Source organism: Cynocephalus volans, chromosome 5 (assembly GCF_027409185.1).
Source record: "Cynocephalus volans isolate mCynVol1 chromosome 5, mCynVol1.pri, whole genome shotgun sequence".
Taxonomy (NCBI): domain Eukaryota; kingdom Metazoa; phylum Chordata; class Mammalia; order Dermoptera; family Cynocephalidae; genus Cynocephalus; species Cynocephalus volans.
In genome coordinates this window covers 128546525-128834882 of record NC_084464.1, presented here as the reverse complement: position 1 = coordinate 128834882, position 288358 = coordinate 128546525, and the positions used below count along the sequence as shown (strand labels likewise).

At 36.4% G+C, this 288358-nt stretch overlaps 2 protein-coding genes across 7 annotated transcripts in view; both read left to right on the top strand.

Moving 5' to 3' along the window:
* PTPRK (protein tyrosine phosphatase receptor type K) overlaps positions 1-24057 on the top strand; it is a 558957-nt gene extending 534900 nt beyond the window's left edge. For 3 of the 6 annotated variants that reach the window (XM_063096103.1, XM_063096105.1, XM_063096102.1), the window contains 15 exons: positions 56-143; positions 1070-1146; positions 1342-1359; positions 3869-3905; positions 5158-5255; positions 5679-5795; positions 10532-10686; positions 12736-12871; positions 13081-13230; positions 14136-14309; positions 17263-17394; positions 17534-17659; positions 20241-20404; positions 20927-21062; positions 23815-24057. In XM_063096103.1, the coding sequence (XP_062952173.1) occupies positions 56-143; positions 1070-1146; positions 1342-1359; positions 3869-3905; positions 5158-5255; positions 5679-5795; positions 10532-10686; positions 12736-12871; positions 13081-13230; positions 14136-14309; positions 17263-17394; positions 17534-17659; positions 20241-20404; positions 20927-21062; positions 23815-23868 (1662 nt within the window). In that variant the 3' untranslated portion in view covers positions 23869-24057. The remainder of the gene's footprint in view (positions 1-55; positions 144-1069; positions 1147-1341; positions 1360-3868; positions 3906-5157; positions 5256-5678; positions 5796-10531; positions 10687-12735; positions 12872-13080; positions 13231-14135; positions 14310-17262; positions 17395-17533; positions 17660-20240; positions 20405-20926; positions 21063-23814) is intronic. The other 3 variants (XM_063096107.1, XM_063096106.1, XM_063096104.1) reach the window with 1 other exon arrangement.
* Positions 24058-103680: 79623 nt separating this feature from the next.
* On the top strand, positions 103681-283339 carry THEMIS (thymocyte selection associated). Its single transcript, XM_063098116.1, is given in 6 exon segments — positions 103681-103771; positions 145447-145605; positions 163739-164197; positions 178861-179909; positions 283186-283308; positions 283310-283339. Coding segments are annotated over 6 exon segments (1911 nt in total).
* Positions 283340-288358: the final 5019 nt, after the last annotated feature.

Sequence of the window (288358 nt, the reverse complement as noted above, 5' to 3'; positions counted from 1 at the left end):
ACCTGTTTCAAAAAAAGGAATTAAATTTAGTCTGCTTGTTAATTTTTTTTCTCAGAGCTTCTTTGAAGGACAGTCAGCATCTTGGGATGTAGCCAAAAAAGATCAAAATAGAGCAAAAAACCGATATGGAAACATTATAGCATGTAAGTTCCCATACAATTGTTGGTTAATGTAAATATTGTGTGTACAAAGATAAATAGTGAATTGCAATTCCTCCTTATATGGTTTTATTTAAACTTCAAGAGAAGCCCAGAGGTGGCATATCTGTTTACAAAGTGATATATTTAATATTAAAACATCATTGACTGTTAGCAGTGACTCTGAAATTGTTATCATCTTCATTAATTAAATTGACTCAGACAATTCACCCTATGGAGATAACTTGCTGTTTGAATCCATAAATTCATGGGGGTACTATTAAACAGCTAAGAATATTAGGATATTGAAATTGCTCTAACACTCCCACCAAATATATTCAAGGTTGGCGTGATATTCTTTTCATACTTTTGTTCCTTAGTTGGAGCCAGTGTCTAGCAGATAGTTTAACTTGAACTAGCTGCTGATTTGTGCAGGACACTTTATGCTGAAGTTAAATTATTTTAAAGTATCTTACCAATACATCAAAATTTAATCTTGACTCTCAAGGAATAAGAAGTTAAGAGCAGGATTCAAAACTCACTCTCTGGTTTCTGGCTTATTTGCTGTAAAGTGCAGAGGAAAAGGATCCCACCCATTTAAAACCATACCTAAGAGACAAAATTAGAAGTTATTCAGGCTCAGTTCTTTAGACAAGTCCATGACTCAAATCATGACTCCTCAGACATTATCTTGTCCCCTGAAAATTTTCTAACACTGAAGATGCAAGTCACTGAGGTTTTGTTCACAGAATATTATAATTGTAATCAGCAATGAGCCCATTAAAGTTCTTATATTTCTGCAAATGACTGATGTGATGTACTGTGGATAGAGTACAGTGCAACCACTGAATTACTTTAAGTCTCTACCTGTGACATTGTCTCAGAACAGTGAAGAAATGTAACAGCTTTTATTTCATTATGTGAACATTTAGATGATCACTCCAGAGTAATTTTGCAACCTGTTGAGGATGACCCTTCTTCAGACTACATCAATGCCAACTACATTGATGTAAGTACTTTTATAGTTCAGTGTGCCCATTGTACTGGCTTATATATGGGAACGTTTTTGCTTGTTATTACCTGTAAAGTGATTGCTAGATTTTTAAAATAAAGAACAAACTGTACACTTTTCCTTGTTCTACATCCTAGTACTCACTGACATTGTTGTGCTTTCTTTCACACCTGACTTTGGTTTGGGCTGTAGATTTGGCTGTACAGGGATGTAAGTACCACTATATGTAAATAACAGCACCCTATTATAAATATTTAATATAAATATTCTTAATTACAGTTATTACTAATGCTTACTACTAGTTATCTGTGCATGCTTCACCTAATTAGCTTCATACAGTATATCTATGTTCATTTTTTTGTAATTTTTATTTTTACATGTGTGAAGATCTATTTTTCCTCCTTCCCTTTTCTTGTTTAGAAAAACAGGATTATTTTTAGCTTTGACAATCTATTCTGTACTCTAGTTTTATTTGTTGATGATTTCTGTTTCTGGCTTTTATTCTTACCCCTCCCCAAACATATGTGAGAAGCTGGATAGTATGATGTGTATTAGTGTTTCTGAAATTTTCCTTTTTGCATTTGACTTCTGATGTTAAAAATGAGTAGGCAGACTATTTTGTGATATGTTGTATTGGCTCATAAAGTAATAACATTATTCAGGCAAAGTAATTACTAAATTGCAGTTATAAAATCTACGCATCACACATATATATCAAATCATACAAATGAAAGTTTGTTTGGATCATACATTTCACTGTTAAATTTTGGCTTCATCTAAGAGACCATACTTATTAAATAAAATATAAAGTATTGTTAAAGAGGCAATGTATCACATTACATATAAGGAGGACAGGCTCTTTGGTCAGACTACCAGGTTCGGAATTACACTGGAGATCTTGGGAATGTTATTTCTTTGTCTGTGCCTCAGTTTCCTCATCTTTACAGTGAGGATAATAATAATAGCACTAACCTTAGCACGTTGTGAGAGCTAAATGAAGTAATGCTTGTTGAGCATTTAGCACAATGCCTAGCATGTATTTAGCACTCATTAAACTTCAGCTATTTGTTTTTTAAAACAGTTAAAACTAGGTGTGCTGAAATTCATCAATTAAAATATGCATAAGGCAAAAGGTAGATATGAAGCATATATATACATTTATATACATAAAAGATAGGAAACTTAGGACTTCACTTCTTCTAATTTCCATAAACAGGAAATAATTTTTACCACATTAAGCTTATGTTTTACAGTTATTTTTTGAATTTTAATAATTTATTTAGTTGAATTAATGTATTAAGTATAGTATATGAGTATATTGTTTAAATTTCTGATCATAATCTTACTCTCATTCAGTATTTAAATTTATCAGAATAACATCATGGAAAATTAAGCTAACGTTCTACTCTTTAGAATAAAAAAATCAGCAGTTCTCTGACAAATTTGTAATCGTTCTTATCTATGTAGTTTAACCTTGTTTTTCTGCCAAATCATATATATACTGGAGCCTTGTTCTACTACTTTATGGTTCATACAGTAGGACTGTATTCTAAATCAGACATGTTATGTTAAGACCCCAGTGTATTTTGGCTGATTACTAATATAATAATATTATTTTTCATCTCCCACTAGTTGATTATTCTTATAATATATCTTCTGCATCTGGTAAATTTTTCATGAAGAACAGGAGATGAAAGGATTATAAAATTTGAAAAAAATTTTTCCTAAAACATTGTACTGTGTTGGTGTGTTAAGAACTAGAAATCTTCCAAATTTGCAACAGTATAATGCTAACTCTCTTAGGTTGGAGATCTCAGTTCAAATGCATATATATGTGTATTGAGTTGCCAAAACGTGGATGAATTTTATCACAGACTTTTACTAAAGCCCTTTTGGTAAATGCACAGAAAATTCAAAATTTAATCCTATCGTAACTAACATTTTTGCAACTCCTGATCTATTGTAATTCAAATCAATTGAGAGCAAGTAACAATGTATTTCTTATCAAGAACAAATTCTTTATTAAATATTTAACTACACAGAACTTTGGCACAGTGAAAAAAAAAGTACTAAATTTTTTGTTCAGGATGAGATGCATTTTTAAAAATCCTTCTTTCTCTCTCTGTATGTGTACCTTTAATTATGTGTGTGTAAATTAACATTATCAGCACACATGAAATAGTTTTTTCAGATTCCTGAACATGTTCTAGAACAGGAATATTCTCTAAAAATCTCAGCAGAAATTTGATTTGATACACACATGCATTTTCCAGCTCTAACATTGGAATGCTCTGTTATTTTTTTTATGGTTCTAATATGTCCTCGTCCATTTGTAATGCAGTGTGTTGTATTTTGGATGATAAAATGAGATTTAATATTTTTGAACACAGTTTTACCAGGAATGAATGGCTAAAGATTAACATGAAGGCATAAACATTTTAGTGAAACCAAACAAAATCTATGAGGTTATTCCACAGCAAACAAAACTCAATTATACAATATACATTCTAATCAGAGCCTTTAAAATATTTAGTTTTTGTTTTATGTTTACCTTTCAGATTACATAGGTTTGAGAAGTGAATTATGTGTTCACTACTCATTTCTGGACTTTTTTGCTATAACTTAACCTTAACAGGTGGTTGTCTTCATCTTTTTATGCCTTCATTCAATTATTTCTGATACTGATGTAAAATAATAACAATTTGTTGTCCTATTTCAGGGCTACCAGAGACCAAGCCACTACATTGCAACCCAAGGTAAAACTATGCCTTTTTAAATGTTATTGAACAAATTGCTTAGTCATGCATATGGTGGTGTTCTTTGCAACATTATCTGAATAAACTGAAAAAAAAACCCAGCTCCTCTAATACTATTCTTTACTCATTTTATAGTACAAGTTTTTTATCTGTATAAAACTTATGTAAGTTTAAGCTTCATTTATTTTTCCATTAAAAGTAAAAGAGAAGCTGCTGGTAGTTTTTGTGATTTGGTCGTTGGTATCCAGATATCTCAGAGCTCTAATCAATAGCACTGGGCAGAGGAATGACTTACTTTGATGAGAGGGAAGAGAGGTCTCATCCTGTATAAGACGCCTGTCTTCTGCAGCATAGTTTGTCAGTCTGGAAAGTAATAATATCCTAGACCAATATTGTTATAATGAGATGTTACACTGTTTTCCAGAAATTTTTTGACAAGACAAAACAAAGAGATGGAGGGAATTTAGTAAAGTTCATTCTTTGTGGAAAATAAGAGAGTAGGGGAATCTTGTTATAGTGCTATGCTGGGGAATAAAAATGTCCAAACGAAAGAACACCTTCAGCTATCTTTCCAAATTGCCTGACTCGTGGAAATCAGAAGAGAAACCTGCACATCTATTTTCTACAAGAGGAAAGTACAATAAAGCTATGTTTGCTCCTTTTGACAGCGGTTATTTTCTAAGTGTTTTCACATATCTCTGAAGTAATCGAGTTTACTTGTATACTCTTTAAAATTAGAAAGATCAACCATAGTGGTGAACAATATTCTAGTTTTATGGTACTGAGTAGAGTATAGCCCAGGACATGCTTTTGCAATTTGAAGATAATAATATACAATAAGATTCGGATATGTCTTTATACGTAAACATGCATCTTTATGTAATTGGTAATATACGCTCTTTTGTTGATGGTGGCATAAGAGTTTCTATTTTCACATATATTTGAAGATGTATTAAAGTGACTTAGTGCCTGATATAAATATTCTAGAAACTAGTGATATCTTCTTCTGAATTGGGAAGTGTAGAAAACAAATTGAAAAAAAATAAATAACAGAAACACGTATTTCTCTGTTTTTGCTTAGAGTGTGAATTTAGATATAAACTGAATTTAGGTGCTTTCAGGGACATTTTATATTAGACCTTTAATTATTTTTTTGGCTTATTTAGTTTACTTTGCATTTTCTCTTATCTAAACTTCTTGCTAACTACAAAATTTCTCTGATAACATAATATTCAAATTAATTTCTTCATAGGCCCAGTTCATGAAACAGTATATGATTTCTGGAGAATGATCTGGCAAGAACAGTCTGCCTGCATTGTGATGGTTACAAATTTAGTGGAGGTTGGTCGGGTAAGAAAAAAAAAATTTTTTTTGGTTTTTTTTTTGGTCAGTCATCAACATGAGTACAGTTGAAACAACACATAACACACTTAAAATAGATCATCCAATTGTTTTAAAAATTTCAAAGGCCTAGCATTTCAGTTGAGTATTCCTAAGTTGACCTTCAGTGGCTGAGAAATTATCTGATTTCTCATTGAGTAATTAAATGAGCTTGGTTGTATACTAGAATCTAATTACATTATCAGGTTTGTATTTTTTTATGAGACTATTTGAAGTCTTTCCGTTTATCGTATAACAGAGTTTTTTTCTCATTTATAGATATTTTTAACTATGTTTTAATTGCAACCTAAAGAGTTATCACCAGAATTAAATTATCTTGGCTAATGTGTATTATGTTTTCATTTCTACCTTTGTGTTCTTTCTGTTATTTAGGTTAAATGCTACAAATATTGGCCTGATGATACTGAAGTTTATGGTGACTTCAAAGTAACTTGTGTAGAAATGGAACCACTTGCTGAATATGTAGTTAGGACATTCACACTTGAAAGGGTAAGTATCTTTTTCTATTAAAATGTCTATCAGAACTGCTTTTTCCCTTAACATTCCTGTCAAGTTTTGTTTTAATAATGCTACATAAAAATTCAGTCATTTATGCCACAAATATTTATTTGAGAGCTTACCACGTGCCAGGCGTGTTTCTAAACCTTGAGACACACATTAAAATCTGTACTCTTTTGGAGCTTAAAATCTATTGAGAAGAGATGTTGATAAGGAATAGATAAGCTAATATATCATATCTCATGAAAAGTGCTATGGAGAAAAAAAATGTTGGAAATAGAAGTAGGAAATATTGTTGAGTAAGGGGAGGGAGTGATTTACAATTTCAAAAGTATGGTTAGGGAAGGACTCATTGCTGAGAAAGTAACATGAGTGAAGACCTGAAGGAAGTCAGGGAGTGATGGATTATGTCCAGGGGAAGAATGTTTTTTATAGAGGGGAGAGTCATTTCAGAAACCCAGAGGCATATCTATTTCCATCACAATGAGAAACAGCCAGGAGGCCAGGGTGTTCAGAGATGGGCAAGTGAAGGGGAAAGAAATATGAAATGAAGTCAGAGAAATCACAGAGCCAGATAAGTGGTACCTGTAGACCATCATGATGATTTTAGTTCGTATTAAAAGTGAGTCAGGCAGCTATTGGAGAGTTTTGAGTCCAGTGGTAATATGATCTGACATATTTTTAAGAACATCACTCAAGTTGTTATGTTATAGAAAGACTGAAGCAGGTGTACAGTATAGTAGACAGAAATGGGACATGGCAGTAATGAAATGCATTACTGTGGAAAAGCTTAATAGATTTGACCACACAAAAGTGTAAAATTATCTGTGCCAAAAAATATTAAAAGGTGCACACACACAAAAGAAACCTTTGATCATTAATATCTTTAATTCATACTGTTAATACATATAGAAAAGAAAGCACTAGACTCTCTGAAGAAACAACTGCTAACATGCCTGTTAAGAATGTTTAACATCGTATACTGCTATATCATTTTGTGCTTTCAAGTCAGCAAGAGTTTTAAAAAAGAAAAATAATTCTCATAGATTTAAAGGCTGTCTTGAGACAGATATTTTCATATGTTGCTGATTGTAGTCAAATTGCTCTAAACTCTCTGTAGATCAGTAAAACAGTGTATATCTAGAGCTTTAAAATATTGATGTCCTTGGACAAGCTTAGCTTTCATGAGTCTTTCCTAAGGAATTTATTTAAAATACAATGACTTCATTTATACAGTTGGATAATTATAAATAACCATCAATAACCATCAATGTCCAGCAATAGTAGAATAGTTAAATTATTATACACATATGATCTAGAAATATTATTTGCAGATGACATTTGTAAGTAATTCTACCAACATGAAAAACTAATTAGGAAAAATATTAAATTGAAAGTATTATTATAAAGAACAACATAACTTTGATTATCACAACTATGTATATGTATGGAACTTTCTTAGACAAACCAAGTAAAATAAAATAAGCAATGATATAGGAGATTTCAAGGAAAGAACTATTATGTTTGACTTAATGAATAACTAGATCCCGTTATTATAAAAAGAGAGAATGTGGAATATGCAGTCTCTTAAGTTTGTACTTGTACAAGTCTCATAAAACTCAATCATGAACTTAGTCATAAAGGATACCTGAATACATAACAAACAGTTGAGATGTTTCCAGATTCAGTACAAAGCAATGCTGACCAATGACTTCAGAGATTAGCCTCTTAAAAATCACCAAATCCTCTTTGAATAATTCTTGAATGAATGAATGCCTCAAAACTAAAGTTACATTGTATAGATTAATAATTTCATATCAAAGCTTACCTTAAGTTATCCACTAAGAAAAATTTATACCCATAAATTCTTTTTTAAAAGGCAGTCTAAAATCATGTGAAAAATCATAAATTTAGAAAATCAGAAAAAAACAATAGAATAGAACAAAGAAAAAATTATGTATAAAAAAGAAACACAAACAAAAAGTAAATCAGAAAGCTAGTTGCTTGAAAAGATCAATAAAATAATTAACCCACACTGTCAATTCTAAAAAAGGTACAAAGAAAACAAAATATACAGTATTAGAAAACATGAAGGGAATATGTCTACAGTTATACGTGCTATTAGGAGAATTATAAAAAATAGTATGTATAGACTTAGAGGTATACATTATAGAGACATTGATTTTCTAGCAAATAATAATTCTCAAAAACTGGCCCAAGAAGAATTAGAAACCTGAACAGATGGCAGAAGAAAATAGAATCAATTTTAAATCTTCCATTAAATTTGCACTATGGTGTTATAGTTGAGGTTTCTTTATCTTTTAAAGAATAGCTAATGACATGTTATTCAAATTATTTAGGCCATAGGAAACCATTAAAACCAACAAAATGTATTTCAAAAGCTAGTGCAATGGTGATAACAGAACCTCATAAATATAGCTCTCTCTCTGTCTCTGTCTTTTGCAAGTGTAGCAGACCAGTTTCACTCAAGAACATGAAAAAATTTTAACAAAATATTGAACATTTGAATCCAGCAGTGAATTAAGAAAATAGCACAACATGATCCATTATGTTTTTTCTAAGAATGTAAAGTTATTTCAACTGAGAAGGGAAATCTAGGAGGAGATTTCAGTAGATCATGATGTTAAAGGAGCAAAAGCATATGATTTTATTAATCTGTTCATGCATTTAATACATTTAATTTTATTTAAAAGACATTTACAGCAATACTATAATTAGGAAAATGAGATTTCCTAAAAATGATAATGGTGATTCAACGATAACTAGTATCACACATGTCAAGGAGTAAAAAACTAAAGGCTACTAGTTTAATAAACTATTATAAAGGCTATCATTGCTATTGTAATCAAGCATGTAACATGGATAATTGTTCTTACTAGTATTCAACATTTTTTGGAAGTTTTAGTAAATGAAATAAGACGGCAAACAGAATAAACTGTGTAACTATTAGAAAAGACAAAATTAAGATGAAGTAGTTCTGTACCAAGAAATTAAGTGAGTAATTCAGTATAAATACTCGTACATCATAGCTTTTCTTTATATTGGTAATAAACAAAAAGCATTAAACACTCTTTACAATAATAAAAAAAATTCTAAAATATGTCAGTATATTTTACAAGAAAGATGCAAGTCCTAATTGAATAAAAGCACAAAGTGTATTGAAGGACATAAAGTAAGGTGTGAGTGAATGAAGACATGCACCATGTCCTGGAATATGGGAGTACTCAGCATTAATATCACTATATAGATTTAATACAGTTCTAATTGGAATAGCGTTGTACTTTTGTTTTTATTTTTTTCTTGTTATTTAGAACTGGGAAAGAGGATTTTTAAAAAAATAATTAAGAACGACATATTTGAAAATCAGTAAGAAAAATGTCAAAAAGAGAATGATAGGTGATAGGCACTGCCAGATACGAAAATTTACTAAACAGAGTAAGTCCTGTACATGCAACAGAAGGAGAAAGGAAGCAAGGTTCAAACAGCAACTCTAATAAAAGGATTCATATAGAGGAGGTGAAGTAATTTTCTAAAATCTGGTCTTAAAACAATTTATGACCTACTTCACTAGAGTTGACTTGAAAAGTACAAAGAACGTGATTTTTTTCATTTGGGTGATTTCATGATTATGTTTATCATTGTGAAATTACAATTATTTGTTGAGCCCTGCTTTGGGTAGGGTTTGTGCTCGGAACTAAAGCTAGGAAGAATTGTAAGACATGATCACTGGTTTCCAACGTTTTGCTGATACTGGTCTGTATAAGATAAAATGTAAACAAACTGTCTTTCTCAGTTTGGTCCATTTATTTCATGTAACATTGCTACCTTTTCTGATTGAACAAGTGAGGTTGAGATTCCATAGTAGGTCATAGTAGAGTTAGAGTAGGGTTAGGGTTAGATTACAGTGGGATTTTTTTTTCTTTTGCTACAAATGTGAATTCTTAAAAGTGGATTCTGTAGTATTCCATCAATGCTTTCCAAGCTGTGCTACCCCAATCTACAGGATTCTTTTAACAAAAAGGAAGGAAAAGTCTCTGAAATGTGCATTTGTAGAGTTCTCTTTAATTAATCCAATAGGCGAAAAACACCACAATGGATGCTTCACTTCTTTTGTTTTGCATTTTTGTTACTATAAATAATACTCTGTGTGCTGAATTATTTCACAGACCTAAGAAAAATAGTTTTCCCCAAGAACAGTTTAGCTATATATTTTCACAAGCCAATCTAGAGTAGCACTGTCCTGGAAAATCCCTACATGCTGTGCTTCAAAAGCATTTTCAACATGGATAAGCAAGGCATTAAAATCTCTTTGTGAGATGAGAAGTTGGAAAGTTGCTTTTATACACCACTTGAGAACTCAATGCATTGGGTCAATAGGGCAGCATTTTAGCTTTCCCATTTCCTTCTTTTCACCTAATAATTTTATATGTTGTCATTTCCAATACGAAACAAGCTGTCAAGGTAAATAAAATTTACCTAGACTTAGAGAACCAAGCAAGACTTTGAATTTTCTTTCTTTAGCAAGTTGTCTAACAATAAAGTTTAGCTCTCTTGTTATGTTAGGCCAGTATCTGTTTTTAGAAAAGGCATGATCTTTGGTAAACTTTTTTCATTGTTTTCATAGTCAATCAGGTCTAGTATCTATTATTGTGTTCAATGGCTTTTTTTGAGTCCTTTTGAAAATGCTTCTTTCCATCTTTGCACAGAGGGGATACAATGAAATCCGTGAAGTTAAACAGTTCCATTTCACGGGCTGGCCTGACCATGGAGTGCCATACCATGCTACGGGGCTGCTTTCTTTTATTCGGCGAGTCAAGTTATCCAACCCTCCTAGTGCTGGCCCCATTGTCGTGCATTGCAGGTGCGTGGTGGTCCACATGGTGTTGACTTCATACGGTCAGCCTTTTTTTAGAGTATAAAGACAAGACTTTTAAGCACAAAAACTAGTTCCTGCTTACAAAGTTCTAGCTTGCGTGTATTACAGATAAGGTAAAACAGCAATAAAATAAAAGTTAGCTATGAGTAGGATATAAAATAGAAACTTAAGAAATACATACATTCATCCTAATGTTATATAGTGTTATCCACAATTACAAGTGTAGAAAGTCTGCCTTTTAGTGGCAACATCTGTGTTTTTGTTATTTTTATCACTTTTGCAAATCCCATATTGTATTGAATCGTAGATTGAAATAGAGATTTCTTGCCCATCTAGAAAATTCTCACTAGAATCCCAGCTTTTAAAGCTAAATTTGAGACACACAGAGGTACTAAATGGCCTAGATTGCAAGAATTTGTGCTGCAAAACAGCAGTTCAAAAAAATTTTTTTTGAAAAGCTGTCCCCATCAGAGGACCTTGAAAACTGCAAGTATTTGCCAAAAAACATGAGCATTATATCTAGACTCTCTTCTGATTAGAAACTTCTCTTAAAACAAGCATTCAGTGACACTAAAAGCAAATTACATGGCCTCATTTTGAGATGTGACTAGAAAAATAAGTACTGAATTTGAAAAGCTTTTCCTAAATGCTTCGCACCATTCTCAAATACTAATCCCTCCAAGCTACATAATAGGTTGTACTTAAGCATTTTTTTCTTCCTGAAGATCCAACCTATTCAGGATTTAAATGACCATGTATAAAAGGGGGGAAAAGCCAACAGAATGGAATAAAGGTAATGCATCCCATAAGATCAGATACTATGCACCCTGAAAAAAAATGTTCATTTCAATCCTTGTCAAGAAATCTGATGTACTCTTCAATTACTTTCCTGTCTCAAATGCTGGGAACAGTGATGGAGAAGATGGTAGAGAGAAAAAAGTAATAGAGATAGCCACTATCTTTTGCTTAAATTTCTAAAAGAACAGTGAGTTTAAAAGAAGTAACCAAATCTGGATTACAAAGAAATAATGTTACCAACCCATCTAAGCATTTAGAAAATCGTATAAATAGGTTTTCAATTCAGGGATTTCTTGATTTATCATAGAGGTTTACTTTCTTACGAATTACTTGCTTCAGCGGTGCTCTTAAGATTCTAAGATAATCTCTTGAAACAGAAGTGTACTTTTCCACTTACAGTTGGGCATCTCTGAGTTTATGGAAGAGAAGACTTTGACTACAAAATGAAATCCCCTCCCCCCCAAAAAAACCTTTATGTAGTTTGCTCCCTTGCTTCTGAACATAAAATTGAAGAACTATCCCAAGGGGTAAAATAATCAAAGTATATTATGATTCAGCTTTTGAATTAAGTGCAATAAAATAGTGGCTGTCTTTGTGTCCTGCTAAGAATCATATCCTACACCTAAAAACTTATTTTTATTTTCCCTTTAGATCACTATTCAAATATTGTTTCTACTGTTGGTCACCTCCTCACTGATAACATCATTTTTTCCCACTCTCACTGTTAACACTTCTCCTGAATGGTGGCTTCTCAGATTTCCCATTTAAAGGTTTTGGAATTAATGTTCTTTTGCCTTGGTATTTACAAGAGTCTCTCTGCGACAGTGGGCCAGCACCTTCTCACTGCTGCCAGAGGACCCACACAAGATGAGTAGGAAAGTATTGCAATTTGGAGTTAAATTCTTAAGCATGAATTCACCACTTGATCACTTCTGTGAGCTTGAAATTGTGTGTATTAAATTTACATAAAATGATTGTGAAAGAGGTATGGAACTTGAACAGTGTATATACATTTTTTTCAACTTGCAAATAACTTCAATTTTTAATGTACAGCAAAGCAGATACTCTGTACCTGAAGTTATCTGTACATTAACAAGTCTTTACGCATCATGTACAAATTATGTGTCTGGCACTTCGTTAAATCAATTTGATTCCTCCTGACAACAGAAAAGATCTTTTTTTAAGGTAACAAAGACAAGCATGCTTCTTAAATTCTTTACATTTAATTTTTTTCAGTGCTGGTGCTGGACGAACTGGCTGTTACATTGTGATTGACATCATGCTGGACATGGCTGAAAGAGAGGGTGTTGTTGACATCTATAACTGTGTCAAAGCCTTACGATCACGGCGTATCAACATGGTCCAGACAGAGGTATGCTGATTGACCCTTAGTGGACTTTTTCTTTTGTAAACAAAAGAGTAGATGTTTTTCACATATAATCAATATTAGCTTAGGCCATACAGGAAAATATTGATATTTTCATTAATATTTCCTTATTGAGAAAATATGTTCTCTACTTTGATGACAGGACAGTTTATTATTAAAATAGTATGAAATTTTCTTTTTCTTTCTTTTGATAGGAGCAGTACATTTTTATTCATGATGCCATTTTAGAAGCCTGCTTATGTGGAGAAACTGCCATACCTGTCTGTGAATTTAAAGCTGCATACTTTGATATGATTAGAATAGACTCTCAGACTAACTCTTCACATCTCAAAGATGAATTTCAGGTAGTGATTATTTCTAAGGCCTCTTTTATGACTTATTACAATTTGTTCTGGGTACTAATAATCCTTTCAAGGAAGATCTTTCAAGTCTAATTTATAACCTTTGACCCTTTTTAAAGTATAATCTAATACCTGTCCCTTTCATTAGATGTATTTTGGAGTCACTTATGTGTATTCATGAGCTTGTGTGTGCTGTATACTGAAGGGCAAATGAGTTCAGACTCAGGGAAGAATATGGGGAAAGGTATCATAAAAGTCAAATGTGGTGGTGATTTGTGTGGCATTTATAACCTTTTTTTCCCACGCTGTAGTATGGATTTTGACCCTCTGTGTCACTCACAGGGTGAGGAGATCAGCCACACTAATAATAATAGCTGAAGTTTGTACTAAACATTGTCTCTAAATAGCCCCAAAGGTTTCACTGCCCTTGAAACATCCCTGAAGGTCTGTGAAAATGAAGTCAGGGGTAGCTCTAGAAACCTGATGCTTTGATTCTTGGTGCAGTGCTCTTTCCAACACACCCTAGAATATCTCCAAGTATGGCATGACAAAATGTGATTACAGGTGGAACAGTTTCCAATTTTGGTGAAGGGTCATCATCATGGACTGCCCTGATTGTATTTTCTTGGGTTAGGCAATGCGTTTTGCTCGTAGCTGTGTTTTTTAGCTTTCCTTTTCTTTTCCTCTTAGGAAAAGGCATATTGAATAATATGTATCTTGTTTCTTTGTCACTTCCCAGGCTTCATTACCTTTAGCTACAAATTCTGTCAGCCCTGTCAGTGGCAAATGCCATTGCCTTGCACAAATCCTTCACTTTCTACTTGGCCTCCTAAATACTTGATGGATCTGTGTTATGCTCTCAAATGGATCACTATAGTCTTTTAACCTGGGTTCTCTTTTCTTTTTAGACTTTGAATTCAGTCACCCCTCGACTACAAGCTGAAGACTGCAGTATAGCATGCCTGCCAAGGAACCATGACAAGAACCGTTTCATGGACATGCTGCCACCTGACAGATGTCTGCCTTTTTTAATTACAGTTGATGGGGAGAGCAGTAACTACATCAATGCTGCTCTTATGGATGTAAGAGACTGCCCTCTTTGTTAGCGTAAAGTGCCATGAAAATCTATGTAATGCAACTGAACACTGGCTGGTTTTATTTTCTAGAGAGTTATTTTAGATTTCCCCTGCAGAGAGTCTTAGGAAGTATAAATTGTGTAGCTTTATTATAAATTTGGAGCTTGATTATCAATTATTATATTTGTACAGGAAATATTGCAGTTTATATATTTTATCTTAATTACATTAGGAAGAAAATTATGTCTTATTTATTTTGAATATAGTTAAGGAATGAAATTTTTAAAATCACAGAATGCCATATCTTACCAAAGTTGTGTTATTTTGGAAAATGTTTATCTCTAACATTTAATGTTCCGATAATTTATAGGTAACTTGTTTTATCGGCCATTAATTAATAAAGATTATATATAAACAACTAGGGAAGGCATGGACAATATCATGTTAACACATGTGTCATGATAAAAGAACCATCTTGCCCCTTTCCAGTCTTAATAAACTGTAGATGCTGCAGCATATACTCAATGTGTTAGCAACCCACAGACAGACAGAACAACATGGAAGTTGGTTTTAAATTATGTCTTTGGCCACTTTGGGAAGAAGGAAGAAAATGTATTCTCTCCCTTTGATGACAGAAAAGTTTTATAAAAATAGTATGAAATTTTCTTTTTCTTTCTTTTGACAGGTGCAGTACATTTTTATTTATGATGCCATTTTAGAAGCCTGGTTCATTTCTAGATTTTGCCCTTTCACCTATGAAACCATGGCAAGGAGAAATTAGATAACATGGTTCATTCCTTTCAGACTATAATGAGGCTTTCTAACTTGTTGCTTCTATTGTGTTTTCTAAAATTACCTTCTGCTAATTAGTAGCCTGGAAGCAGAAACTTAGAAAAGCCCCCATTCTATTTCTCTAAGACTAGTGTTAGCCATTTACTTTGCTTTTTTTTTTTTTTTCTACAGAGCAGAATAGTCTAAAGGTAAAATCAAATGCCAATGACAAGCTCCCATCCTTTCTGCGACCAGAGAATTGTCTAGCCATTAGTCACATTCACTGAAATCACATTGCATCCTAATCATAACTTTTCTTCTGATGTTAGTTGTCTGGAAAGGCAAATGTACTAAATACAGAGAAGATGCACCAGACTTTCATTTCTGAGTCTAGATTTGGAAGGAAAAAAAGGAAGAAGGAAAAGAGCAAATAATAATATTAGGGAAAGTATTGATGCCTTTGAATTTTTTGTCTTTGGCATTTGTCAATTTTTTTTTTTTTCATTTTCCAGGTAGTCTTCTATTCAGTATGAAGATTGAACCTTATATTCTACCTGTTCCTACTCTCTGCTTAATCCCCTGTGATTCAAGAAGGATATATTTCATAGTTTAAGTTGTCTGTGGATTTAGTAGTGTAGTTGAGCCTTCAGAAGAGTAAAGTTGGTTTGGTTTACAAGAACAAGGCTGTTGCTCAACCCCATCATTAGAGTTACATACTCTTTTGCCAGGCCTATGAAGATCCGTAGGTAAGGCCAAGGAGTCGGTGCTTTCAAAGCCTTGCATGTGCTCCTGCATTTAGAGAGGAAAGAAACAGGAAATCTTCAGTCTGCTTCCTTTTCATCTCCACCTCATGTATCTCCCCTCCCTATGACTCAAAAAATGAGTAAATAGCTATCAGCCTGCTTTCATGTACCTTCCCATGAAGCAGACATTTAACTGGAAGGAAAGCTTACTTCTCTCTTCTGATACTTTCTCATGAGCCTTCGTACCTTTCTCAGGAGGCCCAGCTGCAGGTGAAGGCTTGGTAAAGTTCGGAAGTAGCCAGGTGAATTGCCATCTACTCAGATTTATCCTGTGGTCTTCTGTGGAATGAATGTCATGGTTAGCAGCATTCCCCAAATGGTGGCAGCATCAGTGAAGTCCAAGGATCAGTATCTACACTGATGTTAAGACAGTTGAAGGACCTAAAGAGTAGTATGTGTGATAGAAATGAGTTAGAAGATCACTGACAGTTGTGTGTGCATTAGGGAAATTTATCCCAACAGCTGTCTCATTTTGTTTTACAATAATTAGTTTAAGTCATTACTACAATTATATATTTCTATTTTGGTGTAGAGCTTCCATCTGTAGAATAACATATTGCCAAGGCCAGATAAATATTGTCTTTACGCCCCCTCCCTCCGGAAAGAGATAATGTATTATGTCTTCATCTAGGAGCACTTGGAAAATGAGTCATCTCCCCTTTATGTGGGGCCAGGAAGTACATTGGTGTTACTCTTTGGCACTTGAGAATTTCAAGTGATTGAAACTATCATTCTGACCATTGTTATACATTAGAAATGCCCAGAAACCATGAGAAGTGTATTGCATACAAGATGTGTAGAGTGTGCTGGTAAATATACAAATAATATAAAAGCACAAGAGCTTGAGGTAGTTGTGGTTTTTCTTATTTGGAGTGGAGGAGAGTTAGTTTTGTATAAGCACACACACACACACACACACACACACACACACACACACACACACACACACACACGTACCCGATTGATTTGCCCTCACACACACACACACACCAGATTGATTTGCCCTCAGCCTCTCAGAGACTGATTTCCTTTGGAAAATTGAAACAGCCCACCTGGTACCTCATGGAGGTTCATAACCTCAAGAAGTTCTTTAGTTTCTTCTTTTGTATTTGTCTGCATTTACTTTTCTCAATGAATAAAAATTTAATTCTTGACTTGAACTCCTTTGGAACCATCAAAGTCTTCAGCAAATTGACTCATTACTAGTTCCAGTACATTCCAGTGGTCCAAATCTGTTACTCCCAATGGCTTAAGCAGCATTCTGGCTCCATCTCTGTGTGAAGCTATTACATCTTACTGGTCCTACATTGTGTATTGTATCTGTTTGTAGAACTAATCATCATTTTAAGTTCTTATGTTTCTCCATCTACCTTGTTTCTCCACAGAGCTACAGGCAACCAGCTGCTTTCATAGTCACACAATACCCTCTGCCAAACACTGTGAAAGACTTCTGGAGATTAGTGTATGATTACGGCTGCACCTCCATTGTGATGTTAAATGAAGTCGACTTGTCCCAGGTTGATGGCTATCAGTTGCTTTTGCGTGTTTATACACAAATTTAATAGAGTAATAAACTGCTAAAATTTGCTTTATACTTTCCTGATTAGAAAAAAATAATGCTCATTTTCTTTTTCTTTCAAAATGTTTATTACCTAGGGCTGCCCTCAGTACTGGCCAGAAGAAGGAATGCTCCGATATGGTCCTATCCAAGTGGAATGTATGTCTTGTTCAATGGATTGTGATGTAATCAACCGGATTTTTAGGATATGCAATCTAACAAGAGTAAGTCATTGTTGGGTCATTCGAACTGAGTTAATTCAGAACAGGTAGATCATAACCATGATGTTGTAATTCCTTTTAGACAACAGCAAGAGTAAAATTAGTGAGCATTACATAATTCATCCCAAAGCTAGTAATAATCTTATACTCAAGTACTAGAACAAAAACACATTCCAAATATAGGAAAGCAGAAATGCTGAAATCTAGATTTTCTGGTCAGTTACTACACTATCGTATTCCACCTGGAAATCTAGATTTAGATGTACTGGCTCAGTCAGTTTGATAGTCTGGACCTGGCCACTGAGTATATGTAAACTTATCTCAAGGATGACTGCATGTTTTATTAGTACTGACATCCAGCCCAGAAATGGCATGCAATTGAAATATAAGAACACAAGAATATAATAATGATAATGATAGAGAAGCTTTACCTCAGGAGAAGGGAATATGTCAGCTCAGCCATTAGAACAGGATTCCATGTGACTATTCCAAGTCCTGTGTACGAGAGAGAAACCCAGGCCTGAAGGAAAAAATAAATCACAGTCATCATTGATTCTCCTCCCAACTACAACATCATCTTCCTAAATGTCCCAACACATGGCTCTGCTGAGATCTAAAGGTAGAACCAGTGCTGCTACGATGGTGCCTTTCCCCAGCAGCAAAGTAGCAGCTGGGTCACTCAGGAGTCTCTCTTTCCCTGACTCTTCAAAAAAAACTGTTTAGATTATGTAACCAGATAGCAAGCAAAATTTGAAAAAAACACTGGTAACTTGCATGGAATTACACTCTTTTTAAAGGGAGAGATTGCTCTGTTTTTTAAAGCACCAGCTCTGTGTGTGTGAATTAGTTTAAGCGTGTGATTAGGACTGTCATGTTTCAGTGTTTTCTCATATCAAAATGACTATATGTATGTCTGGTTAGTAAGTCTATATGTATATAACCATGAGCAGGCAATAAAACTGTATCTAATTCTATTGCTCATTTCAGTGGAGAAAAAAGGATAACTTCAATCATGTCATAATATTCATGCATATCTTAGATGTTAATTTAAGTGGAATCTCATTATGTCTGCACATCTGCTGCATTATGGTTCTAGTAATATTTTAGCTAAAAAGCTGTAGCTGCTGAACTAAGAAAGTAAGGCTTGTTTGTTAATTGAACTGTTTATATGAAAAATATTCCTGGAATAGGAACTGAAATCTGTGTTATATTTTTTGTCAGCCTATTTATTTGTTTGTTTGTTTAACTTCCTCTATATTTGGTGTTCAGGTCCTTATTAGTGTATGATTTTTTTTTCTGTTCCCAGTCTCATTATTTAATATAATTCACTTCATCAAATATTTAGTATGCACCAACAATAAGTTGGGTGTTGTTCTATGTAGGGCCTGTGTCCTCCCAAAAGATGCATGAAGCTTTGCCGTATGAAACTTCAGATCTGATACCTTATGATACGGCTTACGCATGTATTGCATATTCTTCCTTATATTTTCATTTGAAGGTTTAAAGTTTTGATTCATTCTTTCAACAATACTACTCATTGGAAAGTATTATGCAAGGTTCTAGTGATACAGAGTTTAGGAAAAATAGGGATTTCCTTGTCCTTAAGGAATTTATATTTATCTGGGAAGACAGGATTTAAACAACTAATTGTGTAATCATCTATTTACAAGTATAATATATTTTACAGAGAAAAAGTACAGAGTATGGAGTGTTTAACTCAGTTATCTGACATAGCTGGGTGATCAGAGACTTCTATGAAATAGTGGTATTTAAGCCAAAATTAGAAGAATCACTAGGAGTTATTTGGGGGTGAGCTAACAAACCAGAGAACTTTCCCAAGACACACAAGTTTCAGTGTTAAGACCAGAATTGTCCTAGGCATACCTGGGACAAGTTGGTCAATCTATTTAGAATTAAGAAGGGCAAGCAAGAAGAAAGTGTTCAAAGCAAAGAGGACAGTATATGAAAAGTCCCCCAGGAAAAAGAGGTGACTTGATAAATGGATAAAAAGAAGGCCACTGTGTTTAGAACTTAAACAGTATGTTAAAGGGAAGGTTGGGGAAGTGGGTGAAGCCATAACATGTAAGGATTTTTAAGTCATGGCAGCTATCTGAATTTTATGCCAAGATTGCTTAAAAGCCATTAAAGCAGGGAATGACAAGATCATATTTGCATTTCAAAATAATCATGATGCCTATAGTAAGAAAGGATTGGAAGATCAAAGTTTATTCATGAAGATCAACTAGGAGTTAATTATCATAACTTGTGATTGGGAGTGCAATGATATCAATGGTGATAAAAAGAGAAGGAGATGAATTTGAAAGTTATTTAGGAAGTATAATCATAGGAATTGATTACTGGATATGGGATGTCAGGGAGAAGCAGGTAGAAAGGATGATTCCCATGTTTCTTGCTGCTTTAACTTAGAATGTTTCTGTACAGGAATGTATGTATATAGGACTGACATCAGCTAGACTCGATCCAATGTAAATTTCATTTGTATTGCAAGTTGTGTGCAACTTTTACTTCTTAGTAGAAATTCTAGTGCCAGCTTATTTACATAAAGATACTTTTCCCTCTACAGCCACAGGAAGGTTATCTGATGGTGCAGCAGTTTCAGTACCTAGGGTGGGCTTCTCATCGAGAAGTGCCTGGCTCCAAACGGTCATTTTTGAAACTGATACTGCAGGTGGAGAAATGGCAAGAGGAATGCGAGGAAGGCGAAGGCCGGACGATCATCCACTGCTTGTGAGTAGGGCAGCCCGGCCTGGCCGATCAGGGGCCTTGGTGCTCATTTCCTCATCAGCCTTTGCATTTTCCATGTTAAAGAAACTCACATCTTAAAGATCTCCCATAGATATTACTTTAAAACATTTTTTCTGTCTCATGATTCTATAACTAACTACTAACTTTAATTTGTGCATTTTCTAAATCTTATTATATAGTTGTTATATAATTTAAACTCTTTTGAACACTATGAACAACTTCCCCGATTAACAGTTTACAAATATATTGGAATCTCAAGGTATCTAGGCTGCAGCAACTTATACCTATAGTGTATTCCTGAGTGTAAGCTGCTGAGCTTCTCTCATCCTCAAGTCTTTTCCTCTCTGTCCTGTACACATACATGCATGTGTGTGAAACAAAATTAAGACACAAATGGAAAAAAATGTAAAAGATAATGTTTTCTTTTCTCAAACATATACAGTGGTGTGACCTGTGGTCTCCCAAAGATGCTATCTAAAATGCCTTTGTTTTCTTTGCTTTCAGAAATGGTGGCGGGCGAAGTGGCATGTTCTGTGCTATCGGCATTGTTGTTGAAATGGTGAAACGGCAAAATGTTGTTGACGTTTTCCATGCGGTAAAGACACTAAGGAACAGCAAGCCAAACATGGTGGAAGCCCCGGTGAGTCACAGAATCTTAGACTTGGAGGGATCCTAGAGATGATTTAGTCATATACCTTACTGATTTGACTTCATACACACTTAGGGAATCAGATATGAAAATGGGTAGTTGTAGGGACTTTCCTGTCTTATTGATAGATTGCTAAGCATCCGTCTCTACTCACATAAACTTACTTACGTATCACAGAAACTCCTAAATGAGGAAGAAAACTATTTGCATTTAATTTGAGGAATTTATAGGATTTTGTTGTTGTGATAGCCAGTAAATATCTGCTGCAATAAACTTTGGTAAATGGTTCTATAGTAAGAACAAATCCTGTTATCAAGGCTGTATTCTCATTTATTTTTATTTCTTAAAGCATATTGAATTAACTGGTAAAACATTCATCAGGGATATATTCATAGTTTCCATCAGCACTCAGTATTTTTAAAGGGCAACTGAAATTTATTTTCAGCTTTATCCATAATTCATTTTCTGATCAAATGATTAATTGTTAAAACTGTTGTCATTGATAGATTTTATCTTTTAACAACAGTAAAGTGCAGTTCATGTGATGCTACTTGAGTTTGCCAGGGCTCATAGGATCAGAACACAGTTTATGAAGAGCTGACTTGTATATGTGTCCAAAAGTTCGTGTGGGTGAAGTTGTATGCAGAGTAAGAAAGTTAAACTTTAACACATTTTACTTCTAAAGAGATGTTTGTGGGTTACACATGTGTCTGGTGTGATAAGGTTGGGAACAGCTGTGTAGTTTATGCTCACTGAAAAGTAAATCAGAAAAACCAAGGCATCATTGTTGCTTGCCCTACATTTATCAAGATCATCAGATAACTAAAATGAGCAATTCAATAAACCTTTAAAGTGTTTTCACCACTTCCTGCTCATGGATTGCTCACACAAGAGGTGCGTTGCTTCCTGAGACAAAATCTGAAGACTTACGTTTGTGCTGTTTCACTTTTACGAGTGGTAGCAGACTCCTACCCTTTCGGCAAGTCCCCTCAACCCCTCAACTCCACCTCCTCTCTCCAGGTGACTGCAGTTGTCTGGACAAGATGACGTTGGTTTTGACTAGGTGCTAGCAAAGGAAATGGAGATAGGGAGATGGATTTGAGGTATTTTTGAGGTAGAGCTTTCAGATCTTTTTACAAAATGGATGTGTAGTGTTATGTCTTTAAACTTTTTGCCGTTTGAAAATATCTTGATGTAAACCCTGCCTCCACCTCTCAGACCAAACCTTTTTAAAATCAGCAGTAGAGTCACCCCTGGCTTCAGAATCCAACTTCTACCTCCTAATTTAACTCTGATTTCCCACCTTTTCTAAAACAAAACAAAACAAAAACAAAAAAAAAAACCTGGTTATATCCTGCTGTTCTAGAACCCTCCAAAGAATTACTATTTTCCTTTATGTTCATGTCCTGTGTATCCTGACTCAATACCTCACTCTCTGATTTGCTTTAATCATAGTTAATGGTTATTTCAGTGTGCTGTGGAGTTGAGCTGACAAGTTTGGTAAGGAAATTTAGAGTGTAAACAAAATCACTAGAGACTGCTTAAGGAAATAAAACTGTTTCCAAGCTCTTTTTGGTTCTCTAGATGCACTTGCCAAGGTGGTAGGCTAATTTAAATCATATCTACTTGGTAATTAGGGTAGGAATGATGACCTCTTGGGGAAAGTTTTATTACTCTAGTATATTGCTGGAGAAGACATGTGGAAGTTCTCATTAGAAGTAACATGCGTTTTAGATTGTTCTCCAGTTCAGCCTGAATTTTACCCACATGGACTAAGTTGAGAAGTTTTTAATGAGTTACATATTTTAAGTCATTATTTATAATACATTTCTGAAATTTTCTAAATTCTTGATATGGGAGCAAGCCTATAGATGGACTTAAAGGAAAAGCAATTTTAATTCGAAAATTTTATTGCCAACCGTAAAGGAAGCAGAAATAAATTTTCAGGTATAAATAGGCTCAAAAAATTAAGAACCACCACCATTCTTGAATAATTTGCTTAAATACTCTGATGGACAAAAACTGTCAAAAATTAAGAAATTAAAGTTGCAGTTTAAAATGATTAGCTTTTTTTTTTTTTTAACTCCTAAGGAAATAATTTGAAATGTGGGGAGAAATATTTGTACATATTCATTGTAGCAATATAGAATAGAAAAAAAAAAAAGCAACTAATAGTCGCACAATCCGTATGTTAGGTTTTTATGTAGAATTAAAAGAGATGTTAAATAACATGGGAAAAGACACATAACATTAAGCAAAAGAAAGTAGAATATAAAACTATATTCTGAAATATATGTAGTTATGTTTATTCTGAGATAATTATTATTTCAACCATGCAATAAAAAGGACTAAAGCAAACTAAGGCAATATTTTAACAATTGCTGTTGATAATAGAATTACAGCTCTTTTTCCTGATTCTTTATATTTTTTCTGTGCTGGAAATATTTCTGTGATGATCCAGTATTATAATCAGATTAAAAATGCTAGATATTTTTTAAAAATTTTGAGAAACCATGTGACAAAAATAAAATGTGTTTTTAACATCAAGTTCCTTTTTCTTAAACAGAGATCATTTGACTTAAGAGTAAATATGTATACCCAGGTATTAACCTTATATAGAGAAAAAATAATTTGCAGTTCTCGAATAATGTGGATTGACTGGCAAGTATTCATTTGGTAGCTGTTATTTACCATAAGTCTTTTTCTCAACTTTTCTCAACCTTTTGGTTTTAACGTCTTACAGGAGCAGTATCGTTTCTGCTATGATGTAGCTTTGGAGTATCTGGAGTCATCTTAGTTGGGTGAGACTTTTTAAAATGCATCCAAACAGAAACCTGTTCATCTGTCGAGCCAGCAGCTGTCGTACCTGTTACACCAGTGCAGAAAGATTTTAATGTGGGGGGTGGGAGACTTTTACATTTGAGAGGTGAAAGTATTTTTCTTATGAAGTTGTGTATCTTAATAAAAAGGACTTAACGAGTTTCTATTACTGTATTAAAGCATCAACATTTCGTGCCACATAAATTATATTTAATAAGAACCAGATTCATATGAGAACATGTCAGTGTCTGTACAGTGAATACGCAGCCTTTTCTCTCCTGGTTTCAGTAGAACAGCCACCACATGTTGCATGAGTTGTTACTTTCTATGTGGGATTTTTCTCCCTTTTTAAAAATAAAAGCTGTCGAATCTTTAAGGGAAGAAGAAAAGAAAAGCTGTGCAAATTCATAGTAAAGTTCATTTTTTATATGTTTCAAGTGCAGCAGATCTCTATATAAATATATAAATATATATAACTGGCTTATTTTCTTTGAATGTGCAATGATGGCTGGATCATTTAAAGTTCTTTTTAGAAAATAACATAAGCCAAAGACTCAAGTGTAAATATGTCTATATGGAGAAAGCACATTATATTTATTGGTTACTTACATTCCTTTTTTGATGGCTGAAATACTACCACCACACAATCTTTTTTTTTTTTCCCTGAAGAAAGCTTTTTCTTTAGCTAAAATCAATTGTAAACGATTTTTGTAGATTATTTTTTGTATGTTTTAGTGTAAGTAGAGGATAAACTTTTTATTCATAAACCAGGAAGCAATGTTCTTTATAGTGATTCTCTTGTATACATGCTTGTGAATTAAATTTATGTAAAACACCTTGGCATTTGGGTCTTCTAATATAGGACCAAATGAAGACATTTTGCTGAAAATGCATAGTTTTTCACAATTTCATTAGGTAAATAATGGTTTGATGAGCATATATGAGAAATGCACACATTAAAAGGCCTTGCTGATGACTTGCACAATGTTGAACATAGCCTTTAAGCATCGTTTAAATTTTAAAGGAATCGATCTTTTCAGCCTGTGGCCAAGCACTGGTAAAGAAAACAAAATGGCAACATTTATACTGTCATGGTCAAGTTTTAGCAAACTGTAAACTGTCAAGGTAGTAAAATGTTTCTCTTGGTGTTTACGTGCACAAGCTTTGGTTTCTGACCATAGAAAAGGTGAACAAATCAATGCCAGATCCCTGTTTTGTGCATTGTCATGGGATTCTCAAGTGAACCTTTCTAAATGTGGTCTTGTTCACATGCTTCATGTAGCTGTAACTTCACATCATCAGCTTGCAGTTTGTTATTGACTAAAGCATTCCAGTGTCCTCTTTCTAGATTGCCAGTTCATGACATGGTGCTTATAAAGATTTAATTAAAGTGAGAGTAAAATAAAGTTTTCATAATTACAGCAGTTACTGTTTGCACATCATTTTCTCCTCTTAATTTTTATGCCTTTACTCCTAAATAAATAGCCTATTCCTGTACCTATTGATACAAATAGACCACAAAAATTCTACTAAAAGCAAAACTAATGTCCAAGCTCTCGTTTCTTTTTTTTTTATTCTCTAAATTCAATGCCAAAAATGTCCAGGTGAGGGAAAAAGGCCAGGGGATTGACGTATGTCATTATTTGTTTATTTAATGCACAATTCCTAACTTCATCCTTATAACAAACTTGACAAATAGTAGTTGATGTTCCTATTTTACAGATGGTGAAATTGAAGCTAATGAGAAGGTAAATGATTTGTCAAGAGATTCAAGTCTGAGTCTGACTTGGCAGCTCCCTCTTTACCACTAAACACAGTGTTATAAAGAGGACAAAGGAAATTTGGCACTTCATTCTTATTGATTGATTTTCTCATAAAGTATTATCTTTATGGGCATATTCACACTCTTGTTTGTTATGTACGTTATTAGAACATTCATGACTTTCATTAGTAAGAATTTCTATAAAGCGACTCTCTCTTTTCCTAGGAAGGCTAATTTCCATTTAAACACAGAGGCATTTTACAAAAAGTCCCCAAACTCACCCAAGATTTTTTTTACCCAGTAATGTTTGTGATGTTAATCCTGTAGAGGATTCTGTTTTGCTGCATGACCCTGATTACATTTCTGCTCACATGACTGCACCACATACCAGCAACATCACCACAAATACAGCTGTCCACAAAGCTCAGAGGTCCATGTGGACCCAAATTCAAGCAAAGAACAAAAGGAGTCCTCTTTCCCTCTAACAGGAAATAAAAATATGCTTGCCTTCGTTTGGGCACCACAGAGGCCCATTCATCAGAAGACAGTGGGAGAGGGAGGCCTAAATTTGTTTTTCTTAAAACTCATGTTCAAAAACTCATACTTTATATCCTCGAGGAGCTCACTGGGTAGTCCCCACCAGCCAATTCCCCTCTGGGCAGATGTCCTGGCAGAGCTCTAAAAAGCGGTCATGGTTTTCATTCCTGTTCCTGTGTCAGTTAGTCCTTAAATGGCCGTTGGAGTTTACAGACCCCTTCTTGCATATTATCACTAAGGAAATATAGGAATTATGTAAGCCAAAAACACACAAGCAACTGGGAATCTGAATTTTAACCAAGCACTCTTGAAAATAAGTGCTAGTCCTCTAATGTGAGCTGCCTACCTAGCCTTTTTCTAATATTTAGTCTTTGGAAGAAGGAACAAACTTTGGATGAAGATGTTGCTATGTGGTAGCCACATGATCTCTGACATTGAGAGAGAAACGAAAAGGAAGGCATTTGTGCCTGGAAATGGAGAGGACACACATTTACCACTACCCTAATGCGCTGATGGACCCGTTCAGTATTCATCTGATTGAGGTTGTCTTGGTTTCCAGGTACTCAGGTAATAAGCTTGGAAACCAGACACCGAAAGCTGCTTCTGATCCTCACGTCTGCTCTTTTCCCAGAAAATGGTGAAGATAAAGAGGTTCCCAGCATCTAAAAAGCTTACTAGACACCAACAAATATTAAAATGCAGGAAAGCGATGACTGTAGCTCAACTGGAAATATGAGGTGGACAGTCTAGTTAGTTTTGGAAGACCGTCTTCAAGGTTTGCCTGACTGTCACAGGGAAGTGACAATTGTACATTTATATCTGATTTCTGTGTGCTTTGGCAAGCATTCTTTTTTTCATAACAAAATAGCCAAAAGCAATATTCTGTCACGTACCCCAGTGTAATATGTAATATTTACCCTATAAAATATGAGGGTACTTCAAAAAGTTCATGGAAAGAGTCGTATTATCTTTTAATTCTATTTTCCATGAACTTTCTGAAGTACCCTCATATTCCCATGGGCAAAAACTCTGCACCTTTCCCAGACTCATTTCTTTGTTTCACAAACACCCCTGTCTAATGTGTAGGCTCAATATACTTTTTTCCTCAACACTATGCTAAGTGAATGTAGAAGACAGCTGGCCATGCCTCCCTTAATAATTTCTACTTCGATATTATTTCAATAAGTCTCCCCATAGCTTAGGGAGGTTTGCAGGAGGGGAGAGATTATCTGAATTTGTTCACAACTCTAATCTGTTCAAGCAGTCTCCAGAGTATTACAATGTTATCTCTGAAACTAAAAGGAAAAGTTCTGTCTTGAGATCTACTTTAAGTAAGCTATAAGTGGCTTCTGGAATATAAATTGTCCAAAAATCAATGCAAATGTGATAGATATACAACACTTCTGAACTTCCAACTTCCTCCAAAGTGAACTGAAATGCTAACCTGGAAGATAACAAACACTAGAGAGATGCTGTTACCAAATCCCAAAAGAAACCAGTGTGGGCATTTCTAAACCACTAAGCAAACATTAGGTCCCTATGGAATATCTGAAAGCTTTCTTTAATGTTAAGACTATGTTGAGACTAATATAACAACATCAGAAAAAATCAGCACTTAATTTTTCTGTTAGATTGCAGATATCACAGATCATTTCCTACAATTGGCAAGTGCATCATGAGATATTATCTGTTAGGAAATGACTTCCCCATCCCTCACCCTGGGCAGATTTTATTAGTTTTAATTTCTATTAGTCTGATTCAGCTGAAGATATGTAGCATTTAGGTCAAAAAACCCCCCAACCCCTCAGTACTTACATCTATGAAATGTATTCAGATGTAGAACATGAAGAACAAGTTGAGTCACCGGTGAGTCTTAGAGACAACTTCAAACCAGGAAATAGAGAAACTGTGATCATCATGGCATCCATTTGTTATTTGTGGGAGATGGCAAACTCATGCCTGCAGGGCCAGCAGATACTATGAGTGAGGGGATCAGGCCATGTATGTTTAAGAGGTTGCTCGGGTTTTATTACTAAAACAAACATCCTTAGCTTGTGCATTTTTTCCTGTGAATATTTTCCATCTCTACTAAACAGTATTGTCTCCCATTTTTATTAAAACACCTGTCCTTGATCCATCTTGCACTTTCCCACTTTTGACTGAAAAATGGATATTCTGCCATCTTCATCTCTACTGTAAGAAACACAGAAGCGTGAGTGATGGTAACTGGCAACTGCTGTTTGACATGGGAACCAGAGGAAAAATGTCAGGAAGCCACTCCCACTGGGGCTCAAAAGCACACTCAGTGCCAAAGATGATGGCGCACACTCCCCAACAACGTTTGCTGCGTGGGAATAGGAACCCAACAGTGTGCTGTTTCTCAAGAGAATGTAGAAATAAAATAATTTAGATTAATTTAAAGATTTTTTAGGATGTTGGCAACCAATTAAGTTAAAACACATGTACAAAAACAAATTTCTGGACCAGCTCTGTGCAGAACAATTAAACCCGTCTGAAGGCTACATCCAGTGTGATCGTGTAAGTTCAGGCTCCCAGTTTGTGACATCCACTGTAGAATAACTTGTTTCACTATTTTTGACTTTTTAAAAGTGCTTAAGAGAAACATGAATTTTAGTTGTCTTATAGTAGCCATCAAACTTTATCAAATTTACTCCTTTTTTCTATTTGCCTTATGTTTTAATGTATTTTTCTGTTTTAAAAATATAATTAGGTGAATCTCAATTCCTAAGATAAACAAAAATTACAAGATCAATGTCTTTTCCTGCTCCCTCATACCTGGACTAAACTCAGAAAGGCATATTTCAGAAAGTAATTTACATATTTTACCTAGTAAGCACCCACAAAATGATGACTAGAAAATAATTCTTCTGGAAGTAATAGTATTGAGAACTCAAAAGGAGAGCATTTGTTCTGTGAGCTGTGGGATGACCTGAGCCATTTTAGTCACAAGTGCAGAACAGCATCTGTGGAAGCACCACATTTCCAGATTGTGATGGTGCATGCTGACTTCCATGGCAGGTGCAAAACAGTATGGGCTCTTGCCAGCCCACAATGGGAACCTGAACTCTAGTTCCATAAATCTAATTACCTGAAGCACAGTCAGCAGACTGAAATTGATTTCTTTTCACCTTCATGTTATATTCTTGGCATGATAAAATTCCTTATTTTCCAATGTCAAGTTCTTTACTGCCTGAGATCAAATGTGGTCATTGAGGGAAAAAATCCACTTTTACATAAGAAATCAGAGGATTAATTTTCCCCATGAAATGACAATGTTAGAGGGACATTAGAATGATTGAATTCAATGCCCTATTGTTAAGGTTAAGAAATTAAAACCTAGAGAAGTCATATGGCTATCTGTAAAGGGCCAGATAGTAAATATTTTAAGCTTTGCAGGCTACTGGTTTCTGTTATGTTTGTTGCTACCAGACCTCCCTTTAAAGATTAGCTGAAGGAGGTTCTTCAAACAGAAAGGAAATGACAAAAAAGGGATTTTCAAGCATTAGGAAGGAAGAAAAAACAATGCAAAGTGCAGAATTATGGGTCCATACAATACAATATACTTTTTCTTACATGTCTTATATATTTTTTATAAATTATATTTGATGATTGAAACAAAAAATTATAACACCATCTGATTCTCAAGAAAATAGTTTAAAATGAGAAAGAAAAAGGGATCTAAATAAAAGTAAGGTTTCTATACTTCACCTGAAGTAGTAAAATATTGATACCCTAGATTGTAATGAGTCACATATGTATACTGTAGTACCCAGAGAAACCACTGAGAAAATTATACCAAAAGATACACTCAAAAGTACTATAAATGTATCCAGATGGAATCCTAAAACATATTTACATAACCCACAGGAATGTAAGGAAAGAAACAGGAATAAGAACAAGAGAAAGTAAACAGAAAGTAAATAAATGACAGATGTAAGTGCTAACATATAAGTAATTACCTTAAATGGTCTGCCAATAAAAAGAGACAGATTGGCAGATTGGATAAAAAAACAAAACAACAAAAAACATGACCCAACTATATACTATACATAAGAAACTAACGTCATATTCAATGAAATGGATAGGCTGAGAATAAAAGGACTGAAAAAGATATACCATGCAAACATTCATTCAAAAAATCATAAGTAGCTACATTAGCATCTGATAAAGTAGACTTCTGAGCAAATAAAATTACTATAGACATAAAAGGACATTACATAATGACAATGGAGACATAATGATGCTAAATGTGTACACACCAAACTATAGAGCCTCAAAACACACAAAGCAAAAACTGATAGAAGTGAAAGAAGTAGACAAATCCTTGATTATGGTTAGAAATTTCATACCCTCTTTCTTAGCAACTAATAGACAAAATCAGCAAAAGTACAGAACACCTGAACAACACAATCAACCAACAGGATCTAATTAAAAAATAGAGAACACTCTTCCCAACAGCATCGGAATACACCCTATTTGAGCACCATGGGACATTCTCCAAGAAGAATTATATACTGGGCCATAACACAAATCTGAACAAATTTAAATATATTTTAAAAGAATTCTACAGAAAATGTTCTTTGACCACAAAGATATCAAACTAGAATTCAATAACAGAAAGACAAAAAAAATCTCTAAACATGGAAATTAAGCTACACTCTACTGAATAATTCACAGGACAAGGAGAAAGTTTCAAATAAATTTTAAAAAACCGAAAAAATGAAAGTATAATGTACCTAAATATGTGAGATGCAGCAAAAGCAGTGCTGAGAGAGAAATTTATAGCATTAAATGCTTACAATTGAAATGAGACAAGGTCTCAAATCAATTATTGAAGCTCTTACTTAAAGAAAATAGAAAAAGAACAAAACAAAAAGCAAGCAGAAGGAAGGAAATAATTAAGATAAGCACAGGGCTTCCGGTCAAGATGGCAGAATAGATGGTACCCAGTGTCACTCTCTCCCACAAATTAACCAATTTACAAATATTAAAAAGCAACAGCAGCCAAGCTGGGGCCACTAGAGTTCAAGGGAAGAGGAGGAGAGACCTATGGAGTGCATGAAGGCAGGAGAAGCCACGATGAGAGAAAGGAAGGGTTGCTCCCACCATTTTGGGCCCTGGCTGCTTCAAGACTGGCCCTGGTGAGCACGCAGAGCAAGAACTGTCAAAAGCCACAAGGCCAGCAAGACTAACAGTTCCCGTGGACCCACATAGGAGCGAGGAGCCAGAACAACTGAAAAAAAAGGAGCCACTCTGAAGCTGGTGAGTCATTGCAAGGGACTGGCACATGTCCCATCCCATGGGAAGTGTTTGGAGTGTGGGCAGTGATGGAGATGGGCCAACCATGGGAACACTGGGGCACAGCATGGACAGCTGATCTGCCCTGCAGCCAGCACAGGCCCACTCAGTGGAGACTGGTCAGGAATATAGAAAGGCAGAGGGTGCAGTTTGCTGAAAAGATTCAGGCCCAGACCAGCATTTCCACACAACCCAGGTGTACCAGAACTCACAAGAACCAGAAGTACATACAAGGTCAACCACTAAAACCTGAGCTGCACAAAAAGCCTTCCCCCTGGAATCAACAGCAATGAAGCAATTTAGCTCAACCACAGAGCTCAAGTGCTGGTCCCCACAGGAAGTTCCCCCATTTTAGAAGTAAGCAAAGGATGACAAATTAGTTCCAGTGCAGAGTTTAAGTGGTAGGAACAGCAATAATCTAACACACAACTGAAAGAAAAAACAGAATACCCACAGATCAGAAACAAAGTTTTATATTAACTAGTAAAGGTCTAATACCACCAAAGAACACCCATAAAACCTAGAAGGACTGGAAGCCCCCTAGGCTCCCAAGCCAGGGAGGGGGATGGGCCAAGGGCCTCAGCCATGCCCCCCCAATATCTGAACCAGCCCAGCAGCGATGACCACCGAGTTACCTCAGGAAGTGCCCTGGGTCATGAACTGGGGTGGTGGGGGCTGAGGGCCTCAGCCGTGCACCCACAACATCCACAACCAGCCCAGTGATGACCACCGAGCTACCACAGGAAGCACTCTGTGCTCCCAACCTGGGGCAGTGGGGAGCCAAGGGCTTCACCCACATCCTCCTGAAATCTACATCCAGCTCACCAATGACCCAGCCACTGGTGGAAGCCCCGTGGTCTCTCCTGGAATTGTGGGGGGGGTCATGGACCTTGATCACACATCCCTTCCTTCCCCCTCTACCCTCCCTGTTCCTCTCCCCTTTCCCCTCACCTTCTCCCCCCAACTCTTAGAATGAGATGTGGAACCAGGGGAAGCCAAAACCAGCTGCAGCTAGGCAAGCTGCCACCACCACCCCAGGACCCTGCCGGGGGCCTGAGGCATGAAGCTGAGGGAAGACAAACCCAGCTGCAACTAGGCCAGCTGCTGCCACCTCCCTGGGGACCTGAGGCCTGGATCCAGAGAAACTGAACCCAGCTGCATCCAGGTAAAGAGCACACCAAAAACACCATTTCCATGCAGGTGGCCCACCATAGCCACTACAGTTGTCATCACTGCTGCAAAAGTGGCCAGTCTCTATAGTAGCAGTCACAGCCACAGTGCAGATGGCATACCAGACTCAACTGCATTGACACAAGGAGAAGCACAAGCAGAGACCAAAAAAAAAAAAAAAAAGAGGTCCCCTCTCTCCACAAAACACACTCCAGAGTAATAGAAGAAGCATCTGATTCACGATAATCGGGGAGGACTTGATCACACCTTTCTCAGCACTGTACAGATCATCTAGGCCACAAACCAACAGAGGAACAGTTAATCTATTAGATGGAGAAAACAAATCTATGGTTATTAGAGGGGGGGAGGGGAAAGGGGAGAGGTTGGAAAAGGGGCATAAAGAATAAGAATGATTTGTAACAATGAATATGCTAAAAAAATAAATAAATTAAAAACAAAAAACGAAAAAAGATAAGCACAGAAGTCAAAGGTAATAAAAATAGAAAAACAACGGATAATATCAATGAAACAAAAATCTAGTTCTAAAACAAGTCAATAAAATTGATAAAACTCTGACAAGACAGATAAAAAAAGAGAATACATAAATCACCAATACATTGATCGAAACAGAAGACATCACTACAGATACTACAGCCATTAAAAAGTTAATAAGGGAATACTGCAAAAAATTTAATAATCATAAATTGGATAATTTAGAAAGCATGTACCCAATTCCTGAAAACCACAAACTTAAAATTCAACCAAGATGAAACACTCTGAATAATCCTATAAACCATTAAAGAAATTGAATTTATAATTTAAAACTCTCAAAAACGAAATCAATATCCTCAGGTGGTTTCACTGGAGAAGTCTATCAAACATTTAAAAAACTAGCACTAATTTTACACAGTCTCTTCCAGAAAATAGAGGAGGAAAGAACACTTAGGAACTCATGAGACCAATATATAATCCTGTTACAAAAAGCAGATACAGTACAAAAAAGTAAAACTACAAACAGATACATCTCATGAATTTTACACAAATCTTCAATAGAATATATATATATATATAATGTTTATATATATATATATATATATATATATATATATATAAACAAACCAAATCCAATAAAGTAAAAAAAGAATTATGCACATAGCCAAGTAAGATTATTTCCATATAGGCAAGGCTGGTTCAACATTTAAAAATCTATCAATGTAATCCACCATATCTCAACAAGCTAAAGAAAAAGCACATAATCATGTTAATTGAGAAAAGGCATTTGATAAAATTTAACACCCTTTCATGGTAAAATTTCTCAAAAATAGAAGGGAACTTCATCAACTTGATAAAGAATATCTGTAAAAAGTTACAGCTAACTTCATATTTAATGGTGAGAGACTGAATGCTTTCTCCCTAAGATTCATAATAAGCCAAAAGTATTCTCTCTTAGCACTTTATTCAACCCAGTACTGGAATTTCTAGCACTGCAATAAAGCAAAAAGAAAGAAAAGTCATTTCAACTTGAAGGATAAAATTAAATATTCCCTATTTGCAGATGACATGGTTGTCTATGTAGAAAATAAAAAAAAAAAAAAAAACTACAGTAAAATTTACAGGTAGTAACTCAGTGAATTAAGTTCACAGGATACAATATCAACATAAAAAATATTGCATTTTTATTTAGTAACATTGAGCATGACAAAACTGAGAAATGTATTACTATTTATAACTGCTCTAAAGAAAATGAAACACTTAGGTATATGTAAACATTTAGGTACATGTACAGGATGTATATGCCAAAAATTGCAAAATGCTGGTAAAAGCAGTCAAGGTATATCTCAATAAATGGAAAGATATATTGTGTTTTAGAGTGAAGATTTAACACAGTAAAGATGTCCGTTCTTCCCAAATTGATCGTGAGGTTTAAAGCAATATCTATAAAAATCTCAACAAGAATTGTCGTAGATATAGACAAACATTCTAAAATCTAGATAAAAAGGCACAGGTCTTACAATAACTAAAACAATCTTGACAAAGAATAACAAAGTGAAAGGAAGCACTCTACCCAATATTATTGCTTACTACAGAGCTATAGGAATCAAAAGACTGTGGTATTGGTTTTAGGAAAAAAATAAAAGAAAAATTTCCAGATTTAGGGCTAGGCCGAGACATTAGATTGGCTCCCAAAATGTGATCCGTAAAACCAAAAAAACTGATAAATTGGACCTCATCAAAATTAAAAACTGTTGCTCTGGGAAAGCCCATGTGATGAGGATGAAGGACAAGAGTAGAAGAAAATACATGGTCTTCTAAAAGTTCATGGAAGGATTTGTATTATCTTTTAATTCTGTTTTTCCACAAACTTTTTGAAGTACCCTTGTATTTGCAAACTACATATCTGATAAAAATTAGTATCTAGAATATACAAGGAACTCTCAAAACTCAACAGTCAAAAGAAAATGCCATTAGAAAGTAGGCAAAAGACATGAAAAGATATCTCACTGAAGAGGATATACAGATGGCAAATAAGCACATGAAAAGATCTTCAACATTGTTAGACATTAGCGAAATGCAAATTAAAACCACAATGAGATATCACTACATAGCATAAGAATGGTTAAATTAAAAACTAGTGATGATACCAAAAAAAAAAATGCTGCTGAGTATGCAGAAAAATTGGATAATGCATATATTGCTTATGGGAATGTAAAATGTTAGAGCCACTCTAGAAAAGAGTATGGCAGATTCTTACTATAAACAGGCAGTGACATACAACCCCACTATTCCACTCCTGGATATTTATCCCAGAAAAATTATTGTCTTATTTTATTCAGGCTGCTATAACAAAATACCATAGACTGGGTTGCTTATAAAATGACAGAAATTTATTTCTCATAGTTCCAAAGGCTGGGAATTCCCAGATCAAGTTGCAGGAGCATTCCGTTTTGAGCCCACTTCCTGGTTCATAGACTGCCATCTTTTCACTGTGTCCTCACATGGTAGAAGGAGGGAGGGAGCTCTGTGAGGTCTCTTTTATAAGAGCACTAATCCCATTCATTCATGAGGGTTCTGCCATCATGACCTAATCACCTCTCAAATGCCCCACCTCCTGATACAATGATCTTGGTGGTTAGGATTTCCAGATATGAATTGTGAAGGAACATAAACATTCAGTCCATTGCATTTCTCCTTTGACCTCCAAAATCCATATCCTTCCTGCATGCAAAATACATTCATTCCATGTCAATAGCACCAAAGTCTTAACTTGTTCTAACATCACTCAAAAGTCTAAAGTCCAGAGTCTTATCTAAAACAGCATGTGAATCATATATGGATGAGACTCAGTGCACAATTCATCCTGAGGCAAATTCCTCTCCAGCTGTGAGCCTGGGAAACCAAACAAATTATGTGCTTCCAAAATACAATGGTGGGACAGGCGCAGGCAGGATAGACATTCCCATTCCAGAAAAGAGAAAAAGGGAAGAAGAAAGGAGAGACAGATACCAAACAAGTCCAAAACCTTAAGTCTGTAGAATAATTTTCTTTGGCTTAATGCTCTGCTCTGTAGGCCCACTGGGGCTGTGGTCCCATTTTCTGGACACATGGGGTCGGCGGGTGGGGAAGATTCCTGCCTTCTGGACACACCTATGTTTGCACAAAAACTCATACATAAATATTATAGCAGCTTATTAATAATAGCCAAAACTGGAAACAGCCAGGGATGAATGTTTAAGCACACTGTGGCATATCCATGCTATGAAATACCACTAGTAATAAAAAGGATGAACTATTGTTATAATAATAACTTGGATAAATCCCCAGGAATTTAGGCTAAGTGAAAAAAGTCAATCCCAAAAGGGTACATGCTGTATGATTCCATTTATGTGGCGTTTTTGAAATGACAAATGTTTGGAAATGTAGAACAAATAAATTATTGCCCGGGATAAGGAGTGGAGCTGGGGTGGGTGAATGAGAGGTGGGCATGGTTATGAAAGGGCAACACAATTTGCAGCAACATGGATGAGCTTGGAAAAAATTATATTAAGAGAAACAAGGCAGGCACGGAGAGAAAAACACCACATTCTCACTCATATGTAGGAGCTAAAAAAGTTTATCTCATAGAAGTAGAGAGTAGAATAGTAGTTACTAGAGACTGGTGGGGGGAAGGGAAGAGGAGTAGGGGAGAGGGTGGTCAGTGGATACAAAAAACTAGAGAGAATGGAAGAATGGGAGCTAGGGTTCTACAGTAATATGGGGTGGCTACAGTTAACCACAAAGTATTGTGTATCTGAATAGAGGGTCAAGATGATGTTAAATGTCCCTAACACAAGGTGACAAATGTTTGAGGTTATGGATATACTAAACACATGGATATGATCATTGCACACAATATGAATGTACCCAAATATCATATTGTACTCCATAAACATATACAATTATCAGGGTAAATTAAGAACAATAAAAAAGAGAGAAATAGTATAATAGTGTTTACCAGAAGCAGGGAAAGAGAGGGTGGAGAAGAGGGCCAGGGAAAGGTTGGTAGACTAGGACAAAGTTAAAAAGTTACAGTTACATAGGAAGGATAAGTTCTGGTGCCCTAGGATGACAATAGCTAATCATATTGAATTGTATATTTTAAGATAGCCAGGAAAGAGGATCTTCAATATGATAACCACAAATAAATGATAAATGTTTAGGTGACAGATACACAAACTATTGTGATTATATCATTATACAATATATGCATTTGTTGAAACGACAAATTGTATCCCATAAACATGTACAATGAAAAAATAAAATAAAAATGAATAAATAAATAAAAGGGCAACACAAGGAGTTCTTGTGGGAATGGAACCATCTTAATTTATGGTAGATGCATGAACCATGCGACAAAATTGTGTAGAACTATGTACAAACACACACACAAACGAGTAAAAGTAAAACGGGGTCAATTTGAATACTATTAGTGGGTTGTATCAATTTGTATATCCTGGTTGTGATATTATATTTTAGTTTGGGGGGAAAAAACCCAAAAACTCCAAACAAAAAGAGATTCTAAGCTTCCCTAAAAGATGAGACTCAAAGTGAGAGATTCCTCTGCTGGTTTTGAAGCAGTAAGCTTGAGTTGCAAGAGGCAGGCCTTTTACAAATGGCAGCTTACCTCTTCAAAGTCCACAAGGATCTCTCAGAGCTGAGATCAGATCCAGTGGCCAGCAAGAATTAGAGACTTTAGTCCTAGAACTACAAGGAACTGTCAACAACAGCATGAGCTCAGAAGAGGACCCCAAGTTCTGGAAAGGAAGGCACCTACATTGCAACTGTGCAGAGGACCCAACCAATTCATGCCCAGACTTTCAATCCACTGAAACTGTGAGATAATAATTGAATGTTGTTTGAAGTTTCTATGTTTGTGGTAGAAACACTGGGTAGCTCATTCCCCTAAGTACTTTAAATTGCACAGAAAACTAACACAAGGGGAAGTAAAAGTAGAACAAAAATATATATAATGAATGTATATAAAAATATACATTACAAACAAGGAAGAAAAATGTGCCTAACTACTACAGTCCTCATTTCTGTGACTGGTCATGAGGCTGTAGCTGGTATCTATGGCTTCCTTTTCATGGGGTACAAGGCCTATTGCTGCGCCCATTCTCCTCAGCCAGCACCTCAGAGTGGGGTAAACCAAATGTTAATTTCTGAAGGGTCTGAAACCTTGATCATACTGCTTTTATTGGGTTGCTTTAATTTTCTTTGAACTTTTATTGCTGGTAAGGGAAGTACTAAGAGATTGTATTAGTTTCCTAGAGCTTTTGTAACCCATTACCACACACTTGGTGGTTTTAAACAACAGAAATTTATCCTCTCGTAGTTTTGGAGGCCAGAAGTCCAAAACCAAGGTGTCCACAGGACTGATTTCTTTTTGAAGCTGTGGGAGAGAATTTCTCCCATGCCTCTCTCCAAGCCTCTGGTGACTGGTGGGAATCCTTAGCATTCTTTGACTTGTAGACATACCACCCCAATCTCTTGTCAGAATCCTCACATGGCTTTCTCTGTGTTTTTCCTCTTCTCTCTGTGTCTTTTTCTCTTCTAATAAGTCCGCTGTCATTGGACTTAGGGCTCACACCAATAATCCAGGATGTTCTCACCCCAAGATCCCTAACTTAATTAAACCTGCAGAAACTGTTTTTCCAAATAAGCTTACATTCACGGGTTCTGGATAACCACATCTTTTGGAGGGGGCTGCCATTCAAGCCAATGCAAAGTTGCTCCAGAAAATCCCTTGGATTTTAAACATAGTTTTTCCTGGCCCCAGTAACCTTATTTATACTTGATAATTAGCATTAATCACCCAATGAGTATGAAAACCCAACACCCCCGCCCACCCCCTTTCCTATTGTTCAGGTCATAAGGAGCCCTAGAAGGTCAGGTGGCAGACTCAACTTCAAGCTCAAGAAACCATTATTGTGTTCTCTGAGAAAGACTTCAAGATCAATAAATCCAAAGCATCAGGTATGGAAAGTAGAACCCTGTGATTGCCTTACTGATTGTGATATTGAGAAGAACCTCTCCTATTTTCACCCCTTGTTTCAGTTGCCTCTGTCCCTGATCTAGTCAACCAGGGCCAGGAAGCACAGACACAGGCATGGAGGAAACCATTTGGATCTGGGAAGTCACCACTCCTAGGAATGCTGGGATACATATGCATTTGTATGTTTATGTTCAGATACACATTTCTAACATACAAAGATATGCCCCACTGCACATATGTCCTACTAAATGATCCAGCTATATTCAATATAAAAATGTAAAAATTCTTCAACCACTTCCTAGTGGCAGATAATCCAAAGCCACCCCCCGCCCCCATTTATTGAATCCTAAGGGAAAAATTTTAAGTAGCCATTAACCCCTGAGTCCATAATCTCTTTTTCAAATAAAAAAAGGACCCTTTGCAGCATATTCCTTTTCTTACTGTTGGAGTAATAGCATCCAAAGGAAAGGGAACACTACACAGGGTTTTAATCAAAATCTTGTGTTTATCCAAAAACCATGCCCAAGAGAATAAAACCAGATAGGGAAGACAGAAAGACCAACAAAATACATAAAGCAAATAAGACAAATGTAGGGTAGTGATATGTGCTTTGCAGAGTGATTACAAAAGAGTGATGTTTCAACAAGCAACGGGGACATGTGAAGGGAAAAAGGGAGAGGATCCTTTCAATCCATGGCCTTAAAATGGGAAGAAGCTGGATGTGTACAAGGAAGCAAAAGTGGCCAGTGAGGCTGGAGCACACTGAGGACAGTGATCTGACGTGAGGTCAGTGAGAGTGGTCCACAGCATGTGGGCTTTGTGAACCAGAGCCAAGAGTCTGAATATATTATTCATCATTGTCTTCCATTCTCTGCACCTTCACACTGCATAATCCAGAGCCTAATGCATTGCACTGCCCATGGTAGATTTCAATAAATGTTTGTTGGATATAATTTGAACCAGGCCTAGAATCCTGGCTTCTTTCATCTCCTGTATTTTCCCCACTACATCATAAAGTGTCTCTGCTTCTAAAAAAGCAGACAAATAGATGAAACCCCAGGGCATCTGCTCCTGGGAACTTTCCATGATTATCCTTTGAGTACACTGGGTAGCTCATTCCCCTAAGTACGTTGGCACTTCATTTATAGTATTCATGAATTCAATGAGCTCTTTAGTAAGTAATTTGACTCAGGACCATGAGAAACAAAAAATAAATCTGGGTCTAAGGAGACTATGGCATCCATCCAGTTCAATATCACAGATTGAATATAAACAAAATCTCCTTCCCCTCCAGTCCAGACTCATAAATGATAGCAACATATAAACATATTTTATAAACACAGATCCTACTGTGAAAACTAGAAAAAGAAATCTCATAAACCAGAAGAGGAGAGACTTTCCTAAAGAAATAAAAATAAAATAAATAGAAAGACATAGCAGTGAGTAGGGGGCTGATGCTGTGAAGCTGTGGGAGCTGGTGATGTCCAGGAAGATGGGCAGGACCAGAGCCAAATTGCAGCACAGGGCTGGCTAACTGTAGGAGACGTGCTGGGCTCTGGTACCACACTGCGTCTGCTCAGCTGGGACTTGAACCACACCGGGCAGGAAAAGAACACACACCCTTGACTGAAAGATGGGGTCACCCACCTGTGCCTAATGGGGTCTGACAGCCTCAAAGCACATCACTCACTCTGAGATTGTATTAGATTCCCAGGACTGCCATCATCACAAAGTACCAGAGACTGGGTGGTTTAAAACCACAGAAATTTATTCTCAGTTCTGGAGGCTGGAAGTCTGAATTCAAGGCATTGGCGGGCCATACTCCCTCAAACTTGTAGAGAATTCTTTCTTGCCTCTTTCCAGTTTCTGATGGTTTTGCAGCAAATCCTGGCATTCCTGGATTGCAGCCCCGTCACTCCAATCTCTGCCACCATCTTCATGTCGTATCCTCCAGTTGTCTTTTTTTTTAAAATTATACTAGACATATTGAATTACCTACAGTATACCCTCATTTAAACTAAACTAATTGTATCTGCAATGACCTGATTTCCAAATAAGGTAAGATTCTGAGGTACTGGGGATTAGGACTTCAACATATCTTTTTGAAGGACACAATTCAACCCACAACACACAGCAATAAATAACCAACACACCCAGCCAAGTTATTCAAGAGTGAGGGTAGAATATTTTCAGACATATCCAACCAATAAAAGTGATATATACAGATCTACATCCCCAGAAGTGTTTACCACTAGAACATCTTTTTCCTACAGATTTATGTATCCATAAAATAAGGTTTTACTGGTTTTTAAATGTTATATAAGTGTTATACTCCCGCTGCTATTTGCTGTTTTTCACTTATTATGTTTTTGAGATTTATTTACAATGAAAAGCTAGTTGATTTTTAAAATCGATGTATGGTATTTAACTGTAGAGATATAACCTATTTTATCAAAACTTTCTCTTGTGGATGAATAAATGTTATTCTCTATTTGCCTCTTGAGAGCCAGTCTCTGCCCTTCTCTACCTGGCTCTGTGTCATGGGGGGCTGACTTCTTGGGAACACATCACATGGGCTCCTATGCTCTCTGACTTAGAGTTGTATTTGACCAAGGCAAGTGTTGGGAAAATAGAATGGTTTTGTCAGGGCCCTTGCCTTGGGTCCAGTTGGGTGTGGTTCAGCATCCATTGTAAGCAAATTGTATGTGTGTGTGTGTGTGTGTGTGTGTGTGTGTGTGTGGAGTTAGTGTGCATGAACACCAATGTATCTTTTTAGTTTTGTTGCTATTCTGGTGTTCTTTGGGTGAGAGAGAGCATGCTAGAGAGAGAGAGAGAGAGAGTAGAGAGGAGTTATAGTGAAGCAGGCAGGCGGGCATCTGCCTCGAGTGTCCACCCTGCATGGCCATGCTTTCCAACCTATGGCTCCAAGGACCTTTTGGCCAGTTACCTAGCTCATAGACCTGCATATGAGGGGTCTGGGGACCCAGCCTGGCGTGTGAAGGGTTTGTGATCCAGTCTATGAATGGGCTTGAGAGATCTGTGGGCTCCAGACCCAGCCTTAGCTCGACAATTGGCCCAGTCAGTGCAGGATTACTGGCAGGTAAAAGAGCACCACAACTGGCATGGTCACCTAGCTTTACAATCGGCAGCATGAACAGGATTAAGAGAACTCTACAATTGGCTCTGTGAGGATTCCAGGCCTTAGCCTAGCCAGACAGCAAGGTACTAATAGGCAATCAGCTGGCAGGAGGAAAGGGAAATGGTACATTCCCCCTGTCGGTCTACACTTTTTATAGTGGCTGCCATTCCTCTACCAATCTCCTGGCAGGCAGCCCCCTACTCCATAGCTTCAACTCTCCACATTCCAGTAACACTGCTTCATTCTTTGAACCCCCCCTCAGGTGCAGGGAAAATAATGACTTCCAGCTTTTGCTACTTCCTGGGTACTTTACCGACCCTTGTTTTATTTTTTTTTCCTTAATTAACTGTTTCAATATGCCATCTATTTCCTGCCAAACTCTTGACTTCTACAGCACTTAGTTCCAGAAGTGGCCCTAAAACACAGTCCGTCATATTGTATGATGGAGTTGGCCACTCATACATTTGATGAGTGCCTGGACAGACTCTGCCAGGGGGAAATGGAACACTAGTAATCTGGGGTAAGCAATGGCTGGCTTCACTACAACACATCAGCCTGTGGCATACATGTGAACCTGCTGACCTAGCATATGCTTCCTTTTTAGTTTCCATCAGTAAATATAACCTATAACACCTCACCTTTGCCCAGAGGTTCAGCAGTACAACTCTGCTGTCTTTTATCAAGGTTATGTCTGATCTCTGTCATGTTGGGGTCTAGACCAGAGCAGTGATCCTCAAAGTGTTTTCTGGGAACTGGTGTCTGGTCCATGTTTCTTACTTGTCCCCAGTGAATTAAGAAGTTTGCACCAGAATGTGAACTATGTCTCCAAGCACATTATTTGGTTCAGCTGACAATTTTTTCCTAGAAAGACTTTTTTTGATGAGGGAGCAGTGTATTGATTTACATTCTGGTGAAAGTTTCTTACCTCACTATTGCAGACAGGCACTTTGCATAGCTCCTTGACTGTCTTGATACACAACAGAATGTTATGATGGGGCATGTCACCAGGAAGAAACTAACAACCATATGGCCCAGGAAGACAAATGCATGACCAGGGATGGGAGACAAACCATGTGAAAGAGCTCATAGACTCAAGATATTATGAAGTATCTAGTGGGACAGTGGTGTGTAAATGTCAGGATATTCCTTCTCAAATGAGAGATAAGTTAACTCATTTTTCACAGCCCACAGAAGAAAGAGTCCCAGCACTTGGTATATGTCATTGAACTTGGATGAGCTGCTCTGGTCCATCTACCAGCTAACCTGTAAGGCTACCTGTTCCCGCAAATATTTGGGTCAAGAGTGGAATCTTCACATGCTGACCTGCCACTTAGGGCTGTGACCAGGGCTGGCCAGTTAGCCCATTTGGTTAGAGTGCAGTCTTCTACACCAAGGTCACTGGCTCAGATCCCCATACCAGCCAGTCACAAAAAAAGAAAAAAAGGAAAAAAAGGACTGGATCTCACAGACTGAATGGTCCTCGAAGTATTTGTGGTAGAAAGGGATAAAGTATGTCGCCAACAGCAGTGACATCACAATACAGATACCTGAGATTTTAGAGTAAGGCTATTTTAGAAGAGGCTATTTCCTCTTCTGTCAACTACTATTCTCCATTGGTAAAGCTGCTTTTAGTTTTCTACTTGGTCCTGATAGAAAAGGAACGGCTGACTATAGTATCAAACACAAAATGACTATAAGAATTGAGCTGCCATCAAGAACTGAATGTTATCTGACCCAAGAAATTGTACAGTTGGATGTGTGTGGCAGTATTTCGGTAGTAAGTGTGAATGGTTTATATAAGGCTGAGCCTGAGCAGGTCAAGAAACCACAAGTACATTTCAGGAGTGGTGGCTCGGACTCCTGTGGCATCTGCTCCTACTCTTCTCTGCCTCTCCCTTAACTCATATCTACGGCCTCGTCAAGATGTTAAAATAATTGTGGTTTTGTTAGGAACCAGACTGCCTCTTGACATGTCAGTGCCACTTCCACCCTTCTTGTTTTGCAGGGTCTAGAGCAAGGGCTGGCAAACAACTTCCTGTGGGCCAAATCCAGCCTGCCCGTGTTTTGCGCTGCTCACAAGTTAAGGATGGTTTTTAGATTTTTAAATACTTGGGGGGAAAATCAAAAGAAAAAATAATTGTAACTTGTAAATATTATCTGAAATTCAAATTTTAGTGTCTATGGGTGCTTTCCACACTACAATGGCAAAGCCTAAAATATCAACTATCTGGCCTTTTATAGAAAACATTTGTCAAACCTGATCTAGACACCTGGGAACTGCTTTGCCCAAAATTTGTCCCAGCAGATTAGGTTCACTAATGAGAGGAGTCACAGGAGATTCAGGAAGAAGAAAAGAAGCAGAAGGTAGTGTTCTCCTACTGGGTGTAAGGAAACTGCCCGAAATTTGGCAGATAGTTGACAGTAGGTTTTGCCAGTACTTTCGAGGCATTCACTTGTGAATTAGCCACACAGGCCAACCCAGATCACAAGTGACTGTGGCACTTTATGACATCCTATACTCTGATGGCACTTTCCCCCAGGCTTTACTCTTCCCACCCTTCCAAAGATTTGTGTGAGTCTTGCATTCCCATAGTTAATCCCTTCCTCCTGGAAACACCTGAAGTGAGTGAGTCCACACGATGAGCACCAAATCAATTGGAAATACAGGGTAATTAGCACGTCACTATGAGCTGTGAGAGGAATTATGTGTTCTGTGAGGGCATGTAATAAAGGAATTCTTACCTACTCTGGGAAATGAGGTAAAGTTTCCCTGAGGAAGCGAACACTGATCTTAGATCTGAAAGAATATGAGGTAACTGGGCAAAGAACTGCAGCTTTCTGGGCAGAGGAAGTGTCGCAGGAATGAGGAATAGCATGCAAGTAACCCTTTGGTAGGAAGAACATGCCATAAGGAGAAAAATGCCAGTGGACTGAAACTCAAGGAGCAAAGTGCCAGATAAATCTGGAGATGAAAAGAGGGGCTGTGTTAGGTATTCTTCTAGGCTGTGTTAGGGGTTATGGTCCTTTTCCCATGAGCAATGGGAGACCATCATTGTTTTTCCTCTATTGGTCATAAAAATGCTATCAGAGATGGCACAGAGATGGTGTTGACCAACGGGCAGAAGAGTCATAAGAGAGGAGGATACTACAAAAGAGGACAAGATATGTTAGTGAATTGTGTATCAGGCAGTTTGGCTGGAGCACAGAGGGGACTTATTAAAGATAAAGTATGGAGGACCTAACATGGCAGGATGATAGAGTTTGGACATGTTGTCCCCACCAAAACTCATGTAGAAATCTGACCCCCAATGTGGCAGTGTTGGGAGCTGTTTGAGTCATGGGGGCAGATCCTTCATGAATGGATTAACGCTCTCCCTGGGGGAGGGGGGCCTGAGTGAGATCTCTCTCTATTAGTTCTTGCAAGAGCTGGTTGTTTAAAAGACACTGGCACTTCCTCTCTCTCTCTTGCTTCCTCTTGCTATGTGATCTGCTTGTACCTGCCACTGTCTGCCGCTTTCTGCCATGAGTAGAAGCAGCCTGAGGCCCGTGCCAGATGCAGCTGTCCCAGAATTGTGTGCAAGTAAACCTCTGTTCTTTATAAATTATCCAGTCTCAGGTATTCTGTTATAGCAACACAAAACGGACTAATACACAGAAGTTGGGACTTTATTTTGTTATTTTGTTGTCAACCAAAATTATCCAGGCAACCAAAAAGTCACTTTTCTTTTTTTTTTCGTCATTTTTGTGACCAGTAAGGGGATTGCTACCCTTAGCTTGGTGTCTCCTGCACCGCACTCAGCCAGTGAGCGCACTGGCCATCCCTATGTAGGATCCGAACCCACGGCGGGAGCGCCGCTGTGCTCCCAGTGCCACACTCTCCCGAGTGAGCCACAGGGTCGGCCCGAAAGTCACTTTTCTAAAGATTTTTGTGTGTGTGTGTGGGGGGGGGGTAAACTTAAACTGAAACATTGAATTTGAATTAAGGTTGAGAAATACTGTTGGCACTTGTTAATGATAGTGTTTTGTGGTTCTTGAAGTGAGATGGAGTCTTAAAGATACAGGAAATTGGTGGCTTTGATAAAGTAAAAACTTTGCATTGTTTCATATTAAAAGGAGCTGTCGCAAGGTTTTTCTTTATGCCGTTGCTGTAGCAATAGAGGAAATAGATTATGGCACTTTGAGACCGTAGATGAGTAAATACCAGATTTCGGAGGCTGCGACTGCAGTTACCCAGGTCTGGCCATCTTATATTATGAGCAAGGCAAGGAAAAGGAGGCTAAATGAAATTTGACATCAGGCATTCAAGAGTCAAGAACAAATCATTTAAGTTTAAAAGCACTATTCATTGTCTTAAAAAGAACAGCATCAACAAGATAATTATGTACCATATATTTGTAATGATTAGGTAAGGAAAAAGAAATATTCTAACAGAATTAGTAAATGTCGCAGGTCAGTTTCCTTGGAAAAAGACCTTGAAATGGAGATTAATGTGCAGGTGGTTTATTGGGGAGTGCTCGTGAAAACAACATTTGTGAGAGGTGAGGAAAGTAGGACTGGGCAGAGGGAGGAGTTTCGTCATGATGCAGTTGTAACAGCTGAAATGGCCCTTCGGGTTGCCCGATTTGAGGCAAAGAGGCCAGGCCTTTGTGTCCCTTCATAGACCAATCATTGGCCACATGCCGCCCAGAGGCAAGGGGAGTAAGCTTCGATGAGGAAGCTTCCACAAACTAAGGGTAACATCTGGAGAGGCATTCAGCTCTCCAAGAGAGCTTTCAATAGTCAACACTTCTGGTATTGTGTGTTGGGTGCACCGGCCCTGAGGAAAGGTCTGGGTCCCACACTGTAGCATCCACTACAGTTCACTCTCACCTGCCTCCCATTCATTTACTTCATGTAGAGAATTACCCCATCTGGATTCAGCTCTTATAAGATTAATCTGGTTAATCTATTACAGGAAAACATACAAGAGGAAGGTTAACAGCACAAATGACAGACCCCACTGCTGCGGCTGATTTCAAGGGTATACATCATCTTCCTCCTCTACTACCCATTTGAAATTTGCTTCACCCTTGACTAGCTCCTCTGCTGGTCTTGGTGGCTTACGTGTTTGGGTGACGTGGACATGCATCCATGAGGCATGAGAGTTCTTAGTTTCCACGTATTTCCCAAAATACAGATGCTATTTTTGACTATTTACTATCAATAGTGGGCACAGGAGAACCAACAGATGCCTCAGTTTATCACCTGGATGCCAGATGAATTCTTTCCTGCCCCCATTCAATACCATCAGTTTTGTCTTCCCCCTCAAGATCAGGATCAATTATACCCGAGAAGATGGTGACAACATTCCTTGCCTACTGAGCTCTGCGTATAAGGAGTGTGAAGTGGCCAGAGGTCAACTTTAGCTTAAAATTTCATGGGCTCCTCATTGTGCCCTTTGGTGAAAGTGTTTCCTCTCGAGGAACCAGAATCTCTAGAGCCACAGGGCCTAGAGTCAAAGGTACAAGAAGCAAGTCACCAAGCTTGATGATCATTGGGGCCACTCTTGCCTATACCCCTTGGTTCCTGTAGCCATGTGTTTCCATACTGAGGACACAACACAATATAATGGATATTGATTTGGGGTATGTGTCATATAATGAAAGATGTGAATGATGGTGCCCCATTACCCAAGTTGGTGTCTCAACTATATATTCACGCCCGTGCTGCATCTGCACATTCGGTAAGCTGTTCTATTACTGCATAAAGCTGGTAGTTTCTTTGTAGTACAGAAGTAAGAGGACCAGTGGATCCCATGACCATGTGCTTTCTGCTGAACCTTCTTTGCTTTAAAACTGTTCCTTTGTTTTTATTTGTTGTTATGTGGGATTCATGCTGGTGGATCAAAACTCTGTAAGTTTTGGGATAGTGGTAGTTGTTGAGGCCCTGCAAGCAGAAAAGATAACTCAGACCCAGAATGACGGTTGATTCCACTCAACATAAATCACTGGTTATTCCAGTGTAGACAAAATCCAACGTACTCAACTTGTCATCACCTGTTAGGTTGAACGTTTGGCAGTAGGTAAGGACAAAGGCTCTGTAACCATCAACTAGTTGTGTAAATCTGTCCACTTGCTTCTGGTGGATATTCTCTAGTACTACAATACAACACAAGGACTCTTACACTCCATTCCCTCTCTAATAGATCTTGCCACATATATCTTCCCCAAATCTTCTTCTCTACAATCTTCCAATTTTTATTATTCCAGGACCCAAATCAAATAGCCAAACCATTTGTCATTGTCCACGAATCCATGTATACATGGCTATTTCTCTTTCTATACAAAGCAGATAACCAGAAGCACTGGTCAAAACTTTACTGAGTGCTATGATTTCCTCTAGCCACTGTCTTTCAAGGCCAGCACTAAGTGTGGCTGTAGTAGAATAGTAATCCACTTTCAACTTGCACCCATATACTGACCAACCAATTCATGAACTTTGCTCGGCCTTTTCCCTCCTTTGTCAGCTGGTCATAAGGGACGATGACACCCTTCTGTTTGGTCACAGAAGGGTGCTAGTGCAATAATAGTGGATGGCGTGGAGGTCTGAATTGATTGTGCAGTTTACTTGTCTGCTTTTGCTTGCTCCAGATGAAAGCACTTCCATCTTACCATGGATTGATTACTGTTAGGCCTGATTTACTTTATGACTTGGTGGATCTGAAAGAACCCAACTCAAGGGGTGTAGCTCTGTCCTCTTCATTGCTGCCTGTCCATGGCCAATGCTCCACTTCAACCAGGACCCAATAGAAAACTAATAGCTATTTTTAGAATGACGCTTAATTTTCTGCTACAGACAGCATGGAATTCCTCCAGAACTGATGCTGTGATTCTCTTATTTGGAGGTACTCTAAATACCACATGGCATCTTTTCCACCACAGATAACTTAAAGACAATAGGAGGGTCTGCCAGATTTGGGGACCTGAGCAGCAGGGATGCTTACACTGCAGCTTGGACCTGCTGCAGAGCCTTTTCCTACTCTGGACCCCATTCAAAGTCAGCAAACCCTCTTATCACTCAGTAAGTGGGTTGATCTAGTTTTCCCGAGAATGAGGTATAAACTATCTCCAGAATCAGGAGAGTTCTGCCAGACAAGGCATATCCTGTGTGAGAGGTACAAATGCAATTCTCTGCTCTGTAATTTAGCAACTCATTGTTCTTTACTTTTGGATGTGTCAGCCTGACCTACACCACTGGACTGTTAAAAGTTTTACTGATGTGGCATTTCACTGACTCTTTGTGGAGTTTATCTGCCACCCTCAGGAGCGATTGTTCCCTACCAAGGCCTACACTGTGCTTGCCACTTCTTGTTCATCAGCTCTGATTAGCATTTTTTTTTCATTAATTGAACCAATTTGATTCTTTTGGAAAATGTCTTAATGTTCAGGTCCCTTCTGACTATATTATAACAGGGTGGCAAAATTACTGCAGCTCTAGGGCAAGACCATGAATATATGCTATTTTTCCTCCCATGAAGATGTTAACTACTTCCGGTCCTCTTTTCTGTTAGGGACAGAAAGAGCTAATTTGCCAGATCAGTGGCCACACACCACATTCCTAAGGCCATGTTAATTTGCTCAAGTGAAGATAATATATCTGGAATACCAATTCTAATTGCAGCTACCACTTGAGTTTGTGATAACCAGTTACCTAGAGGATCTATCTGGTTTCTCTAGGTACCAGATTGGCGAATTAAGTAAAGATATGATAAGGACCACCACCCCTCATCTTCTAGGTGTTTGAGGGTGGCACTAACAACGTATGGCATTTCTCAAGCCTGCAATTTTTTAACAGTTTTATTGAGATATAAGCTCACCCATTTAAACAGCACAATTCAATGTTTTTTAATATACTTACAGAGTTGAGTACATTATTTTTTACTGACTCTCTTGTGAGGAAGTTGTAGAGAACTCTCCTTAATTTTCCCCACTACAATAGCTCATACCTCACAGATCAAGGAACAAACATGGAGATTCTGCCAACCACCAAGATATCCATTTGATTCAGACATTTGGAGACTAGAAACATGACTGTCAGCTGTGTCCATAGACTAAGAGCACTCACGGAGAGTTGGATCTGGGCCAGGACTATATCACCTGACCATATTCCACCAATCTAATGGGTGTAGGGAATAAGAATACTTCCAACAGTCTTCTAAATGTTTTATTCCCCTTTTCTGATATGCGGTTACCTGAGCAAATGATCATGGCTACCTTTAGAGAAGAGCTGGGGAAATTATTTTCTGTGTACCTGCCATGCCATTACAGGTTCCTTTCTCATGGTTAGCCAGTCTCTTCTTTAGTCAGTGGGTCCCTGATCAAAGAACTAGCTCAGGTCTGAAAAGTGGGTAGTGAATCATGACTTATTTTTAGGGTAGACTATCAACTCTAACATGACATCTTTGAGCTCATTAATTCTTTCCTTCACCAATTGCGCTGACAGTTTGGATATTTCCACTTCACCTAGGTGATCAATTTTTCCAAGCATCCCAGAGCCAATCTAGCAGTGTAATCATACCACCTCCCTGGGTAATTGCTAGTGTTTTAAATACTATATGGAAAGTGATCTTACATTGATAAGGATGTCCTCACCCAACCTTGCATTCCACCCTTTTTATTACAGCTCTCTCAAGATCCAGTCTCACAGGTACCTTCCCACTCCCACCCATACATGTTGCCAAGACCCTTTAGAGCCTTTGGTGTATAGTGACTTTGTTCTCTTAGCAAGCCCTGCACTTTCCTGGCCTGGTTATATTGTGACCCAATCCTAGTTATTTTTATAGCAGTCAGTAGAGAAAGTGGGGCTATATCTTGAGCAGAAAATCTGTTATCCTTAGGTCAGAACTCTATGCTCTGTCCTTAAGTAAGAAAAGAGTGATAATCACTAAGAGAGATGGATGAGATATTTCTGCAGCCCAGGAGTTCAGAGGATTCTGGGGATTCAGGACACTTTTGTTCATTGTCCCAGATGTCTCCATTCTAAGTCTCAAGATCTCATTCTTTCTCAATCAGTGCCCTGACCTCAGCATATCAGACCTGCCAGTGTTGAGAATGCAATCTGCTCTGCAGCAGATTCTGTTGTAATTTAGTCCTGGGTCTGATCCTCAGCCTTTTCTACTCTTTAACCAAAGGAAATGAGAGTCTGTCTATGGTGTTCAGGACACTCTCTGGCTTTATCACTTTACCTTGTGTTGGTGATTAATCACCCTCCACTTTTCATTGCCTTTTTTCAGTATGTCATTTGTCCCATCAATAATCATCTGATTCTATCATTCTTATTATTATTACTTCCCCTAAATCTCTCAAAATTCTAAAATAACGCACCTGCCAGTGTATCCCAGCTCATTACTGGTACATGCTCTAACTGCACTGTAAGTGCACACCAGGGACTCTGAGTGCTCCACCAAAATTACAGGACACACTCAGCTCCTGGCTTGGCTTGCAAAAATTTGTTACCAGAAACACAGGTTCAACTGCCTGCCCCCAGACGAAAAAACAAACAAAAGTCAAATGTTGGTGAAAATGGAAGGCAGCTTTTATTCAGGAATACCACTGACCTGAAGGGAGGTGTTAGGCTAACCCACCTCACCAGTTAACCTGAAGGACAATGGCCAGTCTAAAGCCATCGCAACAACTCAGACTTACTGAGAGGTTTTTAAAGAGGGGGCCGAGGCAATGGAACACGGGAATGTAAAGCAGGAGGGAGGGGCACGTGAGCAGCAGAGGGCTTCATGCAAGGTCTCTCTCAGGTACAAATTTTCATCGAGACTGTCTGGTTTCTGCTCCCATCTTTGTTGTTATCTCAGGGTCTGGATAGTATGTGCCTCCTGGCAAGTCTGCAGTTTCAGTCTGGCCGGAAAACAACTTTACATTCATGCAAATAATGTCATCTTGTCCTATAACCAAGGTTTAAAAGGTTAAATAACCATGGGAAAAGAGGAAACTCAGGAAAATGCATGCCAAGCAAAAAACTGTGTCCTTTTAAAATTTGCCTATAGCCTATGCAGTTTTAGGTCCCAACATGGCTTCAGTCCTGCTCACTCCAACAATTTCCCCCCTGTCAATAGTGCCTTCCATTTCTATGGAGTGGGACAGATGACTCATCTTACTGCTTTGAGATGGATCAGGGCAATGAAAGGGTTAATTTGGAATAGAACTATTTGACATGCTGGAGAACATAGCTTTTGGTACCTGGCTGGAGTAGCAGAGGCACCAACGGCATTTCCTTATCTATTGTCTTAACAGTTGATTGACAGCAGCTGGCTTACTCAGACTTAGCAAGCTGTACATTAATTGGTACATCAACAATTTTAAGAAATACATGAAATGCTTTGTTTAAGAACAGAATGTCCCAAGTCATGAGCTCCCCCTCAACACTGTGAATACTTTTAGAGAACTGCTTGCATAGCCAAGATAACATTTTCCCCTTTTTGATCAAAACATACCTCATGAAAGCATTAATAATCAATTTCCTGATTGAAAAAGTCTTACTCGTCTTTGGACAGATCCCTTGGCACTGGGAAAGCTCATTCCAAGGTAGCCTGATCCCTCAGTGCTGGGAAAGTTTATTCCCAGGAACTCATGTCTCACATCAGGGAGAAAGATGAAACAGCAGTTAGGGCCAAATTAGTGGGGTCAGGAAGTTAGAAGAGACATGCTGTTTTATAACCAATGTTTCCAATGTTTCACAGAAAGAGCAAATTCTTATTGAACTTATGCAAATACCCATGTTGTCATAAAAATCATAAGGATACTCACAAACAATTTTCAAATTTTGGAAGAATCAAATAGAGGGGAAAAAAAACAATAAATGCCTGTATATTTGTTCATAAAAGTATATTTTACCAAATTGCTGTATATAATAGATAGCTTAAGAGTTTTTTCCCTAAATCTGAAAAACAGTGACAGTGTCCTTATGCCACATGGCCAGAGGTGCTCTAAAATTACATTTACAATCTAGCTCTAAAATTAATTTCTGAGTTTGCACAGCCTGAGTTCCTAAGAACACTCCCAGCACCAAGTCTCTTAGGCTGGATTCCACAGAAAACAGACTCCCAAACTCTGGGATTTGCATGCAGGTGTGTTGGGGAATGCCTTTACTGGGAACAACACAAGTGAAGGATGATGGAGGCAGAGTAGAGCAGAGGATAAAATTGAACTGTGATGAGTTGCACCAGAGGCCTCACCCAATCTGTGGAGGTTCTGCAACTGGCATGCCCTTCAGAATTGCATTGATACCCCAACTTTGACTACTCATCAAATTTAAGCAGCCCTCCAGGAAGTGTCTTCATCTACACCTAGGCAACTTCTTTTAGCCAAGGACAATATCTAGAGAGAAACTCCACTGGTAGCCACTAACAGTAACACTCCTAGCAGCTGAGGGAATTAATTCATTAGTTCTGAACACTTACTTAATCTGGGGTGTTGCTAAAGTAATAATCAAAAGTATGAAGCCAAATATATTCAGGCTTTTTAAAAAAAATATGCAGAAATATATAATCTTGTAATATTTGTATTACAAGAAGTATGTGTAAAGATAAAAGAACAGAAACACTAAGCCTTTGGGGCCAGTCCACCTTTAATGATTAATATTTTCCCTCCAGCTAAATTTGACTTTAAAGAAATCCCTGCCCACCATACTAGGTTTGAAGACCCAGAAGAGACAGGCACTGAGAATTTTATAATAATGCTATAATCAACTTTGGGCAGAGGAAATTTTTCAAAACTGACACCTCTGGCATTAGAAGTTCTGGGTTCTTAAGGAAACACAGGGGAGCAACTCTTTTATAATTTCATCTTAACTACTTTTGAAGAATTTTGACTAGTTCTGTTTTGCCACTCGAGACATCTCTTTTGCATAAATATTAGAGAAAGCATAGACTGAATACAGACTTGCTTGGAGTCAAGTCCTGTGTAGTCCTGTCTGCCATCTACTAGCTAGTTGACAAACAAGCTATTTAATCTCTCTGTGCCTCAATCTCCTCATCTGTAAAATGAAAATAATAATAAGCCTGCCTTATGAGTTGGTTGTGAGAATTAAATGAGTTAAGAAAAGTGTCTTTTATAGTGACTGGCATAACTTGATCAGTGACAGCAGTTATTATTTTGCCATCTGAGAAGGCGTTTTGCTGTCCTTTCATACATACTCTTGATAATCTTCTGGTATCTTAGCAGATGGAAATGAGATTAACTGTCTCTCTCTACTGAGTTCTTTGCTGCATGTTTCAGATTCCACATATGGCTGTCGGAGCAGATGCAAAATGGCTGAGATTAAGGGTGGATTCTGTCACAAAGAACCCGTTTATACCAGGACTGACACTATGAAGCTAGACCCTTGATGCCAAACTAGAAAACCAGGATTCTCAGCCTAGATTTTATAATATATTAGTATTTTTAGAGATCATGAGGATGGTTTTATATTCATTTTAATTATTTATTTTCTTCTGTTTGTTAAGCTTCTATGTAGTATGAGCATTATCATTATAACTCACCTATAGAATAGGCCGATCTTGGTAGGGTACAAGCAAAAAAGTTTAATTTTGCTCCCCATTGCTTTCAACATGTTTGGTTTGATCTTGTGTTCCTCATCCCTTGATAATATCTACGGCAGACAGATCCCATAGATATTTTATAATTTTCAATTAAAACAAGTAATTTTCAAAAGAACTTTATAAACTCCAGAACAGACTACAACATAATTTAAATTTCCATCCAGTTGAAAGCAACTTTCTTCTCTCTCCCAACTCATGCTGACTGTGGGGCTTATGGCCCCATTGGTGGGGGAAGGGGCAGTCAATTTCCTCTTCTTTCCTCTCATCTGACATAACAGAAATCTGAAACACCATAATGAAGGAGAAAAAGGATTTGAAACAACTATGTAAACTTTGTATTTATTTATTTTTTTGTTTCTTTATTTTTTACTTCTTAGGTCCTGCAATTTTGTTTTCTCTTGGCTACCACTAGTAGATAGGCTGCTTTGGGACAGATATCCAAATGCCAGCTTGTATTGCATTTAGTTCCTTGGAGAACTTGTGGAGACTTCTGTGCAGTTTGCTGTGAGGAAAATGGAGTAGTTTAGTCAGGCCCCCTCACCTCAGGTCCGGCTGGGTGTAGTGCAGCACATCCTTTGTAAACAAGTTGTGTGGGAGTAGAGTTAGTGCACATGCACACCCATGTATCCTTTGGCTTGTTGCTATTTTTCATGTGCTCTTAGGTGCGTGAGGCAGCAGCTCTGAACTGCTGGTTGGCAGAGCTCATGTCTAGAAATAAAGCCTATTTTCTTCACCCATGGCTTCAAGGACCTTTTCCTGTTACCTAACTCATAGACCTGTGTGTGTGTGAAGGGTTTGTGACCCACGATGGACAATGGGCTTGAGGGGTCTGTGAGACCTAGCCCTAGCTCTACAATTGACATAGTTGATGACAGGATTCTGAGTAGAGACAGGAGCCAAAAGCCCCTTGGGAGAAGGAGGAAAGGTGGCTATTCTCGAATATGTTGTGCCCTATGGCCACTTTCCTGTTGACTGGGATCTGGTTGCTGCTCATTATAGTGCAGGTCAGCAAGACCAGGCACTACAGTGGGGAACCCGTTGGGAGGGGGAGGAAATGTGGCTGTCCTTGAGTATGTGGCGACTGGTGGCCACTTTCCTGCTGACTGGAGCCTGGCCACTGCTCACTATACTGCAGGCCGACTGAGATTTGAAGCAGAAAGCAGAGTTGTTGGAAGTGTGGATAAATGTCCTGGAGGATGAGGTGCAGTGACTGGCCACTCCTGCTTCTCACACCAGGGAGGACAACAAATCTAGTGGTGAGTAGGCGGAGACCGTGCGTCTCCAGGCATGACCTATTGTGCATCACATGACCTATTTTGCAATGAGCAGCCTATGGGACCAGGCAGACAACTGGTGGGCAATCCACAGGTGACCCAATTCACTACCTATGTCCTGTGTACCTAGATTGAATTAGTTGACTTGGGGAGACAGTTTTGGAAGAAACAGGGGGAGCCCCTGGCTGCTCAGCTGCTGTGGTTATGGGACCTAGGGGTGGATAGTGTGGTATGCTCTGGTGAGGAGATGGGAAAATTTGCCACCATCACTATACACCCATCCCTGAGGCAGTGGCTACAGAATAGCCACAGATATGCATGAGGGCCAGGTAATCACCCCTTAATGGAATGGGTGAGTGCAGCTGCCCGAACCATGTGGGCAAATGCTGGAGAACTGCCCAAGACTGTGAGCAAATGGCAAACATATGCTGAGTTGGTTCAAATAGTTTGGGAACTGGTAATGCGGCAGTACATGTTTAATGTGAACACTTGTGGCCCAGACGATGAAAAATTTACAGGCAGCATGAGAGACATAGTGCTGCAAAATGCCCCATCAACGTCCTTTGGGTCACTGATGGCCATACTAGCCCCATACATTGGTCATCCTATACATGAAGTAATGACCACGATAGACAGCTTGGGTGAAATAGAGGATAGGAGACAAGCAAAAGGGGTCCAAAAGGTGGCTAAGACCAAACCCCCAAGAAATGCCCAGGATTTTATCCTGAGGGGGACCAAGCAAGACCAGCCATAAGCAGATGTGGCTTGACTTGCCTGCAGCAGGGCTTGAGAAAAAGAAAATTGACCAGCAGCCATATGCAGTCCTGTTTGCTTTGTGGCAGCAATCGCACCCTGAACAGCGTTTCACTAAACATCTGGAAACAGGTAGCAAGGTGCGCTCAGTGGATTTAAAGGATTTTTTTGGTTGCTCCTGAGGAGGCAGTTGAACTGTTCCATTTCGATTAGGGAACAGGCCAAGGTACTTGTCTTTTGGGGTCAGGTGAAGACTGGAAGCCTCACATTGAATTGGCAACACATTGGTCAAGGATAAAAGTGCAGCGTGTTTTGGCATTGGTGGATACAGGCACAGAATTTAGCCCGATATATGGTAATCCAGATAAGTTTCCAGGGGCCACAGTTTGTATGGATGGCTATGGAGGGCATACAATTGAAGTCAAAGCTGTGCCATTGCCATTGGGCATAGGACGATTGCCCCTCCCCCCCGTGTGTATACTGTATATATATATCCCCAGTGGCTGAATACATCTTGGGTATGGATGTACTTTATGGTTTGCACCTGCAAACAACAGTTGGAGAGTTTCCACTGTGAATACAGACAGTAAAGCCTGTGTTATGTGGATATGCTAAACATGACCCACAGGTGTTACCCAAGCCAAGACGTGTAGTTAATGTAAAGTGGTATCGCCTACCAAGAGGACATGCAGAGACAGGTGCCACTATATTGGAGTTAGAGAAGGTTGACATTATTCGTCCAGCTCACAGCCCATTTAATGCTCCTGTATGGCCAGTGAAAAAGCCTGATGGTACCTGGAGGGTGACTGTAGACTATCGAGAACTAAACAAAGTAGTACCTCCTTTGCATGCAGCTGTGCCTTCAGTTCACGATTTGATGGATCAGCTGGGAACTTATCATTATGTATTGGACCTTGCAAATCCTTTTTTCTCTATTCCAATCTTGGCTGATAGCCAAGATCACTTTGCCTTCACTTTTGAGTGCTGCCCCAAGGTTACCTGCATAGCCCAACCATCTGTCATAGTTTAGTGACTGGGGACCTAGCCAAGTGGACTAGGCCCAGTATGGTTACAATGTTTCACTACATTGATGACATATCACTAACTTCTGATTCTCTTGCAGATTTAACCCAGGCAGCTCCAATGCTGCTAAGTCATTTGGAACAATGTGGGTGGGCTGTGAACACAGCCAAAGTGCAAGGACCTGGGCTGTCAGTCAAATTCTTAGGAGTGGTCTGGTTGGGTAAGATGAGAGTCATCTTAGAAGCTATTATAGACAAGATACAGGCATACCCTCTACCCACAACTGTAGCTCAGCTACAGACATATTTGGGACTTCTGGGGTCTTGGAGAGCTTTTGTACCTCATATGGCCCAAATGGCATGACCAATGTGTGCATTAACAAAGAAAGGAGCCCTCTGGGATTGGACTGAGGAAGTAGAAGGCTTACTGAGCTACAAAAAGGGAAATACAGCAAGTACAGGCTTTACAAGTGGCTGACACCACTAAGCCATTTGAGGTAGACATACATATAACCCAGAAGTGGTTAGGATGCGGTTGTGAGCAGAGACGAGACCAATTCCAAACACTTGTAGGATTCTGGTCTCACCTCTTGAAAGGCACTGAAGTGTGTTACACTCTAATAGAAAAACAGTTAGCAGCTGTGTATTCTGCCTTGATAGCTACTGAAGCTATCAGAGGAACTGCCAAAGTCCTAGTAAGGATGACATACCCCATACTAGGTTGGCTGCACACATGGGCAGCCAACTCTAGACGGGTGTAACTCAGACTCCCACTCTGTCTAAATGGGAAGCATATATAGAACAAGGAAGCACTGTGTCAGTGAGTCCTCTGTTCAAAGATTTGCAAACTGTGCTAGGCCCAGTAGAGGTTGTGGAGGAAACTTTGACACAACCCTTGCCCATGGAGGTGGAGGCTACACCTTTCCATGAGGCACAGGGACCTATCACAGAGCAAGCTTGGTATACAGATGGCTCTAGCATGGGACCTTCAGGATCATGGACAGCTGTTGTTGTCCAGTCCTTAACAGGTACTATGTGGTATGAAAATGGCACATGGCAAAACAATCAATGGGCGGAATTGAGAGCTGTTTGGATGGTAATAAAAAATGAGCCTGGGCTATTAACCATCTGTACTGACAGCTGAGCTGTGTTCAAAGGTTTAACCCTTTGGATCTCTACTCGGAAATATCATCAGTGGATGGTAGGCCACCAACCCCTGTGCAGACAAGCCATGTGGCAAGAGTTATGGGAACTGGAACATGAGAAAGAGGTAACTATTTTCCATATCACGGGAAAAGGAAAATTACACTTCCCCTTAGCCAGTCCAGGAAATGATGAAGCTGATGCCTTGGCTAAGGTAAGATGGCTGGAGAGAGCCCCAGCTACTGATGTAGCCCAGTGGTTACATCGATGAATCCAGCATGCTGGCAGCAAAACCATGTGGATGGTGGCTCAAAGATGGGCCTTACCAATAAAATGGGAAGATGTAGTGAATATCTGTCATGCTTGTCCAGTATGTGCTCAAGAGAGTCCACACTCCCGGCAGGTGCCCCATACAGATGGGCAAATAACTCAAAGAAGAGTACCCCTGACTCAATGGCAGATGGACTTTGTCAGAACACTGCCAAGGTCAGAGAATTTCAGATACATCTTCACAGCTGTTGATATGGCTACTGGTCTTCTGTTTGCATGGCCTTGTAAGGCCCCAGACCAGGTAAACACTGTGAAGGCATTGAATAGCCTTACTGCCATGTATGGCTGGCCTATAGTCATAGAGAGCGGTAATGGAACCCACTTTACTGGACATGGGGTTCAGAGGTGGGCCTCCCAGTTGTCTATTTAGTGGAAGTTACATGTGCCATATCATCCCCAGGCAGTGGGAATGATTGAACAGTACAATAGTCTTTTAAAAATGGGACTAAGGCTATCTGCCCAACCCCCATTCCTGAAGGGGTGGAAATGGCGGTAATGGCTGACAGGATTCTAAATGAGAGACCTTGCAAGGGCGGGCCCTCTCCAGTGGAAGTTCCGTTGCATAGGGCCACAGCACCTGTACAACTTCAAGTCACTACTAAAGATAAGGTTTTGAAGCCAGGATATGGCAAGAATAGAAATATTTTCTTACTGACCCCAACCTGTTTGCAACAGGGACAGACAGTACAATAGGAATGGCCTTGGAGAATAAAAGCCGCCACCCCCCCCCCCCCCCCATACACTGGATAGGTTTAATAAGGCCTTGGGGGAAAGGATTAGAAGACTTGCAAGTTTCACTTTGGGTGACAGGTACCTGGCCTCTTTGAGTAAAGGCAACATGGTCTGGAACAGATAAGTGCTCTATTCCAAAGGGCACATTTGTGTTATCATTATGGCCAATTATGAGTTTCCCCTATATTGTTACATTTAGAACCTACAGATCCAACAGTGTTAGTGGATAAAGTGTTAGTGGATAAAGATGGTATCATAAACCAGGTAAGATACCTATGCCTGCAACCATCCTTTCTCAGGATGGCAAACTGGCATGTATCTTACTGGAGGGGCAAGAACTTCCCCTACTGATACCAATAACCCTTCTGTCTTTTCGCCCATAGTGTTCTGGCTGTGGGCACTGCACCAGAGCCACGTGATCAATGCGTTGGCCTGCTGAATATGCATTGAACTGCCCATCAGTATGACTACTGATCAGGATTCCCATGGAAAATCATACCAATGATGACTACTAACCAGACATGAGCAGCTAATCGTTGGAAGGACAGAACTAAAGGACAAGTCTGAAGGACAAGCCTAAAGGCATATTGAACAATAGGTTACATAAATGTAAGAGTCATTTATCCTCACTAAGGGAACATCATGGAAGATTCTGAATGTGTAGATTGTACAGCAAGAGACCCTGAAGGGGTGGATTGTGAGGAAAATGGAGTAGTTTAGTCAGGCCCCCTCGCCGAAGGTCGGGCTTGGTGTAGTGCAGCACATCCTTTGTAAACAAGTTGTGTGGGAGTAGAGTTAGTGCACATGCATGTCCCTGTATCCTTTGGCATGTTGCTATTTTTTATGTGCTCTTAAGTATGTGAGGCAGCAGCTCTGAACTGCTGGTCAGCAGAGCTCATGTCTAGAAATAAAGCCTATTGTTTTTTCACCCACAGCTCCAAGGACCTTTTCCTGTTACCTAGGTCGTTGACCTGCATGTGAAGGGTTTGTGACCCAGTCTGGGCAATGGGCTCGAGGGGTCTGTAAGACCTGGCCCTAGCTCTACATTTTGCTAATACAGATGATGCCACCTCTGGATGACTTCTGTTCATGTCCAGCTCAGATCCTACACTTGGTGGATTTATCCCATGGTCTCTAACTGCTGACATTCTGCTGGCCCAGCAGTCCACCTTAATAGATGGGGACCCTCAATCTGAATTAATCCCAGCTCTGGCGTGGCAAACTGCTGGAGTGGTGGCTGTGTATGGCTCCCTGTCCTCATGCCCTGCCATTAGGGGTTGCTTCATCCATCAGTATAACTTTAGCATTACCCAACGGAAAGGCAGATTTCTTTTATTCTTTTTTTTTTTTTTTTAATAGAAGAAAGCAAAAGCACTTTTATTTATTTATTTATTTTTTAATTTTATTTTGTCGATATACATTTTGGCTGATTGTTGCTCCCCATCACCAAAACCTCCCTCCCTTCTCCCTCCCCCCTCCCCCCCAACAATGTCCTTTCTGTTTGCTTGTCGTATCAACTTCAAGTAATTGTGGTTGTTATATCTTCTCCCCCCCCCGGTTTTGTGTGTGTGTGTGTGTGTGTGTGTGTGTGTGAATTTATATATTAATTTTTAGCTCCCACCAATAAGTGAGAACATGTGGTATTTCTCTTTCTGTGCCTGACTTGTTTCACTTAATATAATTCTCTCGAGGTCCATCCATGTTGTTGCAAATGGCAGTATTTCATTCGTTTTTATAGCTGAGTAGTATTCCATTGTGTAGATGTACCACATTTTCTGTATCCACTCATCTGATGATGGACATTTGGGCTGGTTCCAACTCTTGGCTATTGTAAAGAGTGCTGCGATGAACATTGGGGAACAGGTATACCTTCGACTTGATGATTTCCATTCCTCTGGGTATATTCCCAACAGTGGGATAGCTGGGTCGTATGGTAGATCTATCTGCAATTGTTTGAGGGACCTCCATACCATTTTCGATAGAGGCTGCACCCTTTTGCAGTCCCACCAACAATGTATGAGAGTTCCTTTTTCTCCGCAACCTCGCCAGCATTTATCGTTCAGAGTCTTTTGGATTTTAGCCATCCTAACTGGGGTGAGATGGTATCTCAGTGTGGTTTTGATTTGCATTTCCCGGATGCTGAGTGATGTTGAGAATTTTTTCATATGTCTGTTGGCCATTTGTATATCTTCCTTAGAGAAATGCCTACTTAGCTCTTTTGCCCATTTTTCAATTGGGTTGCTTGTTTTCTTCTTGTAAAGTTGTTTGAGTTCCTTATATATTCTGGATATTAATCCTTTGTCAGATGTATATTTTGCAAATATTTTCTCCCACTCTGTTGGTTGTCTTTTAACTCTGTTAATTGTTTCTTTTGCTGTGCAGAAGCTTTTTAGTTTGATATAATCCCAGGAAAGGCAGATTTCTGATTTTGTTTTCATGTCCCAAAGTCCTGAGGACACCGGGTAAGCTACCGAGAATTCTTGCTGCACCTCTCCCTGTGGGAGGGTCTGTGAGTTTCTGGAGCTCAGGAAGTATGGGAGTAGTGGGTCATCTCTGGGCTTTTCTCTTGAGCAGCACAGCCCTTGGGGAAGCAGGGGAAAGAGGAGGGAAGATGGGGAAAGCCACAGCTTCTCTGTCAACCCACGAATGACTACCTGACAAGACAACTACTTTACTGCCGAGAAACCCCTTCCAAATTCCTAGTCCTCCTTTTATATGTCTTGCTTGTGGGTGATGATCTGATGATGGCAGAATTGTTTGATATACCTTGTAAAAAGTCGGACCAAAATGTGTATATTGACCCTTCTTTAGACCTAGTGGGTTCCTATCATTTATAGTTCCTAGCATTGGTAATTTAGACAAAATTCCAAGAAATCAAGATAAGTCCAATATATCTGTGGGGTCACTGGATAATTTACTTAATCTCTTTGTTCTTCAGTTTTCTCATTTTCAAAAAGAGGAACAATAATTGTACCTACTTCAAAAAAGGAAATCCATGCAAAAAACCACAGCTGTTTAGCACAGTTCTTAAAACATAGTAAGAATTCAGTCAGTGGTAGCTGCCATTATATAATATAGTATATTTATTTAACTGTAACTAAATGTCGATGGAATGTAGATTTATTCATTAATTCAACACACATTTACAAAACATTTTACTGTTGTAGGCACTTTGGGAGAGGTAATGAATAAAACAGTTTCCATAAAGCTTTCATTTTTGGGTGGGGCAAATAATAAACAATCAAATAAAATACATAGTATCAGGTGAAGATAAATGCAATGCAGAAAAATAAAGCAGAGTGGATCCGTAATGTGGAGAAGTGCTACTACTTTAAGTGATGGAAGTTCTCACCGATGAGGTGACATTTCAGCAGAGATGCAAGATAGAGAATATTATATTCAGCATCTTAGCAGAAAATGTGTTAATTAAATTCAGTATTCCAATCTCAAAAAGTTTGGTATTATTCATAACTCAAACAGGTAACTAAGCCTTACAATCAGTGAAGAAAGATGACCTTAAATTGGGGAGATTAATGCAGTTTTCAGGAGACAGTTTATACTATTGGCCCAAGCTGGAGATCTTTTTTCCTTGCCTTTTAGCATGCCTGCTGATTTTTTGTTGTTGTTGAGAGTTAGACACGAAGTAATAGGAACTGAAGTAAATGGGCCTTTTGTGTGAGGTTCTATGTTAATCTGGCTAGGGATTGGGCTGTGTTTAATGTTTCCTGTAACTATAGGTGCTTTTGGCTTCAGATTCCTCTAGTGTCCTTGCTTTTCTATCCCTGTTGTTTTGGGGCTTCCCTAAGAACTCCTTAGTAGAGTCTACACATGGCAGCTTTTTCAGCTGTGATCTTTCGTTATTATACTGGAGCCTTGGTGGTGCGATGGCAAGGTGTGGGGGAGGGGAAGTGATATAACTTTATGATTAAATCTCGGTCTTTTAATTAACCCAGTCCCTGGGCTTTGACCTTCACAGGTGTTTCTTCTTTCCCCTTAGGTGAGACAAGAAGGAAAGAGGAAGCTGGAGTTGGGTGAATTCCCTTCCTCCTAGTTGGGGTAAGGCTCTAGTAGTCTTTTCCCCTGGCAAGTATATCTTTGTTATGGAGAACACTCTAAGTGTATTTCAAATGGTTACTTTTTTTTCTCCCACTGTCAGAGCTGGGATAGGATATTTCTTGCCTCTTCATTGTCAAAAACCTGGCAGAGTTCTTGGAGGTAAAACCCATGAAAGTGTAGGGGCAAGATCTTATTTCTTAAGATTTATTTATTGAAGTATAGCTTACATACTAGATAGGCACAAATTATCAATGTAAAGCTTGATAAATTTCCCAAACAGAAAAAACCCATGCACACAGCGACCTGATCAAGAAACAGAACACTGGCAACATGCCAGAACCCTACTCAGGACCACTTATCGTCACTACCCTCTCCAAGGTAACTATTATCCTAATATCTAACAGCATAGTTTACTTTTGCCTGTTTTTTGAGCTTTATATAAATAAAATCAAGTAAAAGGAATTCTTTTTTGTCTGGCTTCTTTCAATCACCGTAATGCTTATGAGACTAAACTGTTCTATTGCATGCAGAAGTAGTTCATTTCTCTTCATTACTGGACAGTATTTATTGATATGAATATAGCACAATATGCCCATTCTCCTGTGATGAAAATTGGACTGCTTCCTGTTTTTTCTCTACTAAGACTGATACAGCAGGTGCTCAGTTTCCCTGGGTTGTTTCAGGACATGCCTCTGGGTTTCCAGCCACTCCCTGAGGTCTCCCTTGGAGGAAAGTTACTATTGCAGGTTAGACATATTTTTAGCTCCAATGGGGGGGAAATGGGACCACAAAGGGCTGGCTTATGTAAATTCAGTGGCTGGGCATGCACAATAAAGAGCACAGAATATTCTTAAACATGCTTGGTGCATGTGATAAGTTCTGACCAATGAACATGCTCCGGGAAGAGACCGACTGAGCATGTGCAAGACTAAATGTTACATAACTTGGAGCCACCCCCTTAATTGAGTATTCATTAGGTAGAGAAACTATAAAAGCCAAATCCCAGGAGAAGGCACTGTTGTTACTCTCCTGGAGGCAGCCAGCTGGTTGGCTGAGGTATGTATACTTTACTTTGAATCAAACTTACTCTCGGCAAGTGGCTGCTCAGTCTCTTGAGCCATCCTGCCCTTTGTACTGAACTTTAAGTATATTTTTCTTGCTTTTGTGTTAGACTTGAGTCTATACTGAACTTGCTTTTGTGTTAAACTTGGTGTGCGCCCTGCTCAGTCCCTGGAGCTATGCCACACTCCCTCTGAGGAACCTGTATTTCTTCTCTATTATATTAAACTTGTTCTCACTTTCTACTGTGTGTCTGCCCTTGAATTCTTTCCTGTGGCAGAGTCAAGAACCTGATAAGAGGACAGGGTGGGTAGAGGTCGACTATTGGGCCCTCCAGACCCAACTTCTGACGTCAAGACTAGTGCTGCTGTGCACTGGAGTACATGTCTTTTCATGAACATATGCAGTCATTTCTGCTAAGTGTATACCTAGGAATGGAATGTACTTGTTTGCCATTAATAAATGCTGAGTGCTGAAGAGATTTGCAAAGTGGCTGTAATACTTCAAACTCTCCTGAGCAGTGCATGCATGAGAGATTTAGTCACTCCACATACTCGCTAATGCTTGGTATTGCCCGTCTTTTTCAATTTAGCCATTTTGATGTGAAAAATGCAGTTGATAAAATTTAAAACCTATCTGTTAATTATTGGTATTAGTTGCTTGGCAGACCTGAACTCCAAGTTTTTTCTCTCCAGCACCTTAATATTTTCAAAAGTTCTCTAGCTTCTTTGCCTCTTCCCAGTTGGTCTCTCACTGGCTCCAAAAATTGTCAAATTCCCTAAAGGAAATATCTGTTTTCCCTCTTATCAGGATCTTGGATCCTCAAGTTCTGTGTGTCTCAGCCTTCAAAGCCTTCTCAAAATATTTGATTGATTGATTGATTGATTCAATTTATTTATTTGATACCGACTGTTCTAGATGTTCTCAGTGAAAGAGTTGGTCTGCCCTAAGGTGTGCTATCACAGTCAGAAGTGGACATAGAAATCTTATTCTATTCTTACGTTTGCATTGCTTTGCCCCTCATGGATTTGTCACCCCACCTCCCCTGGGTAACAGAGATGCAAAGGATTACTCAAAGCCCATCTCTTCTGAGCAGTGAGAGACCCCAAAGTGGTTAATCTCCAGCTGGAACCCTCAAGCTAGAGGGATCCCTTCCTTGGGAAACTAATGCTGAATTGGGGTTCTCTCCCTGCATTTATTTTCCAGACTAGGAAGTTACAGGAAGAGAACAAAGGTGGGGTTACAGTTTAACATTATAGGCTGGTAACTTTCAGTGAAACAAGCCAGATGACATTCCAGTAGACAATTAAGTGGTCCTATCAACAACAGTTTGATCTTAGCAAACATTCCTTCTTAACAGCAATTTCTCAGTATCTTTACACAACAATCAGTAACTAGTTTGTCTTTGAGCCAGCAACTTGCTGTGCCACAATCCTTATCTTGCAACAGAGACTTATAGCCTGAGGGAAATTTCCAGTCCTCTGCAAGGTCAATATTTGAAACTGCAAGGCTTCAGATAACCAGGCCCTTTGAAGTACATATGCTTTTTAGTATATTCCACATAGAAGTCTTATTCTATGTATTGTCTTATGTATTTCTAGTCTTATGCATTTCTTGCAAGGGCTTCTCTGAAAGAAAGAGAGCTTTTACTATTTTGTTTGTTTGCTTTGTTTGCCTTTTCAGAGAGAAAATCCTAGCCCTAATAATCTCTAAAGATTATATCTTCTACAGGAGAATCAATATAAAATTAAACTATTCTGAGATGTGTAGATTTCCCACTATAAATAAAGTATCATGAATTCATGCTTATAGATTTTGGTATAACCTATTTTCAGAAGTGTTGAGGACAGCACTTATAATCCACAGTATACATCAAATACTCTGAGTTGATCTACAATTTAGTAGAAAGGCAGATGGATAAATGCATTGACATCATTTTGCCATCCACAAACATACCACTAAGTATACTTCTGAAAGTGCTGAAAAGAGCAATGCATGCTGTCATTTTATGAATTGTAACTACTGTATTTGCATTGAGAACTGATGGGGGAAAAGAAGATAATAAAGCAGTAAATGTGCTTTAACCAGGACGCTGTGGGTTTTTTAAAAAAGGCAAAAAACATTAAAGGAGTTAGTTACCTTAGGATCACAACACTCAAAGAAACAGTGAGTCAGCAAAATGAGAACAAGATGAGTCATCAGGAAGAAGAAAATGATGAACGGATATAGGATTATTTTTCATTCTTCTGGTTTTGTATTTTCTCAAATTCTTTAGAAATTTAAGTAGATAAAATCTACTCAAAGGGTAAAGAAGGTTCTATGTATTTTTTTTAAATCAAATATCACACATTGTTTTTCTATTATCAAATTCCTAACTTCAGCCATATTCAAGAGTTGCTGGAAATTTAAAACATGCTACATGAATGAAAAAATAAAAATAATTTATTTTTAGCTTCCAGAATCTAAGGAAAAAAATAGATCTGATACTAAGAAAGGAGATGTAGGGCTTGTGTCCTTTTTTCCTTCATCACAATGGAAATAATAAAAGGCATTTGTATCAGTGGTTCACAGGGGAATATTATTGCTCTCCTCTCTTTATTCCAGCAATGTTCATCTTTTTTGCCATTCATGCAAAAGTACCTCTGTTCATTACAGAATAAATATTTGATGCTACTATTTTTCTTTCCATGCTTGTGTTGTTGGGTGAGGAGTATCACACTTTGGGATGTGATAAAGCATAAAGGTCAAGCAGATGCCTAGCCTTGTCAGGGTCTCTCTTTTCCCCTTACATGCATGCCCAGACTTCGTTGTGTGTTTTGCATTGGCCAGGGTAGCCAGTACTATTCACTCCTGATCTCAGAGTTGGAGAATGCTCTGCACCCACCATGTTGTTGGTTTTCAGAGGGGCACTGGCATTTTGCTAGACCACTAGGCCTAAGAACTGGTGTCAGAAATAGAGAGGTGGGCTGGAAGGATTGAATGTGTCCTTTTACTGCCCAGGACAGATGGGCTTTCAAAGAAGAAAACTGCCTGTCACTTTCTCAGTACAGAGTCAGGGAATTTCAAGGCCAAAATTGTTTCGGGCTCCTAAGGCTACAGCTTTTTTTTATTATAATAAAGCACTGTCATTGCATAACACAATGTCTATAGTGAATAAGAGATAATATTAACAGTGAGCATTTATTGAATATCTTAGCTCATACATTAGACATGACATAAATACTATTATTAATCCCATTTTACAGATGAGAAAATGGGGGCACAGAGATGTTAAATACATTACATAAGGTCACATAAGACAGAGGACTTGCTCGAAGTAAATAAGTGCCATCACTGGTGGTCAAGTTCACTGAGGTTTTGTTGAATTACGTCTACTTCCTCTGTCATTCTGATGGCTGCTAGTGCAGATTCCTGGCTTTGTCAGAAAGAATAACCCCACCTCTGTAGCGATACCGTTAGGAGAGCTCCATGCAAAAGTTGACCAGGGCTGTCAGGGCCCGAGAGTTCTAGTTTGTTCTGGGTCAGATTTCCTTCCATTATTTCCTGCTCACAGATCAAAAACTATTTCTTTCCTTTTCCTCCATGCCAATCCACTGCTTCTATCTCTTGTGGTAATTTTATTACAGAGATTTCATTGCCCTTCCCTGTGACTAAACATAAGTTAGGACTTCCCTTGTCCTTCCCAAAAGATTTCCTTAGTTTTATGATTTTCTCATTGAATAGAATTCTGAAGATGATGCAGTGTGCACATAGATGTAACGTGATGATGCTGATGATGCTGATGATGAAACTTTTCTTGCTATAATACAGTTTCAAATCAAACTTTGATCCATAGTGCTTAGCATTTCAGATATGCTAGTATCATCTCTTTTGTCTGTTCAGAGCTTCAACACGAATAAGCAAGTGGTACATGTACTTACCTAAGGCTTGGATAAGTGGATTTGAAGTTTCTTCTGGTTAATTTCTAAGTTGCCAAAGAAATATACAAAGTTCCTGCTGCTTCATATTTGCTGTGCTCACCATTTGCTGAAGTTTTCTCAGCACATAAATCTTCCTGGCTGAAGTACTCCTAAGAACACATGACTGCTGTTTTCGTTCCACGAGCATTTTTGAGTACCCATATATGATATATATAGCATTGGGAGACATAAGAATGAGTGAAACAGAGTCTCTTTATCCAAGGTGCACTTTTTATTTGTTTGGATATTAATCTGAGAGTCTATGGGTGGGAGATGTCCAATAAAAAACAAGATCTCTGAACTAAATTTCATCTAACAAATGAAGACATAACTGCCAAAAGGTGAGATTCTTATTTTCAATAGTTAGCAAAAAAGCAAAAATGCTTTAGATTTAATAGCTGTAGTGGACTCACTTATGTCCCTTCAAAACTCACTGAAGCTTGAATTATGACCCCCAAGTTTTATGTATGAAAACTTAGCCCCCACTGTGACTGTTAAGAGGATGGGAAATCCTATTATGGTAATTGAAAAGCGGGGCCTTGAAAAGTTGATTAAATTATAAGACCACACCATAGAGAATGGATTAAAAACGGTGGTCATGGGTGTGGTTTGGAGGGCTTTAAAAGGGGAGAATGAAGAGTCTGTCTCTCTCTTTGCTCTATCTGCTCCACCATTTCGCAATGTGATACTCTGCCGTCACTGAAGTCACCACCAAAGAAAGCCTTTGCCAGATGTGTTCCCTGGACTTTGGACTTCCTAGCCTCTGAAACTGTAAGCAAATAATCTTTGTTTTCTTTTCAGTATACTCAGTTGCATGTATTTTGTTATAAGCAACAGAAATGGACTAATACAATAGCTAAAAAAAATTTAAGATGTCGGGTTTCTAGTTAAATACAAGATATACAGTTAAATTTGAATTTCAGATAAATAACAAATAATTTTTATTTTTACTTGCCAAATCTGGCAACCCAAAAAGGTGGAAATGTGTGTTATTTCCCATTTAAGTTAAATTGTATTGTTTTTGAAGAAGCAACAGCACAGTAGAAAGGGCATGAGGATTGGAATGATCCAGATATGGGTTAAAGTTTGACTTTATCAGTTACTTGCTGGGTGGCAGTGGGGAAGTAATGTAACTGTGTCTGAATCTCAATTTTCTCATAGAAATGGAAATAATTACAATTGGGGTTGTTTAAATGGCTCATTAACTATATATAAATGTGACTAGCACGTTAACATTATTTTTACATGCTAATGGTAATAATAATCACAACGAGTAAAATGCATTCAACACCATATGCTAAGGAGTGTACATGTATTATTCCATTTCATTCTCACTACAACTTCTTGAGTTGACAAATATTTTTTATTTTGAAGATGAGACAGGATTTGAACCCACTCTTAAACATTATACTGTAATGTCTCCCCTCTATATACTATTTAGAAGCAATGATTTTAGAAGACTAGTGTGAATTACAGAAAGACAGCTATTTGGTGTCTGTTGAAGACTGAAGATGCTCAAAAGAGAGGCAGAAACATAGCTATGGATTCTTTTTCTACCAATGGCCAGTAGACCTAACTTGGGAATGTTACTGGTCTTTTCAATTACAGGTAGAGATGGAAGTATTTGCCATTGCTGATGCTGATAGTAATAATGCTGTAGGTTAAATGTGTCTTCCTAAAGTTCATGTATTGGAAACTTGACTTCTATTGTCAAGAGGGTGGGAAATTCAATTATGGTATTTGAAAAGTGGGGCCTTTAAGAGATATACAGATTGTGAGGACTATGTTCTCATTAATAAATTAATCCATTCATGGAATAATGGGTATGGTTCTGATGGCTTTAAAAGGAGAGCAAGTGAGCAGGTTAGCTCTCTTGCTCAGTCCATTCTCAACGTATGATAACCCTGAGTTTCTGTAGAGAGTCACCCCACCAGCAAGAAGGCCCTCACTGAATGTTTTCCCTGGACCTTGGATTTCCCAGCCTCCAAAGCTGGAAGAAATAAATTTCATTTTCTTTGTAGATTACCCAGTTTCAGGTATTCTGTGAGAAGCAACAGAAATGGACTAATACAAATAATAACAATAACAATAACAATAATAATAGTAATAATGATAATAGCCAATATACAATGATCACTTAGTATGCAACAGACCATATTCTAAGGGTTTTATATAATAACCCATCTTTACAAGATTTACAGATAAGAAAACTGAGCCTCAGAGTATTTAAGTAATTCACACAATACAACTCACCTCTCGTTTTTTGAAACCTGACCCAGGCCATAATTAATCCCTTATTCCTCTATGTTCCTGCAGACTTAGTTCATATCACTTTTTAAATAATTCTCACACATTAATTAAAACTCTTTTCTACTTTTCTTGAAGGTGGAGTTCTTGTTTTATTTTTTATGTATCCTCCCAATACTTTACATTGGGTCTGGTTATTCTGGTTCTCTTTTGCAATGTAACAACAATCTACCCCCAAACTTACTTCTTAAAATTACAATATATTTTAAAAATCTCTCCTGGCTGTTGACAGGCTCAGTGTTTGGTTCTTCCTCAAGGTCACTCATATAGTTGCAGTCAGATGGCCTGTTGCTGGAGACACTAGAAACTTCTTCACTCACATGTCTGTCAACAGGGCTAGTCAGTATTACTCTTCACGTGGCCTCTGCAGGGGGCCAGCTTGGGCTTCCTCAGACCAGGGCAGACTCTGGGTCATCAAACTTCTTGTATAGTGGTTGACTTTCCCCAGAGGAAGTGGAGAAAGTAGAAGCTTCCAGTCTCTTAAAGCCTGGCTCATAAAAAATAGAACAACATTAATTCTGCTTGGTCAGTAACTCTGATTGTTCAGAGCAATTACGGAGCCCACTTAGATTCAACAGGAGGAAACAGACCCCACCTCTCAATGTGACATGTGCTGAAGAATTTGTCGACATCTTTGATCTGCCACATTAGTATTTCTCAGTAAGTATTAGATGGAAGGGTGGGTAAATAAAAAATATCTTGACCAAAGAAAGCAGATGGATGAGAAAAAATGAGGGAGAAAGATTAAAAATGAAAATATTTATAAGGAGTATTATTATTAAAGTTTAAAAGTACCTAGGAATATTTCATAACCTAGACATTATAACATAAAATATATAAGTAAAATATATCACATATACAGTAACAAGCAGACATTAGACAGCCCCTTCCTTTTCATAGACGTACATTGGACTAGAGCTTTCTAGAAAGATTTAATAGACAAAATGACTCTTGGTTCTGCCTTTGGATCATACTAGCTTATTCTTCTCTTCTGTTTTCTTTTTTTTATTGAAACATAATTGATTATATATATATTTGTTGGATACAGAGTTGACTATAAGTATTTGTCTATAATATGTGATGATCAAATCAGGACAGTTGGCATATTTGTCATTATAAAATGTACTCATTCTTTCTTTTCATTCTAATGTTTCTTCTCCACTCAATAGAGCTTACCTTTGAAAAGTCAGCATCTTGGAATACTTTATCATTTTTCCTTATATCTTTTCAGATAATATAGTAGTTTTATAAATTTATTTTTAATTTTTTGGTTTCCCTAAAGGCTAAAAGTGATTCTAGTCCTAAGCTTCCATTTTATTTTGAGGACTTCTTCATAGCAGGTAGAAAAATTCTACTATTTTATTTTTGTAGTCATCATAACCAGAACAAGAATCCTTAACTCCTGATATCTTTGTCAGTGCTTATGTCTCAAACTCTCACTTGTCCCCCTCTCAGAGAAATTGCTTTTTAAAAATCATATAAATTATTTAAACCTTCTCACTGCTTCCTAGAGAGGAGTGGAGGGAAATATGGGACACCAACAGGGGCATAATGAGAGAGTAAAAACCACCAGGACTTTAAATGTTAAAATCAACAAAATATGCAAAATGCCTTGAGGCAGTGTAATATCACCGTCTCACAGAAGGCAGAAAATTACTAAGAGAAATTTAAATGATGTGCTGGAGAATGTCAACTGCATTTGGAATGGAGCTTTGGATTTTTATAGGAATTGAATACACATTTCAGTCATTAAAATGAAGCGCTCTGAAATTGTTTCAGATTGAACTTTACATAGGCTGAGGAAGAAATTACAATTAAATATATCATGCCAAGCTTTTAATTTATGAAATGAGACATGGGGCTTTCTGAGAAAGGAAGTAAAATGCAAACTTTGTCTCTAGAACCCCCTCCATCTAGGATGTCGAAGTTTGGGACCACAATTGCCCCTCCATATTCACTCCAATAAAAAACTATGGGGAAGGATGTGGGTATGACCTTCAGGGGCTTCTAGAAGGTGAGCTATAGCAGAAAGCAGCCAGATATAACTCCTCTTTGCAGTGATCTGGTTTTGGGTGTTTTTTCTTAATAACCTAAGAACCAAATTTGCGATCTTCCCTCAGCTGCAATGCACACTCACTACTGGGTTACCAGCATTGTTTGGTTACTACATTCTCTTTTCCTGTTTGTGATTTTGTTGTGTTTCTATTTTGCTGGTTGTGCTTCCCCTCAGATACAGGTATCTGGGGTTCCAACCTAAATTTAATTTTCTTTGCTCTTTTTAATGATTTGAATGTGACCTGGGAGAGAAACCAGCTGAACTACACAAACAGTCAACAAGAGGGGCCCAGACCCTTTCTGAGGAGTCTCATGAGACGTTCACCATGAACTGGACCTCTGTGGCTCCTGTAGAGAGATGCAAAAAATTTCGAAATCAAACAAAGGGCAGCTGGATTTATCACCTCCTTTTCAATGCAGATAGGAAGAGTTTCAAATTTGACAAACAAGAAATACTTCTCTGAGGGTCACAGGCAACAGCAGATATTCCTGACTATGGTGACATGAACCTGTATGTCCAATTATCCTTCTTCTTTACCAAATCTTAAAAATTCCTTCCCAATTATCCTAACAGCTTTGTTATTCCTCCTTGTCTACACCAAACTCCATTTGCTGCCTCTGAATGTCTCTAGATTCTAATCTCCATTTTTTTTCAATGTCCTTTTTTTTTGATAATACAACTCCCAGTAACAATTAGAGATTTTTCTTCAAATGTGGAAGGTGAATAATTTTTTTGGTTAAAAAAAGGTAGATGCTCCCACAATTATGACATTGGAATCCAAGTACATAAGATAATGGCTCTGCTTCTAAAAGAACTTAGTCCTATGCCTTTTCCTTTTCCCACTCCTGACATTATTCTCTCACACCTCTAACCCAGTATACTCATTATCATTGCCTTGCTCTGACAGAAAGAATCTGAAAGTCTTATCAAGAGTAATTTAACAACATAGGAATTTGCTCGATGCCATAAGAACTCCAAGGAAAGGTAAATCAGAATTGGTATAGCAATTGTGTGATGCAATTAGGATCCAGGTCCTTCCGTAATTCTTTTTCTTTTAAATAAACTTTTTATTTTGAATAGAATTTGATTTACAGAAAAATTGTAGATAGTACACAGAACTACCATATACCTCACACCCATTTCCCCTGTTATTAACATCCTAAGTTAGTATGTACATTTGTCACAACTAACAAACAAATATTGATACATTATAATTAACTAAACTCTAACTCTTGGTTGTGGCAATTTCTTAAACTTGTCTTATTTTCAATGACCTTGACAGTTTTGAGGAGTACTGGTCAGGTATTCTGTTGAGTGCCCTTCGACTATGGTTTGTCTAATGTTCTTCTCGCTATTAGATTAGAGATATGGAATTTGGGGAGGAAGAGTACAGAGGTGAAGTGCTATTTCCATCACATCGTATCAGGGGTACATGCTGTCAATGTGACTTATCACTGTTTGGTGTTAACTTTGATTACCTGATGAAGGTAGTGTTTGTCAAGTTTCTAAACTGGAAAGTTAACTTTTTTTCCCCTTCCCATACTGTACTCTTTGGAAGGAAGTCACTATACACATGCCACAGTTAAAGTGTGAGGAATTATGCTCCACCTCCTTGAGGAGGGTAATATCTACATAAAGTACTAGAAATTCTTCTGCCCAGGATATTTGTTTATTTCCCCGCACTTTATTTATTTTTTCAATCATTTTTTATATCAGTGTGGACTCATAAATATTATTTTATACTTTGGGATATGATTCAATACTATGTTGTTAAGTTATTGGTTCAAATTGTTCCAGCTTTGATCACTGAGACTTTTTCAGTTTGCTCCTTTGTCCCATTGACATACCCCATTATTGTGTGTGTGTGTGTGTGTGTGTGTGTGTATGTGTGTGTGGGTGTGGGTGTGTGTGTGTGTGTGGGTGGGTGGGTGTATGTGTGTTTTGTTTTGTTTGTTTGTTGCAAAGATTTTATTTCTGGCATTACAAAATGCTCCAGGCTTATCATGTGTATTTTCTGCCCCAGTTCTAAAATCAATAATTTCTCCAATGGACCCTGATTCCTTTTATTGGAGAATGGTATTAGAAACCAAGATCTGGGTACTATGTGTGCTCATTGCTAGTGGGGTGACCTTGATTCTAGGCCTTCTCAGATAACAAGGGAAAGAAATATATGTGTATTTATAGTATCCCATAGATACACACATATTTGTAAATATTTTTATATTTACCTGTATATATTAAGCTAAATATGAGTTCATAATGATGTATCCCATGCTAATCCATTACCACATGGATCATTTTAGCTTCTTCCCCTTGTGTAGCTCTACCTTTCCATTCCAACATTGAGAAACCTGGTTCCTGCCATTTGCCATCTATTTACTCAATTGTTCAATACCAGTATACATGTACAGCAACAGAAGAATTGTTAATCCATACCTCCATGGGGAACAATTTATCAACTAGAGTATAGTGCTTATGTATAGTACCTTTTGCCTGTAGTCTTACAGACTCCACTAATTTCCAAAGTTACTTAGGTCAGTATTTTCCTCCTTAAGTGAGGTTTTTTCATACCATCATTTCTTTTTACTATCCTTAGCACATGGATTTGTCCTTATGGTTGCAAGTTGGTTGTTCCACTTCTCAGTATTTTGTTACTTATTCTAGTCAAGAATGAGAAAAAGGAGTAAAAGACCAAAAAATTTATGCTAAAGAGATCTGATCTTTAAAAAAGTTTTCCAAGAATTGCCGTCCAGTGTTTTCCACTTACATCATCATTATCTACAACTGGGTCACATGGCTACCTATAGTGCAATCACTGAAAAACAGGCAGGGAGTAAAGTTTTATTAGTTGGTTTAGGGTCAGCCAATCATCAATGTCTGCTACACTTACTGTAACAGAACTGGAGATCATAGGGACAGGATTCACTCATTCCTTCAGCAAATACTGTCCTCCAACTATATGCTAGGCACTATTTTAAGTGGTAGGTAGGCAATAATGAATTTTTCTTTAACAGTATATATAATCTAATTTAGGAGGAGTCCAAAAATCAAGTGAACAAATGCATAATTGCAGACTCTCATGAGTACCACGGAGTAATGTGATACAGTGACTGGGATGGTGTGAGATATGAGTGGATTGCATTGGAGATAAAGTCAGAGGACTTTTTAAGAAGATGACCTTTGAACTTGATACTAAATGAGGAGGAGAAGTAATCAACATAAGGATCTAAATGAAGACCTTTCCATTCCTAATAGCAAACAAATGAAAACCCCTGATCTAGGAAAGAGCTTGTCTTGATCAAAAAAATAAACTAGTTGAGTGAAGCTAGATAAGAGTGAACAAGTAAGAGAGCCACATGAGATGGGGTTAGAGTGGTGCACAGGGCCAGATCATGTAGTGCCTTTAGATCACGAGGAAGAATTCAGATTTTATTTCGACTGAAAGACAAAGAATTGGAAGGTATTAAGCAGGAAGATTGTGATACAACTTATATCATAAGTGGTTTCTCTATCTGCTGTGTGAAGAATGAATTTCAAGGAGACAGATAGGAGGTTTCTGAAGTAGCCAGATAAAAGATAATAATAACTTTGTATAGGGGAGTATGAGGGAAAATGAGAAGTACAGTCATGCATTGCTTAACGACAGGGATACATTCTGAGAAATGCATCATTGGGTGATTTTACTGTTGTGCGAACATCATAGTGTGTAATTACACAAACCTAGGTGATATAGCTTACTACACACCTAGGCTATATGGCAGCCTGTTGCTTCTAGGCTGCAAACCTATACAGCATGTTACTGTACTAGGTACTAAAGGCAATTGCAACACAATGGTAAGTATTTGAGTATCTAAACATATCTAAACATAGAAAATGTACAGTAAAAATATGGTATAACAGATACCAGTGAGTGAGAGGTGAGTGAACTTGAAAGCCTAGTACATTACTGTACACTACTGTAGACTTTATGTACACTTAGGCCACACTAAATTTATTTAAAAAAATTAAGTGTGCTATAACATTATGATGGCTGTGACATCAGTAGGCAATAGGAATTTTCCAGCTCCATTATAATCTTATGGGACCACTGTCATATATGCAGTCAATCGCTGACCAAAATGTCACTATGCACTGTATGACTGTATTGGAATTCAGTTTGTTTTAGAAGTATTATGGGCTATATTTTCTGATGCTTTGCATATGGAATAAGAAGAAAATAGGGGAGTCTTTGGTAATGTTACTGAGATAGGGAAGACTGGGTAGTCTGAGTATCTGTCAGTGGGTAATAAATCACTCCAAAATTCATCTTCTCTCATTTTATTATCTCTCATTGTTTCTGTGGAACAGGAATTCATGAAGGGTTTAATGGGCCTGTCCTGGCTTAGGGTCTTTCATGTGGTTGCATGCAGTCAAATGGTCGGTCTCAAGCACTTAACAGTTTAGGACTGACTGGGTATCTCTTTCTCTCTCTTCATGTATCCTTAGGGTTTCTTCATGTGCTCTGTGTGGTCTAGTTTGGGCTTCCTCACAGTATGGCAGCCTTAGTATAGACAGCCTATTTCACATGGCAGTTTATGGCTTCAATGAACAAGGTTGAAGCTGAAAACCTTGTATCATCTACCCTCAGAAGTCACTTAATGTCATCTGTATCATTCTATTCATTTTAAGTGAGTCTGAGTAACAAGCCCACCTAGAGTCACAAGAAAGGAAATCAGATTTGATGGAAGAGTGGCAGGATTGTAGAAGAGCAAACGGGGTGGAAGATAATCATAGTCATTGCAGTCATCTTTGACAAATATAGTTTGCCACAGAGTGCCCTCTGACCTCTACTTATATCCCTTCTATATGCAAAATACACTCACTTCATCCAAACACCCACCAAAATTCTTATCCCATTACAGTATCAGGCTTAGGCTCAAAGGTCAAGATGTTACCATTTAAATCAGGTTCATCGGCAATTACAGGTCTTCAGGTGGTTGGATTTGTCTCCTTGACTATTGCTCTCAACTTAAGCCTCATACGCTAAAGAGGCATCTTGTCTTCCCCACGTATACCTAATGTGCAATGGTTTAACGGGTATGCAATAGCTACCTACAGTGGACACTCCCACTCAAAAAGGGAGATAGACAACTGTCACTCCTCTGTAGCAATTCTAGAATCTAGCCAGTCACATGATTACAGTTCTTTGATTAGATTTTCATCCTACTTCCTGGGAGTTGTTCTCTATCTGTCTTGGCTCCTCTACCCGAGCTCTTGTTTGTATCTTCTGAGTCATTTTTTCTCTTCCAATAAAAGTATCTTTTGTTTGCAGTTGGTTAGTTTTCTCATCCTTTCTACCTTTAGAAATTCAAGAGTCCAAGGGCCTCTTTTAATTTTGAATTTTTTCTGCTACAATTCTTTAAAAATTTTGTAGGCTTCCTGTACATTAATTTATGATCCACCTCACTGGACAGAAGCCACATCCACCAATCTCTTAAAGATAAGCCCTTCTCTAGCTTAGGTTTACCTGTGAGGCTACCGAGGACAATGCCATTAAAATTCTTAGAAACACTTTTGTTTAATTGAAAGGACCTATGAGGCATGCCCTTAAGGTCCTATGTGTCCTTTTTGTCTGTCTGAATGGTGCCTTGAAGCTCCACATTAGGTCTTTCTGATAATTCTATAGCTATATTTTGAATTTAATCCTTGCCTGAGATACTGTCTTATTCTGGAAGCTTTTGCTAGCTGAAAACACTATTTTGGGGGTCATTTTGAATTCTTCAAATTTAACTCAAAATCTGAACAGTTTGTTTTTCACTTCATTTCTTTCTTCTTATTTTATTATAAGTCTCTAGAAATCAGGCAGCACTCTCAACACTGCCTGGAAATCCTCGTAGGTAGATCACTGAGTTCATTAGATACATTTTCTATTTTCCATATTACCTCAGGTGACAGCTGTGCTTAACTGACACTGCATGAAAGGATCTCTTTCCTTTGACTTTCTAATATTTTGCTCACTTTCTTCTAAGTTTTCACTGACACCTTCCTGGAGGCCTATATTATTCTGTTTCTGTTGCTTGTGACACAATACCTGAAAATGGGTAATTTATAAAGAAATGAAATTTACCTCTTATAATTTCAGAGGCTGGGAAGTCCAAAGTCCAGGGAACATGGACTGGTGAGGGTCTTCTTCCAGGTGGGAATCCCAGTGGAGACCAGGGTGTCACATGGCAAATGGCTGAACAAGAGAGAGCTAACCTCCTCACTTGCTCTCCTTTTAAAACCATCAGAACCACACCCATTACCCCCATCAACAGATCAATCCATTCACTAGGGCATAGTCCTCACAATCTAATCATCTCTTGCAAGCCCCACCTTCCAGCTGCCATAATAGGATTTCCCACTCTCTTAACACAGTTATGGTGGGGATTAAGTTTCTGATACATGAACTTTTGGGGGACACATTTAACCCATAGCAAGGCCTTTTAAGATTCTGATAAATTTTTCTCCAGGCCCTTCAGGCTTTTCTTAATAGTTTTTCCCAGGCTGTTCTGGCTTCTGCCTGATCCCAAACCCAATGTCACATATTTTTTTGGTATTTATCATAGCAATTCACTTTCAGGTACGAAATTTGGTTCCAGTTATCTATTGCTGCATAAATATTTATGGATCAAAAATAATAACACTAATTTTATTACTCTTTATGGTTCCTATGGGTCTGGGATTTGGGAAGGGTTTGGCTGTGTAGTTCTGGTCCCGGGTCTCATCCAGTTGCAGTCAGATAGTGATCGAAGCCCGAACAGCTAAGGGCTTCTTCTCGCTCTTTCTCTTTCTCTCTCTGTGGTCTTAGGGCTTCTCCACTGGTCTCTCTGTGTGGGTTAGTCTGGGCTTCTTTACAGTGTGGTGGCCTTAGGGAAGTTGGGCTGCTTATATTGCAGTTCAACGTAAGAGTTCGAGAAAGTGAGAAAGAAGATAAATTGCCTGTAATCACCTAGCCTCAGAATTTGCCCTCCATCATATCTGCTGCATTTGATTGGTTTCAAGTGCATCATAAGCCCCCACAGATTCAAGGAAAAGGAAATTATAATTCATCTCCCGAAGGAGAAGAGAAAGGGTATGAAGGGACAATTTTATTTTTTATATGTGTGATTAGCACCAGAAGCCTTTGCCCTTGGCGTGTGAAGATATAGAGATGGTGAATCTATTGAAAGAAGAAGCCCCTGGGCCCTCTGGAAAGAAAGCCCCTTGCTACCTAGAAGTGAAAGTTAGAGATCATTACTTTTTGTGTGGTAAAATAAACATAGCTTAAAATTTACCATTTTTACCCTTTTTAAGAGTGCCATTCAGTGGCATTAAGTATACTCACAATGTTGTGTAACTATCAGCACATTCCAATGGAAGTAATTACTTTTGGGGGAGGACCAGATTCAGAAAGATCTGAAGCATGTGCAATGACATGAAAGAAACCACGGCTCTGAAAAGATAGGGAAGAGATTTTGGGCGGGTGACCTACCCTTTGTGCAGGGTTGTGGAGGGCTTGTTTCGGTGGTATGCATTGCTGAGGAACCTTGTTGTTAGCAGCTGCAATGACAGGATGAAGCAAGGCCATCCTTGGGTAGTGGAAAAACATTGACTGGAGGATCAGAACAGACACTGTGTAGCAGAGGCCAAACACTGGAGATAACGGGCTGTTCAGACTTCCCGGTTCTCTTAAACAAAGATTTGTCTTCCTAACGCTAAGTGAACAGTTTTGTGGCTGAGTGGCAACTTATGTGGAAGAAAATGGACTACTCTCTAATAAGGGTATAAATGATGGAGTGGTCAGTTGGAAAAACAAAGGAAATATGGTCATATGTTACTCTAACTTTTTGTAATAACTCATTATACTGTTTCTTATAGTTATAAATGAGTATACTGATTTTCAAAAAGTAGAGAAAGTCGACTTTGAATTTACCTTTTGGATTAATATATTCTGAGAAACTGTGTTCACTAGAATGGGGTTATTGCATTTCTGACTCCCTGTAACTCAGACATTAGAACAGATAAGAAAAGTGACAAACCCATTTTCATTCTAGCATTATTATAACTCTTTGCTGTCAGGAAAGCCAGGCTGTTTTGCTTCCTTTCTGTAAGAAATTGTCAGTTGATAGGCAAAACTTCAAGAATAATTAAAGAAATAGGATATGTACACTCCCTCAGGAAAACCAATCTTTTGCAAATGTATTTAAATGAATTCAGTATCCTTTCCTTTTAATAGTGCTTATCTGGGAGAAAACATTTGTTTTAGATTTTGTTATGGCACCCAGAAAACTATGATGCCTCTTTAAAAATAAATTATAGGGTAAAAGTCACAGAGAAGGATGATTGAAAAGAAAAAAAATCTCAGATATATTCCTTGTGTGTCTTCTGCTGTCTTATGTGCACTTAAAGCATGCCAAATAAATCTCAAAACACTTCCTGTTACCTCAGACTATCTTGAAGTGTCTCAGTAAATGTTTAATGCATCCCTATCTCTTATTCAATATGCCAGGAGGAGAGACATTTGCTTTTGGCAGTGTTTGGCTTTGGTAAATGCCAAAGGTTAATTCAGCAGGTGCTGTTGCATCTGTATAAGTTGGGGAGGTTTGACAGCTGCCCAGAAATACTGGTCACTCTCTTTGGGAAACCAGACTTTGACACTTGAATTAGGGCACAAATGAATGTCAATTCATCTCTTCACCTCATCGCCTCCTCCATAAAAACACTCACAGATTGTTTTTTATCAATATACATATCCCAGCTTTGAGAATTCTCAAGGCCATAGTGTTTGTGTTTAGAATTGGAGATGGGATGGCAGAGCTGTTTGGACCGACATGGGAATAGTAATACTAATAGCTAGTGCGGTCAAAAGGTTGACCACATCCTGTTGCACTATGGGTGTCGTGAGTGTGCATTATCTCTTTTAACTCTCACAGTAATACCCTCTGGGAGATACAGTTACTATCCTTTTCTTAAAGATGAGAAAGTTTTCAAATCACCATACCTGTCAGCTGCCAAAAAAATAAAATAAAATAAAATAAAAATAAAAATGAGAAAACCAAGACTTGGAGAGCTTAAATGATTTGCTCAGGGTCTGCCTAGTGAGGTGTTGAGCTGGGACTATGTTTCTTCATGGACTATGACTCTACCTAGTACACTATGTTGCAAAAGAAACAGACAGGAGGAAGGTAGAAATTAGTGGGCCTTTGTGCAACTATTCATCAACCTCATTTAATACCTATTTAGTGCAATTTACTATTTAGTAAAACATGGAAGGAGTTAGATTTGCATTGATGATTTTAGTTTCTCTCAAAGCAGAAAGCAAGAGAAGTAGAAAATGCCGACAACCAAAATCAGAAGATTTGGATTTCAGTTCTACCTCTGTGACAAACTAGCTGAGTGAATGTGGGCGAGCTGCTTAGGCTTTTTCATGACATACAGAGAAAACAAAAATGAAAGGCAGAAAAAATACTTTAAGTTCCATAAGGCTTTCAATTTGTGGTTCCAGTTTTTACCTGATCCCCAGCTGCAAGCTTGCCTCTAAACAATTCTGAAACCTTATAATAATTTTAATCTTTGGGTTAATTTAATTGGAATTGGTTGCTGTTACTTCCAGATACGACAGCAGGAAATAGTATAGTGTTTGGCCCAATCTGGTTTTAACCACATCAAGACTGAAGAACTCCACCCCCTTTGTAGGCACATTAGTTTCACAAATCAAGTATTCTATAAACCTAAGGTTTATTTTTACATTTACGAAGTTCATATTTACATCAGTCTCTCTGGCTGGTGGATGGGGGTGAGGGACCCTTCATGGATCCCTTCCTCCCTGCAGGAGAGGAGGAAAAGACCTGAGCTGCTCCAGTGTCCTTCTGCAGATAATGATCCTTAACGTCAGCCTGTCTGATCAAAGGTACAGCTCTTTGCGGAATAATACCTCTTGCATGAGATTTTGTGGACCACAGTTATCACTGGTTATGTATATACACTCAGGGTTTTCTTCCTTCAAGTCGTCAGTTAGAGACCTAGTGTAGAAAAAAAATTCTCTAAAATATATTACTGTTATTAGCAGGATCAGGTTAATAATCCTTAAATTTTCTTTCTTCAAGATTAAAATGCTAATCATAAGGCATGTGTTATACCTGGGTTTATTTATTTAATTTCACGTTGAGAGTCTGTCCTTTGGAGTCTTCATTGCTTAGTTTGGATTTAATGATGAGGCACTCTATATGTATATATATATGTGTGTGTATATATATATTATTATTATTATATATCTGAGATTAGAACCTATCCACGAACCTGACAAAAGAAGCATGACTTCCAAAGTTAGTTTAATTGTGTGTAATTCTTAAAAATCAACACTGAGTCCTTTAATGAGAACTTTAACTGGAAAGTGTATAGGTTAGGGCACTCTTAGATATCAGTAGGATAAGCTGGCTTGTGCTAATTTAAGTAGAAAGGAGAAATTTATTAGAAACTTATTACGATATTTCATGGAATCCAAGAAAACTTTGAACAACGAGGCCTTTGAAATGAGGAAGTCATGAAAGTTAGGTCTCACAAGCGGGAGTCTGTGGCTAGTTCTTAAAAAGTTTTATCTTTCATGACACTTAATTCCCAATTTATAGCATATCTTTTAGTTCAAATTCTAAATTTCTGGGGAAGAGAATCTGGTTGGCACAGTTTGTCTCAGGTGTTGGTCCCTTCTTAATTAACTGTGGTCTGGAAAGTGATCAGATGATATAAATATGGAAGAGAGGAGCTCCCCTGCTAATTATTCCAAGAGAAGAGGAATTACCATGAGCAGGAGCTGAGCAGATAGATTAAAAGTACCTAAAACAATGGTCATAATGAGGAGCTTTGACACAGGGAAGCACTGATAACTTTGGGTTAATATAAAAGACTAAGCGCCGTATCTATACTTTCCACATCCTACTTCCCTGGTTCCTGTCCTGTTTTCAGCATCCTATCAATTCTGTGTACATTATCCTTCTAATCAATTCCCCATATTGCTTTAATTAGTGTTGGTTTGTGTTGCTTGCAACCAAAAGACTCTAATCAATACAAAGGTTGGAGCCAGAGGCACCTATTGTGTGTTACATACCCAAAATGTAGCTGGTGGACTGACTTTATTCTGCTCACTTGACTTTGACTTCCAAACCACATCTGAGATAGCTTTTGGGACCATTCCACTTTTGTAACCCTTCTATAGTTCGTGAGATTTGGGGTTATTTTAGAGGTTGAATAATCCAGTACTTTGTCTTTTGCAAGGATTTGTTTTCTCTGGAAATACAACTCTTAAATTTTTTATTTGTTTGCTCTGTCCATTTCCATTTCCTAAACTCTATGGACTAGACTTCAAAATCAATGCTCATGCAAAAACAAGCCCTTTGATTCTAGTCCTGGCCTTGCCGGTTCTATTTCTTACCAGTGAACTTAAGCCTAGGTGTTCTGACCTGTCCATCAACTTAATGGCCTCTATCATGTTCTGTGACTCAGTGCAATCTGAAACAATAGTCTTGTAGTATATCATTTGAGGTCATTGGCTGCAAGCAACAGAAACTGACTCAGACTTAAGGAAAAAGGAAATTTATTGTATGAATATTGGAGAGTTTACTGGCTCTAGAGAAAATGGAAGCATCAGATTTAGAATCTAACAGTACAGCATGAAGTAATTCAATAACTGGTCTGAGCACTGCCAGCCACTGAAATGAATGAGCTTCATTCATTTTATTTTTCTTACTCTTTGTCTTACTATACTCAACATTTAAGTGTCCCACGTTAAGATAGGACACGTTTCTAGCTTTGGTCACGAGTTCCCCTCTTGAGTCAGGTGGAAGGAGTTCTGTGTGAACCACACGAATGGAGATTGGAATAGGAAGACACCATTAATCATCTTGTGCCTATGCCAGGCAGCATCCCATCTGCATCTCTGATGTGAGAGGAAGAGTCTCAGACAAAAATTGGAGCTTGATGGAGGACAGTGGTAGAGACTGGGTAGGCAATAACGTTTTATTGTAAGGTAACCAAAATTTTTTAATAAAGGAATTTTATTGAAATGGAATATATATGTATATAAAATTCCTTCTTTTTCCCCAGGTTTATTTTTTTAAATAAAGGTATTTAATTGAAATGTAAAAAAAAAAAAAAAAATGAAATTCTGTCTAACCCTTTCTCTAGTTTTCAAAGTATGAAATCATTTTTAGTTAAATATATGGCTAATCTTATGACTTTTTCTAGATTTCCACTGCCCGTAAAATAGGAACTTCTCCCTCTAGATTAATTTCTGGGGAAAAAAGTTTGCCCATTCTTCTTCTTTGCCTGCTTCTCCACTAGGAGAAGTTTCCTTTCTGCTAAGATTGGGATAAAGGTTCCCGTGTCTCTATTTCTTTCTCTGTCTCCCTCAACAAGGGCTTTAAAAGGGTGTTCTGTGGTTCTTCTAAAAGTAATTTTCCTATAAATAGGGCTCAGCTGGATCCATCAATATTGAACTGTTATAATGGGACTTCAATATATGTAAGACGAAAATTACAAGTATATGGCCTTGATTCTAAAAATGGTTCAATATCAACAATTAGCAGCTCTTTAGGTTCACTGGTTATATAAAAAATAAAGTCAAACTATATTTCTAGTCAATTTCTCTTCTGATAAGCAAACCATGCGCACTTAAAAAATACTTTACTTTGCATTTCTCTTTAATGTTACTTTTTTCCAAGCAAAATAGAATTTTATGGAGGCCATATAGTTATGCCCTCACTCTACTGTGGAAAAGCATGTAACTTTACTGTAAAATGGGGAATAAATGAAGGAACTGGTGTTTAGGTAGATTTGAAAATTCCTTTCATTCCTTAAATTCTGTTAGATGAAATGGTACACTGCATAAGTGATTTGTACTATAGGAATTTACAAAGCAACAAGAAAAAGGAATCGAAGTTTTCTTAGTATCTTCATAGACATGCCCTTACTAGATAGCAATATGAGACTTTGCCTCTATAACTTCTCTGTGCTGCTCACTGAAGGGTTTGAGACTAGAATTCCCTCCAGATTAAGTCCTGGGACGCACACAGTCCTTGATAGTCATTACTAATTCAGTGCTGGTAGTCCAGGAAGATAATACATGCAACTGAATTCTAAAGCATGAGCCAGAACATCTTACATAGGAGACAAATATTCAGCTTCTTTTTGTGGTTAATATTTACTTCAAATACAGATTAAATAATATGAGGATTAAAAACCTGAATTTAGAGTCTTAGTTCAAGTGAGAAATCTCCCGGTGAGACAATGACCCAGCCTTGACCTGTGTCCAGGGCTGATTGCAACTCACTCTGTAATCTTGGGGAGAAGAGAAGGGTGGAGGCAGAACTTAACCCAGTACAGTTTCAGATTATTCAATTAAGTACACCGTATATGTGAAGGACATTCATTTGTCTTTTTAGAAAATATTTCTTAGCATAGTGCTTGTTACGATGTCTGGAGCTGTAGAGTGCATGCAACTGAATTAGACTCAGATCGTCTCTGCAAAGAAGTTACAATCCAGAATCAGAAAAATTATGCAGAAGGCCACATAATAAGAAATGTTTGGCTAATGGGAATTCCTAAGAAAGAAGAGAGAATTTTGAACATAATTTAAAGGTCAGAAAAGGCTTCATGGACATAAAGGAACTAGAGCTGGAAGAAGAGCATAGGGCACATTTTTTCCACCCACCTATAATCTACTTGCCCTTCTCTGAGGAACCACTTGATACTCCACTCTCCATCCAGGTGTTTTATGTCCAGTGCAGAATGGGCTTGCCACCTAATCTGGCCAGGAGAGCATTACATTAACCTGGCCACTGATGTTGTTCAGGGATAGACACATGACTCAGTCAGACCACTGGGAAGGGCATGTGATAATAATCTTTTCCCGCTGGATTAGGAACATATATCTGGAAGAGCAAGTCATTCACTTTGCTTAGACAACAGGATTCATGGTAGAAGCACTGGAAATGTGGCAAGTTCAGGTAGGTTCTGGAGGCCTTAACTTTAGCACTAAGGGATTTGACTTGGTAAGGCAAAAACACATATTGTACCAAAAGGCACATGACATTTGTCATATTTTCAGGAAGATTAAAGCTTTTCTTCTTACATTTGCTTAACACTTTTTAAACTTTTTTTTCAGTTATATATTACATGTATTAAGACCTAGTTTCAATGCCCAGCAGATGGTACAAGTGCAAGAAATATTTATTAAATAAATGCATAAAAGAGTACATTGCTTTGGTTATTTAAACTTTATAATTTTTAAGTAGATAACTAACTGAGTCCATAAGCATATTTACTTATTTAATAAGTCTAATACCTTTAAATACTACTAATATAACTAATAAAAGCACCTGGTCAGGTTAAGGAATAAACCATTACTGTTACTTTTGGGGTCCCTTGAGGTTAGTAGTATTGTGATTTTTGTGTTCTTTATTCCTTTGTTTATACATATCTTAATGGAAATATACTTTTATCTGCTAAATTTAATCATATTATTTCTATTATTTTATGACCTCTTATTTTTGAAGTGCACTTAAGTTTGATGTGTGTAGTTGTATATTGTTCATTTTTCACCCTGCATAGTATTGCATTCTATGACTAGGCTCTAATGTACTTATTCATTCTAAAGATTATTTAAAGATTATCTTTAGATTTTTTCAATATCCATACACATTCATATGTTAACATGTTTTAAGTATTTCCATACAGCAGAACATAATTATTAACCTGGAATTAAAAAAAAAATTTTTAATTGAAAAAAAAATTTTTTTAAAGAAAATGTAATTTTATTAATATTATTTTTTTACATTCTAGGATGTTGTTGCAGAGCAGTTGGGAGGGTGAGGGAGAGGGGAAAAGGGGAAGGAAATATGATGAAAGAAGGAGGAAGGAGGAGGGGTGGGGTTGAGGCCTGTGGCACCCCCCTCATTCCCACAGGGGAGACCAGGGGGCTTCCAGTGGTGGCTTGGTCATGCTGTGCTGGGTGCAGATGTCAGGGGGGTGTGGCAAAAACCCTTACCTGCACCATCCCAGCTCAGGAATCTGGGGCCCTTCCTGCTGTGACTTAGTGGTCATTGCTGGGCTGGTTGCATGTGTCTGGGGGGCGTGACTCTGGCCCCCGACTGCCCTGGCTCAGGAGAGCCTGGGGTACTTCCTGCGGCAGCTCCCTGGTCACCGCTGGGCTAGCTGTGGGTTTTGGTGGGCATGGCCAAGGCCCTTGGCCCCCTACTGCCCTGGCTTGAGGGAACCTGGGGTGCTTCCTGTGGCAGCGTGGTGGTCGCTGCTGGGCTGGCTGCAGGTGTTGGCAGGGCATGGCAGAGGACCTTGGTCCCCCACTGCCCCGGCTTGGGTGAGCCCAAGGTGCTTCCTGCGGCGGGTCAGTGGTCGTCACTGGGCTAAGTGTGTGTGTTGCAGGGGTGTGGCCGAGGCCCTCATCCCCCACCCTCGGGACTGGTTGTGGGTGTCATTGCTGAGGCCCCCAGCCCTCTAACCTGGAATTTAATACTTGTGCATACTCTTCTGTAGCTCTTCTCTGTTTCAGAAAAGGTAATTAAGAAACTCATTGCTAAGTGATGCAGAGCTTATGAAAGTGATGGCTGCCAGAGGAATGCCAGGACGGAATTCAGACTGTGACAAAAGAATCTAACGGTGTGCAACATAACCCTATTGAAGGGAGTGAAGAAAAAGAGGAACTGACCTAACTAAATTTGGAAATGACTGAAAACTATAAGATTAAAGACAAAAGGATAATAAGCATTCTACCACAAAGGTATTTATGTATGGTTTAACACTTCTGAAATGTCTATATGTGTATGCTTGGATTGAACAAATAAGTAATCGAATGGCAAAGGGTGTGGAATAAATAAATAAATGAGGGAGAAGACACACATCTCTCATGCAAAATTCCAAATTATTTATGTAGCTATTCCTCCCTCAAGGAGCTGAAGCATAAGTCCCTACCCCTCAAGTGTAGGCTACGCTTAACAACTTGCTTCCACAAAGAACAGCATGATAATAGTGGAAAAGTAACATTGCTGTAGAAAAACCTGGCAAAAAGTACCTTGGTCAGATAATCAAAGTTAACGTCTTCTGCGATAGGTCATACTGATAGTACCCTTTATAGAATGGGATGCAAATAGTGTTTCAGCTCTGTGGTCTTCCCCAAGCCCATAACTCCAGTGTAAACATGAGAAAAAACATCAGACAAACTCAAATTGATGGACCTTCTATAAAACATCTGACCAGTACCTCTCAAATTGTCAAGGTCATCAAAAACAAGAAATGTCTGAGAAACTGTCACAGCTCAAAGGAGCCTAGGGAGACATGATGACTAAATGTAACAGGGTGTCCTGAATGAGATCCTGAAAAAAATGATATTAACAAAAACAAAAATAAGATTCTGGTAAAGTGTGGTGTTTAGTCAATAATAATATCTCAGTATTGGTTTCTAAGTGGTGGCAAATATCCCATAGTAATGTAAAGTGTTAAAACAGAGAAAACAGGTGTGGGTGTGAGTATACAGGAAATCTCTGTACTAGCTTGGCAACTTTCTGTGAATTGACAGTGTATTCTAAAATTAAATAATTATTTAAACTTTTTAAAAATGATGGTTGCTCTACTTTGTAAACTCCATTTCAAATGCGAAGCCCTCTAATTATCTTCCCTGAGGCATGGTGGGTGGTAGGAGGAACAGGTTCCCCAATACCTTGTTCTATTTAGATAATGTTATTCTGGGAATAGTATTGCAGGAAATGGATAAAAATAGTAAATTACTTTTGAATACATACCATCAAAAAACAAATACTCATGTAATAGGATTGTAACTTTATGTCAAGAATTTTCTTCCTTGATAATAAACTCTTGAAGATAAATTCATGAATCCTAAGAATGAAATAAATACATCTTCTAAAACAATGAGCTTTTAAAATGATGAGGCTTGTTGTAATACTCTCAGAGTTTAATTGGAAAACGTAGTCACTGAGAAGGTAATTTGAAATATGACTATAAATCTTTGTGAAAAACCACCATCTATAACAAGCCTTTTAATTCATTTATTCTTAGCTATTTCATAAATACAAAAAAAAAAAAAAAAAAAGGAAATTGGATACACTAGAAAGTAATGAAATCTGAAGTCATTCTTTTTCTATAAAGTGAATCCATAAATTTCTCCTGTTGCTACCCTTTCAATCCCATTTCTTTGAGATTTTTACTTCGGGGGAATTTTCTCAACAGATTGAATTTTTTTTTTTTTCAGAAGTAGTTTCTGCCCCAGGTTTTTCCTGTCACTGGAATCTATGACTTTTCCAACTTTGAAATTTGTCTTAGTCAAATTGTGTATCATGTGCTTACTTTGAAAAACAGGAACACCTTTGAGAAACATAATGTCCTCAACCATGCATTGCTGATCTGCTGAGTGAGCAAAGTACGTTCTTCATTTATTTAAACACATTAGGAATTAGGGATCCTGACAAAGCTGCACTACTCTCCTTTCTCCCTTGTGTGTGTGTGTGTGTATTTAATTGTTTTATGTTTGTTTTTGTTGCTATCTCTATCACTTTTCCCATAATCAGTTTGATACAAACAGTTAAATATGCTATTGATATTACAGAGCTTTGGTTACCTGATACCTTCCAGACTGACTGACTCTGGAAGAAGCAGCTGAAAAAAAGTTTTTGTAATAAACAGTTTCATATATACATTTGTCAGGGGAAGCAAATAGTCTATTACCCAATAAAATGACTTGGGTTAAAGAAATATATATCCTAAGTTAAATTTGCCAAACGATAATTTATATTTTTAGTGATATATATTTTAATGTTTTATTTTCATAATATAATTTATACTTAATATATTATTTTTATTTTTAGGTCTGAAATTTAAAAGGAAAAACCGTATTTTTTAAGGAGCTGGCAACCTAGTGTCTAATTTGCAATAGAAAATTATTTTAAAAGTTAAAAAATTTTTTAAAAAATTTTAACATTTGCTTATACATTTTCATGGGGTACAGTGTGTTGTTTCAATACATGCATGTACTACACAATTATTCACTTGGGGTAGATAGCACAGTTTTGTACCCGTTAGTCCACCACTTCTGAAATCTATTTTTAATAATTCTTAGGATTGTATTGTTTCTCTGAGGCTCTAAGATGTTATCACACTGAAATGTAAATGACATCCTTGATTTTCTTTCAGATAGAAGATATAAAAAATGTGCAAAAAAGAGAAAGAACTGTTAAAATGGCAGTATTCTTTCTACTGGCACATTATTGTCAAACTTTTAAAATGTATTATATAAAAGTCAAAAGAAAGTTAGAGTTATGTCATAGAACTTCCACCATTTGGAGAGAGAATTTGAAACATCTTTTATGAGTGAAGGGACTTTATTTTTGATCAGTCACTATGGTTCTGGGAGAGTTGAATCCTACAGCAAGGGAAAATGTCAGGGCAGGATTCCTATGATAATGCCAACATTTACATTGTTTCTCTTTGCACGACATACAACCCGTGCTTCAGCTCTGCAGCATCTGGCAGTAGGCAGAATCCCCAAAAAACACATAGATCCATCCATTTGAGTACAATCTCCCCAAGGATAGCAGGCTTATCTACCTAACTGCTTTTTATTCTTTAACTTCAACACTCTTCTCAGGGAAACCCCTTCCTAATTCTTGCAGTTTCTGTGTGTTCAATCCTGTGTGTTCCCATAAAGTAACCTGCTCATCTTGTAGTGAACATTATACGTTTGATTGCGATTCTCAACTTGTGTGCATGTTAACTTGTGCCTGCTAAAATTTCTTGCATACCGACAGGCATGAAGGAAGGGTTCAACCAACGTTTGCTGAAAGAACAATTAAGAATTAAGTTAGAGGAAAGAATGACCAGAAAAATAAACCTACTTGGAAAGAAACATGAGTCCTGCATCGAGTTTCATTCAAAAGGAGACTAAAAGTGCTGGGAGGCAAGAGCTTCCCTGAAAATGAAGTGATGATGAATGAACACACTCACAGGTTGTGAAATACTTAGAGTCACTGGGGAAGGTAAGAGGTTTGGATTTAGCAATCCTTTTAAGTATATGCTCATGTTGGATTTTGACAAAATAAATAGATTGTCTTATAGCAGGTTTTTATTTTCTTTCTGTATTATTAAAATAATTCATATTCAACTTATAAATAAAGAATGTACATACAGTAGGAGACAGAAGAGCAGGGTGATCAGGGTATTTCAAATAGGAAGCCACTTACGGTCCCAGGAACACTTAGGGTAGGCACACTATGATTTTTGCCTATCAAACACAGTTTCTCCTTTTTTGGGTTATAGCTCACTCATTTTCCTTTGAGAATTCTCCTCTCCCAACTGTGTGTTTGTGATTTAGCTGAGGCAACTGCTTAATAAAATCCAAAGTAGAGCACTTGAACCTGACTTAGGAAATTAGCATATACCATTTCCTCAGTCACAGTGATTGGCTGAGATGTGAACATGTGATCCAAGTTGGATCAATCAGAGCTTATCCTAGGACTCTTCCTGGATTAAATAGGATAAGGGAGTCTCTTCCATTGCTCTTGAATCTATGAGGACATAAATCTTGAACTGCCAGGGGTCACCACACCAGCATGATCTCCCTGAAATGCAGCCCACACAGAAGCAAGCTGAGTCTGATGCCCTAATGATATTGCAGTTTATCCTGTAGCTAGAACTGCTTCATAAACTTTCAGTGACTTAAACTAATAAATGCCATATTTTAGTTAAGTCAAAATCTAGGGGTGATTCCTATTCTCTAGGCAAGGCCTAATTTTTGCTTTGCAAAATAAACAATGAGGAAAGAGTTTCCAAAGACGAAGCAATTTAGATACCAGTCGAAATAATCTGTAAGATTTATTCTTTACTCAAAGGAATATTATATCATATTCAGATATTATAATATTAGTCTTAAGCTTCTGCTTTTGAAGTTGAATTCTCTCCTTGTGAGATGGTGAGATGATTAAAAAAAAATGTTCAGTCAGTTCTGCTCACTTTTTAGGAAAACAATTCCAGAGAATTTAGCAAAGGAATGGACATTTTAAGCAAAGCTTGTTTTGAACTTTTTTTTCTTCCTTTTTTTATTTTTTATTTTTCCCTTTTCAACAATACTTTTCTTAGGACAGAACTCATTGGAAATGATAATGCTAACCATATAACTCCATCATTTGGTAGTCAGGTCCATCTCTGTTCTTTAGTAGAAATATTAAAAAGTATTGTTTTTATTACTATATTTATCATTGCACAATGTAAATATATTTTGTGGCTCTTTATCAATTTGTTGCTAACCACCCCCTCTCCCCCCCTCCTTTTCCACTTCTGGTGGACTCAGTTCTCTTCTCTCCTTTTGAAATTTCAATGAATTATCATGGTGGTTGTATCTTTCTTTCTTTCTTTTATTTATTTTTTTAGCTCCCACTTACGAGTGAGGACATGTGGTATTTCTCTTCCTGTACCTGCCTCATTTCACTTAACATAACTTTCTCTAATTTCATCCATGTTGCTGCAAATGGCAAAATTTCATTCTTTTTAGGCAGAGTAGTGGTCCGCTGTGTATATATCACCACATTTTCCTTATCCAGTCTTCCTTTGATGGACATTTAGGTTGGTTCCAACTCTTAACTATTGTAAATAGAACTGTGATAAACATGGGAGGGCAGGTAGTCCTTCGATATGATGATTTCCATTATTTTGGGTATATACCCAATGGTGGGATTGTGGATTGTATGGCAGTTCTATCTGTAGTTTTTTGAGAACGCTCCACACCATTTTCCATAACAACTGCTATAGTCCCACCAGCAGTGTAGGAGGGTTCCTCTTTTTCCACATCCTCACCAGCATTTGTTATTCTGCCTTTTTGATAATGGCCAGTCTAACTGGGGTGAGATGATATTCACCAGCATTTGTTATTCTGCCTTTTTGATAATGGCCAGTCTAACTGGGGTGAGATGATATCTCAATGTGGTTTTGATTTGCATTTTCTTGATGCTTAGTGATGTTGAGTATTTTTTTATGTGTCTGTTGGCCATTTGTACATCTTCCCTTGAGAAATGTCTTTTCAGCTCCTTTGCCCATTTCTTAATCAGGTTACTTTTTTTTTTTTTTTTTTTTACTGTTAAATTGTGTGAGTTCCTTGCATATTCTGGATATTAATCCCTTGTCAGATACATAGTTTGCAAATATTATCTCCCATTCTATAGGTTGCCTTTTTGCTCTGCTAATTGTTTCTTATGCTATGGAGAAGCCTTTTAGTCTGATATAATCCCATTTGTTTATTTTTTTCTTTTTTTTGCCTGTGCTTTTAGGATCTTATTCATGACGTCTCTGCCCAGTCCTACTTCCTGAAGTATTTTCCTTATGTTTTCTTTTAGTAGTTTTACAGTTTTGGGTCTTATATATAATTCTTTAAACCATTTTGAGTTGATTTTGATATATGGCAAGAGGCATGGGTCTAGTTTCTTTCTTCTACATATGGATGTCCAATTTTCCCAGCACCATTTATTGAAGAATCAGTCCTTTATCCGATGTATGCTCCTGTTGCCCTTGTCAAATATCAGTTGGTTATAAGTATGAGGGTTGATTTCTGGATACTCTATTCTGTTCCATTGGACCAAATGCCTGTTTTTATGTCAGTACCTTGTTGTTTTGGTTACATAGCTTTGTAGTATAAATTGAAGTCAGGTAATGCCATACCTCTGGCTTTTTTTTTTTTTTTGCTTAGGATTGCTTTGGCTATTTGGGGTCTTTTGTTGTTCCATATCAATGTTAGGATTATTTTTTCTATTTCTATGAAGAATGTCATAGGTATTTTGATAGGGATTGTGTTGAATCTATAGATTGCTTTGGGTAGTATGAACATTTTTACAATGTTACTTTTCCAATCAAATAGCATGGAATGTCTTTTCATCTTTTTGTGTCCTCTTTAATTTCTTTCAGCAGTGATTTATGCTTTCATTGTAGAGATTTTTCACCTCTTTGGTTAAGGTGATTCCTAGGTATTTTATTTGGGTCTACTCTCTTCCTTTTTGTTAACCTAGCTAAAGGTTTGTCTCTTTTGTTTATCTTCTTGAAAAAACAACTTTCTGTTTCATTGATTTTTAGTATCTTTTTTTGGTCTCTATTTCATTTAGTTCTACTCTGATCTTAATTATTTCTTCTGTCTACTAATTTTTGGATTGGATTGTTCTTGTTTTTCTGGTTCTTTAAGATGTAGCATTATGTTGTTTAAATTAAATCTTTTTCTTCTGTTGGTGTAAGTGTTTATTGCAATAAACTTCCTTTTTAGTACCATTTTTGCATCCCACGGGTTTGGTATGATGTGTCTTTATTTTCATTAATTTCAAGAACATTCTTTGCTTCCTGTTTAATTTTTTCTTGGATCCTTAGGTCGTTCAGGAGCATGTTGTTTAATTTTCATGTATTTTTATAGTTTCCTGAGTTTTGCTTGTTATTGATTTATAGTTTTAATCCATTGTGGTCTGAAAATATACTTGAAATGATTTCAAATTTTTTAGATTTGAGACTTGATTGGTGACCTAACATGTGGTCTGTCCTGGAGAATTTTCCATGTGCTGATGTGAAGAATGTAGATTCTGCAGTTGTTGGATGAAATGTTCTGTAGATGTCTGCTGACTCCAATTGGTCTAAAGTATAGTTTAAATTGTGTGTTTTTCTGTTGATTTGTTGCATAGATGATCTGTCCAGTGCTGAGAAAGGGGTATTCAGTTCCCCTACTATTATCATATTGGAGTCTACCTCTTCTTTAGGCCTAATAGGTGAGTGAGTCTTTTGAAGACAGCATATAGTTGGGTCTAACATTTTAATCTAGTCAGTCAGTATGTGTCTTTTGAGTGGGGAGTTTAATCCATTTACATTTAGGACTGTTATTGGAAGATATTATCTTAGTCCTGAGATTTTATTAATTTTTGTGTGGGTATTTTGAATATCTTGTGTTCCTTTCTTCCACTTTTATTGTTTGTCTTTGGTGTTTGTTGGTTTTGTGAGGTGGTATAATTTAGTTTCCTTTTCTTTCTCATTTGCATTTTTGTTCTACCAGTGGGTTTTGATCTATCCTGTGTATTCGTGGTAGTAATTATTGTTTTTCAGATTCCAGATTCAGGACTCCCTTGAGGATTTCTTTTAGGGATGGTCACGTGGTTGTGAACTCCTGCAGTTTTTGTTTGTCTGGAAAACACACTGTTTCTCCTTCATTTCTGAAGGATAGCTTTGCTGGGTATGGTATTCTTGGCTGGCAGTTTTTATCTTTTAGTATTTTTAATATATCATCCTATTCTCTTCTGGCCTATAGAGTTTCTGTTGAGAAGTCTGCTGTTAGTCTGATGGTTGCTCCCTTATAAGTGACTTGATGCTTTTCTTTTTCTGCTTTTAGGATTCTCTCTTTGTCTTTCAGCTTTGCCAATTTGACTATAATGTGTTACAGAGAGGATCTTTTTGGACTGAATGTTTTTGGGGATCTTTGAGCCTCCTGGATCTGAAGGTCCATGTCTCTCCCTATACCTGGAAGGTTTTCTGTTATTTTTTCATTAAATGTGTTTTCAATGCCTTTTCCTTTCTCCTCCCCTTCTGGAAAACCCATGATTTGAATGTTTGTGTACTTAAGGCTGTCTACTACTAGCTCTCTTAGATTTTCTTCATTTTTTAAAAATTCTATTTTACTTTTTTTTTTTTTGGTCCACCTGTGTTTTTTTGAAAAGACTACCTTCAAGAGCAGGAATTCCTTCTTCTGTTTACTCTAACCTGCTGCTTAAGCTCTTGGTTGTGTTTTTTATTTCATTGAATGACTCCTTCAGTTCCAGTAGTTCTGCTACATTCTTTTTTAAGGTATTTATCTCTTTGTAAATTTCCTTTTTCATATCCTGGATATTTTTTCTCATTTTATTGTGTTGTCTTACTGAATCTTCTCATCTCTCAGTGAGTTTCCTTAATATTGTTGCTCTGAATCCCTTTTCAGTCATTCAAGGATTTCCTGTTCCATGAGTTCTGGTATTTCAGAATTGTTGTATTCCTTTGAATTGCCATATTTTCTTGCTTTTCATATTTCTAGTATCTCCTCATTGATGTCTGGTTATCTGGTACAGCAACTACTTTTCCTGCTCTAGAGTGGGCTTTGGGGAGAGAGATTTTCTCTTCTTTTTCCAGTCTCTGGTAGAGACTTTCCTTGTGTCAGTGCAGTCACATGGGAGGTGGGCCACCTGCACATGGCTGTGGCTGCTACTGTGGTGGGAAGCTGCCCTTGTAGTTGAAGTGCATGTGACAGTGGCTGTGGTGGACCACTCACAGGAAGTGGTGTTTTACATCTTCTCCTGCCTTCTGCTGGGTGGAGGTTGCTGCCCATGACTCCTGCTTAGGACCCCAGGTAAGTCCTGCCTTCTGTTGGGTGGTGGGAGCTGCCTGCAGCTCCTGCCTAGGACCCTAGGTGTGCTCCTTTAAGAACAAGTATTGAGGAGCAATTGTATTCAGAGAAGTGTTTAGTAGAAGTATTAAGGAGCAAGCCCAGTGTGTGAACAGGATTTTTTTTGACAGGAACTTTCCAAGGATGTATGAATTACTGGAAAAATGTAAAATGCAGTTTTCTCTTTATCTCTTATCTTTTATTTTGGCCATTAAATTATAAATTTATTATTGTTTTAGTAATAAAGCAATGAAGTAATGAATTAATAAATGCTTCAATTATGATATAAATCTTTGTGTGTATCTGATTATGTCTAAATGTGAAATTGCTAAATCAAATTGATTTCAAGATAGATTACACCAGTTTGCAGTATGTATGAGTGACTAAACACTGTGTCTTCAGCAGTATAAAGTTTATGAATTAAATATTTGCTCATCCTGCTAACTTTTGAGAGGGTATATAGATGTTTCTTATTCTGATGGTGGATTCTATTCTTTTCATTCAGTTAATTTTTTGTAGATATTTTGAAGCTATGTTATTTAGTGCTGTGAATTTTCTTGTAAATTGATCACATTTGTATTATTAGATATCTTTTTTTTTATCTCTAGGAATGCTGCTTGCCTTTAAATCTACATTATCTAATATTCATGAAGTTTTGTGAGCTTTCTTCTGCTTAATGTTTCATGCATATTTTTTCCCATTCTTTCAACTTTAGACTTTCTGTGTATTTAAAGTGTATATATTTTTAAGCAACATATATTTTTAAAAAATGCAATCTGTCAGTATTAAGACTTGGATTGTTAATTTATTTAATATTTAATTGTATATTTATTTAATTTAAATTGATTCAACTGAAAATATGATTGAGTTTATGTCTACTATCTTACTAGTGGCTAGCTATGTTGTTATTCTTTCCTTTCTTTCCTTTTTTGGATTGATCAATAATTATTTTTATTATTTCATTTACTATATTTTAGTGGTTTTTCTAGAAATTATAACATACATCCTTACTTATTTTAGTCTAATGCTATGATTACTTTTACAACTTCTCTAGGTTAGAGCCTTAGACTATTTTAACTTCATTTATCAGCTTTTCTTTTGCATTACCATTATATGTTGCAATATATTGCATGAACTATGCTCATATATATAGTTCACACATATTTAAAACTCTGCCATTATAATTATTGTTTTCTAACTCAATATTTATTCTATTTACCTACATATTCACCCTTTGCATTCCTTTCTGTAGCTTTGACTTTCTATCTGAGATCATTTTACTTTTGCCTGAGAAAACTCTTTAGTGTTTCTTTTAGTGCACGTCTACCAGTGACAACTTTTCTTAGTTTTAGTTCATCTAAAAATGTCTTCATTTTGCCTTTACATTCATAGATTATTCTCTCTGGATGTAGAAGTTAGTAGTTATTTTCTTTCAGCATTTTAATGGTGTTATTCTACTGTATTCTGTCTTTATCGGTTTTTTTAAGTCAGCTGTAGTCTTATAGGTGATCCTTTGTAGGTGATGATTTTTTCCCTCAGATTGCATTTGAAATATTCTTTGACTTTAAAAATTTTTAGTGTGATGTTCCTTGGTTTGTTTTTCTTTGCATTTACTCTCTTTGGTATTCTTGGCAACTCTTGTACATATGGATTGATGTCTTTTTCAGCTTTGGATAATCTTCAGCTGTTATCTCTTGAAATATTGCTTCTTCCCCTACTTTCATGTTGGGACTAAGTTTACACATATGATTTTTTACTCTGGCTGAAATATTCCTTGTATTCTTTTCTGAATGTTCCACTTAAAAAAAAAATCTCTCTGTAGAGAGAGAGTAAATATTTTCTCCTCTCCTATTTCCAGTTTGACAATCCTCTCTATGTCCTATCTGCTGTTCAAGTCAACTACTGAGTTCTTAATTTGTTATTAGATTTTTTCAACTCTAGAATTTTCTTTGATGCTTTTTGTAGATGGCAGCTCTCTTTTGAAATTCTAGTCTTCTAGTTTTTAACGTGTTCATCAAAATTATTTTAAACTGCATGACTAATAATTCCAATAACTGAGTCACCCTATGGGTTTTTTCTATGGTCTCCGTCCCCCCCCACCCCCCGCCGCCTTTTCCTTTTTTCTCTTTGTCCCAATTTCTGGCATTCCTATTCTTTTTTTTTTACTGAATTCTAGACATCATGTTTAAAACATTTTTAAAAGTTCTGGCTGCTTTTTGTCAATGGGAGAATTTACTTTTGCTTTTGTCTGGGAGTAGGAATTTTAGTCTGACTTTCAGTGTTTGTAAAGCCTGTTTTATTTATAGTCAACCTATAAAGCCTGTTCTATTTATAGTCAACCTATAAAGCCTGTTCTATTTATAGTCAACCCTTTTTTGGGGGAGTAGCCTTCAGGGGCCCCACTGAGACCAGGCATTTATGGGGCTCCTCCCTATTCCTCGGCAGGCGCTGTCGTCCCAACTCCATACAATGCTCAAAGCACTGTTCAGCTTTCTCCAGCTTCTTACCAATTACTTTCTAATTTGTGCCTCATACAGTCAGCATGACACTGCTTTCCAATGGACAACATCCTGAAGGGGAAAAGCGGTGCTGAACAACACATTTCTCCAAGATTTTCTGGATGCCTTGTTAGTCCCAAATATCAATTTTTGGACTCTCCATCTATGTGAAACTGCTAGAAATTCATCTCAGCTTCTCTCCTCCTTAACCACCAGTTTTGGCTCTGTTTTTCAGCCTCACTCTTGGTGCTAATTACTAATCCACACATGCCTTCAGGGAAAAGCAGTGCAGACTGTTGGATTCCTCTCATTGTGCTGCTCTGCTTTCCAGGATCTTGGCTTTTAAAGTCCCAACTGTCCTGACACTGTCCTTTTCCTTAAAACAGCTTTAAAAAAATCATCCAGCTTTTCTAGTTGCCTTTGGTAAGACAGTTGGTCAGGTATGAGCTCATAGCCAGAAGTAGAAGTCCTTGAATATTTTTATTTTGTATATTGATTAATAGGTGCTCTTTATGTACCCAGGACATTAATTCTTTATTTGAAGCATGTGCTTTTTTCCCCCTATTTTGTTAAAGCTCCTTTTTGATTTAGAGAAGTATTTTATATGTTTGTGGTCAAACTACTAGCCTTTTCCTTTAAGACCTCAATTAATGCTTAGAAATAGTTCTTTCCTTACCCTCTTCCAGACATTTTTTTCCAGTTCCCCCCTTTTTAAAAATCTTAGTTAAATTTAATTTTAAATTTTATCTCAATTTAATTTTGTTGCATGGAATGTTAGGGAACTAACTTTTTTTCTCAATTATTTAACAACCATTTGTTGAATAAAACATTCTTCCCTACTGCTTTGGAATTTTGCCTTTTTTGAATAATAAATTATTATACATAGTCTTGCTGTTTCTGAGCTATCATTAATCTACCTATTATTCTACCTGTAATCTGCTGTTTTTGTGACTGAACTTTAATAATTCATTTTAGTACCTGACGTTTCAAGCACATTCTCAGTACTCCTCTTTGTTAATTTTATCTTGGCTGCTCACAACAGGATTTCTTTGCCATCTGTGTCAGAAGTGTTTATGATCTGGACTAAAGTAATATCAACGGGGATACAGGACAAGGACAGAGTGAATGGTATTGGGTATTGCCATGTTTAGCACTTGATGGATTTGGAAACTGGAGAAGAGATGGCATCTCACATGATTCTAAGACTTCTGGCTTGGGAAGCTTGAGGAATGGTAGTGTCATTAACTAAGATTGGAAATACAAAAGAAGCAGATTGTAATAGAGAGGAAGAGTCATCTGCTGAAAGGGCAGAGCAGGTATAGCACAGGTAAGAGATTGATGATATTATGAAATGGCTGTTTTGGCAGGTAGGATAAAAAGTTGACTTGGGAATGTTTTTAAAACATCAAATGAAGTCCAGCTTGAATTAGATATCAAGTGAAATGTAGCATCAATTCTAACGGGTGTATCATTTTTAAGGAGCAGCCCACAGCAGCCTTTTTCATATATTCAACCATGTAAAATAAGCAGTTAGACTGTAAACATTTGCAGTCAATTGAGGAGCCTAAACTTGGGGGGTGGGGGTGGGGGCGGTTTTCTAAAAGCAAACTAATCAAGTTTAAGATATTTTGGGGCTATAAAGTTGCAAGTGAGGAAGTAGACGCTACTGATGAAAAACCTGTTGATGTGACCAACCATAAATTCTAGTTTTGTAGAAAAAGAAACGAATCTGGGCAGATTATTGCAAGTGTCAAATTTGGTTATGAATAGCTAAAAGAGTTTGGTAAGCTCTATTTCAAAATAAGGCAGTGTTTTTCTTCCGAGGGCCTTACATAGAGGATATGATGGATCTGGGATGACCCCTCACCCTCTCCATCTGACATACGCTCTGTAGCCTAAGACCACAACAGTTAATAAGCAGAGAGCCTGGAGTCCAACTTACAAGGAGAATGTGCAGCTTCTTGGCGTCTTTCAGGTGTGTTTATTCCAATCAGTCTTCCTTTATTTACTCTTAAAGAGACTTAGAAAATACCACCTTGAATTGTGTACTCTAGTTTTAAAATATTGTTTCAGTTATATACAAAGAATAGAGAGGGGAAAGATTTTTTAAGAGATTGGTTTTTATGAGTCTTCTCTTATTTCCTTTGACTTTGGGCATTTTATCACCTGAATTTGAACCATGGAATCAGAATTGTAGAATTTGGGGCTTGGAAGAAATTATACAATTTATTTGACTCCTTCTACTTTTTCTCCACTTAATACATGAGACAAATGAGGATCAGAGAAGATGAGGCTGAAGTCACCCTGTAAATCAAAAATAGAGCTAAACCCAGGAAACTCGTTTCCTAACAACTGATCTAAATACTTTCCACTATAGTGTGGCTATTAGAAAATTCATATTAACTTCCTATATAATTTACTGTATTGCTTTGCATATTGTACCCCTCCCCAGCCTCCTTTAAGATTCAGCAAAATTTTTAATGTGGAAGAATAAAAAGTGGTTTCTATACTCTCTTCAGAGTATCAGATTTCTGAAAAGAGCTGACACAAAGCACTTTTATAACTAAATATAATGTAAAAGCACTGAGAGTATGTAAATAGGGCACAGAGCCGCACTTTAGAAATGAAGTAGCGAGATAACCAACTGGTGTGGTGCCATTTTGAAGGTTAGACTTTAGACCTGCATTCCTGTTCTTTTCTGGGGCACAAGCCACAAGCTTCTCTGACCCCAAACAGTCTTGCCACTGCTGTAGATGCACACCTGGACCAGCAACAGACAGAGTGAGCTACTTGTCAATTCTCATTTTTTTGGCAGTGTCTGTTCAGACGTGCTCACCCCACCCCATCCTGTTCTACTTCAGTGTCAGAAGGAAATGAAGCCACAATGAGAACAAAAAGAGCTGCAACACCTTTTGTCTCCTGCCTACTCCTTCTCTCTTCACCATCCTCCCCACAGAGAGCTACTCCACCCCAGCTTGGCTCTAGTGTGACATCCCTGCCTGCCTGTGGGAGGAATGATGAGCAGGGACTGCAACTGCAGACAAGTGACACTCAGAAGCCACACGTTTCTGTGAGTGCCAGATCTACATACGGCCCAAGCCAGAGCAATGGCATTATCACTGGAAGAATTCATCCACTCCCTTGACCTCAGGACCCTCCCCAGGGTTCTAGAAATCCAGTCAGGCATCTATTTTGAAGGTAAGCACTCTGCAAATCCTTAGCTGGCTAGAAAATACTTATGAAGTGTATGGTCATAGAGTTACTCTTGGGAATTGGAGGGGGCAATTTTAATAGCGCATATACGAGTTCTATTAAAGGAAAGGTGATCACAAAAGAGAGAAAATAACTAACTGATGAACGGTTAAGAACCAAGTGCTGCAGCAGAAGGGAGAAACTAGATAGGATGCTGGAGTGGACAGGGATAAGAAATTGAGTGAAGCTGCTTGAGCTTTTTAGCAGGCCTTCAAGAGTTCAACGTGAATGGTGAATTATTTCTGCTTTTTCTTTGAAATTGGTTATAATCAAGAGCAACAAGTTTGATTTTACTGATATTTATGTTTGTAGAATATAAAAAAATAAAATTTAGTTTCTCTAAAACAAAAACAACTAGTAAAAGCCCAGGGTTTAGAAACAAATATTCCCCAAACTCTTAACCACTTCCAAATGTTGCTTATATCAATGCTTCTCTTACTCTTTCTGTAGTGGCCCAATTCCTTATTCCTTAAATAACAACAATTTTTATTTGAAGGTATAGTAATTAATGTCTAACAATCACAAGTAACTTTAAAAAATCTATGTTGAAAAGTCCAAGTTCAATTAAAATTATTTAATAAGTTAGTGAGTTTAGTTGTAGCATCATGTTAATTCAGGTAAAAATATTAAAACCTCCCATATATACTCTAGAATCTTTAAGCAGTTATTTTTTAATACATGCAATACAAAGAGTCATTTTCTTGCAAATGTATATTTCTGGTCACAAGAGTGGTAGAATTGAAGCAGTAGTAAAATCAGATACAGACAAACTACTGTGGCAATAATTTAAAGAACTGTTACGAGGCAAGTCTTTCCCATTCATAGACAAAAGAATGCATTAGATATTATATTATGAAATAAAAGGAAGATTGACAAATGTCAGCTCTCGTTCATATGCGTGTGCATGCACACACACACACACCCTCTACACCCCTGTGGATGCATAGGGTTTTGTTTAATTCATTTGTAAATTGACTATTTGGAATCAGACTGTATTTTGCCAGGTATATCACATTATAAATATCTCTATTTCTAAGCCAACACCAAATCTTTTTTTTTTTTTTTTTTTTTTTTTTTTGTCTCATGGCTTGTGTTTTTGAGGCTTTGTGTAAGAAGTCTTCAAGTCTAGGTTGCAACGATATTTTCCCATGTTAGTTTATATCAACTTTACAGTTTTATATTTTACATTTAGTTTTTTTGTCCATTTGGAGGACACTTTGCTGTGAGGTGTACAAGGATCCAATTTTGTTTTTTTCTATACAAAATAAACTTGATTCCAAGTACCATTTACTAAGCTAGCCATCCTTTCCTCATCGATTTATGTTGCCTCCTCTAAATTATTTATATGCTCACCTCTATACCAGTTTGTGAAAAGAGCTCTTTTATTCCATTAGTCTATTTTTTTCTTAATTGTGCCAAAATCACATTATTTTTGTTAACTATAGCTTTGGAATAAATGTTCATATATAGGCAATATACAGACCAAAACCTTGCTTTCACTCCTTTTTTCTAAGTTGACTTAGCTGTTCATAGACTTCAAATAAATTTTTTAAGAAATCAATTTATTCTGTAAGAAACCCAACTGGAATTTTTATTGGATTGTATTACTTTTATAGATTCACTTGGGAAGACTTGACATTTTCATATTGTCTTACAAAAGAACATTGTCTCCACATGTGTTCAGACCACTTTCTTCATACGTTAGTACTTTACTACTATGTTATACTTCAGTTAAGAGGGAAAAAGTGAACACCTCGATGAATTTTCACAAAATAAGCACATTCATGTAACTACTGTCTTGTGCCCTTTCCCAATCATTATCCACCATCTTCCACAGAGGTTACCGTTATCATGACTTGTGCCTATTTATAAACTTTATATAAATGGGAAATTACAATATACATTCTTTTCTAGTTGGCTTATATGTTTAACATTATATTTTTAAAATTGGTCCATACTGTTTTATTATAGCTCGTTCATTTTCAGTGTTATAATATTTCATTGGATGAATATACCACGATTTATTTATCCATTCTACCTCTAATGGGCATTTGTATTATTTCCAGTAATGTTGTTGTCATGAACATTCTCATACATGTGTGCTCACATGTATATGCAGTCAGTTGGGTATAAAAATAAGTGGAATTGCTATGTCATATGTTATGTGTATGTTCAGCCTTGGTAGTTAATGAAAAACAAGTTTCCTAAGTAGTTGTTCCAAATTGCATTCCCGCCAGCAGTATATGAGAGTTCCTATTAATCCGTATGCCTGGTAACTCTTGATATTATCAGTTTTCTCACTTTTAGTCACTCTGGTAAGAGTTTAGTGGTAGCTCTTGGTTTTAGTTTTCATCTCCCTGATGACTAATGAGATTGAGCTCCTTTTCATATATTTGTTGGTCTTTTGAAGATGCTCTTTTATGAGATTGTTGATTTCTCTTGCTCATTTTTCTGCTGGATTTTATAAATTTTTATTCCTAATTTGATGAAGTTTATGCACAAACACACATGCGCGTGCAAGAGAGTACTTCAAAAAGTTCATGGAAAGATTTGTATTATGTTTTAATTCTATTTTTCCACAAAGTTTTTGAAGTACCCTCATATTCTCTATTATCTGCTAGAAATTCAATTGTTTACTTCCACCTTCAAATCTGCAGTCTACCTGGAATTGATTTTTTGTTATATGGTTTGAAGTTGAGGCCAATATTTATTTTTTTCATCTGTAGACCCAATTGGTGCTGTGGTATTTATTGAAGAACTGTCTTTTTCCTGCTGCCTTTCTGTGTTACCTTAGGCATAAACAGTGACCATACATGCCTGGATCTCTTTCTGCTTCCATTCTGTTCCATTCATCTAATTGATATCTTTACATCAACTTTACCCTGTTTTAATTAATGTAGATTTGTAACAGTATCTAATATATAACTCGTATTATGCATAATAATATGCCACAGAGCCATGGTTCTCAATCTTGGTTACACGTTAAAAACACCTGGGATGTTTTAAAAATATAGATGCCTGGGTCTGTCCTCAAGGGATAAGGATTTAATCACATCAGAGGTAAGGCATCACCATCATGTTTTTAAATACCTCACTGATAATTATAACATGCAGCCAAATTTGAGTACTATTACTGTAGAATAAGTAAATAAGTTCTCCCAATTTATTATTCTCCTTCAAGTTTGGCTCTTTAAATTTTCATATACATTTTAGAATTAACTTATCAACTTCCATAAAAGTCCTCCTGGAATTTTGATTAACAGTGCATTGGCTTGGCGAAATGGGCATAATTTTAAACTAAGTCCTGATCCATGACCATGGTATAGCTGTCTAGCTATATGTTGCCCTACTGATGTGAAGCAAAGAACTGTGAGTTATAAACTTAGGACTCTGCCTCCTGGGTAAGTTACAAATGAGAGACAATTCTAGGTCAACTTAAAACATTCACCATTTGCTTTGTGTTCTGTTAAGAAAATACTCTAGAGACTCTAGAGAGAGCCCTGCTAGGAGATAACATAATTGCAATTATAAATTCCTCTCAAATTAAAGCTTTGGGAAATTATGACCTATGACATTAATAAGTTGATCTGTACTATCATGTTGTCCTTAGTTCTTTGAAAGAGCAATTGATAACAAAGTAACACATTTGAGAAATAAAAAAAAAAATTGGTGTTTATTTATTCCAGATTTTTTCTCCTTTTGAGTATATGGTAGGATTATACTTCCCAGACCTTTCGTTGTCATATGACTTGCACAGGTAAATGTAATGAGAGCAGAAGTAATGTGTACCATTTGGGGGCAGATGTTTTAAGAACCAGTTTATAACTTAATATTTTTCATCATAGTAGACTATGTTAAAATGGAACCTTCAACTGCCTGGGTTTCTAAGTGACTACAGCTAGCAGAGATCCTATCCTCACCCACCTGTACTGAACATTTAGTAGAAAAAGAAAAATACCTTATTGTTTAAATCTCTGAGATTTTAAGGTTGTTTAACATAACCTAAACTTTTCTTTCTGACACAATAGTACTATAACTTATTTTTATTATAACTAAACTGAACTTATCAATTCAGAAAAATTAGACATCAGACATATTCTGGAGTCATATAATATCAGGAAAATTACTTGGGTAATTATGTTACCACATGTTCATAGGGAAGTGAGTTCACCATTCAATATTCAGGAAAAATTATCAGTTGCTTCTTTGACTACTCTCCATATGGCTAACTTTACTACTTGCCACTTTATACATGTAACCATTTTGGTGTTGATTAAAGAATCTGGTAAAAAACAAAGTTTGTTTGCATTATGATTTTTTGATGAGCTGGATATAAACAAAAATTTTTTTGCTTTATAAAAATGCATGCATATGGTTGGCAATTTGGTAAATGCAGAATGGAGGTTTCTCAAACAACAACAGGTAGAACTACTTGCCATATGAAACAACAATCCCACTACTGGGTACATATTCGGAGGAAAGGAAATAAGCATATTGGCTATTTCACAATACCGAAGATTTGAAACCAACCTAAATGTCCATCAAAGCGTGATTGGATAAAGAACATGGGGTATATATACACAATGGAATACCGTTCAGCCATAAAAAAGAGTGAAATTCTGCCATTTGCAGCAACATGGATGAGCCTGGAGAAAATTATGTTAAGTGAAATAAGCCAGGCACAGAAAGAGAAATATCACATGTTCTCACTCATATGTGGGAGCTAAAAAAATATATATATACATATCTCATAATAAATTAGAAGTACAGAATACAACATAGAACTGTGATTACTAGAGGCTAGAAAGGAGAGAAGGAAGGGATGATAGTGAGAGGTTGGTTAATGGACATAAAATTAAAGCTAGATAAGAAAAATAAGTTCTACCGGTATATGGTAGTGCTAACATCCATAATTAATAGTTATTTATTGTATGTTGTCAAATGGCTAGAAGAGAGGAGCTTGAATGTTCTCATTACAAAGAAATGATCAATTTTTATGACAATGAATTTAACTACACTACAGTGATTTGATCACTACACACTGTATTCATGTACTGAAATATAACTCTGTATCCCATTAATATGTACAATAAATATGTTTCAATTAAAAAAATTAAAAAAAATTTTTTTAAATAAAAATTCATGCACATGATTGGCAATTTGGTAAATGCAGAAGCACAAAATTACCCATAACTCCACCAAACAGAGGGAAATACTGTTAACATTTTGATGTATACTCTTCTAATTTTTATGAAAGTATTAATTAACTTTTAAGAAAAGAAAAATCAATGCCAAAATTCTTTTTCTCATGCTTTATCCAGAATTTCTCCACTTCTGTCAACTTCCATTTACTCCTTTGTTTCAATCCATCATAACTTATTGCCAGGATTATTAAAACATCCACCTTGCCAATCTCTCTGTTTCTAACCTTTCATTCTTGAAGTCTGTTCTCAACCTAGCATTCAGAATTGTGCTTTTAAAGTGTATGTCAGTTTATGTAACTCCTCTGTTAATAACCCTCCAATTGCTCTCCTTTTTTTTTTTTTCTCAAAATAGAAACCTTGTGATGGATAAGAAGGCCCAACATTGTCTCCCTGCCCCATTATTTGTCTTGAGTTTATTGTTTAGCAAACTCCTTCTCCTTCCAGCCACACTAGCCTCTTCATTTCTGTTAGAATTTTGGAATAGTCTCCTGTCTTAAAGCTCTGTTCCCACTCTTCCCTTGGGCTGGAAAACTCTTCTACCAGACATCGACCTGACTAACTCCCTTTATGAGCTGACCCTGACCACCTACTTAATCCTGCAATTTTTCCCTCCCTTTCCTTACATTCCCTATCTCCCATATCCTGTTCTTCATTTTCTTTTGTACCAAAGCACCTTTTCCTGTCTCCTCCCAGATTTTTTGTGCAACTTTATTGATGTATAATTTACATACTGTAACATTTACCCACTATAAGTACACAAATCATGCCTTTTAGTAAATTGATAGAGCTGTGCAATCATCACCAATTTAAGACCTTTTCTATCACCTCAAAGAATGCCCTCGAGTTGCCATTGATCCCCACTCTCATTTCCAGTCCCAGGAAACCACTGGTCTGATTTCTGTCTATAAATTTGTGGTCCATAGACATTTCATGTATAATGAATCACACAACACGTAGCCTTTTGCATCTGGCTTTTTTCACATAGCAAGTTTTTGTGGTTTATCCATGCTGTGTGGGATGTATCAATATTTTGTTCCTTTTTATTGCTAAATAATATTTTATTGTGTATTGTATATAAATACTTTGTATTATATATAAATATTATTTAAGATAAAATTTAAAATATTATTTAAAATAAAAATTGGGGTATACCACATTTTGCTTATCCAACATCAATTGAAGGATACTCAGACTGTCTCACGTTTGGAGATATTATGAATAATGTGCCATTTTACATTTTCACCAGTGATTTATGAGGATCCCAGTTTCTCCACATCCTCACTAAAACTTGGTGTTCTCTGTCTTTTTACATTATAGCTAATGGCCTCCATCATTTTAATTTTCATTTCCCTAATGACAAATGATGTTGAGCACTTTTTCCTGTGCTTATTAGCAATTTGTTTACCTTTGATAAAATATTTCTTCAAATCATTTGCCCATCTTTGATTGAGTTGTTTATAGTCTTATTATTGAGTTATAAGAATTCTTTTTATATTCTGAATATTTGATTTGCAAATATTTACAGATATACAATTTGCAAATATTTTCTTCCATTTTATGGCTTGGTTTTTCATTTTTCGTAATGTTGTCTTTTGATGCAAAAGGTTTTAAATTGTGATGAAGTCCAATTTATTCTCTCATTTTTCCCTCATGTTGCCTAACTCAAGGTCACAAAACGAAAAGCAAACAAACAAAAAATCCAGAGGTTCCTCTTCTGTTTTTGTGTTGGAGTTCCCCAAGACCACCTTCATGTTTAATGATTTCCTAGGACTCACAGAACTCACAAAAGCTGTCACTCTCAGGACTATGATTTATTACAGGAAAAGGATACAGATTCAAGTCAGCAAAGGAAAGAGACATCTAAGGCAGAGTCCAGGAGAAACCAGGAGTGAGCTGCCAGTTATCCTCTCCCAGTGGAGACATCAGGGCAGTGCTTAATTCTCTTAGCAATGATGTGTAACAACATGTACAAATTAGTTCCAACTAGAGAAGCTCACCCATACCTTTGTGTCTAGGGCTTTTATAGGGGGCAGTCACATAGACATGAAGTACCCATGTGACTGACCTTAGCTACTCAGTCTTTAGCCCCTCCAGAGGTCAAAGTGATATGTGTGGTTCAGGACCTCAGGTGAACAAAAACAGGAATTTATCATAACTGACTTTGTTAGCTTAAACTATGTAGGGTGGCCCAAGGTTCCAAATATACAAAAACATTCTCATCTGGCAGGATATTCCAAAAACTTAGAGGTTATCTCCTAAGACAGGGAAGGTCTAGTTCTTTCTTTGGAACGTGTGTGGTTTGAGCACCCCAAGACCATGGAGCTAACCTTTTAGTGCATGGTTTTCCTTTAGAAGAGTTTTTATTGCTTATCATTAGGCTTATAGTATATTTTGAGTTAGCCAGTATTTTCTAAAGCCTTAAATTCAACTAATGGAGAATTAACCAACTTTGCACTCAGTTACAAAGCAGGCTGGAAATGACCACAGTAGAAAAAGCTCTCTGTAGTTGAGAAAAGTGAGGCAGTTAAGCAATCTGATATCTGGGTGAACAGTTTTTCTAAGATAAGGGAAGATCTTTAGCTAAGCGTGGCAGTAATGCATGGGCAGATTTGGGAAAAGTGAGAAACCAGTGAGGCTGGAAGGAGGGGAAGAGTCATCAGAAGTGATATCAGAGAGGAAATGGTGGCGAACCATATATCATGCTCTTGAACATTACAATGTCCAATCGGGAACCTGAAGATAACAACCTAAATTGCAAAGAATAGGTAACACAATGCTAGAACTTTTTTTCTTCACTATGAATTTAGATAGCATGAGCCATTTATTTTCACTTTTTACCAAAAAGAAAAATGCTGATGATACCACACATACATTTGCAGAAGTCAAAGCGAAGTTTTGCTTAACTGAGCACAAAAATGTGATGCTCAAAAGTGTTTCTTATAGCAATAGCGAAATGCCATCAAGATGTTTTTCCCCTCTTTGGAGTTGAGATTTTTTTTTTTTTTTTTTTGTGGCTGGCCGGTTTGGAGATCTGAACCTGTGACCTTGGTAATACAAGGCTGCGTTCTAACCAACTGATCTAACCGACCGGCCCAGAATTAAGATTTTTAAGTACCATGTTTTGGATATATTAAATATTATATTTCCTGCAAAAAATATTTTAAAATTATAAAAATTCCCTAAAATTGTGTATCTTTCTCCCTTCATTTCTTCCTTTCTTTCTTCCCTCCTTACTTCCTTCTACAAAATGAATGAAGTATGATCTTTGCCCTTAAAGACTTTGTAGGCTAATCAAAGGAGATCAATTAAAAAAAATAGTATTTATGATACAATGCGAAAATTGACATAAGCTGTTTTTAGAACACTGGGGAGAGTATAACTCAGTACCCTGGTAAGTGAGAGAAAGCTTAACAAGAGGTGGCGATAATTTTACTGCGCTTGTAACCTAAACAGAAGATGACCAGGTAAATAAGAAACTTTCAGAATGAGAGAAAATTGTTTAGAAGCACGTACAAGTTTGAAAATTCAAAATTTGGTTTAATAACTGCTCAGGGAATAGTGGTAATCAGGTGATTTGTGGTCATATTTTAAATGACTTCTGAACTATAATAAGGATATTGAATTTCTGCTGTAATCAATAGAAAAGTGTAAAAAAATGTATTATTTTTATAATGCGTGTTATGAACTAAATGTTTGTGTCTCTTCCCCACCTCCAAATTTATATGTTGGAGCCCTAATCCCCAGTGTGACTGTATTTGGAGATGGGGCCTCTAAGAAAGTAACTAGGTTAAATGAGGTTATAAGGGTGGGGCCCTGATTTGATAGGATTAATGTCCTTATAAGAAGAGACACCAGAGAGCTGGCTCTCTTTTGCCACACATTCACTGAGCAAAGGCCATGTGAGACCCAGTGAGGCCATAGCAGGAAGGCAGCAATCTGCAAACCAGAAAGAGAGCCCTCACCAGAAACTGAATTGGCCCAAACCTTGATCTTGGACTTCTGCCTCCAGAACTATGAGAAAATAAATTGCTCTTGTGTAAACTACCCCATCTGTTGTATTTTGTTATGGCAGCATGAACTAGTACAATGTGATTGCAAAACTAAAGCATATTGGGCCAGCCCTGTGGCTCACTCCGGAGAGTACAGTGCTGGTAACGCCAAGGCTGCGGGTTCAGATCCTATATAGGGATGGCCGGTGTGGTGCAGACAACACCGAGCCAGGGGTTACGATCCCCTTACTGGTCAAAAAAAAAAAAAAAAAAAAAAAAAAAAACCCTAAAGCATATTTATTGTAAATAATTTGATAAAAATACCCAAAGAATTTCTGAGATGTTTAAGGCAAAAAAAAAAAAAAGAAAAAAAAAGATTTTAGATGAATAGATTAGACATCCATTATAGTAGAGGTTTACTAGATAGATATGAGAAAGAGACAAACAGCAAGAGGCTAATTAATAGCAGCTCTACAGACACAACCCATGGTCTTTTGGAATAGAATCTTCTGAATTTGGCAGCTAATGAGAGGCAGTGAGCAAGAGAGAGGAGTTGAAGTTTCTGGACTGATAGCATGGTAGATGATCAGAATATTAATTGAAAGAGTAGCTACAAGAGGAGCATTGGTTTTGGAGATGGAGCCATAATTCAGTTACATTTTAATGATTTAGAGGCTTTTATAGGGCATTCACTTGCAAATGAATATTAGAGAGCCAAAAATGTGCATCTAAAGTAAAAGGAGTGGTTGAGTTGTCAGGGCTGACATTACAGATTGGTAAGTGTGAAAGAAGTCTTGTTATTTTAGGGATTGCCCTTAAGTTTATGTGCCGCATCAGAAGAAAGATGTGCGTCCTAAAGAACACCAGCATGGGAGGTATGGCTAGAGGAGGCGCCTGTAAAGCCAGAAGGAACTTGTCTCTGTGTTGGAGGAGAAACAGCAGAGAGTACAGCAGTTTGTTGATGAAAGAAATAGCACCAGATTGAGATTGTGTCAGGGATAAATATTTGGTTTTAGTAGGTGGTTTATGGTAGATTAATGACAATCATAGCTGTATATACTGAAGGCTTACTATGCGCCAGGCACTGTGCATGCCCTTTATAAATAGATTTGGGTGTATAAGCACATATAATACATACATCGTATATTTTGTATGCGTATGTTTAAACATAAATATGTGAATATACATAATGCTACATATATAATTAAGTATACTTTATATATCTTCATCTACACATACATTGTGTTCATATGTATATATATGAACGTATTTAATCTTATTTAAATTAGTTAATTCATTATATTTGTAAATATATTTAACCCTTGGAGGTCTCTTGTGAGATTGTTATTATTTCCGTTTTTCAGGGTCACCTGTTTGCCACATCAGCTACCTCTGCCCCAGGGATAAAACTTACAGTAAAGTTTATTCTTGTTCTGCCCCCTGAAAAGTTTAAGTGACAAATCCTATAGTGAATGCTATCATTACAGAACCAGCAATGTCTTTAAGATATTTTATAAACATTTATTGATAGAAATTTGACTGTACAAATTTGATTTTGTACTTATGCTGAAGTATACATGCATAAGATATAATTAGTAGTAGCTACATATTTGTCTTTTAAAAAAATTACTAATTACTTATTACAATTTGGTAAATATGACATTGAAGAATTAACTAAAACTAGTGGAGTAAGTACATTGAACAATGATATTCAGTGAATTATGCATGATATCATCCAGGGACTTGGTAGCAAAACCAGGGCAAATTTGAAAATTATTGCATTGTATTCTACTTGCATTTATTTGTATTTCATAGGTTTTAAATATTCAGACAAAACAAAAACTTTTCTTTACTTGTTAATATATATTTACAACATTGATATTGTTTTATATAGACTCAAGTGAAATGAAATTATACAAAGCCTAATGAATATGGATGGTCACACTATTAAAAAATAATTTCAGCTGAATGAAAACAGAGCACCAGTATTTTTCCACCTGAACTTGTATTTGTAAAGATTTGTAAAAGACGTGCGTTGAATTTTTCTACATGTTTACATGTTCTGTTGAGCTTTGCAGGTATAAAACTGCTCTTGAGATTCAGGACAACCTAAACTCTTTAAACCTAATTTGAAAACTGAAAACTTTTTATATCTAAACTTTTAAATTAAGTAAAACTTCTATCTCAAAACTTAAACTTGATAATAATTTATTAAATAAATGTAAATTTTGTGTGTGTGTCAATGGCTTATAGTTGGATACTAAAACAACTGTCAGAATAGAATTTGGAAACCTTACATGTTTAGTTTCAGTTAAAAATATACTAAAATTGTATTGATTTGATAATTTGCAATAATAATATTTTTGGCCACGTTCTTAAGGTTGTAATCTTGTCTGAAATGATGCTTGATTTTTTTTCTTTAAAAATTTTGAAGCCTTTTTTTTTTTTTTCTTTTTTTTGCAGTGTAAGATTTGACATTTCAGCTATTGTATAATTTGGCTACCAAAATGCCTTTAGGTCATACTACAGGTCAGTAAGAAGTTACCCTTTTAGTGTAATTAGCCATTACATTTTTGAAAATAAGAATATAAACATTTGCAGTTTAAGAATATAAATTTGAAGTTTAAAAGTTTAGTGCATTTTTGTGTTGTGTTCTTGAGTGGAGCACATTCTCTCTAAAATTTCACTGAAGCAGGCCTTCGTTTAGGAAAAAGCCCTAAAACAGGTGTATTAAAAATAAGCAAAGAAGCTTAGATAAAAGTAACTTCAGTTGTATTGTTTTCAAAAGCTGTAGAGGAAAATAACTGCCATAACATTTTTTGTGTTTTTTACTTAAATAGAGATGTGTCAAAATGTGGACATTTTTGTACAATGTAGTACACCATTTACATTTGTAGTAGAGTGTTTATACTTAACTTATTTGCTGTTAAGTACCAAACTTGACTATGCCATACCAAATTACAAAATAGAGTAATGGTAAATATTGTCTCATATAATCATATAAATATAGATTCTTTATATACTTCCTTCATTTTATAAATATAAAGCAATAATGAGCAAGAAGTGAAGTAAAATTATATTTTTTTATTGTCTGCTAGATTTTCAAATTCGGTGAAATGGAAATTTTGGTTAGGGATGTTAATTATGTAAATTAATTTCAATAGGTACAGATTCTTGGTCAATTTAACTTTGAACGACATTTAGTGAAGGAATATAAAATCAATACATTTTCCTTAGGAGTAGTAATTAATATTTTTGTTTATTGTGACACTGGTAGATTTTGTTAGGCACCGCTGAATGACTAGTAAGTGTTGAAATGGGAGAGAAAGTAACTTCAAATTAATGTGTATAAAAAAAATAAGAAAATTTGTTTTAGAAATGTCTGTTTGATGCAACATTCAAGCTCTTGAATTCAAAACTTTACATTTTAATTGGAACATCTAATTTGTTTTACTCCCAATAAATATTAAGAATCATTGCACCTTTTATAACCAAAATTTTAGCATGAGCTGTGAGATGAGATATATTTAAATGAAACATCTTTTCACAAAAATAGTACTTTTTACATGGAAATAGGCAGTTGATCCTTGACAGTACTTTTTGTTGTTATTCTAAAGAAAAACATTTTATTAGGACAAGTTTTTTCGGGGCAATTTTTACTAGTCAATGTAATTAGATTAGCTATTCAATTTTCTAATTCATACAAAGAATAATTGGAAGTAAAAAGAGTTTTTCTCTAGGTTTAGAAGGGTTGGTTTTAATGATTCAGCATTAATGTCAGTTAAGGAAAGAACACCTGTCCCATAAACAATGGGTGAATTCTAACCACAGACCAAAACCACATTTAAAAAAATTTCTCTATTGACAGCAGAAAATGCTTAAAACATATTCAAAACAGTTTTTCCAGAACTTCTGAAGTCAAATCTTGTGAATTTTGAATTAACCGTTCACTAGCAGAGAGCACTCTTAAGTTTTTAAAAATTAGTAACATAGTTATCCTAACCTTCCTATTTAAACATAATGTATGTATTTATTTCAATAATTAAAAAAATCAGTAACTATATATAGCATGCTCAAATAGTTTATAGAATCTTAAACACGGAAATTTGAACTGAGACTACATAAGTCTTGCTCTCCCTTCCACGTTCCTTTTGATTTTATATGGGATGTTGAAAATGAGATTGATTGGATAAATGCACAGATACTCTGACAGATTTTCTCTGGGCGCCTGTGATGTGCTCAAACGTTTAAAACATACGTGGGAAAGGGGAAGCGTACAAAGCGAGCGTATAGAATAAACCCCCCTGCCATCAAGTTCTTCATTCAAAGAAAAAGCAAATGATTAAGAGGATAATAAAGAGACGGCACCTAAAAACACTGCCGGGTAAGCTGTGCACACATCGCAGGCTTTTCAGGAGGACGCGGTGGCTGTGACCCGAATGACTGCGAGGGCGGAGAGTGAGTAAATCAGGCGCCAAAGGAGGGGCCGTGGGGGCGACCGCCATCGGCTGGTGGGGAAAACACGGAGCAGTGGCGCTGGCCTGGGGAGGGTGGGTCGTATGTCGTGGAAGGCCAGCTGGGAAGGACGGGTCGGGTCGGGATCCGAACCAGCACCTCCCGCTACTGAGAGGCCCGCGGCCGGCCGTGCGCTCCTGACCGCCCCGATTCTCTCCCCGCCGCGCGTTCGCATCCCGCGGCCCCTCCAGGCGCATCGGAGCCGCCCTGGCAGAGGCAGCTTATCCGTCCTAGTCCCTATTCGCCCTAAGGACCTGTTTTCTTTTTCTTTTTCCTACACCCTGTCCCCGCATAATTTGCCCATTTTTTATAAAAGTAATTTTCTATATTTCTAATAAATCTACTTTTTATTTATTTATTTTTTTTATGATGAGGCAGCACTCTAGGTCATCTAAACTGACCTCCTGATTTTACAGAGGCCCAGACTTATCCAAAGACACTGATTCTGTACAGTTATTCCATTTGCCCATTATTAATAAAGAGAAGAATAAAACTTTCTTTTCATATAACAGGATCAACGATTATGTTTCTTAATGATATGTAAATATAAGGGAACATATAAACAATGGATAAATATGTGTCAGCTGATACTCTGAGTAGCCACCTGATAGTTGGCAGTATGTTGAATTTGAAGCAATGAAGATCATGAAACAGACTTATCATCATGGCCCTAACTCTCAAAGAACTCAAGGTATCTGTTAGGGAGTCAGACATAGCAGTTACAAAGACATTTCAAGAGGTGATACATGTTAGTGTATTCTCTCAACAGTTTAGATGATCACTCCTGGACTGATATTATTTCTGTCAACTATAATTAGACCACATGGATTTTCATATAATATATTTAAGAGAACTTTTTTTTTTCCTGTATAGAAATAATGTTATTTTGAAAAAGACCTTTTTTTCTAAGTTGGCACTTAGCAAATTACTTCTTATTGTAACATATGCTTTAAAACTTAAATGAGTGTTTTAATCCACTAAAGATAGAAGAATAAAATTTGTAATTTCTGCTATTAAGAACGTTCTCTTCTTGCCTGGAACAATAAACCATTCATTAAAAAATTGACAGTGCAAATTAACTACTGATAGATGCCGTTCATCTGACAAGTGACACGTAGCATTGTATTTTTACTGTTGGGCTTCATGCTAGTTGCATTTCTAATTTAGATCCCTTTTGAAAAACAAAGCAGAATTATTCATGGAAGCATTGTGTTTTTTTAAAAAATCCACAAGCTAACTGCTCAGTAAATTCAGCAGCTCCTATTTATTAAAGTAACATATTGAAGAATATTAATTTCATCTTATTTATTAAGAGTAACTCGAAAAAAATCATGTCAGACTTTCTGGAGAAAATAACTTTTGTTATAAACTGATCAGAAATGGTTTGGACATTCACCTTATTAGGTTATTTTTGGTAGATATTGATAGCCTTTAGTTCTTGGAAGTTGATGATGGCTATTGGTTTCTTCCCCACAAACTTGCTGGTCTATCACAATAAAAGAAAACCTTAGAGCAAATTTTGCCAAATGTAAAAAACACTTTTCTGCAAGCAAGCACAACAACAGTTATGTGACCAATGGGTGAGCTCGATGTAGTCCCAACTGCCTTTCGAGGCTCTCTGACAGTATATTGCATGAAAAGTTCATTAAAGACTTGTGCAACAATGTTCCAGCATCAGGATGCTGCTATCCTTCTTGTTAGAGGCTGATAACAAAACTGCTTCGAATCAGCTGCTGAACCGAGAGCATAGGGCACACACTGGGCTCACCAGATTCTTATACGTATTTGCAAGAACAGAAATGCCTTTGTTACTAATCAGCACATTTTGAACACCACTCATTTCACCCATGAAACAGCCTTACCAATAACCATTATTCTAATTAACAAAACCTGTGGTGATAGGAGATGAAAGTAGGTAACATTCGTGGTAGTTGTTTTAAGAGTGTGAACTTCTGATTAATCTTTTGCATGGTAACTAGCCACCCTAGGTTGATATTTCTGAATAGTTTATTTCAGATGTTAACTGGCATTTTCTTCATTCTTTCTCAGGGTTAAAACTGAGGAACACACACTTATGTTTCTCATTATCTATGCTGAAGTATTTTAGGTAAATTCCATGCATATTGTAATAATCTTAAATATTCATCTTCACACGTCAAGGATGCTCTATTTTTCTCACTCTCACTAAGAGAGGATCTAGCCACAGAGTTAATTGCTCTAGTTTTGTTTTGTTTCCCCCCTTGTAGTTTTAACTAACTCCTAAATCAGTGCGCTATTCCAAGTTAATATATGTAGTTTCCTAACTTCTCTTTACCTATTTAGTGATGTGTAACCATATTTGAAAAGCAACTAAACTTTGCCATCTACTAGGACACTTTTAAAAAATTACATGTTCCTGGGTTCCACCCTGAAGAATCTGATTGAGAATTTGGGGGTATAGTCCAAGAGTCTGTATTTTTTAATTTTTCCCAATTGATTGTGGTACAGCCTGTCTGGCAACAGTTGTTTAAGAGAAACTAGACATGACCATCTATCTCTGCTTAAGGATGACCATTTGATCTAAGAAACAATATATATAACAAGAACTGAACTCATGCTTCCTTCCCAGTTTTCCACATCAATAAGTACCCTTTCTTTTTCTTAGTACCCCAGCATCTCCATCTGGAAGTCAGTTTGGACTAATTTTTCTACCATTTTTGCCACCAGTCCTTGGTGGGCCATTTCGATGTTTGCAGCTGTCATCCTGTTCACGTGCACGTGCATGCCTGGGTCACCCTATAACACATTTCATTGCCCCTAGTGTCTCTTGCCACTCTGCAAGCAGCTCTTAGGAAAACTTTCTTAGAACAATATTGCCATATGGTATTGTCTACATTTGAAATCACTCTCCTTGAGTTCTCTCCAAGCACTGACTTTTTTATTTTGTAATCGGATCATCTTGGAAAGACATTGGATGTCAGATAATCCTGTAACACATGTTAATTTGTTCAGATCTGAAAAGTAATATTTTTACTTTCTGGAATGCCCTTTCTATCAGTATTAATAACCAGCCATCCAGATTGACCCCATTCAGCTATAATCACATATCAGCTACTACATATGCAGGAAATTATACTTTGACTTGTTTCTTGCTGACTTCATTAGCATGAGAGGACAATCAAGGTGACACATGATACCCAAATTACCAACACTGAAAACCTCAGTTCTCTTGAAGTTTCCCTTTTACCTTTTAGTAGAACTGTGCTATTCAGTATTGTGATCACTAGCCTTATGTGGTTATTTAAATTTAAAATAATTAAAAGTACATAGACTTAAAACTTTAGATTCTCAGTTACATTAGTTACAGTTCAAGTGCTCATGAGCCTCATGTAGCTATGAACTGCAGTGTTGGGTAGCTCAGATTATAATATTTCCATCAGTACAGAAAGTTCTATGGGATAGTACTGTGTTGGAGTCCCACTGGGAGTGAGTCGCAAGGTGGGAAGAGGGTCATGTCTTCCCTAATATTCATATAACCCACTGACCCTGTCTCTGCTGTCATAACTCTCCTCAAGGTTTACTGCAGTTTGGGGATTATACGTTTCCCTCAGGCTTCTTCTATCACTTCCCTTCGTCTGCCTGGGTTTCTGTGTTTGACCCAGACTTTCTAAGTTTGTCACTAGTGGGAAAAGTTGCACTGTAGTACATGTGGACACACAGACACACACGCATTTATTTATTTATATATTGAGGTGACTGCAGATTCACATGCAGTTGTAAGAAATAATACAGAGAGATTCCATATATCCTTTACCTCATTTCCCCCAATGGTAACATTTTACAAAACTATAGTACAGCATTGCGACCAAGATATTGACATTGATATAGTCAAGATACAGAATATTTCTATCACCACATCCCTCACCGTTGACTTTCTATAGCTACACTCACTTCCTTCCTACTTCCCCGACTCTCTACTTAACCCCTTTTAACCATTAATCTGTTCGGCATTTTCATAATTTTGTCATTTCAAAAATGTTATATAAAGAGAGAATCGGATAGTATGTAATTTGCCATCCTCTTCGGTGAAATGTCTGTTCTCTTGCCTATTATCTAATTAGATTGTTTGGTTGGTTGGTTGTTTTGGTTGCTGGCTGGTACAGGGATCAAACCCTGGACCTTGTTATTATCAATACCATGCTCAGCCAACTGAGCTATCCAGCCAGCCCTTACTGTTTTGAGAGGGTTTTTTCCACATGTTTTAGATCTAGGTCCTCTGTCTGACATGTGGTTTGCAAACATTTTCTCCCACCCTGTAGTTCGTCTTTCCATCCTCTTCACATTGCCTCTCACACAACAAAAGTTTTCAATTTTGATGAAGTCCAATTTATCAAATTTTCCTTTCATGGATCATACTTTTGTTGTCAAGTTTGAGAACTTTTGCCTAGCTCTAAGTCCTGCAGATTTTTCATTGTTTCTTTTGTTTGTTTTATTTAAGTTCTTTAGTTTCACATTTGAGTTCCTAATCCATTTTGAGTCAGTATTTGTATGTATAGGACATGAGGTTTAGTACTAGGTTAATTATTTTAATATTTTTATTTTACAAATATCTAAATTTTCCAGAACTTTTTTTGTTTGTTTAAAAACCTTATCTTTCCTATGTTGAATTGCTTTTGCAAGGCTGTCAAAATTTGGACGGGCTTATTTTTGTGGGGCTGTTTCTAGATACTACATTTTGTTCCATTGAGGTATATATATCTGTTCCTATATCTGTACAATATAGTTCTGACCACTGTAGTTATAAAATAAGTCTTGACCTTGTGTAGTCTGATTCTCCCATCCTTTATTCTTTTAAAAAAATTGTTTTAGCTTTTCTAGTTCCTTTGCCTTTCCATATTCATTTTAGAGCAATCTTCTATATATCTAGAAAAAATATTTCTGAAATTTGATAAAAATAGCATTAATCTGTATATCAGTTTGGGGAAAATTGATGTTTGTACCATGTTGATACTTGCAATCTATGAACACAGTAAGTCTTACCATTTTTTAAGATCTGTAATTTCTTATATCAGTATATTTTAGTTTTCAGCATGCAAGTTCTGTACATGTTTTGTTAGAATTATAACTAAATTTTTCTTGTAGAAATTAGAGGTCGTATTTTCAACTTAAGTGTCCACATATTATTGCTAGTTACAGAAATGGAATTGATTTTTGTATGTTAATCAAGTATTCTGCAACTTTGGTGAACTCACTTCATAGTTCTAGAAGTTTATTGTAGATTCCTTGAATTTTCTGCATAGCTAATTAGATGATTTACAAATAGGGACAGTTTTATTTCTTCTTTTCCAGGATGTGTGTCTTTTATTTCTTTTTCTTGCCTTACTGCTCTGGCTAGAACTTCAAGGACTATGTTGAATGAGAGTGGTTAGAGTGGGTGTCTTTGACTTGTTCCTGATCATAGGGAGAAAGTCACATACCATCAAGAATAAGCTGTAAGTTTTTTGTTGATTCTCTTTACCAATTTGAGGGAGATCCTTGTATTCTGTATAGTTTTTCTGAGAGGTTTTAAAAATTATTGTTGTTATGAATGGGTATTTAATTTTGTCAAATGCTTTTTCTGCATCAATTGATATAATCACATGTCTTTTCTTCTTTAGCCTGTGAATTACATTGATTTCTTTATGAATATTGAACCAGTCTTGTATTTCTGGGATTAAACATACTTGGTCATGATGTATAATAATTCTTTTTGTATATTGCTGGACTCTAGTTGCTAAAATTTAATATTTTGTGAGGAATTTTTGACTATATTAATTAGGGATATTGGTCTATAGTTTTCTTTTTTGTATTGTCTGCCTGGTTTTAGTATAATGGTAATACTAATTTCATAAGCTAAATTGGTAAATATCATCTCTTCTATTTTCTGGAAGAGATTGTATAGAATTGATGATAATACTTTTTCAGAAGTTTGACAGAATTTTCCAGTGAAACAATCAGGGCCTGGAGATTTATTTTGGGGGGAGTTTTATAATTATGAATTTAATTTCCTTAATAGTTATAGGACTGAAGAAGTTATCTATTTCATATTGACTGATATACTTCATTTATTTTCTTTTTTATTTCTCTTTCCAGAAATAAATTTGATTTGAGACTTTTGCTTCTTTCTAATATAGACATTTAGTGTCCCTATCAGTACTGCCTGAGTTTTTCCCCCCAAATTTTGATATGTTGTACAAATATTTTCATTTTAATTCAGTTCAGTATAAATATTTTAATTTTTCTTGAAGTTTCCTTTTGGCTCATAAATTATTTAGAACTGTGGTGTTTAGTTTTCAAGTTTTTGGAGACTTTCCTGTTATTTTTTGTTATTCATTTTTAGTTTAATTCATTGTGGTCATAGAATATTGTGATTCCATTCTTTTAAATTTGCTGAGGTCTGTTTTATGGCACAGAATGTCTCAGTGTATGTTCTTGTGGGCACTTGAAAACATTGTACATTCTGCTTTTGAGGTAAAGTGCTCTATAAGTAGCTTAGATTTTGTTGTTTGACAATGTCGTTGAGTTCTATATCCTCACTGATAATCTGTCTAGTTCTATCGGTTGTTGAGAGAGGGTCGTTGAAGTTTTCAACTGTAACTGTGGATTTGTGTATCTCTTCATTCAGTTATAACAGTTTTCGTTTCATGTATTTTTCAGCTCTTTTGTTTAACGTGTATTTAAGATTGGTATATCTTCTTGGTGGATTGACCCTTTTATCATCATGTAATGTCCCTCTGTCTCTAGTAATTTTCTTTGCTCTAAAGTTTACTTTATTTTACGATATTAATATAGCCACTTCTGGTTTTCTTTGATAAATGTTTGCATGATATATCTTTTTCTATCTATCTTCTTTCAATCTGCCTATATCATTCTATTCAAAGTGAGTCTTTTAGATAGCGTATATTTGGGTTATTTTTTAAATCCCTTCTGCCAATCTCTGTTTTTAAAAAAAATGTATTTAGATCACATACATTGAATATAACTATTGATATGGCAAAGTATAAACCTGACATTTTATCTTTAGCTTTCTGTTGGTCTCCATTTTTTGTCTCTTTGACTGTGCTCCAGCAGGGAGCATTGCCTCAATACTGCCAGGTGGGGGGAGAAATCCAGGTTCCCTTTCAGCCTCTGTGACACCTCAGGGAGAGAGGACCCTCCTTATTGCTGGGTAGGGTGGGAGTACTGGCTCCTCACTGTGACTTCACTGACACTACCCTTGCTGGGAGGGGTAGCCTCGCTATTCCCCACTTGGCCTCCACTTATACCATGTGGTAAGGAGGTGCCTTATTGTGCTGGACAGTGGTGAAAGTCCTGAATCTTCACTAGATATCCTCTGACATCACCCCAGTGGGAAGGAGAAAGGATGCCCCAGTACTTCCGGGTTGGGGGTGAAAGTTCAGGCTTTCCACCTGGTTTCTCTGACAGGGAGTGGAGGACTTGTTACTGACTCAAAAAGATGAAAGTCCCAGCTCTCAACTCTGCCTTTTCAGATGTCACCCAAGCAAAGGATGGGGATGTGTTTTATTACAGCAGGGCAAGGATGGAAGTTAAGGTCTCTACTTAGTCTTTACTGGTGTGGGTGAGCATAGAGCCCAAGTGTTTTCTTTTTCATGATGTTTGGCTGGAATAGACTGGTTATTGCCTAAAAGTTTTCTGTCTTACAGACTTTTCCTTTCCTGATCCTTGGCTAGAGAGAACAGGCTTTTGTTGAGGCTTTTTTTTTTTTTTTTGTCTGTACCCATTGGCGTTTTTCAGTTGCCCGCTTCTTCAGCTTCAAATTTGGGATATATGAAGGTAGAAAAATGTATGTCTACTTCATCTTTCCAGAAACAAAAGTCTGCACTGAAACTTTTTAATAAAACTTAATTGTAAGTTTGAGATTAATATGCCTGGAACTCAATAAATACTTGTTGAATGGTTTGATAAAGAAGTGTAATACGGATATACTATTCTCAGAGCCCAGGAGCCCAGATCTTTTTTCCTAGTATCATGCAATTTTCCTTTATAGTAATTATCATTTTGTAATCATGTTTGTATGATTCTTTGATTAGTATCTTTTCTTCTAATATATTAAAGTTTTCATGAAGTTTGAGAACACATTTGTTCACCAATATGTCAGTAGTACTTAGCGTAGTTCTTTTGTTTGGTACATAGCAGGCATTCAGTTAATTTGTTGAATAGATAAAAAATCAGTTAATAAATAAACAAATGAAGTATCTTTCATGGTTTTTCTATGAATAGCTACAGAGTTCTATCCTCACCTGGTGTAACAATGACTTCCCAACCAACCTCCATATAAAAGACAACAGCTTATCTTCTCCATTAGTGCTCCTGAACCATTCCTCTGAACCCTTTAAATTATGGCAGATACATATTCACAATTAGAATATTTGTTTGGCACACTGGATAAATAGACAAAGCAACTTGCAGCTAGAGGTCACCAGCCAAAGCCATCAGTCATCCCTGACCCAGCAGCACTGGTCACTTCAATGAAGAATTCAATACGTTGGCATACCTGTAACCCATTTGTGGCTTACCAGGGTTTATCAGTAGAAGGTTGGGAAAATTGACCTTGACTGTATCTTTATTTCCAATCCAAGTCCATCTTCTTATCTCTGTTTTCTCTCCAATAATCTTTTCTTTCTTTGGATGATTGACAAATGAAATATCTATTTTTATTAAGGAAAACTCCCCATCCATAGGAGGACATTGCTCTTCATCTTGACCAAGACACAATCACACCAGCACACAATAGTGTAACATTGTACTGGATTATTCAGTCTTAAACAACATCATATAAAATAATATGATGACGATAATAATGGCTGATAATTATTAAGCCCTACATAGATGCCAAGTGCTGAGCTATATACTTAAAATTGTCTTATTTGATCCTCAAAACGAGGTAATATTATCCTATATTAAAGGTAAAAAATTGAGGCACTATCCCTATTTTACAGATGAAGAAATTGCCTGAGGTCACACATCTAATGATATCCTGGATTCGAACCTGGCTCTAGACAAGGCATTCTTATTTGTGACTTTTGCCTAGTTAAATGCCTAGAAATGAATGGAGAGAGAAAGTACATGTGTTTGTGTGTGTGTGTGTGTGTGTGTGTGCATGTGCACTTAATAGTTTCCTTCAATGGTGATAAAGATCAATCCTAAAATTTCATCCTGCTGTCTCAACCTCAGCAACGGACCTCCTGTAAAATATACATTTTTCTTTCCATAAGACAATGTAAGATTTACAGCAACAATGCCCTCTAATTTATATGTACCTTTCCCTCACCTTTTGGGTCAGACACTATTAGCTGTCCCCTAACTGTATCTGTTCTCCTCTTCTGTACTAACAGAGTTTCAGCTAAAGACAATATTGCACAGCTCTCTTGAAGCTTAATGTGACCACTTACGTTTTGGATGGGTTGTGAGGTGTTTAATGTGTAAAATTTCTATTGCATGCCACTAAAACGAATGGTATGTTTCCTCCTCTTCTCCATCTCTCTTTCTCGCTAGTTGAAATTCAGACATGGTGGTAGGAGGTGGGGCAATCGTTGTAGACCATAAGGTGGAAGACATGTTGAAGAGACCAGAATAGCAACATAAAAGTAGCTAGATCCTATGCAGATTTCATATAAACCTTGGCTGCTTACCACCGGGTTGTTACTGGAGAGAGGGAAATAAACATTTTTCTTGTTTCAGCAACTGTTGTTTTGGGATTTGTTTCAGTAGCAAAGCTGAGGTGCTTGGGTGGCTTCTTAATCAATTCTTCCATCCAGTACTTTGGATCCCAAGCAATCAAGTACAGCAATCGATATTATAAAAAAGTTCCTTGGGTAAAGACAGCTGCATTGAAGTCAATCCTTGTCTCAGTGTTTTCCCAAGAATGACAATGATTTAAATAGCAAAAGAATTCTTCAGGTTTCCCCTCTCATAATTTCTTTTCTATAGTTCCACCATTTCTATAGAAAACCATTTCTTTCTCGGCTACTAACAGGGCTATCAAAGGTGAAAAAAATGTTAGTATTCTTAGTCAAAGCTCTTTGTGCTTGGCATCAGTGTCTACTAGTTTGGTTTTGCTCTTTATATATTTTTGTGCCTTTATATGTAGCTACCTAGAATGTAAGGCTTCTCAAGATTTTTTTGTTTGTTTGATTGGTATGTTTTCTGTATCTTTAGATAGCATCTGGTTTTGTTCTCTGAATTAGATAATATTGGATCCTCAGAGGTTGATAGAAACCGTTTAATAAGTGAGTATTTAGAATTCTTTAATATTACACAAGTCAATTCAATTTATTATGAAACTTTTTTCACTGTTTTCCAAACTTCACCAAAATGTGGAGAAAATGAGCTCTTTCACAGGTATGAAAGAATTTAGAATGCATTTTAGAGTTTTATTGTATTTTAAAAATTTTCATTGACTCCTTTGAACATAAAATTTGAAAATATTTATTGTTTTTCAAAGTAAATGATATTGAAATTCTGTTATAGATTTGATGTGATGAGAAAAGTCTTATAAAAAAGAATTTGATTTGCAAGAATAAATTAAACAAGTAAGATAACTATATGATGATGTTAAACAGAGTTTATTTTAGAATTTTTAGTCACCGAATAAAACTATAGACATAACAAATATTGCACGTTACAAAAGGATCTGAGAACATTTAATATATTTTGAGGACAAGCTAGATCTTTAATCGCCTCTCCTTATTCTTTTAATTTTTTAGAAAAACTTCAAAAAATATACATGGAAGAAAATTTACAGTGTAAATCAAGTGTAATATTTTACAAATGAAAGGAGAGTTTCCTTTTTCATTTTTTACACTGGCCAGTACAGGGATCTGAACCCTTAACCTTAGTGTTGTAACACCACACTCTAACAAACTGAGCTAACTGGTCAGCCAGAGAGTAAATTTCAACACTGTGCATTTCCACCTAAACATAGAGATTGGAATTTTTCCTTCTATTAGCAATACACTTCTGGGAATCAACGATCCCTCTCTCTGTTACAAATGACGAGGCATGTTGAAAAGGCAATGGCAATGCTGTGCAACTAATATGAGATAGAAAAATTAAAACGTTTCACATAGTCATGTGGGCACTCCATGCCTATGTGACTGACGCTCAGTAAAATTCCTGGACACCAGGGCTCAGGTGAACTTCCCTGGTTGGCAATAATTTATATATGTTGTCACCCATCATTGCTGGGAGAATTATTCTCCATCCATTTGATTCCACTGGGAGAGAACAATTGAAAACTTGTGCCTGTTTCTTCCTGAACTCTGCCCTATGTACCTTTTTCCTTTGCTCATTTTAATCTGTATCCTTTCTCTGTAATAAACTGTTACAATGAGTACAACAGCTTTTCTTTCTTCTATGAGTCCATCCAGTAAATCATCAAACCTGAGGGTGGACACAGGGACCCCTGATACATATGTGTAGACATTTTGCTGATACATATATGTAGACATTTTGCTGGACATTTTGCTAGACAAGGAGGCCTTTGACAGTCAGAACTGAGAAGCTGAGAAACTGAGCTCATTTCTTCAGGTTGATTTAGTGTTTATTAAATGGTCATTTGCCATAGTTTCCAGTGACAGCTTCCTGAAGCTGATCATAGAGGATACTGGATAGACTATTTTACAGACTTCTCTGTACTTCCTCACATGGAATCTCCAAATCAGGCCCAACTAATATTCTCCAAGATAACTCATCGTTGAACTCTCCTTCCTTTTTTCCTGGTACTTTCCCAGAAGATGGTCTGGGATTCTTCTATTGTCTTTCCAAACTAACTGCAGAGTATAAATTCTATAACCTTCCTCAGAACCTGGCTTTTACTTCTCTTAATAAGAAACAGCTCTTGTAAATCAAAAGCTTTGATTTACAAAACTATTTTTTTTTTCCGATGTGGCACAAAGATGAGATTTTGGAAGTAAAATGTAGTATATTTATTTATTTATTTTTAAATTTAAAAATTTCTAATTTTCTTTTCATCAGGGTGGGATATTCTTTCATGTCATGAACCAAGTCCCCCTTGTTCTAAAGTCTACTATACAACAGTCTTTTATTATTTGATTCTTGTATTCATATAAAAAGATTTTGGTAATTGTGAAAAATCTTTTCCTCCTCCAACAAAGCCCATTTTTTATTTATTTTTTTTATTTTTTTATTTTATTTTATTTTTTTTTTGGCTTTTACTTTATTTATTTTTTTTCTTTTCTTTTTTTTTTTTAATTTTATTTTGTCGATATACATTGTAGCTGATTAATGCTCCCCATCACCAAAACCTCCCTCCCTTCTCCCTCCCCCCCTCCCCCCCAACAATGTCCTTTCTGTTTGTTTGTTGTATCAACTTCAAATAATTGTGGTTGTTATATCTTCTTCCCCCCCCCGTTTGTGTGTGTGTGTGTGTGTGTGTGTATGTGTGTGTGTGAATTTATATATTAATTTTTAGCTCCCACCAATAAGTGAGAACATGTGGTATTTCTCTTTCTGTGCCTGACTTGTTTCACTTAAAATAATTCTCTCAAGGTCCATCCATGTTGTTGCAAATGGCAGTATTTCATTCGTTTTTATAGCTGAGTAGTATTCCATTGTGTAGATGTACCACATTTTCAGTATCCACTCATCTGATGATGGGCATTGGGGCTGGTTCCAACTCGTGGCTATTGTAAAGAGTGCTGCGATGAACATTGGGGAACAGGTATACCTTCGACTTGATGATTTCCATTCCTCTGGGTATATTCCCAACAGTGGGATGGCTGAGTCGTATGGTAGATCTATTTGCAATTGTTTAAGGAACCTCCATACCATTTTCCATAGAGGCTGCACCATTTTGCAGTCCCACCAACAATGTATGAGAGTTCCTTTTTCTCCGCAGCCTCGCCAGCATTTATCGTTCATAGTCTTTTGGATTTTAGCCATCCTAACTGGGGTTAGATGGTATCTCAATGTGGTTTTGATTTGCATTTCCCGGATGCTGAGTGATGTTGAGCATTTTTTCATATGTCTGTTGGCCATTTGGATATCTTCCTTAGAGAAATGCCTACTTAGCTCTTTTGCCCATTTTTTAATTGGGTTGCTTGTTTTCTTCTTGTAAAGTTGTTTGAGTTCCTTATATATTCGGGATATTAATCCTTTGTCAGATGTATATTTTGCAAATATTTTCTCCCACTCTGTTGGTTGTCTTTTAACTTTTTTAATTGTTTCTTTTGCTGTGCAGAAGCTTTTTAGTTTGATATAATCCCATTTGTTTATTTTTCCTTTGGTTGCCAGTGCTTTTGGGGTCGTATTCATGAAGTCTGTGCCCAGTCCTATTTCCTGAAGTGTTTCCCCTATGTTTTCTTTAAGAAGTTTTATTGTCTCAGGGTGCATATTTAAATCCTTAATCCATTTTGAGTTGATTTTAGTATACGGTGAGAGGTATGGATCTAGTTTCATTCTCCTGCATATCGATATCCAGTTATCCCAGCACCACTTGCTGAAGAGGCAGTCCCTTCCCCAGTGAATAGGCTTGGTGCCTTTGTCAAAGATCAGATGGTAGTAAGTGTGTGGGTTGATTTCTGGATTCTCTATTCTATTCCATTGGTCAGTGTGTCTGTTTTTATGCCAGTACCATACTGTTTGGGTTATTATAGCTTTGTAGTATAGCTTAAAGTCAGGTAGTGTTATGCCTCCAGCTTTATTTTTTTTGCTGAGCATTGCTTTGGCTATTCGTGGTCTTTTATTGTTCCATATAAATGTCTGAATAGTTTTTTCCATTTCTGAGAAAAATGTCTTTGGAATTTTGATGGGGATTGCATTGAATTTGTATATCACTTTGGGTAGTATGGACATTTTCACTATGTTGATTCTTCCAATCCAAGAGCATGGAATATCTTTCCATCTTCTTGTATCCTCTCTAATTTCTCTCAGCAGTGGTTTGTAGTTCTCATTATAGAGATTTTTCACCTCCTTGGTTAACTCAATTCCTAAGTATTTTATTTTTTTGGTGGCTATTGTAAATGGGCAGGCTTTCTTGATTTCTCCTTCTGCATGTTCACTATTGGAGAAAAGAAATGCTACTGATTTTTGTGTGTTGATTTTGTATCCTGCTACTGTGCTGAAATCATTTATCAATTCCAACAGTTTTTTTGTAGAGGTTTTAGGCTGTTCGATATATAGGATCATGTCATCTGCAAACAGGGACAGTTTGACTTCATCTTTTCCAATCTGGATGCCCTTTATTTCCTTCTCTTCTCTGATTGCTCTGGCTAGTACTTCCAACACTATGTTGAATAGGAGTGGTGAGAGAGGGCATCCTTGTCTAGTGCCTGTTCTTAAAGGAAAAGCTTTCAGCTTTTCCCCATTCAGGATGATATTGGCAGTGGGTTTGTCATATATGGCTTTAATTATGTTGAGATACTTTCCCTCTATACCTAACTTATAGAGGGTCTTTGTCATGAATGAGTGCTGAACTTTATCAAATGCTTTTTCAGCATCTATAGAGATGATCATATGGTCCTTGTGTTTGAGTTTATTAATATGGTGTATCACATTTATTGATTTGCGTATGTTGAACCAACCTTGCATCCCTGGGATGAATCCCACTTGATCGTGATGAATAATTTTTCGTATGTGTTGCTGTATTCTGTTTGCTAGTATTTTAGTGAGGATTTTTGCATCTATATTCATCAAGGATATCGGCCTGTAGTTTTCTTTTTTGGTTATATCTTTACCTGGTTTTGGTATCAGGATGATGTTTGCTTCATAGAATGAGTTTGGGAGATTTGCATCCGTTTCAATCTTTTGGAATAGTTTGTAAAGAATCGGTGTCATTTCCACTTTGAATGTTTGGTAAAATTCTGCTGTGAATCCATCTGGTCCTGGGCTTTTCTTTGTTGGGAGCCTTCTGATAACAGCTTCAATCTCCTTTATTGTTATTGGTCTGTTCAAATTTTCTACGTCTTCACGGTTCAGTTTTGGGAGCTTGTGTGTGTCCAGAAATTTATCCATTTCCTCCAGATTTTCAAATTTGTTGGCGTATAGTTGTTTATAGTAGTCTCGAATGATTCCTTGTATTTCAGATGAGTCAGTTGTAATATCGCCTTTTTCATTTCTAATTTTTGTTATTTGAGTCTTCTCTCTTCTTTTTTTTGTTAACCATGCTAATGGTTTGTCAATTTTATTTATCTTTTCAAAAAACCAACTTTTTGATTCGTTGATCTTTTGAATTGTTTTTTGGTTTTCAATTTCATTCAGTTCTGCTCTGATCTTAATGATTTCTTTCCGTCTGCTAACTTTAGGATTGGATTGTTCTTGTTTTTCTAGTTCTTTAAGGTGAAGTGTTAGGTTGTTCACTTGCCATCTTTCCATTCTTCTGAAGTGAGCATTTAATGCAATAAATTTTCCCCTCAATACTGCTTTTGCAGTATCCCACAGGTTTTGGTATGATGTATCATTGTTTTCATTAGTTTCAATAAACTTTTTGATTTCCTGCTTGATTTCTTCTTGGACCCATATGTCATTAAGTAGAATGCTGTTTAATTTCCATGTGTTTGTATAGTTACCAGAGTTTTGTTTGTTATTAATTTCTAGTTTTAATCCATTGTGGTCTGAGAAGATACATGGGATAATTCCAATTTTTTTGAATTTATTGAGACTTGATTTGTGACCTAATATGTGATCTATCCTGGAGAATGATCCATGTGCTGATGAGAAGAATGAATATTCTGAGGTTGTTGGGTGGAATGTTCTGTAGATATCTGCCAATTCCAATTGGTCTAGAGTCTTGTTTAGATCTTGTGTTTCTCTACTTATTCTTTGCCTAGATGATCTGTCTAATATTGACAGTGGAGTGTTCAGGTCCCCTGCTATTATGGTATTAGTGTCTATTTCCTTCTTTAGGTCTAATAGAGTTTGTTTTATAAATCTGGCTGCTCCAACATTGGGTGCGTACATATTTATGATTGTTATGTCTTCTTGATGGATCAGTCCTTTTATCATTAAGTAGTGTCCCTCATTGTCTCTTTTTATGGTTTTTAGTTTAAAGTCTATTTTGTCAGATATAAGAATAGCCACTCCAGCTCGTTTTTCTTTTCTGTTTGCATGGTAAATCTTTTTCCATCCTTTCACTCTTAGTCTGTGTGAATCTTTATGGGTGAGGTGGGTCTCTTGTAGGCAGCATATAGTTGGGTCCTGCTTTTTGATCCAGTCAGCCAGTCTGTGTCTTTTAATTGGGGAATTTAAGCCTTTAACATTAAGAGTTGTTATTGAAAGGTGTTGATTTATTCCTAGCATTTTATTGGTTGTTTGGTTGTCTTAGGTGTCTTTTGTTCCTTGCTTTCTGATTTACTGTTTGGTTTCTTTGTTTGTTGGTTCCTTAGGTTGTAGATAGTGTTTTTGTTAGCTTGTTTTCTCTTCATGAATGCCATTTTTATTGTACTAGCGGGTTTATATTTTTCTTAGGTTTTTATGGCAGTGGTAGTTATTTTTCAGGAACCAAACCCAGTACTCCCTTGAGGATTTCTTGTAAGGGTGGTCTTGTGGTAGTGAACTCCCGCAGTTTTTGTTTGTCTGAGAAATATACTATTTGCCCCTCATTTCGGAAGGATAGCCTTGCAGGGTAGAGTATTCTTGGCTGGCAATCTTTGTCTTTTAGTATTTTGAAAATATCATCCCATTCCTTTCTAGCTTTTAGGGTTTGTGATGAAAAGTCTGATGTTAACCTGATTGGGGCTCCCTTATAGGTGATTTGACGCTTCTCTCTTGCAGCTTTTAAGATTCTCTCTTTGTCTCTGAGTTTTGCCAATTTGACTATGACATGTCTTGGAGAAGGCCTTTTTGGGTTGAATACGTTTGGAGATCGTCGAGCTTCCTGGATCTGAAGATCTGTGATTTTTCCTATACCTGGGAAGTTTTCTGCCACTATTTTGTTGAATATGTTTTCAATGGAATCTCCATTTTCCTCCCCTTCTGGAATACCCATGACTCGGATATTTGAGCGCTTGAGGTTGTCTGATATCTCTCTCAGATTTTCTTCCATGTCCTTGATTCTTTTTTCTTTCTTTTTGTCTGCTTGTGTTATTTCAAACAGCCCATCTTCAAGTTCAGAGGTTCTCTCTTCAACTTCGACAAGCCTGCTGGTTAAACTCTCCGTTGTGTTTTTTATTTCGCTGAATAACTTCTTCAGTTCAGCAAGTTCTGCTACATTTTTTTTCAGGACATTGATTTCCTTGTATATTTCCTCTTTCAGATCCTGTATAGTTTTCCTCATTTCATCATGATGTCTAGCTGAGTTTTCTTGTATCTCATTCAGTTTCCTTAGAATTATCACTCGAAATTCCTTGTCAGTTATTTCAAGGGCTTCTTGTTCTATAGGATCTAGAGTATGAGATTTATTAACTTTTGGTGGTGTACTTTCTTGATTTTTTGTATTTCTGGTGTCTTTTTTTTGGTGTTTATTCATTGTGGCAGGGGGTTTCACAGTCCACCGGTTTGAGACTAATGACTAACTAGGATGTTGCTGTGGTTGCCAATTTGGTATGGCTCCCGCTGTGACTGCTCAGTTGGCCTCTAGTGTCTTGTGTGTGTGGTTGCCTCGGGTCTTGGGCTTCTCCGGGGATCCACCTTTCTGGTCAGCTTGGACTCTGCTGGGCTGGTGGATCACATACCACAGGGTGTGTGATCTCTGTTGAGCTTTCACTTTCTGTACAGGACTTCTCCCCGTTCCGTGTGCTCTGGCCCAGGCTATTAGATCGTGCAGTGGCGACCCCACCGGGTGTGTGGTTTCTGTCGAGTCTCCGCCTCCCTGGCCGCACGTCTCCCCCCTCTGTGCACACTGTGCTGGGCTGGGGCGTGTCTTCTGCACCCCTCGTCTATCAGCTGGGCCTTCAAGACCCTGCTCAGCACCGCCTCGCCCAGGAAGTCTACCAGGTTTCTGCTAGGCACAGACGACCGGTCTCTCTGGGTGCCTTTGTAGCACTGTGTAGATCTTTCTCGGGTCTTGTTCACCTTTGTATCCCCCCGGTATAAACCGAATCTAGTGCCCGCCTGCAGCCTGGTCTCCGGCAGGTTCAAGCGGACCTGGGAACTCTCCTACCACACTATTCCCAACCAGAAATTCGTTAGGCTTTTTTCCAAACTGGTGGTCGCAGAGATGGTATCTGCCTCCCAGTAACAGGAAGTTTACCGGGGCTGGAGTCCAGGGTGTGGTGGAGTGACAGTCAGCCCGCCCGTACTTCCTAGTCTTCCCAACACTGGTCGGGATGCCCCACACCCCCAGCCCCGCCAGAGAACCGCGGAGGGAGTGGGAGAGGAGGCCGGCCCGCAGGGTCCGGAAAGCCCGGCGCCAGGCCAAGCAAATGGGCTCAGTGATGGCCGAGCAGGGCGGAGCTGCCCGCACCTGGGAAAATGGAGGCAGCACCGGGGCAATGAGTGGCCTGGTGGTGCAGGCGGGAGCCGCGTGGGCATCCACCCCCCGAACAGAGCTGTGCCAGGGATCACTCACAGTGATGTGCCAGGTCGGGCGCTCGCTCTGTCTCTGGTTTGTTGCCTTCCGTGTTCTCCGCGCTGCTGCCTCGGGCTGTTCAGTCGCGGCGCCGCTCGGGCGCTCCCAGGAATCTTCTTTAATGCCGGCCTGAAACCTCGAATCCTGAATAGGGCAGCTGGCTGCCTTCAGTGTGGCCCCAGCCTCCGGGATCCTGGCTGCATCCACAGCAGCCCTGGCGCCGTGTTCCCTGTTTCAAGACTCGCTTTTGCAGCTAAGAATCAGTTCTTTTCCTGCTCCACACTTCAAAGCTGTTGCCGGTAAATGAGGCAGCCTCTCCTGCCGGGGGCAAAGTGGCGTTGAGCCCCCACGACCGGCCAGCAGCAGCAGTCCTCCCTTAAGAGATGGCCAGAGAAAGGTCCACAAGTTTCCCGGCTGCCTGAGGCCCAGTGGCCACCTTTTCCACCTCAGCTACTCCGCGCCAGCCACCGCAGCCGCCGCCATCTTGAAAAAAAAAAAGCCCATTTTTTAAAAGATTATTATATTCCTAAGTACTCAAAAATTCTTTGAGTCTCAGAGCTACACAATGACTAAAACTTCTCTCTCCTTCCCTGGAGAAATAACCCTCATACCTTGGCTTTAATGGTGGAAATGATGCAGGGAAGGAATCCAACTACTGATAAGGTATTATTTTCCCAGATTTGTTACTCGGCTTTAGGACACCTTTATTATATTTTCAATAGGAATTACTTTGATTTTTGGTTGGCAAAGCCAAATGTTGCTAGTATGAAATGGCTGGTTATTCCTCGTGCAAAGATGTTTAGTTTCCTGGCAGGAAACTTCCTTTGGAAATCCCTGACAGGTACTATCCACCCCACCCCTCCCCTCTGCCCAGATCGCTTAAGTGTCCACATTTTCCAGAGGCAGGACACCATGTTGCACAGCTTCTAGGATGCCATTCATATCCACATAAGTTGTGTTTGAAGTAATTTTACAATGGGTAACCTATGCTGTAAGCAGTGGCCCTGAATATACTCCAATTGTTTGACAGCTTTATTTGTTAGAAAGGACAACTGGTGACAGCTACCTTCAAACATTTTAAAGCTTCTATGTAGAAGAGTTAAAATAACTGTTTTCTGTATAATTCCAAGAGCTAAGAATAGATCTAATGTGTATACTGTACGAGAACACATATTACACTTTTAATAAAATGAAAAACTTTTTAAAAGTGAGAATTGCTCAAAAGTAAAGCAGGTCACCTAAAAATAAATGGAATTCCTATCAGTGAAAGTGTTCAAATATAGTTTGGACAACCCCTTGATAGAAATATTGTACAGGGACTCAGTCATCATAATACATTAGTAAAATAAGATAGTTTTTAAGCTCCTGTCCTATGCCAAATCTCAGAAATTCAAGAGGTCATTAGAATTGTTGGCACTTTGCTTAGAGATGTAAATAAAATTTAAACTCATTCTAAAGCTGTCATTGGACTATACAAAGTTGTGATTATTATCAAGTTAGATGTTTTATTACTCAATTCAGACAGCTGCCCTTAAATAATGATGGATTGAGGGGGTCTGTATTCTTCTCCCAGATTTCTTTTGACTAAGCCTTTGGGAATAAGTTAGTGCAATCTAAAGATTGTAATCTTTAAATATCAACCAAAGGTGCTTAAAGAAAGAAAGATAAGTCATAGTGCAGGAGTAGGCTGGGAGTAATTTATACCTGGAATGCCTTCAATTGATGGATAATCACCTGGAAAATTATATAGAGGAGGATTATTAGGCCATATCTTAATTCAGCTGGAAATATGCCATAAATGACAGGTGATGGGAGAGACAAATGGTAGAATATCCTACAGATATTTGCCATCTTTCTCATGGAGAATACCTGGCATGCTATTTGGGTAGAACTCACTGAATCCATCTCCTGGGGGATTTCACCTGCTCATGGCTTTGGACCTTAGCCATAGGTCCAGCAACTGAAAGCATCCAGGATCAATTAGGCTCAAGCACTGCCTCATATAACTCAGAAGACTATGATGGAGAAATCAGAATGCCAATGTTGCAATTTTCAGTTAGAACTATTACTGCCAATTGATTAAAATTATTGTGCCTCTTAGGGCACCCAGGCTGCTGGTGTCATTGAGATAGATGAATTAATAACACTGATTAAGACTTTGTGTATTAGGTTATAAATTTGCTTTTTTTGGTTTGTTCAAATTGTACTCTAACCCTCTAACTCCTTGAGACCACATCCTGGTTCCCAGCTTTGACTGTGGTCATATGTTTCTCAAGTTATCTGAGGTGCTTCTCAAACTATCTGTGGTGAAGACAGTTTATTTTCTTCCTCCAACACGTCACACACTGCTACTTGGATAAAATACAATATAAGTAAGTGATAAAAATGAAATAAAAAGACATACAAAATAAAAGCACAGTTTTTATTATTTAATTAAGTGAACATAACCTCAAAAATTTCTAAACAAATATCCCAGTCTTTTACTTTCTAAACTATAATTCCCAAGCAGAATAGTTAATGTAGTGTCTAATTAATGTTAATGAACTTGGGGAAATATAAAATATGGTAAAGCTTTACTTTTTATGTATTGTGTGAATAAATTATAGTGCATTAGAGCCCTTGTATAATCAACGCAATTAGTATATTTATATTCATTAAATGGGAAGTGGAGAGCAGATTTATGATTTTAAATAGCTATAGAGGTCTGTAAAGCTTTATTTAACATTTAAGATATAAAACATAGGCAAGTATATTAAAGTATATCAAACAGACTTGAAACCAAGCCCTTCTGAAAATAATAAACCAACTTCCAAAGCTATACTGTCCATGTAAGAAAACATGATATTATTTATGTTGTCATTTTGAGGGTTAAATTTTGGGTAAAATGTGGGGAATATATGGTCAATAATGGTGTCAGGATATGCAGAATCACTGATTTGTTCACTATCACAGGGAAACATTTTGTAGGTATGTAGAAGGAACTCATTTCATATACACACACCCAAATCCCTTTGCTCTGATAAGTTGTTGACATGATGAGCCATAATGATGACTTCCATCATAACAACCACTTGCAAACCCTCTTAGGACAGTTTTATTTAATGTATTAATTGACCTGCCATTAAGCAAATAAGTTTTTAGCTATTGTATGAAATTGTGAATCATTCTTCCTCAACCAGTAAAACTTAGTCATTTGAATGTCATATACTTCACTCAGTGTGATTGAAAATTGGGCTTTTCTGGTGTCTGGCCGTACTACTATTTTTATCTTTTTTTTTTTTTTTTTTAAACTCTCAGTCTCCAGCTTTTTCAACCAGTATGTGCTTTTATTTCTCCTCCATGTCAGACTTTTAAAAACTAACCAACCCTCACTACAAACTCTAGCACATTCCTATCTTTGGGCTTGACTTCTTGGATAATACTTAAGCCCCCAATTCACAAGAAGAACCCCATATTCTTAAAAGTTAGAGAAATTATACCTTAGTTCTTCTTAGTGCAACCATCATTTTTCTTACTACCTGATCCCAATGTTTTGCGTTCTTCATACTGATATTTTGGGGCAAAGGGTCTCTGTAACCTTGAAAAATCATCTTCTATCAATGTTCAGCTATTTCTCTTAGTGGTGTGTCCAGTAACTATCTGGTAGAATCAATCCCTAGTACAGCTGCAAGCTTGCTGTTTCATGCCTACTTATCTGTACACTGTATTCAAATATCATGTTCATATATTTTCAGACATATTCATCATATAGTGGAAATGACATTGTCTTTACCATACAGGGGATGGAGATAGTGTTTTTATGAAAGACTGGCCATGTTTATTGCAACCATAGCCCCCTTTAAGCTTCATTTCTATGGCAAACTCATTTGGAAAATTGAATTTATCATTATAATGGTCTCCTAATGCCTTATCAATCACCAAGTCTAGGGACATGATTGTCAAAAAAATAATTTCACACTGAAATATTTCCTTTATGGGGATACTTCTTTTTGATAATGCTCACTATCCTTAAGCAAAGAATAGTCGCACCTGTTGATGAGGAGCAAAGATGTTTCTCCACCGGCAACTACAATCTGATGTAGTTCTGTATACACTGCCATGCACTATCAACCATACTTTGCAGGTGTATTTTCCTAAGTCCTCCAAATCTATCTCAGATCATCTCATGAGCTTTCTCTTCATGAGAACTTAACAAGTACAGATTTATATGATAGAATCACCTACCCTTAATATTCCTTGTCTAGGGAATTCATGGGTGGCCAGCTAATCTCACATATGCTTGTATGTTTGATATCAAACATACCAAATGAAGATATGCCTGTGCCAAAACCTTGAGTTGAACATGTTTTAAACTGCTGGTGCTGAAGGACCACTATTATATCCACAATAATTCATTGTCTTTTTAATAGTAAAGCTAAGTTATAACTAGTGAGCATCTACTAAGTGACAAGAACTGTGTTATTATGTGTTTGTGTATGTGTGTGTGTGTGTGGGAGGTATAAATATAATTAAGATGATGTCTCTTCTCTAGGAACTCACAATAAATTCCAAAATATACATATCAATGGTCAGAAAATAATATCATAATAGTAGGCTGTGGTAATAATCACATAAGGGTTGTAATAGAGATACATACAAAGTGCTGTTACAGCTTAGAGGAGAGAATTGATCTTTTGAGGTCTGGGATGAAGGGAGGCTTTGAAGGAGTTGATGAATATGAGCTGCATCTTTAGAATTGGCTGGGCTTTGACAGGTTGATGAGGAGGTGAAGGGATGAAGGATCTGGTATGGTGGTGTGGGCCAGGGAGTGGAGCAGAGTGCATGTGAAGAAAGGCTAAAAAAACCTCCAAACACTGTAGTTTCCTCTTTCCTGATTGTCACACATTTTTAATTTTGTAAGGGAGATGGAAGAAAATCTATTGAAGCAATTGTTTTGGATGTTTTGATGTGATCACAGCATTGCTTATATGGATTGTCAAACAAGGGATGAGCTCATAAAAGGATATTAATGTGTCGTTTTCATTGAGCAAAGTAGCATTCCAGAAAAGGTGATTTCAAAGGCACGTGGCTCTTGCATTGCAGCCTTCAGGGGCGATGTTTGATCACTGAAAACAGGCTTCTTTGTTCCAGCTTTCTCTGATGTTTGGCATTATCCTGAATGCATATGCTTTGACTTGGAAAGAATCAGTCTGTAAAGATTTAATAGATTCGAGATTTGCATATTCAAAATACATGTCTTGTGGTTAAAATGAAATGAAAACCATTTTAATATGTGTGTCTATATATACACAAACATATTTCAGATACACATCTCAGCTAATTTTTAAAAAGCAATTATACATATTGTATGTGTTTGTTCTGATGTTATGAAAGTTGGCTATTTTTAAAATTCACCATTGTGTGTTATCACTGAGGAAAAAATATATTTTAAGACACATTATATTGATGATAACAAAGTACAAGAAACTTTCCAGTTTCAGGGATTTGAGATTTGCTCTATGTCCTTGTCACCTATCATAGACATAACTATCTAGGGCTGGACATCTCTGAACACTGTTTTTATTAAAAGTGAGCTGACAGCTTTCTTGGTTAGAAAAAATTGGAAGTCACTAAATATTAAAGGGAAATGTTAAATATTAGCATTTGCCTGAGGTTCTTCTTATATGACTGAAAAAAGTGATTTTTTTTTTTCAAAAGAAGAGAGATGCTTGGAAAGAGACCTGAAGAGTCAAAAGCTTTTCATGTAGTGACTAAAACTCTCAATTTTCTCTTCATAGAATCTCCAGCTTCCATTCCCTGTGAGTTGATATATATATATAATCTCACACAAATTCATTTCATTTTGAATTTCAATTAAACCTCAGTGACACCCAATGCTGCTTCTGCACATCCTCCCTTCTGTGGTTAGTTTTGCAACAATCTCAAAACAGAGACTATTTCAGTGATACATTTGTTGCCTAGACCAATGTTTTACAAACCTTAATCTACGTATAAATCATCTAGGGATCTTGTTAAAAATGCAGGTTCTGATTCAGCAGGTCTGGGTCTGGCCGAGATTCTAACGAGCTCCCAGGTGATGTGGTGAACCACGCTTTGGACAGCAAACACCTAGAGTACAAATGGTACCTCTCATTAAATTGGTATTTGTTCCTGGACTGTGATAACTGGAAATGTAGATTCTCCAACTTTGGGGTTGCTTTGAACTTCAAATGACTTTTTTTTTGTTCACTGGTAAACAAAAAGTCATAAAAACTCTGCAGAATCTGGACTCCCTCTACTTTTCTGGTCTCCTTTCTTAGCACTTCTCCTTTTTTACTTTTGAAGGTAAAAAAATAGTTTTACTTCAAACTATTTGAAGTTTCCAGAATGTATCAGGCTCTTTCACATGTCAGCACCTTTTAAAATACTATTTCCTCTGCCTGTCCTAGAATCTTGTGACAGTCCTTTAAAACTCGACTCAGCTGTCATCTCCTCCAGGAATCCTTCCCTGATCTCTTTCTCAAGTAATTGCTTAATTAAATACTTCTAATAGGCTCCCACAATGCCTTGTATTTCCAAAATCATAGCTTTCTCATAATCTGTTGCAATTATCTGCTTACTTGCTTGTTCCCTTCAAGGCGGCACTTCTGGGGGGATGAGATTATGCATTTTCTGATAACTACTGCCTATTACAATGTCTGACACATAGTAGGTTTTTTTTTTATAAAAGATTGAGAATGAATGAAGAAGGGAGGTTTATGTGTTGTAGTCATACAAAGGTATAATTCAATATTTTCTCTCATGAAGCTTAAAATTGAGTTGGGAGTAATAAAAACTAAACTCATAAAAAGTTAAGTATAGGGTAAAATAGTACTAAAGATGTAAAATGTTAGTGTGTGATTAATTGCTAAATGAGGATGATAGCAAATAACCATTCTGAGTTCATTGGAGGAAAATGTCACTTGGGGTTCTTAATTATTTTTTCAGTGGTCCACAAAGGACTTGAGACTACTGGTGATGAGGCAGGAGCTGCTCAGTTTCCCTGGGTTCAGGTTTCAGAACACATTTCCAGGCTTCAAGAAATTCCCCAAGGTCTCAGGCCCCTCCTCCAAGCCCTTCCCCAGAGGAGAGTTAGTGTTGCTTATTGGACCTATGTTCAGCACCAACAGAGGAGATTGAGACTACAAGGGGTAGTTTTATGCAAATCCAGTCGTTGAACACGCTCATTATAAGGAATTTATACAGGTTTATATGACCCCAGTGACTGAGTACACTCAGTGGAAGGTATTTTATCCTTTGAATGACCTTCCACTGGAAGTGCTAAAGAGCACAGAATATTCTTGAATATATCTGGTGCATGTGATAGGATTTGACCATTGAACATGCCCTAAAAGGAGACCAACTGAGCATGTGCAAGACTATATTACATAACTGGGAACCACCCCCTTAGTTAATATTCCTCAGATAGCACGAACATATATTTGATAGTGAAACTGTAAAAGCTGAATCCTGGCAGGAGGTGGGTCTGTTGCTCACTGTCTCTGAGGCCAGCCTGCACTCTGCCTGTGGAGTATGTATCAAACTTACTTTCAGCAAGCGGCTGCTCACTCTCTTAAGCCAACCTGCGCTCTACTAAGCTTTCAGTGTGTATTTCTTACTTTTGTGTTAAACTTGGTGTGGGCCCTGCTCAGTCTCTGGAGCTCGGGAGCACTCTCTCTGTGAAATCTGTGTCTCTTATTTGTTACAGTAAGCCTGTTCTTATTTTCTACTGTGACTCTGCCCTTGAATTCTTTCCTGTGGCAGAGTCAAGAATCTGGTAAAAGGAGGAGGTGGGTTGAGGCCAGCTATCAGGCCTCCCCAGACCCTCTCCTCCAGCATCAATATCACTAGGTACTGGAGTTAATGAAAGTATGAGCACATGTGTAGTTAAGGGAATAGTGTGAGAAAAGGATGGGGCTTGTGGAAGTATATAATCAAAGCTTGTGGAACAAAAAGCTTGTCTGCAAAAATGCTCTTGGTTAAGTAACGGACAATAATGTTGGTGTGCTGGATTTTCATTTCCATTCTATCTGGGAGGCTGACTTCTGTTGGGCCATCAGCAGCTCCCTTGTCCTCTGGCTTCTGACAGAATTTGGTTAATGGGATACCTTGGGAAAAGAGTGAGGTCAGGACATTTATTTTCTTGGTTTGCCTAGAACTGGCTGTGCCTCTATGTGAAATGCCCATATGTTATACTGCCTCAAATTACTCTAAGTTGATTGTGCCCCATTACCTGTTGGGACTCTGATACAATCACAGAGATTTTAGAGTGACATTGAATGCCAAGCTTAATAAGTTTTGTTGTAACCATTAATGCTATGAAAACTTTCTAGGTGCCTGCTACATAACAGGCAAGATTTTATGAGATGTTTCAATAGAGAAAAACTTAGAAAACAAACTAGAAACCCTAAAATACTGTGCCTGCATACTTTACATTTAGTGTGGTAAAGAGGACATAGACCATCTTGGAGATAAGGAAAATTTGATATACTTAAAAGCTCATGGTTCTGTAATGTTCGTTTACATCAGCCTTTAGTTTACTGTTCACTTGTAAAGCAATAATATGCCAGAGATGTGTTTTTCGGTTATTTTGTTTTTACTAGGGGTAGATGAACCAGAACTATTGCCTCTCCTCTTTCTTTCTGCTCATCTTCTGGTTATTTCACTGCTCCCTGTCTTTCCATCAGGGGATATAAAAGGTAAATAAATGGATAAAAAACATAGCTTTAGCATCTATGGTAAAAGGTTTGTCAGGAAGGAGACCGAAATTCTGAACTAAAATGAAGCTTTTCAGTTTATCTGGATTGGTCTGCCCCCTATTGCCACAAAGGTATTGAAAGTTGTCTCCAGCTTGTCAAAAACGAAGAGATAAAAACATCTTATATTCATGATAATAAAGACAACCAGATCAAATAAATAAATATAATTATCTTAATGTAAAGTTCTGGTGTGTAGATTCTTTGTCTTTGGGTCTCGGACTGTATTATGACCTTGTTTGCAGTACTTACTTAGAACATTGTGGACTACTATTAGCCTAATTCTGTGGCCAAGCAAAAATAGATTCTAAATCCCAGCAGTGGAAGACATGTTTGTAGTTTGACCATGGAAAGATGAGCTCTAAAGGTTCTGAGGAAACCATGCATTCAATTTACAATGAGAAAAAAAATGACGTTTTTTTTAACACTTTGTCTAGTGGACAAAGTGAAAATCTAATATATTTTCTGGTACACCCTGTACGTTTTGCCAAGCTTGATTAAATTCCTGTTTAGCAGATGACTAAGAGAGGAACTGAGTAAAAACACTTTGTATGAGGCTTTTGACTCTTTCCTTGTTCTTTACTGTTCACTTCTTTTTAAAAAGCTGTTTTTACTTTTTTTTTTTTCTTTTCAGGCTCTATTTATGAAATGTTTGGAAATGAATGCTGTTTGTCAACAGGAGAAGTGATTAAAATTACTGGTCTCAAAATTAAGAAGATAATAGCTGAAATTTGTGAGCACAGTGAAGGTTGTGAGTCCCCACAACCATTTGAACTGCCTATGAATTTTCCAGGTACAGTATAGTGCAACCACTTCACATTTCTATACTAGATTGTGAATAGTTATGTACATCTATACAACCGAAAACAATGAAAAAGTGGTAGTTTGTTTTCACTCTAAGATAGTGGATGAAAAAGTCAGAATTATTGAAGTTCAATTATTTTAAGGATAATTAGAAGAAAAATATTTACTCTCCTTTTAATAAACATACTCTACTTAAGAATTAGTCTCATGGGTTAAAAAATATTGAGTGAATCCCAACTATATGTCTCACTAGCTGTGCTAGATAGTGAGAACTGAGAAACAAAGACATATTTTCGTAAAGTCTGTGGAACTAATTAACATCACAAACATACCTACTTTCTTTATTCCTACTGCCGTTACTAGCTTCATGGATCACTGCTGAATTTCCCTGCCTGATCTTACTGACAAGTCTCGATGTTCTTTATCTAGTCAATTCAGACTTCCAAAATTAGCTCAAATATTATGCCTTTTAGAAAACTTTTGCTGATCCTCTAAACTAGTCTAGATATCTCTCTTTTATGTCCCCACAGTATCTTGGGTACCATAGCGTACACATCATTGGGTAGTCATTGATGATTTTCTTGTTTGTCTTATTGAAATATTTTAAGCTTTGCAGCCAGATGGTCTCTGTAACAACTACTCCACTCTGATGTTGTAGCATAAAAGTACCTTTAGATAATGCATAAGCCAATGAGCACGGCTGTGGCTCAATAAAACTTTGTTTCCAAAAACAGATGGCCAGAGGAATTTGGCCTGTCCACTATAGTTTGCTGACCTCTACTAAAACTCCTTGACAGATGAAATATGACATATACGACATTGTATATTTAGGACTAAGCACGATTTCTGGCACAGAGAATGTGCTCAATAGTTGTTAATTGAATGAATGAAGGAGTAATGGAAGAGAAAAATATCATAAACGTTTGCAATATAGTGAGTTTCATGGTATGATTAAAGTATACATGGGATCTATGGAGGTTTGATAAGGAATATCAAACTGCAGTTGGTTGTGTTTCAGAACATGGATTCTGGAGTCATTATATTTGAACTCCAACACTACCACTTTTTAGTTGTGTAAACTTGGAAAGTTACTTACCCTCTTCCCCACTAAAATGGGAATAATAATTCTATCTATCTCCTAGTGTTATTGGGAAGACTAAATATGGAAATATACTTAAAGTGCTTAGAATGGTACTTTGCCTATAGCAATGACTATAAAAAATAAGTGTCAGTTTTTATTACCATTATTAAGATTACTGTTACTATCACTGGGGCATAAGGAAAAGCTTTTCAGACAATGTTATAATTGAGCTGAAGTTTGGAGAATGAGAATAAATTAGCTATATCGAAGAGCGGATTCTTCCAAATGCTCTAGAATCCTACCCCTTTCAGTTGAACCCTTACCCATTGTTCAGTCCTAACAGTTCCTTTCTTACCTCCATCCTTTACAATGGTTCTCAAACTTGGTTCACATTAGAATCACCTAGGAAACTTTAAAAATCCCAATGCTCAGGCCACTTGCATGAGATATTCTGATTTACTTGGCTGTATCAAAGTCTAATCATCAAGGTTTCTTAGAGCTCACAGGGTGATACTAATGGGCAGACAAGGTTGAGAACCATTGCTTTATAAGAAGCCTTTCTTAAGTACTTAATTTTGATGTAGCAACTCCTTTTTCTGAATCAGTATAGTCTTTCATACCTTAATCACTGCATTTATTACATTTTGCATGTAATTGAAATTATTTGTGTGCTTGTCTGACTAGCAGCATCTGCCTAATAGATCACAAGGTTTCTGAGGGGGAGAATCTGAATCTCATTTATTGCTATAATCCCACACTGTTTAGGAGAAGATGCACATAATAAATATTAAGTAAGTTAAAATGACTAGAATCTTTTGGTAGAAGGAGTGTTTCTTATTAGAGTAGTGAAAACACTTAGCTTTTGGCTGACGGTTTAACTTGGGGAGTTGTTATTTAGAATATCCCTTTGAGCTTCCAATTGGTGTGATAATCCTGCATCAATTGAGCAACAATTTGAAAACAATGTTTACAAAACTAGTTTTATTGTAAGAAACAGAGTTACAATGGAGGGAAAGTGATTGATGATGATCAGGGAATATTTTTTTTCAAAGAGGACTCCTTTCACAAGCAACTAGAGAGAAAGATAAACATAAAGACCACGAATATTTTTTAAAAAATAAATCTCAATAGCAACATCTCTTTATTTATACAATATTTAAAACTTCCAATTTAAACTCCCAATTAGATTTTAAACTCAAAAATTCTAATACTATTTTAAAACATCCTTGTTATTTGTGAATTTTCCAAATTTCCATTTGGTATTGATTTGTAATTTAATTCTATTGTGGTCAGAGAACATATGCTGTATCCTTTTAAATGTATTAAGACTTGTTCCATGAATTAACATGTGGCTTATGCTGGAGAATTTTCATAAGCAATTGAGAAGAACGTGTATTCTACTCTTGTTGGGGGGAATGTTCTACAGTTATCTGTTGGCTTATAGTATTGCTCAAGTCTTCTGTTTCTTTGTAAATCTTCTACTGAGATCTATTCATTATTGAAAGTGAAGTATTAAAAATTCCAGCTGTTATTCTTGAATTGTCTATTTTTCCCTTTAATTCTGTCGGCTTTTGTATAATGTATTTTAGGGTTCTGATGGTAGGTGTATATGTGTTTATAATTGTTATCTATTATTGACAGAGTGACCCTTTAATCATTTAATATTTTCCTTTGTCTCTAGTAACATTTTTTTTGTTTTAAAGTATATTTTGTCTGATATTAGCATGGTCAATACAGATTGCTTTTAGTTACTATTTGCATGGTCTATTTTCTTCTATCCTTTGACTTTCAGACTGTGTGTCTTTGAATCTAAAGTGTCTTTTGCAGATAGCATATGGTTGAATGATATTTTTTAATCCATCCTACCAATCTTTGCCTTTCAATTGGAGTATTTAATTTGTTTACACTTAATGCAATTAGTAATAATGTAAGATTTACAACTGTCATTTTTCTATTTGTTTTTCATATGTCTTACACCTTTTTGATAAGCTACTATGAACATCCATGTGCAGGTCAGTGTGTGGAGATGTTTTTAACTCTTTTGAGTAAACACCAAGGAGTATGTTTGCTGCACCATATGATAAGAGGATGTTTAATTTAGCAAAATTGCCAAATATCTTTCAAAGTGACTGAACCATTTTGCATTCCCACAAGCAATGAATGAGAGTTCTGCTTTTTCAGATGTTTTTTCCTTGCTTTTCTGTTTTAGAAGTGCCTATTGACATATCTTCAAGTTCAGAAATTCTTTCCTCAGTCATGTCAAGTCTACTAATGAGCTTCTCAAAGGTATTCTTCATTTCTGTTACAGTGGTTTTGATCCCTAGCATTTTTAAAATTTCAAAAAATAAGAAGCAATAATTTTTTCTTAGAATTTTTATCTGTTCACATTGCCCATCTATTCTTGCATGCTCTCTCTTTATTCATTAAACTCCTTAGCATATTAATCATTCCAACACCCTGTCATATCTGAGTCTGATTCTGATGCTTGTCCTGTTTCTTCAAACTGTGTTTTTGTGTTTTTGCCTTTTAGTATGCTTTGTAATTTTTCTTGCTAGCCAGCCATGATGTACTGGCTGAAAGGAAATATGGTATATAGGCCTGATGTCTATGCTTCCTTGGGGACAATTTCTATTGATTTCTCCTGCCCTCCACCAATGTATGGGCTTACTTTCTTGTTCCTTTGCCTGTCTCATATTTTTTTTTGTGAGAAACTGGATATTTTAAGAGATATAATGTGACAACTGCAGAAATCAGATTCTTGCTCATTTCCCAGAGTTTGTTATTTTTATTGTTCATTTAGTAAATTTTCTGAACTAAATCTGTGAAGTCTGCATTCTTTGTCATGTGTTGCCACTAAAGTCCCTGATCATCTAGCTTAGTGGACAACTAGTTTCTGAACAGAGATTTCTTTACACAACTGAGACCAGGAAGTCTTCGGTCTTTTTGAGGGGATCTGTGTTCATTTTGGGGCATACCTTTAACACTCAGCCAGGCAATTAAAAATTCATACTTAGCCTTTACTTCCTACCCATGTAGAGCCTCAAAGCCAGCCAGAATTGAGGGTTAACGGCCTTCTCAGCTCTTCCTGAGAAAGCACACAGTTCTGGGCATGTGAATAGTTCTACACATGCAAGTGGTCTTCTGGATTCTCAGGAATTTATTGGGGTTTTTCGATGTCCTTATGGACCTGTTTTTTTCCCAGCTTCTCTTTGTAAGCTTTTGGGTTAGCCTACAGTTTTTCTCAACCTCTGCAAGCACCTCCAAAAGTTAAGAAATTCTGTCATTGTTTTTGATGTGTGCTCTAGGGAAAAGGTTTTTCCCACTGAATAAGTTTGAGATGAGATCAAACAAAGATAGCCATGCAAGTATGATCTTCCAGGAAGCCACCAGACATGTCAAAGAATGACAATTCTCTGGGATTGAGCTTTTAAGGAAACTTAACCCCTTTCTGACCCCTACCGTGATTGCTAGGCTACTGGTTTTTCCATGATTGCAGACTATTACTTTTCAAAGCTACCATGGAGCTGAAGTTGGGGAAAGGAATGGACGGGAGAATGGAAATAAAACAAGTTAAAATGCCACACAGTTTGCTGTTCTTACGAAATTGTGCTATATTTCTTTAATAAATGCTCCCACAATTGCTCTGATTCTTTGTTAATTTCTAGAGTTCTGAAAAAATTCGTCATGACACTATTTTTTGTTTCCTCATAGTTTTTACGAAGGAGACAATTTCTAGTGGTCCTTGTTCTACCATTTTTGTTTTTGTGATGTCATTCTTCTCACCAAGTTTTTTCTTCTGAAAAAGAGTTCTTTAAAAAATTATTTTCAAGTTTTCTTTTCTTATTTTTGAATGAATTAATATTAAAATTCTATTTTTAATCCCTAATATTATAAATATTAATATGTTTCCCAATTAAACAAAAGCTTTTAGGGGTTTTCAATCTTTTTTTATTTTAAAGTTTTATTTTTACTTAAGTATTGAAATCCTATAAACATATACAAAAATATAGAAAATCATATAGACAATGTGTACTCACCACTTTCTATCTTAAGTTTTTTTTTTACGCTGGTGAAATGTATACATTAAAAGAAATAAAAAGCAATCATTTCAGTTCTGTATGGAGATAAACATACTGATTTAGAAGCACAGTTTGTTCTTTTAGAAGACAGCCCTTCTAGCTGAACCCTTTGATGAGCTAGAATGCATGCTATTCTTGCCAAAAATGATAAAAATATACCCTGATATTTGGTAGTTGATTGCATTATCCCCAAAGACTGGTAAATCATATAATGTTTGGTTTATAGTGAAGAATATTCCAAATTTCTGGACTACCTCCTGGAAAGATTTGTTCTTCCTTTATAGTGTTTTGAAGCATGAATACTAAATGTTTTCTCATTAGTCATGAGAAATATCCTGAAAAAAAAAAGTGTCTCAATGCATCTTTATGATGAACAGAGATTTTTTTCCTCCAAACAGTGGGTTTACATTAAGTGTCTCTAAACCATATGTTCAAAGAAGGCTGTTGTTGCATCTATAAAACCACTGTTAAAATTATAAGGCTAGATCGAAGACATTTTTCTGACTTAAATTTTAGACCATATTCTGTGAATTTTATTACTGTGTAGGAATTTTGTTTCAGGAGATAGGAGGCATGTAGGAAACGTGGTAGTGAAGCTTAGAAATGGAACGCCATCCACTACCCTATATCCTATCCTGTCCACATCTCACACTCAAATGAATATCCTGATGATGTGCCAGACACTGTTCTTAATACTTTTACATATAAAACTTTTCTAATCACTTTTATGTAAATATAGATTACTAACTAAATTCACATTTTGCAGATGAGAAAACAAGAGCCCAGACTGAGAGGCTGAGTAACTTTCTCAAAGTCACATAGGAAGTGGTTATGTTGAATCTGCACTAGTGCTGTCTAATAGACATATTATATGAGTCATATAAGTCACTGCAGATTTCCAATAGCCACATTTGTGCATAATAAATTAGCTCTACTTTAAGCAACTTAAAACAACAAACAATTATGATGCCATTTTCTGAGGATGAGGAATCCAAGAGTGCTTCAAATGGTAGAGTTCTGGCTCAGGGTCTCTCATGAGGTTACAATGAAGTTGTAGGCAGGGGATGCAGTCTCTGAAGATTTAACTGGGACTGGAGGATCCATTTCCAAGTTCATTCATATGTTCCAGGAGGTTTCAGTTCTTTGCCAGATGGTCCTGTAGGGAACCCTCTCTGTAGGGTTCCCACTGAGCAAGTGATCTGAAAGTGAGAGAAAGCCCAAGACTGAAACCACAGTCTTCTATGACCTAATCTCAGAAGCAACACACCATCACTCATGCCATATTCTTTTGTTCACTGACCAACGCTAGTGCAGTCTGGGAGGGGACTGCACAAAGGTGTGACTACCAGGAGGCAGGAAAAACTGGGAGCCATTGTGGAAACTAGCTAGCACAGATATTTTAAAAAGTTAAAACAAAAAACAAACAACAAACAAAAAACCAAAAAAACTGACATTAGTTTTAATAATATATTTTATTTAAAAATCTGTATCTAAAGTATTATTCTTTCAACCACTAATTAATAAAAACATTATTGAGGTATTTTACATTCTCCTTATGCTAACTCTTTAAAGTCCCATATGTATTTTCCACTTATAGCACATCTCAATTCAGACTATCCAGATTTCAAGTAACCATACATCAAGTGTTCAGTAATGACTCCAACAGTGGTATTGTATTAGAGAGCACGGGTTTCTACAGTATGTATGGTTCCAGAGTCTGTGCTCTGAAGCACTTCTTGCTTAATCACAGAAGAAGAATGAGATGGTCTTTTGTCAACCAACATTAGTGCCATAATAAGAACCACAGATACCCTGAATATGTGACATCCTTTCTAATTTTTCTGTTATATGCAGTAAGCATTGTAGTGTTAAAAAGATTTAAACTAATGCCACTTCTAACCTAATGTAAAACAGGAATTTTTAGATGAATGTTAGAAAATTCACTCAATTCACTAAATATAAAATTTCTTTCATATGTTTAATGGATTTAAACCACATATTAAAAACAAGCTTCAAGCAGTGCTTCCTACTTAAATTAATTTCTAGCAGATAAATGGAGTTTTTAAAATCAAGTGGTCAGGCAACTCCTAAGTAGCTATTAGGTTGATGCCACACTTCCATAAAGTAGGTCGTAAGTGAGACCAGACAGATTTAGCAGTTTATTACACCTGGCACAGCAGGCAGCATGGAGCATCATGCCTCAGTGTTTCCCCTTGGCCCCCAAATCCCATGGGGTGATGTATTGCAGGGCCAAGTAGGTACTGAAAATATAGGTGAGGTACCCTGAGCTTAGGAAATCTCAAATATATAAGGGGCTTCTGGCAAAACTGCCAACCTATGCCATCAACAAAAACATTATTGTTATTATGCTGGAATGTAAGAAAATTTCCTTCAGGGAGAGCAGGGAGACTTTACTATCCTAGAATGTCTCTGAAGAGGGGGACATTCTCTATCGTTTTTGTAATGGTTGAAAAAAAAAAATCTGCTACCTCTAGCTTCTGAGGCATGTAAAAATGCCATGGAGAATTCTCTTCCAATATGTCGTATCCCTTAACAGTGACACTCTTTTAAAAGTCATTTTTTATTATAAATGTAAAAAATTTAGAAAGGTATTAAGAATAACCAGTGACAGAAATTGGATTAATAATATGATTGCTTTTGCAAGAAATTTAGTTTAAACAACTAAAATCTATGAAATCTGCTCTTTTATGCCTGGGTACCAGAATACCTAATACATTAACATTTTTCAAAGTGAATTTCCCCATTGCTTCATATGGAGTATTAGATACTTAATTAACAGAAAATATATGCTATTGCATTCAGTGTTCATTCACTGCATTTTCAGCTACCGTAGAATGATTAAATTTTTCATCTTTAGCAGTTTTATGATTGTAGTTAATTTTTTATCTGATTAAAATATCAGTTTCTAAAAGGACCTGATAGGAAAATGACTATGCAAAAAATATTTAAAATATAATTGATAGCTTTATATACTTAACCCTTTTTATCTTCTGTTTTTTGAAGGACTTTTGTTAAAAGAAGCAAGACGTAAGGCAGAATTTTCTTCTATTTTTCCATCTAGATGCTATGATGAAACATGATTTAGAACTATTCAAGGAATTAGGAGGTATTCTTCCAATTTTTTGGGGTCAACTTCTCTTAAGGCACCTCTTCCCCACTGTGCTCATTTAAGCAAAGTAAATTCAACCGTGTCTTTTATACAAAATACTTTAATAATTTACCAAAAAGGGGTATTCTGTATAAACTATGCAAAAACCAAAAAAATGTAAATTAACATGAAAAGAAAGTTGGGCTTTTACAGTATTTTTCAGGTTTTTTTCTTTTACTCTTTAGTACATGATCAGATAATTTCTTTATGTCCTTTGGATAACTACCATGTACAGTCATGGGTCGCTTAACAACGGTAAAACATTCTGAGAAATGTGTCGTTAAGCAAGTTGGTGGTTATTCAAACATCATAGAGTGTATTTACACAAATGTTAAATGGCATAGCCTACTACAAACCTAGGCTATATGGTATAGCCCTTATAATCTATGGGACCACTGATGTATATGTGGTCTGTCGCTGACGGAAACATCTTTATGCGGCACATGACTGTACATTATCTGAAAGACAAATGGATTTCGCAATTCTAGCTTAAAATCATATTTTTAAACTACCTATGTGCATTTTAGAATCAGACTGGGATTATGTCAAGAAAGATCATTTTAAAATAGGGTGTTCCACAACTGACATTGGTTCTACAAGTGCTCATAGTATTAATATTTTATGTCCATCTTCTAAAACTATCTCATCACTCCTTGTTCTTACCGTCCCCCTTTCCTACAAGCACAATTCTTCTAAAAGTTCTTTATGATGTTACCTCAATGGTACCACCATGGAAGGACTTTCAAGAGAGGAATCGGATCGTCCTTAAAAACTTGTTTACTCAGGTTTTAAGTTCCTTGACTGTTAAAGGAACACTGGTAGAGCACATTACTATATTCAGGAACTTAGAGGTTCTTCCACTGAAATGCAGCTTTACAAAAAAATAAATAAATAAACTATTTATTAGAGCAGCTAGTTTCACAGAAAAATTGGGCAGAAATTATGCAGAGTTCCCATATACCCCATGTATCACAACTTCCCCTGCTATCAATATCCCATACCAGAGTGGTACATTTGTTACAGTGGATGAACCTACATAGATATGTTGTTATCACCCAAAGTCCAGAGTTTACATTAGGGTTCACTCTTGTACATTCTGTTGGTTTTGTTAAATGTTTAATGGCATGTATATGCCATTACAGTATCTTACAAAATCATACGGAATAGTTTCACGGCCCTACATATGCTCTGCCTATTCAATGCTCCCTTCCTCCAACCTCTGGTAATCACTGATCCTTTTACCGTCTTCATAGTTTTGCTTTTTCCAGAATATTATATAGTTGAATTCATACAATACACTGCCTTTTTATATTGGCTTCTTTCACTTACTAATATGCATGTAAGTTTTCTCCATGTCTTTTTTGTTGCTTGATAAGTCAATTCTTTTTAGTGCTGAATAATATTCCATTGTCTGGATATACCACAGTTTATCTATTCACCTAGTGATGGACATCTTGATTGCTTCCACGTTTTAGCAATTATGAATAAAGTTGCTATAAACACTCATATGCTGGTGTTTGTATCGACATAAGGAATGGGTAAAGGGACACGAAAATCAACTATGATGTATATTGAGAGGTTAAAATGAATAAAATAAAATAAAATATAGATGAAAAGAAAAAAATGTATTGATCTGTCCTTGTTTTACAAGCAACACAGGCATCTTGTAGAGAATTAGAAATTGGAAGGAAATGTAGGGACATAAATAAAAACTCCCTGGAGTCTTATCATCAGAACTATCTAGCATTAATATTTGATACATTTCTTTCCATTGTTTTCCAGAACATTGTATACCCACACACATATGAGTATGACACATTTTAACATAATGGGAAAAAACTTGTTTCTGAGGACTTGCTTGTGTCTTTAAATATTTTTCAAAGCATAGCATTTTCTTTGTAATAGTCCCTCATATGCACATTCCATAATTTATTAAACTCATCCTGAACAAGATCATTGATGGAATTTGTACTATAATGAACGGGCTTTTTTAACTATAATTTTGCCTGCACTTCTGATTATTATATACATGATATTATTGGTTCAGAAGTAAAATTGTTTTTAAAGATCTTGATACATATTGCCAAATCACATTTCATAAAGACTGTCAATTTATATTCCCACCAGGAATGTTTGAAGGGGCCTATCTAACTGCTTTTTTGAGGTTATGACTTAATTGTTCATCTCCCGTCACCCTGTATTTTTAAATTAACAGCTTTATTGAAATATAATTTACATATAATAAAATTCACCTGTTTAAAGTATGCAGTTCAATGGTTTTTAGTATCTCTGTCCCAGTTTTTATAGCAACATGAAATTTAAAACCTTCAAAATCATAAAAAATGACAGGGCCTATCAGACATAAGAGAGCTACACTGTCAACTTTACGACATTAGGTGAATTGTAAAAGGAAGAGTTGTTCTTCTAAGAGTGTTTGTTTTTACTCTTCTTTAACACCATTCTTGAATTCTGAGTAAGTAAATATGGCCAGAAATAAATGAATTCAAAAACTTCTAGAAATGAGGCGATTGATAATCATTATTTGCAGATAATATCATTACCCAGAAAAACCGATAGACTCAAATGAAACAAAAAATTGAAACTTGTTAGAATTAATAAGCATGTTTAGTAAGATGACTAGATAAAACTAAATATATAAAACAAAAACTTGTGCCTAAACAAGTATATATTTATATACAAGAATATATGCAGTCGTACTTCCCACTTATAACTATTTACAATATCTAAGGGTAACCTGTTATAAAACTTTATTTATTTACTTGTTTACTTAAAGAATATTATAAAAATTTATTTATTAAAAATAAACTGACATATTAAGTACTTGAATCAGAAAACTGAATATTATAAACATGTCACTTGAATATGTATTAATTTATGTTTAACACAAAGATGAATGCAGTTTCCATATTATAATCATAATCATTATTACGTTTGCTCCTGAGAAAGTAAGTCTAAAGCTCATTTGGGAGAATAAAGTGAAAATATTTAAGCAAATATTCAAAAAGTAGAACAATGAGGGAGTACTTGTCCTGCCCATATTAAAACATAATATAAAGTTATAATAAATGGTGCTTTATGTTACTTACAAAAATCAAAAGCTGAATCAAAAATTACTTTAATAATAGCAATACTATTTGTTACAGAAGCATTAGAGCAATGTTCTGAATTTGATTCTAGTGTCCATGTGCTTAAGCATTCATTTCTAGCTCAGAAATGACTTTGATATAGAGTATTACTTTCTATTTGATAAAGTTGGTGCTACACATCTGGGATTTAAAAAAATTATTTAGTAAATTGTTCTAGCATAGTTATCAGTTTAGAAGGCAATAGAACAAAGTGGATCACCAACCCTATACCTCATAGCAAAAGAAATTTGAAATAGAAGAAAAAGTTACATTTTAAGTAAAACTGTCTTACATTTGTATTTGAAACAAATTTCAGATTATAAATATAAAATTATAAAGAAACAAGATATCTGATTATATAAAATGGAACTTACTGGACATAAGAAAGTTTCAAAAAAAGAAAAAAATTTAATAGCAAAGTGTGGACTAGATAACAATAAAACGTAAAACAAAAACATTGGTAAAATTAGTAGAACACTGAGAAATTCAGTTAGCTAAGCTTTTGTAACTGTGGTGATAAAGTTGAAAAAGATATTGTGAAATGGTCACTTTCAAACCCAGCTGCGGTGTGTGTGGATTGTTGTAGTTTTTCTGAAAATAGAGGTGATACATTTCAGGTACCATCTGCAAATATTTATTTTATGTGTGTACAAAGATAATGATTGATGACAGGGATACATTTATGTCTTGGTAGTGCCATCCTGGAGCCAGCACTGTGCTGAGAAAAGGGCCTTTTTAATGTTTAAGGCTTTAACTCAGTGGTTTCACTTATCTGAATCAACTCTAAAAGAAATAATCATTTCTGAATTACAAGTAATAGCAAAATAATGCAATCAACTTAAATGCCCAACAATGTGGAAAAGGATGTTATAATACATCCTTACAACATATTATTCAGCCATTAAAAATTATATTTGTGCAAAATATTTTAAATCACGAGGTTTAATCATGGTTCAATGTTTAACAAGTAGGATCCAAATGAATGTGCACAGTAGAGTTTCAATGTTGTTAAAAACATTTCTGTCTCTGAATATAGATCAAGATTGAAAAAAAAATGCCAAGATTTAAAAGAGGCTATTTCAATCTAGTGATAATATAAGTGATTTTAATTTTAATTTTGAATAAATTTATTAAATTTTTATAGAGTATATATGCATATATGTGTGTGTGTGTATATGTGTATATATACATTCTACACACAAAAAAACATATAAAAATTTAGACTGTATGAATTCCTCGATGTACTTTAGTGCTTCAGTTTATCAGTTTCTTCACCTATAACACTGGGAAAACATTGTCTACCTCATAAAATTCTTCCAAAAATTAAATAAATTAAATGAGGTGATTATTGAGTGATTACTACATAGCAGGTACTCAATGATTGTTAACAACTGTTATTCTCATTATTAGCATCTTTTAAAATGTTAAATTCCCTCCTCTATTTCATGAGACCCATGCTAGTTTGGATGATGTGGTGAGTTTTCATCTTTTTCTATTATTTTTGGTGTCTTTGTGAATACATTACTGGGAAGTCAAGGACAGCCATGTATAGGGTTGTTAAACAGTCAATACTTAAATCTTTCTTAATCAGATACAAACCATAGAAACCCCCAATTTGTTTATCTTCAACATCCAAGGTGATCAGTGATGGCTAGTTCAGTTCCTCTGGTCTTTCCTGGAAGCTACTGTCTGGGCCAATCTTTGAGTAGCTGGAGGCAGTTCTACCTTCCGTAGATCGCCCAGTGCTCTGTAGAGGCTCATCTCAACACTGCTCAGATGCTCCTGCTGACCGGATACTAGGTCAGATGTTCTGCAGAGGACTGTCAGGATCCAGCAAGCTGCTTTCCAGATCAAAACCACTGCAATCGTGGTGGGCTTAGCCAATGCTGATTTTAGGTGGGATTTTCAAGTTTGTGTTATTGGAGTTAGTTTTTGTTGCCTAGTAATATGGAACTAAAAGGATGTGCTTAGAGAGAAATGTTCCTTTTTATATGTTGGTGAATTTAGGGGGAAAAAAATTTCCATTTTCTTTATCGTGCAAATCAAAATCTGTTTAAATCCTAAGCTCTGAAATCCATTTAAAATTTATGGTTACATCGGAAAATGATATACCTCTTCCTAATTTGAATTTAATGTAAACTGATTTTTAATTGTTTTGTATAACCATGGGTAACAGATTTTTTTTGAACATTGCATGGTAAAAATCAGCAAATATGTCAGACATAGCGCAACATTACAAGGAAACAGCACAGCATATGTTGACAGTTATAGAAGAATTGCTGCTGTTTCCACCCTTCACACCAGAATAATTTTTTCAATATTTACCTCCCATGTGTAGAGAGAGAAACATATGGGGCTTTACATAATCTTAAGCATTAACAGGTGGCTACTTAGGTACATTTAATTTGCAGGCAACATCAATACTGAACAACACAGTCAGCTCCACATGGCTCCCAAACTCTTTCTGCTAACTTTCCATTAGCAAAATTAAGATCATTAAAATGGAAGGAGGGTATACTCTTCCCTCAATTTGCTTCAACCACCTTTCAGAGTCATGAATAAAACACGTTTTCAAAAATGCCTTGGCATTTTGCTGTTCCTTTTGTTCAAGGGAACTTCAGTAACTGTGCATAATATATACCTGTGAATAACTACAAGCAGCACAATGTTTGCATTTAAAATGTGCTTACGTTTTTTATTCTCCCTATAATCTGCTCTTTATGGGCATAAAATTATGGTGCTTAAATTCTAAGTAATTTATCAAAGCATGGGGTCAGACAAACTCCTCAAAGCAACGTGGAAATATTTCTCCAAAGGCAGTCCAACTACAGAGGTCATCTGAGTCTTATTTCCATATTCAAGCACTCTGGCAAAATCTGTATAAATTATCATTGCTGAAATTTTTGCTCGACCTGTGCCAGATGCTGAGCTGTGAATTCTATATATTTTATTTCCTCTAATTTGATTCAGACTGGAGTATGTAGTTTGTCCTCTCTGGCTCTGAATTTCTATAGATGCTAATCTCTCTGACCTTATAAATCATCCTGCAATGGCCTAGGATCCCAGAATGAAAGAAAATGAGGAGAGATAATAAGCAGTGTTTTTTTGTTTTTCTTTTTGTCTTGCTTTTTTGGTGCTTACTACATGTTAAGTATTGTCTGAACATTGTACATGTATTAACTCACTTAATTACTGCAATGACTTTATGAAGTAGGTGGTATAATTTTCCCAGTTTTACAGAGAAGAAAATTGTAGCCCTGAGAGTTTAAGTTTTCAAGTTTATACAATGAGGGAGGGGCTTAGATCAGAGGTAAAACCTAGGCTGTTGGAATGGATAATCCATACTCTTAACTCCACTCTACGGTTGGAGTCATATTCCTCTTACCTTGAAAATTCTACCACCCAAATTCAATGAGGGCAAGAAGTAGTGAATCTGTGGTATTTGGAAGATACTCCTAACAAAGATTAGTGAGAGATTTTGGAGTGTCCAAGGTCTGTGGAGGTTCTTTTCAGCCCTGATGTCTTCCCATAAGGGAAGTGTTCTGCAGAACTGGTTAGAGTCCAAGGAGCTGTGTTTTCACGAAGGTTTATGAGAAGATCAATTTCTCACATAATCTCTCCTCATCCTATGTCTATTACCCATTCTCACGGCTTGGGGGGAAGAAAGTTTTAACATGAATAAATATGTGTGGCATATTTGTTAATAATAAGCTATGATTATAACAGGTTTAGGTATAGATATTAGGTTGCATCATATGATTTCAAGAGCTAACATTAATGTAAATTATTTGTTAAACAACACAAATGTATTAGATATTGTACTCACTCCTTTCAAGGAGTTTAAGTGTTATTTGGTTCTTTGTTTTTTTTCCATGCAACTATTGAACCAAAAAAGTAAAAATAAAATGAAAGATTTTATGATATATTCTTTTACCTCCAGGTAAAAACTGTTAATAGCTACTACAGACAGTTTTGATCCAATTATTAATGTAAAGACATTTGAACATAGATGTTCTACAGCCCCACTTACTCTCACCTAACATTTAAGAAATTTGGTCACCATCTTTAGTATGTTTTCTTCCCTCCCAAATACTCAGTTATTATGCAACATTTTCTTATCACAAACTTTGTCTTTCCTCACATTTCTTATTTCTATTTTTGTAGATTTTATTATGAAGATTGTTGGAATCACTCATTAGTTGATGATGTTCAGTAATCCTAGGAATGACTCAGAAATCTGAAGGATTTACTCACAGTTTGGACATTATTATTATTGTATATTCTAATACTTTGCTCCCAAATTTAAGTCTTTTGCCTTGCTAGGGCATTTCAAGTGCACATTTTTAATATAAAGTTGAACAGAGATACTGGAGGTAGAATTTCTAGTTGTACTAGATTTGGGATAGTCTTGAAGAAAAAAAACAACTTTGCCCTAGTTTGTATGATATTAAATGGATGTTTTAGGAGGGACTCTGGTTTGGCTGCAATAGTATAGAGATGAGTTAATCAAATATGTTTTCCTGTTTTCTGCCACTTAGTATGCTAAACTGTGTACCTCATTATCTTCTAAGGAAAAACACACACATTCATAGGTACATATTTTCTTGCAATAGAGACATCCAACAAGACAGCTCTGAAGAGTGTGATTAACTTGAAATAATGGTGGCCTTTAGGGTTTCAGGCTTTTTCCACTTCATATTATTTTAGGTCTATTATTACCACAGGTGAACTCTATTTCCCAAGAAAGATGACACTAAATTAATTCTTCTGTGACTTATGTCATCAATATAGATAGCTAGGATAGAAATAAAACTCCATGTCTCTACCTTTTATGAGATTCTAGGTAGCTATTTTTTTTAAACTTATTTTTCAGAAACTGCTGATTTTCTATATCCTGATAATGATCGTGGACTCAGAAATAAATCTTCACACACAGACAAATGAGATTAAACACACACGTGAATGCACACACATACACCCACACACAAATTCATTACTGTGGCAAATTCAAGAATACTGTTTTATTGTATTTTCCCTTATAGAATACATAATAAAATAAGAAATTCCTTCAAAGTAAATGTTTCATTTCCTTGCTGTTTTCAAGCACATCATGTAGTGGATGAACACTTCTCGACTTCTAAAAGTTTTCAGGACAGATTACACATGCTACCTTACTCATTCCTTATTAGGATTGCATCACTCACACTTTTTCTTTATATTTAAAAACACCAGAATTCTGTTTTTTGTATGAGCAAAAATAACTGATCGTAAGAAGTCTTTGAATAGTAACTGAAAAAATACATAAAGATAAAAGACACTGTACCCTGCTTAATAATAATTTGACATATAGATAAATATAGTTGGGATACATTTGTTGAGTAAATTAAGGATTGATTTTTCTAAGCCATACCAATTTATTAAGTTTTTATAATACACTGTCTTCTTAGGGCACGTTAGTATATGATATTCTCATTAATTTATTTATGGGTTAAGAAATCAATCAACTACATTTTTTGATTTTTATTCTCTCTGGAATTTATCAAAATCTATTCAATAAATAAATTTCTGAAAGTGATACGAAACAGATATGCCCATAAAATACAAACAAAATAATTCAGACAGGAGAACCACATAAACATGCAACCATAAAAAGCTATATTGTCTTAAACAGTAAAAATTCATTGTAGTAGTGATTATTCTGAGAGTCTTAGAGAAAAAATTTCAAATAGCAAAATTAGTGAAATGGAAATTAGTGAAATAGTGAAATTTATTAATGGAAAAGTTAGAGAAGTAATGAGAACAAAGAATGATATATAGTCAAGAGTATTCAATCCAGAACAGCTATCTAACTTGGCTTTTTCTAAGGAGGGTTAGAACGAGCACTAATACACTGTGATATATTATGTTGTGACTTATTAATGTGTGTTTTCCCCAAGAGTTTTATAAGCAAAGAAATTTTGGAAATTCTGCATGTCATCTTCCTTTTTTGAGAGTAGAGTCACAGTGCATTGGAGAAGTCTTACATTAATTGAGATTATGCAGATATTTTTCATTGTTGTAAAATGAACGTAACATAAATATACCATTTTAAAGTAAACATTTCAGTGGCATTAAATATTTTCACAATATTGTGGAACCATAACCTCTATCTAGTTCCAGCTATATGGCTTTTTAGTCATTAATTTGACCATGTATCATTTTCCTTTTGGAATATCTTTAAATTTTGGTGTGTCTAGAGAATACATTCATAGGAAAATGATATAACCCGATTTTCTCATTTTAAAAATTAAAAATAAAAAGTATGATCTTGAGAGATTAAATGTTTTGCTCAAGATCACACGGGTAATTGGGACCGAGCCAGTATCTCAACCAGATTACCATTTCCAAGAACAGGACCTTTTCTATTTCAAGGTATTTTCCCTTGTCTCCATGTATGTTGCTTGATCTGATGATCCAGTAATCTACAAACAATAGGTCAAACTTTTACCTTGAAAGATTCAGAATTAAAATAAGTATCTTTAATTTTTAAAGAAGAACATTACTTTTAAAAGCTACACTGTACTTGTTTTTTAACTCTCTCGTTGTGATTTTGTGATGAGAATTTTTATTGTAAGAGCTCTGTTTAATTTGCACAATTCTGTTCTTAGGTCTTTTTAAGATTGTGGCTGATAAAACTCCGTACCTTACTATGGAAGAAATTACAAGAACCATTCATATTGGACCAAGTAGACTAGGGCATCCTTGCTTCTATCATCAGAAGGATCTAAAACTAGAGAATCTCACCATAGAGCAGGGTGAGCAAATCATGCTCAACTCAGTTGAAGAGATCAACGGAGAAATAATGGTGAACTGTGGAGTAGTAAGGAATCATCAAAATCATTCCTTTACTTTGCCTTTGTCACAAGAAGGAGAATTCTATGAGTGTGGAGATGAACATATTTATACCCTAAAGGAGATTGTTGAATGGAAGATTCCCAAGAACAGAACCCGAACTGTGAAACTTACAGATTTTTCAAATAAGTGGGACTCAGCAAATCCATTCCCTAAAGACTTTTATGGTGCTCTGATTCTCAAGCCTATTTATGAAATTCAAGGTGTGATGAAATGTAAGTATCTGCTGGGAATGATGCTCTGTGAGCCTGAGTATGTGGAGTTTGGGAAAGAGAAAGGTTTTAGACTCAAGAATGGGACTATGTCCCTGTTTCATCCATTAAGCCCACTGAGAGCTCCTCACCTATAAAAAAGCAAACTACAAATCTGTTGCAAGAATCAAATTGAATAATGTATGTACAGGTATATTATAAATGGTATGGTACTATCCAAATGCAAAGTGCTGTAACTGTCAAATATAGGAAGGTTAAAATACTAATTTATTTTTATTACTTCAAATTAAATATGATTAGAAAAGAGCTACTTTTTAGAACAGAACATATTTAGTTGGAAAAAGGCTTTCTTGTATGGAGGTGGTGAACAAAGAGGTAAATATATGAAGTTTCTTTAATGTGTCCCTTCCTCCTACTTTTGTGGCAGCCTTTTTTTTCCAGTCACCCATCACTGGTTATCAATCTCTGTTAGCTCAGAGTGATTATTAAATTCAACAAATGTGTGTTTTCATATGAAATTTTCATAGAATTATCAAGGTTGTAAAATAGGAATATCTGGAGAGAGTATTTTTACCTCAAAGGCATTAACACCTTGAATTTTCAAGATTATGGCACGTAAGTGGGGCAAGTAGTGGAGCAAAGATTTCAGAACTTGGAGTCAAAAGGCCTGAATTCTAATTGTGGGTCAATACTTAACAAATGGTGACTTTGGTGAGCCATTTAAACTCCCTGTGTTTATGCAAAGGAGATCATGATACCCCTTTTGCCTACCTCTTTGGGGTTGTTTTGAGAGAAAAATAGGTATTATTTAAGTACTATATGTAATGCATTTGAAAACATAAAGCACTGTGAAAAAATATTTGGTCAAAAGGTACCTCCTTAAGATATCTCCAAACCTACTTATCTCTGCTCCCATTAATATTGTTGGTCATTTATACAATTATGAAAAAATTGATGTGAATCTTTCATCAAGTTTTAAAACTGTGTTAAATTCTGCCACATACAAATATTTAACCAGAAATTGATCAATGATTTTGAACTACAGGCATATGTAAAAAAATTCACTCATGATTATCTTTAACACTATAAAAAATTGAGGCCACAGCAAATTTCAGACCTCACATTAGTGTTCTGTTAGCTATCCCAAAATGTGCAATTGAAATGGGTAATTGAGTTTTCCTCAATTTTCATAAGTAATAGATAGCACTTGCTCATTTTAAAATTTGTTAATTTTCTAAAACTATTGGCATTTCCTACCTATCATGTGGTTGCAAATGAGGGGAAACCCTAAACCTAAGCACGTGGACAAGACGGTACAACACTGAATGAATCTAGAGATCAAGAAAGGCTTCTCTGAGGAAATGACATTTAAACTAAGACTTGAAAGATGCATGGGAGATAGGCAGGTGAGCAAGAGATTGGAGCCCAAGTGCAGCTGGTGTGAGAAAAAAAGGAGAGGGCAAGTTGAGACAAATATGAAAACACACAGTGGGGGAGAGGAATCAATCATGGAGGGGCTTGAAATATATGCTATGGGGTTAAAAGTTGTCCTAAGAGCAAATCAGTACAGGGTTTTAAGCTGGGAGGGACAGGGACAGAGGAGTGTAGTGAGGCCAGTTGGGTCCATGAAAGAGAACAAGAGGTTTACAAAATAGAGATTGTCAGTGAGAAAGAAAGAAACGTAGCTGAGCCAATGGTTTAAGTAGTATAATCTGCAGGATTTGAAGGTCTAGTGGAAGGGAAAAGAAGACAACCTTAATTCCCAGCCTTTTGCTTTGATTTGCTGATTGGATGGAGTTGCATTTTATTAAATATAAATGTCAGAAGAGCAGGGATGCTAACAGAATTGTTTAGGTGCATCTAAGTATGGTTTCCTGCTAACTGAGATCCCAGAAGAAAGCCTTTAATTGAAATAAAATCCTTCTCAAAATGTTTTAGTCTAATTTTTATTCTTTAATGATACTAAAATGAAACTTTCATTTTATTTATGCTGAATCTTTAATTTCTTAAGGATAATTTTAAACATCAGTTCTTATTGTATAGCAATTTCAGGACAGATGCTGTACGAGAATGGCTTGCATGTATACTGACTGCAGAATACTATCTGGAAATAGAGGATGGGTGTCTACCACAAATACTCAATTTAAAAATTTTTGATGCTATAGGTATTTTTTCCCTCTAAATACAAAATGTAGGCTATGTTTTGAATCAATTGTGGTCTTGTATTACATTATTCTTTCTTAAATTGAGTATTCAAACTTGCTTTGAAGTCAAGGGACGTTGCTAAATTGCTTTCCACAGACCTCGAGTGTTAGGCACAGTCAAAACCCCTCTTGGCTTAAGTCCTTCCTTTCTAAAGCGACGAAAAAGAATAGGTCTGAGTGGGGGATGGGAAGGTTTACAGAAACCTTAGGGAGAAGAGCAAGATGAAAAAGACTGATAACTACAGGAAGCTATGAAATATTGATTTGCTGGAAAGAACATAGCAAATGTGAGAGAAGAGGGAATATAAGATATTCTACTCTTATTATTAGATTTTAATATGTTGTTAATGTGAGAATTTAGGCTCCATAAAAATTAAAAAGTAGAAGAAAGTGTTTAAATAAAATATTTGTTCGTGGAAACTCTTGGTAAAAATTCATGTTATAGGCCTGAAACCCCACTAATTCTCACATTTAATAATTTTTAAAAAATTATCCTTCATTGGAAAATAGATATAAAATAACAGCCCAAAGATCTGACTACTGGTCTTGTATAAGTCATTTTATGATGCCTATCACAGGAAGATAAAATTCATTTTAATGTAGCAAATATATTGCATAATATTTGCACATGAAAAATTGAGTCAATTTGCTTCAAAAAGGCAGAGATCTTGACCGTATTATTAAATGATTAAATTCTAACTTTTAAAAATAGTGTTACGTTTTCATGTGTAGAATGATAATAATTTCTTTTGTAACTGAAAATTTCAGAGTTGTACAGCTAACTTTCCTTTTAAAAGAAATCTTTAATGCCTGCAGAAATTGGGGGGTACAGTTTTTGCTCAGATTCATAAAACATTAGTTCATTTTATAAGCAGTGATGAAATCACACAGTGAAAGGTGGTATAAGAAAGGCTGTATGTGAATATTGCATAATACATGATATGTGAATAGCACAGAAAACACTTTGGTCTTTAGTATTCTGAGACTTCCTTTTTCTCTCATTTAATTTTTAAAAACAATTTCAATATTTATCAAAGTCAAAAAAGTCAAATAGTAGTAGATATGGTTTTAACAAAGTTATCAGCAAAACTTGTGCCCCGACCATTCCCAAATTTCCCCCACATTCTGCTACTCCGAGATAACTCCATTAAGTATTTTTCCCCTGCTTTCTGGTAGTTGCATTCACATTTCCAGATAATATAGGAATATTGCTATTTTTCAAGTCATTGACTTTATATATTAACTACTGACTTTCACATGTGGCAATTAAGATGTAATTCTCTTGTATTCCTACTTCTCCATTCTCTCAATATATGGTAATTCATGGTTAAGCATTAGTACTTTCATATTATGACAATTTGCTGCTGAACCAGGTGGTATATAATAAGTCTAATTCCATTTATGCAAAACAGTTTTTCTGTAATGATGACCTTATTGTTTTCTCTGCTTGGTTTTCTTCAATCCTCTCCTAAGTCTTGGTGTATTCTCCAACATCTGTGTAAAAAAAAGGCACATAATGCAATTTTCCACAGAGCCCAAACTGTCAGTAAACCTATCTTTTCTATTATTTTTTTCCCTGAAGGTATTTCTCTTGTAAACTTCCAGCCTCATGCTTCAATCTGAGTTGGTTGCTCTCTAAGCCTACTACATAGGTCTTGTCCTGGGGCTTCCATTCAAAATCATCCTGGTGGTTCCCTTTTGACTTGCTTCTGTGTTAACTAGCTATTTCTGGAATCAACTGACTAACTTCCTCTTTCTTGATTTTCTTCCAGTTTTGATGGAGCCCACCCCTGCTTGGTGCAGGGGACGTTAATTAATTAGAGAGACTGCTGTTTGAAAAATCTTAATTCCACACTCATGTAAGATAACAGTTTGGCTACTTATAGAATTCCAGGTTGAAAATAATTTCCCCTGAGAATTTTGAAAGCTTTGCTCCCTTATCTTCTGCCTTCTAACACTGCCTTTGAGAGATTATCCTTACTAATCCAGAGTTTCACAGTAATGTACTTTGTGGTGGGTCTGTTATTTTAGGTGATGGCAATTTCCAATCTGGAAATTTAAGTTTTTCACTTATGGAATAATTTTTTTGATAATGTCCTTTCAATTACACTTTCTCTTCTCTTTTTCTTTAATGTCTAATCTCATACTGAGGCTTCCTTACTGATCTTCTAGGACTCTTTTCTATTTTGTGTCTTCTTCGCTTTGGTTAACCTTCAGCGAAAATTCCTTAACTACATTTCCAATTGTTTCAATGAATTTTTAATTTCAGCTATCATATTTTTAATTTCCAAGAGTTATTTTTTTTTACATTATTGTAAAAATGTTACCCTGTTCTTATTTTAGGATGCAATATCTTATCTCTGAGAATATCACAATTTTTAAAGTTTTCTATTGCTCCATGCATGTTATCGCCCTCCTTTGGGTTCTTTTTTCTTTTTTAAATTTTGGTCTGTCATTCCTGTTAAATGTTTTCATCAAATGCCTGGTGTTATTTGCCATTTGTTCATATTTACATGTGAGGCACCTTTTTTTTCTGTTTGTTAATTTACAAGTGAGGCACTATTTACATATAAGCTCTGTGTTTATGAATTTTAAGTTTCATCATGACAGCACTTTCATTGTGGCATCCCCCAAATTCAGGTTGTGGGTGTATTTCCTCTGGGGCTGGTTCGGTTTCACCCTAGAAGATTCTTCCTGATATCTTCTGGGGTTATGAAACTATTGGAGCCTTGTGGAGAAGGAGCTGAAGTTCTCACCATTCCCCTTACAGATTTAGACTTAATGCCTTTGTTTTTAGCCCCATGCTTCTGTCCTGTGCACCTCCACCCAGTTTTCCAGATTCTGAGATCCTGTGTGTACTGTTTACTGCAGAGAGAGAGAGGTGGAAGTTGTTGTCACCTATCTTCCCTAGATTAGGGACCTGGGTTTAATTCTTCAGACATTTGAATAATCCCTTTGTTTTCATCTCCCTAGCTTCAATTCCACTCCTAGAGGGGCCTTATGTCTTCAATTCCTAAGACTTTTGAGGGTCTTGTAGGGAAAGGAACACTTAGTTTTCATAGGATTCTGGCACCTTAGGCACATAGTCATTACTTTTTGTATTCTGCCAGATCATTTACCATCCTTCCATCTGATCTCTGTCTGAATTTAGATTAAGGATTGCAGGTGCCTTTTAGATTCATTAAACCCCTTTCTTTCTCTCTCTTTTTTTCCTTTTTCTCCTTTTTACTCAATGGTAAATTGAGGGGAAGAAAGAGTTGGAAAGATATATATTTCACCCATAAACCTCACTACTTACTTAAATTAGTTCTAAGCCAGAGTTTTGTCTAGATCTACTTAAATCTCTCAAAGGACTGGTTGTTAATACTGCTAAATGATTACAAGAATAACCATAAATTCAATATTTTTAGTAAAACATAATTTTCAGTAATTTATAAAAATATCAGTCAGTTTCTTATGCATTTATTTTTGTCTTCTCAATGCCTGAGATAGAATAAATGATCAATAAGTATTCAGTAAATCAAGTACATAAATGAATAAATAAAGCAACTAAAGTAGTACCGTTTATGCATATTTATTTATGTTGTACTATACAAAGTTTCTGTTTAGGTAACAAGAGGGTTTTCTCACTCACTGTGTCTGGATTTGACTTATTACGATGACATCTTTTGTGAGTTCAATAACTAAGGCAAATATTAACTTCATGGCACCAAAGTTGATATCATTTGCATTCGTATAACAGGTTCAATTTCTTAGCAAAGCTTTTTCTAATATGCCCATGAAAACTCTGTGACGATATGATATTTAGAACCAGTGGATACTCTAGTCAGCTTCCGTTTCATTTTCTTTCTTTAGGCTGCAATCTTATTCCTAATAGAAATATCAAACTGCAAGCAGAGAAAGGTACATATTTTCATTATGTACCTATTTATTTTTCCACTACTAACTAGTATTGTTTTATCAGTCAGAGTTCTCCACAGGGACAGAATACATACATATAAAATGTGTAAGAATATGTTGCGTTGTATATAAAAGTACGTATTATTATAAACAATATTGTTTGTTTATTTTAATGAATTGACTCATGCAATTATGGGGATGATAAGCTCTAAATCTGTAGGATAGGCTGGTAGGCTGGAAACTTAGGCCTGAATTAATGTTGTAGTCTCGAGGCAGAATTTCTTTTTCTATGGGAAACCTCAATTTTTGCTCATAAGACCTCCAACTGACTAAATGAGGCCCGTCCACGTTAAGAAGGGTAACATTCTTTACTTAAAGTCAACTGATTTGTAGATGTTAACTACATCTACAAAATACCTTCACAGCAACACTTAGATTAGTGTTTGATTAAATAACTAGGTACCATAGCATAATCAAGTAGACACATAAACCTAACCATCACAACCATCGATGGAAAACATGCTGACCTATATCATCTGGTATGAGAAAATGTTTATTCACTTTTATTAGCTTTTAGAAACTAAATGAAAATGTAAAAGTCAGAGTAATGTTACAAATAAACCCATATCAAATGCAAGTATATTCATTTAAAATTACTCTTGATTTCTCAATAAGGGTCATGGTGGGTTTTTTTGTTTGTTTTACTATAGAAGTTAGAGCGCAATCCAAAAGGCACTTTCACTGTTTAGAAACCTGAACAGCAGAAAAGTCAGAGAACCATCTAACAAAACGGAATTTCATAGTGTAGTTTTGCAAGTTGAAATAATGTTGAATAAATGGGAAAAAATTAACTCACAGAATATATATGAAGAAAACTGACATCACATGGATGAACTGTAAAGCAAACTTCAACTTAAATCAAAGAAGATAGAGCTGAGAAATTATGAGTAAGTCTAATAACTGCCATATAATAAAAGGATAGTACAATGCAAAAATCTATCAAAACAAATCACTAAATAATTGAGAAATTGAGATGAAGTTTATGAAAATACTTTTGAGAAAAATAAGTATAGTCTTGCAAAGTCAATGAAAAAGAAATCAAACAGAAAGTGAAAATGTTCAAAAAATATAAATTATTATTATTATTAAATAATAACATAAGAGGAACTGGAAGTTGTGAGAAATTGCAGGGCTGACATTTACAAAACTCATTTAGATGATCCTGCCTTCAAGACTTGAATGATATGATCTCGGCAGATTTTCAACCCAGTGCTAATTTAGGTCCAATGGCAAAGAGTAGGTCCTCACATACTGAGTTGAAACTGAGAATATTCTAGAATTGAATATCAACTGGTCAAGGAAACATGTGTTCCCCAACACCAACTAAGCTTAAATGTAATTCTTTATTTTCTCTTTAAAGGTAATTTTAGTGGGGTCCCCCAAATTTAAACTTAGTTAAGAGAGTTGTTACAGTTGGGAAATGCACAAAAGCACCACATTTTAACTAACCTTCGCCTTGCAAAGGGACTTTCCCTGAGAGAATAGGCAGAAAGAGGAAGTTTAGTGAAATGACTCAGCAGCATAAAGAGGAAACCATTGTTACCTTTTTAGAGAAAATAGAATGAAAATTGTTTTTCACAAGAGCTCCCTTTGGATAAGCAGAAAGTATAACCAGTGAGAATAATTCATGTTTACCTAGAAAGAAAATTTGGAAAGTTTAAACAAAGATTGTGTAAGTATACGTTGTTTTTCTTTGGCTTAGTCTGAAACTGGAAAATTTGTAATACATACCTCCAGGAATATCTCTCATGCTCTAAGTTGCTGCTTTCTTATCTATCATTATGAAGGCAAAGAGAGCTTTTTCTAAAAATGACATTTTCTAATTTAGGCTTTTTTTGGGAGGAGGGAATTACATTTTTCAAATTGTAAAATAACAAATGCTTGTTTAAATAATTTCTAACACACACACGCACACACGCTCACACGCACCCCCGCGCGCACGACTAGAATTATATACCAAAATGTAAGCAATGGCAATCTAAAACTTTTATAAACTTATGAAAGATTGCAATTTTTCTCTTATATTTTAAAATACTTTTATAAAGCATGTAATATTGTTTTATAAGAAAAACAAAACAGAAAGTATTGGTTTATTTATCTTTCTCTAGGAGAGATCCTTAATATTATATGTCATAAAAATTAGTTAAACTATTCCAGTTTAAATACTTGAAGATGTTATTTTCCAAATTCTAGACAACTTCCTTATATCTGCAGGATTGTAAAGGTAGCTGCACTGGAAGTATAAATAAACTCTTTTTTTCTTTCTTTTTTTTTAACTCTGGTTTTACCTACTCTTGACTTCAAATTGAGCTAATATACAACCAAGAATTGAAAGTTACTTTAGGATGTGAGTTTATAAAAACAAATACATTTTTTAAAAAAAATTTTATTTTGTCGATATACATTGTGGCTGATTATTGTTGCCCATCACCAAAACCTCCCTCCCACCTCCCTCTCCTCCTCCCCGCCACCAATGTCCCCTCTGTTTGCTTGTCGTATCAACTTGAAGTAATTGTGGTCGTTATATCTTCTCCCCCCCCCCCCCCGGTTTTTGTGTGTGTGTGTGTGTGTGTGTGTGTGTGTGTGAATTTATTTATTTATTTTTAGCTCCCACCAATAAGTGAGAACATGTGGTATTTCTCTTTCTGTGCCTGACTTGTTTCACTTAATATAATTCTCTCAAGGTCCATCCATGTTGTTGCAAATGGCAGTATTTCATTCGCCTTTATAGCTGAGTAGTCTTCCATTGTGTAGATGTACCACATTTTCCGTATCACTCATCTGATGATGGACATTTCCTCTGGTTCCAACTCTTAGCTATTGTAAAGAGTGCTGCAATGAACATTGGAGAACAGGTATACCTTCGACTTGATGATTTCCATTCCTCTGGCTATATTCCCAGCAGTGGGATAGCTGGGTCATATGGTAGATCTATCTGCAATTGTTTGAGGAACCTCCATACCATTTTCCATAAAAGCTGCACCATTTTGCAGTTCCACCAACAGTGTTTGAGAGTTCCTTTTTCTCTGCAACCTTGCCAGCATTTATCTTTCACAGTCTTTTGGATATTAGCCATACTAACTGGGGTGAGATGGTATCTCAGTGTGGTTTTGATTTGCATTTCCTGGATGCTGAGTGATGTTGAGCATTTTTTCATCTGTCTGTTGGCCATTCGTATATCTTCCTTTGAGAAATGCCTGTTTAGCTCTTTTGCCCATATTTTAATTGGGTTACTTGTTTTTTTGTTGTAAAGTTGTTTCAATTCCTTTTATATTCTGGATATTAATCCTTTGTCAGATGTATATTTTGCAAATATTTTCTCCCACTGTTGGTTGTCTTTTAACTCTGTTAATTGTTTCTTTTGCTGTGCAGAAGCTTTTTAGTTTGATATAATCCCATTTGTTTATTTTTCCTTTCGTTGCCCGTGCTTTTGGGGTCATCTTCATGAAGTCTGTGTCCAGTCCTACTTCCTGAAGTGTTTCTCCTATGTTTTCTTTAAGAAGTTTTATTGTTTCAGGGTGTATATTTAATTCTTTAATCCATTTCTCCCCTTTTGATTTTTTTTTTACTGGGGTTTCTGTCTCTCTGCTTACATTACCCATTTTTCTTCTTGCATATTTTCTCCTTTTTTTTTCATTATAGCCCTTAGCATATTAATCATTTTAAATTCCTGGTCTGATAATTTCAAAATCTCTGCCATATCTGAATCTGGTTTATATTCTTGCTTTGTGTCTTCAGACTGTGCTTTTTGCCTTTTAATGTACTTTATTTATTTATTTTTTGTTGTTGTTGAAAGCCAGGCATGATATTTCAGGTAAAAGAAACTGAGGTAAACAGTCCTTTAGTGTGAGGTTTTATGTTTATTGGGCTGGGAGTTGCGCTGTGTCTACTGTTTGCTGTAGCTGTAGGTGTCAGAGGCTGAAATGTCATGTGATGTCCTTGTTTTTCTCTCCCCTATTGTCTTTCTCTAGACAGCCCTTCTTAGGTAGGGTCTTAAATGCCATTCTTTTCTTTGTAATCCTTTTATTACACAGGAGCACTGTTGCTGTGAGAGGGGAAGCATTCTATAATCTTAAAATTAGGTCTTAGTCTTTCTGTGAGCCTGTATCTCTGGGCTGTGACCTTCACCAATGCTTCTCAGCTTTGTTCTCCCCCTTAGTAGAGACGGGAAGGCTAGCAGAGGGGTGGGAGGTATGGGGAGGATAGGGGCTGGAATTGGATATTCCCCTTCCTCTATGTAGTAGTATAGAGGAGGTTGAAATTGGGTATTTCCTTTTCCCCAGGTCGAGGACTAGAGGTGGTTAGAATTGGGTATTTTCCTTCTCCCATGTAGGTCAGGCTCTGGGAAAATCCAAGTTGGTTAGGCTGTGGTAAAATAGTTTCCCTTGAGGGCAGCCCTTTTGAAAAAGGAGAATAGAACACTCTGGGTGTGTTTCAGAATAGTTTCTTTTCTTCTCACCAGCAGGAAGCACAAGGAGATTTTTCTCTAATCCTCACCCTGAGAACTGGTGGGGCTTCTGGAAGTAAAACTCAGGAAAATGTAGGAGGTCCTCCTAAGCATGGCCCCCAAGAGTTTTATCTCTCAAGCTAGTCCACACTTAGCCTCCAGCAATTAATGAATTATCTTTTAAGTGTTTTTACCATGTGCTGGCTCCAGCAGTGCTTCCAGTGAGCTCTGATTCTCTGCATTCACCTACCTCTCTAGTTTTCGGGTGGTGGTTTACCCTGTGATTTCAACTCTCTGATCAATCTAAAAAGAGTTGTTGATTTTCATTACATGTGCTATTTCCCTGTGTTGAATCTTCTCTTTAGGCATAAACATTGTGATTTTGCCTAATCTTTTTTACTGAAGAATAAAATCTTGGATTAAAAAAACTTCACTTTACCCATATTTTAATACCCCAATATCTCTGTTATTTTGTAGAAATTAAACAATATAAGTATTTATTGCATTGATTAGTACATTAAGTCAGATAAACTTCAACCTTAACAGACATGCTTTAAATGAAATATTCAATATCTGCTATGATGTATAGCAGGAGTTTTAGCAGTGGAAACTTTTTTCCCCAACAAAATTTTACATGGAACTACACTTATTAACCAGATCACTTCCTTTAATGGTTACTCAAAGACATTGTTTTGGCAACTGTTTTTCATTCATTTAATTCATTTATTGAGTATCTACTCTATGTCAGGTACCATTCTAGATGCTGGGATATATTGATGGACAAAAGAATCAAAGACCTCTGTCTCTGGGGAGCATATGTTCTAATTTTGGGAAACAAACAATAGACGATGGTCATAACAAATAAGTAAGTTATGTGGATTATTGAAGGTGAAGGGTGAAATGGAAAATAGAGAAACAGAGAAGGGTAAAGGGAAGGAATCTTGGCAGTTTTCAATAGTGCACTGAGAGTAGGTCTTGTGGATAAGATGACATGTAAGCAGACTTAAAGAAGAAGAGGAGTTAACCATTAACATATCTGGCTGAAGGATGCAGGAGGCAGAAGAAACAGGCTGTGCAAAGACCTGATCGACAATGAGGAGGTCAGAGAGACAGCAGTGAGTTACAATGAGGCAATGTAGCAGCAGATGAGATCCAAGGGACCAGGTAAGCACTCTGGTTGTTATTCTGAGTGAAAAGGACCAACATTATGAGCTTATGAGCAGAAGACTGGCATAAATGCTTTAGCATTTGAAGAAAATCTCTGGCTGCTGTATTGAGATTTGACTGTAAAGAGACTTGGTAAGGAAGCCACTGCAATAAACCAGACAAGAGATAATGTAGCTTAGAAAAGGGTAGTCCTGATGTAAGGGATTTCAGGTGTCAGAAGAAGAGGGAGGCTAAAGATGTCTCTGAGAATATGGGCTGAACCGGGAAAAAGGAGTTCCCCAAAACAGAGATGGGGAAAGCAGCTGATAGCCTAGGTTTTGAGGGAAAGATCAAATTTCAAGTTAGGCATGTTAATTTTGAGACAAATATGTCCAACGGGAGATTTTAAGTAGACATATGGAGTTCAGGAGAATGATATTGGCTGGAGCTGTACTTTGGGGAGTCATTAACACATAGATGATATTTAAAGACATGAGCTGTATAAGATCACCGTGGGCGTAAGTGTAGTTAGAGAAAGGAAGAGAAACATGATACACTAAACGGGGTGTGTGTGCGAGGGGTGGGTGGTGTGTAAAGAGAAGAAACCAGCAAAGAAACTGAAAAGAATCACAAGTAAGATACAAGGGAAATAAGTTAGGAAAATATATCAAAGATGAGGGAGTCAAACCTACTTTGTCAAATGCTGCTGATGTATCAACTAAAATGAGATAGGCTAACATTATTTCAGTGGGTTTAAGTACAGAAATATTGAAGATTGGTCAGTAATTGGATACAAAAAATTTAACAGAGGTTAGACAGCCTGGTCTGAAGGCTTTCTCTGGCAGCAATAAAGTCGTCCAAAGGTTGTAAGCTTTTCCTGTCCCATATCACACAGTGTACAAAAATATAAATTGGGATTTAGCTTTCAGTAGGGCCCTGATGTCCTGGCGGTTCAATTAAGAGCTCCCAGGAAGTCCTTGATGGTATCTATTCTATCAATCTCTTGCTATTCCCTAGACTTTTAGAATGGCATGAGCCTATGATGCCCATCTAGAGCTAGCTCTAGAATTCCTAAACCTAGTACATTTGTTTCAAAAAGCCAATATTTTAGTTTCTAAAATTACCCTGGGGTTTAGGGTTGTCTGTGGCAACAATCTGAAAAATTTAAGGTATGCTTAATTAAATGAATTGATTAAGGTAAGAAGTGTCTTTCAGCCCTGCTCTTTTTTTCTAAAAATTAAAGAATGTTTACAATGCTTATAGACCTTCAGCACATAGGTAGCCATTGATTTTTTATTTTTTCTTTTCAAAAAAATGAAATAATACTTTTTCATTCTGTATCTTCACAAATTCTATTACTCAAAATGTATAAGTAGTATGAAACAAATTATAGAGTTAAGGTTTTCAGATGCTGCCTAAAAAGTTAATAGTATAAAAAGTAATGACATAGGTAATGTTTAATAAGAGAAAATTCTGTCTTCTAAGTTTTCCAAATTGTGCTTTTTCAAAAGCGTGCAAGGAAGAAAAAATATTGACAGAAGCATGGCTAGAGATATTGGGAAACAATGCCAGATCATGAAAATGCTATAAAACTTGTGTTAGGAAACTTTCAAGAAAATATAAACTATTATAAGATCCTGTTGATATTAACACATTATTTTTAGTTCAAAACTATGTGGGATAGTACATAGAGAACAGATAAATAATTAAGACAATATTTAAGTATCTCTGTAGTCTCAAAAAAAAAAAAAAAACCAAAACTTCTGGGACAGTGGGTGCTTGGAGGAATACAGAGATTCATTAGGCCCCAGTGACACATTAGGCAAAGAATACATTGGTAAGCACCCTCCTGGGTACCCAGGGCTCCTGAATGGCTCCTCTGCCTGTGGCCCCTCCTGCACCACTTTTTCTATCTAGGTATAATACAGCACTAGTGGAGAAAGAAATACCTTTGACATTGGAAAAAGATTGCATCTTGGTATCCATTTCTGTGTCTTAGTTTTAAGTTCCTTATACATTGTGATTTTGCAATGTTGTTTCACTCCACAAGTTAGCATTTTGTGTAAAGAGTACATGTCTTCGGCCTCATGCATGAACGGTCTTTTTTGAAGTTCCAAAACTTTCTTCTACAATAATTTTATGTATAAAGTCTGCATCTCAAGAACATGACTTAAAATGATATACAGTGGGCCCTCTGTGCCCACTTGCTCCCCATTGGTGGATTCAACCAATGGCAGATCAAAATATAACCAAAAAAAACCCAAAAAACAAAAAACCACAGTATAACAACTATTTATGTAACATTTACATTGTATGCGGTATTATATGTAATCTAGAGATGATTTAAAGAACATGAAAAGATATGCATCAGTTATATGCCAATACTACACCATTTTACGTCAGGAACTTGAGCGTCCCTGGATTTTGGTATGCTTGGGAGGTCCTGGGACCAGTCCCCCACAGGATCCTGAAGGATGACTGTAATGACATTATAAACCTTCACACACGTGCATTTACATATATGTTCACACACATATCTATATTCATGTATGTTATATGTCATAAAACTATAAGTATAAAAACTGGAATGATTAACACTAGAATCGGGAGAGTGGTTATCCTTAGGTAACAGTGAGAAGAATGTAATTTTCTTGAGGTTTGTAATGTTTCAAGGTACCGGTAAGTTTATTTCTTAAACTGAGCATGGGTTTATGGGTGTTGGTTTTATATAAGATTTCTTTTATCTGAAAATTTGAAAAAAGGAAAGTCACATGTAAGAAATGTTATATTATGATCATGAATTTTTTTTTCCAAAATTAACTATTAAAATTCTCTATATCAATAGGAGTATATTTCAGAGCAACATTCTGATGCAGGAAATGTCATAGTCTTTTTTTTTCCCTTTTCAGTCCGAAAAGATATAGTCCGCATCCTCCCCAGTTTAGATGTTGAAGTCAAAGACATTACTGACTCTTATGATGCTAACTGGTTTCTTCAGCTGTTATCTGCAGAAGATCTTTTGGAAATGACCAATAAAGAGTTCCCCATAGTGGCGGAAGTCATAGAAGCACCTCAAGGAAACCGGCTGCCCAAAAGCATTTTGCAGCCTGGAAAGACCATCGTAATCCACAAAAAGTACCAGGCGTCAAGGATCTTAGCCTCAGAAATTAGAAGCAATTTTCCTAAAAGACATTTTTTGATCCCCACTAGTTATAAAGGCAAATTCAAGCGGCGACCTCGGGAGTTCCCAACCGCCTACGACTTAGAGATAGCTAAGAGTGAAAAGGATCCTCTCCACGTGGTGGCCACCAAAGCCTTTCATCCCCCTCATGACGAGCTGTCATCTGTGTCTGTTGGGGACCAGTTTCTAGTGCATCACTCAGAGACCTCTGAAGTCCTTTGTGAGGGGATAAAAAAAGTGGTGAACGTTCTGGCCTGTGAGAAAATCCTCAGAAAGTCCTATGAGGCCGCAGTGCTCCCTCTGTACATGGAAGGAGGCTTCGTAGAAGTGATTCATGATAAGAAGCTGTACCAGATTTCTGAGCTCTGTAAACAGTTCCGCTTGCCCTTCAATGTGAAGGTGTCTGTGAGAGATCTTTCCATTGAAGAGGACATTTTGGCTGCTACACCAGGACTGCAGTTGGAGGAAGATATCACAGACTCTTATCTGCTCATAAGTGACTTTGCCAACCCCAGGGAGTGCTGGGAAATTCCTGTTGGCCGCTTGAATATGACTGTTCAGTTAGTTAGTCATTTGTCTGGGGATACAGGATCATTTCTAGTCAGGACTCTGGTAGAGGAGATCACGGAAGAGCAGTATTATATGATGAGGAGATATGAAAGCTCTCTCTTGCATCCCCCGCCTCGCCCGCCCAAGCACCCTTCGGTGGAGGAACCAAAGTTAACCCTGCTAACCTCAGCAGAAGAAAGGACAGGGGATCTGCCTAAGTCTCCCAAGGTAAGGCTGTGATTTTGCAGTTTTTCCTCTAGAGTGTTTTTCTTGAGCCAGTTTGTTTCAAGTCTTTTCTGAGTTGGTTTTTTGCTTACTTTTCTTTCTTTCATGCCATATTTGAAATGAGCCTTTCTCATGCACAGTAGATGAATGAACATCCACAGAGCATAAGCTGTTGCAGCATTTTGTATTTTGATGCTTAACCAGTAGATGTGTCATGAAGTTTATATTGAATTAGAAATAGCAGGGATGACATTTGGATATGATGACCCAAATTGCTGTTTCAATGGGTTTTGGTAATTAAGAATGTTTTATAAGGTACCTCAAAAGCAAATCTCTTTTATTTTGGAAGTGCTGTTTATTTTTTCTATGTAGAATTATTTTCATACTTCATCCAGGAAATGAGCATACCATCAACTCCATTCTTCTGGGGTGTTGATGGTAGCATGCATCTATAACACATGTCCTCATTTTGTTTTATGTGCAGAAAGATGTAAAAATATCTTGGCAGAACTGTGTGTGAGAATGTGAGCATCTGCCCACGTTCTGCCTATCTTAGAATTGTAATTTTAACAGTTCTATTGAAAAACAAAATCAAAATTGCAGACGGTACGAGATCATTACAGAATTAACAACTCCATAAGCACTCTAAAGATTTTGGGGGGTGGTTCAGCTTTATTCCTATGAGAGGTTTTTGCCTCTTGAAAACTGCCTGCTGCCTGCCTGGAAAGCTCTTGCCCTTACACCATGATGCGTAGGTTGTTTATCCAGCCGTGGTTCTACGGCATGTGAAAGGAGTGCATTCTGGCCTGGCAGATGTTGTGCTAGCAGCTTAGGGAAACAAAGCAATTAGTAAAACAAAGAGAGATGCTGTGTTTACTCTCTATACTCGGGAATGATAGCAGCCTTGGGTTTCAAGTATATCGATAATTCTACATCTCGAAGATTGCATTCTGATTGTATGCTGGGGAAATCCAGTAAGAATCTCCAAACTCATCTTCTGAAAGAGATAAAACTAGCAGAAATATTTTTTTTTCAGAAAAACAATTTTGAAAGAGTCATTTAAAACAATACAACAGTTCTCAAATAATGTTGATTAATAGGTTGCTATTAATGTGGAGGGTGTCTTTGGCTTCTCCCATTTAACGTATTTTTATTACTGTGTTGAATAATGTGAGAAATGAAATGCTTTTTAAAAAAAATATTTAGTGATAGAATAATGACACACCTACCCACAAAAAATTTCTATGCCTAAATTTCTAGAGCCTATGAATATGTTACATTCCGTGGCAAAAGAGACCGCACGTGTGCTTAAAATTCAGGATTTTAAAATGAGGAGATTCTCCTGGATTATTCAGTAGGTCCTACTTAATCACAAGAGCCCTTAAAAGAATCTTTTTTAGTTGAGGTCAGGGTTAGAGAGAGATGTGACTACAGAAGAATGGTCAGAGACACAATGTTACTGCCTTTGAGGATGGACCAACGAATGCAGATGGCTTCTATAAATAGAAAAGACAAGGAAACAGATTCTTCCCTAAAGTCTCCAGAAAAGCACACAGCTGAAAACACGTTGATTTGAGCCAGTGACACTTATGTCAGACTTCTGCTCTACAGAACTATAAGATAATAAATTTGTTTAGTTAAGCCATCAAGTTTATGATAATTTGTAACAGCAATAATAGAAAGATAAGGATGTAAATTGGAAAGGGAGGAATAAGTAAAAACCTTAGATAGCAAAATCTATATGTGAGTTAGGATTATTTTGGAAAAGTGTCTTTTTGGTTTTTGTTTTTTCCTTTTAATGAATTTATTAGCTCATGAACCACGGAGAAGCTAAGGTACAGCTAAGCTTCAGAAACAATTGGAAACAGGATCTTGAAAATGGCCAGAGTGGTCTTTGCTTTTCATTGCGTATTGGTTTTATTTTCCCAGGCTAGCTTTTTTTTTTTACACAAGTGAAACTATTGCTGAGAGTTCCTGCATCTCACATCTCATAGTTTCATCCCTGGAGAATGCAATCTTTATTTGAATAGAATTTTAAAAAGGGAGAGGCCTTGATTGGGTCACTTGCCCATCTCCCGACTCAATCAACTTCTTGGCTGCCCCAACTAGAGGCAAGATTGGTGGTTGTCTTAATCTGTTTGTACTGCTATAACAGAATACCACAGACTGGGTAATTTATAAAGAAGAGAAATTAATTCTCTCACAATACTGAAGACTGGGAAGTCCAAGATCAAGGCACAGGCAGGTTCAGCCCCTGGTTCCAAGATGGTATCCTCACATGGCAGAAGAGCAGAAGAGAGGGAACCGTCTCCTGCAAGCCCTTTTCATAGTGGCATTAATCCTTTCATGAGGGAAGAGTGCTCATGATCTAAACATCACCCATTAGGTCCCACATCCCAACACTGTTGCACTGGTGATTGAATTGCCAGCACAAGTTTTAAAAGGGACACCATAGCAGTGAGGAAGGGAATGATGGCTGGTTGCCTCAAATAATAGAGATACTAAAATGCAGTTGTGAAGATCTGGAAATACAAAATTTTGAAGGTCCACTATAATTAGAAAGGAAAAGGATCAAAAATCCTAAACCACTAAAAAAGCTTTCATAGGAAAATGTGAATTAAATATTTAATAAATGCCCTCTGATAGAACGTCAGATGAAAATGACCTAAGTGTTTTATTAGAAGAGAAACTCACAAAACAAAAATGTTATGTCTAGGCTACTAAAATAAGGTGAATGCATTCTTTGACTACATTCATATGTATAGGATTCCAGATCAACTGAATAATTTCTAACTGCTTGTTCACTGGTCAGATGCCCCATGGATACTTTGTGTCCAATTCTGAGTTCCACTCTAGAGAATATTGACTGGAGTTTGTAAAGAGTTCTTAAGACATCAAGAGATACTGGAGCTTTTTTATTTGAGGATTGGTTGAGAGAACTGATAAGAATTTAAACTTGATAGACTCAGCACTAGATGATATTAATTATTTTATACATTCACAGAGCTGCTCTGTGGCAGAGTGCAGACCTATATTCCATTACAACATCTTCAACATTGGTTGAAAGTCAAAGAGAGGACAATTTTGGTATAATACTTTGGAACAGATTTCTTATTTTGCAGAAGAAGATAGGGGAGTATGGGTCAGTGATGTTAGGGGATCCCTGCTTTGGTTGAGAGTTTATCAGACAGTTGAGAGGAGTCAACAATTCTTGGTTTATGATTAGTTCCATCAAATATAATGTGGTAGATAAAGCATTATATTTTTTTCTGAAATCACTTTAACATGTCAACAGATGCTATAATTTACCTGTGTTTGGACCTACTGACCTCATTTTCAACAATTTTTCTCATCCTGAAGATAGGAATCTTCTTTGTGGATCATTTATAGAATATAAACAGAAACTCTGTCAGTTTCTGTATAATCTGCTCAAAAAAGTCTTGCAACCAACTATTTCTTATTATCACAATGTCATCCTTTCATATATTTCTTTTATGTTTTTTCTGATATCTACATTAAAGCTCTTCTATCATGTACACTTTTGAAGTGATTGGATAGAACAATTTTTATACTTTACAGGCAGGAAGCGGCCATTGAAAACAAGCCTCTAAGATTTTGGATTGTAAGTGGAATACTGCTTTAAATTCAGAGAACAATTTGTAAGGGTTATTCAGAGTTTAATATTCAGACTCATTTAGCTCATTAAAATGCCATTTTGCATGCATAAGGAAGAGTCCTAGATGCTTCATTATATGAGTTTACTTTTATCTTCCCAATGGGTCATTAACTTTACCATTTCTTGCTTGTTAGATGTGTATAGGCGGTCTAAGAGTAAGAATCTAAAACATACTCAGTATTAGCCAAATTCACCTATAGCAGGTATTCACTATCAGTTATGTACATTACAAGTTCACCTAAGAAATTTGGAAATGAAGAATTATGGGAAATAGGAGAAATAGAAAGAATTGTTTTCCAAGGTAAGATTTCTAACTTCTCTAACTTTAGCAATACCTAAATAAGAAAAAAAAAAAAAAAAAAAAAAAAAAGGGTAGATTGTAATTTAGGTATGGGCTGGGGCAGGTGAGAATATGGGGATGGAGACCCACAGAGATGAAAGCCTACCTCAAGACCTACGTGGTTTTACACGGAAGGATTTAATTGTTGTTTTTTAAATGTGATAGTTAACTGTTTGGGAGAATAATGTATGGTGTCTAACAAAGGGATGGAGATATAAAAAGGGATCCTCAAAATTTCCTTTAGGCTTATGAGATAACGTAGGAACAGTGTGCCTTTGGATTTTTAATCTGATGGAAACAGTAGTATAAAGTAACTAAATAAATGAAGCTGAGCCTAAAATTGTATTCTAAAAAGGAATGTTGTGGGATGGAGACTCTGCTTCCCTGAAGGTTAGTTTCTGTTTCAGAAGTAGTTTCAGATAGTTTGGAAGAACTGACACTCACTGGGGTTTTTGCCTGTCGTGAATATAGATGGCTATGACTTCTGAGTACCACACAAGAGAAATGTAACTTCTGTATTCTGATGAAAGGGCCTATAACCGGAGAGAAAAACAAACCTTTGGTTGAAAGATGAGATATTCCATGTCTTCAGAGACTGCAGCTGGTACCAGAAATCTTGCATTTCACTAACTCTGTTTGGCCATTTAATGCCCAAGTGTCCACTTTGCTGCTGGAATTTCTAGATTTCTGTCGGAAAAGAACACACATAGGAGACATTAAGGCAAAGAGCAAGGGAGGCAGTAATGGAAAGGTACTATGAAATGGGCAGAAAAGAAATTCTGTAGCAGAATTAGACTGAGGGCTGGAAAAGGCAGAAGGAAAGCAGCAGTTCCTGGGAAGTGCAGAGAGAACACTTCAACAGCTGCTGCTGCTGCTAAAATGTCACTTCTGATCTGGTGTGACAGTAGAGTGGCTGAAATGTGTTAAAGAAACCCATTCCTGGGCTACATCGACACTTTAGAGAATAGTAATATATCCATGAGTTTGTCATCAATAGGATTTGCTCACAAACAATGATTCGGTTTTATTTTTCTTGGCCTGATGTAGTGTAAAGACATTAAGAGTGTTTGAACTTGTAACTGACTCTGAGCTTCTGAAGACTCATATCTGTCTACTGTTGGTACGTCCTCTTGGTCTAACACAGAAGCTGTATTCCCTCTGAATAGGGAGGATTATTGTTACAGCAGTTTTCAAAGACCATAAGCAATGAAAGTAGAACATGGACATACTTAAAAATCAGGTTTTTGAATCTGGAAATAAGAATAATAGAGGGAATTTATAAATTTCCTTTAAAAAATTGACACATTTTAGTCATGAGATAAAAATTTACCAATTTGTTAGCAGATATTTGAGCTGTTCTTAGGGCAAGACACAGAGATTAATGAATCATGGTTTTAGAGTTGCCTGGGGTTTGTAGTCTAGTTAAGTGGTGTGGCCTGTAAATAGCTAACTATAGTAGGAGAGAGTGAAAAAGAGGGGAGGAGAGGGCAAAGGATGAAGAAAGGAAGTGCTGGTTTGCCCAAAATTAGCCAAACCTGAATTATACCTGAAACTTCACAGGTAGGAATCTGTGCCCAATGGGGCGTGCAGAATATGTGTAAGTTCTTTTTGTGCTTCTGAAGTTGGAGAATAATTTGAACTTTTAAAGTTTTGTTCTAGGCATGACATGTACTATGTTGGTACTTCCAGTTAGATAGATAGCTGAGGATTGGTTTAAGTGAGTTTTAAATTAAAAGACTTGGTTAAAATAAAACATTCAGAAACATTGCCTGATTTTAAGGGAATTACAACACACAATGAACAAGTCATCAAACTAATAATAAAATACTAATTTACTTAGAATTTATGCCTTAAAAAACATTATTTTTATTCTTGGATGATTGAAGTACACTACCACTTTAGTGCTCTGTAGAGTATGCAAAAAGCACATGTACTTCACAGGGCCTGGTTTTCCAAAGACTTGCAGTTTCAAATATTGACCTTGCAAAAGACAGGAAATTTTGCCCAGGCTATTGTGTGTCTGTTGAAAGATAAAGAGCTGTAACACAGCAAGGCTGCTGGTTCAAAGACAGACAAGTTACTGACTGATATGTAAAGATGCTGGGAATTGCTATAAGAAGAGAATGTTTGCTAAAATCAAGCTTTTATTAGTGGATTGACTTAATTGCATGTTACCAGCTTCTATTGTTAAACTTGTTAAACTGTACTTAGCAAAAACCCCACCTATGTCTCTTCCTGTAACTTGCTGGGCTGGTAAAGAAATGCAGGAAGAGAACCCCAATTTGCGGTTAATTTCCCAAATGGAAGGAATGCCTTGCTCTTGAGGGTTTGGGGAGATTAACCCCTTTGTGAGCCCAGCTCAGAAGAGATGGGCTTTGAGTAATCTTTGGTGGCTCCATCCCACAGGTGAAAAGGGGTGACAAATCCACCGGAGGCAAAGCAACAGTACTCTTTCAGCTTTTAAACAACTTAGAATGTGAGAGTGGGAGTTGTGAGGGAAAAGCATTTGTTAATACTGTTCTCTCACCCCATTATCTGTAGTGTCAAGAACTGCAATAGCACCAAATATATGAATATCATACTTTCAATGTTAGTGAGTATTACTTTTTAGCAACAAAAAATGTGAATTTTAAGAAATTATTTATTTTCCCAGTAGATTAACAAAATGATCGAAATTTGGAGTAAATTACTTTGCATTAGACTGCTGGCTTTTAAGAAAATTAGAATCTTTTAATTTTTTTAAATGTCCATGGCATGTAAATTCCTGATGAAATGATCAACAATACCAGAAGAATTGGTAGTCTGGAATGTTCAATGAACAGTAAGTGAGAGCATTTGAATTGCCTACTTTCTATAAGATAATAGTGATTTTAGTGCCTATAATCACTGAATTGAGTGTGGGATTAATAGACATTTAAGCTCTGTTCTTTGAACTCAGTACCTTCAGTTTTGTTTTTTAAATTTTAAAAAATTGAAACAGTAGCAAGAAAAAAAGTAGAGAAGGTAGGTTCCAGCTGGCTTTGCAGTTTTGTAACTGATTCATCTGAATTTTCCATTACTATACTTATCAGTTCTGAATTTATTTTAGAATAAAACCTAGCCTAGAAATAAATTGATAAGACATAAGCTATATATTTGAGCAAATAAGTTTTGCTACAACTCCCTAGTTTCTTGCAAGCCAGCCATTACTTTTAATCTTTTGGTTGTGTTTTCTTTGATGTCAGACCTTTATTGATGTAATAAAAATGTTTATGCTTTGCTTCCTAAACTCAATTTCCTGGATAAATATTAGGATAGAAAATGAGCATAAAATGGCTATGAAAGAATGTATAAGGACAGGCTTCCAAAAATCAGTATTTTTTTCAAATTTTGAAAAGCAGGAAACCTAAGAAAAGGATTTGTCTCAAAAATAGAAGAAGAAATGAACTTTGAGCTTAAGAGACCAGAGGGCTCTTAAATACTCTTAAAAATTTATGGAAAAAGAAATAATTAGTACATGCAGTATTTAAGGGAAAACTCTCAGCATATCTTTTACAGCCTTAAACTTATATGTTTTGTTCAGAATCTAACTTCCATATAATCATGATGTCACAGAAATCTTCTACCCAGTACTTAATTATCACGGTACTCTTATAGTAGAACAAGTTGCTTTTAGCTTCTTTGTAAGATATGCCGTCAATTAAGATATTCACTACGAACTGATAGAGGACATAATTTTACATATGATGAAAAGAGAAAAAAATAGAAACTTATAAAATCAAAAGGCTATTGACAACAAAATTAGCCAAACAGAAATTAATTTGTAGATAAAAGTCCACAAGAAATGTATAATAAAACTATTGCTATTTATGAAGACACAAAATTGAAAAGGGTTAATTGTGAAATTATTGAGTCACACAATATATAAAAAGCAATAAGTATCAGTTCTCCTAGTGCAACTGACATGATGACAATATTATTCTATCTTGTGACGTGCTCATCATATCAAAGTTTATATGTATCATTTGTCCTTAATAAAAGTTTATTATCAAATGCTTTAACAATCATAATTAATGTTGAAAAAGTATACAATTACCAGTTATGAATAAGATAAAAACAAGGTCATGTGAGGTGTGTTGTCTCCATTGTTATTCAAGGATGGCAACTGCCCTGCCCAGGCTACTTTTCTCCTCCTTGGCTCTGGTTCCATCTTCTCTCCTGAGCTAAAGCCATTTCTGCATTTTTCATTCAAACTAGATTCTGTCCCGACCAAATTCTCTCTCACAGCGTTGTCAGGCACCCTGTGTTCAATAAAATATCTGAAGATCCGTGATCCAAACTGATCTTAATCTTCTGTAATAAAAACACCAGCTGCTCATACTGAGCTCTTCTTCTGTCACTGATGCTATACTAGCTGCTTACATGTATTATTCTCTAGTTTAGTCCTCTACACAGCTCCATGAGATGGGTGCTGTTATTATTCCTATTTTGCAGGTGAGGTAATTGAGGCTGAAAGTATGTGCATCATGGTTACATGAGCGATACTCGGGTTGCCAAATTTCATGGTCAATCTTCAGTCTCATTTTTTGAATATTAAGTGGTTAATGGCACAGTTGAACACTGAGTACTTTTTGAAATCCTTTCTTTGTGTTCTGGAATAGCATGCCCTTCTGGTTTCCTTATACTACAGTGTTTGGATTTTATCTCATCTTTTTTAGTGGCTCTTCCTCTGGTCTTCCTTAACTCCTAATGTTCAAGTGCCTTAGAGCTTAATCTTCAATTTCTTTTCTATCTATGCTCATTTTTAAAGTTCTTTTCCATACCTGCAAATTTCTTATTTTATAGGTGTAAAATGGCTCTCAGTAGAATCACTCATGTATACGGATTCATTAAGGAAGGCAACCAGAAATGATGTGCAATCTATCTTTTAATATCTGTTTAAATGTGCTTAGATGTCATCTTTTAAGGAAAGTTCAATCTTTGAGAGATGCTAGGATATAACACTGTATCTGTTCTGTAGCAGTTATGTTTTCATCTATACCTCTGGAAGGTGTCCAAGCTCTGAGGAAGTGATCAGGTAAGGAAAGAGACTTCCTACTGACATGCTAGTCTTGTAAATGTAGGTTTATTATGCTGACTTTTCTTTTCTGATCCAGTGATGAGAAGAAAGGTGAAAATACCTTAAACTCTTAGACATTAGAATTTTAGCTGATGAGTTTTGGTTTCAGTAAAAAGCTCTTTAGAAATGATTCAGGGTTTAGCTGAAATAAACTTCAGGAACTAAAACTAAGAGTAGGACTAGAACTAGTAATTTCAGAATTTCATATCAAGGAGGTGATAAAATAAGAGCCAGAGAGAAGATAACACCTTCTTTTCATTAAGGGAGAAAATGATCTATAACAGGAGAAAGGCTAATAAGGGTTAATGTATTAAGGAGATGAGAGTAATAAACACATTCCTAATAAGCAAAAAAAAAAAAAAAAAGAAAAGAAAAGAAAAGAAAAAGAAAAGAAAAGAAAAATTCTGAAAGTATTGCTGCTATATAGAGAAAATCTAGAACTCCATAACTGCAATAAAAGACTGTGGAGAGAGACAAAAAAAAAAAAAAAAAAAAAAATCTTTTGGTTTGCATTTCTTTAAATATTACTCTAATTGCATATTGTATGTACAATACTTTAAAATTATTTATATGTAACATTTTAAGTGTTAAAATAATAATAATAATTATTATTACTTACACTCACTTTAATTCTATAGATGTAAAGCCTTAATTATGCACCATTTGCCATGATAAGCCCTGGAAATACATTAGGTGAATGAAACGTAGTATCTATGCTTGGGGACTTCCTGTTGAATGTATTAGACATAGGAAAACAGTTACAATATGGACACTGAAGAGAAAAATGTTATTAGATGGGAATACAGGGATCTTTGGGATAACTTATTAAGACCTCCTATCAAAATTTGGGATTGATCTCAGAAAAAGATATTTTGATGTCCAGGTTGAAATCTGTTTGGACAAACAGAACTAGTCAGGTGCAGAGTGGTGTTCAGTGTGGTCCAGCCAGGAGGAAGATCATGTGGTGATGCTAGTGTGCAGGTATGACTCGATCATGGTCTTGGAGAGGTTTATAATGGCTGTAGTGCGGAGTAATTACATAAGGGCAAAAGAGCAAAGAGGGTCAGATTGTGAAAGGTGTGTCGTTACCAAGTTTCTTAGCTCAGGGTTCTCAAGTTATTCAGGTCACCTCCTAATCATTTTGTTACAGAAAGGGAAAGAGGCTTTCTCAACACCAGCTTACTAGGTTTCCTGCCATACTGTGCTCTCCCAATGATCAAACACAGTCTTCACATTACTTGACCCATCTCTTACTTGTTTCAGCCACGATGTGATTACATGACTGTGGACCCCTCTCTCCTTGGCCAATTTCCCAAAGATTGCTGCTAGGCTTTTGGGGACCCCCACCCACCAGACTTTCTCTTTCTTCTTTTTAGTCATTTCTTCCCTTCTCTTGGTTTTCCCAAGAGGTAGTTTTTTCCCCCTGTTACTTCACCCCTTCATGAACAGTAGAACCTAATGCACCATTAATCTTACAACTAAAACTTTGGCACCTGAAACAAACTAGTTCCAGTTTTCTTCTCATTCTCCTGATTGAGAAGAGAAAACTGCATTTCATTCTTCTAGGACAGCAAAGAATGAAGAAAAAATGAGTTGTATTTCATATTGGAAAAAGACTAATCCTCCTTAAACTGTTATAATTTTTATGAAATTTAGACTTTCCACAGAGGAAAAACAGAGGTCATTATAGGATTTCCATTAGGAAAATAACAATAAAATTTCTATTTTATCTACAAAACATCTAGAAAAGGCAAGTTTATAGAGACAGAAAGCGGATCAGTGGTTTCCTAGAGGGGTGGGTAGGAGCAAGGATGAACTGCAAACAGGCATGAGGGATATTTTTGGGTGATGAAAAGGTTCCAAAACTGGATTGTGGTAATGATTGCACAACTCTATGAACATACTGAAATCAAAGAATATTGTTACAATGGTGACAATATCAATCATACCTAAATAAAGCTATTTTATTAATAAAATAAATAGCTTTATTAAGTAAAGCTATTTAATCTAATTACAGGACAGTCAATTCAAATACAGGCAGGGCGACCAGTCAGAAAGCTAAGGCAATAATGTAAGAGCGAGGATGCCTACCTCTGCAAACAAAAGAGATATATTCAACAGAATTTTAGGATACAGTGTCTATAGGATATGTGATTGATGAAGTGTAGCAAATAAGAAAGGCCCAATATAAAGAAAATATCCAGATTTCTTACATAAGCCTCAGAGTGAATTGTGGTAAAATTCATTAAAATTTATTTAAAAAATTTATTGAAATAGGGAATGCAGAACATAGATAGAAGGATGTTTTTGCAGGGGCAGGATTAGAGTTTAGTTTGAAGTAGACAGTTTGAAATGTCTGTGAAATGTCTGAGCCAAGATGTCTAGTATGACATTAACTGTGGGTCTGTAATTTAGGAAAGAAGTCTGAACTGAGGATGGTGATCCAAGTGTCAGCAAATATAAATGGTAAATGAAATTCCGTGAGAAGGACATGAAGCTGGAGAGTGTGTAGCCCACGAGAAAGAAGATAGAATTTTTCTCTTAGAAATCCCAAAACCTAAAGGACAAAAGAAATATATTAAAAACCTAAAACTGAGTGCTTACAATGAATTAGCCACTATTCTAAGCTTTCCACATGTGTAAACTCACTTAATCCTCACAAAAAACCAATGAAGTGAGTCCCATAATTATTATTATCCCAATTTTACAGGTGGGAAAAGGCTCATCAAGTTTGGGTAACTTTCTAAGACCATGAGTCTGGATTACTGCCTTTCAGGTTAAAATAATGAGCAATATTTTAAGGGACTCAGTACAATGGGGAATACTTGTGATTTTAAAATTGACGTTCAAGCCATGGCGGATTGATGTGTTTTTTCCTCACAAAAAATTTTGGAAATCACCAATGTACTTAATTGGTAACTTAAAATGTCATGGAACTCTAAGTTGTCAAGGAAATTTTCTGAAACACATCATCCTAAATTAGGATCCACACGTATAGAAGCTCTTTCCTGTGGAACATGCCTGGTTATCATGATATGGGTAAGGGAAGGCAGAGAATCATAAGCTGCAAATGATGTGCAAATCTTTATCTCTATCTCTATCCACTGCACTCATTTAATTGACCAGAGAAAATTACGGTCCGTGTCTAAGTTGGGGTGAGAAAGTGCAATGTTCCCATAAGCCTGGAAGTAGAGAGAAACTGTACTAGTGACCTATATAAGAACTATTGCACTGCCTTTAAAAAACAAACGAACAAGCAAACAAAAAAACTTCCCTCACATGTAATCTTTCTGTATTTCTTATCTTTGCAAATGCTACTACCACCTACTGACTAGCCTAAGCCAGACATTTAGGAATAGTCCTTTCTTTTCTGTTTGTCAATCATCAAATCCTATAAATAATATTCTTTAACAGCCCTTGAATATATACCTTCTTACTCAATAAGTAAGAGATGGTCTCAATAATCCAGATGAGAAAAAAATGAAGACCCGAAGTAAGGAGGTATATATTCAAGAGCTGCTAAGGAATATTGTTTCTGGTCATAATATTTAAATCTATTATCCACATCACTGACATATGAATCATTCTAAAAGGAGAACCTTATTGTGTAACTCTCTTGCTGAGAATCTTTCATGTCTTTTCTTTTAGTTGTTTATCACCCATTCCTTATTTATTTCTCAAGTCTTACTGTTCGACATACCTTGCCTCACATTTAGTATTTGGCCATATTAAAAAATTTGAAGTTTGCAAAGACTTTAGTCTCTCTGGAGTTTCCAATCTTTCAAGTGGCATTTTATTTTTGTTTGTTTTTAACAATCTTTTGGTGGGGGCTTACTAAATTCTAAATAACTAAATAATTCTCATTAAATTCTTTCAATATGCCTATGAGTGTTACTATTTCCAATTTATAGACAAAGAAATTAAGGCTTAGAAAATAATTGCCCTAGGAAAGTGAGCTACCAGTAAGTGTTAGAGCGAGAATTCTAAGCCAATCTTTATCTTTCATCTAGACCTCTCTATGTTGTTACTTGTTTTAGTAAACTTCCCAGGGTCTCCTCTAACTCCCAACCTTCAGCTAGCTCGCAAGTCTGAATTTGGTACTTGCTGTGGATTGATTGAATTGTGTCCCCCAAAGTCCATATATTAGAAACTTAATTCCCACTGTAACTGTTGAGGGTGGGAAATCCTATTATGATAATTGAAAGCTGGGGCCCTGAAGGGGTGATTGCATTGATGGTTTAATGGTGGTCGTGGGTGTGGTTCTGAGGGTTTTAAAAGGAGAGGGTATGAGGAGCTTCCTGTCTCGCTCTCTCTCTCTCTTTCTCTCTCTCTCTCTGCTCTTCCATATTCTGCCATATGAGACCCCTGCATTGCTGTCAAGCCACTGCCAAAGAAAAACCTCACCAAATGTGTTCCCTGGACTTTAGACTTCCCTGCCTCTGAAACTGTAAGAAATAAATTTCATTTTCTTACAAAGTACCCAGTTCCAAGTCTTTTTTTTATAAGCAACAGAAATGGACTAATACAGTACTCCTAATCTGGGTTTCCATAAAAGGCCATACTAGTAACTATTGTAGCTCTTACTATAATGTGTTACAATGCACTCTTTTGTCTGTGATACTAACTAGACTCAGTGCTTTTTTAGGTCTGAAAATATATACATTTTGTTTTATTTCTTTAGTGTTTAGTAAAGTTTCTCATACACAATAACCACAATAAATGTTTGTGGAAGAGAGAAAATTTATTTTATTTTATTTCTAAATCAATTGTTTGCATCCCATATATTAAAAAGAGTATACAAATTTGTCACATTTGCGGGTATTTCTAGAATACTGATTCTTTTCCATTTATTAGGCATTTGGAAGAATTACATTTTTATGTAGCAAAATCTATTGACCTTTTCATTTGTGCTTACTTCTTTAGCTTTTAAACTTATCCACTCCAGGGGTCGATATATGTTTATCAAGTCTATTTACTTCTAGCTTTTTAAAAAAATTGATTTTATATATACACACACGCACGCACACACACACACACACACACACACACACACTCTATCTATACATATGCACACATATATGCATACATAAGTACATTGAGTGTGTATGTATTAACACATATATGTGTGCATGTGTGTACATATATACACATGATATACTATTGAACCCATATGATATTTATTATGAGGAGGATTCCAAAATATCTCAATACCATTTATTAAATAATTCTTCCCAATTTTCTGATGGTTTTTTTATCACATAAATTTCTTTATATGAAAGACTGTATTTAAATTATTCATTCTTTTCCAGTGATCTTTTACTTCATATTTTGAACTAAGATCACACTTTTAAAATAAGATGTGTTTATGCATAGGTATATACTTTTTAAGTGTACAGTTTTAAGAGTAAGGCTTTGATATTTTAGAAAATAGAAAAAAAAAGAAAGAAAGAAAATCAGCAGCAATCTTATCCCATTAATATTTTGTTCTATCCATATTATATTGCCATTACTCATACAGGTACAGATTCAGGCACACATACATGTCTGATCCTGTATTTTTCTGTATCTATGGTAAGGTGATATATGAACATATATGTACATGTACACATGCATATAGTCAGATGGTTACATTTGATTCTTTGTCCTGGGATTATACCAGAGGCCCAAAATCTGAGAACAAAATGCAGGCCCATAAACCCCGATATTTTAACATGAGTTGCTGGACTATTTATTCAAGACTTGGAAGGTGAAAGTCCTACAGTCAGTTCCAGCAGTATTAGCCAGTCTCCCATCTTGGAAGTCAGGAATGAATGTTCTTTAAATGCTATGGCATTTCTTCTCACTTCAGATCAAGTAACATTGAGAAGTTAGTGAGGCAAGGAAAGATTATTTTGCAAAGAGTTAACTATATTCTATGACTTTTTTATCCCCAACATTACGGGCAAGGGAAGTTGTGTTTTTCTCCCTCTCTTGAGTTATGTATTGGGGTCTTCGAGTGATCTATTTGGAGGCCTTGCCATTGAACTATGGGAGTCTGAGGAAAATAGCAACTGGCATTTGACCCATATCTATGAAGTTTAAAGGTAAAAGGCTGTTACTGGAGCTACCTCCTGCCTGGGTAGGTTATATGGAGAGAAAACTGCACTTCTGCCAATGGCACAGTTGAAGGTGTGGGTTCTCTGGAGACAAGGTGTGAACTTGGGAGAGGGGAAGGGACCTTGACTAATGGCTGTATGTCCCATAGTAGAGGAGCTGAGGGTGATAGCTTTACGTGGTTAGCTTTAGTCAAGGAAGCTTCAGTGTGGTTCCCAATGGGATAGTTTCCAAGTAATCTGCAGAAGTATCCCATGAGTGAAAGGGCATTAAAAAATGCTCATTCTCATAGTTTAGTTCTATAGATTTAAGCTTGGAAAGCCTGACTTTCTTTGAAATCAGATACATTCACTTATAATTTATTCTAAATCCTTGTTTATTTTCTTACTTAACTTTTTAACTCATGAGGACTTCATTTTATAAATAGTATGAGGTGAGGATCAAGCTTTTTTAAAAAAATAGTTAATATATTTTGCCAATACTACACATTGACTAAAGTTATCTTTACTCATCTGTTCTGAGGCAGTTTCTCAATTTTTTAGTCTAGTTCTTTGATTTACCTAACTTGTCTTAAACTAGTATCAGCAACGCATAACATAGTACTTTCTAGTATGTCCTAATATTGAAATCTATATATTTTTTCTCCTTAGTGTTCTTCTTTTTCAGTAATTACTTAGGTCCTCAGCTGCCTATTCTTTCAAATGAACTACATTAACTTCTAAAAAAAATATGATGGGGCTTTTGATTGAAATTCTATTAAACATAAATTAATTTGGTAGAACTTAAATTTTTATGATATTTTGTTTTTCCATCTTGGTGAATGGTTTTATATTTCATTTAGCTAAATCATCTCATTAAAGCCATCTGTATCTTTCTATACAATTTCTGTTGTACTTCTAACATTTCTTCAAACTCAGATTGGAGATATTATATTCCTTCCCTGAGCATTAGGAACTCTCAGTGTGTGAAACTCTTTATATTATAGGATTTATATACTTTCACTTGCATAAAACCAGAGATTGTGTCTTTTAACATAGTGATCATTTGCTTTTAGTCAAGTCTCTCATTCAGCAAATATCTATTGATGATGACATTTTAGACAGTGTTTTAAGTGCTGCATATCCATCAGTCACAAAACACATCAGTAAAAGTTTGATATTCCTTTTAATGCCTACATTCTAGTGGGAGTAAATGATATAGGTAAATAATTAGATCAATGTCAGAGGATGACAAGTGCTATGGAAAAAATAATTGGGCAAGATAAGAAGGATTAAGAGTATAAGGGAGGTAGAATAATTTTTTAAAAGGTGTTAAGATATGCCTTACTGTGAAAATGACATTTGTTCAAGGACCTGAATGGGTAAGATGAGCTATGCAGAGAGTGGGAAGACGTGTTCCAGGCAAAGGAAAGAGATAATACAAATCCCGAGGCAGGGATGTGTCTACTGTGCTCAACATACAGCCCAAAGGCCAGCATAGCTGGAATATAGTGACCAAGGAGACAAAAAGAGATGACATCTGAGAGGAAATGGGGGATGTAGATTGCCTAGGTCCTTGTCAGTAACTGTAGTGATTTTGGCTTAATTTTTCATGAGAAAGGAAGCAATTGGAGGATTGAGTGGAGGAATTACATAAGCTGATTTACATTTTAAAGGGCTCATTCTGGCTTTTGTGTTATGGTTAGACCATAGGGGAGCAAGGATGGACACAGAGAGACCAATTAGGATGACAATGCCATATCTGATGCTGTCATGGACCAGGAAGTTAGCAATGGAGATAATAAAATATTGTTAATTCTAGACATATTTAGAGTTCAAAGCCAAGAGTATTTCTCTCTGGGTTGCATTTTCCTCTCTAAATTTCAATAAGGAATCTTCATTTTATAATTTCTCTACTGCTAAATTTGAAAATTTTTCTTATTTCTACCTGGATTCTCTTCTTAATAAAATTTGTTCTCTTGAATTTGAAATAGATGCAATTCTCTTTGGAAAATGTTGAAAATGTAATCTGCAGTTGTATACCTTTAGTGAAAAAAAACCTTTATCTGGAAATTAGGAAAATATTTTTCTTGTCCTGGCTCTGTTACTTTGCCGTGTGATCTGGGATAATCTTAGTGGCTTTGCCTATAAAATGAAATTGGAGTAAATGATGAGTATTATTTTTTTCCAGCTTAAATATTCCACCAATCTATGATTCTGTATTTATACATTGTCTAGTAACTAAATAGCCTCATTTGAGTTCCTTTAAATAACAACAGGTTGCTTTACTGTAGCTGAAGAATTTTAAAGAGGGAGAGCAGGAAGGATCCCCAAATGAACTTGTGCTATTTGGGGGGATAGCAGTCTCCCTGATGACATTGACTGTCAGTTTCTCTCCCCTTTGCACCAGTAGAGGAGCCCTTGTCTGTAATGTTTGATTTAATGGGGCCTGCTTTATCTTCTTAATTCTGCATGTAGTAGGAATTACTTGGCTCCTGTTTTTATCTTTTCTTACATTCTCTGGGAGGATTTTCTCAGGAACTGCCTCTGTTCAGAATCACCCCTCCCTGTTTCTGTTCTGCACCTCCGAAACCTGATTCGTTATGGTGTGTCACTGCATTAGATATGCACATGGAAGTACCCCCACCTGTCTTTTTATTCATTTGACCTTAATGTCACCCTTTATTTGTCATTCTTCTTGAGATTCCTCTCCATGACTGCAACTATGTCCCTATGTTGTCTCCACTGGGACGCATTCTTCCTGCGGAGCTTGTCCCTGTTCCCTGCAAGATCATACAATGCTCTGATTCTGTGCAGTAGTGCAGACTATTCCTTCATGAGACTAACTCAGTATGTTTTCAAACAAGTGTACTAATATTGTTTTCCCCAACTCAAGGGTGTTACATTTGTGACTCTATTTGCTACTGAGAAACCAGAATTAAGATAATAAGAGGCTGTAGAATGAAAGGCAGAAATAGCTTGTTCTTCCAAATGGAAAGAAATTTACACCCATTTAGCTAAAAGCACAAGGCCTTTCTAATCAAACATTTGACATCATGACCAGGCTGGGGAAAAAATGTACCTGTTCAGTAATAATTGGTTCTGCTCACAGAAGTGAATTTCTCATTGTCTGTGCAGCTACAGGAAATAGAGTTAATAAAAGCACATGTCAGCCTGACTGAAGCTGTTCTGTAAAGCCCTGCCAGACCAGTCTGTGAAACTGTTATTTCCTATTATGAAAACTAAATCTTGAATCACGGTTAAAAGGTAATCAGTCTTTGGGAGAGTGGTCCTGTAGAGGTAAGCAGTAATTCAGATTTGATTGGCAATGTAGGCTTTTCAGAAAATAGTTTAAAATGAGGACCATTTTGAGAGAGCTGGAAACACAATCCAAAATGATGGTTCTTAGAATTTTCCTAACATCAGGTTATTGGTAAATGTATTGCAAAGTTGTGTCTTTCCCAATAATAAAATGTAGTGCTTTTGTGTACTTTATCTTATTTGACCCATAACATATCTCTGTGAGATAGGTATGATTATCACCATTTTATGGCTGAGAAAAGACTCTCAAGGTTCCAAGGTTATGATCGGTGACAGGGCTGTTTGGTCTCTCCAGTCCCCTGTCAGCAGAGCCCAGGTACTTTTTTGGTCCCATGGTGCCTCCCAGAAAAAAAAAAAAGGGGTATGTGAGTGTCTTTCAACTTTTCTGCTCTTTTGTTCCTTGCACGGAGGCCATGTTTATTGTTTCTATTATTGACAGAGCAACAGCACCTTCCTCACAGGGTGGTTGTAAAGACAAAATGCAAAGAAGTAACACATGTTGAAAAAATATCAAAAGAGAATTAATAGGACTTCACCGAAAAGATCAGTTTATTAGTTTTATATGCAAATGTCATGATTTGAAATAAAGTGATTTCTCCTAGGTGACAGGTGTTGTGAATCAGTACAGCAATAACAAGTTTAGAAGCAAGTCCATATTTTTTTCGTACAAAGATGGTATGCTGACACATTGTTGGAGAGACAGATGTTTTATACCAGTTCCCTCGTTTGTTCTGTAGTTCTGTGTGCGAACCAGGTGAACCAAAACTGTACATTGAGCTAGTAGACCTTGCACCTAGATTGTATGTTGGCATTGCTTCCAACTTCATTTTTTTTTAACTTCATAAAATTGATGTCTCTCTAAACTGCTCTGTCCTCCTCTGAGAAGATTTAGGTTTCTGGGTATTTCTCACTTCACTCAGGAGAATTTTCCTGTTTGGACCAAGTAATCAAGTGATCTTGACCACAGTTTCCTTGGAATTCTTTAGCATTTTACTTTATCTTTTGATGCTTTATTTCATAATATTAATATTTATAAACATGTCTTATCTCCTTTGTTAGACCTGGGATATTCTGTACAGCAAATACTATGTTTTGAGCATGTGTATGACTGTCCTCAAAGGACGTTTAATCTTGTCTAGTGCTGAACAAGAGAACAAATTTTCACAATACCAGAAAAATCTCCCAGTAAAAATATTAGAGTTATAAATGTTTTTAGTCAGTTGTTTATCAAATAATCTATTGGTTGTAATATGTAGATATAGAAAAACAAATAAACAAAAAATCAGCTGTTACCTGAGATGGGCAGGCCATGTAGGCTACTATAGGCCATTGAATGGACTCTGACTTTTTTTATTATCAAAATGGGATGCCATCAATGGGTTTGGAAAAGAAATGTGACATGATATGATTTATGCTTTAAAAGAATCACTATGGCTCTAAGAGGGTCCTGAATGATTAACATCAACAGTGGTCAGGAAATGAAAGCTTTGTTTTTAAAGTGTGATCTAAATATTAGGGCTATTTTGTTTTGACTTTGAAATTTATTTGAAAATATTTTTACTATATCAAAGTAAATAAAGTCAACTTTATTTCTGTAATATTTTGTTGTATTCTGGGTGAGTGGACAGGAGGTAGTGGAAATTAAATGAAATAACCTTGTCTGAGCAGAACTTACAAAGTATAAAAATTTATTACCATTTTAGTGATGACAGAGAAAAATCTCTGCTGGTATGATCCTTTTCACTGCCTTTTTAAGAAAAGATACAGGGTTAAAATATTAAAAGAAGATTTTTTTTCAAATATAGTACTGTGTTACAATCTGAAAATATATTTTAGTACCACATTATTGTGAATAAATGATTACTCTCAAAAGATCAGGTAAAAATTTTTTAAAAAGTTCAGGTAGATTGAAATAAGGCAATAATTATGAATATCATTCATTTGTTTAATGAAAATGTCAATAATGGCAAATTGTTTTTTAACTTTTTCCGCATGGAATAGGAAGCTTCCTTTATATTAGTTCTACAACATCTCATTATTCAATAGAAACAGGTCACTAGATTGTTTGGTCTCAACCCTGAATCTGATTATTGGAAGGCAATTCTCTATGAATGCTTTTTTTGTGTGTCACATGGCCTGACCTTTTTGGAGGAAAGGCCACTGACAAACTTGAATAAAGAATGATTGAATAGCAAACATGTCTTGGAAGATAGAGATACTATATTAATTCAGAGAGATTTAGAGACATCTCCTCTACAGACATTTGCCTACATCCCATAGTAAAGGACTATCCCTCACCAGAGGGGAGCATGGGTCAATTGCCAGACAAAGCTCTGAGTGTTATAGTTTTGTGAGTCTGAGGTATAGTCCCTCTGTATGTACAGGGTAACATTAGGCTTTCATAGCCTAGCCTATGCTAAGATGCTCTGTGAACTAAACTGTGTTTTCTGATCTGGAGACTTTATGTTTTCTGCCAAAATTTCATCTATCTAGCTATCTATCCACCTACTTATCTATCTATCTATCACTGTGGCAGGCTGACTTCTTAGCTTGTAAGTCTAAAACCCTTCACAATTTTATACTTAATACTGATATCTTCCCTTCATGAGCCACATGCCATGTTGATGTTTGTACTGATGAGAAACAAGTCACATTTTATGGTATTAGTTGTCAAGAAATTCTGTATTTCATTTGTTTTCTATGATATATTCAAAAAAGAGATCCAGAAATAATATGTGGACACCCACATATATGCATGTACTTTCAGGACTGTTGAGATGGAGAGATGAAAACATTTCCCTGGTGGTGGTGGTGGGTTTGAATTTCAATGAAACATATCAAGTTTAAGGTGATGTCATACAAAAGACATGGTGACATGGGTGCAGCAGGGTGTCAGCTAGGAGCAGACTCGATTCATGCTGGCAGAACTAGTGGATTGGTGATCTCCGGTGCCCTTTGTCTGCACGAGTGGATAGGCAAGGCTTTTGTTTTCTGGATAAAGGAAAAAGGTGGTGTGTATGTGTATGTGTGTACGTGAGCGCATGCAAAGGTGCTGGAGAGAGCCAGAGTTAAGTTAAACAAAAAAGTCAGGGGGATTTAGAATACAAAAGGAATAGCCTGTATCTTATATCTTATTTGCCACAATTGGTATCACAGCCTCAAGAAGATGCAACATTAAATAATTACTGCTGATTCTTTGATTAACGCCCTAGTGATAGGGCTATTCTTAGAGGGTATGTGGGTCAGTTCAAGTCAAGACAAGCCCTACAAAGGTGGCTTCTTCAGGGAGATTCCCGACAGGTTAAATAGTGGCAATGCTCTGGGAATAGGGCTTTTTGAAGAGCTCTGAACCCAGAGTCTGCTCTTTGGTGGCTGCAAGTTTGCTGCTTTTCACAGCCACTGTGGTTGTGAGGCTTTTGGTTTTTATAGCTACTATAGAGCTGGAGAGAGTGGAACAGGAATAGGGCAATTTTAAACACCACACAGATCATTGTTCTTATCAAGATTTAGTATTTTTTTTCTTGAATAAAAGCTTCTTGGATTGTTGCAAATCTTTAACTAATTTCTAGAGTTCTGAAAAAGTTGATTCTGATAGATTTTGCTAGTGCTCATTGCTTTTATGGAGGAGTGGATTATTGAAGGTCTAAATCTGTTCCTAACTGCTGATCTTGGGCAAGTTATTTAATCTCTTTTTCTCTATTTTCTCATTCACGAAACAGAGATAATAACATACCTCAGAGAATTGTTGTGAGGATTAAGCACGTCCATTCAGAAAAAATACTTAGAATAGTACCTAGCACATAATGAACAGTCAATAAACACTGGCCATGAACAGAAGGTTGATGAATAGAAGATTCATTTTAAATATATAAGTTCAGATATTAACAAAACTACCCTTTACTTATTTTCTAAATTTTGGTTTCATATCCACAATATAAGTCATATTTTATTTTTTCTAAATTCGTTTATCTGGGTATGGAGTTTTATAGATTATATTCCACAAAGTTTCAGACCATAGCCTTTGAAATGTTGTTTTACATTCTATTACATTGGTTATTTCCTAAAGCTTTTTGGAACAATAACACATGTTGGAGATGTTATGATTTTACTTACTGTTCAAATATGTAGACTGAAAACCATACTATAACCGGATAATTTCGCCTTTTGTTATCTCAGAAAAATAAGTGTTACATTTATTTATGTGCTTTTTTCAACGTGGTTTATAAAATTGTAATTTTGAGAGGATTGTATCAGAGTTCAAAAATGTAAAATATTTTATTGTATTCCTAGAGCTATCAAAGTCATTAATATTTTTAAGGAATATTTAAACTTTTAATGGCAAACAAAGCTGTTTCCTCCAGAGATCCTCTATTAAGGGAGAGTGGGTGTTAGAATATGGGGCTCCTTTAGTACCTTAGATGTCAGCAAACTCAAGCCTGTCAGTAAAGTAAATGGGAATTCCAGGAATGGGTTTAATATGCAATCACAATAGTAATTCAGAATATTTAACAATAATAACTAGTTATAAAAGATAATTAGTTTTTTTGCCTTCTGTTCTATAGAAATAACATTAAGCATAATATTCATATAATGATTCACTTCATTCTTATTCTTATTTTTCTTTTGGCCTATATTTGTTTGTTAGTATTTTCAAGGCTCTGATTTTTGAATAAGCAAGAAAGGATGTCTATACTGGTTCATGAGTTGTGGTGCATCTTTAAGAACGAACTGAGATGTTTTGATGATTATTTTTTTAAAGTCCTTTCATATGGTAAAGACTACACCAAATTAGATCCAAACAAGAGAAATATATTCCACATAAAACTTTCTAATTGTTAGATGTATTGATCTGGAAAAAGAATGTAGAATGTATTTCTTAAGAGCTAAAGTTTTGACTTAATTTTATGTAATTTTTCACAAGTACTATGGATATTAGATACATATATACATAGGTAGATAGTGTAACTGCCTTTGCTGTGTGATGGTTTGGAATTAAAATGCTTTCATAGAGAAACCTTGTGACGGTTAAGACTCTTTCAGTTGTTAGTGACAGAAACCTCATCCCAAACTGGCTTAGTTAAAAAAAACATACACACATACACATACACATACATATGTGCATATTTGTGTATATGTGTTTATATGTGTACATATGTGTGTGTGTAGATATATTTGAATATATTCAAATCTGAGAAGTCCAGGGGTTGAGCTCTTTTAGAAGTGCTGGATTAAGGGCTAATCACAGGATCCATCTCAGTTCCACTTCCTCTGGGTTCTTCCATTCACAGTTCCATTGCAGTCCCCAGTATCTTCAGAGCCATGCCACCAAGACGTTCAAATCACCAAAAGAAAGATTTCTGCTTCAGCAGTGCCTCAAACAGAAGCCACAGAACTGAGTTTTGTTTGCCCTGCTTAGCCTGGTCATGTATGAATCCCTGAAGAGTGTGTGTGTGTGTTGGTGTATGTGTGTTCAAGAGGATGTAATGTGCTGATTGACTAGTTAAGGTTATACATTTGGTTTTTTTGTTGTTGTTTCTTTTTTTATTGAAACAAAATTGATTTTACACATCTGTGGGTACAGCATTGAATATCAGCACCTGTGTGCAACATGTGATGCTCAAATCAGGATAATTACTGTATTTATTATTACACAATGTATTCATTTTCTGTGGCCCTTGATCAATTAGGGTTACACATTCTGTTCTGGAGATAGTTCTGCTGCTTCATTCAGATCACATGGACTGAGTAGTAGGATATAACCTGTATGAGAGTTGGGACTTTGTTGGAAGAAAGGGAAATGGACTGTGGGTAGACACATTTCTGTTGGAGAAAATTATCACAGGGGAAATACACCTTCAGAACTAATCCTTATTAAGTAGAATTTTTGAAATTTTAGGAGAATTGAAGCTATATAGAAAAATGTAATTATAGCCATTAAGTTTTAAAGGTGGTCCTTTCCGAATGTTTTGTAATGGTGGAGTAACTGGAGGCCAGAGAGGTTACAAGATTTTTCCTATATCACACAGCTTTAACTAATTTGAATTGCAGATTGACAGGCTCCACATTTTAGAGAAAGGTGAATTATAAGCACCATCAATTCATATCTTTATTATAGCACTTATTGCATTAGAAATACTGTTTTTTGCTTGTTTGTTTGTTTTTTGTTTTTTGTGTGTGAGGCTGCCCTTGACCTTGCTGTAACCTACTGAACTAACCGGCCAGCCATGGAAATACTCTTTCATCTAAGTCCTTCAAGTTAGGGACAGTATTTTATTCTGTACAGCACAGCATATTTTTCAGTGGCTTAACAATTTTATCTGGTGGATGAATGAGCAAACTAAAATGAATGAAGTAATGACTGATGATTGACTCCGTATGATTGGAAAAGTCTAAAAGGTTAGGTTTATTTAATCATCTCTTCTCAATATTGACTTGAAAAAGCTACTCGTATTTTTTTTCAAAGATAATGTATAAATAAGTTCAAAAACATTATTAAATCACTGAGAGATTTGAGGAGTTTTTTTTTTTTTTAAGGGAATGTATCTGAAGTGAAACTCTATTTAGAGATATAGTTTATCATTGTTTAATGCCTAAGGAAGGATCAGTCAGGAAGAAGGGCTTTCAATTCCTTCTAAACAATGATAAAGTCAAGAGTAAGTAAGATCAGGCACTTCGAGGAATATGCTGAGCCCCCAGTGTGCTCAGTAACTATCTTTTTGACGGACTGACTGATCATCACATGCAGGCAGTCTGTAGTTTCAGTTTTGTGCAGAAATGTTCTTTCATGGAGTTCTTGCCTGTGTTTCTCAGGAGAGAGAATTTTGTAATAGCTCAGTATGTACCTACTGGAGATGTATAACATGAAGTGGCTCCTGAGTTAGATGATTCTGCTTCTGTGCAAGATAATAAAATTGATTCCACAAAAAGAAAGCTTGGGTTCAAAAAATCCAGTAGGTATTATTTCTTTAATCCCAATTTTTCTACATTTTTAGCAAAAAAAAAAAAAAAAAAAAAAATCATTCCATTTGAACAACTTTTAGGACTAGACTTTAATAAACATTTCAATGTCATCTGGCTGAATGAAGTACTGTCATACACTTGTATAACTTACTAAAAATAAAACGCAAAACTGCGTATGTAAAGAAAACGGAATTTGTTATGCTCTTGTGATTTCCTTGTAATGAACAAGTGATTTACATGTGACAAAAAGGATCACTGTCATCACATACCTTTAATAGTCTGCCCACAAAGAGGTTGGCAAATTAAAAAATAGAGAACATGAGAAATCTTCAGAGTTCCTCTGATAAGCAGATTCTCTGACAAAGTTGGCATTTATAATCACATTAAATATAAACGGGTAAAGACTCCAATAAAAGGCAGAAATTGTCAGATTGAATAAAAAATAAAGACCTAATGATATGCTGTCTATAGAAAATGTATTTTAAATATAAAAACAGGATGAAAGTAAAAGAATGAAAACATATTCACTGGTTATACATACATCTACCATTGGGAAGGGAAAGCAGTTTAAAAAGGAAAGCTAGCTCATTTAAAAAATCTAATTCAGTCCTAGGTTTATTTTCCTATATTTTGTGCTATAGGGAAGATTGTCAGAGACATCTTTCTTTCAAATTTGGTTCTGTTTTTTAGATAGTTCTGAATGGTTTGCCACTTCTCAGCATTTGCTTTGATATGTACATACATATTTATACACACACACACAGAGTTCTATATATGTGTATATAAATATACACCCACATATATATATATATATACACCCACATATTTAATTATATATATTTATTATTTCACTTGCTCAATAAAGTCCCAAACTGCACTGAGATTTCTACATTCAGTTTAGCTATACATCACTTAACAAAATTCTGGAAAAACCAGAATTTTGTTAAATGATGTATAGCCCAGCAGTGTTTTTGCATTTGTGTATTTGTCAAGTTCCAATCTTTTTAATAGTAAGTAAGGCAGCGTTCCTACAATCTTGATTTCACAAACAGTAGATTCCGGTGACTTATGTTAGGGAAAGTAGTCACCTCTCTGGATGTCTATGGCCTGTCCATATATACTATAAATTGCAAAAGCAATCTTTAATGAATCATGCTACTCAGAAATCCCAAGTGATTTTTTTAAAATAATAAATAAATATCCACTCCTTTTGTAATATAAATAATTCCTAATAGAATATAGAAGCATTGAAGAATTTGAAGATAATAGAGCACAGCCCAAGCACAGCTATGTTTATCCCTCATCTGGAAAGCAGAACTTGTTCTCCAGGTCTTGATCCAGCACTAAAGAAAGTTTTCATAGTCTGGAAGAATAATTAGCATGCTATTCTCAAATTGCCAAAATTGTTTTTTATTAAAACATTAATTATTTGTATGAAGATTTAGTCCTTATTGGGATATGTTGTCATATGACAAATCCTTTCTCTGTTATATATTTTGAATACTTAAAATTTTCATTGAAAAATATGTTTTCTGAATCATGGTGTCTCAGGTCTTATTGTGAAGAATGACCCATAGATCAAAAGTGGCATAATATTATTTGAAAACAATTCTGCCACAAATTATAGACGAATATTATAGACTCTGAAGTAACTTCTAAAAATAAATAAAAGAGGTAAAGCTAATAAGCTAATTGTAGAGGTAGAACAAAATCCTAAAATATTTACAATTAATGTGAGGCTGGAAATAAGGGGAAAAAAGGTAAGTAGGAATAAAAAAAAGGTGCTAGGTAAACTCAAATATATCAGTAATCACTGTAATGTAAATGGGTAAATACTCCGCTTAAAAGCAGAAAGTGTCAGACTAAATAAACAAAGACCCAATTTTATGCTGTCTACAGAAATACATTGTAAATATAAAGAAACAAATAGGTTAAAAGTGAAAGAACGGAAAGAGATATACCACTGAAACACTGCTCAAAAGAAAGTTGGTTTATTAGTCCGTTTCTGTTGCTTATAACTAAATACCTGGAACTGGGTGATTTATAAAGAAAACAAAATTTATTGCTTACAGTTTTGGAGGCTAGGAAGTCCAAAGTCCAGGGAACACAACTGGTGAAGGCCTTAGTGGTGGCAACAGTGACCCAGGAGTCTCACATTGCAAGATGGTGGAAGCAGAGCAGAGAGAGCCTAACCTTCCCATTCACTCTCCTTTAAAAGCCTCACCCACCATGCCCCTGACCACCATTTTTAGTCCATTCACTATGGAATGGTCCTACAGTCCAATAATGTCTTTAAGTCCCCATCTTTCAATTACCGTAATAGGACTTCCCACCTTCTCAACAGTCACAGTGGGGGCCAAGTTTCTAATACATAAAACTGGGGGGATGCAAATCAAGCTTCAAGGGGTTTGAGGGGAACATACAATCTACTGCAGTCAGAGAAGCTATCTAAGACAAAATAGACCTTAGGGCAAAGAATATTACCAAATATAAAGGTGGAAATTTTATCTTTTTATAATGGTAAAAGGTAAATTAATAAAGAAGATATCATGGTTCTTATGTGTGTAGGTACCTAATAAGAAAGCTTTAAAATACATAAAGTAAACACCTATTAAAATGGAAAGAGAAATAGAGAAATCCACAATTGTAGTTGGAAATTTCAACACTTCTCCAACAGTAATTGATAGAAAAAAGAAAGAAAAAAACAGTTAGTATATAAAAGACCTGAACAAGACTCTCATCTAAATTGACTCTAATTGATTTTATAAAACACTTCACTCAAAAATAGCAAAACCACACATTCTTTACAAGGCATGGAAACTTCACTAAAAAACATAACCAACATGTACATTAGTTATCTATTGTTGCAAAACAAATTATATCAAAATATAATAACTGTATTAGTCCATTTTGATATCTGTTGGGGGAAAAATGAACCTCAACCTAAACCTCACACTGTGCACAAAAATTAAGTTAAAATGAATCACATACCTTACTTAAAAAGCTAAAATCATATAATTTTAGAAGCAAAGGAGAAAAAATAGGATACAAAAAGCATGAACCATTAAAAAAATTTAAATTGAATTTCATCAGATTTAAAAACTTCTCTTTTAAAGATATTCTATTGGAAATGAAAACAAAAACCCTAGTCTGAGAGAAAATATTACAGATACATATATATGACAAAGGACTTGTATTTGTTTTACATAAAACTCCTACAACCTAACAATGAGAAGAAAAACGCAATCAAAAAGAGAAAGATTTGACCAGAAATTTTACAAAAGAAGACATTCAAATAGCCAATATGAAAAGATACTCTGTGTTTAAAATCATCATTACAATTAATTAAAACACAATGAGTTGCCAAAAAGCTAAAGTTTAAAGGACTAATGACAACTTTTGGTGTGCTTATGGAGGAACTGGAACTCTCATACACTGCTGATGAGAATAAAATGATTCAACCTCTTTAGAAAACTGTGTGAAAATTTTAAAAGAAACTATATATAAACTTACCATAGACTTAACCATTCCACTCCTAAGTACTTACCAAAGAGAAATGAAAACATATATCTACACAATGACATGTACAAAAATATTTATAGACACTTAATTCATTATAACCCCAACAGGAAACAACAAAATGTTATTTTGTAGATGAATGGATAAACACATTATTGTATAGCCATCCAATGGAATATTACTCAGCAATGAAAGGAATGCAAAGGCATAAATGAATCTCAAAAGCAATGTGCCAAGCCCAAGAAAACTGATTTTAAAGAGTAAATACTGTATGATTTCATTTATATAAAATTATAGAAAAGCAAGACTGATCTACAGAGAGATCATTTGTTGCCAGGGGTGAAGGACATTCATGGTAAAGAGGCATGAATTTTTGGGGGGGGAGTGATGGGGAAAAAATTTAGAGAGAAAGGTCAAACCGAGAGTGCTGCCAGTAAAATACTGTGGTCTCAGGGTTAAGATCAGACTAAACGTGTTACTGTAATTTTGTTGAGATTTCAGAAAACTGTAGAAGAGTGTTTCATTTTTCCTCCCAGTAGAAATTGCTTCTAAGAAACTTGACATTCTTCTCTGAACTTCCCTGCTGTAAGCCTTTGCATCCTCACAAATGACCCCACATCGAGAAAGACCCCACTCAGAAAAACATGTGTGTCACTTTCGTCTAATGAGTTTGATTATAATTTATACCTAAGAAGTCCACAGATTTTAAAAGGAATTATAACAGTTTGGACTGAAAGGAACAGACACTGTTCAAAACATAAAAACGTCTTTGAGCCCTCAATTTCCTATGGGCAGGAAGCAGGCTGAGAACATTACTCAGTTGCAAACATGGGTCATTTCTTAAGGAACAGAAAGATGACTCAGAGAATAGGGTCAACAGTCCGTAGCCCACCCACAGGGAATATGTCTGGATCCTGACCAGCATACTGCTTGCCTCCTGAGCAAGGTGAAATGGCAACTTATGCTCTGCTGGATCTCAGAATTTTCTCAGCCCAGTGACTACAATGTGGCTCCCATTGTCCTTCCACTTTCTGAGTGGAGGTGTCTACTATGGTTCGTTCCCCTGATCCTATCTCCTTGATGTAAGTTGGGTTTGTGGGGGGCATATAGATTGCTTTTATATTTCATGGTCTTCTGATCAGGATGAGGTTTCTACACATCCAACTAGCCTCAACTGCATCTGGACTTAATTACATGATAAGATCTTGGACTTAAAATTTGATCCTGATGGAGATGAGTCTTTAGGGGTTTAGAGAAACTGGTGAGTCTATTTTGAAAGAGGGAGGGAAGTACATCGTCTTTGGCCAGAGGGCTATTGTGGTAGCTACTTTGCAAAAATGGCCCCTGAATAACTAACTCTCCTGGTCTTCAAGCCCCTTTGCAGTCCTCTACCACTGGATCTGCTCTAGCCCTGTGATTTGTTTCAACCAATTGAATGTGGTATGAGTGTCACTGGGTCAGTTCTTGGTCTAAGTTATAAGAAGGCCTGGTAGGTTCTGCTTTGCTTTTTAGGAAAAATAAAAGAATTGGCTGTCATGTAAAAGTTGGCTGTCTTGATAAGAAGCTGTTGGGATGCTCAATCATGCCAGCACCCCAGCAGAGCCTAGCTTTCTTCACTAAAGTGCCAGGTATGTAGTGAGCCATCTCGGATAGTGTAGACCCAGTTGACACATGAAGCTGAGCCTAGTTGATTCACAGAATGGTGGGGATAATAAAATGGTGTTGTTTTAAACTACTAAATTTTGTGGTGTTGTATTAAGCCCCAATAGATAAGTGAGACACTTTTATAAAATACTATGTGTAAAAACATAAGATTATATAGAATAAAAATAAAAAAATTTGCTAATCGTGATTTTTCTCACTTTGAACTTGAGTTAATCTTAAATCTTTTTCTCTGGTACATAATTACATAGCTACCAATATTAGATCCTTGTGTAGTTGTTGCAGCATTACTTATAGTTCTTTAGGTTGTTTGGCTTTTTTTATTATGGTTGCTTTTTACAAAGTTAAGTGACAGTTTAAGCCATTTATAGATCTTTCCAGGAAAGATGATTCCCAATGTCATGTATGTGATGAAAATATCTACAATCTTCCTGTTGTCCTGAAAAAAACCTTTTTTTTTTTTTTTTTCCGGCTAAATGGTATGTGGATCTGGACCTATGACCCTGGTGTTAAAGGCTGTACTCTAACCAACTAAGCTAACTGGCCAGTCCCTTGAAAAAAATCTTTTAAAAATACTTCATTGGAAGTTTACATTTATAGTGCCTTATCAGTGACGGGAAAACAAATAAATTTTCTAAATACACATAGTATTTTTAAGATTCTGAATATTTTTTAACACTACTCTAATTTTAATGATAAAAATAAGATAAAGAGTCTCAGAAATGCTCTAAAAATATAAGTTCTTCTTTTGGAGGTTTCTGGTGTTAGAACTTTGCATAACTAGCCATGCAGAAATACATCAGGAGTATGGATGATCAGAAACAGTAATTCTTTAATAAGCTGATATTCCAAAAACTTTCTGATAGGACTCAATGCTTCCACTATAGCTTAATTATATAAGACTATTATAAAAAGCTACATTCTTCATCTTACTCCCCAAGGAAGTTTTTGTTCCAGGCCAAAGTTATATTCTCTTATCAGCAGAATCTTGGTATTATCTCTAACTTCTTAATTATTTTTCTATTCTCAAATTCATGCAAAAAGTTACTTAGGGACTTTTGGTACTTAGTTTGAGTCAGCATATCTTTACAGACGTGCAATGAACTTTGGAACTTATCCAGTGTTAACAAGTTGATTTAACATAACTTCATTTTTATGCTAAGTAGGCCATGACTGGCAAAGCCAACAGAAGTCTAATAAACAAATGTTAACTTCTTATAGAACAACAATTTCTTCAAGATTGTTTTCCCCCTGTCAGTGAGCTACCTAAATGAAAAGGTCAGATTTCTAAATCATTCACCAGAACTTCCTACATTTTTAGACTTCTTTGGGAGTTTAAGCATCATAATGACACTGGATTCAAAAGATATCAGTGTTGTTTCTGGGAAAGAGCCATAAAAATTAGAATTTGTTGGGAAGCATGTTTACTACAGTGGAAGAGAGTGTAGTCTTTGGAATGACAGAAACAAGAAGATAATTTGATTGATTCTGACTACACAATAATGAAGCATCACATCCAAAATTTTTCCTAGAGAATGACATCAAGAGCTCGATCTTTAAGCAATTAAATTAGAAAGAAAACACTTTATTAGTTCAGATATCAGTTCTCAGTGAAGAGATGAACAGTGAAAAATGGGTAAATGATCCTGCTGCCCCATTGTATATTGGGGAGAAACATACAAAGAATAGAAAATTTACAGAAATACAAATGACCAGTAAATATATGAAATATAGCTTAGTGTCACTAAAACTTAAGAACATACAAATTTAAAAAATAAGATATTTTAATTCAACACGGGCAAAAATGAAAAAAGAAAAAGATAAAAAAAAAATTAAACAATCAGAAAGTGTGAGGGTAACAGGTTCCCTTATACACATATGTATACTTTTTGACCTAGCAATTCTGTCTTAGAAAATCCCCCCATATGTGCACTCATAAAAGTAATCATTGTTGTACTGTTTCCAATAATGAACACATGGGAACAGTGTATTTGTCTGATAATAGGAGAATGATTAAATAAACTAGAAAAAGTCTGTACTATGAAGCATTTTAAAAGAATGAGGCAAAAGTAGAAAAGAAAGAGAAATACTGCATGTCCTCACTCATAAGTGGGAGCTAAATAAATAAATATATATATAAGAAAGAAAGAAAGAAAGAGAAAAACAACAATCACAATACTCAGCTGAACTTCCAGAAGGAGAGAGAAGAACTGGGGTTACTAGAGGTGGGAAAAGGGAGAGGAGGACAGGGATGAACAAGAAATTGGTCAATGAACACTAAGAATGTTTACATTTTGTAACGATGAATATGCTAAGTATCCTGACTTGATCATGACGTATTGTACACAGGTACTGATATTCAACTCTGTACTCCACAAACATGTGTAATCAATTATGTTTCAATTTTTAAAAAGGTGTCCAAAATATTAGGTGAAAAAAGCAAACTATAAAACAAAATACACAGTATTTTTCCATTTATTAAAAACAATCACAAACTCAATTCTATGTTTCCATTTGGTTGTACAGGGATTATGATAAAGACATGCCTCATCTTTTTTTTTTTTTTTTTTGTCTTTTTCGTGACCGGCACTCAGCCAGTGAGTGCACCGGCCATTCCTATATAGGATCCGAACCCGCGGCGGGAGTGTCGCTGCGCTCCCAGCGCCGCACTCTCCCAAGTGCGCCAGGGCTCGGCCCAAGACATACCTCATCTTACTGCACTTTGCTTTGCTGCGCTTCACAGATACTGCGTTTTGCACAGATTGAAGGTTTGTGGACACCCGACGTCAAGTTTATTGGCATCATTTTTCCAACAGCATGTGCTCACTTCGTGTCTCTGTGTCACATTTTGATAATTCTTGCAGCATTTTAAACTGTTTCATTATGATTATATCTGTTATGGTGATCTGTCATCAGTGATCTTTGATGTTACTTTTATAATTGTTTTGGGGTGCAATGAGCTTTGCCCTATAAGATGGCAGAAATAATCGATAAATGTTGTGTGTGTTCTGACTGCTCCACCAAACAGCCGTTCCCCTGTCCCTCTTCTTCTCCCCAGGCCTCCCTATTCTCTGAGACACACAATATTGAAATTAGGCAAAGTAATAACCCTACAATGGCCTCTAAAAGTTCAAGTGAAAGGAACAGTCACACGTCCCTCAATTTATTTTATTTTTTTATTTCAAGTGACTTTATTTTTTAATTGAAGCATAATTGATTATATATATTTTGGCGTACAGTGTTGACTATCATTATTTGTGTCCAATATGTGATGATCAAATCAATACTATTAGTATATTCATTATTACAAATTGTAATTATTCTGCATCCCTTACCCAGTTTCTTCCTAACCACCCTCCCCCTCCCCCTTTCCCGACTCTAGTAACCATAGATTTGTTCTCTCCTTCTGAAAGTTCAGTGCGTTTCTTTCTTTCTTTCTTTCTTTCTTTCTTTCTTTCTTTCTTTCTTTCTTTCTTTCTTTCTTTCTTTCTTTCTTTCTTTCTTTCTTTCTTTCTTTCTTTCTTTCTTTCTTTCTTTCTTTCTTTCTTTCTTTCTTTCTCTCTCTCTCTCTCTCTCTCTCTCTCTTTCTTTCTTTCTTTCTCTATCCCCCCCTTTCCCTCCCTCCCTCCCTTCCTTCCTTCCTTCCTTAATTCCTTCTTTCTTAGCACCCACTTATAAGGGAGGGCATGGTATTTCTCTTTCTGTGACTGGTTTATTTCACTTAACATAATTTTCTCCCAAGTTCATCCATGTTGCTGCAAATGACAGAATTTCATTCTTTTTTATGGCTGAGTGGTATTCCATTGTGTATATATCCCACATTTTCTTATCCAGTTATCTGTTGATGGACACTTAGGTTGATTCCATATCTTGGCTATTGTAAATAGAGCTGCGATGAACATGGGAGTGCATATATCCTTTGACATGAAGATTTCCATTCCTTTGGGCATATACCCAGTAGTGGGATTGCTGGATCATATGGTAGCTCTATCTGTAGTTGTTTGAGAAACCTCCATACTATTTTCCATGATGGCCGTACTATTTTACAGCCCCACCAATGATGTAGAAGAGTTTCCCTTTCTCTACATCCTCACCAGCATTTGTTATTCTCAGTAATTTTGATAATGGCCAGTCTAACTAGGGTGAGATAATATCTCAATGTGGTTTCCTTTTTCTGTTTTTTATTTTATTTTATTTTTTTTGGTATCTCACTGTTTTATTTATTTATTTATTATTTTTTTACATTTAAGATGTTGCAGAGCAGGGAGGGGAAGGAGAAAAAATGAAGGGGGAGGGAAAGGAGAAAAACTGAAGGAGGAGGGAGATGGAAAGGGGGAGTGGGAGATGCTGGCCCAGGCTGGCTCCTTTGCTGGCCTGATTGTGGATGGTTGTGGGAGTGGCTGAGGCCCTTAGGCCCCTACCCATCCTGGCTCAAGAGACTAGGGGGCTTCTGGTGGCAGCGCTCAACTTGATTTTGATTTGCATTTCCCTGATGATTAGTGGTGTTGAGCATTTTTTCATGTACCTGCTGGCCATTTGTATGTCTTCCTTTGCCCATTTTTTAATTGGATTTTTTTTTTTTTACTGTGAAGTTGTTTGAGTTCCTTATATATTCTGGGTATTAATCCCTTGTCAGATGTATAGTTTGCATATATTTTCTCCCATTTTGTACATTGCCTTTCTGCTCTGTTGATTGTTTTCTTTGCTGTGCAGAAGCTTTTTAGTTTGATATAATCCCATTTGTTTATTTTTTTTTCTCTTTTTTGCCTGTGCTTTTGGGGTCTTATTCACAAAGCCTTTGCCCAGTCCTACTTCCTGAAGTGTTACCCCTAAGTGGAAAGGTAGAAGTAATTAAGCTTAGTGCAGAAGGCATGTTGAAAGCCAAGATAGGCTGAAAGCTAGGCCTCTTATGCCACACAGTTAACCAAGTTGTGAATGCAAAGGAAAAGTTCTTGAAAGGAATTAAAATTGCCACTCAGGTGAACATACGAATGATAAGAAAGTGATATGGAGAGGGTTTTAATGGTCTGGATAGATCAAACCAGCCACAACATTCGCTTAAGCCAAAATCCCAATCCAGAGCAAGGCCCCAACTCTCTTCAATTCTATAAAGTCTGGGAGAGGTGAGGAAGTTGCAGCAGAAAAGTTTGAAACCAGCAGAGGTTTCATGAGGTTTGAGTTCATGAGGTTTAAAGAAAAAAGCCGTCTCCATAACATAAAAGTGTAAGGTGAAGCAGCAAGTGCTGATGTAGAAGCTATAGCAAGTTATCCAGAAGATCCAGCTAAGATCATTGATGAAGGTGTCCACACTAAACAACAGATTTTCAACGTAGGTAAAACAGTCTTTTATTGGAAGAAGAAGTCATGTAGGACTTTCATAGCTAGAGAGGAGAAGTGCCTGGCTTCAACACTTCAAGGGATAGGCTGACTCTCTTCTTAGGGGTTGATGCAGCTGGTGAGTTAAAGTTGAAGCCAGTGATCATTTAGCATTCCAAAAATCCTAGGGCTGTAAGAATTATGCTAAATCTACTCTGCCCATGCTTTATAAATGGAAGAACAAAGCCTGGATGGCAGCACATCTGTTTATAGCATGTTTTGCTGAATATTTTTAGCTTATTGTTGACACCTATTGCTCAGAAAAAAATACTCCTTTCACAATATTACTGCTCATTAACAATGCACCTGGTCATCCAAAAGCTCTGATGGAGATGTAAAAGAAAATTAATGTTGTTTTCATGCCTGCTAACAGAACATGATCCTTGGCTTGAATGTCCCCCCAAAACTCAATTCCCACTGTAACTGCTGAGGGTGGGAAATCCTATCATGGTAATTGTAAGGCTGGGCCTTGAAGAGGTGAGTAGATTGTAGGACCATGACATAGTGAATGGATTAACAACAGTGGTCATGGGCGTGGTTCTGAGGGCTTTAAAAGGAAAGTGTACAAAGAGTTTTACTCTCTCTCTGCTCCACCATTTTCACAATGTGATACTCTGCTTTCACTGTCACCACCACCAAAACTCTCACCAGATGTGTTCCCTGGATTTGGGACTTCTTAGCCTTAGAAACTGTAAGGAATAAATTTTGTTTTCTTTATAAATCACCCAGTTCCAAGTGTTGTAATAAGCAACAGAAACGGACTAATATGTCATCTATTCTGCAGCTCATGTATCAAGTAGCAATTTGGACTTTCAAATCCTATTCTTTAAGAAATACATTTTGTAAGGCTCTAGCTGCCATAGATAGTGATTCCTCTGATAGACCTGGGCAAAGTCAATTGACAACCTTCTGGGAAAAATTTATCATTCTGCATGTCATTAAAAACATTCATGATTCATTGGAGGATGTCAAAATATCAACATTAACAGGAATTTGGAAGAAGTTGATTCCAGCCCTCATGAATGACTCTGAGGGGTTCAAGACTTCAGTGGAGGAAGTAACTGCAGATGTGGTGGAAATAGCAAGAGAACTAGAATTAGAAGTGGAGCCTGAACATGAGACTGATTGGTGCAATCTCATGATAAAACTTGAATGGATGAGGGGTTGCTTCTCATAGATGAGTGATGGAAGTGGTTTCTTGAGATGGAATCTATTCCTAATGAAGATACTGTGGACGTTGTTAAAATGACAACAAATGATTTAGAATATTACATAAACCTAATTGATAAAGCAGTGGCAGGTTTTGAGAGAGTCAATTCCAATTTTGAAAGAAGTTCTACTGTAGATAAAACGCTATCAAATAGCATCACATGCTACAGAGAAATCTTTCTTGAAAGGAAGAGTCAATCAATGCTGCAAACTTCATTGTCGTCTTATTTTATGAAATCATTATAGCTACCCCATCCTTCAGCAACCACCACCTCAATCAGTCAGCAGCTATCAACATCAAGTCAAGACCCTCCACCAGCAAAAAAAATCACAACTCATTGAAGGTTCAGATGATTGTCGGTATCTTTTAGCAATAAAGTATTTTAATTGAGGTATGTACATTGGTTTTCTTAGACCTAATGCTACTGTACACTTTACAGACTACAGTATAGTGTAAACATAACTTTTATATGCCCTGGGATACCAAAAAATTCATGTGACTTGCTTTATCGTGATGTTTACTTTATGACAGTGGTCTGGAACCAAACCCACAGTATCTCTGAGGTATGCCTCTATGTGTATGTGGTGTGGTACACATATACCATGCTGATTGCAGTGACTCTGGGGAGGGAGGAGAGAGATATAGTGAGGTAAGGACTATGCATATATTAACTTTGCAATTATGGAGAAGTAAAAAGAATGGAAAAAAATCCATGATGTAACTTAAAAGAATCCCATCTTTGGTTTTCAACTATGCTTAATTACTCTCACAGTTCCAAATTCCAACATGAGGTTAATGTTTGCTATGGAATATAAAGGTAGTTTTAAAGATCTTTTATCTAATGGAGCAGAAATAAATACTTTTTACACAAGAACAATAAGCATTATTGGCAGTAGAGAGCAATGCCCAAGTGTATGAACTCAGAGACCTTGGCCATGTTAGTTCACCTCTGTACCTCTCTTTCTTCACTTGTACAATGAGGAGAATGATATCTATCTAGTGAGTTCCTAGGGGACAGCATAGAAGATATCATAGGGCAACATACACTGCCCAAAACATACTGGGACCTCAAAAATTGGTACCTATTTTCATTTATTCATAATAAATGCAACAATCTTAGAAGTTTTAAAAAAAACTCCTTCAATCACTGTTTAGAACAAAGTGAAAAAAACCAAGAACTAACTTAAATGATTTACCCAATTTAATGGGATCCTTTAAAATGTTCGTTTTATTTCAGTCTGTTTATTTCCTCATTAAACCTTTCATTTGAAGTGTAGCTTTAAGAAATTAAATAACTGTCCCAAGGATAATTAATGTTTTCATCTCCCTGCAGAGCCAAAAGTTGCCCAGAATTCTGAGAGACACCTAGAAAGGAAGTTTGCAAAGTGAATTGGAAATGAACATTGTTTTCTGATGATGTGTTTGAAACACTTGCATTTTAGATTGAGCTCAACATTGTTGTTTCAGGTTGAAAAATTCTTGAAGGTTAGCCATGTGGTGAGTGGGAAAGAATGATTACCTGCCCCAGGATCTAAGACCAGGGCTGCCAAAATGACTAGAACCTGTTAGTAAAAAAGCAAATCCAATGTAAATGAAAAATGATATTTTTGCATTCATCATGAAGCAACCAGATAATTCTGTAGAAGTGATATGTAACTTGGAAACTTTCGTTTAAAAACATTTTAACTTTTTTGGAACTGTTAAATTCCTGATCTAAGTAATTGTCTTAATACATAAATAGTTCAGCTAATTGTGTTGTGTGATTTTAATAACCTGAATTTTAAAAATATGATTAATAATGTTTGAAGGTCTCTTTCACAATTTGCCTTAATTCTGTCACAAATAGAAATTTCCCTTGTCTTTTTCTTTGTTGAGGAAAATGCATTTATATTTTAAAAGGAAACATTGATTAGCATCTCTGTTCTATTGTTTTCTTTGCAAAGCGTGGTTTCTTTTTAAGTAAGCCAACTCTCTCCTCAGACTACAAAACTGGTGATGAAGCAAAAATATTTGCACTTTGAAGTCAGAAGGAACAGCTTGCTGGGTTGACAGAGGCAAGTGGAGAGAATTGTGCCTGGAGTTAAGAAATCCAGAAACACAGCACGGCATTTAAGTTACTTAGAAGGGATGGAAGATGAATCCCTGGAATACAAATAATGTTGGTTAACATTTATTTTACTATGAAAGTACATTTCTTCAGTTAAATAGAAGAAATATCATATTCTTCCACCTTTATATAATCTGTGTAAGGGGAAAAGTTATTAAATATCTAGGCTTAGAAGTAGAGTAAATAATGTATTTGTGTGCATGTATGTGCTATAGTTCAGAGAAAGAGATTGTAAGAAGAAAGGGGTGGATGTGTTTATCATATTGGACCTGCTGAACATATTTTACATATTTACTAACTAAGGAGAAAATTTCTCTTTTTTCTGGAAATAGAATAGAAGACAGTTCAATTCTGTGCTTAGTAAGTGTTTTAGTCCATTTCTGTTGCATATAACAAAATACCTGGAACTGAGTAATTTGTAAAAAAATGAAATTTATTGCTTACAGGTTTGGAGGCTGGGAAGTCCAAAGTCCAGGGAACATATCTGGTGAAGACTTTGGTGGTGGTGACAGTGACTCAGGGTTCTCACATGGCAGAATGGCAGAGCAGAGACAGAGAGAGATAATTCCTCATGTGCTCTCCTTTAAAGCCCTCAGAACCACGTCCATGACGATGATTAAACAACTCCTTATGGCAGGGTCCTCACAATCTAACCACCTCTTCAAGGTCCCACTTTTCAATTACCATAATATAATTTCTCACCGTCTTAACACTGTCACAGTGTGAACCAAGCCTCTGACACATTAAACTTTGGGGGGACACAATTCAACCCACTGCAATAACCAACGATATTTACCAAAAGTATCATTAAATTAAACATTTTTAAAGAGCAAAGATCTCCAAAATCTAATTCTTCATGTTTATATTCGTGGTTCAAGTTAAATGGTTCATGATGTTGGTTAATATAACAAACAAACAAAGAAGAAAAGCTAAATGAAATGCATAAAATTCACTTTGGGGGTTTCTGGTGGGCATTGCAAAAATATAAAGATATAAGCAGTTGTTAGGGATGCTGAAACTATAACATAATGGGCCCAATTGAGCATGACTGAGAGTTTGTTAGAAGTCTGATATCAAGGTGCCATGGAAAGAGAATATGACAGTGATTTCAAATATGTACCACAAACTGAAAGTCATAAGGGTTGACGCTTCGAATTTTGAGTTAAATTTTGATCTATCTGTTTCTACATCAGCCACTAGCCAGTCAATAAAGCCTTGCTCTAGGCTGACTATCAGTGAGGATTTTTAAAAGAATAATTGCAGATTTTTCCAAGGACTATTGTATTGGCCAGAAGCATTCAAATATACCCAATAAAATTCATCTATGATTATATAGCTCGAGTAGCCTATCCTTACATTTGGGATTATAAAATTCTTTTCATTATTTACAAACAATCTTCCAGTTCAGTAACATGTAAAAATTTGTAATTTGCCAAAAGTCACTGCTACTAACCTGGTGTCAGCTTCCCCATCCATTTTTTTTTCTAGTTGGCAACTCATCTCAACTTTGGCTTTTATAGTTCTTTCTTCATCATCTTCTATTCTGTTGCACTTGTGGCATGAGGAAAACTTGGTTGCTTTGTGAAATACTTCCCAGAAAATAGTCAACTGATGAAGTTGGTTAGCAATAAAGAGGCCAGAGAAAGTAGCAATTCTTATCCCTCAAATAGCTTTATGCATGATTTGTGTCTTGTGTTTGTAGAGCCACTCGAAGTTCGAAGAGACCATTTACATTTTTTTTGATTCTGCATTACTGAATTTTTAAGGAAGAAATTATGTGCTATAATAATATTCCTGACTTTGAGAATTCTTAAAAGTTTCAGGAGGTATCCCTTGAGCATGTAAGGCTCTCCCGTAACAGGATTAGATTTATGGGACACTTGTATTTTACATGAAGCTTTCAAATTCACTGTGAATGAGGTTTCCTGGTGGTGGCCCATACAAACAGAGATGTCAGAACAAAATGAAGTGTAAACTTATGCTGCAGTTGGAGGATCTAAGCTTATAATAATATGGAAGGAGAGAACAAGAGAGAGCAAAACATACAACAGCGTTCATATTAATCTGTTCAGCAGCGCAGAGTTAAAACAACTGGAGATTTTAAGTAAGAAGTAAGAAAACACGGACACTCAAAAATCTAATGGGAAGATGGGAAGAGCAACAGGAGGACAAGGCCCAAGCTGATATTGAGCCGCAGGGTGAGGAGCAGTGATCGTCACTTCCCTGCCTTGGGGCCTGTCTTGGATCAGTGTTATTACCATGTGCCTTATCTTAAGAAATAGGGCCTAGAATAGTCAAGGAGTGGATAAGGGGAAGTGTTTGGGACTGGTGTCCGGTCCTGGCTCTCTCTCAGGCAGTAATAGCTCTGCATACCCTTCAGAAAGTTCTTGTTATATCTTAACCTTACCAATAACGGGATTCTCCTGTAAACATATGTTTCATAACCACTTTTCCTTTTTAATGTTTTATGTTTCTTTAGTGTTAAGTCTATCCCAAGATTAAAGGGAAGCTGCTGGAGTAAAAAAGCTTCACGCTTGTAGACTTCAACCGAACAAAAGAAAAAGAGAAGCTACGTTTTGGCAAATGACTGTGTGAAAAATATGCAGAATATGGGTTTGGTCCTCATTTAGTCTCTCTCTACCTCATGGGGTTTTACAAGTATTAAAGGGGATAAGTATATATATAATGCCAGGTACCTAGTAAGCACTCAGTAAATGCTACCAATTGTAAAGGTTTCTACAGCCAATCTTGTGATGCAGATTATCTTACACACTTTCCTGTGTTTTCTTTCTAAACTGGTAATAGATACCATGGTACTCTCATTTATTTCTTCCTTAATTAAACCTAACTAAACTGGCTTTTTGAAGTGTATAAGACTTGTCTATTATGTCCCCTCCCAGAATTATCTATCTTGAAGTCATATAATGTGAGCCACAATTGAGTCATGTGTTTAATTTTAAATTTCCTAGTACCCTTACCAAAAAATCAAAAAGAAACAGGCAAAATTAATTTGAGTGATATCCTTTAGCCTGATGTTTACAAAATATTATCAATTTCATTGATTTACATATAGTCAATATGAAATTATTAGAACGAATGTACATCGCTTTTTAATTATTATTTTTAATTAACACAATAATTATACATATTTAAGGGGTATAATAGTGTGATATTTCAATGACCATGATGACCAAATGAGGGTAATTAGCATATCCATCACCTCAAACATTTATCATTTCTTTGTGTTGGGTACATTCAAAATCCTCTCTTCTAGCTATTTGAAAATATATAATAAATTATTGTTAACTGTAATCACCCTACAGTGCTATAGAACACTGTAACTTATTGTTTCTATCTAGCTGTAATTTTGTATCTGTTAACCAACCTCCCTTTAGTAATGACTATTTTACTCTCTACTTCTATGAGATCAACTTTTTTTAGGTTCCACATATAAGTGAGGACTTGTATTTATCTTTCTGTACCTGGCTTATTTCACTTAACATAACATCCTCCAGGCTCACCAATGTTGCTGCAAATGACAGGATTTCATTCATTTTTATGGCTGAATAGTATTCCATTATATATATGAGGGTTATTCAAAATGTTCACTGAAAAATAGAATTAAAAGATAATGTGAATATGTCCATGAACTTTTTTTTTTTTTTTTTATTTTTTATTTTTTTATTTTTATTTATTTATTTTTTTTTATTTTTTAAATTTTATTTTGTCGATATACATTGTAGCTGATTAATGCTCCCCATCACCAAAACCTCCCTCCCTTCTCCCTCCCCCCCTCCCCCCCAACCATGTCCTTTCTGTTTGTTTGTTGTATCAACTTCAAATAATTGTGGTTGTTATATCTTCTTACCCCCCCCCCCCGTTTGTGTGTGTATGTGTGTATGTGTGTGTGTGAATTTATATATTAATTTTTAGCTCCCACCAATAAGTGAGAACATGTGGTATTTCTCTTTCTGTGCCTGACTTGTTTCACTTAATATAATTCTCTCGAGGTCCATCCATGTTGTTGCAAATGGCAGTATTTCATTCGTTTTTATAGCTGAGTAGTATTCCATTGTGTAGATGTACCACATTTTCCGTATCCACTCATCTGATGATGGGCATTTGGGCTGGTTCCAACTCTTGGCTATTGTAAAGAGTGCTGCGATGAACATTGGGGTACAGGTATACCTTCGACTTGATGATTTCCATTCCTCTGGGTATATTCCCAACAGTGGGATGGCTGGGTCGTATGGTAGATCTATTTGCAATTGTTTAAGGAACCTCCATACCATTTTCCATAGAGGCTGCACCATTTTGCAGTCCCACCAACAATGTATGAGAGTTCCTTTTTCTCCGCAGCCTCGCCAGCATTTATCGTTCATAGTCTTTTGGATTTTAGCCATCCTAACTGGGGTTAGATGGTATCTCAATGTGGTTTTGATTTGCATTTCCCGGATGCTGAGTGATGTTGAGCATTTTTTCATATGTCTGTTGGCCATTTGGATATCTTCCTTAGAGAAATGCCTACTTAGCTCTTTTGCCCATTTTTTAATTGGGTTGCTTGTTTTCTTCTTGTAAAGTTGTTTGAGTTCCTTATATATTCTGGATATTAATCCTTTGTCAGATGTATATTTTGCAAATATTTTCTCCCACTCTGTTGGTTGTCTTTTAACTCTTTTAATTGTTTCTTTTGCTGTGAAGAAGCTTTTTAGTTTGATATAATCCCATTTGTTTATTTTTCCTTTGGTTGCCCGTGCTTTTGGGGTCGTATTCATGAAGTCTGTGCCCAGTCCTATTTCCTGAAGTGTTTCCCCTATGTTTTCTTTAAGAAGTTTTATTGTCTCAGGGTGTATATTTAAATCCTTAATCCATTTTGAGTTGATTTTAGTATATGGTGAGAGGTATGGATCTAGTTTCATTCTCCTGCATAACGATATCCAGTTATCCCAGCACCACTTGCTGAAGAGGCAGTCCCTTCCCCAGTGAATAGGCTTGGTGCCTTTGTCAAAGATCAGCTGGCAGTAAGTGTGAGGGTTGATTTCTGGATTCTCTATTCTATTCCATTGGTCAGTGTGTCTGTTTTTATGCCAGTACCATACTGTTTTGGTTATTATAGCTTTGTAGTATAGCTTAAAGTCAGGTAGTGTTATGCCTCCAGCTTTATTTTTTTTGCTGAGCATTGCTTTGGCTATTCGTGGTCTTTTATTGTTCCATATAAATGTCTGAATAGTTTTTTCCATTTCTGAGAAAAATGTCTTTGGAATTTTGATGGGGATTGCATTGAATTTGTATATCACTTTGGGTAGTATGGACATTTTCACTATGTTGATTCTTCCAATCCAAGAGCATGGGATATCTTTCCATCTTCTTGTATCCTCTCTAATTTCTCTCAGCAGTGGTTTGTAGTTCTCATTATAGAGATTTTTCACCTCCTTGGTTAACTCAATTCCTAAGTATTTTATTTTTTTGGTGGCTATTGTAAATGGGCAGGCTTTCTTGATTTCTCCTTCTGCATGTTCACTACTGGAGAAAAGAAATGCTACTGATTTTTGTGTGTTGATTTTGTATCCTGCTACTGTGCTGAAATCATTTATCAATTCCAACAGTTTTTTTGTAGAGGTTTTAGGCTGTTCGATATATAGGATCATGTCATCTGCAAACAGGGACAGTTTGACTTCATCTTTTCCAATCTGGATGCCCTTTATTTCCTTCTCTTCTCTGATTGCTCTGGCTAGTACTTCCAACACTATGTTGAATAGGAGTGGTGAGAGTGGGCATCCTTGTCTAGTGCCTGTTCTTAAAGGAAAAGCTTTCAGCTTTTCCCCATTCAGGATGATATTGGCAGTGGGTTTGGCATATATGGCTTTAATTATGTTGAGATACTTTCCCTCTATACCTAACTTATAGAGGGTCTTTGTCATGAATGAGTGCTGAACTTTATCAAATGCTTTTTCAGCATCTATAGAGATGATCATATGGTCCTTGTGTTTGAGTTTATTAATATGGTGTATCACATTTATTGATTTGCGTATGTTGAACCAACCTTGCATCCCTGGGATGAATCCCACTTGATCGTGATGAATAATTTTTCGTATGTGTTGCTGTATTCTGTTTGCTAGTATTTTAGTGAGGATTTTTGCATCTATATTCATCAAGGATATCGGCCTGTAGTTTTCTTTTTTGGTTATATCTTTACCTGGTTTTGGTATCAGGATGATGTTTGCTTCATAGAATGAGTTTGGGAGATTTGCGTCCGTTTCAATCTTTTGGAATAGTTTGTAAAGAATCGGTGTCAATTCCTCTTTGAATGTTTGGTAAAATTCTGCTGTGAATCCATCTGGTCCTGGGCTTTTCTTTGTTGGGAGCCTTCTGATAACAGCTTCAATCTCCTTTATTGTTATTGGTCTGTTCAAATTTTCTACGTCTTCACGGTTCAGTTTTGGGAGCTTGTGTGTGTCCAGAAATTTATCCATTTCCTCCAGATTTTCAAATTTGTTGGCGTATAGTTGTTTATAGTAGTCTCGAATGACTCCTTGTATTTCAGATGAATCAGTTGTAATATCGCCTTTTTCATTTCTAATTTTTGTTATTTGAGTCTTCTCTCTTCTTTTTTTTGTTAGCCATGCTAATGGTTTGTAAATTTTATTTATCTTTTCAAAAAACCAACTTTTTGATTCGTAGATCTTTTGAATTGTTTTTTGGTTTTCAATTTCATTCAGTTCTGCTCTGATCTTAATGATTTCTTTCCGTCTGCTAACTTTAGGATTGGATTGTTCTTGTTTTTCTAGTTCTTTAAGGTGAAGTGTTAGGTTGTTCACTTGCCATCTTTCCATTCTTCTGAAGTGAGCATTTAATGCAATAAATTTTCCCCTCAATACTGCTTTTGCAGTATCCCACAGGTTTTGGTATGATGTATCATTGTTTTCATTAGTTTCAATAAACTTTTTGATTTCCTGCTTGATTTCTTCTTGGACCCATATGTCATTAAGTAGAATGCTGTTTAATTTCCATGTGTTTGTATAGTTTCCAGAGTTTTGTTTGTTATTAATTTCTAGTTTTAATCCATTGTGGTCTGAGAAGATACATGGGATAATTCCAATTTTTTTGAATTTATTGAGACTTGATTTGTGACCTAATATGTGATCTATCTTGGAGAATGATCCATGTGCTGATGAGAAGAATGAATATTCTGAGGTTGTTGGGTGGAATGTTCTGTAGATATCTGCCAATTCCAATTGGTCTAGAGTCTTGTTTAGATCTTGTGTTTCTCTACTGATTCTTTGCCTAGATGATCTGTCTAATATTGACAGTGGAGTGTTCAGGTCCCCTGCTATTATGGTATTAGTGTCTATTTCCTTCTTTAGGTCTAATAGAGTTTGTTTTATAAATCTGGCTGCTCCAACATTGGGTGCGTACATATTTATGATTGTTATGTCTTCTTGATGGATCAGTCCTTTTATCATTAAGTAGTGTCCCTCATTGTCTCTTTTTATGGTTTTTAGTTTAAAGTCTATTTTGTCAGATATAAGAATAGCCACTCCAGCTCGTTTTTCTTTTCTGTTTGCATGGTAAATCTTTTTCCATCCTTTTACTCTTAGTCTGTGTGAATCTTTATGGGTGAGGTGGGTCTCTTGTAGGCAGCATATAGTTGGGTCCTGCTTTTTGATCCAGTCAGCCAGTCTGTGTCTTTTAATTGGGGAATTTAAGCCTTTAACATTAAGAGTTGTTATTGAAAGGTGTTGATTTATTCTTAGCATTTTATTGGTTGTTTGGTTGTCTTAGGTGTCTTTTGTTCCTTGCTTTCTGATTTACTGTTTGGTTTCTTTGTTTGTTGGTTCCTTAGGTTGTAGATAGTGTTTTTGTTAGCTTGTTTTCTCTTCATGAATGCCATTTTTATTGTACTAGCGGGTTTAGATTTTTCTTAGGTTTTTATGGCAGTGGTAGTTATTTTTCAGGAACCAAACCCAGTACTCCCTTGAGGATTTCTTGTAAGGGTGGTCTTGTGGTAGTGAACTCCCGCAGTTTTTGTTTGTCTGAGAAATATACTATTTGCCCCTCATTTCGGAAGGATAGCCTTGCAGGGTAGAGTATTCTTGGCTGGCAATCTTTGTCTTTTAGTATTTTGAAAATATCATCCCATTCCTTTCTAGCTTTTAGGGTTTGTGATGAAAAGTCTGATGTTAACCTGATTGGGGCTCCCTTATAGGTGATTTGACGCTTCTCTCTTGCAGCTTTTAAGATTCTCTCTTTGTCTCTGAGTTTTGCCAATTTGACTATGACATGTCTTGGAGAAGGCCTTTTTGGGTTGAATACGTTTGGAGATCGTTGAGCTTCCTGGATCTGAAGATCTGTGATTTTTCCTATACCTGGGAAGTTTTCTGCCACTATTTTGTTGAATATGTTTTCAATGGAATCTCCATTTTCCTCCCCTTCTGGAATACCCATGACTCGGATATTTGAGCGCTTGAGGTTGTCTGATATCTCTCTCAGATTTTCTTCCATGTCCTTGATTCTTTTTTCTTTCTTTTTGTCTGCTTGTGTTATTTCAAACAGCCCATCTTCAAGTTCAGAGGTTCTCTCTTCAACTTCGACAAGCCTGCTGGTTAAACTCTCCGTTGTGTTTTTTATTTCGCTGAATAACTTCTTCAGTTCAGCAAGTTCTGCTACATTTTTTTTCAGGACATTGATTTCCTTGTATATTTCCTCTTTCAGATCCTGTATACTTTTCCTCATTTCATCATGATGTCTAGCTGAGTTTTCTTGTATCTCATTCAGTTTCCTTAGAATTATCACTCGAAATTCCTTATCAGTTATTTCAAGGGCTTCTTGTTCTATAGGATCTAGAGTATGAGATTTATTAACTTTTGGTGGTGTACTTTCTTGATTTTTTGTATTTCTGGTGTCTTTTTTTTGGTGTTTATTCATTGTGGCAGGGGGTTTCACAGTCCACCGGTTTAAGACTAATGACTAACTAGGATGTTGCTGTGGTTGCCAATTTGGTATGGCTCCCGCCGTGACTGCTCAGTTGGCCTCTAGTGTCTTGTGTGTGTGGTTGCCTCGGGTCTTGGGCTTCTCCGGGGATCCACCTTTCTGGTCAGCTTGTACTCTGCTGGGCTGGTGGATCACGTACCACAGGGTGTGTGATCTCTGTTGAGCTTTCACTTTCTGTACAGGACTTCTCCCCGTTCAGTGTGCTCTGGCCCAGGCTGTTAGATCGTGCAGTGGCGACCCCACCGGGTGTGTGGTTTCTGTCGAGTCTCCGCCTCCCTGGCCGCACGTCTTCCCCCTCTGTGCCCACTGTGCTGGGCTGGGGCGTGTCTTCTGCACCCCTCGTCTATCAGCTGGGCCTTCAAGACCCTGCTCAGCACCGCCTCGCCCAGGAAGTCTACCAGGTTTCTGCTAGGCACAGACGACCAGACTCTCTGGGTGCCTTTGTAGCACTGTGTAGATCTTTCTCGGGTCTTGTTCACCTTTGTATCCCCCCGGTATAAACCGAGTCTAGTGCCCGCCTGCAGCCTGCTCTCCGGCAGGTTCAAGCGGACCTGGGAACTCTCCTACCACACTATTCCCAACCAGAAATTCGTTAGGCTTTTTTCCAAACTGGTGGTCGCAGAGATGGTATCTGCCTCCCAGTAACAGGAAGTTTACCGGGGCCGGAGTCCAGGGTGTGGTGGAGTGACAGTCGGCCCGCCCGTACTTCCTAGCCCTCCCAAAACTGGTCGGGACGCCCCACACCCCCAGCCCTGCCAGAGAACCGTGGAGGGAGTGGGAGAGGAGGTCGGCCCGCAGGGTCCGGAAAGCCCCGCGCCAGGCCAAGCAAATGGGCTCAGTGATGGCCGAGCAGGGCGGAGCTGCCCGCACCTGGGAAAATGGAGGCAGCACCGGGGCAATGAGTGGCCTGGTGGTGCAGGCGGGGAGCCGCGTGGGCATCCACCCCCCGAACAGAGCTTTGCCAGGGATCACTCACAGTGCTGTGCCAGGTCGGGCGCTCGCTCTGTCTCTGGTTTGTTGCCTTCCGTGTTCTCGGCGCTGCCGCCTCGGGCTGTTCAGTCGCGGCGCCGCTCGGGCGCTCCCAGGAGTCTTCTTTAATGCCGGCCTGAAACCTCGAATCCTGGATAGGGCAGCTGGCCGCCTTCAGTGCGGCCCCAGCCTCCGGGATCCTGGCTGCATCCACAGCAGCCCTGGCGCCGTGTTCCCTGTTTCAAGACTCACTTTTGCAGCTAAGAATCAGTTCTTTTCCTGCTCCACACTTCAAAGCTGTTGCCTGTAAATGAGGCAGCCTCTCCTGCCGGGGGCAAAGTGGCGTTGAGCCCCCACGACCGGCCAGCAGCAGCAGTCCTCCCTTAAGAGATGGCCAGAGAAAGGTCCACAAGTTTCCCGGCTGCCTGAGGCCCAGTGGCCACCTTTTCCACCTCAGCTACTCCGCGCCAGCCGCCGCAGCCGCCGCCATCTTGAAACTCCCTCTCCATGAACTTTTTGAGGTGCACTCATATGCACCATGTTTTCTTTATCCATTCATCATTTAGTTAATGGACACAGGGTGTTTCCATATCTTGGCTATTGTGAATAGCAATTAATGGGGCAGTGGGGGGAAATGGGGTGGGTGGGAAGATAGCTCTTCTGTATACTGATTTCATTTCCTTTGGATAAATACCAAGTAGTGGGATTGCTATATCATATGGTAGTTCTATTTTTAGTTTTTTGAGTAACCTCCATACTGTGTTCCATAATGGTGCTACTAATTTAGGTTCCCACCAACACTGTGTAAGAGTTCCTCTTTCTCTGCATCCTTGCCAGCATTTGTTGTTTTTTGTCTTTTATGATAATAGACATTCTAACTGGAGTGAGGTAATATCTCACAGTGGTTTTGGGTTGCATTTTTCTGATGATTAAGTATGGTGAGCATTTTTCATATATTTGGCCATTTGCATGTCTTTTGAGAAATGTCTATTCAGATCATTTGCCCGTTTTTAAATTGGATTGTTTGTTTTGCTCTTGAGTTGTTTGAGTTCCTTGTGCATTCTGGACATTAATCCCTTGTTGGATGAATAGTTTGCAAAGAGTTTCTCCTATCCTGTAGGTTATCTCTTTGTTGATTGTTTCCTTTGCTGTACAGAACTTTTTGGTTTGATATACCCCATTTGTCTATTTTTGCTTTTGTTGCCTGAGCTTCTGAGGTCTTATCCAAAAAATCTTCCCCCCCCTGTGTTTTCTTCTAGTGGTTTTATAGTTTCAGGGTCATAAATTTAAGTCTTTAATCCATTCTGAGTTGATTTTTGTGTATGGTGAGATATAGGGGTCGACTTATGTACTTCTGTATATATGTATCCATATGCAGAAAATCTAGTGTGTATCTTATACTTACACACATCTCAGTTCAGACTAGCCACATTTCAAGCATTCAGTAGCCACATGTGACTCATAGTTACATATTGGACAGCGCAGATTTATATACAGAGAGAAGAAACTTTAAGGTAAGGGAAGTCTTCTCTCATTAGGTATTTTCAATCATTTGCAAGTGGATGGGGTAATTTTTTTCATGGGTCTTAACAAGTAAGGAGAGTTCCAAAGATAGGACAAATGCTTTTTTGCTGTTGTTGAAACAAACAAACAAAATGGTTTGTTTTTATTTTTTAATCACTACTACTAATAACCTACTCTTTTATGCAAAAGCCAAGTGTTGCTCAGAAACACCTGCCTCAAAATATCATCAATTCTATGGGTATTCAAAATTAACTTTTGTTTGGGATTGCATTAATTAGTCAATTCAGTCACAGCCATAATACAAATCTTGACTTTGATGATCCAATGACATCATGTATATGAAAGTTTTCTGTGAGCTGTAAAGTACTATGTAATGCATATTAAGAATCAGAAATATTTTAATCACTAGAGTTCATTGGTGAGTGCACTTAAACTAAGATAATAATCTTTTCATCCTTTCCTTTCTAAATGAACTTTCTCTTTACAAGTTATTCATGGAAATCTGGCAAATCCTTTTCTTTCTTAAACTCTTAGGTCTCAAGTTAATAAGTAAAAGAACAAACCCAGGTTGGGACTAATTGACAAAGGGGTCACTTTAAAGCATTCCCCTTGCCTTTCCTTCTACCTCCCCAAACCCAATTATTTCAAACTTATGCAATAACTGTATGATTATCTAATTTTTAGGAGCTAACTGTATTTTTTTCAGTGCAGATAAAGAGCTAATTAGGTTTTTCTTTGATTTTTGTGAAAGTTAGTAACTCGGTAGACAACAGTGAACTTAAGCCTAGGAGTGCTTAGAGCAATGGCAGCCAGAAAAGATAATGCAGAGGAGGTGATAGAAATAATAAATTAGAGCAAGGTCAATACCAATTTTATAGGCTGAATATAATTTTCAATGCCTGATGAGTATTGAAAACTATTTACATAGGGTAGTGAAAATGAGGAGGTTGGTGACAACTATTTTAATTCATTTGAATGATCAGGGAATGAAGTGAGCATGACAATCATGCCTATTTCTGGGAGAAGAATCTTTCCAGGCAGAGGGAACAGACAATGCAAAGACCTTGAGATAAGGTTTTTGTTATGGCTGGAGTAGAGATAAGCGGTAGGATATTAGGTCCGAGAGTTGGTCAGGGAGCCAGATCATGTAGGCAATAAGAACTTTAGATTTCTATTCTTGGTAAGATAGCATGGCAACAGAGGACTTTTTTCCATTTATGGTAAAAACACTTAACATGAGCTCTACACTCTTAGCAAATTTTTGCCTGCATGATACGGTAATGTTGACTATAGGTACAATGTTGTACAAAATATCTCTAGAGCTTATTCACCTTGTTTGACTGAAACTTTATGCCTGTTGAATAGTAACTCCCAGTTTCCTACTCCTCCCAGTTCCTGGCAACCACCATTTCACTTTTTGATTCTATTAATTTGACTATTTCAGATACCTCATATATGTAGTCATGCAGTATTTATCTTTCTGTTACTGGCTTATTTCAATTAGCATAATGTCCCTCAGGTTCATCTATGTTGTCACATATTGCAGAATTTCCTTATTTTTTTAATGCATAATAATATATATAATATATACTATTACTAGTATATATAATATACTAGTATATAATAGTATATATAATATATACTGTACTAATGTAGTACTCCCTTATCTGTATATGCCACATTTTTCTTATCCATTCATACTCTGATAGACATTTAGGGTGTTTCTATATTGTGATTATTGTGAATAGTGCTGCATTGAACATAGGAATGCTCCTGTCTTTTTGAGATCCTGATTTCAATTAATTTGGATAATACCCAGAGCTAGGATTGCTGGATCTTATGGAAGTTCTATTTTTAATTTATTTGAGGGATCTCCATACTGTTTTCCACAATGGCTGAACCAGTTTGCATTTCCATCAACAGTGTGTAAGGGTTCCTTTGTCTCCACACCCTTGCCAACATTCTTTTTTTTTTATAATCGCCATCCTGACAGGTGTGAGATGATATCTCATTGTGGTGTTGATTTGCATTTCTCTGCATGCTTTCTTTCAAGGAATGTTCAAATCCTTAGCCCATTTTTAATCAGGTTGTGAATTTTTTACTATTGACTTCTTATACATTTTGGATATTAATCCCCGATCAGATACATGGTTTGCAAATATTTTTTCCCCATTCTGTTAAGTTGCCTTTTCACTTTGTTGTGCAGAAGCATTTTGTTTGATGTAGTCCCACTTGTTTATTTTTGTCTTTGTTGCCTGTGAAGCCATGAAATCATTGCTAAACAATGTCAAAAAGCTTTCCCCCTGTGTCTTCTTCTAGGAGCCATGAAGGCCACAAATAGCCAAATCAATCATGAGGAAGAAAAAGAAAGCCGGAGGCATCACATTTCCTGATTTAAAAATATATTACAAAGCTATAGTAACCAAAACAGTATGGTACTGGCATAAAGAGAAACATATAGACCAATGGAACAGAATAGAGGGCCCAATAATAAACCAATACATATATTGTCAACTGATCATTTACAACAGTGCCAAGTATACTCAATGAGAAAGACTAATTTCTTCAACAAATGGAAAAACTGAAAATGTACAGGCAAAATTATAAAACTGGATCCTTATCTTGCAGCACACATAAAAATCAACTCAAAGTGGATGAAAGACTTAAATGTAAGACCCAATACTATAAAACAACATAGGTTTTTTTTTTTTTTTTTTTTCTGACCGGTAAGGGGATCGCAAGCCTCGGCACAGTGTTGTCTGCACCATGCTCAGCCAGCGAGCGCCCCAGCCATCCCTATATAGGATCCAAACCTGTGGCCTCAGTGCTCCCAGTGCCGCACTCTCCCAAGTGAGACATGGGTTTTGAGTTGGGAAGTTACATGACCTAAAATACATTTTTGTAATAAGCAAAATTTAATTTACAACTTCAGAATTTTGAAATAATCCCTTTGGTTAGGGGATAGAGACAAAAAAAACATAAAATGCAAATAGACTTTTAACTAATCCTGTGAACAGAGAGTGGTGGCTCAGATCAGGGATGTAGAGATAAATGTGATGAGCTGTGGTTAGATGCTGGATATATCTGAAGGTAGAGCCAACATAATTCAATGATGGACATACAGATGCTCCTCTGCTTACAATTGTGTTACATCCCAACAAACCCATTGTAAGTTGAAAATATGGCAAGCCAAAATGCATTTAATTCACCTAACCTAACAAACATCATAGCTTAGCCTAGCCTACCTTAAGCATGCTCAGAACACTTACCTTAGCCTACAGTTGGGCAAAATAATCTAACACAAAGCCCATTTTATACTTAAGTGTTGAATAGCTCATGTAATTTACTGAATAGTGTACTAAAAGTGAAAAACAGAATGGATGTACTCAAAATATGGTTTCTATTGAATTCGTATTGTTTTCACACCATCATAAATTCAACAAATCATAAGTCATATCATCCTTAAGTTGAGATCATCTGTAAGTAAGAGAAAAAAGTCAACACTGATTCCCAGTTTGTTAACCTGAGCAGTTGAAAGAAAGAAACTTCCCTTTACTGAGATAAAGAAGCGTATTAGTCCATTTTGTGTTGCTATAACAGAAATACCTAAGACCGGATAATTTATAAAGATCAGAGGTTTATTTGGCTTAGTATTCTGGGACAGCTGCATCTGGCACAGGCCTCAGGCTGCTTCTACTCATGGTGGAAAGTGGCAGGTAGCCAGCGGGTACAAGCAGATCACATGGTGAGAGGATGCAAGAGAGAGAAAGGAGGTGCCAGGGTCTTTTAAACAACCAGCTCTCATGGGAACTAATAGAGTGAGAACTCACTCATTAATCCCCCCCATCTAGGGAGAGGATTAATCCATTCATGAGGGATCTGCCCCCGTGACCCAAACTGCCACAATGGAGATCAGATTTTCATGAGTTTTGGGAGGACAATACCTCCAAACTCCATCAAGAAGATTGGTGAGGAAACATGTTTGCAGGGAGGTGAGGAATTAAGTTTTGGATGTACCACAAAACCTTTGAACTGAGTCCACTGAAATAATGATTTTTTTCAATAAATATACTGGAAAATTTGGGGCTAGTCATGTCATGAATTCGTGAGAGACCTAACAAAACAGTTAAGTAGCCTACCTAACAGTAGGCTATTAGAAATTTAGTCATTAAGTAGTTAAATAATTAAATAATTAACTACTTTAGTAATTAACCATTTTACTTAAGTAATTAACTGCTTGACTACTATTTTTTCAGTTTTATTTGTATTTATTTTTGCAGGTTACAGTGTATTGTTTCAATACATGCACATACTGCACAATGAATCACAGTAGATAGCATAGTTTTGTACCAGTTAATCCACCTCTTCTCCTCCCTTAAGTCCCCCTTCCCTTCCAGTCTCTGGTAACCAGTAATCTGCTCTCTACTTAACTATTTAAGTAACTATGTGGGGCTCCTGTGGGATGGGGGAGGGTGCACAAAGTACTAACGTAGTAATTAAGCAGCTAAGTACAGCAAACCCTTGAACAACACAGGTTTGAATTATGCAGAACACTTATACTTGGATTTTTTCAATAAATGCATTAAAAAATGCATGACGTACCTAACCAGTTACTTAACCTATGTAACAGTAGGCTATTAGTAGCCTATTAATATAAAGTATTTACTACTTAACTATGACTTAAGAAACTGCATTCACCCCCACTCCCACCTTCCCTGGGCCTAGGCAGCAGTGAAGCGTAGCCATAACCAAAGTTATACTATGTGTTTTTGACAGCATGAGGGTTGGTGCCCCTAACCCCAGCATTATTGAAGAATCAACTGCATTAAATTTGAAATACCCTTTGGATGTCCAACTATACCTGTTGGAGGGTAGTCGAATGCATATTACTTATATTAATCCAGCAATTAGGAAAAGGTTGTACATTTAGAGATATAGTTTTGGATGTCATCAGCCTACATATGTGTAACTGTTGACTGAGCAAACCTCAAAATTTGCATATAGCTATTATTCATGGATTAATTTGGTTAACATTTATGAGAACATGTGCTATGTTCTAAAAGATTAACAATAATAAATCAGGAATTTTCCTATAATCAAATTCCTTTTTAAATTTTAATTAAATTAATTAATTTTTTTTATTGGTTATGAATATTTGTGGGGTACAGAGCAAATTGTCACCACTTGTGCCTAAGATGTGATGGCCAGATCCATACTGGCAGCATGCCTATTACCACAAATTGTGATTATACCCCTTGTCCTCCACCCAATTATCCCCCCAATTATCCTCGAGCCCCCTCCCCATCCCCCTTTCCCCACTCCACTTCGTGCCCCTAGGTATGTTCTCTCCCTCTGCAAGTCCAGCACACCACTGTGGTCTTTCCTTCCTTTTTATTCTCTTAACTCCCACTTATGAGTGAATACATGTGGTATTTATCCCTCTGGGCTTATTTGACTCAACATAAGTTTCTCCAAGCTCATCCATGTTGTTGCAAATGGGAGAATTTCATTCTTTTTTATGGTAGAGTAGTGTTTCATGGTGTATATATGCTACATTTTCCTTATCCAATCATCCATCGATGGACATTTAGCTGTATAAATATATGTTTATATAGCAAACACCTTTTCTTTGCTAATTAAAATAAAGGTGCTTGTTAGATCAGTGAGACAAACACAGTGAAAGACTCCAAGCCAAACGTTTATCAAGCGAGGGAGTTTACTCCAGCCAACCTGGAGGAGAAACTGGAAGATCAGTGTTCCACCCTTGTACAGACTAGCCGAGGCTTTATAGGGTTTGTCTGGGAGGGGGTTGGGCAACTATTCTGAGCACTCGAGCATTCCATAATGGCTTTGCATTTTTTTTTTTTGCTTCATACAAGATGTTTTTGTTGGAATGCAGCAGCCTTAGAGAAAGGGAGGAGGTAGGAAACAGGTGAGTTGTACCAGACACCTTTATTAGAATGTACTGGCCTTGAGGAAAAGGGAGGGGCCAGGGGGCCAGGGTGAGGGAGCAGCAGATGTTCTTATGTTAAGCTGACTGTGAGGTCTAATAATGATCTTCTTAAATTTTGAAAATATAACCAGTTTTTTTGTATGTAATACACTGCCATTTAAAAAAATATGTAATATGATTTTAGTCCTCTAGTACATTTCTTTCAGACTTCTTTACATCTCTAGCACTGAGTTCTTTTGTTAGTTAAATATTTTATAGATCCTTAAAGTGTGTATAGTACTGCACCAACTACCTTAGTAATTGCTTTAAAGTACATAAGTTTGGGTTCAAAAGACTTGAAAACATTTATTATAAATCTAATAGTGTTACTCTGTATGGAATGAGTTTCTTTTTCATACAGTGATCCAATAATTACTTCCTTCTTTCATGAATATTTACCTAAATTATCTCTAGTCCATCCATTCTTCTAAACATTTTTTTTGTATCAAATCACACAATTAGAAATATTGTTATCCATATACTATACATATTTATATATTTGCCTTCTCATAACAGATATTTTGGGTTTTTTGAACTTTAGCGTTACACCCTTGGCTTACATTAAGTGACTTTTTATGTTGCTGCTGCTATGAAAACTAGACATTCCTGCCTTTCTCTTTTTCATTCAATAAATATCTACTGAGAGTCTACTAGACATTAGTGCTATTTATTTCTTATAGTGATATATATTTATTTCAATCTAATTGTTACGGGATTTTTTTTCATTATCACATAATGTTTTCATAATTTGTTGTTCCAATAAAGATATGTTTCTCTAAAAAATTGATTTATTTTAACTTATAATGATTATAAATATAGAAATTGATTATGTATTCCTCTTTTGTGATACTAGAAATCACAATTTATAATGCAACTCTGTTGACCATAAAGAATTTTATGATTTGGTATTTGTATATTCCCTCATTTTGATTATACCTTATTTTCATTTTATTTTTAATTCTTAATTTTTTGTAGTCTGTTGGTTTTAGGTATAATCACAAACCAATTCAAGTCTATTTTAAAATGAAACTGTGTAAGTATATATAAGTGTACTTCAAAAAGTTGATAGAAAAATTTGTATTATCTTTTAATTCCATTTTCCACAATTTTTTTGAAGTATCTCATATACACATATATGATATGCACGTGCATATTTGTGGGTGAGTGTAATTTATCTATATGTATGTATGTATGTATGTATGTATGTATGTATGTATCTACCTATAGAGAATAAATTGTATTATTGTCAAAATATCTGCTGCCTTTCTCTATCTGATTCTTCTCTACCAGGTTATTCTTGAAGGAAGATAATATTCTCAGCACCACTGATATCAGGCTTGTTCATGTGACTTGACTTGGCCAATGAAGTGTGACATATGTGACCTATGCCACTTCCACTTACATATTTGTATATGTAAATATATCTCTATCTCTCTCTATATATATATCTATATCATTTATCTATGCATGGGTGAATTGATTTCTCTACATATAAAAGTATCTAAACATAATGTCTTTAGAAATTATCACATTTTCATTATAATTTTGTCTATTTAAGAATAAATTTATATATGTTAGCCAAGGGTTAGATATATCATCATTAGTAACTCCAACAATACTTGCAGAAGCCAGTAAGTTATATTGTAGATATGGCTAATATGGCCACTGGTCACTTGGGGCTATTTAACTAATTAAAAATTTAGTTATTTGATCTAGCCACATTTTGAGCATTCAGTAGCCATGTGTGGCTAGTGGCTAGTGTAGCAGACAGCACGGATATAGAACATTTCTATTATCACAGAAAGTTCTATTGGAAAGCTTTATTATGGAATAAAAAATGTCCTTTTGACCTAAAATAGAGCTATTTTTGAGTTTCTACTTTTCTTTTCTGAAATAAGGTGGTGACCATTTTTTTTTATTATGGTAATAATTTACTATTATTTTTGCCACAAAAAAATCACATATTGGCAGAAATGTTTTAAAATAAGAAAATATCTAAATTGAGAAGTCATTATATGTTGTCTATTTATCAAGATTAATTGCACTAGAATTTTCTATTAGGATATAAATAATTTGACTGTAGAGTAGGCACAATTTGTAGTTCAAAGTGATATTACTGCTTCCTCATAAAAGTTAAGCAATGAATCACTTTGATGAAACTCATGTTTGGAATTAATTTGACTAGCATATTAAAATGCTAGAAAATATACTATCACTCTAGGCTTTATACCTTTATCTAAATGAAGTAGCTGTCATATAAGTAGTTAATTCTTAACTACTAATTCTTAGTGAAAAATACTAGATAATGCAGTTGAGTGACAGGAAGAAACCAAAAGCTTCATTTAAAAGTGCCAGAATGCTTTCTGAAATGTTTTGTATATTGATCATTCTCATCTCTTTATTTTTATTATCATCTTGTCAAAAGTAGCATTAGAGGCTATGGGCATACAGCCACCTTGAATAAAATTGAATTTGGTCATGGAAGAATTCTTTTGGAGACTATCATACAATAGTTTTCATCTTTTGTGCTGCTGCAAAAGTGAAATTGATTAGTAATAACCTTAGGTATAGTAAAATTTGTCCATGATTTTATAGTTGCACCTGTGGCGTTGATCTACAAGTTAATGAGCTCTTTGCGTGCTACCTTTTTTTAACCTACAGCAGCTCTGTGCAGTTGTACTTGTAAAGTCATGCAAATGAGTACTGGCTTGCATAGTGATATTTTTACATGTAGATTTTTAGAAAAAGTTGAGCAGTGTTGAAGTAAAATTCCTAATTTTTTAAAAAGAGAATGACAATAAAGCTTACTTTTTTTTTTTAAAAGGAAGATTTATTTAATGACACACTTTGGTTACACACCATGATCCTTTTCTGTACTTGGATAGCTTAATGTGGAATATTGATTGCTAAAAGATGATGTGTAGAATAAAAAGTTGCTATCTTCTGCTATTACTTTAATTGTGGAAAATGTTTGTACAACATACAATTAAAAGTTATAGTTAGTTGATATTAAAGTAAAAAAAAAAATTTTAGATGATGTCTTGATGTGCCAAATGATTACTTCCAGCATTTTGTAGGATGATGGAAAAAAATGTACATTTTGGATCAAAATGTGAAATGTAAAAATATTTAATTGGAAGCCTCACAATTCTTATTCATTGACTTCTCTTTTGCTGTTTCAGCAGAAATCTAAAACTTGCTTAGACTGGGAAGCCACATTAGCCAGTCCCGTATAACTTAATTAGAAAAGTTTTCAAGTATTTTTTATTTGGGGATTCAATGCTTATTATCATGGGCTGTAACCTCGAATTGTGTCACCTGAATCTAATTGGTGATGATGACGCTGATGCTGGATATAGTGTTGGAGCACTAGATGTCTGTGGAACACATGCGTTCTGTAGAATCTGGCAGTTTTAGAGAAAAGATTCCTTGCATACTAAGACCAAGATATTTTTTTAAAAAAAATGCATTACCAAAATAATAAGCTGTCATATAGATTTTTAAGTATGTCTTTCAAAAAGAATGGATGCAATAGAGTCTTAAGATAATCCTTCACGTGACTCCTTGGGAAAATTTTCCAATGAGTTGCAATGATTTCTAGAAACACAATCCTACACACGTTTTATTATGAATATTATGAGCATCTCTCAAGCTAATTATCAACTGATAGCTTATGAACAACCCACTAATTTGAACAGATGCCACCATTTACCATTCTTTTCTCGTGTATTTTTATTGTCTTCACTGCTGTCCCTCCCAAATCTCTTTGTGTTCTGAATGCCCAGAATTCATGGCTGTGTCTCCCTTTGTCCTGAAATAATTTCCCAGTTTTAAAACCTCCATCCCAAGCCCCAGATTTATTTTCTGATTCTTTTAAGGCAACTCCTTAATGATTATTGGTTCTGGAGCTAGGCACATGATCTACATTTGCTCAGTGAGACTGAATGGAGGAAATTATATTCCTTTATCAAGGGAGAGGTTTCTCTGTCTTTGAGTGGATACAAACTAAGACGCATTTTGTTAAGTTGCTGCTGGTTGCTACTTTGTCACCATGAGAGGAATTGGTAAGTGGACAAAATTGACATGCTGGGAATGGCAGAGTGAAGACATAGCAAGAATTTGGGCCCATGATGGTATCACTGTGCCACAGTATCCTGAGTTGCAACATCGTACACATTTCACCATAGAAATTACGAACTAAATATCAATTTGTTTGAAAATCTTATTTGTATTAAAGTTCAGTGACATTAAAGCAACTGTTGTGAAAGAGTCTGGAAGCCTAGACATGTAGCTGAGAGCGCATTTGTAGAAAGATTCTCCAAAGCTTTTTACCCAGTTGTATGAATATATACCTTTTGTAAAGTGACAACTGCTTGTACAATCTATGCTATGTAAAGAATTTAAATAACGTGAAGTAAATATTAAGCAGCTTAATTTTAAAACCATTTTATTGATATATAATTGATATGCAAAAAGATGTACATATTTAAAATATACAACTTGAGTTTGGGGATAAGTATATAGCCATGAAAAAATTACCACCATCAAGGCCATAGACATCCATCACCTCCCCAAATTTCCTCCCACTCCTTTATTATTATTATTTAGTATTATTACTTGTGGTAAGAACACTTACTATAAGATCTCTCCTCTTAGAAAATTTTAACTATACAATGTTTATTAGCTACAGGCACTATGCTGACTGTATGCCTCCAGAACTTATCTTGCAAAATGAAACTATGTACCCTTTAACCATCACCTCCTCACTTCTCCTGCCTGCTCACACCTGGAAATCGCCATTCTACTCTTTGTTTTTATTAGTTTGACTATTTTAGATTCCACATGTAAGTGAGATCATACAGTATTTCTTTTTCTGTTTGGCTTATTTCACTTAGCATAATGTCCTCCAGGTTCATCCATGTCAAATGCAGGATTTCCTTCTTCTTTTAAGCTGAATAATATTCCATTATATGTACATACCACATTTTCTTTATCCATTCATCTGCTGATGAGCATTTAGATTGTCTCCATGTCTTAGTTATTGTGAATAATGGGGCAATAAACATGGGAGTTCAGGTATCTATCTCTTCAAGATCCTGATTTCAATTCCTTTGGATAAATATCTAGAAGTGGGATTGCTGGATCATGTATTAGCTCTATTTTTAATTTTTTGAGTAATCTCCATAATGTTTTCTGTAGTAGCTGCACCATTTTGCATTCTCACCAATGGTGTACCAGGGTTCTCTTTTCTCCAAATCCTTGTCAACCTTTGCTATCTTTTGTTTTCTTGATAATAGCCATCCTGACAGGTATGAGGTGGTATCTCCTGGTTTTGACTTGTGTTTCCCCGATGATTAATAATGTTGAGCATTTTTTTCAATATACCTATTGGCCATTCATATGTTTTCTTTTGAGAAATCTCTGTTCAGGTCCTTCGTTCATTTTTTACTTAGGTTATTAATATTATTATTATTCCATTGATTTGTGGGAGTTCTTTGTCAGTTTCAGATATTAATCTGTTATGAGACATATGGTTTGCAAAATTTTCTCCCATTCTGTAGGCACCCTTTTGCTTTTGTTGATTGTTTTATTTGCTGTGCAGAAGCTTTTTAGTTTGATGTAGCTCCACTTCTTTAATTTTGCTTTTGTTGCCTTTTTTGTGTGTGTTACATCCAAAAAAATCATTGTTACCATCAGTGTCAAAAAATTTACCCCTATGTTTTCTTCTAGGAGTTTTATAGTTTCAGATCTTATGTTTAAGTCTTTAATTCATTTTGAATTGATTTTTGTATGTGGTGTAAGATATGGCTCAATTTCGTTCTTTTACATGTAGATGTCAGCACCATTTATTAAAGAGACTATCCTTTCACCATCCAGTATTTTTGGCAACTTTATCAAAAATCTGTTTAAAATATATGCGCGGGTTTATTTCTGGGCTCTTTATTCTGTTCCATTGATCTATATGCCTTTTTTAAATGCCAATACCATACTATTTTGATTACCATAGCATTTAAATGTAGCTCAAAATAAAAATGTGATGTCTTCAATTTTGTTTATCTTTCTCAAGATTGATTTGGGTACTCAGGGTCTTTTGTAGTTTCGTATGAATTTTAGGACTGTTTTTATCTATTTGTGTGAAAAATCCCATTGGAATTTTGGTGGGAATTCCACTGAATCTGTATATTGTTCTGTGTAGTGTGGACATTTTAACAACATTAATGCTTGACCATGAACATTAATGCTTGACCATGTCAATGCTTGACAATCCATGAACACAGATATCTTTCCATTTATTTGTGTCTTCTTCAATTTTTTTAAATTATGTTTTATAGTTTTCAATATACATTCCTTTCACATGCTTGTTTTATTTCTATGTATTTTATTCTTTTTGATCTACTGTAACTGGGATTGTTTTCTTAATTTTTTTTCAGTTTGCTTATTGTTAGTATATGGAAATGCAACTCATTTTTGTATATTGATTTTGTATCCTGCAACTTTACTGAATCTTTTCACTGGTTTTAATGGTTTTTTGGTGGTCTCTTTAGGGTTTTCTATATAGAAGATCATGTCATACACAAACAGAGACAATTTTACTTCTTTCTGTTTGATTTGGATGACGTATATTTTTATTTTTTTCTTGCCTAACTGCTCTGGCTAGGACTTCCAGTACTATGTTAAATAGAAGTGCCAAGAGTAGGCATCTTTGTCTTGTTCCTGATATTAGAAGAAAAGCTTTCAGCATTTCACCCTTGAGTATGATTTTAGCTGTGGGCTTGTCATATATTGTCTATATTATTTTGAGGTATATTCCTTCTACACTTAATTTGCTGAGAGTTTTTATCATGAAGAGATGTTGAATTTTGTCAAATGCTTTTTCTGCATCTATTGAGATGATCATGTAATTTTTATTCCTGATTTTGGTAATGTGCTATATCATATTTATTGATAGGCATATGTTGAACCATCCTTGCATCCCAGGGATACTTCCTACATGATTATGGTATATGATCCTTTTAATGTGCTGTTGAAATTGGTTAGCTAGTGTTTTGTAGAGAATTTTGCATTTATGCTGTTCAAGGATATTGGCTTGTAATTTCCTTTACTTATAATATACTTGTCTGGCTTTGGTATCAGGATAATGCTGGCCTCATAAAATAAGTTTTAAAGTGTTCCATCCTCTTTTAATTTTTTGGATGAGTTTGATAAGGATTGGTGTTAATTTTTCTTTAAATATTCAGTAGAATTCACCAGTGAAGCCATCAGGTCCTGAACTTTTCTTTTTCAGAAGTTTTCAATTACCAGTTCAATCTCCTTACTCATTTTTGGTCAGTTCAAATTTTCAATTTTATTTATGATTTAGTCTTGTAGGTTGCATGTTTCTAGGAATGCATTCATTTCTTTTAGGTTATCCAATTTGTTGGTGTATAATTGTTCATCATAGTCCATTACGGTCCTTTGTATTTCTGTAGTATCAGTTGTAATGTCCTCTCTTTCATTTATATTTTTACTTATTTGAGTTTTCATTATTTTCTCAGTTAATCTAGCTAAAGTTTTGTTAATTTTGTTTATCTTTTAAATAGAAACAACTGTTAGTTTTATTGATCTTTTCTATTGTTTTTCTAGTCTTTATTTCATCTATTTATGCTCCAATTCATTTCTATCCCTTTGCTAACTTTGGGTTTAGTTTTCTTCTTTTTCTAGTTCCTTGAGGTGTAAAGTTAGGTTGTATACTCTAAATCATTTTTTTTTTCTTAATGTTGGTATTTTAAATCATTTTTTTTTTCTTAATGTTGGTATTTATTGTTATAAACTTTTCTCTTAGAACTGCTTTTGCTACATGCCATAAGTTTGGATATATTGTGTTTCCATTTTTGTTTGTCTCAATATGCTTTTTGATATACCTTTTGATTTGTTTAACCCATTTGTTGTTCAAAAGTGTTTCGTTTAATTTTCCTCCTGTTTCTAGTTTTATATCATTGTGGTTGAAAAAGATACTTGATATTATTTCAGTCTTCTGAAATTTTTTACACTCATTTTGTGGCCTAATATATGGTCTATCCTAGAGAATATTACTGTGTGTTTAAGAAGAATATATATTCTGTTGCTGTTAGATGAAATGTTCTGTGTATGTCTGTTAGGTCCATTTGGTCTATAGTACTGTTTCAGTTGACTATTTCCTTATTGATTTTTCTGTCCAGATTATTAATCCATTGGTGAAAGTGTATTATTGAAGTCCCCTACTACTATTGTATCACTGCCTATTTCTCTTTTTGGTTTTGCTAATATTTGCTTTATATATTTTGGTGCTCTGATGTCGGGTGCATATATTTTTACAATTATTATAGCTTCTTGATGAATTGAACCCCTTTATCATTATATAATGACCTTCTTTGTCTTTAATGACAGTTTTTGACTTAAATTCTATTTTTCTCTTTTGGTTACTGTTTGCTTGGAATATTTTTTCTCCATATTTTTACTTTTGTCCTTAAAGCCAAAGTGAGTTTTTGTTCCTTTTTTCTGCTTTTGACATCTTCCTTTGTGATTTGATATTTTATTTATAGTGGTATGCTTTGCTTTCTTTCTTTCTCTTTTGTGTATCTACTAAAGTTTTTTTTTCTTCCGATTGCTAGGAAGCTTGCATAAAACATCGTATAGTTATAACAATCTATTTTAAGCTGAAAACAATGAACTTCTATCACATACTAAAACTCTACATTTTACTTCTTCACCAAATACATTTTATATTATCAATGTCACATTTTACATCTTTTATAGTGTGTTTCCATTAACAAATTATTAAAGCAATAGTTATTTTTAATGCTTTGTCTTTTAACTTTTATCTGAGAGCTAAAAGTGATTTGTGCACCTCCACTGTAGTATTAGAATATTCTGGATTTGACTATACCCTTATGTGGAATATACTGCAAAGCATATGTACTCCACAGGGCCTGGTTTTCCAAAGCCTTGCAGTTTCAAATATTGACCTTGTGGAGGATTGGAAATTTTCCTCAGGCTATCAGTCTCTGGTGTAAGATAAAGATTTGTGGCACAGCATGGTTGCTGGATCAAGGACAGACTAGTTACTGATTGTTATGTAAAGATACTGAGAAATTGCTGTAATATCACTTAGTCGTCTAGTGGAATGCCATCTGACTCATTTCACTGAAAGTTACCAGCCTATATTGTAAACTATAACCCCACCTATGTTCTCTTCCTGTAACTTCCTGGTCTGGAAAATAAATGCAAGAAGTGAACCCCAATTTGGGGTTAATTTCCTGAGGAAGGGATGCCTCTTGCTTGAGGGTTCCCAAGGGAAGTTAACCACTTCAGGGCCTCTCACTGCTCAGAAGAGGTGGGCATTGAGTAATCCTTTGCATCTCTGTCACCCAGAGGAAGTGGGGTGACAAATCTGTGGGGGGCAAAGCAACATCCTTACCTTTACCAGTGAGTTTTATACTTTCATGTTTTCATGCTGCTAATTAATATTCTTGTATTTCAACTTGAGTACTTCCCTTTAGCATTTCTTGTAAGACAGGTCTAGTAGTGATCAACTTTCTCAGCTTTTGTTTGTCCAGGAAAGACTTTATTTCTCTTTTATTTCTGAAGAACAGTTTTGTCCAGTAAAGTATCCTTGCCTGACAATTTTTTATCTTTCAGAACTTTGAATATATCATCCCACTCTTTCCAGATCTTTTAGATTTCTGTTAAGAAATCCACTGATAGTCGTATAAGGATTTTCTTACTTGTCATGAGTCAATTTTCTCTTAAGTAGCTTCTTTATTATATTTTAACTTTTCCATAAACCTTAACCATTAACTTAAAATTGCATCAGTAATTTTTCAGTCAATCTCAGAACAAGCAGATTTTTTCTGTCTCAAATCAAATAAAAAGATATTGTTTGACTATGTTTTGTTATAGGAATCCAAATACATATGGAACATTATGCTCTTACATTAATGATGCATTGCATCCTGGGTTAGAATTTGTGATCAGGCATGAATGAAACCGTGCCTATAACTAATGAATTTGTGTTTTCTTTTTCATATTGACCATATAAAATATTATATGAGGTACATATAAAAATAAATAAGCAAAATTAGTGACTGAAATGCATATACAAAGGGACACTTTTCTTGTAGGCCAAAGCTACGAAAAATAAAACCATGCCTTATTCATAGAATAATATATAAATCATACTATTTCCTTGTTTTTCTCCCACTTGAGAGAAATTATTTTTTTCAATTAAAGATCAACAGAATATTTTATTAATTAGAAAAAGTTCACCAGTAATTTTTCTTGCCCCTGCAAGGAGATCTTTCTTATTACCATCCAGGTCCAGTATAGTAAGTTAGCTGAAACCTGGACAGAAGAATGGTAATACTTCTATAATAATAATGATTATAATAAAGCTATTGATACTTACTTTGTTCAAATATTTCTGAAAAGCATTTCTAAGTGATCTAGGATACTGTGCACCCATTCTGTACAGAAATGAGCAGAGGTTAGAAATCTCTTAATTAATGCCCCAGAAAAGATCAAGAAAATTGTCTTTTTATTAGTACCTTGCTCTACTCAAAACTCCAAATCCATTCTTATAATCGGTAAAGCTCTTGACATGGTGTTATTGTGGTCAATGGAACTAGCAACAATTCTCCGTGATGTATTATGCTTGAATAAACTTTCACTTCAGCTATATGTCTAGGGGATAAGGCCAATTTTATGGCTTAAACTTCATCTTCAATCTAGCAAGGCCCAGAAACATTTAACCCTATGGCCCAGTAATGCTTCGTCAGGGTCTTATAGAATAAGATTACTTAATTGGAGTCTTAACCCCCTTTCCCAAATTCTCTAAAATCTCTCGGCCCTGTTATAACATCTATTGCAGAAGTACCTGTAAGTTTACTGCTCCATTAGGGATGCCACATCCTATGAAGGTATATGGCACACATAGCAAGAATCCTCAGCGAGAACTGAAAATGTGATAGAGCTTTTTTATGAATATGGATCATACTTTTCTATTTCAAATATTCCTTCAAAGTAAGCTGCTGATGTGAAATACCTCATATCTGGTGTCATAAAGACTTCTCTTCCCTATTGACTTGGCATAGACAGAATCAATCCTGGGGTTTGAATAAATATTGAGTTCACTTGCTTTACTTACAGTCAGTTTATAATCACCACATATCTTTATGTTCTCATCATATATAAACAGTGGATACTAAAGAAGTTAGCCACGCTGTGAGGGGTATCGACTGAATAATCATGAGCATTTACAGATAAAGAAAGAATAGCTTTTACCTTACAGAGAGCTCTAGATTCAAGAGCCATAATATCCTCAGGGCTGGATCAGGTTTTATTATGAGGAGATTTTTGCCAAAGGCAATATTCTGGCATTTGAAATTGTTATAGAGGCCATACTCAAAGCATCATGGAATGTTAAACTGAATGAGACATTAGAGTTCATCTTATCCTGCTCCTTCATTTATAGATATACTCTTACCTCCTGATACATAGTCCAGCCTAATAACAGAAAAAGTTCAGAGTGGAACTGAGAGTAGACACAAATCTCCTGGCTTTCAATCCAGGGCTGCTTTTACTATAAAATAATTTGAATATAAATACCAAATTGTAATTTAGTAAAGCACCTAAATAGTACATAAAAATATTATTATAGGTGAATCTGGAAACTGAGTTTCTGAGAAATTGTGACTTCCCCAAAATTATATAGTAGTGGTGTCAGAACTGAGATTAAAAGCTTTGTTTTCTGATTCCCATTTTTCTGCCGTACCCATGACACATCTTTTTGGCCATCAGATCTTGATTAAGTGTGTTGGTAAAGCAGTCTCTTCAAGTGAATAACCCAAATAGATGTAATCCGCCCAACAGAGGCAAGGCCATAATCCTAATAGCAACAGATCCTGCCATCCATTAGCCCCAATTCAAGGCATTGCTAGTTGTAGAAAGCACTGGCAGAAAAATTGAGTCTTTTCTTGTATATGCTGTCTTCATCCATAACATGTGGCATTTTTTTGAGGTTGTTTTCAGTTTAAACAGTTATGATTTCTCTGGAAGTTTATTCTTGTTATTCTTTTCTTTTTACAGCTAGCTTGCTTTCTGTGCAAGTGTGTAAGTTTGTGTGTGTGTAGTGGTGGAGGGGAGGGAGTAGGGAGACACACATAATAAAGAAAAGATGAACATTTCTTGTGTTCTACAAGTATCCTTTAGCTGGAGTGTGAAGAATATTCAGTGTGAATTATGACTACTATCCTCTTTGATACTGACAATAATATATCTCAATATAATTGTAAAATAACTTTATCATAACAGTAGTTTTTTGTGCAGAAATGCATAGCATAGGAAAAGATTTTGAAGAAAAGTTTTGAAAAAGAGATAAACAAACATGAACATAAACTTCCCTGTAATTCAATAGTTACCTTAATAATTTGTATGAATCTCCTTGCAGTTTCTTTACCCCTGTTCAATCTGATTTGTAATCAGCTTTTTTCAACTAATTTAATATAAAGCCAACATTTTCTATGCATAGTATTGTATTTTATAGATATACGGTAATTTTTATAATCAATCTTGTATTGTTCGTCATTTATTCTTTCTAATTTTTAGTATTGAAAACAATATTTTAATATACAGCGACCCCTTGTTAAATCTTTTAGCACATCTCGGACCTATTACTTAATATAAATAGCTAGAATTGGTATGTTTAGATCATATTACCAAATTTGTGATTGAGTAATCTAATCTCGGTTGAATAAAATTCTAAGGATACTATTAATCAAATATTTCTTGTACACTTTTCTTGTGCAAAGCAGTGTGCTAGGTACTAGAAGAGTATAATGAAGAACAATGCCTATGTGGCAGATTTTAAGTTACTTTCTAATTGTTCTTCTTTGCCTCCTCCTTAGTAATATAGAATCCTTTATTTTTAGGGTATGGCTTCCAGTATAAACACTGTCTTTCCCAGCATCCCTTGCAGCTAGGTTGGTTATGGGACAAAGTTATGGCCAATGAGACACAAGCATGAAATGATATATGTAAATTCTAAGTAGTGTCTTTAAAGGGAGACGAAGGGCTGGTCACTGGAGTAACTGTGATGGCTGGAGCTTCAGCAGCCATATTGGCCATGAGGAGAAAGCAATATTTTAAATCTGTTAGATCAGAGAGAGAGACAGAGAGTGTGAGCCTGTGTTCCTGACACTGTGCAATTCACACCAACCCTGTACAGCCTACTTTATTGTTCTTTTCTGTTAAAAACAAAGAAAATCTCTTCATTGTGCCACTATTATTTGGGTTTTCTTTAACATGTACCCCAACCTTAATGATATTTAATAGATAGTTATTCCTTGGAAGGAGAGCAAAATAAAATAAATGCTTGGGAAGAAATAGAGAAATAATTGGATATAAACTGAATTTGAAACATATATTTTCAGTGTTCTATATACACATATTAATATCAGGCATTTTATGCTTCTAAATCTTATTTTAGTGGTATGAACAAACTTTGAATAGTCTACTCATGTTTACAAATAAAGGGGAATAGTCCTAGACAATAAGTTAAACAATTTTCCCTTTAAGTAAACATAATTTGTTAAATTTTTTACTTCAAAGTAGAGTTCAGAGGTATGATTCTTAACAACTACATCTTTCATGAGTGCACATGTCCTATGCAGTAACCATATTTTTGCATGTGTAGCAATCAATTATTTATGACCCACTAAATGTAGTACTAAAACAAGAAACAAAGTAAATGACCAACGACAGGAGAATGAACTTGTGTGGATATTATTCAACCCATCTTTCTAGCAGAAAACAATCTGCAGTATCACTATTTTTTCCCCATTGTAATAGAGAGAACATAGGTAATTATGTTGAATTAGAATTTGAACCCAAATCCACCCACAACTTATGACACTAATATATGTTGATACTAATATATGTAATACTAATATTTTGTTGATAACAACAGACTAGTACTTGTAGTTGGATATAGTAGTGCAGATACATTGTATAATCATACCCACACTGTCATCTGCTTTTATGCATATAAAATCATAACATAGAGATACTTATAAACCTTATAGATCATCTTCTTAAATGTCTTTAAAAATCTACCTTATGGATTCACCATAATTTCCATAGTTATTCTGCATAATTTGGGAATGTTGACTGTCATTTGAATAATCATTTTTAATATTTTTCTATTAAGCATTACATATTTAAGATTAGTTATCTAGGCATAGTTTAAACAAGCAGAATTATTGGCAAAGGGTACAGTTATATTTAAAGGACTTGATACTTATTTCTAAGTTGGTTTCCATACATGTTGGGAAATAATTGAAGCTCTCCAAAGTTAGATTTGTATGAGAATGCTGTTTTGGTTAGTTTGGCTGATTGTTTTGTGAAGTTAAAGAGAGGATTCTGTTTAAATCCTCTGTAAAAAACTCAAAAGCCATCTTGACATAAGTTGCACTTTTTTTGTTTTTGTTTTGGAAGCTTTAGTGAATTATAAGTAATATACAATAAAACTGCACATATTTGATGTACACAATTTGCTGAGTTTGGACATATGCAAATATTCATGATACCCTCACCACAATCAAGGTAATAAACATATTCATCATCTCCAAAAATTTTCTTATACATGTGTTTTTCCGTTTTTGTTTTTATTTGGGTTTTTGCTCTTTTTATGAGAGTGTGGTAAGAACAATTAACAAGAGACCTACCCTCTTTACAAATTATTAAGTGCACAGCATTGTATTGTTAACTATACACACTATGTTCTACACCAGATATCTAGAACTTATTCATCTTGCATAAGTGTATGCACATTGAACAGGAACTCCCCATTTCTCCCTCACATTCCTTAGCAATTGGCATTCTATTTTCTGCTTTTACAAGTTTGACTATTTTATTATATCTCATATAAATGGAATCATGCAATATTTGTCATTCTGTGACTGACGTTTCATTCAGCATGATGACTTCCAGATCCATTCATGTTGCAAATGGTAGAATTTTCTTCTTTCTTAAGGTTGAATAATGTTTCCTTTTTTTTAATTGAAAAATAATTGATTGTATCTGTCTGTGGAGTATAGCATTGAATGTCAATGCCTGTGTGCAATATGTGATACTCAAATCAGAATAATTAGTATATTCAACATTACACGATGTAATCATTTTTTGTGTCCCTTTAGCAGTTTCTTGCAACCCCCCATCTCTGGTGGCCTCAGTTCTGTTCCCTCCTTTTGAAAGTACAACAAATTATTGTGATTGTTTTATCTTTCTTTCTTTCTTTTTAAAATATTTGTTTAATTTTTAGCTTTCACTTATGAGCAAGGACACATGGTATTTCTCTTTCTGTGACTGGCTTATTTCACGTAACGTAATTTTCTCTAAGTTAATCCATGCTGCTTAAAATGGCAGAATTTCATTCTTTTTTATGGCAGTGTAATATTCCACTGTGTATATACTACATTTTCCTTATCTAGTTGTCTGATGACAGACATATAGGTTGGTTCCAACTCTTTGCTACTGTAAATAGAGCTGGGATAAACATGGGAGTGCAGGTATCCTTTTGACATGATTTCCATTCCTCTGGATATATACCCAGCAGCAGGATTGCTGGATGGTATGGCAGTTCTATCTGTAGTTGTTTGAGGAACTTCCATCCTATTTTCCATAAAGGCTGCACCATTTTACAGTTCCACCAACAGTGTAGGAGGGTTCCCCTTTCTCCACATCCTCACCAGCATTTGTTATTCTGTCTTTTTGATAATGGCCAGTCCTACTGGGGTGAGATGATAACTCAATGTAAGTGATGATTTGCATTTCCCTGACACTTAGTGATATTGAGCATTTTTTCATGTGACTGTTGGTCATTTGTATGTCATCCTTTGAGAAATACAGATTCAGATCCTTTGCCCATTTTTTAATTGGTTTACCTGTTTTTTTAGTGTTAAGCTGTTTGAGTTCCTTGTATATTCTGGACATCAATCCCTTATTGGATGGATAGTTTACACATATTTTCTCTCTTTCTCTTAACTGTTTCCTTTGCTATGCAGAAGCTTTCTAGTTTGATATAATCCCAACTGTGTATTTTTTCTTTTGTTGTCCATGCTTTTGGGCTCTTGTTCAAAAAGTCTTTGCCCAGTCCTACTTCCTGAAGTGTTTCCCCTTTGTTTTCTTTTAGTAGTTTTATAGTTTCTGGTCTTATATGTAAGTCTTTAATCCAATTTGAGTTGATTGTGGTATACGGTGAGAAGTGAAGGTCTAGTTTCATTCTTCTACATATGGATGTCCAGTTTTCCTAGCACCATTTATTGAAGAGGATGTCTTTTCCCCATTGTGTGTTCTTGGTGCTTTTGTAAAAGATCCGTTGGCTGTAAGTACGTGGATTGATTTCTGGGTTCCCTATTCTGTTCCATTGCTCTGAGTGTCTGTTTTTATGCCAGTACCATGCTGTTTTGGTTACTATAGTTTGTAGTATAATTTAAAGTCATGTAGTGTGAAGAATATCATTGGTATTTTGATGAGGATTGCATTGAATCTGTGGATTGCTTTGGGTAGTATGGACATTTTCACAATGTTAGTTCTTTTAATCTAAGAGAAAGATATACCATGCAAATGGAAACCAAAAAAGGAACAGTAGTAGCTGTTCTTACATCAAATAAAATAGACTTTAAACCAAAAACCATAAAAAGAGACAATGAGTAATATTTCATTATATGTGTATAACATGATTTTTTTACCCATTTGTCCATCTGTGGACATTTTGGTTGTTTCCATATCTTCGTTATTGTGAATAATGCTGCAGTGAACATGGGAGTGCAGATACCTATATGTTAGTCTTTTCCTTTTCATGCTTTCTAATTATATATTTCAGGGAAGTGATACATTAAGAAGGGTCTAGGGTAACATAAGGATATTAAGGGAGGTTGGTGAATTGAAAGAAGGAAAGTGAGCAAGAAGAGGCCACAAAAAACAAATTTTCTTTTCATCAAAAATTTCTAAAGGACAAACCCCTCTTTAACTTTCTGAGCTATGTGACCAAATGACTCTGGCAAACCCAATAAAGACACTTACATCTTCTATAACTTACTGGAGAACAATTTCCCGGTGCAGTCAATGAACAGTCTGTTTTAGGGTCATCTCTGATCCCTGTAGCTGATATCAGATATTAGAAAGTTGGTCAGTTTCAAGGATTTAATAAAAGTTTTATTTCCAGGTTTCAGTAATTTGTCTTTACTATGTACTTTTTTTTCCCCCTGGGTCAAAAGAAATTTTCAAAGGATAACATTATATTGTTGGAAGTTAAACCTAGTGAGTTGTTGTTCTTTTACCTAAGGAAATACCTCTAGGCATAATACAGAAATGACTCAAATAATATTGAAAAACATAGACTTGCTTTTCACTATATATTGTTTTCAACAGAACTGATTCTATATAAAATATTTATTTATTTATTTGTTTGTTTGTTTGTTTGTTATTCTACATAAAAGATTTACTTCTATGATGCATTGGGTTCCTGAGAAAATTTGGGTCGAGATTTATGAAGGAAATTGATTTAATCATCACCTTTTTCATCATCACACATATGTCAAGCAGCCTGGGGCACAATAAGATGTCTGTAGTTTTGTTTGAATTCAGCATCTGCCCACAAAGCTGATACCATAGCAAGTAAGAAACACTTGTACTTTTTTTCTTAAGAGCCTCAATCTTAAGAGACCTTTTTATACTCTATCCCCACTACATCTAAGGACTGAATAGTGCATCCTCTGAACATTACAATTCTGTCCTACTCTTTTTCCAGAGAGTTCGTTCGTTTGCTCCTCTTAAACACCAAGCATATTTCTAAAATGAACTTCTTTCCTGATTCCATTCACATCCATGAATTTCTAAATGTCAAGCAGACTTTTTTATTTAACTTGGCTTTGGGTGGGAGAAAAACTGAGGGTGACGGCATTTTCCCAGGCTTAGACTTCATATCTGGAGTGTCTGATGCCCAGAATAGCAGCCAAATGATAAACTTGAAATTAAGGTGTTCTGATGCAAAACTGTCACTGGAGCTGAGATATCATTATTTTAACCTGGATAAGACAGTCACCTAGTGATGCTTCGTGCCTTTGAGCAGTCTTGTTTATTAGTATGCTGACCTCCCTCAGAAGATTAGCCCACATTCTCTGTCCTTTCTTTAATGAATTGCTATTCACATGCTATGTAATATTTTTAAGATAATTTGTTCTTTTATATTTTAGCCTTTTTAATAAGTTACTTTTGCAAGATTCAAGAAAATATATTCTTCGTATCCCTTTTTATTGTGTTAAAATATACATAATATAAAATTTACTATTTTAACAATTTTTAGGTGTATAATTTAGTGCATTAAATACATTCACATTGTTGTGCAACCATCACCAACATCCATCTCCAGAGCTTTTTTATCTTCCAAAACTGAAATTCTGTACTCATTAGTAATAATCCTTCATTTCTTCCTCCCCTCAGCTCCTGGCAACCACCATTCTATTTTCTGTCTCTGTAAATATGACTTCTCTAGGTACCTCATATAAGTGAAATCATACAATATTTGTCTTTTTGTGTCTGGCTTATTACACTTAGTGTAATGTCTTTAAGGTTCATGTGTGTTGAAGCATGTGTCAGGGTTTCATTCCTCTTTTAAGGCTGAGTAATATTCCACTGCATGTATATACCACATTTTGTTTACCCATTCATCCATTATAGGTATGTGGGTTGCTTCCACCTTTTGGCTACTGTGAATAATGATGCTATGAATATTGTTGTACAGGTATCTGCTAGAGTCTCCACTTTAAATTCTTTGGGATATAGAACCAGAAATGGAATTGCTGGGCCATATGGTAATTTTTTGTTTAATTTCTTGAAACACTATATTGGGTTTCCACAATGCTCATATCTTCTCCCACTCTCACCCCCATCCCCCTCTCTGTATTTCATGTGATTTTCTTGGATGTCCTGCAAAGAACTTGTTTAAATTGTCTTCATTTATTTGTTCTGGAGCAACAACTTCTTTTGTCATTTTTCCCTAGTGTCAACTTTGTTATTATCGCTTGGTGAGCACCTGTCACCTGATGGGTTTCAGTGATTCCTTCTGTCTTCCATCCAGCCTGAGCAGCCTCATGTAACCTTGACCTATTATTTTGGCCAGCTACTAGCTGTTATTCCTATTTTTTAAGTTAAGAAATTGATGAGATAATCAGTATTTTATAATAATGAGTCAGTGTAGTAAAGGATCAACTGAAAGGCAGAGTAACCATAAAGGACTTCCACTGGTCACTTAGGGAACTGGAGAAGTTTATAAATTCAAAGTTTCTAAATCTTAGTTTAACACTTTCTGCTGTTCCTCTAGATTTCTGTGTACTTCAGGTCTTAAGAATTAATTCTGGAATGGTTGGAATGGTTGTGCATAATATATCCAGCAGACTCTTTCTCCTTCTATGATGCTAAGTCTATAATATTGCAAGTAAAATTTGATAAGCATCATCAATGCTATTTTATCAGCTATTTTCAAGATCAGAAGAGACACCAAAGGAAATAAAAATGATGATTTAATTTTAAATGAGGTGCAGATCATTATTTGACCCTTCAAAGTACTGAAAATGCACCAGAAAACTTAACAGCAAGTTTAAAGGAAATGGTAAACATACCCATATGTTTATAACTCATGTACTGTAGACTGTTATCTTTTGCTGCTTCTGTGTCTATAAAACACCTGTTTGTTGAGAAATAGTGAAATTTGGATACTATTTTTGCAGATTTAAAACTGAACTTTCTGTAGAGCTGCAGTATATGTGGCTTTTATTGGGTTTCTCATAGATGTTATCTATAAATTTAAGTATTTTTCAGGTGTGGGCAAGCAAACATGTGCAAATGTCTCTCTATGTATGATGGAGGGGAAGAGAGAGGTGGAAATATTTTCAAACATGATTACAAAAGCAAAATTTTAAAAAGGCTTTTGAATTTTAGTTAGAAGACTTACTGGTAATATAGAAAATATATATATAATAAAATGTCCCCTTAAATCTTATTTCTTTTTTCTTTTAAAAAAATATTGTAGTAAATGGTTGTTGTTTATATCGTGGAGTCTTAGTAACTCATAAATGCTCTCTGGAGGCCTAATGCTATGTCCATCAGAGATTGCTTCAATAAATAAATTCTCTCCTTCTGCACAGCCATTTGTAACCACATACTAGCTTTACTTTCAGATAGCAAAAGCAAAAAATGACCAAGTTATTTATGTTCTCATGTCTTCCAAAGCAGGTCAGCCACACAAGGCTGGCCTTACATGTGATCACCCTTTTTGTGACATTGGGAAGTTTTAGGCCAATTAAGAACTGCTTTGGGGAGAGTCAATTGGACTGGCTATGCAGCTGAGTTTGATTAAATCACATTTGTTGCATTTTTTTTACACCACTGGGCTGTGACCATGAAAAGTTTGAACTTTATACCCAATAAGGATTTCTAGCAACATTCAAATCCACTAGAGGCTTCCAAACTTCAGTGATATTTCTCTAACAAGATACTCTCATTTATCAGGGGTCACAAACGGGTAACTTCAATCCTGAAATCAATCATAAATATGGTACTTATTTTCTATTCTCTGTCCTGGGCCCTGCTTCATGGGCTCTGAAGGTGTTTGAATTTACAGCACCTAATTTCACAGGTATTTTAAATGATTTTAAATGTTGTCCTTTGTGATCAAATGTTCCTACCTGCCCAGAAAAGACCCACAAAACAGAAAAAAACCAATTAGGTTCCTGTTGCCACAGCTGTAATTAATTTTTAACTTCTTCCCCTGGAGGAATCCGGAGAATCTCTGCCTCAAGGCCCAGGGCTCCTTTCTCCAGTGGCTCTTTTCCAACCCTGTCCTTACATGCCCATGGGTATAGCCAGAGATGCTACTGGAGAAAATTGATGTGGGCACTGGCCATTCAGAACCTGCTTTACTGAAAATGAATGCTTGTCTGCTCGGTAGCAATGCACACCAGCTGAGTGTGGGCCCTGCTACTAATGATTTTAAGAAACACGCTGTGATTTTTACTATTAGTACAATGGAATGTCAGAGTGTGAGAATACTGGAAAAATGGCAGATTGCTAATTCATACAAAAATCTCATTTTAGTTCATATCTTTGGCACAATTTGTTAGGTTAACAGCATTAAGTGGGCTGTCTACGCCCTCCCTGTCTCATGTGGACACCTTCCAGCTAGCTGGTTCTTCCTTTATGAGGGTACTTCATATAGTTTATTGCAAGATTGGTATTATCTTACAAATCTGTTTGTCCACAAACTTTTTGAAGTACCCTCATATTCTTAGCCCTTGGAAGCAGCTGGAAGTAGTTTTAATTAATTTTTGCCCCAGAGTTTGCTCACTCTTGCCACCTGTGTCTCTCTCAGCTTCTCTGTTCTTGGAAATAAAATTCAATTTTTCGTCTTGGCTTCTTCTTAGCCTTTTGCCCTAGTTTCTAAATGCTTCCCTCCTTACTCTCCTTGAATATTCCCTTATACAGCAAAATGTGTGATGAAGTTAAGGATCTTGAGAAGAGGAGCTTGTCATGGAATAACTGGTGGACCCTAAATGCCATCATGGTATCCTGGTAAGAGAGAGGCTGAGGGAATTTAGACACACGGAGACAAAGAGATGTCAATGTGAAGATGAAGGTAGAAATGGGGATGGTAGGGCTATGAGTCAAGGAATGCCAAACTTCTGATCTCCAGAACTTTTAGAGAACAATTTTTTTCTGTTTTAAGCCATCCAGTTTGTGATAATTTGCTACAGCAGCCCTAGGAAGCTAATATAATACACAGGTACTGCAGGATGTCCCAAGGAAATACAAATAGCACATATTTCCCAGGCATTTTGGAATTTTACAGAAATGGCCTCGTCAGAAAACTTCCCATGAGTTAGTTAATTGATTAATTAATTCATTACATGTGTACTGAGGGCCCATGAAAATTTCAAAGGTGAGCAAGCAGAAAGACTGCCAGGAGCACACTATCTAGCAATATGGACTTGAAAATAAGCAAAGTCAAGGCTTACTCAGGGTATTACAAAGCATAACATAGAAGGGAAGGCATGAAATGGTGCTGCAAAATAGTCTTCAAGGTCACAGGCTGTAGTCTGGAATGTGTCTTGTGGGCCACAGAATGGGAGTTGTAGAGGAGTTAAATAGAGAAGTTAAATTGACGACTTAGTTTTATATGAAAAACCTATGATTCCGCTGTTGAAATTGGATAGAACGTTCTCTGTTTTCAGCTGCCCTGAATGATACCACGACCTCTTCATGTTGTATTGTTTATCTAAATAACTTAGTCCCAAATTCTGCATCTATAGAAAATTGTCCTTAGCGTGATTGTATGTACATATGCTGTATTACTTGGCAGTTGGATTACAGTCTCATTCTCTGGATAACTGTGAATTTAGTTTTGGGTAATGAGTATTTTTATTTTTTTACTAAAATTTATACTGAATTCTAACCCTTGCTTTATATTATGCTTATTAAAAATAGTTTATATTTTCTAGATTTGCAGCATAGTGCATTGTGTTGAGTAGGGGTTAGGGGAGAGAATAAGACTCTAGAGCAAGGTAGAACTTACCCAGAGCTTTGTTCAATAGTTCGTGCTTTTTTCTCTGTTAGATGTGAGGAGGACAAAATCAAGGTAGGAAAGATGAAGGCCCCTCAGATGTACCTCACTGAGTCACCATCACGCCCTTCCCTGAGAAGTCTTTCCCCAAAGCCCCACCCCCTGCTTTGCACAGGCGCCTGTGAGAGTGTTCCCAGCCTATTCCCCATATAAAGTATAGACAGCATCTAGGGTTGTGTGAATTCTTGTATTAAAAAAGTAGTCCACTAATACTGATTGTATTAGTCTGTCTTCTGTTGCTTACAACAGAATATCTGAAACCAGATAATTTATAAAGAAATTAATTTATTTCTTACAATTTTGGAAGTCCAAGATCCAGGGAAGACATCTGGTGAGGGCCTTCTTTTTGGTGGACTCTAAAGAGTCCTGTGGTGACCAGGGTATCGCATGGTGAGCATTGCAAGAGTGCTTTCATGTGCTCTCCTTATAAAGCCACCATTCTATACCCATGATAACCCATTAAGTCATTAACACATTACTCCATGAATGAATTAATCCATTCATGAGTGCATAGTCATCAAGATCCAATCACCTTTTAAAGGCCCCACCTTTCAAATACAATCATCGGATTTCCCATTGTCTTAACACTGTTGCAATGTGTGTCAAGTTTCAATGAGTTTGGGGGAGATATTTAATCCACAGCACTGATCCATTTTAGGGGTATGAATTTGTTAGAGGTACAAATAAAAAATAAATAAGTTAGAAAATGCATTAAGGTTCTCTCTGGCAGTAAAGGGAGTTGGTGAATTCTCAATTACATATAATTCCTGAATGCAAATGTCACTGATCATTGTGATAAGCCTTTTATTCTCGAATTAGTTTATGATAAATTTGTGCCCATGTAGTTAGAGAGTAACATCCTCAAATCTAACCCGTTAGTCAAGATATCTCAGGGACTTATGTTTAAAAAACAAGTAAAATTAAATGTATTTACATAGCTCTTTGCCAAGAAAATGGAAATGTTTTAAGTAAATATTCTAGGAGCTAAGATTAGATGAGAATACTTGAGATATGGGTAGCATTTGAATACTTCTTACTTGGCTCTGCTTTAAGAAACATGATATTCTGAAACATTCACAAGTGCACTTACCAGCCTCTTGGAGTTTTGAATATCAAGAAAAGTTGCCAACTGTGATCCTAAGAGGCTCAACCTAACCCTGGAGTTTATGTAAATAGCCTTTGTGCTGAAGATATATGTATGACTTGAAAAAATAAAAACCTCTGCCCATGGAAGTCTCTTTTCAAATGAGAGAAATTTAATTCTGGAGCCATGGAGTCCTGGCAGATTTCCCGTAAACGGAGTACATAGACACAATGTCACTGCTTTGTCAGCAATGAGTAGCTAAACTCTGGAAGGTAGCTGCCAAGAGCCAGGGAAGACTGCCATCTGGTGGGAGTATGAAATTACTACCAAAATACAGGTCACAACCTTCTGGTTGCTTTACCAAGTATTTGTTTACAACCTAATTTTTAAGGCAAGAGTGAAATGAAAATTTAAATCAAACACCATAGGGATAAAATGAGCAATGTTTTAATTAGTAACCAATAATTGTCATTGCTTTAGAAGTTCCCTTCTATTTTTTTGTTCTACTGTTTTACCTTTTCTCTGACGTGAAAAAAAAAAAAAAAAAGATGCTGACGAATATTTTTCTTTTATTCTATTTGATCGTTCAGTTTTTCCTTACTCATCATTTTCTACTTTTCATAACTGGAATAAGCCCTCTAATTACAAAAAGGACAAAGTAATACACAGCTCAGACTACATTAGAAGATAGGAGAATGTAGAGGAATTAATAAAAGGGCAAATAATGAAAGTAATCCAAACATAGGTCTGAAAATGTCATCATTTAGCCTAGATTCTAGATTGGTTTGCATCTGAGGATATTATTTAATCCTTTTGAACTTGAGTTTTATGTATCAACTTTGGCTTACTTATAGTTGCTCTGTCAGCTGGGTTTCACCTTAGCAAGTGATAATGACAGATCACGTACTTGTATAGAGATTTTAATGAACCTAAAGTGCTTCTGTGATCCTAGGGCTTGATCTTGGTGTTATAAAACCCACATCAATGAATACTCAGCTCTTAAATACCCCTTATTGTTAATTTTACTCTCTACCTTATTGAATTTCTCTCTCTTCAGGTGAACGTGGGAGTGGGTTGAAGCATTTTCCGCAGTTTCAGATGGTGTGTTTGTGTGTGTGTATGTGTGAAGTATACTTCACGCTCAGTATGAATTTGTCTCTCCACTTAATATGTTATATATAACAAAATTAATTTTCTCTCAATACTTGACTTTAAACATGCATCACTAAAACACCAACAGAGAAATGACGTATCTAATTTTCAGATATAGGTTAAAAGATGACTGGACCCCAACCCCCTTTTCTCTTTAACTCCCTATAATTAATCAAGCACAAATGCTGTGATAGATGGTGAGTGTGGCCACACTGGGAGAATTGGTCTGTGTTATTGCCACCAACAAATCCTTCCAGGTAGGTTCAGATCTACACTCCTGGATTTACGGATAATTTCCTTAACAAAGAATGTATATAGTTTGATGAATTCTTTGAGAATTTATGGTAAAAAATCTTCAAAAAGAGCACACACTAGATTGTTTCCCTGGTGTTCCTTGGAAGAATCATTGATCATCATTAAATAAATAGATCCCAATATTCTACCTGGAGCAAGTGACACAGAGTTACCCATGTGAGAAACAGTTTTGATGCCAACTAATACCTACAGTTCAGAGGAGCTGCACTGGCAACTGTCATTTAGGACTTTCCGAGGCTCTCAATATCCGTGGCAGATTGATTCTGGTCTACAGCACAGGGCTACTGTATCACAGTGTCAACTGATTCAAAAGTTGTCCAGCTTATTCTTCCAGATGCTTCTCATAATCTGCAATGTTGACTTTGAAAACACCACGTATCCTTTATTTAAAGGCTAAAAATCCCAAGCATATCATCCAAATCTGGTGAAGAAACTATCAGTGTATTTTCCAAAACACGGTAATAAAAAGGCAAAAAAGTAATTTCATTTGTAAACATGCTCATTGAAACCAATAAACTAAGATGTTTTTTACATAATGAGAGTATTAAAGAATATTTGTTCTATCCATACTCTAAGAATCCCACCAAATAGGCAATCAGTATTGAATAAAAACGATCACTTGGGACTCAGATTATCTTCTAGCCATGAATTTCCTTTTCACTGAAAGGCATTGCTCCCTTCAGATCCAGTGGGAACTTCATAGAAAAACTAAAGTTAGTACAAAGAGTACTGACTAATGTTTTCTCTTAACCATACCTATTTCAAACAGATTTAATAGCCTGTCATCTCTGATTATCTTTAAGATGTTTCTGAGAGCAAGTTAGAAAGGTTAAAGACACAGCCCTTATTTGCTCAGCCTTGTAGTTAGATTGAAACCTTGGTCCCCGTCCACTCCTTGCAACATTATCTAAACTGCCGCTTCCTTTGTAGCCTCTGGAGAAGTACAGAGTCAAAGCTCTGAAATTCTCCTCTGGAACCATAGAGAATCTAGCAATATCATCCTAAACTTGTACTGATCACCAACCTTGACTTAGGAGGAGAGATGATTTAAGAAATGATAGCCTATTTTCTGAACTCCAGTATAATGTTCATGTGTCTTCACATTGTACATAAGCCTATTATTTTCTCGATCTCAATTCTTGCACCAGACTATTTTTTAACTTTTTATTATGGAAAATTCCAAGCATATATAATAAGTAGAGCGAGTAGTATAATTAACCTCCAGGTACCCATCATACAACTTAATCAACTATAAAGTCAAAATGAATTTTCTTTCATTTGTATTCCTCACTCTTCACCCCCACTGGATTTTTTGGCAAAAAGAAAAAGCAGACACCATTTTATTGAATTTTATCAGCAAATTCTTCAGTAGATAACTCTAAAAGTTAGTGATTCTTAAAAACAAACAATATAGTGTCAAATCTAAAAACATTAGCAATAATTTCTTAAAGTTATCAAATATCAAGAAAAGATTGAAATTTACCTTGTTGTCTCACATGCATTCTTACAGTTTTAATCAAGATCTAAATAAGGTGCATATATTGCAATTGATTGATATGTTTTTAAGTCTTTTTTAATCTAGAGGCTTCCTCCTATTTTTTCTGAATTTGTTGGAGAAACTGGATTTGTTCTATAGAGTTTGCCACAGCATGCATCTTGCTAATTGTATTTTTACAGTTGCAGGTGAACAGAAGTGGAAATGATTCTCCTTTTTCTGGTTACATAGAACTACTCGTGTAGAAACTTGAACTAACTGGTGATGCTTTAGTGCCCTTTGTTGTTTTCCAAACATCTTCTCTTCCTAGATTCCTTGCATTTCATGCAGGATTTCTTTATATCAGTTTCTTTCTTGGTTACCACAGCATATATTCTAGATACATTATAGAAGTCATGTATTCTAGGATTGTTTAGCCCAACAGTGGGCTTTTTTCCAAGATGTTCTTCTGCTCATTTTCCTGTGGATTTATACCTAAATCTTGAGGCTTGATATATTCAGATTTGATTTTTTTAGGAAGACTCCTCCATAGAGTGCTGTGTATTTCCATTAGGAGTTACATAAGGTCTCATTTTTTTTTTTTTTTTGGTAAAGTTAACAGCTTTCGATGATTATTGGTAATTCAAAATTGTTGGGCATTCCAGCCATTGGGTCTTGCTTTTGTTTCCAGAGACCAAGAATCTCTGTGTCTGGGACCCCACCTAGGGGTACACAGTGGCATCCTGATATGAGGAAATTACATTGTGCTACAGAGTCAATGAACCTGATTAAGTTGATTGAAAAGTATATTTTCTATTTTAAACAAAACCAAATCTCACAACATGGACAAGTATTTTAAAAATTAGTGAAAGAAACCTGTATAGTAAAGATTATACTACTACAGACATCAAGAGTGAAAAGGAGAGCTTCAGAGTAGGGGAAGCTGCATGCGAAATAGAAAAAGGATACTAAAAAGGACTTGTATTCAGAGTATATAAGGAACTTTTACTAATGAATAACAAAAATACCAATAGCACAGCAGAGAAAGTGGGAAAAACACTCAAATAGTTCCTTTACAAAATAGGTATTTCACAATAAGTATTTCCAATGACCAATGTAACATTAAAAAGCTATTTAATCTCTTCGGTCATCTGGGAAATGCAAATTGAAACCACAATAAAATAACACCAACACCAGAGAATCACCAGAATGTTTAAATAGAGTGACAGTATCAAGTCTTAGTACAAATATGGTAAAATGGGAACTTCGTATACTCCTGATGAGAGTGTATTATTCTGGGAAACTGTTTTGCAGGATCTACTAAAGCTGGGCATAGACACACTCAATGACCCAGTAATTACATGCATACAGAAACACATGCATATGTGTACCTAATAGAAATGTGTTAGTGTGCACAAAAAGACATGTACAGGAGTATTCATGGCAGCATTATTTATAATAGCTAAAAATTGGAAATGACTCAAATGTTCTTCAATAGTAGAGTAAATAAATACATTTTGGCACATTCACATGATGGGATACTCTGTGATTTTATGACTATAAAGAAAGAAGCCAGATGCAAAAGAAAATATAGTATATAATTTAAAGTGTATAAATTTCCCAAACAGGGAAGAAATTTAAGCTATATTATTAGGTGTCAGGATAGTGGTTATCTTTGGGGAAAGGGATTGGAAATGTGACTGGGTTGAGCCATGAGGAAGCTGCTGGGGTTATTCATGTTCTATTTCCAGATCTGGGTGATAGGCCTATGGGTGTGTTCAATTTGTATCAAGTTGTTGAGTTATGTCCTCATTATTTGTGCATTTTTAAAGAGTATTATGTACTGCAGTAAATTTATTAAAATATTGTACTTATAAGCAAAAGAGATTTTTTTTTTTCAAAGTAGAACTGACAGTTTTCACACTTCTAATGTTTCTCCATTGGCCAAGGAAAAAAAAGACGAACTAATCATAACTATTAGATGTCAACCAAAAATGTAAATTTATAGTGAAGATTGAAATGAAGATTTGCAAACACTCTAAGTGACAACCAATTTCACCATGTTTTATTCTGTGTTATGTGATATGAGCCACTAAGAAAATAAAGCCATAGTGATTAACAATATATTTTAAAACTAAGAAATAAGAATATGAAGATAATTGTCTGTAGTTTTTTAGTGTTTTTTTAAAGTTGTTATACTTAATCCAGTACTTCATTTCATTTAAAATTCACTAAAATCAATGCTAACTCTTTTGAGTGCTTTTAAATAGTGATAAAAATTATTGAGTATACCGGTTCTTCCTAAAAATGGCTGAAATAATACAAAGATGCAATACGGTAACAAATTAGAACCATTTATTTTTCTGAAAATGCTTTTGGAAGATGCTTAGAAACAAATGCTGAAGTTTTCAATATGCTAATACATATAACAGGCTTTGGATAGTGCCTGACACTTAGTAAGTACAAAATAAATGTTAGCTGTTATGATTATTTATATGAACAAATGACTCAGTGAGGGAGATTTTCTATAAAGTTGCATTAGAGTTCAGTTTTCTTCCCCTGTTTATTATATTTGCTAGATTGTGTTTCAGTAATAAAATACATGAAAAAGTATTTTTTTTTATGCATTGGAGAAGCCATTATTCTATCCTTTAATGACTTCTTTAGTGAAAGTATTGCTTTATGGATGAAGTGAGAAAGTATGACCACTGATAGAGCAGCTGCATTGTTTAGAATTATTTAAAGTGATCCTAAAGGAAGGCTAGAGAGATGAATCCAAATATGAAATGCATTTCCAGTGTCATTATAGGGAAGTTACTGCAGCAAAGATACTGTAACCAGAAGTTTACAAAGTTTTGCAGGATGTTTTGAATATGGTTAATTTATAGAAAAAAAGGTATAAAATATAGTAAGATCCTCATGATACTTGTGAGATAGGGAATGAACGTGGCCCTCTTTTGTGCCATTAAAGATTTGCTGATTATCTCATAAAAGAACACCTTTTTTCCGAAATTGAGGATGTATTAGCATTAAGATTTATTTTTGAAAATGGTGAATGTTCAAGTTTGCCTACCTGATCCATGATAAGTATTTGTCACTAATAAGGAACACACACACACACACACACACACACACACACACACATCTAAGCTGGCCCTTTAATTAAAAGATGAAAAAATAACGGTAATAAAAGAATCATCCTATAAAGAACATTTTGAAAATAAATTGTTTGGAATATTTCTGATGTTATGTGCTTCCATCACTGAAAACAGTGTGCAACCTATAACACCTCTCATCTTGCAAACTTTAAAAATACGGAAACAAAATTTCTCACCATTTATAAAATTTTCTCGAGAATTGCAGTGGATTTTAAATCCAATAATTAAAATATTAAATAGTTAAATATTAACTCAAATCTGTTTAGCTTTTTTTTTTTTTTTTAAATTTTATTTTGTCGATATACATTGTGGCTGATTATTGCTCCCCATCACCAAAACCTCCCTCCCTTCTCCCTCCCCCCTCCCCCCCAACAATGTCCTTTCTGTTTGCTTGTCTATCAACTTCAAGTAATTGTGGTTGTTATATCCTCTTCCCCCCCACCCGTTTTGTGTGTGTGTGTGTGTGTGTGTGTGTGTGTGTGTGTGAATTTATATATTAATTTTTAGCTCCCACCAATAAGTGAGAACATGTGGTATTTCTCTTTCTGTGCCTGACTTGTTTCACTTAATATAATTCTCTCAAGGTCCATCCATGTTGTTGCAAATGGCAGTATTTCATTCGTTTTTATAGCTGAGTAGTATTCCATTGTGTAGATATACCACATTTTCCGTATCCACTCATCTGATGATGGACATTTGGGCTGGTTCCAACTCTTGGCTATTGTAAAGAGTGCTGCGATGAACATTGGGGAACAGGTATACCTTCGACTTGATGATTTCCATTCCTCTGGGTATATTCCCAACAGTGGGATAACTGGGTCGTATGGTAGATCTATCTGCAGTTGTTTGAGGAACCTCCATACCATTTTCCATAGAGGCTGCACCATTTTGCAGTCCCACCAACAATGTATGAGAGTTCCTTTTTCTCCGCAACCTCGCCAGCATTTATCGTTCAGAGTCTTTTGGATTTTAGCCATTCTAACTGGGGTTAGGTGGTATCTCAGTGTGGTTTTGATTTGCATTTCCCGGATGCTGAGTGATGTTGAGCATTTTTTCATATGTCTGTTGGCCATTTGTATATCTTCCTTAGAGAAATGCCTGCTTATCTTTTAAAGAGTTTGACATCAGACTAGATATGAATTGACCAGCCAATTTCAACAATATTCTTGCAAAATTAGTAGATGTTGAAAAATATGCATCTTGACTTAGAGCAATTACCAATGCGTTTTTCCTTTTTGAATTCATGTATCTCTGTGAGGCACCACTTTTAGCAGTGGCAGTCATTAAAACTCAGCATATAAATCAACTGATTTATGAAGCAAACAATTGAATTTCTGTATCACAGACTGTTAAATCCAGATTTAAAAAATTGTGAAACCATTCAATCACTTTCTCAATGTGTTATTAAGTGAAATGAAATTTTGCTCAAAATATTTTTATTTCAATTTTATTCTTTTAAGTTTCTACTTTGAGTTTGTTTTACAACGCACACGATGTATTAGTATAGTAAATGTACGTAACTGCATATATGTTAGTAACGTACATGTACATAATTTTACGTATATGTACATGGATCACATCTATATTTTATGCTTAACATTTTTATTCTTAAGAACATGCAATCAGAATGGTTAAGAGATCACTGATTTAGAGGTTGGTAGGAAAGAGGAAAGATGGCAAAGGAGATGAAAGCATGAGGATCCAAGATAGAGAAGAAAATTACAGTGTTAACAGGAGACTGAGGGGCAAACTTTTTAAAAAAAGGATGAGGTGGTTAACAGAGATACGTGCAGCAGAAAGCTTAGGAATCACGAGGTTTGAGAAAAGACCGTGAGATTTATGAATGATGGTTGGAAAGTCATTAGTGAGAATATTGTTAATCAAGTGGTAGTAACAGAAACCTGATTGCACTCAGTCAGTACTCACAGAAATGAGTGGGAGAGGAGGAAAGAAGCAGTAAGGACAGATTCCTCTTATTAGAGTTTGACAGAAAATAAACAAGGCAGGGGAGAGGAAGAGTCAGAGGATACAAGAAAAGTAGGAGGAAAAGTTGATTAAGGCAGCCAAGGGGAGAGTGGGAGAGAAAGGGTCACATTCAAAAGAGGAGGAACTTACTTTAGGAAGAGAACAGGACACTTTGTAAGTCAGAAGAAAGATGAGAGATCAAGTATGTTTCTAAGAAAAGTGAAGAAAAGCTGTGCGAATTGATTTCAGATGGCCACAACCTCAGTGGATTAAGTGATTAAGCAACTTCCTAAGATTGAGGAATGCCAGATTGTGGCTGTGAGCTGGATAAAAGAGTAAATAAAAGGCTGTAAATATCTTGCGTGGATCCCTCCCAGGGAACTAAAGCACAGATTCTCAGGTAGCCAAGCAACACTGATGACCCAGATGTCAGCAGGCAACATAACATTTATGTCAGTGACAAATAGGAAATTATAAATCTTTTTTTTTTTTTTTAAACCAGCAATGTGTGCTACCTTTGAGGATGAGAGAAGAGAATAAAGTTTTTAGGGACAGATGAAGAGTAGAATGGACAGTCATGATCTTATAACCACAGTAAGAAAGGTAGTAGCAGGCAGGTTCTGAGGACCTGTGGGTAGGGAGACAAGTGAGACAGGAAGGACTCCAGCAGGTGGGAATGAATGGGAAGAGCAGTGTCCACAGCAGGACGTGTGAGCACAGAGGACAGTGTTAGAATCCAAGATCCTGATGATGAAGAAATGCCGAGGGAAAATGGGGTCCAGGTTCTGGTTGTACTTACTTGCAAGAAGCTAAAAAAGAGAAAGAAGAAAAGTTCCACAGAGGTGTGAATGTTAAGGTCCTTTGAAGTGCTGTTGGGTGAGGCATGATAAAGAGGAGACCACGTGTGGAAGTGGGTGTTATGAGCAAAGTGGGGAGGATCCCAGGATCATGCCTGGGTTCTACAGAAATTTAGAGCAGGTGTTGGATGATAGAGCCAGATAAAGCTTTATTTTTATTTCCATTTTTTAATTATTATTATTTTTTATTGCAACATAGTTGATTGTACATATCTGTGGGGTACAGAGTTGAATATCATTACCTGTGTGCAATATGTGATGCTCAAACCAGGATAATTAGTATATTCAACATCGTACAAAGTTATCGTTTTTCATGGCCCTTTACCAATTCCTCCCTTGGCCCTTTACCAATTCCTCCCTTCCCCCTTCCCACTCCCCTCCTCCCACTTCTGGTAACGTCTGTTCTATTCTCTCCTTTTAAAAGTTCTATGTATTATTGTGATTGTTTTATCTTTCTTTCTTTCTTATTTATCTATGTTTTAGCTCCCATTTATGAGTGAGGACATATGGTATTTCTCTTTCTGTGCCGGGCTTATTTTATTTAACATGATTTTCTCTAAGTTCACCTGTGTTGCTGCAAATGGCAGAATTTCCCTCTTCTTTTATGGCAGAGTAGTATTCCGTTGTGTATATATTATCCACTTGTCCGTTGATGGACATTTAGGTTGATTCCAACTCTTGGCTGTTGTAAATAGAGCTGCGCTAAACATGGGGGTGTGGGTGTCCCTGTGTGATGATTTCAATTGCTTTGGGCATATACCCAGAACTGGGATGGCTGGATCATATGGCAGTTCTATCTGTAGTTGTTTGAGGAACCTCCATACTGTTTCCATAATGGCTGCACCAATTTGCAGCCTCACCAACAGTGTAGTGGGTTTCTCTGTCCTTTTGATAATGGCCAGTCTAACTGGCATGAGATGCTATCTTAATGTGAGTGACAATTTGCATTTCCTTGATGCTGAGTGATGTTGAGCATTTTTTCATGTGTCTGTTGGCCATTTGTATGTCTTCCTTTGAGAAATGCCTATTCAGCTCCCTTGCCCATTTTAAAATTAGATTACTTGTTTTTTTTTTACTATTAAATTGTTTGAGTTCCTTGTATATTCTAGATATTAATCCTTTGTCAGAGTCATAGTTTGCAAATATTTTCTCCCACTCTATAGGTTGTCTCTTCCCTCTGTTAGTTGTTTCTTCTGCTGTGTGGAAGCTTTTTAGTTTGATATAATCCTATTTGCTTATTTTTCCTTTTGTTGCCTGTGCTTTGGGGGTAATGTTCATCAAGTCATTGCCAAGTCCTACTTCCTGAAGTGTTTCCCCTATGTTTTCTTTTATGGGTTTTGTAGTTTTAGGTCTTGTATTTAAGTCTTTAATCCATTTTGAGTTGATTTTGGTATATGGTGAGAGGTGTAGATCTAGATTCAGTCTTCTACACATGGATATTCAGTTTTCCCAGAACCATATATTGAAGAGTCAGTCTTTTCCCCAGCATATGTTCTTGGTGCTTTTGTCAAAGATCAGTTAGCTGTAAGTACATGGGTTGATTTCTGGGTTGGTTTCTGTTCTATTCCACTAGTATGAGTGTCTGTTTTTATGCCAGTATCATGCTGTTTTGGCTACTATAGTTTTGCAATATAATTTGAAATCAGGTAGTGTTATACCTCTGGCTTTATTTCTTTTTGCTCAGAATTGCTTTGGCTATTTGGGGTCTTTTTATTATTCCATATGAACAAGACAAGGATGTTCACTCTCACCACTCCTATTTAACATAGTATTGGAAGCACTAGCCAGAGAAATCAGTCAAGAGAAAGAAAAAAAGGGCATCCAGATTGGAAAAGATGAAGTCAAACGGTCCCTTTTTCCATATGACACAATCCTATGCATAGAAAAGCCTAAAGACTTGATATAAAAACTCTTAGAATTGATAAGCAATTTCAGTAAAGTTGCAGGATACAAAATCACATGCAAAAATCAGTAGTATTTTTATACTCCAACAACAAATTAATAGAAAAAAGAAATCAAGAAAGCTAGCCCATTTACAATAGTCACAAAAAAATAAAATAACTAGGAATTGATTAACCAAGGAGATGAAAGATCTCTACAATGAGAACTACAAAGCACTGTTGAAAGAAATTAAAGAGGATGCAAAAAGACGAAAAGACATTCCATTCTCTTGGATTGGAAGAATCAACATTGTGAAAATGTCTGTACTACTGAAAGGGATCTACAGATTCAATGCATTCCCCATCGAGATACCAATGACATTCTTCACAGAAATCGAAAAAACAATCTTAACATTCACATGGAATAACAAAAGACCCAAAAGAGCCAAAGCAATCCTGAGCAAAAAAAAAAAAAAAAAAATTAAGCCAGAGGCATAACACTACCTGACTTCAAATCATACTGCAAAACTATAGTGGTTGTGCAGGTGGCTTTGGTGGGCAGCCCACATGGCAGCAGTGGCTCCTGTGGTGGTGGACTGTTCACTTGATGATGGTCACTACCTGATGGCACTGGTGGTTACAGCAGCTACCTGCTTGGCTGCGGCATCCACAGTGGTGGCCGCACAGCTATGGTGTCTGCAGTGGCCGTGGAGTTACCTTGTGGGAGCGGCAGCGGCACCAATGGCTGTAACTGCCTCCCTCATGTCTGTGGTGTCTGCTGCAGAAGCAGGGTTACCTTGTGGCAGCGGCAGTGGCACTGGCACCAGTGGCTGCAGCCATCGCCCTCATGTCTGCAGTGTTGTTGGCAACAGCAAGGTTAACTTTCAGTGACAAGAATGTCTGCAGTGGTTGTAGCCACCTCCCTCACATCTGCAGAGTCCACGCTTACCATGATGAGCAACCTGCAGGACTGCTGCTCTGCTGGCACTTGCTCTGTGATGGGCAATGGTTCTGGTGAATGCAGCTGCTGTGGCAGCAGGCCCGTTTCAGTCTTCTTCTGCAGGAGGAATATGCCCTGGGCACCTCTCTTCCACCATCTTCCTGGAAGTCCTCAGATAATGCTTTAAAAGGGGGATCGGGAATAGGGTCTTTAAGTCAGAAAAGATTAGAGGGGCAGGCTTTATGGCAAAGGGTTTCAAAAAAACGTTGCCAGGCTTGAGTTGATCTGAGGAAGTAGAGTAACCTTCAAGGACCACATCCTGTGTTCACAATAGCTCTAGCTTTTCATATTGTAGCAGCACTTTGGTGGCCAGAATGCCATGTAGCAGTTCATATAATGAGAATGCTTGGAGAAATAGTGAGATGAGTCATACTCATCAAAATTTTCTAGCTCAGATAATAACATAGCAATGTTTTAAAGCAAGTTGCCAAGATGTATAATTTCAAAGACTCCTATGAAAGGTCATGTTTTAAAACCCACAAAGTTAAGATGATTTCAAATGTAGTTTTTAAGAAGTGAATTTAGAATAATTTTACTAGATACAAACCTATTATAGAGTGCACCACAATTCCCATCTACCATGTGCAGCAAGAGTTGCCCTTCTGGACACTGTTCTAATGCTATTCATACATTCACTAATTCAAAACTAATTTCACCAAAAACTAATCTAACAACAAAAAAAAAGCATCATTATAGTTTATTCCATTGCAATTTCTGTTTCTGTAATTCAAAATAAGATTAATTTTCTTGCCCATTGGCCACAGATTACCCTCACAGCATCTAAAAGTCATGATTTTCCCTTTAAATCAGGAGCTACGAAAGTTATGACAATAACCATGGGAATTAATTACTTTTGAATTTGCAGGAAGGCAAAATAAGGAAAAAGAAAGAAGATTTATCTCTACATAAAGAGCCACTCCAGTGTTCATAACATCAACATTTTAAGAAAGCTGACCTTGGTGTTTTGAAGGGGAGGCACTTGCCACAGCATTTCTAAAACAGCAAACTCCTTTGCATGCTTGTCTAATACCTGCAGTGACAGGGCTAACATCTTTAAGGGCAGCAGGACTTCTCATTTATTTCCTTAAGAATAACCACTGTACAGATTAAATGTCTGTTCAGACCTCATTTTGAAATAAAAATATGTTGGCTAAGCATTGCTACAAATACCCATTTTATCCTTTGCTAAATTCATAGAACATTAGAGTAACAAAAAGCAAATTGAATTGAGCTTGGTGGAAGGGTATGGAGAGGCTCTCCATCTGAGTACTGTGGACAAAAGTTCTTAAACTCATTTTGTTCAAACAAAGTATGTGCAATATGTGGCACTTGGGCTCTCTTACCTGCCCGTAATCCTGACTGGGCCAATTGTCAAGCTAGGGCTGGGTCTGGAGCTCACAGAACCTTCAAGCCCCTTATTGAGACTGGGTCACAACCCTTCACACGCCAGGCTGGGTCTCCAGACCCCTCACACCCCAGCCTGGATCACTAGACTCCTCACATGCCAGGCTGGGTCACCAGACCCCTCACATGGAGGTCTATGAGCTAGATAACCGGAAAACAGGTCCTTGGAAGCCAGAGATTGGAAATCATGGCTGCGCAAAGGGGCGTCCACCCAAGGCAGTTGCCAGCAAAACTGCAGCACTGTGCAGGCGCACTAACTTCACACACGCACACACAGTGTTTACTGAACCACCCCCAACTGGCCCTGAGGTGAGGGGAGCCTAATTAATTATTCTATTTTCCCAACACAATTATACTGAATTCTTCCTGAATTCATGAGCCAGGATTTGATTTTTCCCAAGAGGGTGGTGAAATCAACATCAAATCAGGTTGGTGGATCATCTAGATATCAAATTACCTAGTTCCCAGTTTTCAGCAGGAAAAATAGAAGAAGATGCAACTGAAATATATTACTGAAATGAGTGCTATTAATCGTGTACAGCATGATATGTTCTAAAAATATGTCTTTGAAACTGAAGGTTTATAGTCGCCTGAATAGTAAGTGAAGGATTTCTTTCCCAGAAAACATGGTAAGATCTTTGATACATGATATGTGATAAAATTTCTAGTCATATTTCCAGCGGGCATGGTTTTTCTTGGATCTGATCCCGGCCAGTCCAGGTGGAGGGGAAGTCTTGGAAGGACTGAGATGGGAGGCTGTCATCCATTATCAGGGCAATTAGGGAAGCAGATTCAGAAGTCTTTTCTTCCCATAGGCCTACTGCCTCTTTTCTGACCCAAGGGAAAGGGCAGGGCAGATAGAAAATCCCAACACTTTTAAATGTCTGACCTTCTGGTGGTCATGGTACAGGCAGGGGAGAAAAGGGTCTGTCCCACCCGTCAACCACAATTTGGCCCGAGTGTCTGTGTCAAGCCACAGGTGTACACCTGTGACTGCTGGTGAAGCCCCCGATCAGCTGCCAGCTCAGAGCCCAGCCAGCAAGGTCCCATTTGAAGAATAAGGTGTGCGTGGTCGAGAGGGGAGGAGCACCGCATGAGGAAAGTAGCTGATCCCAGGAAATGGCCTTTACCTCTCGAAGAAGCCGCAGAGGTGGGAATGAGCTTCTAAGCCAAACATAGGCCTGAGCAAACCCTCTGCCAACAATGGAAGGCTGCAAGGGACAGGAAAGGTGTGAAAGATAGCACGTTTTTGAGAGAGCGTAGAAAAAGCCCAGACGTGTCCTCTGCTAATTGGTATAAAGAATGCGTTCTGTGCAGAAAAGGTGGTTTATGAGTACATATGGAAAACTGTATGAAACTAAGAATATTGTCTGAGAGGACTGTCTACATGGATGACCAGCTTTAGATTATTTTTCAGTTTATATTCTTGATCATTTAAATATTTTTGTCAGAAAAGCCAAACATTTGCCTCCATTGAATTGGATCTTTATAATGCACAATGAGAAATTTATTAGTTTTTTTTTTAATTACTTGATAATCTTCTAAATTATTATGGTGTTTCAACCATATAACAAACAAAAGAGAACACACACACAAACACACACAGACACATGAATGGAAAATGAATTACATACAGGATTGCATGTCTCATTAGGCTTTCTTTTTTTTAAACCACTTGAAAATCTTCTAAATTATTAAATTATTTGTGGTGATTCAACCATATGAGAACACACATACATATACGTACACACACAGTAGAAGACAAATTACACACAGGTTTGCATGCCCTTCTATTTTTTTTTTTTTAATTTTATTTTGTCGATATACATTGTGGCTGATTATTGCTCCCCATCACCAAAACCTCCCTCCCTTCTCCCTCCCCCCCTCCCCCCCAACAATGTCCTTTCTGTTTGCTTGTCGTATCAACTTCAAATAATTGTGGTTGTTATATCTTCTTCCCCCCCCCCGGTTTGTGTGTGTGTGTGTGTGTGTGTGTGAGTGTGTGAATTTATATATTAATTTTTAGCTCCCACCAATAAGTGAGAACATGTGGTATTTCTCTTTCTGTGCCTGACTTGTTTCACTTAATATAATTCTCTCAAGGTCCATCCATGTTGTTGCAAATGGCAGTATTTCATTCGTTTTTATAGCTGAGTAGTATTCCATTGTGTAGATGTACCACATTTTCCGTATCCACTCATCCGATGATGGGCATTTGGGCTGGTTCCAACTCTTGGCTATTGTAAACAGTGCTGCGATAAACATTGGGAAACAGGTATACCTTCGACTTGATGATTTCCATTCCTCTGGGTATATTCCCAACAGTGGGATAGCTGGGTCGTATGGTAGGTCTATCTGCAATTGTTTGAGGAATCTCCATACCATTTTCCATAGAGGCTGCACCATTTTGCAGTCCCACCAACAATGTATGAGAGTTCCTTTTTCTCCGCAGCCTCGCCAGCATTTATCGTTCACAGTCTTTTGGATTTTAGCCATCCTAACTGGGGTTAGATGGTATCTCAATGTGGTTTTGATTTGCATTTCCCGGATGCTGAGTGATGTTGAGCATTTTTTCATATGTCTGTTAGCCATTTGTATATCTTCCTTAGAGAAATGCCTACTTAGCTCTTTTGCCCATTTTTTAATTGGGTTGCTTGATTTCTTCTTGTACAGTTGTTTGAGTTCCTTATATATTCTGGATATTAATCCTTTGTCAGATATATATTTTGCAAATATTTTCTCCCACTCTGTTGGTTGTCTTTTAATTCTTTTAATTGTTTCTTTTGCTGTGCAGAAGCTTTTTAGTTTGATATAATCCCATTTGTTTATTTTTCCTTTGGTTGCCCGTGCTTTTGGGGTCGTATTCATGAAGTCTGTGCCCAGTCCTATTTCCTGAAGTGTTTCTCCTATGTTTTCTTTAAGAAGTTTTATTGTTTCAGGGTGTATATTTAAATCCTTAATCCATTTTGAGTTGATTTTAGTATACGGTGAGAGGTATGGATCTAGTTTCATTCTCCTGCATATGGATATCCAGTTATCCCAGCACCATTTGCTGAAGAGGCAGTCCCTTCGCCACTGAATAGGCTTGGTGCCTTTGTCAAAGATCAGCTGACAGTAAGTGTGTGGGTTGATTTCTGGATTCTCTATTCTATTCCATTGGTCAGTGTGTCTGTTTTTATGCCAGTACCATACTGTTTTGGTTATTATAGCTTTGTAGTATAGCTTAAAGTCGGGTAGTGTTATGCCTCCAGCTTGATTTTTTTTGCTCAGCATTGCTTTGGCTATGCGTGGTCTTTTATTGTTCCATATAAATGTCTGGATAGTTTTTTCCATTTCTGAGAAAAATGTCTTTGGAATTTTGATGGGGATTGCATTGAATTTGTATATCACTTTGGGTAGTATGGACATTTTCACTATGTTGATTCTTCCAATCCAAGAGCATGGGATATCTTTCCATCTTCTTGTATCCTCTCTAATTTCTCTCAGCAGTGGTTTGTAGTTCTCATTATAGAGATTTTTCACCTCCTTGGTTAACTCAATTCCTAAGTATTTTATTTTTTTGGTGGCTATTGTAAATGGGCAGGCTTTCTTGATTTCTCTTTCTGCATGTTCACTATTGCATGCCCTTCTAGAATAGTAGTTTGATGATGCACAGCAAGCCTATGTTTCTTGTGATTAGATTTTGATCTTCCTTTATTGCAATGTATAGCCTCTGAATGATTGCTATTTTTCTTGTTTTGGGTTGAATTTAATTCTCAGGAAGATAGTTAGTTAATGAGAGATTTCTTCCCAAATATCACTTGACATTTCCTCCCAAGTATCACATAGATTTATTTTCTGAAGTGAAAAAGTACAGGCAGTGGAAAGGAGCTGTTGTTTATATAAGCAGAGAAGAAGTTTACTTTTTTTAGTCAGTTGAGAGGAGTTATTTTTTGCAAAATAAAAAGTAAAGTACATTATCTGGGGTACTTCGTGTTGATTTAAATATGAATGAGATTTTGTCCCTGGCCAAGACAGGCCCTTTGTAGTTCTCTAAAGAAAAGTGAGTCTATTTGCTCTTGGGGAGAAGGGGCACAGTGCGTATAATCATGAACTGGGAATCTCAACGAATTGTTTGGAAAAGGATGATTTTACCCAATAATGTGGCTTTAGGTATGAAATGAAAGATGGCTCTGAAGATATCTTTCAATTTTTTTTCATGGACATCTGGGTTAACTTTTCTTTTGGTAATGCTTATTTGTTCCTTTCTTTGATCATGAGACAAATATTCAGCACCTTGTAATTAGATCATTACTTTCAGCATGGACACTAAAAGCACAGGCCAAGAATAACAAGAAAAATAATTTAATAGTCATTTGAAATTACCAGACAGGATCCTAATGACTCATTTCCAATGACAAGTTAAATGGAAATTACACAGAATAAACAGGATTTATTTTCAAAGTACAACTATAGAGTGGTCACAAAGGCCTGATGAATGCCACTTCAATTTTATCTCTGTTTTTCCACATTCTTTGCACACATTTTGATTTTCCCATTTTCCTTGGGACCCTATCTTCAGGTTGAAGACTTGACATCATTGAAGCAGTGCCTGACAGGGGATTTTATTTCTTTTGTTATTGTCAGGCTACATTCTGATGCCTAGGGAATACGGGGCCACTGTGTTTACACACTCAGTTTCCAATTCTCACCATACCTAACATAACCGTTCTTTTATTTATAACTTCTGTAGATAGTTGACCAATGTAATTTAAATCAGAGATATATGGGACACTGTATAAATACAGTGTTTGGAATGATTGCAGTTATGAGTTTAAAAGCACAGGATTTAAAGTATGTGTTTTTTAAATAGCTAAAACAAGGTAAAATATATGTACTGTTAGGAGTGACTGTATGAGTATAAACCAAATTTTCTCATGTGTGTGAACATGTGACTATGTAGCAGTCATTGGTAACTAGCCAAAGAAAAAGTCAAAAAAATTATCCATGTTTTATTTACAAATTGATTCACTCATTTAATACAGAGTTATTTGATATCTACTATATGTAAAACACTAAAATAAGAACTGAGGACAGTGAATAGGACAGGCATAGTCCTTTCTCTCAGAAGGTTTATGTTTTAACCAGGGAGATAGACATTAGATATTAAACCAGGTATTATTTGATTGTAATTGTGAAAATTGCATCACAGTAGAAATACAAGGGCTCAAAGACTAGAAAATAGGACGCTGGCTGAAGTCTATACAGTGAGGGAAACTTGAGGAAATTCAAGACTTAGTGAAATTAAGAGGGAAGGGTTTGTGAAGAATGTTCTAGACAAATGGACTAGCCAAGGCTTAAAACAGGAAAGACCCATAGTGGGACTGTGCAGCCGAAAGGACATTGGCGTTGGAATCTAGAGGGCATACGATGCCACACAGGACCACGTCACCCCACCCTCATCTCATTTCGTAAATCACCACCCCTTCCCCAGAGCCATAAACATACGGATGATAAATTAAGCCACGTTGATTGTTGGGACTACCTAGGAAAGGGGAAAGAGCAACGATGACAATAAAACTGGGTGAGTGACAAAACTCCAAGAACACTTAACACCCAACATTTAGGTAAAAGAGGTGAATACGGCAATGGAGACTGAGAAATGAGTGTTCAGAGTGTAGGGGGTCATCATAAACCAAGGAAAGGGAGTGACTAGACGTGTCAGATGCTGCCAAGGGGTAAAACAAGAAAAAGGTCTGACAGGTCACTGGCCAGCTGGAAGTTTTCAAACTGAAATGGAGAGTAGAGAAGAAAGGGTAAGAGAAAAGGACTGATGATATACTCCTAGGGAAGGGAGAAGGATCAGTGGCTCTCAGGTCCCAGTGAGGTCAAAGAACACTCCTTGAGGAAGTCATAGAGAAAGCAGTCTTGGAGATGGAAGATCTGGCTGCAGTGGCGATAATACACTTAAGGATGAGGGATTAGGTGACAGAGGAAGTTATTTAGCCATTCTGGAGACAGAAACATTTCAGGTGATGACAGATTTCAGACTTGACTCTGGGACTGAAAGGCTGAGGTAGAGAAATGAAAAGTTCATTTGTAATAAGGGAATCCAGCTGGGGCATTGAAAGGGCTGTTTGTGCAGGTTGGTTTTCATCGAGGGTGATGGCTGCACTGGGGATGGAGGAGACGATAATAATCCAGGTGCCAAAATCTTTTGATGAAGGATACATGGTGACTAGAGATTAGCAGACAGATGATACCGACAAGAAGGGAGGTGGTACATAGCTAGATGGCAGGGATATCAAAGCAGCAAAGTTTTCTGCAACAGGGTAAGGATGAAATGAACAGCACTCGGGACTAGGGGATCTTCAACCTGAGGGTAACTGGGGTGTGGAGGATTAAGCAGCCGTCATCGTTTGCAGAAGTGATGTCTTCCATGGAGAATGGGATTTTAGTCATGTAGGAAGGTAGAGACAATGATCTGAATGAAAGTTGAATATGGAGTGAAGTTTGCAAACCATGGAGCAAAATTCTCAAGGGATGGTGGAAGAATTTGAGAGCTGAGAAAGGTGGGAGAGAAAAGAGAGAATGGGGGGTTAATGGAGGGCAATTGGGCAATGAAGAATGGAGCTTGGTGGGAATTTTATTGTAGCAGAAAAGAAATGCCTGGGTATGATCTGGAGACTCAGGGAACTGGAAGGAGAGGCTGACTAAGTAAATGAGGATGAGAGAACGTGGTGGGGTCAGTGTCTAAAGAGACATCTACCTCCCTTTAGTTTGAAACCTGGAAACAGGAGCTGGGCTGCAAAAAATAAAGCAAAGGACAGGTTGAAAAACCTGACAAGGCTTGACTAGAGGAGACTCCATGTGGGAACTGCCTCCAGGAAAATGGGGTCCTTAATTACTGAAATGATCATATGTTTACAAAATGTCTAATCTGCCTGAGGTTTGCACCAGGAAGCACAGGCCTTTGCAATATTTGACCCATTCTGATCAAGTGCTTATCTTCTCTCAGGCTTTTATGACAAAAGTTTCAGATTTTAGGATTTTTGTTGTTGTTGTTCAGTATTTCTTCTTTGCACCCTGAGATATCATATAGACAATTTGCATGAACTCTTAAATTTTCCTCCCAATGTTTCAATATTATCATTTGAATTTGGTATGAAAATGCCTGAAGCTACATCCCTTCTTTAATCTAGTTTATTGCTCAGTACTGAGAAATTATACTTTAATAGTTATCTCATAACTTGAAATAATAATATATTTTCCAAAGATATCCAATACAAAATCAGGAAAATACTTTGATGCTGGTCGAATCTGCTTCTTTCCAAAAGCTCTGTGATAATATAGGCCTGACGATAAATCTAAAAATTGATACTGAGTGATGAACTTATGTTTTTGTGGGCTTTGAATGAGTCAAATGTAAACAATTGTGGTGGTTTAGTTCTAGTAAATACCAACATTCAAACTCTGATCTTTGGAGCTGTCTCTGGTAGTATCACCAGGTAGTATCACCATCCTTTGTCATTGGAAAGGGAATTGGGGAATAATCTACAAATGACTTACCACACTCCATTTTAATTCTTTGCTTAAATAATTTAGGAAATTGTGTTTGCACAATTTAGAGTCTGAGACTGTGTCGTATTTATATTTGTATTCTCACACCACACCCAGTGTCTGGGGTACTCTAGGTAAATGGTTGTTGAATGTTCCAGTTATCTGTCACCACACAATGCTGTATGACTACTGGAAAAAATAATACACAGCCCAAACCCCATTTATTTAGTTCATGAGGCTGGGTGGTTCAGCTGACCTGAGTTGGTTTCAGGTGATCTAGGCTGGTTTTGCACAAATGTCTGGGGCTCCTCTGGCTGTTGGTTGCCTCAGCTTGGACAGCTGGGGTAACCTAACTCAGCTCCATCTTGAGCTCAGCCTCCAGCAGGCTAGTCTAGGTATACTGTCATGGTACAGTAGAAGTACAAGAATGAGCAAAACCAATTGTGCAAGCATCTTTCAAGCCTGTTTGTGTCAATCTCCTGTTGGTCCAGAAGATGTCACATGGACAAGCCAAAAGTCAGAGTAGAAGGGCACTGCAAAATTACATGGAATGAACATAGATACAGAAGGGGAAGAATTATGTAGGGGGGAAGAATTGGGTCCAATAGTGTAACCAATACTCTCCATTGAAAAAATACTCTGCATTGATAAGAAACCAATCATAGAATGACTTGAAGTGCACTGTGCTAATGGTCAGGAGGCACATCCCTGCGTCTTGGCACTGTTCATACTATTAACTTGGGTGAATTATTGGGTGAATAATTCTGGACTCTAATTCCCTTTCTTTTTTTAATTTTACACTTGAAACATAATTGATTATACATATTTATAGGGTACAGAGCTGACTATCAGTGTTTGTGTACAATATATGATGATCAAATCTGTATTATTAGCATGTTCATCATTACAAATGGTAATCATTCTTTGTGTCCATTACCCATTTTCTCCATAAACTTCCTCCCCCTCCCCCTTTCCCACATCTAGTGACCATAGATCTATTCTCTCCTTATTCGCCCTTTCCAAGCTTTAAAAACCTTCAACTGGCTTTTTAATAAATTTAATGCTATACACCATCTGCAGGAGGAACTTTAGAGGAAAGTTGTTCATTATCCCGTCTTTCAGAGAGCCAAAACGGCTAGTGTGGATGGACAAAACTAATTGGCTAAGTTTGACCCATGAATCTTCAAATATTTTATAATCACATTCAAACTGATAAACTTGTAGTCTGAATTTGGGTATGAAGCAAAGTGCTGAAAGTTTCAATTCCTATTGAGGCCTTCAGTTTTTGCTCTTATCCAATGATTTTTTTGAAGCATCTAAGCATGACACATTTCATTAAGAGATACTATGACATCTCTTATATGTGAGATGAGTTACAGGGGCCATTGATACTGTGCCTTAATAACTCATTGTTATAAAGAATTGTTATTCTTAAATTGACTAGAGGATCTTTGTAAAAATTGTGTAATGCTGTTTAAAAAATATGAGTTATTTTAGAGTAGATGTTATGATTTGTTTCATATAAAGTATATAGATAATACAGAAATGAAACCTGCTGTTTATTATACATACGTAATTATGTAATATATAACATTCTGCATTATTTAAGTATAAGGATAAAAACTGAGTACAAATGTTGTTAATAAAAAATAGTTGTAAGCTTCACAAGAATATACACAAATGGTCTTTGAAGATGATTTTCTGTGCCTAGACTGACTTCTTTTTCTAGTTACTTAGATTGCCTCAAAAATTTCACACCTAGATTACCAAAATATATTGATGAACATATATTTTGTAACTTGCTTTGACATATAGAATGTTCTGTTTCAGACAAACAGAAATGACTTGCCATATGATAAATGTTTATCCTTGTTGTATCTCTGGGAAGCATTTATTCTGGGCTGATAATTTACTTGTGAAATCACTCTGGCCTGTGTCATTTCAGAGTCACCACGTAGACATAGCCAAGAAACTTGACTCAAAGCAAGCTGGCCTGGATTCAAAAGTACCAGTTAACCAACCAAATCAGGATGATTTGGCTGACGTGGAGAGAGAGAAGAGGAAGCATGGGGCCACTGCAGCAGCATGCACCAATGTGACTACAGGTCAGTCAAGCCACATGACAGTGGTTTTAATTGCCTACACAACAAAGGCACAGTATGCAGATTCTTACTACCCTTTTGCTTGGGAATATGGCTCAGCCGAAATGACCATCTTGCCCTGTAGATCTCATTGAAATGAAATTTTAAGTGTCGCATAATGTTAAACACCCACAATAATGATAGGACTGTTCACTGTTTTCCATTATTAGATTTTTCTCCTCTCATTTATGGTTTTCATGGCGAAGAAAGTGTTTTATTTTAAGATTACTTGTATTGTTGTAATACCAGTAATCTTAAAATACTAATAAGGGCCGGCCCGTGATTCACTTGGGAGAGTGCGGTGCTGGTCACACCAAGGCCACGGGTTCGGATCCTTATATAGAGATGGCCAGTTCGCTCACTTGGGAGAGTGTGGTGCTGAGAACACCAAGTCAAGGGTTAAGATCCCCTTACTGGTCATCTTTAAAAAAAAAAAATAATAATATTTTGATATTTTTGCTAGAATAATGAACAAGAAGGATTAAGGCTTGAGAAGAGGTTACAATAATTGAGATGTTTTTAACTTAAAGAAGTTTCAGATAAGTAATCAAATGCAGACTTGAATGATGATGATTTAGTTTATAGAGATGGTGATGTGCTATTTTTCATCTCTACTGAGGGCAAAACAAGAGCAAATGGACTTGTGGAGGAGTTGATAGCATTCAATTAAGCTATCCAGACTAATTTCCATATGGTGGAAATCTGGGATGAGTTAGCAAGGGAAATAATTTTCTTTCTTGGGAATATTTTAGAACACCAAACCAGCTTAGTTTCTATTACACTTTATCATTGAAACTTCACATTTAGTTGTAGGAAAATTGAAACTGTCATTATTCTTAAGTATACGGTTTGTTCCTTTCCCCTCCTTGTTTGGTCTCGTAACTAGCAGTTTTTTCTCCTAGGACATGTAAAAGTCAAAATACTAGATATAAAGTCTCTGAAGTGTTTCTGCTCCAAACTCTGTCTATACAACCTGGATTCTTTCATGTCGTCAGCTTACTGGCTTCTGACACTCCTATAAAAATATCCCATAGAGCTTTTCTTATTACCTTTTCATCGACTCTCTCTGAGTGATAAAGAGGAAATTCTGGAAAGGGCTTTCAAAACCATGCATATTGCAATTCCTTCAAATTTCAAATACTAATCAAGTGTGACTATAAAAGAAACGGCCGTGGCAGTGGAAATTGCTGCAGTGTGTTGAGTCTCAAGCCATTATTAATTCATTGCAAACTATTTTTTTCTTTTAGATTACGGATCCTAAAAAGTACTAGATAATACAGTTCCCAAGATCAAAGTTTTTGTGTCAATCACAGGGAACCCTGTTATCTAATCTTCGCCTGCGTGTGTGTCCCTCTGGGATGGTACGGTGGCAGTCCCAGCTTTGTGCCCTGGGTGAACAGTACAGAGTATGTAACAGACCAGGACAGCACCTGCTTTGAACATACTTAAGCAAGTATGTTTAATTCCAGGTTTTAAAGTAGGGAATTAAAGTAGGGGGTCTAGACAGCTGAGACTTCCTAACTTCATTCAAGTGAGTAAAATGAAATCTCCTTTCTTAGATTAAGTTAATTTCAACATGCATTTATTTAGAAATTACCCAGCATGCACCTCTGGGCAATATTTTTATTTGGTTTCCCATTTGTAAACGCAATAAATTACAGTCTTTCGTCCTTACGAATTATAATTCTGAAAATTTTGTACATAAAGATACAAAAGTAAAGTGGAGCAGAAATACAATTTTTTTCAAATTTCATTTTTATCTTATATAATATATGTTTCTTTATTTGAAAACGAGTCTCCTTGAATTTATACTTAAACCATGCCAAGTATGGACAGCTCATCTTTGAATATGTAGTAAATTCTTCGAGTTCAGGATGGGTAAATGAGACTCTTTCTGAGTTTTCCCTTCTTTTTAATACTTAGACATAAGTCGGTCATTTCCTAAATGCTCTTTTGGTGAGGGTAGAGTTGCTGAGTCTTTCTAGCATATCACAGGCTTAAAAAAAAAAAAAACAAAAGAAGGCCTCATTAAGATACGAGTACTGTTTTTCTAGCTTTGCTCCTTCAGGGTACTCAGCTCTATTATTTCAGTTAGATGAGGCAGAATATTTTCAAATATGTATCTAAAAATTATAATAAAGGGAAGTCTTCATCTTGGTATTCAATGTAAATAACTGGAATATTTGCTGTGAATGGCTGAATAGGAACTGTATAATGAGAATTTAGTCTATTCCAGCTGGGAGTAAAATAAAACTGTAACTCAGGGTGAGTGCTGGGAGCCCCCAGCTTTCCTTCACTAAGAAACCGACGAAAATGTTTCACCGCATCTCATAGATGACCTTCGTCTGTGGGTCCTTGATTCACTCTGGTTGCCTGGTGATACCCCCGCCTTATTTTAGGAACATTATTATTAACTGTACATGTTGTTTTGCTCATAAATTACTAAAAGAACTAAATTACTAGAAGTTCACTGAAAGTAAGATGATTGAGTGGTAGGATGACAAAGCTCAGACCTTTGGAGTCTAAACTGAGACTGTTGGGTTTAAATTATGGGTCCCCCACTTGCGAACTGTGTACCATAAGCAATTTATTAAAGTCTTTATGTCTTTATTTGTAAAATTGGGTTAATAACAGTGCTACACATAGACTATTTTGAAGATTACATTAGATCAAATAGGTGAAAGTTAATATAGTACATATAAACTCCAATTAAGTCACAGCTATAATTAACTAGTGAGTAATTAACTACTGAGTCCTTACGAGTTGATTGCTAAGGAAAACTTCGTTTCCCTGTGATTGCTCTATAAAGTGCTGGCTGTAGCCGCCTCATGTTGTGACTCATGAAGTCTCTGTGATTCTGTCTGCATTTTCTTCTCCTTTGAGAACTGTATCCTATTGGGAATTTTATGGCCTTTGTGAATGTTACGGGCAAGGGAGGGGACAAGGAACCTCTTTGGCAATGTCACCAATTCCTTAGAGTCCAAAAAACTCCAATTTTGTAGAAATGTGGATGCCCTGATCCTCTCTAATGGACTCTTTCCCCATCTGACCTCAGTAGTGACAGCTCAGCAAGAGCATAGGGCATCACTGTCTAGTCAGCTTAAGAGCTATTTTTAGTAAATGACATGTGTTAGGTAGAAATGTTTGCATTAAGCTAGTTGTTGCATGGCCAGTTCCATGTGGCAAGTAGATTGGGAAGTGCTCTCAGGAACAACACCTGAAGCAGAGTAACAGAAGCAGGTCTGGGCAGAGGGAGAAGTTGGATCACGATACAGTCATGGCAAAGACCTCAGCTCATCCCACAGGGAGCTTTGGAGTTGGCATGGCTCTTTTGTTCTCGAGTGGGGGTGGGAAATAGGCCTTTATGCTCCCTGTGTCAATGACTCACTGGATTCAGCTGTTCCTGAGAAGGGGTTTTGTCTGTGGGCAAGACGGCTTTCTTTAGCCAAGGGCAAAGTCATTCAGTACACAAAGATTATTATTTAGTTGTGGGGAGGATCTGATAATTATGTGGGTCACTCATCAATTGCTGCGATTGCGTCTGGTGACATGCCTGGTTAAACAGCAGGCTGTTTTCCTTTTTTCCTCCTTATGTGTCCCTCTAGAAACTGAATCTTTGCCAGAAAGAATGCCCTTTTAAATGTGCCTATTTATTTTTGCCCTACATAAGTGTTCTCTATTCAGCAAATCTTATACTCTCCTGATCCACATTCTGTAATGTAATTTCCCTCCTTCTGAAACTTCAGCTATGTTCTTTGAATTATCCCTACGTCTTTAGGCAAAATTTGTGCTAACACTTGCCCTTCGTAAATTAGGCTAGTCAAGTAGTGAGAAAAACTCGGGGCCAGAAAACAAAAGTTACCTTAAATTCTAGTCCAAGCTCTGCCACAACCTAGATGTATAGCCTTTCACAAGTCATTTCATTTCTCTGTGCTTCACCTTCCTCATCAAATAGAAGGTACATGAAGTAATCTTTATGCCCATAAAGATTACATAAAGTAATGTTTTTATGCTTTCAATTCTGGAAGCTTGTGATTCAGTGGCCTATTCTGATATCATAGAGCATTGAGACTGCTGGGCTCAAACTGTGTCATCTCTAAGACTCACAGATGATTCATCACATCTAGGACCGCAATTAATTTGGTAAATTATACAGGTGAGAGGAAACAAGCTCCATGGGAAAGCTGTCCACTGAGGCCAAGGTGGGAGCTAGGGAATAAAGAATGGATCTGTGGAAAATAACGAAGTCTTCATACTGAGCTTTAGTTTAACCTAAATGTTTAATCTAAACTTCAGACTTAACTTGTATTATGGGAAATAAAACATGAATCAGGTCCCTATCAGAATTATTTTGAAGATTAGAGAAGGTAGAGGTTCTGTATTAAAGATTTTGATTGAATGGAAGATTATACACTATCAAGAGGTAAGTATTTTGGATATTATTATCATAAAACACATTCTTGTTTCTCAGTTTTAATAAAGGAACACCTCAGTAATTTGTTGTTATTCTAAGTAGTGTTCTAAGCACAATAATTACTTTTACTCCAAAGACTAGAAAACCTTTTATTTAAAATATTGGATAGTTTTAACTGCTAATCAGATAATGTGGTATATCTTTCATGCTTCTTATAACATCAATGCAGATTGTTCATAACATAAACAAAATAACGATATTAGTAGAATTTCCCTTACCTTTCTAGGAAATGCTATATCAGTTTGGAAATCTACCACCCTAAAGTAAAATGTTATGATTCCTCTTTGCTTTATAGCAACCTATTTCCCTCTTCTTAGAGGTTTAAATGTTTAAGAATGTGCTGGAAGGACAACCCCCAGTCATTTCATTCTTTGAATAATTCTGAAATATCATTTCCTATTAGGCAGTTGTGTGAGCACTGACAACCTGGCCCCTCTTCTTCCCTAGAGATTAATTTATTTCCTGCAGTGCTTGCTCTTTGTGGAAAATCTCACTCGTCAGCC